Source organism: Ictidomys tridecemlineatus, chromosome 6, assembly GCF_052094955.1.
Source record: "Ictidomys tridecemlineatus isolate mIctTri1 chromosome 6, mIctTri1.hap1, whole genome shotgun sequence".
Lineage (NCBI taxonomy): Eukaryota > Metazoa > Chordata > Mammalia > Rodentia > Sciuridae > Ictidomys > Ictidomys tridecemlineatus.
The window spans coordinates 122,100,407-122,312,321 of NC_135482.1; the positions used below are offsets into that span (position 1 = coordinate 122,100,407).

Sequence of the window (211,915 nt, forward strand, 5' to 3'; positions counted from 1 at the left end):
CCCGAGTATGCTAGCCAAGACCTCTACCACAGAGTTATACCCCCAGCCCAGCACAGCCCAGGGGTTCTTTATCAGAGATACACAGAATAACGGGAGGAACCCTATAGTGAATACATTCCTCATGTGCATGCTGTGGTACAGCACAGCATTGTCATATTTGAAAAAGCACACACACACACACACACACACACACACACACACACACACACACACACACACACACACACACACACACACACACACACACACACACACACACACACACCCGCCAGCCACTACCTAGCCTCTAGATTTCCACTTCTTTCTCTCCACTTCCCGGCCCGCCCCAACCCGCCACGCCCCGTGGGCGGTCCCAAGCGGCGGGCCCGCCCATTCCCTCCGGCTGCATAAGCCCCGCCCCGGTAGCGCGGAGACTTGAGGCGACCGGCTTCGGGCAGGGTGGGGGTGGGGGAGGGACGGGGGGAGGGGCGACAGGATGTGGAGTGGGGGCGGGACCAGCCCCAGGGCTGAGAGGGGCGGAGACGAGGAGAAGCTTCGGACTTTATCTTTGATTACCCTTGCGGGAGAGGCGGGAGATCTTGGCCCGGAGCCGGACAGAGAAACCCCGTCGCCGCCGCCGGAGATCTGGAGTCTCCCTACCGAGGCGAGTACGGGGCTTCACCGTAGCCCGCGGAAAATGGCGCCCTGGACGGTGTGGCGCTGCTGCCAGCGCGTGGTGGGATGGGTGCCGGTGCTCTTCATCTCCTTCGTGATCATCTGGTCCTACTACGCGTACGTGGTGGAGCTCTGCGCGTGTGAGTACCGGAGGGCGCGGGAGGAAGGCGGGGGCACGGGGCGTCGCCGGGACCCGGCTGCAGGCCGAGGCCGCGCGCCCGCTGCTTTGTTAGAGCCGCGGCGCCTGACGCTCGGGAGCCTGGATGCCCCAGGCCGCGCTGCGGCCCAGAGAGCCCGCGGCTTCCTGCTTCTAGCGTTCGCTCAGGGGCTGCCCATCCTTCTGTCTTCTATGACGGAATGTTCAGAAATGCGTTTTCTCCGAACGGGGCCAGTCGACCTTCGTAGGTTTAGGGGCGTGTGTGTGTGTGTGTGTGTGTGTAGCCCTTCTTTTTGCTTTTGTTAATATTTTTAAAAACAAATTTGTGCTTTCCAGGTTGTTTTTCCAAACGGCGCAAGACGCTTGTCACCTGTAAAGCCGGCTGCTGGGGTTGGGGGAAGGGAGGTGTGTCTTTTGGTGCACTGACCTGGAGGATGAGTGAGCTCCAGCTTTTGATTTTGGGTGGTACTTGGCCCATTCTAAAGTTCATTTCTTTCAAGTCTGAATCCTGCGACCTATAAAATGAAGACAGAATGGGAGAATAACATTATTTATTTATTTATTTATTTTTCCTTGGCTGTTTATTCTGACGTGCTTTTTTTTTTTTTTTTTTTTTTTTTTTGCGGTACTGGGGACTGGGGATTGAACCCAAGGCCTCACACATGCTAGGCAAGTGCTCTGCCTCTAAGCTACATGCCAGCCCGGTGTATTTTTTTCACTATCTTCAATTTGGGGGTCTTCTTTATTTTTGCGATCTTCCATTTTTAGCACCGATTTTCACCTGACTCCTAGGAAAAAGGATTGCAGGTACACCTCAAGGATTTAATATACTGGTTTGAATAGGTTGCCTTTAAGAATAAAGGAAATCTGGACTCTTGCAGATTTCAGTCTTGTTTAAGTAAGGTAGCTTTCTTCTCCTAAAAGGCAGCAGCAGAAGGTTCCTAAATACCTCGGACAGTAAAAATTGCTGACCCACAGTATGCTCTCAGTCATTTGAACAAATTGTTTTTGATCAAGAGGGCTTCGTTCCAGTGCAGGCTCTGTTATTTCTTCATTTTGTTTATACACACACACACACACACACACACACGCACCACGCTCGCACAATATCAGCCTTATTAGGAGTTAATATTGAGGATAAAATAGATACACTTAACATGGCCATCTTAGGTGAGTGATAAACAGAAAAGATAAAATAATACTATTAGTTTTTGGTTTTAAATAAGACTGAAATACCTTGTTAGCTTTTCCCCCCAAAGCTTCTGTTTGAAAATATTTAGTTATGGGTGAACTGAACAACTTTTCCTCTCTGGTCAACCTGATTAATTTTGAGGAAAGTGCTAATTCAGATTTCTAGAGTTTTTATCTGAATACTTGGGTCATTTTGAGCTGTTAATAGTAGGTTTGTATCTCTTCTTTAGCATATAGAAGATCTTAGAGTTTATAGAGTTGGTCTAATTCATTATTTTCTAGGAAATTTATTACTCAGAAGACCTGTGTGGTTTGTCCAAGGGTAGACATTTTAATCTTTTTTTTCAAATAGAAATATGTAGAGTGGGACTGTAACCTGAGTCTATATCCTTGTGTCTTCTTCACTACATCTTCAGATTTAGAGTGGTACACATAACAAGTGCCATTATTGAGTATCCTCTGTTCACATAGTTGATTCTGAAGTGTTATATTGATCTCCAAAGAACCAGCTTTTGTATTTTGTGAGACTTAAAGCCTTTAAAATGTATTCAAGTTTCTGTATACACTTGAGAAAGATATATTCTGTAATCAGCAGTGTATTTTACTGTTTGTTGCTGGGATTTCATTTATGTCATAATGCTTCATAAATATCATTGAGGGCAAATTGGTAATGTTATTTAAATCTTTTCTATTTGTTATTTAAATTATTGAGATAGGTATGATTATCATGTATTTATTTCTCCTTGTACTTTTATCAGTTTTTGCATCATGTATTTTTCAGCTCTGTAATAAGGTATATAAAATATTAAGAATTGTTAAGTCCTCTTGATGAGTTGGTCCCTTTATAATTGTGAAATGATTCTCTTATCCCTCACAATACTATTTGCCCTGAAATCTACTTTGGCAGATATTAACATGTCATTAACCTTTCTTTTGATTAGTGCTAGAATGGTATATCTTTCTCTGTCCTTTTACTGTTAGCCTGTTTATGCCTGTGTATTTAAAGTGTGTTTCTTTTAAGATGCATCTATTTGGGTCTTGCTTTTCTTTTTTTTCCTCCTTTTCATGTAATCTGAAAATCTCTGCCTTTTAATTCAGGTGTTTGACTACTTACATTTAATGTGATTATTAATATATTTAAATTTAAGACTGTGATTTGTTTGTTATTGTTGTTTATTTTTTTTGTTTTTTGGTACCAGGGATTGAACTCAGGGGCACTCGACCACTGATTCACATTTCCAGTCCTATTTTGTATTTTATTTAGAGACAAGGTCTCACTAAGTTGCTTAATGTCTCAATTTTGCTGAGGCTGGCTTTGAATTCACCATCGTCCTCCTGTGGCCTCCCTAGCCACTGGGATTACAGGTGTGTTCCACCGGGCTGGCTTGTCATTTTTTTTTTTTTAAATATTTATTTTTTAGTTGTAGGTGGACATAATATATCTATTTTATTTTTATGTGGTGCTGAGGATTAAACCTGGAGCTCCGCAAGTGCCAGGCAAGTGCTCTACCGCTGAGCCACAGTCCTAGCCCAACTTGTTCTTTGTTCTCTTTCCCTTTTTTTCTCTTCTTTTGAATTAATCGAACTTATGTTTTCAAATTTTGATTATTTCATTTCCTTTGTTAGTTTATTATCTGTCGTTCTTTTTGTTATTTAAGTAGTTGCCTCATATTTATAGCATGACTTTAGCTTCAATAACTGAAAAAAACTATATATTATATAGTCTACCTTCAAGTGATACACCTTTTCACAAACAGTACCTTATAAAAACACTTGTTTCTTCCTTCCTAATCTTTATGTTGTTGTCATGTATTTTGTGTTACAAACATCACATTATATTGCTTATTTTGTTTGAACAATTTTTGTGAAGGTTTAAATAATGAAGATAAATACATGTACTCATCTAATTACCATTTCTAGTGCCCTTTATTTCTTTTTATAGATCATATTTCCATCTGTTGTTATCACTTCATGCCTAAAAGTGGTTTAGATCAGCTGGAGATGAACAATTTCAGCTTTCATATATTTGTAAAATTTATTTTGGACTTTTTTTAATATATATATTTTTTAGTTGTTGATGGATTTTATTTTATTCATTTATTTATATGTGGCTCTGAGAATCGAACCCAGTGCTTCCACATATGAGGCAAGAGCTCTACCACTGAGCTACAACCCCAGCCTCCTTTAGACTTTTTTGATTTTTGTTGGAGTGACAAGGATTGCCCAGGGCCTTGCATATGCTAGGCAAGCACTCTACCACTGAACTATATTCCCAGCCTCCTGGGTTTTTTGGGGGGTTTGTTTGTTTGTAAAGTAACTTTAACAAGGTATAGTTCAAATTCCATTAAACTCACTCATTTAAAATGTACAATGTAATGCCTTTTAGTAAATTTATGAAGTTGTGTAGTAATCACAATAGTTCTTTTTTTGAACATTTCTATGACCTCAGTAAGATCCCTCATGCCCATTTATAGTTACTCGGTCTTTCTTCCCCCAGCCTAAGGCAACCACTGTCCATGTTCGGGATCCATATGCCTTTTCAAGACATCTCATATAAACAGAATAATACAATAACTGGTCTTTTGGGTCTGTTTTGTGGTGTTTTTTATTTTTTAGTTGTTGATAGAACTTTATTTTTGTTACTTAATATGTGGTGAGAATTGAACCTAGTGTCTCACATCCTAGGCAAGTGTTCTACCCCAGCTCCCTACTGAGCATGTTTTTGATGTTCATCTGTGTTATAGTATATCTCAGTGTTTTCCCCCTTATTTTCCACTTTATGTTCTAATTTGTGTGTGTGTGTGTGTGTGTATTTTAGTTTTATTGATTTTATTTTTTTAAAATACATGACAGTGGAATGCATTACGATACTTATTTAACATATAGAGTGCAATTTTTCATATCTTTGTATATAGAGTATGTTCATACCAATTCATGCCTTTATACATGTACTTTGCTTTTTTTGGCTTTACAATTCTTATTACATATATATCACAAGTTTTCAAATTTGTTTATATATTTACACCCAATTCGAGGCTTCATACATGTTCTTTGGATAATGATGTCCTTCACATTCCACTGCCCTTGCTAATCCCCTTCTGCCTCCCTTTCTCTCCCATCCCTCTTCCCTATCTAGAACTCATCCTCCCATGCTCCCCCTCCCTACCCTACTATGAGTGAAAATATATCAGAGAAAACATTTTTGGATTGGCTAACTTCACTTAGCATTATCTTCTCCAACGCCATCCATTTACCTGCAAATGCCATGATTTTATTCTTTTTTAATGCTGGATAAAATTCCATTGTGTTTTTTGCCACATTTTTTTAAATCCATTTATCCACTGAAGGGCATCTAGGTTGGCTCCACAGTTTAGCTATTGTGAATTGTGCTGCTATAAACATTGAAGTAGCTGTGTGTAGTATGTTGTTTTTAAGTCCTTTGGGTATAGTCTGTGGAGAGGGGATAGCTGGGTCAAATGGTGATTCCATTCCCAGATTTCCAAGGAATCTCCATACTGCTTTCCATATTGGCTGTAACAATTTGCAGTCCCACCAGCAATGTGTGAGTGTACCTTTTCCCCCACATCCTCGCCAATACTTACTGTTGTTTGTCTTCATAATACCTGCCATCTGACTTGAGTGAGATGGTATCTTAAAGTAGTTTTGATTTGTGTAAATATATTTTTAAAGATATTTACAGTTTTACTTAGAAATATATTTCTAGTATACTTACATTTATAAGTCAAATTAGAATATTAAAAGTATGGGGCCTAGGATTGTGGCTCAGTGGTAGAGTGCTTGCTTGGCACATAGGAGGCCCTGGATTCGATCCTCAGCCTCACCTTAAAAAAAATAAATAAAATAAAGATATTGTGTCCAGTTACAACCAAAAAATAAATATTAAAAAAAAGTATGAACTTTCTTACCATGTTTAAATACTTGAATAATAAGATTTATAGTATGGTTGCATCCTGTCATCTTTGATTCATTAGACAGTCCCATGCTTGTAGACTTTCAATTAATATATGTTAAATTGAATAGCATCATACTCTTATAAAAATTCTCTTGAATCATGTTGGAATTTTAGAATACAGGAACATCCAGAATAATAATTATACCTACAAAACATGTATTTTATAGTCTTTGCTTTTAAAGGCTACTAATGGCTGACTGGTTCTATATTCTTTCTTTTGGATTGTGAAACAATGATTTTTTCAAATTATGCTGATAATCTTTTAAAAATCTGGTTCCCTAGATCTCATCTACAATGGTTGGCATAATTATGGAAAAAAATTTAAAATATGAATCAGAATTTTCTAACTATTAATTTGCTATTTCCTATTTGTTTTCATATTGTAAAATGTAATGATTTTTCTAGATAACTTGACTTTGAAAGCTGTAGTGCTTTGCAAATCTCTTTGTTTACATTCTACAATTGCCCAAGCCTTTTGTTTGTTTTATTTTTTGGATAGCAGGTTTTTTCCTTACAGCTACTGGTGAGTTATTTACCATATAGCAATCTGGTTTAAGAGTACTCTATAAATATATACTTAAACACACACACACACACACACACAAATCCAAATGTATTTTCTTCCATATGAACTGAATCTTCTTCAGGACTTCCACGGCTTCCTTTTATTTATTTATTTGTTTATTTTGTGTGGCGCGGGGACTTAACCCAGGGCCTCGCACATGCTAGGCATATGCTGTACCCCTGAACTACATCCTAGCCCCTCTATTTTTTTTTGGTACTGGGGATTGAACTCGGGGGCACTCAACCACTGAGCTACAATCCCCATCCCTATTTTATATTTTGTTTAGAGACAGGGTCTCACTGAGTTGCTTAATGCCTCTCTTTTGCCTGAGGCTGGCTTTGAACCCGAAGTCCTGCCTCAGCCTCCCAAGTAGCTGGGATTATAAGCATGCACCACAGCGACTGGCTCTCTACTGCTTTCTTGAAAAACAAGACATATAAAAGGTAAAGATGTTGGAAAACTTAGAAACCAAGTCAGACTACTTGAAAAAAAATTATATGCCTTAGTCTTGCAAATAAGCTTTGCTTCTACTTTGGCCACTTCCACATTATGGAATAGAAATAGTATGCTAATTGGAGTCTAATAGGCATCTCAGATTTAACATGTCCAAAACAGAATTCTTGATTTTTTTTTTTTCCCCCGCTTGAAGCTGCCCCTCTTACCCTACCTCAGTAAATAATAGTTGCATCTTTCACGGTTCTTCACTGAAAAAAATCATTCCACATCCAATTAATCATCAAGTGTTGTAAATGAACTAAAATCCATCTGCTTCTCAGTACATCACTACAATTATACTTCTTCAAGCCCTTGTGTAAAAATGTCTGCAATAATTTGCACCTTTTCACATCAGTAGTCTTTTTGCCCAGTCATTGAATCTGGCCATGTCTTGTACTTGATTTAACCAGCAGAATGAGGTAGAAGTGATATTGAGTCCTAAATCCTAAGCCTCAAGACATAATACATTTTTTGCTTTATCTCTTTGGAACATTCTGTTATGTAAGGAAATCCAGAGTAGACTGCTGAGTGAGAGATCATTTGGATTGAGAGGCCAGCCAAGAGCCAAAGCCTCTGATGTGTGAATGAGACCTTCCTAGGCTCTAGCCCCAGGTGAGGTGTTAGATGACAACAGGTGGTAGAAGGAGCCCAGCTGATTAGGACCCAAACTGCTAACCCTCACAATTATAGGAAATAATAAATGGTTCTGTTTAAAAGCACTACTGTTTGGGATGGTTTGCTATTTTACATTCTCACCTATATCCATTATACTATGGTTGTAACGTCTCTTCTCATTTTATCCCAGTCTGTTCTCTAGAAAATAGCCAGAATGTTCCCTTTTAAATTAGCACCGGACATATCACTCCTCACAACTTGGCTGTTTTTTTTTTCTTTTAATTTAAAAGCCTTACTATAGCGTTGCAGGCATAATATACTCTCTCTTATTTCTTCTCTTAAATAATTTCATTTCTACTCTTTTTATCTAAAAGAAATCTATTCCTTGTAAAACTATTGTTGCCTTTATCTTTGCTGTGTTATTTCAGCATTTAAGTGTAAGTGCCATCTGTTCTGGTGTATGTGTTACATATTATAGCAGCACTTAAATCTGTGTTGCTTAGATGCTTAATAGGAAAAGCGTCAGATACACTCTTCTTACAAAATTTCACATGATGATGACTAGGAGGGCTCCCTCAAAGAACATACCTTCCCACATACATATTCCTGACACATACAGAAGCCTGCTACACTCTGCCACTACCACACTAGCCTCCTTGTTGTATCTTAATTAGTTTTGAATGATCTTAGTAAATAATTTTGCCTTACAAATTTGTTTTCTTGCTATAAAGTATGATAATAGTACTTAGCTTACAGAATAATATAAGGTTTTGGCAGAGTGGGCTTTCAAATGCTATTGGGGATGGAGAAAAGATTTAATAGCCACTAGTACACTTATTCCGGCCTTCCCTTTTTGGCAAGAGTTGGTATTTTTGTTAAAGTTGTGTTTTCTCTTCCAAAGTCTCACTAAGTTTTCATTTTTTTTTTCCTTAACTGACTATCTGAAGATCATATTACCAAAACTTATACCCTATTTTGCTATAAGCTGCTGGTAGTGTCAGAAGTATGTGTGTGAAGAGAGTATGTTGTCTAAGGGAGGGAGCCTTCCTTGTCACCCTCATTTGCTGTTTTAAGAATAGTAATACATAATACAATTCCTATAAGCATATAAGCAACACAGATTGAGGTATTGCTCAAAGTTGTAACATATTCTTGAATAAATAGGCATTTAAACACCCAAAGAGGGGCTGGGGTTGTGGCTCAGCAGTAGAGGACTCGCCTCACACGTGCAAGACCCTGGGTTTGATCCTCAGCACCACATAAAAAAATAAACAAGTGAAATAAAGGTGTTATGTCCAACTACAACTAAAAAATAAATATTAAAAAGAACACATTAAAAATGAAAGTGACTTATTTTTAATGTGTTCTTTTTAATAGTTTTATTTGTTTGTTATAGAGATCCACAGGTCTTGGGCTGGGGTTTGTGGCTCAGCAGTAGGGTGCTCACCTGGCACATGCTCACCTCAGCACCACATAAAAATAAATAAAGGTATTGTGTCCAACTACAACTAAAAAATAAATATTAAAAAAAGATCCATAGGTCTTGAAAATGTTTTTTTAATTGTTTAAAAACATTTCTTTTACATTCTTTTATTCTTCCCACTGCTTCATTTTACTAACATGAACTTTGAACCACACATTGAAGTCATAGGAAGAGTTAATTTTCACTAACATTAATTGAACAGCATGTAAAAACACAGATATTAAAGTCCTCTGAAGATCTTCTTAACCTTATTGCATTCTAAGAATAAAGGAAATCTAGACTCACAGATTTCAGTCTTGTTTAAATAAGGTAGTTTTCTCCTAAAAGGCAGCAGCAGAAGGTTCCTAAATACCTTGGACAGTAAAAATTGCTGACCCACAGTATGCTCTCAGTCATTTGAACATATTGTTTATGATCAAGAGGGCTTCTTCGGATGTCATTAGTACATGAAGGGAATAATAGCAAATATACTAAAATGTTAATAGTATATGTCTTTGGGTATGTGACATTATAGAGATTTTTTTTCTGTCTCAGATGCCGTAATTCATTTTTTCTATGGATAACTGATATAAACATTAAATAGAAAGATGTTACAGTGATGATAAATATCACGTATACATATTCAGTAACCTCTAATAGGAAGCGTTCATACACTGTGTTATGGTTTGGATCTGGAATGTCTCTCAAAAGCTCATGTGTCAAAGGCTTGGTCTCTGATTCAGTAATGTCTAGAGATGGAGCTTTTGGAAAATGACTGGATTATGAGGGTTCCAACCTTATCAATGGATTAATCCATTATTCGCTGAATAGACTTCTGGGAGTGGTGGAAACTATAGGCAGATGGGGCATGATTCCCAGGGACCTTCCTTTGGGGACTGCATGTTATCCCTGGCTACCCTGAGCTGAGCAGTATTCTTCTGCCAGAGGGGTCTGCCTTGCCTCAGATCCAGAATAATGAACTGGCTGACCATGGGCTATATCCTCTGAAACTATGAGCCAAAATGAATCTTTCCTCCTTTCATTTGTCTGTGTCCAGTATTTTGGTCATGGCAATGAAAGACTAACACACATGTCTTGCTGGGGCTCAGACTCTTAAGAAAAAAATTCTAGATCCCGGCAGGTAGAAGAGATGCGAGGTACAGTTGGGATAGTTAGACATGCTTTATTCAAAGGCAGCAGTAGCCCCTTAGGTCTTTTCCATAGGCCTTTAATTTTAATTTTTATTTTTTAGTTATAGTTGGACATGTACCTTTATTTTACTTATTTATTTTTATGTGATGCTGAGGATCAAACCCAGCACCTCACCCATGCTAGGCAAGCACTCTACCACTCAGCCACAACCCCAGCCCCATCCATAGGTCTTTTTTTATGTGCAGGCCCAACAAGCTCAATGCTAACAGATTATAAGTGAATGCATGCTTACAAGCAGATATTTATGACCTTGAGTACATATGCTGAATGGGGGTGTTTATGACTTTGATTGCATACTAAATCATAGTGGACTAGATGGTCTTGGTAAGGGAGTCCTTCCCCATCCTCCTTGACTTTAAAAATTAAAATCAAGATTAATGCTCCTCTACTTAGCATTCTCTGGTGACTTTCTGTCTTGCTCATAATGAAATCCAGTTGTTCACAGCCTCCAAGGCTCTAGATGCTGTGGCCCACCACTTCATCTTGTCATTCATTCTGTTACAGCCAAACAAGCCACCTTGCTTTTCATTTGTTAGGCAGATGAAAAGTCTGCATAGTCCTACTTGAGGACCATTTATTGTGCTTCCTGTTTTGTTTCTTTTTTTTTTAATCTGGAATGTTTTCCTCCCAGATTTGCGCATGGCTAGCTTTACTATTTAGTCACCTTTCAGAGAGGCATTCTGACTAAGCCTCTTTAAAATAAATACTTCCTCTTTCACTATCTCCTTACAGTTACCCTGCTTTGTTTTTCTTCATAATACTTATTGACATACAGTTATTTATGTTTCTCCCGTGAATAGTATGTTCACTTTTGTATTTCTAGAATCTAAAATAGGGCCTAGCATGTGTTCTCAATAGGTATTTGTTGAATGAGTGAATTGATATTATAGTTGCCAGTTCTAATTTTAGTAGAAGAGGAAGAATTGGAATGTTTTTGTGTTGTAGATAATATAGTTAATTTTACATACAGATACTCTCATGGTCTTAAGAAATCTACATATTAATTTAGTTATTGATTGTTTAGTATTCCAGTTACTATATGTGACACTGGGGATAAAAAGATCTATAAATATCCATGGTCCAATACATTTGGACTTCATACAATAGTCCTCATCTTTATTGTTCACAATTCTCATTTGCATATAACAGGTTTTAGGAAAACCTACCATAACAGTAAGTTATTTTGTTTAATCCAGCATTTTTCTAAACCTTTTTTTTCTTTTTCTTTTTTTAAAATAAGGAATCTATTTAAATCCTTTTTGACTTAGAGAATTGTTGGTTTTTGGTAACAAAACTGTCTAGTGGCGATAGTGGGTCAGGATGGGGTGAGAGGTCAAAGTGCAGGAACTCCTTTGAAGAAAGTGGTGTTACTAGTAAATATTGCTTTTTATCAGAAAAGAAAAAACTAATTTTCGAGCTACAAATAGTAAAGTCACTTCATCTTTCCTCATTCAACAGTTTATTCATTCTTTCCTACCCTCTCTCTTTCCCCTTCCTATTAAATAATCTCTTTCCCTCTTAACTTGCCCAGGTAGGACCCAAGAGGTTCTCCTAGGGAAGTATAATTGATATTACCAAAGTTTCCTCTGGCTTTCAAACAGCCTGTTCATTAGTCAGTGAAGAAACTGTCTTGAATGGTCAGCCAGAAATGTTCTATATGGCAGCCATTTATTATGTATGCCACTATGTGTCTAACATCTAGTATAAGGCACTAGTTGTATTTAATTCTACCTTTAGTAGAAAGATTATTAGCATCATTTTATGGATAAAGAGAGACTCAGGAGTTAATTATCTCTTTCATATTTATACAGTTAGTACATAGGATCAAAATTAAAATTCACGAAGTTTAACTTTGCAAGTTTTGCCCTTTCCATTGTATATCTTTATTAGAATATTTAATAATTTATAAGCTTTATTTGCAGTCCTTCATCATATTTGCTTTAACTTAACTACTCAGATTTATATTTGGAGCATTGTGATGCAAATAAGACAATCCTTTCCCTATATTTTTATATAGGTGGAAATTTAATCAAGAAGAATAAGAAGGAAAAAGATCCCGATGAAGGTAGGGATAGATGTACCTACTAACGTTCTATAGAGTTTATTTATTGGCTAATTATATTTATAGTTATTTCAGGCAGTCCCTGTTTCATGGACCAATACAAGAAATTTGAGGATAAAACATAAATTTACTAATTTTATCTGATATACTGGCATTTTTAAAAATAAAAGTACTCATAAGTTGCTATCGTTTCATAAAAGTATATCTGAATATCAAAACAGTGAAAGAGATTATTCTCATAAAGCCTGTTGCCCTTTTAAATTTAGTATCATTTATGAAAAATTCTCTTTTACTTACGTTTCTTGTTTCATTGTGGCCTCATTCATTGGCTTGGATTTGTGAATCATTGCCTTAGCACACTAATGACACTAACTATAGTTTCTGTCTGAATCTACACATTCCCTATAACAATTAACACTACTTAACTCCATGCACTGTTGAGAGCCTAAAATCCCAGCTTGAAACTGGGAAGCTTATGTATTCCTGATTTGGACACCAGAATTTTAGAGCGCAGACTAACTGTAAGTTGATAAGAGTATGTTAACTCTTAAAAAAATGAGAGTTGGAAGTTAATATTTTAAATAATTCTGAGCCCCATTGAAAGCACCCAGGGTATGGTAATAATTATCTTTATTGTTTGTGCACTTAATGCACTTAGTAACTTATTGTGGTCTGTCCATATTTTTTTTTAATCATCATAAAACTCTATTAAGGAGGTATATATTTTCCCCAACTTATAAATGAATGGAGGAGGAATTGACTTAGTTCCTCAATTTAGATCTTTTCATAAATCTTTCTAAAAACTATACAAATTAGTAAGAGCAAATAAAATCAATCATAACTCAAATCTATGCAAAACTGGGATATAGTGAATTTTTAAAACCTCAGTTTATATGCAAATAAGAATAGCATTTGAGCATTGCTAAGGGTACTCTGGTGGCTATACCAGAGCTAAATTAGGAGGGGACTGTGCAAAACATAACAGACTATGTAGTGTGTATTCTTTATTCATTCTTAGGAGAGAACACCATCCTGAGTAGGAAATTCTGAAAATAGGTTTGAAATCTGGTAGATTAGAATATAGCAATTGAATGTCCAAAGAAAAGGACTTTGAAGCGATTTAGGACTAGAGATGGTAGCCTTGAGAAAGTAACCTTTCTAGAGGAGAAGATGACACCTTGGAAACAGAAAGTAGCCTGTAAAGACTTAATAGTAAAGAGAAAGAAGGAATGGGTAGAAATAAGTACCCAACTGAAACAACAAATTAAAACAAAATCATATCAAACAAAATAGTATCAAAGAAATAGAGAACAAACAAAAATTAGTCTATTAACTGTATTTCACTGAAGCAATGGAAGGTGCTCTTAGAAAGTAAGAAATTAAGCAAGTTATTTAAATATGTCTTTCCCATATGGGATTGCTTGCTATTGAAGGTCCATAAAAATCCAATATATGTCAGCATGAACAATAATTAAAATAGCATCCAAATAAATTCCTGATTAAAAAAATCAGAAAATGAGAACCAACATTTTTCAATAGAAGAAAATGCATTTAAACAAAAAAGTCAACAAAGAAGTGAAAATTATAAATACCCAAGCATAAAATGTAAATATAAATAGCTGCTGAATTAAAGAACCTGTAAGTCAGAAATTCCAAAAGTACTACAGAAACAGTCAAAGAGCAGGAAGATTTGAAATGACAGCCTTCTTAACTCAGGAAAAAAAGAAAATATAAGTGAAGACTAAATTATAAGAGCCAAGAAGTAGCAATCAAGATAAAGGTAAGGTAGAAGTTTGGAGGAACAAAAGATGGCTGTTTAAGGTAGACAAAAAAGATTCATTATTATAATTCACTATATTAACACAACTTGAAAAAACATCTTATTTCTGTAGAGACCAAAAAGGTATTTGAAAAGCCAAACATCCATTCTTGAGCAACACTTAATAAAATAGGAATAAATGGATAATGTTAAAATTTTCAGCACAAAACGAGGAATGAAATTAGATGCTCACTGTGATCATTACTGTGTAACACTGCACTGACAGAATTATAACATTCAACCAAGAGAAAATAATCAGAAGCATAAGACATTAGGAAGAGGGAAAGCTATTTCTTTGCCAATTTTGTGATAGTGTATGTTGAAAAGCCAAGAGAGCTGAGCATGGTGGTACATACCTAAAATCCTAGCTACTTGGAAGGCTGAGGCAAGAGACTCACAAGTTTGAGGCCAGCCTGGGTAATTTATAATTTAGCAAGACCCTGCCCTAAAAAGGAATGAGGATATCACTCACTGGTAAAAGGTTCCTGGGCTCAATTCCCAGTACATGGGAAGGGCCAGTAAGCCAAGAGAATAACAGAAAACCTAAACAAAAAGAATTGAGTAGCCAGGCTGGGATGCACACCTGTAATCCCAGTGGCTCAGAAGTTGAGTCAAAAGGATCATGAGTGCAAAACCAGCCTCAGAAACAGTGAGGAACTTAGCTATTCAGTGAGAGACTGTCTCTAAAGAAAATACAAAATAGGGCTGGGGATGTAGTTCAGTGGTCCAGTGCCCCTGAGTTCAATACCCGGTACCCCCCCGCCCCGCCAAAAAAAAAAAAAAAAAGAATTGAGTAAAAGGGCAGCAAACATAGCCAGGCAGACTAGCATCTGCCTATAAGCCCAGCTACTTATTATGTGGGAGGCTGAGGCAGGAGGATTCTGAATTTGAGGCCATCCTGGGCAGTACAGCAAGATCCCATGTTTTAGTCAACTTTTCTGCTGCTGCGACTAAAAGACCCAACTAGCACAATTGTAGGAGAAGTAAGGTTTATTTGGGGGCTCTCGGTTTCAGAGATCTCAATCCGTACTTAGCAGACTCTTTTCCTCAGGGCTTGGAAGTGCAGCTGAACATCACGGCAGAAGAGTGTAGCAGAGGAAAGCAGGTCACATGTTGATCAGGCACCAGAGAGATCACTTACCAGATAGAAATATGTACCCCAAAGCCATGCCCCTGATGCCCCACCTCCTTAAGCCACTTGCCTTTGGTTTTCACTCAGTCCCATCAGGTGATTAATTCACTGATTGGATTAAACCTGTCATGACCCAATCATTTCTCCTCTGAACATTCTTGCATTGTCTCATATGTGAGCTCTTGGGGGACACCTCACATCTAAACGATATCACCCCACCTCAAAAGTATAAAAATAGGCAAATAAAACCAAATACATATACATATATATGTAAATATTTGTGTTTGAAAATATAGTGGAAAAGAAGTCTATATTTAGTAGCATTGAAAACAGAAAATACTTAAATCAAAATATGCTAGAGCCTTGAGAAGAAAACATTCCTAGAAATAATAAAAGTTGTCTTGAATAAATAAACATTACAAAGATGCTTGTTTTCCCCAAGTAAATGTATAAGTGAATTCTAATCCCAATATTATTTTTTTTCTGGTACTAGACAAGTTGATACTAAAGAACATATGAAGGTGGCTGGTGGGTGAACAATTAGAAAACACCTGAAAAAGAAGAGTAATAAGGAGGGCAGGCTTCACCAGATTTTAAACCACAGGGCTACTAAAACTCTGGGATTTGGCCAGGGGTGAGGGGTAAGGGAGACACATAAGAAGTCTCTCCTTTCCTTCAATTTTTGCCATATTTTTTAAATTGCTCTGAAAATTAGTGTATTTGTTTTTTAAAAACTGTATATTCTTCAACATAGACACACATTGCCAGCAGAACAGAATAAGAAACAATGTTTAGAAATAGATGGGAATTATAGGAATTTAGACTATGATAAAGGTAGCACCTCAAATCATGGAGGAAAAGATGGGACAATTGAGTAAATATTTGGTAAGAGATAAAATCAGTCCTATGTTTCATGCTGTATTCCAGGATAACCTACAAGATGGATAAAGTCTTATTTATATATTTTTATTTTTTTAAAATAATATCAGACTAGTGAAAAATAGTGCAAATAATTATATGTCATTTACCCACACACCCCAAATGTTGTTATTTTGCCCTGGGTGCTTTGTCTTTTATTCATTCTCTTAAAAGTTTGAGAATAATTTGTGGACATAATGGGTTTTTATTTATAAATTGTTTTTTCCTAAGAACAAAATCATTTTCTCACATAATCAGAATAGAATTATAAAAATCAGGAAATTAGTATTGATAACATACTATTCTCTGTAGACCTTATTCAAACTTCAGTTTTCCTCCACTTTCATGTTCTGTTTCGTAGTCCAGTCAAGGATTACATATTATAGTTATGTGTCTCTAGTGACCTTTAATCTGGAGTGGTTCCTCATCTTTGTGTTTTATGTTTCTAGATACAGGCTTATTTTGTAGAATGTCCCTCAGTTTGGGCTTATCCTATGTTTCCTCATGATTAAATTCAGAGCATACATTTTTAGCAAAAATATCTTAGAAGTAATGCTGTGTCATTGAGTATACCATTTGGAGTATACCATTGAGTATACCAGTTAATGTGGTATTGCCAGGTTTCTTTCATCTGTAAAGATATAGTTTTTCTTTGCAGTTTTTGAAGATTCTAGTAGGCTCAGGTACACCATGAAGATAATAAGCCTTCAAGGAAGGACTTGCTACTCAATTGTGGAAAGTGAGGTCAGCAGATAACTTCCAACTGCTAAGCTCTTTCAACATGACTCATCTCACCTGAGGTCACACCTTTCTTGATACAGCCTTCATGCAGCACCTGAGGTGGGGCCTGACCACTCATTTTAGAACTCCCTGTCAGTTGCCATAGCAAGACCTGCACTGCAGTTAGATTTCTTCTTCAAGACAATTCTGCTCTTCTCCCCTTTTCTTTCATGTGTTTTGGTCCTTAGTAAATATATTGCACCTCAAATTCTGTTCAGCACGGGATTTCAGGGAACCCAACTTGGACAACAAGTAGCTTATGGGGTAAATAACCTGTTCCTTGATATTTTCATTTACTCTTTTTAGCATACTTTGAGTATTTTTGCTTCAAATATTTGACAAATAGTCAAATGGTCATTTTCTAATTCCATAGTTTTTTCTGCATTTATTAATGTAAGGAATCATTTATCCTTCTACTGTCATTTGATTCATTTGCTTACATTGGCATACAATTATAGATTCTATTTTATTGGTTAAAATCTTTTGGGGGGGGCAGGTACCAGGGATTGGTCTCAGGGGCTCTCGACCACTGAGCCACATCCCTAGCCCTATCTTGTATTTTATTAGAAACAGAGTCTCACTGAGTTGCTTAGCACCTCTCTAAATTGCTGAGGCTGGCTTTGAACTCGCCATTCTCCTGCGTCGGTCTCTCCAGCCACTGGGATTACAGGCATGCGCCACTGCACTCGGCTTTTTATTGGTTAAAATCTAACATTCATTTTGTTGCTCTGTTTGTCCCAGATTTGACCAATTAGGAACTCCTTTCATCTGATTTCTATATCCTTTTGACAGCTCCCTCCATTTGATACTTTTTGCTTTTTAAAAAATTTATTTACTCTAATTTGTTATACAGCAGAATGCATTTCAAGTCATAGAACACATATAGAGCACAATTTTTCGTTTATCTGGTTGTATACAAAGTAAAGTCACACCAGTCTTCATTCATTACTTAGGGTAATGATGTCCATCTCATTCCACCATCTTTCTTATTCCCTTGCCCCCTCCCTTCCCCTCCACCTCTTTTCCCTATCCAAAGTTCCTCTATTCCTCCCATGCTCCCTCCTACCCCCATTATGGATCAGCATCTACATATCAGAGAAAACATTTGGTCTTTGATTTTTTTGGGATTGGCTTACTTCACTTAGCATAATATTCTCCAGTTCCATCCATTTACCTGCAGATGGCATGATTTTATTCTCTTAATGCTGAGTATTCCATTGTATATATATACTACAATGTCTTTATCCACTTATCTATTGAAGGGATAGATGAGTCCCTTCAATAGTTAAATTGTGGAACCAACCTAGATGGACATTTTTTTTTTTTAGGCTCATTGGTACTTTTTGTACTTGTGGAATGGTTCATTCAAAATGGGCTTAATATAAATATTTTTCAAAATGAAAACATTCAAACACTAGTAGAAAAAAGGAGTGGATGATCTTATAATGAGTATTTGGTTTGGGTCTGGAATGTTCATTAAAGGCTTATATGTTAAATATTTGGCTCCCAGTGCAGCAGCATTAGTAGATGGGGCTTATAGGAAGTGAGTAGATCATGAGAACAATAGCCTCATCAGTGGATTAACCCATTAATGAATCCATGATCTGAATGGACTGTTGGGAGGTGGTGGAAACTGTCTGAGATAGTATCTAGTTGGAGAGAGTGGGTACTTGGGAGAATGTCCTTTCAGACTGTATATGTTGTCCCTGGTCCCTTCCTCTTCGATGCTTTCTGACTGTCATGAGCTGAGTACCTTTCTTCCACCATGTCCTTTTGCCATGATATACTGCCTTACCTCAGGCCTACAGCATTGAAGCTGGCTGACAATGAACCAAAATAATTCCTTTTATAAATGGTTTTCTTGGGTATTCATTGCTGTAATGAAAAGCTAATATAAATGAGAGTAATGAAAGCCTCTAACTATAATTCAGAATTGCCAAACCCAGTAGGATAAAATGGATAACATAAATAAGCTGGTTGTGGTGGTGCACACCTGTAATCCTGGCAACTTGGGAGGCTGAGACAGGAGGATAGCAATGTGAGGCCAATCTCAGCAACATAGACTCTGTCTCAAAAATAAAAATTTTAAAAGAGTCTGGGATATAACTCAGAGAAAGAATACCTTTGAGTTCAAACCCTAGTAGTACCCCCTCAAGAAAATTTGTCACAGAAAAAAAAAATGAAGAAGGCTTATAAAGGAAGCTGACACTCACTTATACATGCAAGGTAAATTTACTTTGTAATACCAAAAGCTGAAACTACTTTATTGGGTAAATTGTAGAGGAACAGGCAGTCTCATGCATTGCTCATAGCAGTATGAAATCTCAATAACAGGGATTTTTGGAAAAGCTAAAAATACTGGGGACAGATTTACTTTTGATCCAGTAGTCCTGCTGTTAAGAGTCTACACTTCCACAAATAAATGACACATGTACAAGGGTATTTATTGCCATGTTGTAATAGCAAAGATTTGGAGACAACCAAAATGTCTTATCAATAGAAGCCTGATTATGAAATGGAACACCCACACAATGGAACACAAGTGTGGTGCTTTAAAAAAAAAAAAAAAGTTTTCTCTGTGTACTAATGTGTGATGTGTTATGACTTCTAGAATTTGTAGGCCATTTTGCAAGTCATCTGGCATGATCTCTTTAAAAATGTCAGCTTCCGGGCTGGGGTTGTAGCTCAGGGGTTGACCACTTGCCTTAAATGCATGAGGCACTGGGTTTGATCCTCAGCACCACATAAAAAAATAAATAAAGATATTGTGTCCATCTGCAACTAAAAAAAAAAAAAAAAAGTCAGCTTCACGTGGGATTCTGGAAATATGATTGGTAGTGATGCATTTTTTTCTTCACTTGTAAATCATTGCCTAAAAACAAAACTCCAATAGTATCTGTAATAATAAAACTATAGTTTGTTGGAGAATGAGTATTGAGATTCAGTCAACCAAATGGACAACTTAAACTCTTAACATGAACATTAAATATTATTATCTAGTCCTAAGACTAAATGAGGGTTACGAGAAAGAATAAATTTGTAATACATATATACTTTGATGATGTAGATGCAGTGTAAGTATTAGGGAATGGAGAGAGTTTTTGTGAAAAAAAATTTTATACTTTAATATTAACGGCAACATTGTTAGTCTCGTTATTTTGAGATTATGAGCAAATTCAGAATATCAGTATAAATTTGTGAAGCATTTTATCTTTTTTAAAAGAAGTATTTACACACACATACACACAAGTGCAGGGTAGGGAACCATTGATTACTAGTCATTTAATAAAAAATCCCAAAGACTATACTGAAAGCTACTAGAATTTAACAAGGTCACAAAATACAAGGTCCATAAATAAAATTCAATTGTATTTCTGAATAATAGCAGTGAGCAATTAAAAATTGAAATTTAGGGCTGGGGTTGTGGCTCAGTGGTAGAGTGCTTGTTTCTCATGTATGAGGCAATGAGGTCAATTCTCAGCCCTACATATAGATAAATGAATAAAATAAAGGTCCATCAACAACTAAAAAAATTTTTTAATTGAAATTTAAAAATACTATTCATAATAGCATCAACATGACATTTTAGGGATGATTAACAAAATATATGCAAGGTTTTGTGTACTAATAAGATTAAATCTAAAATGAAGAAATATATTTATAGAATGTAAGATAATCTTTTCAAGATACCCATTCTCCCCAAATTAAATCTGTAAACAGTAATCAATTTAAAATACTTTTAAAAAACAGTAAGTTGGAAGATTCATACTGTCTGTTTTTAGAATTTATTTAAAACTACATGTAATGGGGCTGGGGCTATAGCTCAGCACTTGCCTCAAATATATAAGGCACTGGGTGCGATCGATCCTCAGCACCACATAAAAATAAACAAATGAAATAAAGGCATTCTGTTCATCTACAACTACCAAAAAAAAAAACTACATGTAATGAACTGTGTGATAGGTAAGAATGGATATAAGTCAGATGCAGTGGTGCACACCTATAATTCCAGTGACTTAGGAAGGTGAGGGCAGGAGGATCTCAAGTTAAAAGCCCCAGTCTCTACAATTTATATTTAATTTTTATTTGTTCTTTTCAGTTATATGTGACAATAGAATGTATTTCAACATCATACAAAATGGAGTATAACTTCCCATTTTTGTGGTTGTACATGGTATGGAGTAACACTGGTCAGCCTCTGCAATTTAGCAAGATCCCATCTGAAAATAAAAAGGACTGGGGATGTAGTTCAGTGGTAGTGCCGCTGGGTTCAAGCTTAAGCATCACTGAAAAAGAGAAGGAAGGGGGTTGTGGCTGTGGCTCAATGGTAGCTCACTTTCCTAGCATGTATGAGGCACCGGGTTCAATTCTCAGCACCACATATAAATAAATAAAACAAAGGTCTATCAATAACTGAAAAAAAAAATTAGAAAAAAAAGGGGGGAAGCAAGGAAGGAGGAAAGGTAGAATGGACATGAAAGGCCAATGAGACAGAATAAAGAGTTTTTTTAACCTTTCTATGCAAAAAAAAATACTATGTATAAAACATTAATATTTTTCGAAGGAGGGTGGCACAACATGGCTAACTTTTTTTTTTGTTAAAATAAAGACCTTTATTTTATTTTTTTATATGTGGAGCTGAGAATCAAACCTAGTGTCTCACACATGGAAATGCATATAAATAGCCAAAACATTTAAAAATTTTGTTTTTATTTTTTTAGTTGTAAATGGATCTTTTATTTTATTTATTTATTTATATGCTGTACTGAGGATCCAACCCAGGACCTCACACATGCCAGGCAAGTGCTTTAACACTGAGCCACAACTCCTGCTCCTAAAACACTTTAAATACATTCATACTTTAGGCAAACACTCTACCACTGAGCTACAACCCCAGCCCCTAAAAAATTAATTTTTTAAATTGATTACATATCTAAATATAAAACTTATAGTACTTCTAGGGGAAAAAATGAGAAAAGTCTGTGACTGGAGGTTGGCAAAGATTTCTCAAATAGGACACAAAGCATGAGTCATAAGAGAAAAAAATAAACTAGATAAGAGGAGGTGGCTAATAAGCACAAGAGAAGATGCTCAACAGACATCAGGAAAACAAGTACAATGAGTTACTACTTTCATTTTTTAGAATTTTAAAACTCAGTTCAAATATTGATGAGAATGTATAGCATCTATAACTTTTGATACATTGTAAGTAGAAATATAGAACAATACAGTCACTTTTGAAAACAGTTTGGCTCTTTCTGATGAAGCTAAATATACCTGTTAGATCCAGCATTTTTATTCCTAGGTGTTTACCCAACTAAAGAAAATTTACATCCCCCTGAAGTCTTGAATAGTTATTCAAAATCAACAACAAAAACAAAAATAACTCAAATGTCCATTAACTGATGATGTACAAACAAGCTGTGAAACCTCCATGAATTAGACCAGTATCAGCAGTTAAAGGTCAAGCTGGTGGGAATTGTAGTTCTAGGGTAAGATGAAGTAGACTTCTTCGAACTCTTGCCATGTACAGCTGAATACCCTGGATATTTTACATAAAACAAATAGAAGGGCTGGGGCTATAGCTCAGTGGCAGAGCAGTTGCGTAGCATGTGTGACGAGGCTTTGGGTTTGATCCTTAGCACCACATTAAAAATAATTAAATAAATTATTTTTTCAATTGAACCCAGTGCCTCACACATAAATAAATTTTAAAAATTGGAGTAACCACAGATTTTTCATCAAAAACCATGGAATTCTGAAAGAAGTAGCACTTTTTTTAAGTGCTAAACAAAAAGAACTCAACCCAGAACCCATATCTAACAAATACTGGCCCCTTTTATAAATTGAAAGTTGGCACTTGTGCATTTAGATAGCACATCCTCAATCGTTCAGAGCAAAAATAGGATAAAGAGAATAAGGGCTTTCCTCTAAATCTGATTTGTTGATTTTTTTTTTTTCAGTAATCCTTTCCCCACACATACATATTTGTAAGAACTGAATCCCATGGCCACAGTAGATTCAAGGATATTGATAAAGTGAATATCTGGCATTTTCAGTTTCAGTAAGTTGGAGATAGGCAAGAAGAATAGAATAGGACATGACTAGTCCTCATATACACAGAGAGTTGTCAATTTAGATTCAGAGCCAGGTACAGTGGCTTGCCTATAGTCCCAGCTATTTGGGAAACTACAGAGAATAGGTTGGGTCCAGCTTTGGCAACCCATTTAAAGAATGAATAACACTATTATATCTAAATGAGATTATGTATAGTTACTGACAAGAGTAAAATATGACATCATTCCTTTAAAGATCATGTGTAAATGCTTAGTATGCTTATTTTTTTTAACCTTGGTTTTGTCATCAAAAGAATTTTTGGAAGTATCAGGATCCCCTTTGAGAGATTCTACAGGTAGCCCAGTGTTTGCTGTTTGTAACCATCTCTTTGTCTCTGTAGTTAGAAATACAATTAAATATTGAAAATATGTTCTATTCCTTACACTGTTCTAAGTACTGGTGAAGTTTTAATATTCCCAATCTCCAAGAGAAAAATCTAAAATGTAGTACAGATTGTAAACTAATAATTATGAGTGTCAGGAGTGTTGTAAAAAGGTGCTATGGAAATATATACTAAAGAGATTTATTTAGCCCACACTTGTGGTTAGGTAAGTCCTCTGTGAAGAAGTGACTCTGGCCATTATGGTTTTGTCTATCTTGGTTTTTAAAATGCAGAACAGTTTTATTTTTCCAGTAACTATATGAATACCTTTTTAGAAATTAGGAGAGAAAAATCACCAAAAATTGTTTACCAGATAGAATTTTAAATTGGAACTCTATTCAGAGGAATGTGGTAACACTATGTTATCAACTTTTTTTTTCTAGTTGTTGATGGACCTATATTTTATTCATTTATTTATATGCAGTGCTGAGACTCGAACCCAGTGCCTTGTACATATAGGCAAGTGCTCTACAACTGATCTACAACCCTAAACCTCAACTTTTTTTTTTTTTTTTTTTGGAACTGGGGATTGAACTCAGGGGCATTCAACCACTGAGCCACATCCCCCAGCACATCTCCAGCCCTATTTTGTATTTTATTTAGAGACGGTCTCGTTGAGTTGCTTAGCACCCTGCCTTTGCTAAAGCTGGCTTTGAACTCTTCTCGATCCTCCTGGCTCAACCACCTGAGCCACTGGGATTACAGGCATGCACCGTCACAGCTGGCTCCTAGCCCTCAACTTTTGATCTTTACCAATGTAATTATTTAAAGTGGAATCTTATTTTTACTTTGGATTTGTCTTAAGGATGAGATTGAGCATCTTTTTTTTTTTTTTTTTTTTTTTTTTAATGTTTGAAGTGCCAGGTCTGGTGGCACAGGCTTTAATCCTAGTGATTTGAGAGGCTGTGGCAGGAGGATAGCAAGTTCAAAGCCAGCCCCAGCTATTTAGCAAGACCCTAAGCAACTTAACAAGAGTCTGACTCAAAATAAAAAGGGCCAGGGATGTGGGTGAGTCGTTAAGTGACCCTGGATTCCATCTCTGGTAATCCCCCACCCCTGCAAAAAAAAAAAAGAGAGAGAAAGAAAGAAAGAGCTCTTCTTGATTTGTCAATACTCATATATTAAGGAAATTAGTTATTATGCTATCACAAGAATTTTGAATATTTTTCTGTTTATCATGTTAAATTTCTATATGAATTTTTGTCCAGTTGAGGACTTTCTATTCTTTTTCATTTATCTGTTTATTCACAAACTAGTACAGCTATTTTAATAATTGGAGCATATATGATAAAGTCATGTGCCACATAACTTTTTGGTCAGCAACAGACTGTATACACAGTGGTGGTTTCACAAAATTTTTAAGGGAGCTGCCTCTGATAGGCAATTAATATACAGAATATATAAAGAACTCAAGAAAACTTAACACCAAAAAAATCCAATCAATAAATGAGCAAAAGAACTAAATAGACTTTCTCAGAAGAAACAGATAATTAACAGATTTATGAAGAACTATTCAACATCTCAAGCAGTCAGGGAATGTAAATCAAAACTATACCAAGATTTCATCTTACTCCACTCAGAAAGGCAGATATCAAGAATACAAATAATAATAAATGCTGTTAAGGATGTGGTGGTAAAAGGTATATTCATACATTGTTGCTGGGACTGCAAATTTGTATAACCATTTTGGAAAGCAATATAGAGATTTCTCAAAAAACTATAAATAAAATCACCATATGACTCAGCTAACCCACTCCTGGTATTTATCCAGAAGAACTAAAATTAGCATACTTTAGTGATAATAGCCACTTTAATGTTTATAGCAGCATAGTTCACAATAGCCACATTATGGAATCAGCCCATCTATCAGTAGATGAATGGATTAAGAAAAACATAGACACACAATAGAGTTTTACTTAGCCATAATGAAGCATGAAATTATGGCATCTGCTGGTAAATGGATAGAAATTAAGCACACCATGCTAAGTGAAATAAAACCATACTCTGAAACTCAAGGGTTGGATATTTTCTATTATGTGGAAACTAAGTTCAAGGGTTGGATATTTTCTCTCATATGTGGAGCAAATTAAGGAAAAGAAAATAGGGCTGGGGAGGGCTTGATATCATAAAGATATAGGGAAGGCCAGAAGAAAGAGATTGAGAGTGAGGGAAGAGAGATGGAAAAGGAGAAGAGAGGAAATATAGAATGAATTTAACAAAATTACATTATGTGCATATATAAATATACCACAGAGAATTTTACCTTTATGTGTGTGAAAGCACCAATCAAGGATGGATAATGGATGAGCAAGGATGGATAATGGATGAGCAAGGTGAGGATCCATGGGCTGTTGGTGTGGGGGTCATGGAGTAGAAGGATGGGAGGAGGAATGATGGCTGAAATGGAGTGGGTTAGATTCCATGTGTGTATGATTTTGTTGGGATGAACCCAACTGCTATGTATAACTATAATTCTCTAATAAAAATAGATTTTAAAAAATGATAAAGAAGTAGAAAAATTCCTGTCAACTAGTGATGTCATGCCATGAATATATATTGATGCAGTACATCAGTCACATGGTAGTGATGCTGTGTAAATGAATATACCGTACTCCCAGTCATATAAAGATAACACATACAATTACATATAGTACCTAATTCTTAATGATAAATGTTTCTGGTTTACGTACGTACTGTACTATGTAGCTGTTTTGGGGGGGAAGACAGTACTAATGATTGAACCCAGGGGCACTCTTCATCCTGAGGCCTTCCCCCACACCTTTTTAAAATTTTAAGATAGGGGTTCATAAATTGCTGAGGCTGGCCTCAAAACTTGTGACCCTCCTGCCTTAGACTCCAAAGTGTCTGGGATTACAGGCTTGTGCCACCATGATTGGCTTGTACTATACTTTTTATATTTTTAGAGTCCTACTTACAAAATAATCTTGGCTACCCAACAGTATACTATGTTATATCAGTAACAGCCTCATATATCTCATCCTTATTGCATCTCTCTCTCTCTTTTTTTTTTTTTTTTTTTTTTCTGTTTTTGAGTACCAGGGATTGAACTCAGGGTCATTTCGATCACTGAGACACATCTCCAGCCCTGTTTTGTATTTTATTTAGAGACACAGTCTCACTGAATTGCTTAGGGCCTCGCTAAGTTGCTGAGGCTGGCTTTGAACTCTCGATCCTCTTGCCTCAGCCTCTGGGATTATAGGTGTGCACTACCTTGACCTTATTGCATCTCTCTCTCTCTCTCTTTTTTGGGGGGGTACTGGGCCGTGAACTCAGGGGCACTCGACCACTGAGCCATATCCCCAGCCCTTTTTTGTATTTTATTTAGAGACAAGCTGGCTTTGAACGCACAATCCTCCTGTTTTAGCCTCCCAGAGCTGCTGGGATTACAGGCATGAAGCACTGTACCTGGCTCTTATTGCATCTCTTGATGACATCAAAAGACCACATAGTGATTGACCCGTATTATCTAGATTTGTATTAAAACACTATATTACGATGTTCACATAATACTGGAATTGCTACTTCTCAGAACATGTTCCCATTGTTAAGCAACACTTGACTGTACTTTTTAAAAAAATTTTTTTTTGTAGTTGTAGATGGATAGAATGCCTTTATTTTACTTGTTTATTTTTATGTGGTGCTGAGGATCGAACCCAGGGCCTCACACTACTAGACAAGCGCTCTACCCCTGAGCCACAACCCCATCCCATGCTTTAGTATTTGGCATGATTAGTCTTACTTCATTATTCTCTGTACTCAGCATTTTCCTACTTCTTTATGCAAGTTTTTTTTAAACAAATAAACTTTAGAGTCCATCAAATTATTTTTAAAAATCTTTATTGGGATAAACTTATGATATTAGAGAAGATTTGCCCAGAAATGAAGCCTAGTGGTAGAGTGCTTACCTGGCATGTATGAGGACCTGGGTTTAAATCCTAGCAATGCTGGGCTGGGGATGTGTCTCAAGCGTTAGCATGCTCACCTGGCATGCGTGGAGCCTGGGTTCGATCCTCAGCACCACATACAAAGATGTTGTGTTCGCCAAAAACTAAAAAATAAATATTAAAAAAATTCTCTTTCTCTCTCTCTCCCTCAAAAAAAAAATTTTGCAAAAAATCCTAGCAATGCAAAAAAAAAAAAAAAGTGAAAAAGCAGATTAAGGGACAATTAACATTTGAATGATGACTCATCCTATGGAGAACATTACTTTTCCATTTGTTTACATTTTATTTTGTGTCCCTCCAAAGAATTAAAATGTTTTTACCTATGTAAGTCTTGCTCATTTCTTTCATTTATATATTTTATATTTTAGACACCTCTGTAAGTAAAACTTAAGATCAACTGTCACTTCTAATGACTGCAAGTAATAGAAAATGAGTTGATTCTGCTTATCGGATTTTTGATAGGAAATGTGTTGATTCTGCATATCAGATTTCGTACACTATGACCTCTTGTTTATAATAGTTATTCAGTTTATTTTCTTTGACCAGCAAGAAATAAACTTATTTTAGCTTCAAAAAGTGGTAACATGGGCTGGGGATGTGGCTCAAGTGGTAACAACTCTCCTGGCATGTGCAGGGTGCTGGGTTCGATCCTCAGCACCACTGAAAAAATAAAGATGTTGTGTCCACCAAAAACTGAAAAATAAATATTAAAAAAATTCTCTCTCTCAAAAAAAAAAGTTGCAACATTTGTCTGAGTACTGTGGCACACTGCTATAATCCCAGGGACTCAGGAGAATTGCAAGTTTGAGGCCAGCCTTAGCAAATTAGCAAGGCCCTAAGCAATTTAATGAGACCCTATCTCAAAATAGAAAATAAAAAGGTCTGGGGATGTGGCTCAGTGGTGAAGTGCCCCAGAATTAAATCCCCTATACCAAAAACAACAACAACAATGTGATAACATTTGTTTTCTTTTCAGTTTTTATACCAGTAAGGAAATGATAATGTTTTTAGTGTACACTTTGGTAGGAAATGCTGTGTGGGATACAAATGATATACATAAGATCTAACTATCCCAGGCCCTCCCTGACAAATCTAAGATACCTGAGTTAAAACATCATTTAAAAGAAAAAAGTAATCAAAAACTTGTACCTGACTTTAGTAGGAATATTTTTTTAGTGTTATAAATTATGCTGGCTTGGGATTGAAGTAGATATATTTTGTTTTGTTAAGGAAATAGTTGTGTTCTCTAATTTTATCAAGAGATTTTAGTCAAAACTGAATTTTGAGGCAGTGAAACAACCAACCTTTCTTTCTTTTATGTTTTGGGGATTGAACTCAGGGGCACTTTGCCACTGAACTACATCTCCAGCCCTTTTTATTTTGAGACAGGTTCTTGCTAAGTTGCTGAGGCTGTCTTCAAACCTGCAATCCTCCTGCATCAGCCTTTGAGTCCCTGGGATAACAGGCGCTCTCCACTGTACCTGGAACAATAAACATTTCTTAAGCATTGCTATTGTGCATCAGGCATTGAGATAAGGAATAATAATAATGAGAGACATTATAGGAAATACAAGTGCAAACAAATTTTTAGTTCAAATCATGTCCACACTTCATATACTCTGACCCTGGGCAAATCATTCAACTATTTTGAGCCTTTGTTTACCTATTTGCGAGACGGAACTATAACTTTCCAAGGTTGTTATTGTTCTACTGTATGATTCCATACTTTAGTTCTTTAGTAGAGTGAGACAAATATGTCACCAGTAATTGGGGGGAAAAAGTGAGAGAGATGGTGTGGTAAAGTGATAAAGTGTGCCTGACATGGAAGAGTGAACAGCGGTCATACAAAGGAGTGTTTTTTCCTGCCTAAAGAGGGACTCCAGAAGGTTTTACAAAGGAGGTAGTATTCAAAATGAGCCCTGAAGGGGATGGGGTTGTGGCTCAGTGGTAGAGTGCTTGCCTAGCATGTGTGAGGCACTGGATTCAATTCTCAGCACCACAAATAAATAAATAAAGGTCCACCAACAACATAAAATATTGGGGGTGGGGGTTAGCCCTGAAAATGGGTAGCACACTGTATGTGTAAACTTGCTTGATATCTTCAGGAAATTGCTCAAAATAGAAAATAAAATTGTGTGGCATAATGAGACTAAAGCAATAGAGATTATGGCAAACCTGTAATGTTTGCTACCCTGAAGATTTTGCACTTTATTCTGAAAGTGACTCAGATATTGAAGAGTATTCAAACTATCCTATTTGCTAGTGGTAAGGGTATATTAAACTGATAGTGGGAAGATGCAATAGCTGTTGCATTTGAGGAAGGCATTGGTAGGGACTAAAGAAGAAATGACAAATTTAAAATAGATTTAGAATCATTAGAACTTTGGACCATCCAGAAAGAAAGAAAAATAACAATTTCCCGAATTGTCAGGGTTAGACTGCAGTTGTTGTTAGATGTATTCATCAAGTTAGTAATAACAGCCAGTAATGGCAGCACAAGCCTGTTATCCCAATGACTTGGGAGGCAGAGGCAAGAGGAACACAAGTTCAAAGCCAGCCTTAACAATTCACAAGACCCTGTTCAAAATTATAAAAAATTGAAAAGGGCTAGGGATGTGGCTCAGTGGTTAAGCACCTCTGGTTTTCAATCCCTAGTATTTAAAAAAAAAATAGTAATACAAGATAGAAAATGCATAAAAGCGGTAGATAATAAATTAACTTTTCTGTGCCTAGTTTAATTTCTTAAGTATTTAGGTGTTCAGAGAAAATACTCTAAAAATTATAGGAATAAGTTCCTCTACTTTTTATTCCTGTCAAAAAAGAAATTTGTCTGTCTCGGCTGGGGTTCTGGCTCAGTGGTAGAGCGCTTGCCTAGAATGCCTCATCCTGAGTACCACAATTAAAAAAAAAAAAAAACTAAATGAACAAATAAAGATCTTAAAAAAAAAAGAAATTTGATAAAACATGTTCTCAATAATGTAGAAGCTAAAAAAGTTAATCTCAAAGAAGAAAGTAGTATTGTAATTACTGGAAGCAAGAAAAGGTAGAGGGGAGGGAGAAGAGAGGAACATTGTATAACAGATACCAAAACACTGTTAAGATAGAAGTAAGTTCTGGTGTTTTACAGCACAATATGAAAACTATAGTTTGCAACAACCTATTATATGTTTTATGAAGAACTGTAAAGCAGGAATTTGAAGGCTCTAAACACAAAGAAATAATAAATGTATAAGAAGATGGAGATGGAAATGCTAATTACCCTGATTTGAGATCATTCTTCATCATATATATGTATTAAATTATTGCAGTGTACCCCTAAATATAATTAATATGCATCAGTTTTCTTTTTTTATATTTATTTTTTAGTTGTAGTTGAACACAATACCTTTATTTTATTTATTTTTATGTGGTGCTGAGGATCAAACCCAGGGCTTCACATGTGTGAGGGCAAGTGCTGTACCATTGAGCCGCAACCCCAGCCGAGCATCAGTTTTCCTAAAAAGGAAATTTATCTTGAATATAGCCTTCACAAAGAAGTTGGTAAGGTGCATCACAGACTAGTGAATAAGTTATGAGTACCATAGAGGGTGGTTCTGTTCATTCTTAAGGTTTCATTAAGTAAAGAGCTAAAGAAAATGTCACAGCTATAACTATGTTAATGCACCTAAAATTAACAAAGTTCTAAGTTGGTGCAATGGCGAGGGACTGTAATCCCAGTGGCTTGCGGGGCTGAGGCAGGAGGATCACAAGTTCAAAGCCAGCCTCAGCAATTTTGAGGCGCTAAGCAACTCAGTGAGACCCTGTCTCTAAATAAAATACATAATAGGCTGGGGGTATGGATCGGTGGTTAAGTGCCCCTGAGTCAATCCCTGGTACCCCTCCCCTCGCAAAAAATTGACAAAGTTCTTAAGTAACTGTAATGTTGATGATAAAGAATTTGATGGGCTGGGGTTGTGGCTTAGGTGGTAGAGTGCTCTCCTAGCATGTGTGAGATACTGGGTTCAATCCTCAGCACCACATAAAAATAAAATAAAGATATTGTATCCACCTAAAACTAAAAAAATAAATATTAAAAAATTTTTTGAACATTATTTTAATGTTTTTGAAGTTTATGAAAATGATATTAAGATGAATATTCAACTTGAATTTAAATTTATGTACAAAATGTTTAAAGTATATTCACTCTTTTTTCTTCTATTCTAGTTACTATTTCTGGAAATGAAGAAACTGGTAAGGCACTTATAGTATTATTTTAAGACTTATAGTATATTAATTGTACTCCTCATAGTTTTTAGTAATGAATACTTATTTTTGCTTTTCAAAAAGAAAATTTGTATCTTTAAATTTTAAGTAATTAAAGGAGATGCAGTATTGGGTTTATTCCCACTCAGTGTATTCTCATTTTGTATTATTTGTATAAATTGAGATAGCCATTATTTTGTAAGGCTCCTAGAACTCAAACTTCTTTGGGTGAATTTTGAAATCTGTGTTGTATATTCTTCAAAACTCTCTATTTAAATTATTAATATGAATTTTAGTTGAGGAGAGGGAATTCTGCTTTTATTATGACTAAATCTCATTGATGGTATTCTTGCTTACAAATTTGTTGAAAATAGCACTTTCCTACTCAAAGATATTTAGTAAAATAACCATGCTTTAAGATTATAAATTGTTAATGAGTCACATAAACAATTAAGGTTTTGCCAAGATCCTTGCTTCTTAGAATGTGATCTATAAAACAATATCAGCATCATGTGTGAGCTTATAAATGAAGCAGTTCAGACTTTATTCCACATCCATTAAATCAGATTCTGCCTTTTAATAAGGTTTCAAAGGGATATTCATACGCATGTAATTTTGAGAAATCCTGCATCAGATTATTCAGAAGGGCACATTTTGTTCCTTGATGATGCAGGCATGATTCAAGTGAATAGACCAATTAGAAATAATAATAGTAATAATAAGTTTGAATAATCAAAGAGACAATACTTAGAGGGAAAAAATCCTTTCTTACAATTTTGCCAGAATAAAAGAAAACTTCAGAAATCCATTGAGGATCAAATTTCAAAATAAAAATTAATTTTAATAGAAAAAAACAGAATTTCTAAAACAGTTGGACAGTTAGAAATTATGAATAAAGATTTATTCTTGTTACTGGAGATAATTAGATATTAAGCATATAAATCAAATTTTTGCCCTTAAATCTAATTTTTCAGTAACGGAAGAAAGAGAGTCCATCTTGGTAGGCCTATCGGTTACATCAGAATTATTTCTTATATATTGAAAGTATGGGTTATTTTTACCATGTCTCTTAAAGAATCTTGTTATAAACTTTTATGTTTGTTTTTTTAATTCAGTTATAGGTTGACTTTTGAATCCAGACTTTTGATTGATAAGTTCAGATTTTTTCTTTGAGCTTTAACATGCTTAGTTAACAAAAATTTTACCCTATTTATTATTTGTAACCAATAGCTTATACAAGTAATTATTAACAATCACATGAATTGAACTCAGTTAAAAGCACTGGTCTCTATCATTTTTTAACATAATAAAGAATATTATATTTACTTGGTTATAATTTAATAACTACCATCTTTATATACTTATTATATTCCAAACAATGTACTACAGACTTAATATCTATTTTTTTATTTAACTGAGAATTAATATATTTTAAAGTAAGCTGTTTGCTTTATTGTCCTATAGATCAGAAATATGTAAAAAGATATTAAATGTTAAAATATTTCAAGAATATTTTTTGCATGCCTGTCTTAGTTGTAAGTAAATGCTTAAGAAGTTTGAGGACCTTAGTGTTGCTATTTATCTCTAAGCTATATAACAGTGTTTAAATGAGGAATGACAAGCTTGGTTGAATATGGGAGCCAGGCAAAAAATAAACTATGTGAAGATAACATGGAGAGTAGGTTGATAAATGGCCTCATAGTTGCTATCACAATAGAAGTCTAAGCTCCCTCGTGTTTTTCCAAAGTAAAAACAAATGAAACAATGATTTGGAGTCCTTTGGGTTCATTATATTTTGGTTTGGGCTAGAGGGTGCTGAAAGCATAGAGAAATGCAGATTTTGAGAAGCCAGAATTTTCATTGTCAATAATAATAATAGCAGAAGTGAAAAGAGCACACTTTAAAATAGAAAGAAGTTGTTGTTAAGAGTTTTATTTTGGCAGCAAATGTTGGCTCAGAAGTAGAATGACCATTTAGATAATGGTTAAAAAAAAAAAAGTGGAAGAGAATTCTGTTTCAGGGATGACAATGAAAAGGACCTTGGATTCTTATCAAACAGATATGGGGTTGAATTCTGGCATTAACATTTAGTAAATAAGTGACATTGCACAAATTACTAAATTCTCTGAACCTCACTGTTTGTTTATGAACTCAAAAAATATCGTAAAAGACTACTGTGAGGATTGGAAATAAAGCATATAATATATGTGTTCTAAGTTGGTTGGAATGATTATTTGAGTAGCGAAAGTTGAATATGGTGACTATAAAATCCCAGAGGTTTATTAGGATGCATTGGCCCCGCAGATGGAGTTACTTTCCAGGAATTCTCAGAGTCCAGGGGGAAAAGAAACTAGAGCAACACATTTAGCATTAGCTGTGAAGATGTAAGCAAGAGACAGGAAGCAAGGAGACCAGTTTTTCTTTTGCAGCAATCCAAATGAGATGGGCAGCGTAGGTACTGGCAGTGAAAACAGTGAGAAGAAATTAGAGTTGAAAATAATTGTACTGATTACCCAGAAGATACGGGGAGCTACTTGACGCTTGGGTCCCTGCATCAATTAGCTGTGTGACCCCAGTGTCCAGTCTCTGAAATGAACCAGTACAATTAAAAAAAAAAAAAAAAAAAAAAAGCTGGGTTCTAATAAGGTTGTCAAGTTTTATTATTTTTTAATTTAAAAAGAATGAACATTATTTAAAACCAAAATATAAGGAAAAATAATCTCAGACTAAAAGAAAAGGAAGGTCAGTGCTAGCTTTATAATAAGAATTGAGATACTTGGACAGTAATGATAATAATAGCCAGTATTTGTTGAGGATTTATTATGTACCAGACACTACTTTAAGTGTTTGCATATATTTGTTCATCAGAATTAGGCAATTAACTTTATTCAAAAGGGGTTTTAATTGAAGTCTAAGCAAATGGATTGGAAAAATGCAGCGTAACTATGAATTCTGAAAGTAATGGAGAAGACTTTTTGTGGAAGAAATACTATTTGATCTGAACTTTAAAAATGAGTAGAATTTCAGACTTTTTACACTTTATACTTTGTTATCTTCAGTAGGTTTGTGTTGTTGCATTACAAACTGAAAAACAGTTCAGCTAACTGGTACATAGCTCTTGCTTATTGTAAACTAGTTCTACTTCTTTCAAATAGAAAAACTCCCAGAACACAACAAAAAGCTTTAGAAGTTATATCATCGAGTTAACATTTGGAGATAAAGATGTTGAAATGTTACATCCACTTGGGAAACAGTTAAGGTAGAAATTTAGAGTGACTATAAAAAGTTTTCTTACTAGCCTATGTTGAACAGCAAAATGAAATTTAGAATACTTTTTACAAATAATACAGGGATTAAGTTACTCAATTTTACTTATTATTCTTGGGGATTATAAGTTATTTATTTTCAGTTTATAGTTCCTTGGATTTAATGTTTAATAGTGATGGATCATTTTTAATAATGTTTAAATCATTTAAAATTATTGTTTAGGGAGAACTGAAATATAGTGAATAAAGGAAGTTTTTTTTAGCTCAAATCCTCAACAACTTTATAAAATCAAGTCTCTTCTCTAGCTGTGGTCTTTATTTGTAAACCAGTCTGATAGTCCTTAAATTCAGGAACAGAATATTTCTTCAAATATAATATTACATGATAAAGATAAAAGAGTTTATATATTTGATGTTTTAGTATGTCTTAATTAAATTTTTTATTGGATTAGGTCTCCTGACCCACATACTGTGTTTTAATGTAATGCTTTTTCCTGTTTTCACCTGAATTCAATGAAATGTTATTTGTTTTTATTTACCAGGAAAGACCGTTGTTTACCTTGTGGCTTTCCATCTGTTCTTTGTTATGTTTGTGTGGTCCTATTGGATGACAGTATTCACATCTCCCGCTATCCCCTCCAAAGAGGTAAATTTAATGTTGGTAAATTACCAAATGCTTTAACTGATTATGGAATTGTTTTCCCTTGTGTTACCTATGTTAAAACTGTACATAATGCATTTGTTTTGTTTCCATTCATAAAATTTTTTGGTAACTCTGTACTGTGAATGTGAATCATCAACCTACTCTCAGATACCATTCACTGACATAGCTTAGCTGTAATAATACTTACCTCACATGCTGTGGTATCTTAAATACATTATGTTATTGAGTAAAAAAGTCATCAAATTGAGTAGGGAAGTAGAGTTGATTTTTAGAAATTTAACCCAGGGTATAGTGGCACATGCCTGTAATCCCAGCAGCTCTGGAGGCTGAGGAAGGAAGATGGCAAGTTCAAAGACAGATTCAGCAACTTAGTGAGAACCTGTCTCAAAATAAGGAATAAAATGTACTAGGAATGTAGCTCATGGGTTGAGGGCCCCTGGGTTCAATCTCTGGTCCAAAAAAAAGAAAGGAAAAAAAAAAAAACTTCACATTTATTTACATTTTCTTAGGCATGAATAAATACATTGAACTAAAGAAAGTACTTTGATTATAGGAAAAAGTTGTTTAGGCTCTTGCTTGGCACACCATACTATGACTAATTTTTCCTCCTAATTAGAGGTTCCACTTGAACTAATATAATATAGATAAACATTTTCTAATATTTCTTAATTTTTTTTTTTTTTTTTTTTTAGTACTGGGGATTGAACTCAGGGACACTTGACCACTGAACCACATCCCCAGCCCTATTTTGTATTTTATTTAGAGACAGGGTCTCACTGAGTTGCTTAGCACCTTCCCATTTCTGAGGCTGGCTTTGAACTCTCCATCCACCTGCCTCAGCCTCCTAAGTTGCTGGGCTTTCAGGTGTGCGCCACTGTGCCTGGCTCTCTCTTGGCTTGATGTATCCAACTTAATTCTTCACTGAAAATTTAGTATAGCAAAATGGTTAATATATTCTCAAGAGTTAGAATTATCTGAATTTGTTTTGTACTCTAGCACATTACTTAATTTCCCTGAGTTTCCAATTTTCTCATCAGTAAATGGAGCTAACAGTTATACCCATTTCTATAGAATGTTTGTGAGGATTAAGAGAGGTTTATCCAAGTAAAAATTTTAACATAGTACCTGCCACATGATTAGTACTCAGATATTAGATGATGATGGTAATATTGTTTCCTTGAATGTTATATTTTTCAATTCATTAAAAATTATATCAAAATATATAAAAATAGTATCAACTTCTATTTAACTTTTTAGTGGAGGACATATATGCAGAAAAGTATACATGTCATAAGTGTATGTGGTGAAATTTAACAAACTGAATACCCCTGTGTAATCCCCAACTCTAAGAAGCAGAACATTCCTAGAACCCCATCAGTCACTTCATGCTTCCTTCCAGCCACCCACATTGTGAGAAAGTATTCTTCTGCCTTCTGATAGCATAGATGAAGTTTGCCTGATTTTGTCCATAATATGAATAGAATCATGTTATAGTATATATATAGTATCATGGTAATATATACTTGTATGTCTGGCTTCTTTCATTGGCATTTTATTTGTGAGATTCAGCTATGTCGGTGCGTATAGTAGTAGATCGTTTATTTTCATTATTGTTTGTTGTTTAATTGTGGTATATAATACAAATTTATTTGCTAAGTCCCCTATTGATAGGCATTTAGGGAGGATTTCAGTTTAGGCTATTACAGATAGGGCTTCTTTAAATATCCTAGTACATGTCTTATGGAAAATATACATTATAGTTCTTTTATATAGGTCCCTAGGAATAGAACTGATATATAATGTTATATGTACGTTCAATATTAGTAGAAAAACATAGTCCTTAGCTTGTATTTTTTTTTCTAAAGAGAGAGAGGGAGAGAGAGAGAGCATTTTAGTATTTATTTTTTTAGTTATCGGCTGACACAACATCTTTGTATGTGGTGTGAGAATCGAACCCGGGCCACACGCATGCCAGGTGAGTGCGCTACCGCTTGAGCCACATCCCCAGCCCCTTAGCTTATATTTTTATTTTACTTTTGCTCTAAGAGTTAAAGTCAGCCATAAATTGAGCTTAAGGGTTTTTTTTTTGGTTTTTTTTTTTTTAAGTTGAAGTTGGACACAATACCTTTATTTATTTATTTATTTATTTATTTTTATGTAGTGCTAAGTATTGAATCTTGCGCCTGGCACATGCTAGTTGAGTGCTCTACCACTGAGCCACATCCCCAGCCCCAAGTGTTTTTTCAAGTGTATTTTTTAGACATTTTGGTAATTATTAGTCAATCCTTAAACTTAAATTACAAAATACCATCCATTTCTTAACTCTAAATTTAAAAGGATCTAATTTTATCAATTACTAGTAGTTGTCACTGTTGAAAACATAGCATGTGTAAAAAGAAAACAGTTCCCATTATAGAAAATAGGAAGTTGAAGGGGAAAACAATTTGTAAGACTTTGGAGAAGCAGTATAGTGTACAGGCTGAGAACTCTGAATTTTGGAGCCAAACTGTCCAGATTTAACTTGTACCTCTGCCATTTTCTAGCTGTATGAATTTGAATTTCCTCTGTAAATGAGGGTAATAGTAGTACATACCCCACGAATGTAAGAATTGAATAAATTAGTTATATATATATGTGTATTTATCTAGATATGTACAGTTCTTAAGACAATGTCTACTACATAATAAATACTCTCTAAAGTTACGTATTCCTCTTTGATTGTTATTTTGGCATTTTTCATCCATTTAGCATTCAGTCCAGACCTTAAGCCTTTTTATGCACTCTACATAAGTGCCCAAGATTTTATCTGGTGGCTCTGCTGTACACTTTCCATTTACCTTATTGTGGAACTTATCATCTGCAACTGTAATTGCCTCTTTACTTACATCTATCACCTTATTAAATGTAAATTCTGTGAGGGGGATGGTATTTCCATTGTATTCACCACTGTACCTCCCCCAGACACAATCTGACACTTAGTGTCAGATTCAATAAATGTTGAAATTAGTTAATTATTCAGTTCTCAGGAACCAACCAAATAAAGCCCTAGTGACAGCCAAGAACAGGAACTTAAGGTTCTCTAAGTTTACAGTATGCTGATTGAGATGGTGCCTTAGAAGTAATTATAAAACTATGAGATTGGTGTTAATCACTGTTATTTCCGAGGTAATTACGGCAATGCTTGGAATATTTGGTTTTAGAGGAATTGATTGGATATAAAAAAACAATAACTAAATATTTAGGAAAGTTTAAGTTATAAAACATTTTTTTAAATTTTTTCAGTCAATGGGTATTGAGTAATATGTACCATATCTGTACCACATATGTACCATTTTAGTTACACATGACAGTAGAATGTATTTTGACATATTATACATTCATGGAGTAAAACTTCCCATTCTTGTGGTTGTACATGATATGGAGTTACACCGGTCATATTCATATATAATATAGGAAAGTAATGTCTGATTCATTCTCCTGCCTTTGCTATTCTCTTCCCCTGCCCTTCCCTTCATTCCCTTTTGTCTAATCCAAAATACTTCTATTCTTCTCTACCTCTCCTTATTGTGTGTTAGCATCTGCATATCAGAGAAAACATTCGGCCTTTGGTTTTGGAGTATTGGCTTATTTCACTTAGCATGAGAATCTCCATTTATCGGCAAATGCCATAATTGCATTTTTTAATATTTATTTTTTAGTTGTAGTTGGACACAACACCTTCATTTCACTTGTTTATTTTTCTGTGTGGTGCTAAGGATCAAATCCAGGGTCTTGCATGTGCAAGGTGGGCGCTCTACCCCTGAGCCACAATCCCAGCCCCCATAATTGCATTTTTTTAAAAAATATATTTTTAGTTGTAGATGGACACAATGCCTGTCTTTCTTTCTTTCTTTGTTTTCTTCTTTCCTTCCTTCCTCCCTCCCTCCCTCCCTTCCTTCCTTCCTTTCTTTCTTTCTTTCTTTTTATGTGATGTTAAGGATCAAACATAGTGCCTCACACATGCTACCACTGAGCTGCAACATCAGCCCTTAATTGCATTTTTTATGGCTGAGTAATATTCCACTCTGTATATATTTTCTGTATCCATTCATTTTTGAAGGGCACCTAGGTTGGTTTCATAATTTAGCTATTGCCTAACACATATTTAAATGGAACCATTTGAACTCAGAATTTAAGATAGTGATGTCATTTTGTAATTTGAATTATGTTTGGCAGTTTTGAATGAAAAATAAGACTTTCAGTACCAATTTCAAAAGTCTAATCTATTTTAATTTTAGTTTTGTTCCATTAAAATTCTGGTATCTCTAGAAATTTTCATTTGATTTAAATTTTATATCTTTAATTATTAAGGAGAAGGAATGGTTGTCAAGTGGAAGAAGATGTTATCAAGTGGAGATTTGAGATACTATCACAGTCTAGGAATGGATTCCTCCAGGGGAGTCTATTGAGATTTTACAGGAAACTAAAATTTAATCAGACCCTTTCCTATCGAAGTATATTTTTAACATTATACCATAGGATTTTCTTTCTATTTCCAAAAGTATTCAAGACCAGATAAATCTTTCAGATATGTCTGAAGCTCCCTGCCTTGTAGTTGGTGGTTGATAAGTGGTCTCTAAAGTCTTTGGGGGTCATGTGAATCTTTTCTGACTGCTTTCTGTTCTGTTCATTTAATTGTGAAAGCCAAGCAGGGTAATCTAAAATAGACTCTTCTACTTCATAAAATATACTATTAATTTAGATCTGGTAACAATCTGTTAAAAACCCAGAACCTTTATGTTAGCAAAATAGAGGAAAATATACTAGAATGGAACACAGAGGACCTGCATTTTAATGTCAGATATGCCAATAATTCTGAAATCTCAAAGAATTCCCTAACTCTCTTGAATCATAACTTTCCCAACTCTACTATGACAAGCTATTGCTTTATTTATAACACAACAGTCAATAAAACTAACTATTATTAAACTAATAACTATTAGCAGTGTTGGGGCATCAAGAGTTAAGGGAAGGTATTTTTGTTTTGTTTAGTACTGGGAATTGAACACAGGGATGTTTTAGCACTGAGCACATCTCCAGCCCTTTTTATTTTTTATTTTAAGACGGAGTCTCACTTCATTGTTTAGGGCCTCGATAAGTTGCTAAGGCTGGCCTTGAATTCACTTGCGATCCTCTTGTCTCAGTCTCCTAAGCTGCTGGGATTATAGGTGTGCTCCACTATACCCAGGTAAGAGACAGGGAAGTTTTGTATTTGAGTTAGTGAGTAGACCAAATATGCAGAGGTAAAATTCCAGTTGTGATTCCTTAGGCTTTTTAAAGAAATTAATACAGAGTGAGGAACATTACTGTTTAAAATATAAAATATGATTAAAAGCAAGTCTCAAGCCAAAAGCAAATCTGAAATAGACTGGTAGAAACTCAAAGTTTTCCTTGGTTACATTAAAATCAAGACATAAAAGGAGGTAGTCCTTAAAATACTGGGATAGCATATGAAAAGAAGAACAACTAAATTAGTTGGTAGAGAAAATGTTATTTAAAAAAATGAACCAGAGGCTGACCACATCATGGGGAAAAACACTAGGAAAGGAATACCAGAAATAGTAAAGGAAAGGAATCTCCCTTGAGCAAAGGAGAGTTAGATTGCCTTGATACTCTGACAATTCTGAAGAAAGTAGTACTATTTCTTAGCTTCTGAACGACTAAAAATAGTAAATGAATGATTTAACGCATTATGACCTTTAGCCAAAAATTATTGTTACTCCATGTTGGTGGTTTCAGTTATTACCCAAAGTAATCTTATGATGTCCTTCCAAAAATATAGAATTTCTTGACAGTAACTTTTAAACAGCAAAGTTTTTATTAATTAAAAAAAATGTGTACTAAGCCTTTTTGATGAAGGAAATTAATTTTTTTATCTATAAAAAGCAAAGATGCAGAAGTATGTTTATTTTCTTTGCCATTATTAATAGGGAAGGCAAATATTTTTTAAACTATGTAGTTTTATTAAAATATACTTGAAAGTCAGTTTGAAGGTAAGTTTTCTCTTGATGAAACACAATATTGATGGGTTGATAATTGTTTCTCTTTTTATAGTTCTACTTGTCCAATTCTGACAAGGAGCGTTATGAAAAGGAATTCAGCCATGAAAGACAACAACAAATTTTGAGAAGAGCAGCAAGAGACTTACCTATCTATACCACATCAGCTTCAAGAAGTAAGAAAAACGGTCTTAAGCTTTCCTTTCCAAATGATTTTTCAAATGTGTTTGTTTTGACAGGATATGTTTTATGGTTTAACTATTATGTGGATATATAATGATTACCATAAGCAATATCTGCTGGAATAAGATTTTCTGTTTGTATTTCAGATATAGATGAATATATGAATATATTAATACAATTTTTAAGGTGTTCACTTTATTTATTTATTTATTTATTTATTTATTTTAAATATTTTTTAATTTTCGGTGGACACAACATCTTTGTTGGTATGTGGTGCTGAGGATCAAACCCGGGCCGCACGCATGCCAGGCGAGCGCGCTACCGCTTGAGCCACATCCCCAGCCCAGGTGTTCACTTTAATGTAAAATATTTTCTCTATTTTTTCCTCCAGACCCAATCTTCACAGCTAAAAATTTATTATTATTTATTATTATTATTTATTATTATTCCTAGTAAACTGTCATTTAGAAATTCTGATTTGAATTTGACTATTGTGTGTCATCACTGAGTAATAAAAGACAAACAAAAAGGGAATGTGTTAAAAATGAGAAGTAAAAGATATGAAGGGGAAGAAAACTACTGAAGATTATAAAAGCTGGTATTCTAAGATGAAGCTATGAGTTCCTCTGCAGTGCTGTCTCCATTGAGATACATGCCTGTTACAACAGTGTCCTTTTCTAAGATTTTTAGCCTCATGATAGGAGTCTATTTTGAGTAGCCAAGCTGATCATTTAAATACATAAAGTTTTTAAAAATTGTATTATATACTTCATCAGTTGGTTCAAATACTAGATAATATTAAAAACTTGACAATTTTCTAAGTGCTTTACACATATGAACTCATGTAAACTTCACAATAGCTCTATAAGGTAGATACCAGAGTCCCCATTTTGCAGATGAAGAAGCTAAGACACTGTTTCTGGACAACCTATTCCCACTATATGAGTACTAGTCCCAAGGTGCTCCAAGATTGAAGAAAACAGGCAGATCCGGGATTGCAGATCCAGATTGCAGTTTATTGGGGAATTTAAGTGACAGAAGCATGGTCCTGGGTAGCTGCAATACCAAGTGGATCCCTATGGGTTGGGTCAAGAATGAGGGGTTTTGTATTATTGGTCTGTGCCAAAGTGACTTCATCCAAGGTGGAAAGTACCAGGTTTATCTTAAGCTAATGTTAAGAGTCAGGCACATTCCAGGCACCTGGACCAGTTGTAAAACTTTACATACTACTAATGGTTTTTTCTATTTATAGTATGATGGAAACTGCAGGAAAACCAGTTAGAGTTGCTCTGAGGTAGTCATGGTAGTTAGAACTCAGAATGACTGCAGTATCATCAAACTGAATTCATACAAGACAGAGAGTTGAAGTAACTTGTTTAAGATCATTGTGCTAGTCAGTTTTCTGTTGCTGTGACCAAAATAACTGAGAAGAACATTTAGAGGAAGAAATGTTTATTTTTGGCTCACAGTTTCAGAGTTTTAGTCCATGGTCAGCCAAATCCTCATCAATTCTGGGCCCAAGGTGAGTCAGAACATCATGGCAGAAGGGTATGATGGAGGAAAACTACAAACTACTCAACATGTGGTAACTGAGAAACAGAAAAGGAAAGGGCCACAGGGAAAATGAATCCTTCAAGAGCATATCCCAAGTGACTCACCACCTTCAGCCATGCCCCACTTCACTATAATTACTACCAGTTAGTCTATTCAAACTAGGATGGACTAATTAGGATACAACTCTCATGATCCAATAATTTTATCTTCTAATATTCCTGGATTAGCACAGGAATTTTAAGAGGACAGCTTATATCCAAACTATAATAGTCAATATGACTGTATATTGGGGAATAAAAAAAAAAAAAAAACAGATTTAAATCCAGGTGCTCTAACTCTAGGGAGAACTAGAAGGATCTTTACTGTTGTGTACCTAAGACAAATTATGACTCGAGGATGTTTTAAAGTGCTAAAATTGTAGAAGGGGTTATTTGACTGACTTTTTAAAATGCACTTAAATACTGTCCCTTTTACATAACTAATATATTATGGTATAGGATAAAAAGTTGAAGCCAGGCTCAGTGGAACATGCTTGTAATCCTAGCAACTCGGGAGGCTGAACTAGGATGATTGTGAGTTTGAGGCCAACCTCAGCAACTTAGCTGTCTCAAAATAAAAAGATGTGAGGTATCTCAGTGATAAAGCACCCTGGTTTTAATCCCCAGTACCAAAATAAATTAAAAATAATAATAACATGGACTGCAGATCAAATTCTAGCTTTTTCATGTATGTGAAATAGAGTATATATCTTGGTGTGTAATAATAAATTTTCAGCAGATTTTACTTTCAGTAAATATTTCTAGTAAATTATCTCAAATTTTAATTACATTTTGCTACATTTTTACATTTAATTCTGAAAAATATGGTTTACAATAATTATTAGCAGTTATAGATGTACAAGGTATTTTTAACCCAAGATTCCAGATAATTAATGAATCCCTGAGATAATAGGCAAATTTGGGGTAAGTGTAGTTTTCAGAAAATCCTGTTCATAACAAGATCATCTGTTTTCAGAGAAGTACATGTACTTCTAAAAGTAAAGAGCCATCAACACTAAAACTTTGCTTTTAAAACTTTACCACTTTTTATTTATTAATTATATAATGGCTTTCTTCTAGCCCAAATAATACCCATTACTACACCAGAATTGTGCTAAGCACTTTAACAACTCTGAGAGAGGTGTTGTACTTGCACAACACCTTTTTGGAGATTAAAAAAAAATAAGGCATAGTAAGGTGGCCAAAGTCCTCTCTTCTGACTTTTGGTGGAATCTACTCCCTTGAATACTATTTTATACTACATTTTTACTGTCTAGAATTCCAAACTCTGAAGGAATTTCTTCTTTTTTCTTATTATAGACCTAATGCCTATTGAAGGAAATGGACCTTTCATTTACCAGAGATTAGTAAAATTATTGATGCTGCTTTCATGCAAGGGCAATTGTGGATCAAGTTCAGGGATAGGAGGGACTTTGCACTGAATTCCTCTTTGTACTTTTTTGAGCCATATGGACATACTGTCATCTACTCAGAAATGAGTCCTAAATGCTTCTTCTTCCCAGTTTTTATGTTCTACTTCTCAAGGTTGCCCTGTTCCTATTCTTATTTCTGTACTGTCCTTTAAGCTATCACTTTTAATCATGGAGTTCTGATACTACAGTATTGTGATCATTCATTTATTATGCTTTATAATTTTCTTCTTTAATTAGAACAAATTCAGGCATCTTATACTAACACAAACATTCTAAACCTTGGCTTTGTGCCAGGCAAAGGGTGAAGTTGCAGCTACACACAAGGATTACATGTTACAGAACACCCTGTGATCTAGCTATATTCTTTCTGTTGTTTCAGGGGGCAGGTGGAGAACTGCAAACTTCTGTCCCCAGAATCCAGTAACCATTATTTATACTTCATATTCACCTTGACATGTGCCTTTGAATTCAGTTTTCTGTGGCTCACTGAACTACAGTTCCATTCTTATATTTCCATTTCTAAGGATAGCTGTTTCTTACATGACCTGTTATCCAAACTCAAACTCTTGTAAAACCAAATTCATCCATTTAAAACCTACTTAGGATGATTGTTTGAGGCCAACCTCAGCAACTTAGCTGTCTCATAGGGGTGGGAAGCAAGTCTGACTTGTTCACCTTTTCCCCCAGCCATCTAGTGATATTTGTCACATGTAAATTCTCTAAATATTCATTGAACGAATAAAGGAATACCCTTTACCCCCACCCACCCTACCTAAATTCTGCTGTATTTCTGTCCTTGGCATTATCATTCTTCTAAGCCATCCTTGACAAGAACTTTTACTTCAATTCAGACTTGGAAATCCATCATCAATCCTTGTTTTATAAGATCTATTTGATTTATTCCCACCCAGAGCCCAGTTAATTTTACAACTTCCACAATGTCACATTGTTTAGTGGAGGATATAGGAGAAAGGGAAAATAGGATACTTGATTTCTAATCCTGATCTTATTATTCACTTGGCCTTTCTCTTTGGTATGTGAACCCTTACTTAGTATGAGTGACTATATTTTGAGCCTGCTATGTTTTTCTTAATGGAAAATAAATGTATTTTGTATGGAAAATGTTTGTTTGCGTAGTATTTCACAGTATGGATATACCATAAAAAATGCTTAATCATTTTCCTAAATCAAATTATTTCTGTTTTAATAAAAACAATGCTATGATGAACATCTCTATTCCTCACTCTTCTTCAAACAGGCCAAGCATGTTCCTGCCTCAGGCTCTGGTTAGAATCCCCTTTTTCCCAGATAGTAATATGTCTCACTAATATGTTTCTTTTCAATTTTGAACTCACTTCAATTTCAGTTTTCTCAGATGTTTCTAAAATTACTGTTCCTCTTCTCTGCTCTCTGTGCTATCACTATCTAATGCACTATTTATTTTAACTTATTCATTATTACTCATCTTTTTTGAGGAGAGGGGTACCAGGAATTGAACTCAGGGGCACTCAACCAGGGAGCCACAGCCCCAGTCCTTTATTTGTATTTTGTTTAGAGACAGGTTCTCACTGAGTTTCTTAGTGCCTCAGCCCCCGAGCTGCTGGGATTACAGGTGTGTATCACCACTCCTGGCTCCTCATCTCTTCTTACAGAATGTAAATTGTATGAAGGCAGAGAATTTGTTATTGTTACTGTTTTTAGATATACATGACAGTAGAGTGTATTTTTGACATATTTTACATACTTGGAGTACAACCCATTCCAATTAGGATTCCATTCTGTGGTTGTACATAATGTGAAGTTACATTGGTCGTGTATTCATATATGAGCAAAGAAAAGTTATGTCCAGTACATTCTACTGTGTTTCCTAGCCCTATACTCCCTCCCTTTCTTTCATTCTCCTTTATCCAATCCAATGAGCTTCTATTCTTCTCCTTCCTACCCTCCCTTGTTGTAGGTTAGCATTCACATATCAGAGAAAACATTTGGCCTTTGCTTTGAGGGGACTATTATTTCACTTAGCATGATATTCTCCAGTTTCATCCATTTACCAGCAAATGGCATAATATCATTCTTCTTTAAGGCTGAGTAGTATTCCATTGTGTATGTATACAACAGATTCTTTATCTGTTCATCATTTTTTTAAGTTTAATTTTATTTTTTACACAATGGAGCACAACTTTTTATTTCTCTTGTTGTACATGATGTAGTCACACCATTCGTGCAGTCATCCCCACATTAGAGGATAATAATGTCATCTCATTACATCATCTCCCTCTTACCCCCTTCCCTCCCCTTCTCTCCCCTCCCCTCCCCTCCTTCTCCTCTGCCCAATCCAAAGTTCCTCCATTCTTCCCTTGCCCTCCCCACTCCCCCCCATTATGGATCAGAAATCACATATCAGAGAAAACATTTGGCCTTTGGTTTTTGGGGATTGGCTTACTTTGCTTAGCATGATATTCTCCAACTCCATCTGTTTACCTGTAAATGCCATAATTTCATTCTTCTTTAATGCTGAGTAATATTCCATTGTGTATGTATACCACAATTTCTTTATCCATTCATCTTTGGAAGGACCTCTAGGTTGGTTCCACAGTATAGTTATTGTGAATTGAGCTGCTATAAACATTGAGGTGGCTGCCTCACTGTAGTATGCTGATTTTAAGGCCTTTGGGTATAGACTGAGGAGTGGGATACCTGGGTCAAATGGTGGTTCCATTCTAAATTTTCTAAGGAATCTCCATACTGCTTTCCAAAGTGGTTGTAAAATTTTGCAGTCCCCCCAGAAATGAATCAGTATATCTTTTTTCCTATGTCTTCACCAGCATCCATTGTTGCTTGAATTCTTGATAATTGCCGTTCTGACTAGAGTGAGAAGAAATCTTAGAGTAATTTTGATTTGCATTTCTCTAATTGATGGAGATGTTGAACATTTTTTCGTATATATGTTGATCAGTTGTATTTCTTCTTCTGTGAAGTGTCTGCTTATTTCCTTAGTTCATTTTTGATTGGATTATTTGGGTTTTTATTTATTTATTTATTTATTTATTAATTATTTATTTAGTTGTAGATGGACACAATATCTTTATTTTTATTTGTTTATTTTTATGTGGTGCTGGGGTTTGAACCCAGGGCCTCATGTGTGTGAGGCCAGTGCTCTGCCACTGAGCTACAACCCCAGCTCCTATTGGGGTTTTTTTGGTGTTAAGTTTTTTGAGTTCTTTATATATCCTAGAGATTAATGCTCTGATGTGCGCATTATAAATATTTTCTCCCATTCTGTGGGCTCTCCATTCACTTTCTTGATTGTTTCCTTTGCTGCAAAGAAGCTTTTTAGTTTGAATCCATCCCATTTTATTGATTCTTGATTTTATTTCTTATGCTTTAGGAGTCTGTTAGGAAGTCTGGTTCTAAGCTGACATGATGAAGATTTGGGCTTGCTTTTTCTTCTATTAGGTGCAGAGTCTCTGGTCTAATTCCTAGGTCCTTTATCCACTTTGAGTTGAGTTTTGTGCAAGGTGAAAGGTAGATGTTTAATTTTCTTTTGCTGCATATTGATTTCCAGTTTTCCCAGCACCATTTGTTGAAGAGGGTGTCTTTTCTCCAATGTTTTTGGTGCCTTTGTCTAGTATGAGATAACTGTAGTTATATGAGTTTGTCTCTTTGTCCTCTATTATGTACCATTGGTCTACATGTCTATTTTGGTGCCATTACCATGCCATTTTTTTATTACTATATCTCTATAATATAGTTTAAGGTCTGGTGTTTTGATGCCTCTTGCTTCACTCTTCTTGCTAAAGAATTCTTTGGCTATTCTGGGTCTCTTATTTTTCCAAATGAATTTCATGATTGGTTTTTCTGTTTTTATGAGGAATGTCATTGGGATTTTGATTGGAATTGTATTGAATCTGTATAATGCTTTCGGTCCCATTCATCTGTTGAGGGACACCTAGGTTGGTTCTATGGCTTATCTTTTGTTGACTTGAGCTGCTGTAAACATTGAGGTAGTATGCTGATTTTAAATCCTTTGGGTATAAACCAAGGAGTGAGATAACTGTGTCAAATGGTGGTTCCATTCTAAATTTTCTAAGGAATCTCCAATACTGCTTTCCAGAGTGATTGCACCAGTTTGCACCCACTTTTCCCCCACATTCTTCCCAGCATTTATTATTATTTGTATTCTTGACAGTTGCCATTCTGACTGGAGTGAGATGAAATCTCAGTGTAGTTTTTTTTTATTTTTATCTTTTTTAATATTCACTTTTTAGTTTTCGGCGGACACAACATCTTTGTTTGTATGTGGTGCTAAGGATCGAACCTGGGCCGCACACATGCCAGGCGAGCACGCTACCGCTTGAGCCACATCCCCAGCCCTCAGTGTAGTTTTAATTTGCATATCTGTAATTGCTAGAGATGGTGAACATTTTTTCATATATTTGTTGACCATTTGTAGTTCTTCTGTGAAGTGCCTGTTCAGTTCCTTTGTGCATTTATTGATTGGGTCATTTGGGGTTTTTTAAAATATTTTTTTTTAGTTGTTGGTGGACCTTTATTTTATTTATTTGTATATGGTGCTGAGAATCAAACCCAGTGCCTCACACATGCTAGGCAAGCGCGCTACCACTGAGCCACAACCCTAGCCCCCTTGGGTTGTTTTGTTGTTGTTGTTGTTGTTGTTGTTGGGTTGTTTGTGTGTTTGTTTTGATGTGTGTGTGTGTATGTGTTAATTTTTAAGTTCTTTATATATCCTGGAGATTAATGCTCTATCTGAAGTGCAGGTGGCAAAGATTTTGTAAGCTCTCTGTCACGTTCTTGATTGTTTCTTTGCTGTGAAGCAGCTTTTTAGTTTGATACCATCCCATTTATTGATTCCTGATTTTACTTCTTGTGCTTTAGGACTCTTATTGAGGACATCGTTTCCCAAACCAACATGATGGAGAGTTGAACCTATTTTTCTTCTAGTAGACGCAGAATCTTGGGTGTAATGCCTAAGTCCTTGATCCACTTTTAAGTTGAATTGTATGCAGGGTGATGATAGGGGTTAAACTTCAATCTACTCCATATGGATTTCCAGTTTTCTCAGCCCCATTTGTTGAAGAGGCTATCTTTTCTCCAATGTATGTTTATGGTGGAAGGCAGAGATTTTTGCCTAGAACAATATCTGGCAGCTAGAAGGTGCTCAGTATCTTGAATGAATGAATGTATGAATTGGGCAATAGTAGCATATATTAGAATTTAGTGGGAAACAGTTTTTTCTTAAAAATGTATTCTCTGTTTGGAATTAGGGATGACCGAAAAAAATATATTTTTTAATTAAAGGTGTTTCAGAATTTCAAAACCCAAGTTCCATAGAATGCCTTAAAATATAAATTTGATATTTTACCTTAGACATTGTGGTATAGTAGGAAAAACACTGGGTTTAGGACTTAGTAAATCTGAGTTTTATACTAGTTGCACTGCTTACCTCTGCATTTAACATTTGTTTTGGATTTACTTTAATATGAAAATTGCTGGGATAACACAGTTTTGAGGTTCTTTTCTATTTCTTGACATTTTCATTTGAGAAATTTTCCAGTCCATTTTTACTTCAGATTAAAATTATTAGTTGTTGATTTCCCAAAGTTTTTCATTTTAAAATGTTAAGATTTGTGTTCAAATTAGTTAAGCTCGTGCCTTCTTCAGCATCTTCCTTTTCTTTCATGTAGCTATCAGATATTGTGAAAAATGTCAGTTGATTAAACCTGATCGGGCACATCACTGCTCAGCATGTGACAAGTAAGTGTTCCTCGTTTGCTTTTATTTAAACCTAGCACTGAATATTGGTGACAGAAGTGAGAGGAAGGAAGTTTTTTCATATTTTATACTTATTCAAAGCATTTCATCCTCTCCCTTTATTTTCTATGCACAGAGAACTAACAAAAATATTTATATAAGCTAGAATATACCTAGAAGTAATTTTTGATAAGCTTCATGTCTAGTTTGTAGGATTTTTTAAAGTATGCTTTCTATGCTTGTGCTTAAGGTAATATTGATGAGCAAATAGTTGATAATTCCCTTGAGAAAGAAACTTTATTTCCTGGATTAGAAAGATTATTCTGATTATTTTATTTTCTTTTTTAAATTATGTTGATATTAAAAACCTAAAAAACCACCAAAATAACTTAACAATTGTTTTCAGTTATCATCCTAACATCTTAACTAGAAAAATTTCAAAGAATTTAGTTCTAATACATAAGTGAGAAGGTGGTATGTTAAAAGAAAGATCATTAAATGGGAATCACACTAATCTTTACTTTTAGTTAGACAAACTACTTAACTTTCTAGGTATTAGATTACTCATTTATTGTATTATTTGAGATGATCTATAGTCTAATTTTATACAAACAAAATATGTATCCCAGTAGAAGGGCAAATTTGGGGTTTTATAAAACATGGAAAAAATAACCATGTCTAAGCCCATCACTGTTAATGTTTTTACATATTTGATTCTAAAGTTTTATTTTTATGACCTGCAGATGTTTAAATAACAAAGGGATAATCTGTTTTCCATTTTATCTCCTTCAGCAAATTTTCAAGCTGGACTTCTCTAATAATCAAAGTATTTCCTCAGATCTAATATTAAAATGTTATTTTTTTTCTTTTTTTAATTAATTATATATGACAATAGAATGTATTTTGATATATTGTAAAATGTCATTTAATGTGATACAGTGTAACACAGCTTACTTACAGTGTAACTCAGCTTACTTCCCAGTGTAAAAAATTTATGACCTCTTACCATAGAAGTACTTGTAGCCATACCAGAAATTATCTCTGCCCTGATGTTTCTCTGTTGGTTCTCTAAGATACAGTTTTAAAGGGAAATTTTTAAGTCAAATAAAATAAAATTATGACAAAATACGGAATTTTTCTGCATGGATTTTCTTATGTTTATTTGTTTCTTAGATGTATTCTTAAGATGGATCATCACTGTCCTTGGTATGTATAAAAAATGGAGGAAATGGCATAAGAGGGTGGAAAGGTGGGAGAAGAGAATTTTTAGAATGATTATTTCAATTTTTTTTTTTTTTTTTTTTTGGTGCTAGAGATTAAACCGAGGGTCCCATGCATACCAAATATGTTCTATTGCTGAACTACACTCCCAGCCCCAGTATTTTATATTTTGAATGTTTATTTAATTATAGATATTATGATTGATCTATTTATATATTTGCCTATATACATAGGGACATTATTTATATATTTTTCTTTAAAAATATTTTTTAATGTTATTAACCCCCAAATATTGGTGTGTTAAGAATTAACATTAAAATCCTATAATTCTTCTAGAATTCATTAAAAACACATATCCATAGTTAAGATACTGCTTCCTGCTTCACAAATGGCTACTTCCAAGTAATAATAATTTAAGTGTTCTGATTTATCTTTTTTTTTATTATGGCAAAAAACACATAACATAAAATTTACTGTCTTAACCACTTGAAAGAATTTAGTTCTTATTCACAAGTGAGAAAGTAACATGTTATACCTAAGTAGATATTTCAGTCGTGTTTACCTTGTTGTACAGTCTCCAGTACTTTAAATCTTATAAAATTGCAACTCTGTTCTCATTAACCAGTTCCCCATTTCCTTCACCCTCTTCCCCTTCACAACCTCCATTCTAGAATCTTTATATTTCTATGAATCTGTGTTTTGTCTTATTTTTATAGTGTGACTTTCTTTATTCTTCTAGGGTGAATAACTGTGTGGGATTTTCTAATTACAAATTCTTCATGCTGTTTTTATTGTATTCCCTAATATATTGCCTTTACGTGGCTATATCAGTTTTAGAGTACTTTATAAAATTTTGGACGGTAAGTCTTTTTTCTATCCTAAAACATATATTAAATATTTTTAAGGTGTTGGATTTTTAAAGAATTACTTTATTCTTCATTATAAGTAGATATAATTAATTTTACTAGCTAGAATTTATAATGGTATAGAGGGCAGGGCTACAGTTTACCTTTTTATACACATTTATTCATAAGTAAAGGTACGTTACACCACAAATAGTGAGTTTCTTTTAGTAATCCAAATTGTACTTAACCACACTATAATAAAGGCATATCAAGTTTAAGGAAATAATTGCCTTTCTTGGACTCATGAGACTTATTACAGTTTTACAGTAAAAGTGGCATCCTCAGCTACAGGCACCCACTAACATGCTTCCTGTCTGTATAAATTTTCCACCATTTTTAAAAATGGCAAATGGCTGAAAATAACCAAATGTTTTATCAACAGGGGACTAATTAAGTTATTATGTATCTATACAGAGGATGTAGTATAGCTTAAGAAAGAATAAAGAAGCTCTTTATGACAAATGATGTGATCTTTGAGATGTATTATATGGAGGGAAAAAGACCCCAAAAGAACACATACAGTATGTTTCCATTTATATATGAAAATAATATAAGCATATACTGTCTTCTGAAAGAAAGCATTAAAAAGTTGCTAATAGGGGCTGGGGATATAGCTCACTTGGTAGAGTGTTGGCCTCATATCAATCCCCAGCACCACCAAAAATAAATAAATAAATAGATAGATAGATAGATAAAGTTGCTAATGATAGTTGCCTCTGGAAGGACAATAAGGAAGAGAGACATGGTTTTTACAGTTTTCCATTAAATTTTGTATACAATGTACAGGTAGCAATCTAATTAAAATAATTAATAAAGTTTAAATATTTTAAAGTATTTAATTATGTTCTTTGGGTGGGGGGAAAATGCCAGAAATGTGAAAAGGTGCTGTCTGTTGGCAGTGCTGTAAAAAACTGTTATTTTCCAGTGATAGCTTTTTAGCATTGTTTGATTTGTTGTTGTTGTTGTTTGTTCATGTACTATTTTATTAAAATTTAGAAATAATTTTAAAATACATTAAAACTCTCTCCCTTCATTTAAACCTCTAACTTTCTTGCTATTATTTATATCACTTTTCTCTCAGCTCCCATAAATGTAGGTTCCATCCTTAGCTGCTACATTCTTGATTATCTCTAATTGTTCCTGGTGATCATGTGTACTTCTGTGGCATTCACAGTCACGCCTCATCCCTAGCTTTAACACTGCTGAATCCTAGTTCCTAATCTCCAGTTGCTATTTTTTTCAACATTGATACGATGAAGATGTCTCAAATCAATGTCATGTTATTTTGGTTACATTGTTCTTCCTATGTTTATCTGATATAATGGGAACAAAACTTATACACACCTATCAATTGCTGGGGTAGGAAAATTAATGTCATCTTTGAATTATTAAACATAGAATCAAAGTAGTATACTAGAAAAAGAAACAGGCTTTGTTTAAATACAAACATCTTTTATAATCTAAGATACATGAAAGCAAGAATTTTTGCCTTGCTCTAGGTACTGTGGTACCCACCAGTAATTGTACACACCTGTAATTGTAATCCCAGTGGCTCTGGAGGCTAAGGCAGGAGGATAGAAAGTTCAAAGCCAGCCTCAGGAATTTAGTATGGCCCTAAGCAATTTAAATACCTTGTCTCAAAAAAAGTGCCCCCCCCAGGGTGTTGGGGGGATATGGCTCAATGGTTAAGCACGTCTGGGTTCAATCCTTGATACTAAAAAAGAAAAAAAGGTGTTTTTTTTTTTTTTTCCTCCATTCATTGATGTAGAGTACTACCTGGTACACAGCTGATGTTCAGTAAATATTAGCCAGTTAAGATAATTAAACTTTAGTTTATTTTTTATCATTAAAATTTTGAGTAATACTTATCTCATAGAATTGATGTGAGGATTAAATTAGTATAAATATTTGATGAGCTAGAAAGCACTCAGTAAATGTCTTTGAATTTTTTTTTTCCAATTCATTGTGCCTCAGAGCATTACTACTCCTAAGCCATATCTGTCCCGTAATTCCATCTTTATCCTCTCCCTTTATTCAATTTAGTGCCTGCTAATTTATGAACAAAATATAAAATCTCCTTTTATTTTGCATATGCCTAAGAGCATGTGTTTACTAGCCATTAGCATGTCTTTTTTGTGAAATCTCTTTTTTTATTCTTTGCCCATTTTTTTCTGGTAGGTTGAAATATTTATATAGCAAATAATTTCTTATTGATCTTGGTGTGTATGAGCATTTCTTAAATAGAATATAGGAACCACTAACCATGCAAGAAAAGATGTATAAATTGAACTTCATTAGAATTAAGAATTTCTTTTAGTTAGGCACCATAGTATGCCTTTAGTCCTAGCTACTCAAGAAGCTGAGTCAGAAGGTTTGCTTGAGTCCTGGAGTTTTTCGTAATCTGGGCAGCAGAGCAAAATCCAGTCTCCTTAAAAATTTAAATAAATAAATAAGTTTTTATTAAAAAGCAGCTCTTAGGGCTGGGATTGTGGCTCAAGGAGTAGAATGCTCACCTTGAATGAGGCACTGGGTTTGATCCTCAGCACCACATAAAAATAAATAAATAAAGGTATTAAAAAAAAAAAAAAAAGGCAGCTCTTAAAGCCAAATGCAGTAGCTCATACCTGTTGCCCCAGCCACTCAGGAGGCTGAGACAGGAGGGACCCTAAGTTTAAGACCAGACTGAGCAACTTAGTGAGATCCTGTTTCAAAAAAAAGAGTGGAGTGGGGATGGTGCTCAGTGGTAGAGCACTCCTGGGTTCACTCTCCAGTGCAGCAAAGAAAAAAAGCTCCTCTTAAAGTGAAAAGGCAAGTCTGGGAGAAGATATTTGCAAGGTATCACAAAGGACTCATTGAGAATAATGAAACATGTCTAAAGATATTAATCCTTTTTCTACTCCATGTCATAAATATTTTTTCCACATTTTTTGTTGATATCTGCTGTTTTGTTTTAATCAAAATTAAATTTCTTCTTTTTTTATAAATATGGCCTTTTTATGATTTCTCACTGTTGCCTGTTCAGTGCAAGTTTATGCAAAAATTCACCAGTTTTCTTCTGGTACTTTTTATTGTTTTCACTTTTACATTTAAATCTTTGATTTTTGAAGGGGAAATTATTGTGTTTAAAAGGTTCTTTCTAAAAACCCTGTGAAGATTTTTTTTTTTAATATTTATTTTTTAGGTGTAGTTGGACACAATGCCTTTATTTTATTTATTTATTTTTATGTGGTGCTAAGGATCGAACCCAGGGCCAGGGCTAGGCCAGCAGGGCGCTCTACCACTTCAGCCCCCTGTGAAGATGTTTTAAAATGCGTGGCTTTTGTTGTTGTTGATGATGTTTTTAATTTAGGTATAGTAAGGCCCATAAATCAGGAGCCAGTTGCCATTGCAAAGATATTTCTTTACTCATAGTCCTCAAAAGAGGGTACACCTTGATGGGAAGCCTCTCAGGGCCTGGTTATTTAGGAGGCATAAAGAGGGAGGGCCAGAACCTGTTTTGTGGTTTCTCTGGGAATGCCAAAAACAGATTTAGGATTGGCCATCTCTAGTTGTCTTATAGACCTGGCCCTGAAAAATGGGGCAGAGGAGTATTGCCCCCTGTAGTGTAAAAGCCTGGTGGAGGAGGTAGTTGGGAATTGGGGCTCTGGATTAGTTAGTTTGCATATGAAAGGAAGGTGGTCTCTCCCCAGTTCAGCAAAACTCTAATAAGGCAAAGCATCAGGAATAAAGAGAACGAGAAAAGTGGTTTAATACAGAGGATCAGTTATGGTTTTCAGAGTTATTAACTGAGATTGAGAAGTTAAGTAACTACCCAAATTCACTTATTTAGTAGTATTAAAAGCCAGAATTGACACTTGGATCTGTCCATCCCAGCATCCACTGTCTACTTGCTCCCTGTAGTCAACATATTTAAAGCCCTGAGTCACAGAGCACAATTATGTTTCCAGGAATTATCAAATAAATTTAAGAAGAATTTTTGTTTAAACATGATTAGACTTTTAAAGTTTGGGTATTTAAAACCAGGGAGTTGGACTGAGGTTATAGCTCAGTGATAGAACTATTGCGATCCCCAGCACTGGTCCTCTCACAGGAAACAAAACCAGAGGCTGTTGGCACTTAAAATACCTTTGTATGGATTTAAGGAGAGCACCAATCCCAACTCTGTGGTCTTAGTACCCAGATTTTGGCCTCTGTTGTCCTGCTTTGCTGGGCATGTTTGTTCAGTTTACAACCCATTAGCCATATGTAGTGTCCCTATTTAAAGAGGACTCAGTGCCAGATAATTAAAGTCAAAATTGCATAATTTCATATTTGTCTGTGAGAAAATTCAGTAGCATTTGAATGTAATAGCAGTTATTTAAGAAGAAATGTTTTTAGGGCTGGGCCTGGTAGTGCATGCCAGCAATCCCAGCAGCTCAGGAGGCTGTCAGGAGGATTGTGAGTTCAAAGCCAGCTTCAGCAAAAGTGAGGCATTAAACAACTCAGTGAGACCCTGTCTCTAAATTTAAAAAATACAAAATAAGGCTGGGGATGTGGCTCAGTAGTCAAGTGCCCCTGAGTTCAATCCCCAATATTCCCCCCCAAATCTACCTTTTTCTTCATTTAGCAAATACTTATTTAGTACTTATTCTGTGCCAGTTTTCTGAGAAGTTGGAATATATAAGTGAAAAAACAAAGAATCATAGTTTTTTTAGAGCTTACTTTTAAGAAAAGGGAAACAATAAAAGGAGATCAGAGTAAGGGATCTGTTGATTTTGTGTTTGTGTGGCAGGTGATAGGCAAATTACGTCTTTTTAAAGAAACATAGGGTGGGCTTCATTAAGAAAGTAGAATTTGAGCAAAGACTTGAAGGGATTCGAGAATCTCAGAGAGAAGGGCATTTCAGGTTGAGGGAACTTAAGTTTCCTCAAGTTTGAGGGATATTTGAGCAACAGCAAGGAGACTATTATAAGTAGCTGGAGTAGAATAAGCACCTAAGGGGAAGCTCAGGTGAGCCGTGGGCCAAGGGAAAGGGCCTTGGAAAGTTAAGAGGACTATGGCTTTTACTCTGGTAAAATACAGGAGTGACATGATCTGACTTGTAAAAGGGTCACTCTGATTACTGAGCTGACACCAGATGGTAGAGGGCAAGAGTCAACACAATCACAGCAAGATAGTAACACCAAAGGTGGTAAGAAGTCATCTAGTTTTTGTTAATCAGAAGTTTAAAGAAATATATATTTTAAAAAATATTTTGGCTTTATTCTCTCTAGACAGATCTCTGTTTTATTTTAAACACTGAGTGGAAAAGTGCATATCTAAAGGTACCTGAAATGTTCTTAAAGAACTAAGTGTTCTTGATATTTTCTCTTGTGTTTTTTGAGAAAATGTTATGAGAGAGCAACACTACGAGCAACATCTTAGAATCCCTTTAAAACCTACAGGATTTATAAAACCTAGTGTTTGTATAAAAATTGGTTTCTTAATACATTGTCTCTATTTATACAAGCTTTGCCGCAGGAAATCTACAGACAATTGTCCAAAGGTAAAACACATTGTTGCCATGACATTCTCATGATCTCTTTTATGACATTTACAGTGAATGTATATAATAAAAATTTGTTTCATGACATGGTGAGATAGAAGAATCATTTAATATGTTTAAAAGATAAAATGATTACTTTGGGAGGAAAAAAAAGAAATATCACAATAATGAAGGATGGGGGGGTATAGATATAGCTCAGTGATAGAGTGTCATAAGGCCTTGGGTTCAATACCCAGCACACAAGAAAAAATAAGACTTATGAAAAAGAATAATGCAAATAACTTTTTTCATGTTATTTTTCAAATCAAAAGGGGAAGCCTTTTGTTCTGATTGAGAAGGTGTTTTGCCTATAGTTTCATTTTAATAATTAATAACATTTAAAGGTTTCCTCTTCCTCCTATTAATAGATGCTAAGACTTTGCTTCTATTAAAATGCATGTAGCTGAGAGCCGGGCATGGTGGCGCAGGCCTATAATCCCAGTGGCTCTGGAAGCTGAGGCAGGAGGATTGCAAGTTCAAAGCCAGCCTTAGCAACTTAGTGAGGCCCTGCTCACAAAATAAAAAGTGCCTCTGGGTTCAATTGCTGGTACCCCCACTCCCCCAAAATTCATGAAACTATAAGAAGGAATAACAGAGACACTGTTTTCAATCATTAATACCTTGTAGTAAATTATTTATGAAAAATTTCAATTTCCTATAAAGGTAGGAATCAGAGCAGCTAAAAGCATGGGCACTTTCAAAGTGGTGTTCCAAAAACAGATTATAGAAGCATAAAAATAAATTTAAATATATCACAATTAGTTTCAGTTACAGTATTATTAAAATAATAAATATTTTAGTATAAATGTACAAGTATTTACCTGTACATTCTGGATGTTTAAAAAAGTTAAATATACATATGAAGTACAAAAGAAAATTGTTGGGTAGAAGAGTCCATCTTTTCATTTTATTATAAGTATTCCTAAAATTTTTTTTTAGGAGGAATTTTTAAATGACTCTCTCTGACATCACATTTAAGCAGCCTGCTTTGATAATACCAATTCTTTGCTTTTACAATTATGGTTTTGGAATATATAGTACCTGTTTAATTATCCTTCATATCTGGCTTTTTGATATATTCAACAATCTGTAGGCAGAACTAATACATTATACATTACATTTTAGAGGTTCAGTATCCTCAAACTTTGCTTTTTTCTTTCCTCAGAATGAATTGACAGATACACGTGCAAAATTCCACGTACTTTTTCTTTTCTTTGTGTCTGCAATGTTCTTCATCAGCGTTCTTTCACTCTTCAGCTACCACTGCTGGCTAGTTGGAAAAAATAGAACAACAATAGGTAAGTAGGCTAAAATAAATTATAACTATTTAGGAAAAGGACCACAAATGAATATGTAATCTAGAGAAGGAGAGTAAAAGAATTATCAAATAATTTTGTGTTTAAGTAAACTGATTGGATCCATTTATTATATAATAAATATGAAGGATCATTGTGTTGAAGGATGAAGAAGTAAAATTGATTTTTATATATACTTGCAGTAATGCATTCTGTATAAAACTATATTATAAATTTTAATAAAAGTTACTTCCTGGGAGCTGGGGTTGTGGCTCAGCAGTAGAGCACTCATCTAGCACGTGTGAGGCCCTGGGTTCAGTCCTCAGCACCACATAAAAATAAATAAATAAAATAAGGTATTGTGTCCAACTACTTCTAAAATATAAATTTTTTTTAAAAAAAAAAAACTTACCTCCTGCATTTATACAGTATCTTTTCAAAAACAAATCAATGAAAGATAGACAAAGTTTTCATGCTTAAAGGAAGTTCATCCACCGAGAGCCAAAACATTTTTTAATTACAGTTTACCTTTTAGCTAAAACTCGTCAACAACATATTTCACATATGTTCTTTATATTTTCCCTCACAATTACACATTTAACTGCCAGATGTTCTGTAGTTAAAGCTAAAGAATAGTGTTTTTGATGTGTCATTATTTCCATCTTTGTGTCAGTTGGCAGTGAAACTTAATGCACTGTATCACTAGTATCAGCATTTTTTTTTTTTGGCTTATTTTTAAAAATCAGAATATTGGGGAAAAATTCAGTGAGGTATTCAAGTAATTGGACAAACATTTTTAACCAAAGGAGATGGCATTTCAGCCACCCTAATGTGTTTTTTTTTAATATTTATTTTTTAGTTGTAGTTGGACACAATACTTTTATTGTATTTATTTACTTTTATGTGGTGCTAAGGATTGAACCTCACACATGGTAGGCAAGCACCCTACCTCTGAGCCATAACCCCAGCCCCCCTAGTGTGTTTTAATTGAAACATTTATGTAACTACTAATATACCAAGACAAAGAATAGTGGTTTCTGTAATGTTTCATAGAAAAATAAAGACCATATGCTATCTGATTGTCCAAAGGTAATAATTCACCTCTGTGAGGAGAATTGGAAGGAAACAGTTTTTAATTCGGAAAAATGAACAGAGATTTTAGAGAAGCATTTAGATCATTTTAATCTATTATGTTACTGGGTCATGTAAGTTTCAGTGGTCTTCAATTTTTAAGGATTTCTTTGCCCTTTCTTCCCCAACTCAACCTCCATTGTTGAATTCTCTTCCAGTTCCATCATATCTGCATTTCTTTTCTGTGTAAATAAATTTTCTTATATATATATATTTTTTTAATGGAAGAATCACAGTTCTCTCTCATTCTGGTTTTATTTTTTTTTTAAAGAGAGAGATTTTTTTTTTTAATTTTTTAGTTTTTGGCGGACACAACATCTTCGTTTGTATGTGGTGCTGAGGATCGAACCCGGGCCGCACGCATGCCAGGCGAGCGCGTTACCACTTGAGCCACATCCCCAGCCCTAAATTTCCTTATATTTATTAACTAAATTATTGGTCTTCTTCATAGAAGAATTATTGGTCTTCTTCATACCGCCTTACCCTTAATCAGAGATGACAGAGTTGGCCTATATGCAAAGCTCAGAGTTTATAACCCCCATATTAATTAAAAACTAAGTGATTTCACATAGAAACCAGAATTATTCTTTTTAAAATTGACAAATCTGGTAGTGGTAAGCATATCTTAGAATTTAATAGTAGCCAACTGCTAATAGATGGGGAATGAACAGTTTAATTTGCTACAGCTCTCACTAAGCCTGTTTCATTTCCCATCCTTTTAGTATTTGAGGGATTGGAATTTCCAGGGAACTCACTGTTCTTTCTGAATAATCTTTTTCAAAAAATGTATTTGAAGTTGAATATTTTTTTATTATTTTGCTGCAAACCTGTTGTTTGACTGTATAAAAATAACACCAGCAAATGCAGAATATTATAAAATTAAGACAGTATTGTTCTTTTGACACTATACAACAAATACTTTCCTCCATTCCCAGTTTTTTCCAGTGGGAAGATCATAAGTATATTGATCCAAATCCAGGAGTGGATATAAGCAAGTTACAATATTATAGAAGGCTTATAACAAGATTATCTTTGACGTACATACTTTTATTTTAGTTGTAGATGAACAGAATGCCTTTATTTTATTTTTATGTGGTGTTAAGCATTGAACCTAGTACCTCACACATGCTAGGTGAGGAGCCACTGAACTAAAGCCCCAGGCCACATACATGCTTTCTTTCTTTTTTTTTTTAATATTTATTTTTTTAGTTGTAGTTAGACACAATACCTTTACTTTATTTATTTTATATGTGGTGCTGAGGATCAAACCTAGGGCCTCACATACTAAGTGAGCACTTTACCGCTGAGGCACAACCCCAGCCCACCGTAGTAGTTTTTACCACAGATAATTATTTGAATTCTGATACCAGAGTCTAAAGCCTACTCTAAAAATCATAAAGATCTGTAAAAATGATACAGTTGTGTTTATCTGCAGTCATTGGCAAGTTCAGGGTATCTTTTTCCAGTTACAGTGTTAAGAGTAGTTTCTTTTTTAAGTCTTTTCTCTACCACTAATTTAAGACAACTATGCTGAAGTAATGGGATACCATTTTCACTCTAACAGATTTTACATATTTCTCATATGCTCAGTAGGTCATCTAGTTCTGAAGGGTCACTCAGTATTATCTTCATCAACTAATCATCTTTATATAAGATTTGTTCACAAACTCTAGATTTTCTTCAGGTGCCTCATTAATTTCAATTTCTTCTCCTGATAGAGGAAAAAGAGTTCTCTGGCAACTTTCACACTTTTCAAAGCACCAAACTCTTTTTGTTGTTTCAATTTTCTTCCAGTTTCAGGCAGACTACGGTAAACAACATTTCCCAGAACTTCCTGTGCCAAAATGCTGATTCCTAACTATTCCAATACCATTTTCTGTAGTTATCCATTCATGTTCCTCAGGAAATTTACACATGAGAGGCAGAGTAGGTCCCATGTGCAGCATCTAGACGGCGCCCACCCTCAGCCACCAGGGCCATGGTAGGCTCGGCACAGTGGACCTGGGGCTAAATACAGGCCTTAGGTCGTAGCTTCGGGCTCTACACCATTTATAGCACTGTGTTCATAAGGCTACCACGGGTATCCCTGCTATGCCTCTCAACCACTGGTGGCCAGGGCTAAAGTGACACCTTTTCAAAATTTTTTGTCAGTGACCACAGTAAGAAACACATCATTGTATATCTTGACTTGGTACATATATAAAATACTTAAAATTATATAAATAAGCAAGAATTTCACAAAATGTCATTAATGTGAACTATGTACATGGCACTCATTTTGTGATCTAGTTTATAATCAACTAAATTGATTATATGACAACACATTTTCTTCATAGTCTCATCTTCCCGAACCCTGTGTCTTTGGCTAGTGTTCTACTGTTCATCCAGATTTTTATTTTTCTGTCCTTTTTTTTTTTTTTTTTTTTTGATTATAGATGGACACAATACCTTTATTTATTTATTTATTTGCATGCAATGGCTGAGGATTAAACCCAGTGCCTCATACATGCTATGCAAGCACCCTACCACTGAACCACAACAGCAGCCCTATTCTTCTGTTTTTGAGAGTACTTTATTCTGCTATATCATCTATGCCCTTCATCATAATTGTCACTTACCCACCACAAAGCCATTTTTCCATGTTTAATGAATTTCTGTATTCAAACTAATGCTGTTATCTCAAACAAGCAAAGTAATCTCTTCAGTTCTGTTGGCTGCTTATTCCCATAAAGCACACATCGAATCACTTGGAATTGAAGAACTTCTGAATATGAAATTTTAGACTTCAGTATTACATTTTCTGACTACAATCTTGTAGCCTTTTTTATGTTACTGAGTGTTCCATCATCCAACACTTCTCATGAGATTTTCTTTCTCTTCTAGTTTCATTTCTTACCATTGGCCATTTTATATCCTATGATAAAATGACTTCAGCAACTCTTCATAGCATTCTTATATCTTCTATCCCTAGGTTTCTCCCATGATTCCTTTGCTAATCCATGACCTGGGTTTTCTAACCATCTACTTTATCCACATGAATAGCAGGACTGTTGACAAATCAAAGAAACCTTAATTCCATAGAAAATATTATAATTACAGATTGAAGGTCTCAGATCTCACTGGAACTCTCAAATCTATTTGACTGTAATGTCATGCATTTCTGGTGAGGTTCTTCACCTGTTACCCATGATATAATTCCAGATTATCACCATTCTTCCTACTCTTCTTATCCATTTGTTAGTCCTTTGCAGAAAAATTAGAAGTCATAAGTGAACTCTTGTCTTCACACCTTTCTAGCCTTCTACAAACATTTCTCCTTTCATTGTCACTTTCCATATAATTTTTGAGGAAAGAAGTCTTTTCTCTTGTTCAAAATTTTTCTTTAGACCCAGCAGCTCAGGAAGCTGAGGCAGGAGGACTACAAGTTCAAAGCCAGCCTCAGCAAAAGCAAGGCACTATGCAACTCAGTGAGATCCTATCTCTAAATAAAATACAAAAAAATAGGGCTTGGGGATGTGGCTCAGTAGTTGAGTGCCCCCCCCCCCAGTTCAATCCCCAGTACAAAAAAAAATTAATTTTTAAATGCCTTCTCATCTCTTCTGGGATCCTTTCCTTCAATTTTACTCTTTCATCAGTTTCTCCCGATGCCATGGCTTCTTCTCATTATCCTTAGCTTATAAAATATGCTGAAGCACATTATGTTTTTAAAGATATAAAACTCATAAAACATTTATCTTTCTCTAGACCTCACTCTATGTCACTTTACAACCAAGGTTGAAATAATGGTCTATAACCACCTTCTGCTTCATTCTCTTACTTGGTTTTTAAGATAATCATGATCAAGTGCCATCATCTCCATCTTTCACCTTCTTCTATCAAGACCCCTCAAGACCCACATAGGTCCCTATTTAGATAAAATTGGATTCTTTCACCTCTGTGTCCCTAGGGAACTCTGTGTCCCTAGTGCTTCTCACATGTAGTTTTGTTAGACTGTAGGTTCTTTGATAGAAATTTTGTCTCATTTTATCTTTGAGTCCCAAATACTTGATACTGTGATATCAGGAACATAGTAAGAAGTTCATAAATGGTGAGTAAAGTTGGAAGTATCTTTTAAAAATAGAAGTCAAGTAAAGGAAGATAAAACATACTTTATTAGATTTTTCAGTAATACCAGATAATTATATTTTGACATGTTATTTTATATGATTGATGAAAAATGTACTTTTTCCCAAATGTTTCAGAAATTTATCTTTTAAAAATATTTTATTTTTAATTGACACATAGTACTTGTATATCTATGAAATATATGTGACATTTCAATAAATGTATGAAAAGTATAGTAATGATCAGATTAGGATAATTGCCATATCTCTCACCTCATATTATTCTAGTTTTTCTTTTAATTGCTTCAAGTATTTATTTAAATGGTATTTATAGTTTTTTATGTTGAAGTTTTACAGTTTTTCTTGTCAAAGACACAAATAATTATATTATAATTTTTTAAATAGGTTAATTAGTATATATGTAATTTTTTTTTCTTTTAACAGAATCATTTCGTACACCCACATTTTCATATGGAGTTGATGCACATGGTTTCTCTCTTGGATATAGTAAAAACTGGAGACAAGTCTTTGGTGATGAAAAGAAATATTGGTTACTTCCAATATTTACAAGGTAATTTATAAAATGTAGTTCTGAGAAATTATGGAGTCTGTGTAATCAATATCTCTGGTAAAATATCTTAAGATTCATTCAGAGAATATAATACATTGTGACATTTTTACAAGCCTTGAAATGAAAATTCAAATATATTGATTGCATATAAAATGTTTTTATTAGATAAACAGTAAAGGAAAGCTTGAACAAATATTTGAATGGAAAGTGGAAAAAAAAGATGACTTGTAAAACAATAAGAATCACTTTTTCCTTCCAAATGAAAGTAAACTTCGGGCTGGGATTATGGGTCAGTGGCAGAGTGCTTGCCTAGCATGTGTGAGGCAGTGGGTTTGATTCTCAGCACCACATATAAATAAATAAAATAAAAGTCAATTGACAACTAAAAAAGAAAGAAGGGCTGGATATATAGTCAGTTGGTAAAATGCTTGCTTCGCATGCACAAGGCCCTGGGTTCAATACCCAGCATCAAAAAAAAAAAAAAAAAAGAAAGAAAAGAAAAGAAAGAAAACATGGGCTGGATTTGTAGCTCAGTGGTAGAGTGCTTGCCTTGCATATATGAGGCCCTGGGTTCAATCCTCAGCACCACATAAAAAATAAATAAAGATAAAGTTACTGTGTCCATCGATAACTAAAAAAAAAATCAAAAGAAAGAAAATAAACTAAAATAAAGACTCTTAAGAATTTACACCTCTTACCCATAGCTACAAAGATTCCATCACAGATGTGAATTATGTTTTTCATTCTTAAAGAAAACCAAACATGCCTTCCTTTCTAGCTCTCCCGCCATCTTGATGGCTGCTCTTGGTGGGGGGCCCTCCTGCATCTAAGGCAGGAAGATGGTGGCCACAAAAAAGACGAAAAAGTCTCTGGAGTCGATCAACTCTCAGCTCCATCTTGTTTTGAAAAAAGGAAAGTATGTACTTGGCTACAAGCAAACTCTGAAGATGATCAGACAGGGCAAAGCTAAATTGGTCATCCTCTCCAACAATTGTCCACTTTGAGGAAATCTGAAATAGAGTAATATGCCATTTTGGCCAAAACTGGTGTCCATCACTACAGTGGCAATAATATTGAATTGGGCACAGCATGTGGAAAGTACTACAGAGTGTGCACACTGTCTATCATTGATCCAGGTGATTCTTATATCATTAGAAGCATGCCAGAACAGACTGGTGAAAAGTAAAACATGTAAAATTTTTCTTTAATAAAACTTGGCAGAGCTTGTTTTAAAAACACTTCATTCAGAAAAAGAAAAAGAAAACCAAACACATGCAGTTTTACCTCAAGGGTAAAAGAAAAATATGTTCAAGTTGATTGAATTTTCATTTCTCCCTATTCATTTCTCCCTGTAATTCCCAGCTCTTTTCGGCCATCTATATACCAAAGACATTATAGAAAAGGGAGGGAAATTTGAAATTGGTGTGGCAGATTGGTATGAGTCATAGGGTTTTTCCTTAATTAACCAACTTGCCTTTTTTTGTGAGGCTGAAAATGACTTATTTGGATTTCATATGTGAAGGACATTTCTTCTTGATAGAATTATAGATGTTGTTTCACTGTCTCCTGACTTGCATTTTTTCTTTTGAGAAGTTTGTGGTCACTCTTACCTTTTCACTTTCTATATAATGTGTCTTTTCTTTGGTTGTTATTACTTTGATGAAGTTTGATTATGGCAAACCTTGGTTTAATTTTCTTCATGTTTCTTGTGCTTGGATTAGTTGACCTTCTTGCCTTGGTTTTGTAGTTTTCATCAATATCGGAAAAATTGTTAACCATTTTTTCTTTTATCTTCTTTCTTATTACTGCAGCAACATCAACTACATATGAGTTATTCTGAAGGGTTTTCCACAGCTTAGTTAATGTACATTTTTGTTCCATCTTTGTATGTTTCATTTTTTATAGATCTTATTGCTATGTACTCAGATTCATTACTTCCTTTTGTTTACTTTATGAATTGTCTCATGTGTTCAAGATTTTTCTATTCCCAGTGTTTGGAACAGGACTAATTGTTATTTTCTCTAATCAATGAATTCATGTTTTTTTTCCCCTCCCTTTCTTTAAAGATGTGTTTCTGTTATCTTCTGCTTTGCATGGTTTCTGCCCAACCAACCTCTTACTTTATTCTGCAATTTGCAAATTACCGTCAGCACACCCCCATGGTTGTAAAATTTTAACTTTCCCACTGGTTTTAAGCAGTTTGAACATGATGATATTTCTTGGTGTTTATTCTACCTAGTGATCTTTAAGGCTTCTTGAATTTGTAAATTTATGGTCTTAATCAGATTTGAAAATTTTTATTGATTATGTCTTTAGTTGTTCTGTTGTAGTTTTATATTTTTTGTTTGTGTGGTTTTATTCTTTTGCCTACTGCACTCTTTTATTCCCTTGCCCCAACAGCTTTTTTTTTCCTACTCTCAAGTATATATATGTTAAATTGCTTTGTAGTGACCCACAAGTCATTTTCTGATTTGCTGTTCTATCCTTGTTCCCCATCTTCTTTTCTGTGTTTGCTCCATCTTGGTTAGTTTCTCTTGTTTTATCTATAAATTCATGGCTCTCTTCTTCTACATTGTCTATTGTGTTGGTAAACTTATCCAATAACTTTTTCATTATAGATGTTACATTTTTCAGCTTAAGGATATCAGTTTGGTTCTTTTTATATCATATTTATTTTCTGTGTATCCACTTTTCCTTTAAGTTCACATTTATAGTCACTGTTTTGAAGTCTTTCACTGAAATTGCTGATTTTCTGATTCTTTTCTATTGATTTGCACCTCCACCACCCCCCCTCCTTAGCTGTGAGATCACATTTTCTGCTGCTTTTTATGCCTAATAACTTTCTATTGGCTGGTGACATTTTGAATGCTATTTTGCTGAGTATCTAGATTTTATTGTCTGTATAAAGAATTGAATTTTGTTTTGGCAGGTGGGTACCTTTGTTTCAGCTTGGGATTGTTGTTGCTGTTTGTTTTGGTACTGAGGATTGACCTGGAGTGCTTAACCACGGAACCACATCTGCAGACCTTTTTCTTTGTATTTACTTTAGAGATGAGCCTCATTAAATTGCTGAAGCTGGCTTTGAAATTGTGATCCTCCTGTCTCAACCTCCCGAGCTACTGGGATTACAGGCATGCACCATCATGTCAGGCTCAGTTTGAGATTTTTGAGATTTATTTTAAGCTTCACTAGGATGGATCTAGCATAGCATTTTCTGTGCAGCTAGTTTAATGCTATAATAAAGGTGGGGTTTCTTTCAAAACCATGTGTTCAGTGAGATCTCTGTTTTCTGGCTGGTCAATTTTATTGCCTCCTTGTGGAAACTGTGAATCTGTTCCAACTTACACTTCCCAATGTTCTTTTCCCAGTTACCTGTGTAGCCTCCTGTTCATCAAAAGATTCAAATATAGTATGTGGATATATCTGTAGGCATTTCTCTATGTGTCTTCCTCTTTCTCAACTATGTCTTATAAATTCTTGCCACCTGGCTTCTCAAAGCTCCCATCTCTGTTACCTCAATGCAATATAACTATACCTTACTTTGCTTGGATTCCCCTCCTGATGATGAGGTTCTGGCAAAAAGCTGGGACTCACTTCTTTTATTTATTTTTTTTCTTTCTGAGACCACAGTCCTGTTCTATTTTTTAAAAAGTTATTTTGTATGCTGTCCACTTTCTGGCTGTTTAAGACTATGGGCAAATTTACCAGTTATTCTCTCTTGGCTAAAAGTGAAGTCTCTGTTGTATACAGTTGTGGTATGTTAAGCACATATACTAAAATTGGAATGATATGGAGAAGATTAGCATGGTCCCTGCACAGGGATGACATACAAATTCATGAAGCTCTATATTAAAAAAAAAAAAAAAAAGTGAAAGTAAGATATAACTTAACCTTTTTTGGCTGTAAGCTTCTTGAAGATGGAGATTCTTTTGTTCACTGTTATAAACCCTAATATATAAAATATTACCCAGAATATCATAGGTATTCAACAGATACCTATGACATTGGGGTTTTTATTGTTTTGTAGTGCTCAATATTAACTAGAGAACCAACCCAGGAACTCACCCATTCAAGGAGTCCTGCACTGAGCTATATCCCCAGCCCTAGATATTTGTTTAATGAATATTGTTGAATGAATAAACATATGGAACTTATATCTTGAATTTCATTTAGCCTGGATGATGTCTTAAATAATTATAATGAAAACTCAATTATCCACATACTTGAATAGTTCTGTTTGAGGTGTAAACTAGGCATCAAGACATTAAATTTGACCACTTTGAATAACTTAATATGATTCAGGTTATCGCTGTTTCTCATTATGCAGTTTGGGTGATGGTTGCAGTTTTCCAACTCGCCTTGTTGGGATGGATCCAGAACAAGCTGCTACAGGCCAAAGTGAACATTCCAGAAGGTGTGCTTTTTTTGTCCCTAAGTTTTTCTTTGCTAAACAACTGTATACTTGTGTTATACATACATATCTTATGAATATATACAACAATAATCCAGTAAGCCACCATAGATAACAAAAAAAATTCTATTTAAAGTTTTTAACTGATGTTTAATATGTATATGTGCCTAATATGCAGGCTGGGGATGTGGCTCAGTGATAGAGCTCTTTACTGGAACATGTGAGGCCATGAGTTCAATCACACTACTGAAAGAAAAAAAAAAATTAAAACTAGGACAATCACAAAATGTTGGAAATGTCTGGGCAAACTAGGAAGCAAGTAAATATGGTGCATCTTCCTAAAAAGTGAGGTATTCTTCAAAGAAATTAGTCATTATACTAGTTACCATTTTATTATAATAAGTAGGTTTTTAGCTATACTATCAAAATAATGAGGATTCAAACATTTTTTCTTATTCATCTTAAGGAATTTTTTCTCATAATATTTGTATGGTAAGCAAATTTTCATCAATTCCGTGAAATAGTTCAATTTAAATGAAATTTTAAAGAATCTAGAGAAAATTCTGCCAAAGTGAAATAGTTGAGCCATATTTATGACAGAAATAGATTATAGAGGAGGAGGGGTCATAAGTTCCAAGCTAACATGTTAATATTAGAAGACATAGGCCTTAGAACCTACAACCTGAACAAGTCATTGAAACTGTCTGAGCCTCAGTTTCTATCTCTGTAAAATGAAGATGAGACTTGCCTCCAGGGTTACTGAAAGGGTCAAAATGATGTGCATACATACACATTTATAGTGCCTAGCACACTCTCTGGCCCACATCAGACACCAAATAAATTTTTATTCCTTTTCCTCCTTTCCTTCCTCCATTCTCCTCCTTCCCTGGTTCTCTTAGCTAGAAAAATAAGTCTACGCTAAATCACTAAATCATTTTTTCCCCTTAGATCTAAACTGGCGAGGTAGAAAGCAGAAAACTTGGGAAATGACAGGTAATTTTTTTGTACTGGCCACAGACATAGCTCCTCACCTGTCCTCATACTACCTTATGGCACCTGATTAACATAGTGTTAAAACTTTTCAGACTGGCCTCTGAAGCTTTTTTCTTTTGTCTAATTGTTTCATTTGCAGTTTTAGAATACAGATTCTTGGGTCCAGAGAGCCATTTCATGGGGTGGGGGGGTCCGTGGGCATATTTTCCTTTTCAAGGTGGCTTTTTCAGATGGCTGAGATCTCATGAGTTGCCCTCACATATTTAGGAGAAGGAATACTAATATGCTGCTTATTAATTTATTAAGTATCCTTAATTGAGCATTAAACAATTTACTAAAGTTATTTGTTCCTCTTTTCAGTATTGGCTCAAATCAACCTTTTCCTATCAGACCACTTAGTGAATCAAAAAACCGTTTGTTGGACAATGAATCTCAATGGCTAGAGAATGGAGCTGAAGAAGGTGTTGTCAGATCAGGTAATAATTCTCACCTGAAAACACTGCTTCACCTATTTGGTTCAAATGAAAAGCAACAGATTTAATAAATGTTGGAAAAACAAAACAATGTGATATTTTGAAATACTGAAATGTGAAACATTGTAATAAAATGTCTTATAAATGGGATGTTTGTGTTTATTGGCGGCTTCTGTGAGGAAAGAGGACAGAGAAAGGCAGGTATAATGTTTTTATTGCATTCAGCTGGTTTTTTTGTTTTCCAACCACACATTTCTTCAGTAGTGTGGAAAGTCCTTTTGAAATACGCTATTTCAAATAATGTTTTAAATAACTATTATTTAGGATTCTAGCTCATACTTATTGAAAATAATTTTTTTAAATTATAGTACTCTTTAAGAGTGCACTGGACCCAGTGTGGTAAGGCCCACCTGTAATCCCAACTATTTGAGAAGCTGAGGCAGGAGAAACTATAGGTCAAGGCCAGCCTAGGCAATTTAGCAAGACCCTGTCTCAAAAATATTTTAAAGGATTATGGGGACTAGGATGTACCTTTAGAGGTACAGCACTCTCCTAGCATGCATGAGGGCTGGGTTCCACCCCCAATACTCTGCTCGCCCCCACAAAATAAAAGATACACTGAATGTGCTTTATTTTTCTATGTAGTTCTAGGCTCAAACCCAAGGCCATACAGGTGCTAGGCAAGTGCTTTATCACTTAACTACACCTCCCCCCTCTTGTTTTAACCTTTCTTAAAGACTCACTTCATAAATTACAGAGTAGTTGATAAAATTGAAGTGGGATTTTTAATCAGATCTGGGTTTACTTAACTAACTGAATACATGTCTGAGGTGTTTCTTTTTTTGGGGGGGGGGAGTATCAGGGATTGAACTTGGGGGCACTCAGCCACTGAGCCACATTCCCCAGCCCTATTTTGTATTTTATTTAGAGACAAGGTCTCACTGAATTGCTTAACATTTTGCTTTTGCTGAGGCTGGCTTTGAACTTGCAATCCTCCTGCCTTAGCCTCCTGAGCCACTGGGATTACAGGCATGCACCACTATGCGGTATTTCTTAATAGGAATAATAATATTGTCATGTCTTCCTGCACTGTTAAAAAAAAAAAAAAAGTTTGAGATCTTAAAATCAATTTGTACCAACTCTAGGAAATAATACTAAAAACTTGCTGACAGAATTTATCTTCTTTAGAAAGAAGTATTTCTTTGGCTTTTAGCAGCATTTAAACATTTTCTTAAATTAGTAAGTTTAGAGTCTTCTTTAGGATCTTGTGTAAGTGGAAAAATTCATTTTATGGACTTTTAAATTATTGCTGCTTAACATCTTTAATGCCGTTGTATACTGTGGGACTAAATATGAAACTAGACTTCTGACACAATGCTCTTTATTCACTTCTTCATGTAGAGAAGGCAAATGGTTTGTGCTATAAACATATTTAGTGCTTACATAATATTTGTCTTTACTGTAATCAATTTTATCATTTAGCCAGGAACTTAATATTTTTTTCATGTCATATATAATTATGTGCTTACAGGGACAAATAATCATGTTACAGTGGCAATAGAAAATTGAGTACCACTTGTTCATAACTAACCATTTGATAAAACCAAGGTAAGACAGTATAAAGGTAATATCCTTGAGCAAATGTAGTCTATATTTGCATATTTCATAACCTCAAAACATTTGCTTTTTTTTTCATTATATCAATACAATAGTATAGGAAAGACTGGAGGGTAACATATGCTAAAATTTCGTTTCTCTTACTACTTCTAGCACAGTGAAAAAAACATTTGTTGGATAGATAAATGAAGGAAAAATAGAAATAGTTTATGATTGGTATGTGGACAACTAACTTTTCAGTAAACAGTACCTTATTAGTTTTTTTTAAAAGGTGATTTTTTGCCCACAATTTGATCCAGAGAAAAATGATTACAGGCTGAAAAATATTTAAGATGTTCATGATGTTATTTATTTAGTTTTATAAAGACACAACAGATTGTTGCTGTGTAACAAATTATCACAAATTTACTGCTTAGGACAACTGTGCACAGTTACTACCAGTTCCTTTCCAGCAGTTCAGTTTTCCAAAGGTATCTCACCTGGAGTCTCAACTAGCAGAGCATCAGCTTACTTGATTTCAGCCTCATCAGAGGCTAATCAGGTCCTTACCGCAGACCTGGTGCCTGTGTCCACAAGTAGAGCTGGAGCCTAGGACCTAGGACAGAATGAGATCACAAGCTTGGGATGGCTTGGCAGAGTGTCACATTGGGCAGAGTAGGCTGTGGTCTGAAGAGGAACTAAGTGTATGTGCAAACATAGACTTGCACCAAAAGCTGTAGCTATGGAACAGCACTTGTTCCTGGAGAGGTGTTCAGTACTGCTTCTACATTGTTTCTTAATGTAGGCAGGATACTGACTGAAACTTATGGTTGATGAGAATCACTAGCTGAAGTTTCTCTAATGGACACTGTAGGAACTTCCCCACATCTACAGCAAACTCTGAAGAGGTGAAGGTAGATACCTCATCTGATGATTCCCATGTTAACATCAGGAAGTACTATAAGAATTCCCCTCTTAAAATAAATAATTTTTTAAAAAAAGAATCCCCCCTCTGTTAATCTTGATTCCTTAGGAAAAGAAAGGGTTATTCCCTACTTACTGTTTATTAAAAAATCTTTATTAAATTTAGTTACGTTGGGACTGGGGTTGTAGCTTAGTGGTAGAGCACTTGCCTAGCATTTGTGAGGTACTGGGTTCAATCCTCAGCACCACATAAAAATAAATAAATGTATCTATCTACAACTAAAAAAAAAAAATTAAAAACTTTAGTAACATTAGCTGGCACTGTGGTGCACACCTGTAATCCCAGCAACTCGGGAGGCTGAGGCAGGAGGATCCAGAGTTTGAAGCCAGCCTCAACAACTTAGCAAGGTCCGAAGCAATCTAGTGAGATATTATCTCAAAATAAAAATAAAAAGGGTTGGGGATGTAACTCAGTGGTTAAGTACCCCTGGGTTCAGTAACTGGTACCAAGAAATTTTTTTAATTAAAAAATAAATAAATTTAGTAACAATAAAGAATTTATTTCCTATCTTATAATAGTATCATCTTTATATCTTAGCCCACAGAGCCATTTAATATTTTGAGAAATAAAAAAATCTAATTTTAACTAATTCAATTGTTTCTGTTTTCATAGGTGTATAAAAACACATTGTCGACTGATATTTTCAATTTTATTTGCAAGAAAATGATCAAAGGAATGAAATAATTTGAGTATAACAGAAGATATATTTTTTAAAAAAGGAAGCCTTTGTACAGTTCGCTGGATCCACAGGAGCACTACAAGCAGAATGATGCCTTAATTTTAAGTGTCCATTTGTGCAACATTGACTCACAGCTCAAAAGTGACTTGATTTTACTTTGAAAATAATACCTGTTATGACATGCTATAATATGTGCTGTCATCACTTATGTGCATAAGTATTTTTTTGATATCTGAATTACAATATTAGAATTATTTCTTGGTATTCAATAGGTTCTCACTCCAAAAACACAAACTAAAAACTTGTCTTAAATGAAGTATATCTAGGGTAAATGGTGGCTGAAAGTGAATAATATCCAAATTACTGTTGCTTGTACTGTATAAGAGGAAGAAAATAACTGCTTTTTTATTGAGTATTTGCTAATTTATAATTACTGTTTTATACTTTTCAACATTTTTAATAAAGTTTTTTATTGTTGGCTATAATAACACTCAGAATGATTCAGATATCTAATCATTTAGAACATAGAATTCATGGGGATAATTTATTGATGGCTTAGAAGCATTAGTACAACCATGTAGTATAGTATATGCCAAAGGCTTAAAAAAATCTTGGAAGTATAAGAAATATTTTGGGTACAATGCTTTTTTTAATTACTTTTTGTTGAACTGTCAGGGGTTATTTATATGGGTAGGGGAAACACAAAGGTATTTGTGATATAGAAAAGTTGGGCACAATAGGGATAGATGGAAGTGGCTAAAAAAAAAATAAAGAAAAAGATAGACAGGATACTGTAAGGTGTTGAAAAATATTTTCAAGCCAGATGTATTAGTACACCCAATCCCAATTCCTGGGGAGGCTGAGGCAGGAGAATTGCAAGTTTGAGGTCAGCCCAGGCAATTTAGCAAGACCCTGTCTCAGAATAAAATAAAAAGGGCTGGGGATTTAGTGCAGTAGTAGAGTTTTTGCCTAGCATGCATGAGGCCCTGGGTTCAATTGCCAGTACTGGGAAAAAAATTTTTTTTTTTCTTTTTCAGTGCTAAAGGTATTGAGAATAAAACATGCTGTTGAGTTGACTTTTAAATTTCAATTTAAGTAATAGCTAAATTTTTCTTTGAAACTTTTTATAGTTATCCTATAACTTATAAACAGTGACTTAAAGTATAAAGTAGGAACAGTACTTGAGAGTAATACTGCTTTTAGGAAGAAATTCTAAAGCTGAGTAGTCATTTAAAAGTCCCAATCTCTGAGAAGTGGATTCTACTCTTAACTGCAAAATCTTAAATCTGACTTCTTATTAGCAGTTTATTCTCACCAGATACACTTTTCCTTTTAAAATCTTAACTTAAATGACAGGAATTGCTGTATTCTAGAGAATAGTACAATATCATATTAAAAGATAATGTAGAAATGTTACTCCTCATTTATACTATTGAATCAGATACACATCCTTGAAATGATTGGTTGCTTCCAGTAGGTGGGTAGAGAGAAATCTTAGCAGCTTAAGTAAGTATCAGAGGCTGTAATTTCCATATATGTAAAATGGAAGTATGAGTCCTCAATATTTTGGATGATTTCTAACATTCTGCAATGCCTGATTTTGCAAAATAACCTTGATTTTCATCCCTCTAACAAATATTTTAGCAGTATCTTTTAATGTTAACCAGTATACTAGGGATAACTGTTTAAATCTAGCATAAATTTTATAACTGATGTTACAAGATTATAGTTTGAAGGATTTGCCTAATTCCCACAGGCTATTAAATCTTAAAAAAGTAATTTTTTTCCCCTTTAGACCAAAGGAACAATTAAGCTTTGAAAACAGTTTGGAGTCCTATAATATGGTTTCTTCTAACTTCATTTCAATTTTTTAATCTTAATTCTGGAAAACTAGAATGAGAGTTAAGAGAAATCAGTTACCAACCAAGAACATGTCAGTTTGGTGGTTTGCATATTATAAGGAGTGAGTAAATGTTTATCTGTACTTCACTATTTTCAGAAATGTTCTGATCCTTTTTGTATATCTATATTTAGATCAGAGGATTTGCATGCACCTGGCTAACAATTGCAAAAGCTTAATTTTCCCCTTTAACCTATTCAGGCACTTTTGTGGAATTATAATCTTTCTTAATTCTTCTCATTTGTTATTTAATATCTTTAATAGCATAGTAAACAAACACCTTTTCAGAAATTTTCAGTTTAAGACTTTTACTGTAGTTACCTTTGATTTAATTACAGCCAACATTTTGCCATATTCTAAATAATCTAGCTGAATTTATTCATACATTTTACTGACGATTCATTAAGAGCCTACCAGTGGTATAGGAACCAGGAAAAGGCTGCCTCTTTGGTATTTCAACTGGTATTGATTACTGATATCAACTGTTTGAGGAGAAAGGTCAAAATGAAGCCTTGCCAAAATTTCTAATTATTACTATTTTTCATCCTTCAAACACTTGAACATTTGTGATGATACTGAGGAAAAACAAGGTTGAATTTCAGGTCTTGCCATTGCCATTAAAAACTAATTAGAAGTCTTGGTTTACCTGTGCACAGACTTACTTGAAGATTTGATACCTGAGTCCTCTGACAAAATATCACTATGCCAAACCAAAGAGCAGCTGCAGTATATTAGTGGTTGAACATGTTTACACAGCTTAGTGCATCTTACATGAAAATGATTTTTTTAAAACTTTTTACATATTCAATGGTTATGATCCAGTGTGTCACAAGTGAGTATAATTGTAAGATGAATTTGAATCAAATATACAGTGTTTACTTGAATTTTATTTCTATTAGAAAGCAAATTTTGACTATGTTTACAGGAGCGTTTAAGATGATCAGATGTGAGATTCTCCATTCAATTGTCTTGCAAATGTATACACAAAGGACCTGCATATTTGGGGCATTGAATAGACAGTAACTTACATGTAAGTTTCACATACATTTTGTTCTAGGACTAGCACTGCTGTCAATGAAAAATATTTTTAACTAATGTATTATAAAGAAATTAATCATATTTTTGCATTTCAGCCAAAATAAAGACCATATCTAATAACCTGTCAGATACAGGTAGTCTGTAAATCTGAAATCCATGTTTCATAATGATCTAAACTGTGTTTTTTTCAATTTAAATTTAAAATGCAGTGTAGATTAAGAAAGGTCCATATTTTTCTGATGACTCCTATATTATTTTGTTGGGTTGCATAAAGAAGCAAGGAATTGTATTTGTAATAAAAGACTAAGAAAGCTACTAGCTAAGTTAATTATATTTGTATATGATTGCAGATGAGTCTATGCCCATTTAAAAGAAAAGATGGACTCTATTTTAAAAGTGATCTTTAATAATGCTTTTATAGAAACAAATTTGAAATACAGTTTACCTTGGTTGTCTTATGAAGAACCATAAACCTTGTATTTATTTCTCATTTGTATAATCCTGGACCATTACTTAATGTTGACTCTGTCTTTTGGATGGCCTAACCTACATTAACATTTATGCAGAATAATTAAACAATTTTTTTCAAAAATCATATTTACTTTATTAATAAATAAATGAATATATGTACAGTCTTGTTTTTGAGTTTTTTGTTTGTTTTTGTTATAAAGTGGTATTTGCCAGATGAGAAAAATAATTATTATTTTGGTCAATTTGAAAATCTTATAGTAGTTTACAGAAATAGTCTAATAATTTAGGAAAACCTCCTCTAAGATGATATGTACACGGTGCAATAAAGTTGTATTTACTAGTTTAATTTAATACCTAAAGAGTTTCATTTAGCTTTTACTAATCATAATTTCAGAAGTTACTTTAGGATCTTGAGTATCTTCACATCACTATGAAGTTATTGAGTCGTGGCTAAAATGCCAGGTAATAGATTTTATCTTGTTTATTCTTTTATGCCATCTGTGTTTGGGTTCCCTTCAGTTCTAATATGGACTGACAAATAAAAACAGAAGGCTCTGAGGTTGAGCTGATTCCCAGTTCTCAGGATAATTAAATTTCAAAATGTTCACAAGAACAATAGAAGCCAGTAGAGATGAACCAACCTTTCCTTACCCCATTCAAAACATTATTTTGGGACTAGAGAGGAGGAGTAACTACTAAACGGCCAAAAGCCAGATTTGACACCAAAAAAAGATGTTTTCTTTCATTAAATAACATCAATATGGCTTTACTTTTCTCATTTCTTATAGACTGGCTTTTTGGAGCCCCACCGGCAATTAGTAATGCTGTTCTCTTATATATATGTTTTACTATGTCTTCTAGAATTTACAGGGATGGGAACTAAGTTTTTCTTTTTTTTTTTCTTTTTTACATTTTTTTTTTTGGTTATTCAAAACATTACAAAGATTGCAGAATCACATCAGTTACACATCCACATTTTTACAAAATGCCATAATAGTAACTGTTGTATTCTGCTACCTTTCCTATCCTCTATTATCCCCCTTCCCCTCCCCTCCCATCTTCTCTCTCTACCCCATCTACTGTAATTCATTTCTCTCCTTATTTTTTTCCCCATTCCCCTCACAACCTCTTATATGTAATTTTGTATAACAATGAGGGTCTCCTTCCATTTCCATGCAATTTCCCTTTTCTCTCCCTTTCCCTCCCACCTCATGACTCTATTTAATGTTAATCTTTTCCTCCTGCTCTTCCTCCCTGCTCTGTTCTTGGTTGCTCACATTATATCAAAGAAGACATTTGGCATTTGTTTTTTAGGGATTGACTAGCTTCACTTAGCATAATCTGCTCTAATGCCATCCATTTCCCTGCAAATTCCATGATTTTGTCATTTTTTAGTGTTGCGTAGTACTCCGTTGTGTATAAATGCCACATTTTTTTTTTTATCCATTCATCTATTGAGGGGCATCGGGGTTGGTTCCACAGTCTAGCTATTGTGAATTGTGCTGCTATGAACATCGATGTGGCAGTATCCCTGTAGTATGCTCTTTTAAGGTCTTCAGGGAATAGTTCAGGAAGGGCAATAGCTGGGTCAAATAGTGGTTCCATTCCCAGCTTTCCCAGGAATCTCCATACTGCTTTCGATATTGGCCGCACCAATTGGCAGTCCCACCAGCAATGTACAAGAGTACCCTTTTCCCCACATCCTCGCCAGCACTTGTTGTTGTTTGACTTCATAATGGCTGCCAATCTTACTGGAGTGAGATGGTATCTTAGGGTGGTTTTGATTTGCATTTCTCTGACTGCTAGAGATGGTGAGCATTTTTTCATGTACTTGTTGATTGATTGTATGTCCTCTGAGAAGTGTCTGTTCAGGTCTTTGGCCCATTTGTTTCCTTATTGTTTAATTTTTTGAGTTCTTTGTATACTCTGGATATTAGGGCTCTATCTGAAATGTGAGGAGTAAACGTTTGTTCCCATGATGTAGGCTCCCTATTTACCTCTCTTATTGTTTCTCTTGCTGAGAAAAAACTTTTTAGTTTAAGTAAGTCCCATTTGTTGATTCTAGTTATTAACTCTTGTGCTATGGGTGTCATATTAAGGAATTTGGAGCCCGATTCCACAATATGTAGATTGGAGCCAACCTTTTCTTCTATCAGACGCATAGTCTCTGATTTGATATCAAGGTCCTTGATCCATTTTGAGTTAACTTTTGTGCATGGCGAGAGAAGGGGATTCAGTTTCATTTTGTTGCATATGGATTTCCAGTTTTCCCAGCACCATTTGTTGAAGATGCTATCCTTCCTCCATTGCATGCTTTTAGCACCTTTATCGAATATAAGATAGTTGTAATTTTGTGGATTGGTCTCTGTGTCCTCTATTCTATACCATTGGTCCACCCGCCTGTTTTGGTACCAGGCTGTTTTTGTTACTATTGCTCTGTAGTACAGTTTGAAATCTGGTATCGCTACACCTCCCGATTCACACTTCCTGCTTAGAATTGCTTTTGCTATTCTGGGTCTTTTATTTTTCCATATGAATTTCATGATTGCTTTATCTATTTCTACAAGCAAAAAGATATGATGCCAGACCATTGCTAACCATTTGGGAAAAAATAGAGCTCCTTGTCTTTCACAATGGTACTTCAAAACAATGCCAGATGGCTCACTAACTTAATTATTTTAAGATGAAAGGTACTTCAAGAAAATAAGGGTAAAGTCTTTTATAGTGGGATAAGAAAGGTGTATAATGCTGGTAACAAAAAAACAGTACACTAATAAAAAATGAGGGGTTAAGTATAACTCAGGGGCAGAATGTTTAGTTTGTGTAAGGCTCTGGGTTTAATCCCCAAAACCACAATAATTACTTTAGTGGATATAGAATGAACAAAATTCACACCAAAAAAATAATTATCAGTAGTACAACATATGAAAAGATGTTTACTTTCATTAAATAAATATATGAAAGCAATTAAGATTATTTTTTCTTAGAATAATTGCTATGGTTGTAGGCATAGAAGCATTTTTGGTAAGAGTATATAGAATGATCTAACTTTAAAAAAAGGAATTGGGCAATAAGGGTCCAAGTTTTTACTGTACGTAACCTCTGTAGCAACCCTACGTTGGGGGATTTATACAGAAAGGAAGGCTAGTTTGAGAAGCTTTTTTTTTTTTTTTAAGAGGTGTGTTAAAATAATAAAAGGCTAGATCCAGTGGTGTGTGCCTGTAATTCCAGTAGCTCGAGAGACAGGCAGGAGGATTGCAAGTTCAAAGCCAACCTCAGCAGTTTAGCAAACCCTTAAACAACTTAGGAAGACCCTGTCTCAAAATTTTAAAAAATTAAATGGACTGGAGATGGGATTTGTACTTTTGGGTTCAATCCCTGGTACAAGAAGGAAAAAAAATAGGGAAAAACACTGTTCATCAATGTTCATCTTCAACACATGAAGCCCTTTAATGGTTTTGTTTAGCTATATTCATATATATTGAATGATCTTGAAGACATATAAATTGAAGATCTTGAAGACATTAAGCTAAACTATCAAGCTGTAGAAATATATATATGATCATACAAAGGGGCAGTGTATCTTAGTATTTATGTGTTCAAACTTGGCCTGATAAGCACCTGCTCCAGAGGATGGGTTAGTGGTGGGAATAGAGGCGCAGCCAGCTCTGCTTTCCCAATGTCTACATGAGATAGGAACATGGGAGTACCTACAGACTGGGACCCTCACAAAAAAGAATCTGAAATGGCAAGGCAGCACCTGAGTGGCAGTGAGAGAACCTAAAACTGCAGTGGGTCTTGCTTGGGGTTCTAGGTCCAGAGGAAGAAGTGTTGGCTAATGATCTGACCATCAGAAATAATGACAGTCAATTTGGAAGACTGATCAACTATGGACTAGCTGCTATAAGCTTTTCCTTCAATCTTTTGAAAAAGTTATGATGTCTTTGCAATAGGTCACTCTTCTTGATATATGGAGGATTTGGCAATGTGTAAGAAAAATACAATTTGAAAAACTAGTTTTCAGGCTGGAAGTATGCTTAATGGAAGGGCACAGTGGAAGGGCATTTGCTAAGCATGTGTGAGGTCCTGGGTTCAATTCCCAACACTACAAAAAACACCAAAAATCTTTATAATCTTTGTTCACTAGAAAGAAACACTTATCTTCTGGAAGTCACTTTTGGAAATGCAATTTTTACATCATTTCTTGGACTTACTCAGGCCCATGTTGGAGGGGAGGGCAAAAGGTAGCTGAGGGAGGAATATGGTTCCTGCTAGAACGTACATGTTAGAACCATTTACCATTGTGTTGTTAACACTCCTGTGTATAAAGTGATTAAACTTAGGCCCCTTCATTAAAATATCTAGCATTTTAAAAAAATATATTTATTTAGTTATAGATGAACACACAGTATCTTTACTTATTTTTATGTTGTGCTGAAGATTGAACCCAGTGCCTCACACATGCAAGGCAAGCACTTTACTACTGAGCTACAGCCTCAGCCACAAAACATCTAGCATTTTTACATTTTTGGAAGTAGATGTGAAATAGTGTCAATATTTTCAATTTTCTTAGATTGTCTAATGGGCTAAACCACTCTGAAAAATAACATTAATCAAGTGGGGAAAAAGGCACACTCATACATTGCTGGTGGCACTACAAATTGGTGCAACCCGAACAGAAAGCAGTATGGAGATTCCTTAAAAAACTTGGAATGGAACCACCATTTGACCCAGCTATTCTACTCCTCAGTCTATACCCAAAGAAATTAAAATCAACATACTATGGTAACACAGCCACATTAAAGTTCATAGCAGCACAATTCACAATAATAACTAAACTGGAACCAATCTAGATGCCCTTCAGTAGATGAATGGATGAAGAAACTGTGGCACATATACATAATGGAATATTACTCAGCACTAAAAGAATAAAATTATGGCATTTGCAGGTAAATGGATGGAATTGGAGAATATCATACTAAGCAAAGTAAGCCAATTCCAAAAAATCAAAGCCCAAATGTTCTCTCTGATATGTACATGTTGATCCATATGGAGGAGAGCAAAGGGGAGGCAAAGGGGAGGGATGGTGGGAAGGGGAAATGAGGGCAGGAAAGATGATGGAATGAGATATCATTACCCTAGGTATGACTGCATATGTGGTGTGACACTACGCTACATTCGTGTACAACCAAAGAATTGCAAAGCTGTGCTACAATTGTGTACAATGAATCAAAAATGCATTTGCTATTATATATACCTAATTAAAATAAATATAAATAAAATAAATACATCTATCAGTGCTCTTCACTGAGTAAATAGAAGGGAGAAGGAAATTATGCATTTATTTAGCATTGCTGTTTATAGTGTATTTTAAAAAACGTATGTTCTATTTTCATGTGATAGAATATATTTTTCTACGCTTTTTGGTTAAATTTATAAGGAAGACTTTTTTTATTTTCTGGTACTGGGGAGAGAATCCAGGGGCACTCAACCACTGAGCCACACCACCAGCCCTATTGTATTTTATTTAGAGATAGGGTCTGAGTTGCTTAGTGCCCCATTTTTGCTGAGGCTGGCTTTAAATCCTCTTGTCTCAGCCTCCTGAGCCACTGGGATTACAGGCATGCACCACTATACCCTCCCCAACCCCCACCACCCCCCTCTGGGGTTACCTTTATTCCAAAAAAAAGCTTACTTAAAAAAAAAAAAGTCTTTAACTGGTGATTGATATGGTATGACAACAATCCTGATAAATACCTTTTACCCCACTTAAATGTCTACTTTTAGTAGTTAAATCCCAGAATTTTTTTTTTTTTTTTTTTTTGGTGGAGGTGTATTATTGGGTTTGAGTCCAAGGGTGATTTGTGTGTGTGTCTATGTGGTGTTGGGGATTAGAACCCAGGGCCTTGTGCAATCACAGCACTGTACCAACTGAGGTGTATATCCAGCCCAAGGGGACTTTTTACACCTGTGCTACATCCCCAGCCCCCACTCCTCTATTTTTGGTTAAATTATTGAGGCTGGCCTCTGCCTCAACCTCCCAGTTGAGGGGATTACAGGTGTGTACTGGACCAGAAAATGCTAATTTTAAGAGCATGTTATTTTTTTTTTAAAGTATGTTTAACTGGAAAAGCACATATTTCCATTTAAGTTGAGGCAACTATTCTTGACAGAAGGCAGACAAACTATTGGTTTTTTTTTTTTAATATTTATTTCTTAGTTCTAGGCGGACACAACATCTTTGTTGGTATGTGGTGCTGAGGATCGAACCCGGGCCGCACGCATGTCAGACAAGCGCGCTACCGCCTGAGCCACATCCCCAACCCCAACAAACTATTGTTGCACAATAAAGCCCTATCAGATCAACTGAAGCCAAGACCCCAAATCATAGTTTGTAGTTTTATTAAGCTTCCATGTAAAATAGTTTATATCATTAATGATATATTTTACAAGGAAATCCCTGATCTCTCCCTATCAGGTTAAAGAAACAAAACACATTAAGTCAGTGATTAGGTTTTTTAAAATATCAAGGCGTTTTGACTAAGCTCATGTTTGTTTGTTTTTAAAAGATTCTGGCCTGAAGTCTCACATGTACATAGAAACTACAGGGTTGGGTTTTTTTGTTTATTTGCTTGGTTTTTGTTCCAGGATCAGGTAAAGACAGGGCAGATGATGGCTCAGGGTTAGGACCATTTCTTGGTGACATTGAGATGGTTGAGCTGATCTGCAACAAATCTATGTGGGGGAAACTTTGAAGTGCTGGCCTCCTTGATGGCCTCGAAAGCCTGTGCCCTCCGCGCGCTGGCGTGGCCGTACTCCTGCTCCGCCGTCATGTAGGGCATGCTCAACCAGTAGTGGTTCTCCGCCTCGATCTCCAGGCGACGGATCATGTTCTGCTTCGCCAACAAAGACACCCTCCGCGGCCGCCGGTGCTTCCCGATCAACTGCCTTCCAGGAATGCGATTGCGGCAGAGCAGAGCAGTGAGGAACATGGTGTCTGCTGAGGAAAGCGCACAGAGCTAGAGACACAAGCTGGAGACCGCCGGGCCAGAGGAGAAGAGGGCTCGCAATCCGGGCTCACACGCCACGGGCGATTCTAGTCCTGGCGGCCAAACATGCGCACCCACCCCCGCCCCCGCAACACAGCGACAGGAACCCAGTCTAAAGTGGAGGAAGAGGCCTCTCCTCGCACCCATAGAGCCCAGCCACTCACCAAGAACCTTGCGCCCCTGCCGTGGCCAGCAAACGCTATATGGAAGAACGTGAGCCTCTCGGGGTCACCCGGGACCTTCTCGTGATACTTCAGCTCTCGCGAGAGAAGACTTCTGCGCCTGCGCAGAAGCAAGGACGTTTCCGGCATTTACAGATTCAAATTAGTGGCGGGTTTGGACGGATCCGGAGCGTAGGTTTATCCGCTGGTACCTAGGTTCTTGTTCATCTGCCCTCACCCATGGACCCGATCCAGAGCTTCTACTGCAAGTTGCGGTCTCTGGCCAGCACACTAGACTGCGAGACGGCCCGGCTGCAGCGAGCCCTGGACGGAGAGGAAAGCGGTGAGTGAGGCGGGCGGGCCGGGCCAGGTGAGGGTCTCCGCTTTTCAGCCGCTTTGGTGAATTTCGCCGCGACTCGGACCGGCCCCGGGCGGCGGCCGGAAGGGTACCCGCTACTAAAAATGTACCGACTGACCGAAGAGCTTATTTATGGATAGTGGCTAGAAGTGCTTGGAGAGAGAGACCGGTGCGGATGCTGCATCTATCGAAATGCTCAACGTTTGTCGTTAACATAGCTCTGCGGGATGCAAGTGCCACACTTATGATTTCTTTTTTAATGGACACATAATAATTGAACTATTTATGGGACGTGATTTATTCTTATGCTCCTCAATTGCATAGATGTGTCCGGTTTTAGTTCCATGGATAACCATAGTGCTGTTCTTTTTAAATTATTATTATTTTTTTAGTTGGTGGTGGACCTTTATTTTATTTACTTATTTATATGTGGTGCTGAGAATCAAACCCAGTGCTTCACACATGTGAGGCCAGCACTCTACCACTGAGCCACAACCCCAACCCACTGTAGTGTTCTTCTCATGTGATGAAAGTAGCTTGTTATTATGTTAGTTACTATTATTGTGAGAGAGAGAACAGCCCTTATGAATAAAATCCTAAATTGCCAGGTTGAGCTCATAAATGTACACACATTTATACATGATGTGCCTTCAAGTCATGTTTTGTGCTTATCAGTAAAAACCATGTAAAAAGTTAATTTCTTTTTTAAAATGCAGCTATTTAGCATTGTTCTTTATACATGTGTAGTGACTTTTGTCTTACCTGTAGTGTCCACAGTTATAATAAACGTCTGTATTTTCCCCAGTAAATTATATTGCCAACACAAACACTAGCACTCAAGACTACTGTTGGTATGTATTACATGTATTATAGAAAACATGAAATTGTGGTAATTAGAGAAAATGATCACAATTTCACCTTTTATGATTACATTGATGAATCATTGAATTGATTGACTTTTTTAAAAAATTTATTTTTTAGTTGTAGTTGGACACAGTACCTTTATTTTATTTATTTTTATGTGGTGCTGAGGATCAAACCCAGGGCCTTGCACATGCTAGATGAGCCCTCTACAGCTGAGCCACAACCCCAGCCCTTGATTTTTAAAAAAATATTTATTATTTTTTTTTTAGTTGTAGTTGGACACAATACCTTTATTTATTTATTTTTCTGTGGCGCTGAGGAATGAACCCAGTGCAGAGCCACACCCCCAGCCCCAAATTGACTGACTTTTTTTGGTACCTGGGATTGAACCCAGAGGTGTTTAACTACTGAGCCATATTCCCACACCTTTTTATTATTATTATTTTTTAAGAGAGAGAATTTTTTAATATTCTTTTTTAGTTTTCAGCAGACACATCTTTATTTGTATGTGGTGCTGAGGATCGAACCCAGGCTGCACGCATGCCAGGCGACGTACTGCTTGAGCCACATCCCTAGCCCCCTTTTTATTATTTTTCTTTTTTTTTGAGGCAGTGTCTTGCTACGTTTATGACCCAACTGAGTTCCTGAGGCTGGCCTTGAACTTGGTATCTTCCTGCCTCAGCCTCCTGAGTCACTGGGATTACAAACATGCACCACCATACCCTACTCAAATTGATTGGCTATTAAATATCTTTGAGATGTCATTTTACATATAATAGAACTTACTATAAAAGAATTAGTTCGGTGATTTTTAGTATATTCACAGATTTGTGCAACTGTCATAATAAAAAGTTTAAGTTTTTGTCACTTCCAAAACAATCCTCCATGCCTCCATTCTTCCCCATAACCATATCCCCACCCACCACACTAGCTTTAGTAACCATTAATCTATTTTCTGTTTTGGATTTGCTTATTCTGAACATTTCATATAATGGAATCTCATAACATGTAGTCTCTTGTGACTGAAATAGAGGCTTATTTCATTTAGCATAATTTTTCCATGTTTATTCATGTTGTAACGTGTGTCAGTATTTCATTTTATTGCTGAATAATATTCAATTGTATGGATATACCAAATTTTATTCATCTACTCATCAGACTTGGGTTGTTTTTATTTCAAACTGTTGTAAATAATGCAATTATAAATATTTATGTGTGGGCTGGGGATGTGGCTCAAGCTGTAGCACACTTGCCTGGCATGTGTGCAGCCTGGGTTCGATCCTCAGCACCACATACAAAGATGTTGTGTCCACCGAAATTAAAAAATTCTCTCTTAAAAAAAATTTATGTGCAAGTTTTTTTATATGAACAGTTTTTTTGTTCTTTTGGATATGTATATATCTAGAGGTGGAATTACATGGTAATCCTATATTTAATTTTATGAAGAAAGGCAAATTTGCTTTCCAAAGTAGCTGCACCATTTTCATTTGCATCAGCAGCAATGAGGGTTACAGTTTCTCCACATCCCCACCAATATTTGTTTGTTTTATCTGTCTTTTTGATTGTAGTTACTCTAGTGTGCATGAAGTGGAATCTCATCATGGTTGGGGTTTTTTGGGAATTTTAATTTTTTTTTTTTGAGAAGGGGATTTTATTATGTTGCATAAGCTAGATTCGAACCTCACATTCAGCATCCTCCTGACTCAGCCTCAAGAGTATAAGGGTTGACAGGCCTGGGCCACTGCACATTTGCATTTCCCTAATGAAAATTGGGAACTCCTAACAGCTAAAGAAAGAGATCATCAAAATGAATGTGTTTCAGAAAAGAGAAATAGAGTTCTTTTAAAAACTACTTTTAATCACTATATGACCAACTGATTAATGACAAAAGAGACTGTGCAGTGCAGTGAGTACAGGATATCTTTTTTTTTTTTTTTTTTTTTTTTTTTTTGCAATGCTGGGTATTGAACCTCATGCATGCTTGGCAAGTCTTCTGTCACTGAGCTACATTCCCAACTCAAAAATGTCTTTTGAGGAAGCAGTGTCAGGTTGATTGGATGGTTATCTACATAGAAGAAAAGAATGAATCTTGAACCTTACTGTATTCTGTACAAAAAAAAAAAAAATTCCAGATGGTTATAACTCTAAATGCAAAAGAAAAAACCATAAAGCTGTTAAAAGAAAACATGAAAAAATATGTATTATCATTGGCAAGGATTTTTAAAGTAGGAAACAAAAAGTATTCATCATAAAGGGAAAATTCGACAAATAGAACTACTTTAGGATTAAGAAATTATATATGGTGGCCCATGTGTGTAATTTCAGCTACTTAGGAGGCTGATGGGAGGATCACAGGTTTAAGGCTAACTTGGCCAAACCTTGCCAATTAGCTTGACCTTTCATAAAATAAAAAGAGGAGGGATATAGCTCAGTGATAGAGTGCTTAATTAATTAGTGTGTGACCCCTTGTTTAATTGACAGCAACCCTGTCCCCCACACACACATTAAAATTAAGAGAGTGGAAGCCAGGTGTGATGGTGCATGCCTGCAATCCCAGCCACTCAGGAGGAGCAGGAGGATGGCAAATTCAAAACCAGCCTGCAAAAAAGCGAGGTGCTAAGCAACTCAGTGAGATCCTGTCTCTAATAAAAATACAAAATAGGGTTGGGGATGTGGCTCAGTGGTCAAGTGCCCTTGAGTTCAATCCCTAGTACAAAAAAAAAGGAGTGGAAAGGCAATGTAAAGAGTGGAAGATATTATAATACATGTTTCTGACAGAAGACATATCCAAAATATATAGAGTGGCTGGGCATGGTGGCATGTGCCAGTAATCCCAGTGGCTCGTCAGGCTGATGTAGGAGGACTGGGAGATCAAAGCCAGCCTCGGAATCTAGCGAGGCCCTAAGCAATTTTGGTGAGAGCCAGTCTCAAAATTTAAAAAAAAAAAAGGACTGGGGATGTGGCTCAGTGGTTAAGTGCTCCTGTGTTCAATTCCCAGTACCCCCCCCCAAAAAAAAAAACCCTACAAATTAATAAGAAAAAGGCAGATAATACCATATAAAAATTCAAGCTTTAATTCAAATTATCTTCATATAGTCATTAAGTATATGAAAAAGCATCAAATGTATTAGTCATCAAGGAAATGAAAATTAAATCCCAATATAGTACAATTGCATAGCTATTAGGATAACTAAAATTGAAAAGAGGAAAGTACCAAGTGTTTGTAAAGATGTGTAAAAACTGGAACTGGCATGCACTGCTGTTGGGAGTGTAAATGGTAACAGCAAGTTGGAAAACCATCTGGCATTATGTACTAGAATTAAATATATGTATAACCCATAATACAGCACATATTCTAGGTCTTTGTGGCCAATATATGCACAATTCTTTACCCCAAAGACATGCTAAGGCTGGATGTGGCTCAGTGGTAGTGCACTTGCCTAGCACGCGCAATCCCAAGCATTGCAATTAACAAACTAAAGAACCATATGATAAATATTTTTTTAAAAAAAGATGTTCTAGAAAAATTCAAAGCAAGAATATTCATAATAGTTTTAACAATAGAATAGATATATTGTAGAGTGGAATACTGTTTAGCAATGAACATGGATGGATTAGATAAGAACAGAGGGATGTCATATAAAATGTTGAATGAAAAAAGCCAATCACAAAAAAATACATATTATTTGAGTTCATTAAAGAAAGTTCATAAGCAGGTAAAACACTTTATGGTTTTAGAATTCAGAGTAAGGTTTACCCTTGGGGGGAATGTCGCAGTCTGGCTGCAGCAAAGTAAGGGGGAGGGTGACAAGGAACTTGTGAAGATTGATACAGCAGGAGCAGGAGCCGCTTTATTGTAGGACAGTAGGGGTATATATACACAGCTGAAAACACAGCTCAACATTTCCCCCTACTGTTTTTAAACAACAAGTATATGGCTTAGGGATCGTGCCTGCCTTAGGTTGTCCAATAGTACATATGGTCCTTACCCGTCATCAAATGAGCTGACCTCAAGGCGTCAGCCTCCTGTCTTAGGTTGGTACCATTGCAATTGGATCTTACCCGTCTTTGACTACTGGCCCAACACACTCAGCCACACTTGTGGATAACGACCATAGTGGTTTTTACACAAACACCATAAACAATCTGCTACAAGCAGAAGGGAGGAGAATACAAAACGCCATGATACCAAGCCAATTGATGGCTCCAAGTAAGAAGCCCTTGGAAAAATTGTACCACAGATGACACCATCAGCATAGATACCCCAGTACTACTACCATTCGTTGCATCAACAGATAGTTCACAATGCATATAAGTAACACATAGTCCAGGAAAATTACAGTCCAGGTAAGTTCTTCAGGCAGCTAGCTTATGATGATCCAAAGTCTCGGTTTTCACTGGGACGGAGGCAGGAACTCCAGCAATGCTGGCTAAAGAAAATCCTGTAGCATTCCACTAAGCAAACAACCTTGTGAACAATTTAGTGCATTATATCAAGGTTTTTTACATTTGAAATAGGCCTTAATGGCTCATTACTCATTAGCCTCCAGGTGTGGGAGAACCATTATAGTTACTGACATTGGAAATGACGACCGTAGTGTCCTGGGCAGCCCCAGACGGCCCAGGGGAGTGTCCCAGACTCAAACTGCCACCGGGCACAGGTCTGGATTTGGCCTGCAGCAGTGGCGCCCCGCTGGGGGGGGGCAGGTCCCAGCCTCGGCTTGGAAAGTCCCTGCTGCGCTGTGACCGGCTCCCACACTCAGCAGCCACTGCGCAGCTTCACATATCCTCCCGTTAGGAAAAGTATTCAGTAGTAGCCTTTTGCAGTTCCTTTCTTGATAGTCCTTCCTCCTCTGAATCTTCTTCCTCTTCCTGACTAGAGTTCCTGGGCCCTTATCAACGTATGCCCTAACTGCTCTTGGTTCCACTGGGGTGCCTCCTTCCCTTAGTAATTTACTTAACACCCCTTCCATATTTTCGTCACAAAGACAACACACCAAGACAAAACAAGACACAAACATACTGTGTCAATCCTCTCCTTTTTCTCAAAATGGCCATTCTTCCTCTCACCCTTTCTGCTTAGAGATGAGCAAATTTGCTCCCGTCTTACCCCCGAGTGTCCCGGGGCTCCCCAGATGGGCCACTAGCTGCCACAGTCTGACTGCAGCAAAGTAACTGGGGTTGGGGGGGGGGGTCGGTGAGTGACAAGGAACTTTGAAGGTTGATACAGCAGGAGCGGGAGCAGCTTTATTGTAGGACAATAGGGGTATATATGCACAACTGAAAACACAGCTTAACTTAATTAACATAAACTAGATACAGCAGTCAACCAATAAGGAATCCTCATCTTAATTATATACAGCTTAACTTAATTGACATAATCTAGACACAGCAGTCAGTCATTAAGGAATCTCCATTATCTTAATGGTTCGCTGGTGTTACTTCTCAAACCACTCCTCTTGGCAAAGTGCCAGGTGCCATCTTGACTTGTCTGTGTCTCTCAACAGGGGAAGAGAGGGACTAAAAGAGGGCTTGTAAAATTTTAGTAATCCTCTTTCCCTTTCCCTTCTCTTCTTATTTATTGAGCTGAGGGCTGGTTATCCAGCTAACAATTTGTGAAGTTCCTCAAGCTATATATACTTAAGATTTTTTGTTACAGCTGTATTATGTTATGGTTCAATAAAGGTTTTAAAGAATAGTCTTTTTTTTTTTAGCAGTTGACAAGAGATAAATTATAAGTAAATATCTACAAGGATTTTAAGAAACTACATTTAATCTTTTTATTTTTAATTTTTTTTCTTCCTTATTTTTCTTGTATTTATTGAACTTTTTTTTCTTTCAACATATGTATTGAAGATTTTGATGATTATCCAGTGGGAATTTTACATGATCTTCATTCAGAAGTCCAGACTTTAAAGGTATTAATCCTAGGATATTAATTTGTTGTATTTCTGTGGTAATTTTTTTTAGCTTAAGTAGAACTTAGAGAAATTGTAATATATTTTCTTTCCTCATGAAAGGATGATGTTAATATTCTTCTTGATAAAGCAAGATTGGAAAGTCAAGAAAACATTGATTTCATAAAGGCAGCAAAAATATTGATGAAAAAAAATTCAACGGATATCATAAAAATTAGAGAGTTTTTCCAGAAGTATGGATATAATCCACGTGTCAAGGAAAGTTCAGGTTTGTTTGACTTTCATTTTATAGAATATGGCTTAATATTTAAAAAGGCAACATGATTAACAACTGTAGGCTTGGCCATAGTTTTTAGTTCTATGTCTGCCGTTATATGAATATCATTTCATAAACATTTATTCAATACTCATTATGTGCTGGTCAGTGACACAATAGAAAAATGGGTTTTGCTCTCTTTTTCACCATGCTAAATGAGAGCCATCATCATGCTACAAGAAAGACCTCTGACCTTTGTAAATGAAGAAGTACAACTTAGAATAATTTCTAGTCGATTCTGCCAATAAATAGCTGAGAAACTTTACAGCATGCTATTTCATTTTTCTGGTTCAGTTTCCTTTTCTATCTAACGAGCGATTTTGACTATATAAATCAGTAAAGTCCTTTTTTAGTTCTAAAATTCTAATGCAGGGTAAGTATAGCACATTGTAGCCAAATTACCTTAGTGCAAATCTTTATTTTGCCACTGCTTTCTGTATTATCTTGACAAATTACTTAACCTTGTGTCTCAGTTTTTCATTTGTAAGGCAGGAGTGCTTTATGAGTTTGCATTGTGTAAAGACTAAATGACATAAAATTTGCTTAGAACAATGCCTAGCCTGTCCATCATTCAATTATTAGCTGTTATTGTTCTGCTCATACTTCTAGATGAACAAATGACTAACTTTAATATGCTTCATTGTCTTCATGTCTGTAATAAAATGGTCTTTGTAGGGGCTGGGGCTTAATGGCAGAGTGATTGCCTAGCACGCATGAGGCACTGGGTTTTTGATCCTTCGCACCACATACAAAAAAATAAGCAAATAAAATAAAGACATGCTGGCCATCTACAACTACAAAAAAATTCTTTTAAAAAATGGTCTTTGTACATAAATAAAACATTAATTAAATTCAGTAAATATGTATTGGGATGCAGTTCATACGTGTACTTGCTTAGCATGTATGAGGCTGTGGGTTCAATGTCCAAAAAAAATTGGAGGATATGTTTGGAAGGTGTATTAAGTAGTGCACATGGTATAATACAAAGTATAAAGTATTTCTTGTGAAACAGCCACACATTCAAATATTGGCTCTCCCAGTATAACATGTGACCTTGAATAATTTCTCTGAATTGTTTTTCCTCCCTTGGGAAATGGGAATATAGTTCTATCATTAATTAAGCATTAATAATGGTAATGGTCTTATTAATCTTATCAATAATAGCTCTGTGATTAAATACAACAGATTTTTGGCAACTCTTGTAACATTTCTTAAAATTTACAGAAAGCACAAAACCAGAACAGAATTCAGTGAATGAGAAACTCTTCCAAGACTCAGAAGCCATGTAATCATAGTATAAAACTTATAGATGGTTGAGATAGTATGTATGCTTCAAATATTCTCCCATTATCTTCTCAACTGAGTTTTTTGATAAAGGTGTTCCAGACTGAAATAAGATAAAATTATTTTTGTGTAATAGCCTTTCCTTTTTAATTTAAGCATCTGAAAATTAATATTTTAAAATACCACTATACATTGTGTTAAATCTAGAAGAGAGCTGATTCTACACTTAGTTAATTTCACACTAATTAATGATAGAATGGTGTCAGAATATATTAAGAAAAACTGGTAAATCACATTAATCGAAGAAGGAAATTGGCCTTTAATTTGGGAGTGTTGATTTTTCATCTTTAACACTTTAGTTTGCTTTCCCTCTCTAATATATGATCAAAATGGCATATGAGTAAGAGGTACATATCAGAAAATTACTGAAGGGATAATTGAAATAGAATTTTTTTTAATATTTATTTTTTAGTTGTAATTGGACACAATACCTTTATTTCACTTATTTATTTTTATGTGGTGCTGAGGACTGAATCCAGGGTCTCGAACGTGCAAGGCAGCGCTCTACCACTTAGCCACAACTCCAGCCCATGAAATAGAATTTAAGATGTTCTGTTCTGCTGTTACCAGAATGTTACCTCTTTGATTCTTCCTCCTAGTTTGTGAGCAAGAACTCACTAACTCTACCCAAGAGATGGCTAAATGTGAGAATTTTGAAAAGCCTGATGTGAAGGATGATATGTTTGATCCTTCTATTCCAAGCAGTTCTGTTTCTAAGAAGATTCCACGTAGTCCACAACTTTCGGATTTTGGACTTGAGCGATATATGATATCCCAAGTTTTACCAAACCCTCCACAGGCAGTAAACAACCATAAGGAAGAGCCTGAAATTCAAACTCCACCTACCAGTCAGTCACTAGTTAAAATACTAAAAACTCCAAAATGTGCTCTAAAAATGGATGATTTTGAGTGTATAACTCTTAATGTAGAACATTTTGGTATCTCTGAACATACTTTCTGTTTAAATGAAGATTATACAATGGGACTTAAAAATGTGAAGAATATTAAAAGGTAAGCAACTTTATTAAAAGGTACATTTTTATTTTATTTCCTAAATATTTTGTATTTATTAATTTTTGTCCTCGATGCAATGTTTCAAACATTTTTCATTTAAAATGAACTACAAACTGTTGGTTTCTTTAGATGAGAGGCTACATAGAAAGAATCATGATACAAGCCTGAAAAAAGATGATATTTGTGGAAATAGGAAAGAGGAAAAAATTAAAGGAGTAAAATTAATAAGAGTTTGTGATTGCTTTGGTTAGAGCGGAGGGTCTAGGATAAACCCCAGATTTCTGGTTTATTGCCGTGGGATGATGCTAGGGAAAGCAACTAAGGTAAGAATACCTGCAGCTTGTGGGAAAAGGCAATGTGTGTGCATGTTGATTTTTGAGGTGCCTGTAAATATTTATTTCCTCTTAAATATTTTAATAATAATTTGAAGCTTAATGTGAATTCAGTACTAGATTTAAAAGATCTGGATGTGATTAGTGTGGAAATGCTAATTTGAGTTACAATGAACACGCCACTGATTAAAATAGCATCAAATACATGAAAAAATGTTCATCATCACAAGCAATTAGAGAAATACAAATCAAAACTCCTCTAAGATTTCATCTCACTCCAGTCACAATGGCAGCTATTATGCATACAAACAACAATAAATGTTGGCAAGGATGGGGTGGGGTGTACACACTCATACATTGCTGGTAGGACTGCAAATTGGTGCAGCCAACATGGAAAACAGTATAGAGATTTCTTGGAAAATTGGGAATGGAACCACCATTTGACCCAGCTATCCCTCTTCTTGGTCTATACCCAAAGGACTTAAAAACAGCATACTACAGGGACACAGCCATATCAATATTTATTGCAGCACAATTCACAATAGCTAAACTGTGGAACCAACCTAGATGCCTTTCAATAGAATGATAAAAAATATATGGCATATATATACAATGGAATATTACTCAGCAATAAAAGAGAATAAAATCATGGCATTTGCAGGTAAATGGATGGAGTTAGAGAAGATAATGTTAAGTGAAGTTACCCAATCCCAAAAAACCAAATGCCGAATGCTTTCTTTGCTATAAGGAGGCTGATTCATAGTGGGAGAGGGAGAGGGAGCAAGGGATGAATAGACAAACTCTAGATAGGGCAGAGGGGTTGGAGGGGAAGGGAATGGGCATGGGGTAATTAATGATGGTGGAATGTGGTGATCTTTATTATCCAAAGTACATGTATGAAGACATGAATTGGTGTGAATATACTTTGTATACAACCAGAGATATGAAAAATTGTGCTCTATATCTGAAATAAGAATTGTAATGCATTCTGCTGTCGAATATAAATAAAAAATAGCAAACAGTATCTAAGGACAAAATAATATAAATATATAATAAAGGTATTTTTGAAGGAAAGATTATTCAGTAAATTATTCTGGGATAATTGGTTAAGTGGGAAAAGATCAAGTAATTTTTACCTCATGTCAAAATAAATTATAGATCAAAAGTAAATATTTGCTTAAAAAGTAGAAGTAGCAATATTATATATTAAACAATCAAAAAAAATACACTTGATCTACCAGTAATTTTAGTCTTGAAAAAAAAAATGACAAGGTTTTTTTTGAGGGGGAGGTGGGTACCAAGGATTGAACTCAGGGGCACTAGACCTCTGAGCCTCACCCCTAGCTCTATTTTGTATTTTATTTAGAGATAGGGTCTCACCGAGTTGTTTAGCACCTCTCCAGATGCTGAGGCTGGCTTTGAATTTGTAATCCTCTTGCCTCAGCATCCTGAGCTGCTGGGATTACAGGCATGCGCCACCTGTGCCTGGCAACAAATTCTTAATCTGTATCTGTGTAAAGTTCTACTTTATGATTTTGAAGTTATGAAGTATGCAGTTCCTTTATTTGAAGTAATGAGAATTTATAGCTTTCCTTTAAGTCAGAGGTTGTTAACCTCTTTTGAACCATGGGGATGGATGGACGGATGGACAGACTGACGGATGGGTGGATGGATGGGTGGGTGGATACTTAAATAGTTTTGTTGTTCATTTTCTTAAAGGGCCAGGCAGGGTGGCATATACTTGTAATCCCAGTGAATTAGGAGGGAGTAGGATTGCAAGTTCAAGGCTAGCCTCAGCAATTTAGAAAGACTGTCTCATAAAAAATAGAAAAAGGACTGGGGATATAGTTCTATGGTCAAATGCCCCAAGTTCATTCCCCAAGAGAAGAATAAAAGAGAAAGAAAAATGTTCCATGGGGCATCTTGTCCATGAAAGAGAACTGAACTAGTCCAAATTTATGTTATGTAATAAGAATTAAGTTTTATCCCAGAGGTTTAATGTTAATTTTTTTTTACTTTATAATTTCCCTCTGAACCACATCAGTGAGAAGACCCTAGAAAGAGAACCCATGACCAATAATTTTTCTGTTACTCCTGGCCCCATAATTCAGCAGCTGGAAAAAAGTGGTGAGTGCAAACATCAAGCTTACTTTTATCTACAACTTAAACAGTATTAAAAAGAAATGGTTCTGTCACCTTAGACACTTTATAGTTTTCCATATCTTTTTAATCTGTAATATTGAATTTTATAAAAATACCATCCCATTCAGGGTAAGCATGATTTCATGCAAGAGAAATATAAAATTTTCTGGTGTGTTTTTAGTATTATTTTGGATTATGTTTAGTATTTGTCAGCTTTTTTGTTTCTAATGTTTTAATTTAAGACGTATGTATTCTTTCACCAATCTTTTGATGTAGAGCCATAGTACTTTTTTTTTTAGTTTAGCTTGAACCTATTGGTTAGAGTTATACATTATCTTTCTTACATAAGTCACATCCAGAATACACCAGCTATCATTTCAAATATTTTTAAATGGTTCAATAACTTAAAGAAAATATTCATGCAGGTTTGTTTTGTGTGTGTGTGTGTGTGTGTGTGTACGCGTGCGCTAGAGATTGAACCCAGAAAAACATTGATTTTTTTTTTATGAAAATACAAAATAAATCCTAGAGTTTTATGATTTCTCTGAATAATTATTTATTGCTGTCTGATCTATACCAAATTTATTGGTAGAGTTTTAAAATGTCTTTATCAGATCTTTCCAAAGTTTTGGACATATTTTCTGAAAAGTTTTTATTGTACTAATTTCACTGACATGTAATTAAATTATGTTATTATATTAATAAGTACTGTTCACTTAAACGGGTTTAAAAAATATAACTGACTCATAGTAGCTTATAGCTCACCTTGTAAGAGTGTGATTGTATTAAAGAGCTGCTGATTGAAAAAAAAATTTTTTTGAGCCATCACCTCATATCACGCTCAACTCAATTCCCAATGAAGTATGTAAACATTTTAGAAAATGAAGAACTCCTGAAAGTGGAATGGATTTATTAAAGAATAGACTGCTTGTTAAAATCCTGTAGTAAATCACAGGTAATGTGTTTATTGGGGGAATAGAAAAAAGTAATCTAGTTAAAGGGAACTTTGTTAAAGTTATTGTATTTTGGTTTGACCCTGTTTTTATCCCACAAGAGTATCTTTATTACCATTTTCATAGCCCTTACTTAAAAAAATGCAGTAGTTTATTTATAGCTTACATTGTTTGCTATGGCCCACTCACTTCTTCTGGATTTAGCTGGGTTTTTTGCCTTTTGTGTGTGGTGGTGGGTACTGGGGGTCAAACCTAGGGGGCACCCTTCCACTGAGCTATATCCCCAACACTTTTTGTTTTTTGAGACAAGTTCTCACTAAATTGCTGAGGCTGGCATTGCACTTTCCGTCCTCCTACCTCACCTACCTCAGCCTCCTGAGTTGCTAGGATTACAGATGTGAACCATCACACCCAGTTTAAACTAACCTTTTTTTTTTTTTTTTTTTTTGTACTGGTGTCTGGACTCAGGAGCACTTGACCACTGAGCCACATCCTCAGCCCTGTTTTGTATTTTATTTAGAGACAGGGTCTCACTGATTGCTTAGCATCTTGCTTTTCATAAGGCTGACTTTGCACTTGCAATCCTCCTGCCTCAGCCTCCCCAGCTGCTGGAATTAAAGGCATGTACCACCACTCCTGGCTTAAAGTCATTCTTGAATGATAATTTAGTTGGGTAAAGATCACTAGATTGAGAATTATTTTTCTTCAATATTGTGTTTAATATGCTGCTGAGCATTCTTTTTCTTTTTTCTTTTTTTAATACTGGGGATTGAATATAGGGGTGATTTGCCACTAAGCTACATCCCTAGCCCATTTTTTAAGATAGAGTATCACTAAGTTGCTGAGGTTGGCCTCAAACTTGTAGTCCTCCTACCTCAGCCTCCTGAGTTTGTAGGGTTACAGGTGTGTACCACCATGCTTAGATTACACTTACATTTTTTAAGTTATTAATAATAAATATTTATTAATAATAAAGCACATGGGGCTGGGGTTGTGGCTCAGTGGTAGAGTGCTTGCCTAGCATACATGAGACACTGGGTTTGATCCTCAGCACCACATAAAAATAAAAGATATTGTGTCCACCTAAAACTAAAAATAAATATTTAAAAAATAATAATAGTAAAGCACGTGGGGGATGTACTTAATGACACAGTGCTCTGAATTCCAATCCCCAGCACCACACACACACACACACACACAAAAGCACAAATTATATTGACAATACTTACAATTTAAAAGTTGAAATCTTCTGTTTGTTTTCAAATCTTCATTTTCATGAACATTTTGTGTGTCTTCTAGATGTCGAGTGCACAAATTCCCCATTGGCACCTACATTCTGCACTCCTGGCTTGAAAATTCCTTCCACAGAGAACAGCACAGCTGTGGTAAATGCCTATAGAATTGAAAGCTCTAATCTTTCTCCTAATGACTCAGATACTACTTCCAGACTCCAACGGTCTGTTTTTGTTTGTTTTCTAACTCACATAAAACCTAGGTTTTTGTTTTCCTTCCTTAAAGAGAAATAGGATTTTTATTTACTTTTAAGTCAGCATTAGGAAGGAATAATTGACATGAAATAAACTACATATATTTGGAGTACAGAATTATATTTTGGCACATGTATTCATTTATAAAACTACCAACACAAAAGAAAAAGAATATATGCATCATCCCTAAAAGACTCCTTGTGTTCCTTGATAACCCTCTCCTGACTCCCAAGAGGTTCTCATTTCAGTCTACTGTAGAAACTTAGATAAATCAGGAGAGATTACAATGTATTTCTTGAGGGTGTTTTACCAGCATAGATCAAGAACTTTAAAAAAAAAAAAAATTATACCTTTTAATCATGTGTCAGAATTTGTCCTAAAGCCACCTAGGATAAAGATTCATAACAAGTTATAGGAAGAAATTCGAAAAAGGGAAACAATTTAAAATATCAAATGAAAAATAAGAAGAACTCAATAAGGCATCTCCATAAAACCAGATGAAAACAGATTAAAGAGTATTTTCAAGAAATATTTAATCATATGAAAAATTACATGTATGTGTTGTTTATACAACACATTGATGTATACATTTTTTAAAAAATGAATGAGTAGAAATATAGTTCTCTGGGCAACAGGTTTATGAGTGTTTTAATGTTTTTTTTTTCCTCTCCAAATTTTTCTAGGTAACAAATTTATTATAATCAAACCACATCAATTTATTATTTTTGTTTTGTGGTGCTGGGGATCAGACCCAGGGCCTCACGCAGTCTAGGCAGGTGCTCTACCACTGAGCTACATCTACCACTGAGCTACATCCCCAGCCCAACCTTATTATTCTTTTTTTTTTTTTTAAAGAGAGAATTTTTTAGTATTTATTTTTCAGTTCACAACATCTTTGTATGTGGTGCAGAGGATCGAACCTGGGCCCGCACGCATGCCAGGCGAGCACACTACCGCTTGAGCCACATCCCCAGCCCCCCAACCTTATTATTCTTTAGAGTCAGTATGAACACTTAAGACAACCAGTATTTTAGACAACCACTACTGTAGTGGGATATCCAACAGAACTAACTGGAGTGATGGAAATTATAATCTATGATGTTAAATATGGTAGCCACGAATTACATGTAGTTTTGGGGGCTTTAAAATGTGGTTACTGATCTGAGGAACTAATTTTTAATTTCTTAAGACTTTGTTTAATTTTAGTTAATTTATATTTATTTAGCCCCTGTGACTTAAATATTGGCCAGTGCAGCTGTAGACAAACGCTGTGCTGGGTTATCAGTTGAAGTGTCAGGTTATCTGTCTGCTGGCACTTGCCATTTACAATGAATTTACTTCTCATGTTTCTATTCATGTGGAAGGCACCCTGACCTGAGAATGTTAACTTCTTTTTTTTATTAATAACTCTGGCCCTGGGGAGATGGAGTAATTTACCCAGGTAGTTAATTTAGCATGAAAACTGCAAGTTGAGCTTCCTTCATATCTGCTTTCTTCTTCTTGGGGGTGAGCCTGTTTGCTAGGGGGTGTGGAAACACTTGCTTATCATGCTAGGATTCTCATCTGGCCCAGTTTAGTGTTGCCTGAAATGGCAACATTTCATCTAAATCTGGAGTTTAGCCAACATTCCATTTAGTTCTTTTATTGGTAACGAAGATGGTATTTTGTCCAGCGTATGCCATTTCTTTGTCTTCTTCGGTTTTGTTTAGAACACAGTTATAGAAGAAGAGGGTCATTTGGAGGCTTACTCAGGGGCCCCAACAGAACTATCACTGTTTACTTTTTAAATTACTGCTATAACTCAATGATTTATTTTTATTTTCTAGGTATCCACAAATTATCCATTACCAAAAATAAATAGTTCATCAAATGATGTGGAAGTTGAAGATTACACTCCACTAGTTTTAAAATCAGATGAGTGCTTTGAGAATTTTATGGATCCCTTTTCTCCTACAATTTCTTCTTACGAGAATCTACTTAGAACACCTACACCCCCAGAAATAACTGCAATTCCAGAGGATATTCTCCAGGTTATTTTTTAAGACAATTTTTTTTTCTGATATTAAAGACTTGAAACTGCATGTAAGCTGTCTTGTCTGTTAGGCTAATGTGCTGGCACTTTAGTGTTGACACAATCTAAATTCTAGGCAGATAGGCCCTTCTAAAAACACCTGGTTTCTGAGCTTAGTATAAGCTAGTGACTTCCCATATTTTTAATGAGCTTCCCACATTTTTAGGGATGTTATACCAATGGGGCATGTTTCTCTTTACCTTTGAAATGTATTCTTATCAATATTGTTCAGCTATGATTTCCACATTGACCATTATTCCATTAGAAGTGTTGCAAAGTCAGAAATGTCATTCACCCTCAATTCTTCAGAGCAGGGTATCATTAATTACATATCAGTTTCTTGAACTTGAGGCTTCTTGGGCCTCAGCCTGAGAAACACTGGTTTACATGTAAATATCTGATTCTTGAATGTAAATTTGCCACTAGTCTTACTACTGATTTCTAACTGCCAACTGTACTAAATGACCAGTCTGATTTCTTTGACAATCCTCTTGTTTAACAGAGTGTTTGGCTGGTATTGCTTAGGCACGTGAATTTTGTTTGTTTTGGTACCAGGGATTGAACCCAGAGGCACTCAACCACTGAGCCACATCCCCAGCCCTATTTTGTATTTTATTTAGAGACAGGGTCTCACTGAGTTGCTGAGCGCCTCACCATTGCTTAGGCTGGCTTTGAACTCATATCCTCTGTCTCAGACTCCCAAGCCATTTTGATTACAGGCATGTGCCACCGCGCCCGCATGCCCTTTTTATTTTTTATTTTGAGGCAAGGTCTCACTAAGCTGCTGAGCCTGGCTTTGAATTTGCAGTCCTCCTGCCTCAGCCTGCCAAGCCACTGGGATGACAGGCCTGCACCAACATGCCCAGCTGGCACATAGAAGTCTCAGTAACTACTCTAGAAAGGTTACTGGCTTAAGAAAAGACATAAGAAGGATAACCACTTGGGAAATTAACTAAATGTCATCAGAATTGAGCTACTTGGGAAAATAACCAAATGTCATCAGAATTGACCCAGGATAAGATATTTAATTATTTCTTGTCTTTTCTGCTTTTCTGGGCAATACCTATAATAGTTGAATGAGGAATGAGTATAGCATGTTCCCATGGTTCATTCTTCTCAATTCTATTTGAAAGGAACAAAGCCTTGTATTTAATGTCACTTCTTTTTTTAATAATATGTATTTTTTTATTTGTAGATGGACACAATAACTATTTTATTCGTTTGTTTTTATGTGATGCTGAGGACCAAACCCATTGCCTCAATATACCAGGCAAGCACTCTACCACTAAGCTACAAACCCAACCCCTTTATGTCACTTCTTTTTGGGGGACAGGGGGTTTACTGGGGATTCAGTCCAGGGGCATGTGACCACTGAGCCACATCCCCAGCCCTATTTTTATTTAGAGACAGGGTCTCACTGAGTTGCTTAGCACCACACTTTTACAGAGGCTGGCTTTGAACTTGTGCTCCCCCTGCCTCAGCCTCTCATGTCACTGGGATTATAGTCATGCACCACCATGCCCAGCTTTAATGTCACTTCTTTGTGTAGGAAAAGGATGCTGACATTTCAGAGTTTACTTTTATGATCTTTATAACTGATGAGCTTTCTTTTAAACATTGTTTCAGATTTTTCCCTAACAGCTTCAGCTTGTAAAGGCTTACTTGCTCTTGGGGATGTACTGGTTGCATTATCCTCAGTTAATGAGGATAATGCCTTTCAAACCTTTACATCCAGTTAAATTTCTAATATCTCAATGTTTTCATTGCTGTTGAATGTCTGCAGGCATGCTAAATAAGTTTAATTTTCCATGGCTTTTCTTGAATGTTTTCTAACATTTTCTATATTTGTTATGTTATTCATATGACTTGACAGAAAAAAAATTTGCTCGTTTTAGATTTTGTCAAAATGCAACTCAAACATAGCTACTCCAGTAGCAGTAAAGGCAGTGCCACCCAGGAGAGGTTTCCTCAAATACAAAAGACAGAATACCCAAGATGCTGGCGACAAAGAAAACTGGTGAAAGTGAGTATTCTACTGTTCTAAAGAAAATATGTGTTATTTGAGAGGACATTTTAAAACTAACATAGAATGATAGTAAAAATAGTTTACGGGCTGGGATTGAGGCTCGATGACAGAGCGCTTGCCTCACATGTATGAGGCATTGGGTTCAATCTTCAGCACCATGTAAAAATAAATAGATAAAGGTACTGTGTCCATCAAAACTAAAAAAAATTTTTAAAAAATAGTTGCTGGGGCTGGGGCTGAGCAGTAGAGCATTTCCCTAGCACATGTGAGGTGCTGAGTTCGATCCTCAGTACCACATAAAATAAATAAATAAATAAATAAATAAATAAATAAATAAATAAATAAATAAATAGAATATTGTGTCCAACTACAACTAAAAAAAAATTTTTTTTAAATAGTTCAGAATCAACATTCGCTAGTTTAGGCTAATAGCTTGTCTCTACTGTGTGTGTGTGTGTGTGTGTGTGTGTGTGTGTGTGTGTGTGTGTATGTGGATGTGGTGCTGGGGATTGAACCCAGGGCTTTGTGTATGCAAGGCAAGCACTCTATCAATTGAGCTATGTCCCAGCCTATTGTCTTTTTGACATAGAATTTGTGATTCTTAAATCTCAGATTCCCAAATTATCAAGTTTGATAATATCAGTGGGAACCTAATCCCAAACTCTTATAATTATTAAAATATGCATCCACAGTGTTGTGTCATCTATCTTGTTGGAAGCTATTAATGTTTATTTGTATCTTTGTAGAATCTCTAGTGGATCTATCCAATTTAGAAACTGAACAGAATGAGGTAGAAGCAGAGATGGACTCAATTTATTAATTCTTCTCTTTCTTTCCTTTTTAAAAATGATCAGTATTAAAGAGGAATATGGACATTTATGTCATTATATGATTTTTATGAAATTTTGATTTGGTTTAAGATTAGTCTGATTGATATGTAGTTAGTTCAGTCACTGATGTTAAGTTGCCCCACTTAATCTACCAGAATAGACTAAGTAATAGCAGGGTATAGGACAAGTAATTTTAGAAATGTAAATGCTAGTTTGCTACACATCACCCCTGATCTTCTTATGGCCAGGTGGCTGTTACCATTTTGTCATCTCGTGACTCTCAAAAGTCATTTTTATCTTTTGTTTAATCAGTGCTCTTTTAAGACTACTGCTATTTGTACATAACAGAAACACAGTTGAAACTTAGAAAAAGAGGGAAATTACCAGGTTAGGTAACTGCACTGTCATCAGTGAAGGTGGAAGGAAGTCTTAGTTGAAGTCAGACATTCACTACTGTTCAAGTGTTTTTCTTCTCTCTTCTCCCGTGTTTTACAGGGTTTTGGTTTCATTCTCTCACTCAGCTCCTTCTATCACATGGCAGCTGATCTTTCAAGCTCTACTCTCCAGGTTGGCCACTCAGCAGATCCTGAACCTCACTCTCTGGAAGGTTCCAACGTCTGGACCTGGGCCCACAGGCCTCCTACGTACCATTGGCTAGGGCCACAGGAGCCTTTAAAACTACCTAGCAGATTCAAACTGCCCCATCCATTAAGCTCAAGATCCATCTGATTAAAAGCAACAAAGAACTTTTCAAATTATAGTCAACAGGAAAGTAGGACCTACCATACTTTGGAGATCAGCTAAAAACTTGAAATTAGTTGACAGTTATGACTAGGTGCTTGAAAGGCTCGGCTTTAAGAAATTCAATATGGTAAAATTGCCTTCTTATAATTGTGTTTTCAAAGTCATGTGAAAGACCTGTGACATTGACCTGTGTTAATTTTGTCAGAAAATTGTCACTAAAACCTGATTTATTTCTTGGCCAGGAATTACTATAGTTTTAAGTATGATTTTTGCTAAATATAGTGTAAGTTTTCAACATATTATTTTCAAGGTAAAGCTGCTCTAGTGCACTTTATGTATGCTGATAACTGAAATTTATTATCAGCTTTTCATTCACTGTAACAATCCATAGAACAATCCAATGTAACAATCCATAGAACCAGATGAGATTGCTGAAGGAGGAAGCAGTAGAAAGAGGCAGAGTGATACAGCATAAGGGGGTTGGGAAAAGTGGTCAATTACTTTAATACTTTACTCAAGTCAAGTAACAAGAGAACTGAGGATTGATCACTAGATTTGGCAAAGTTGATTCAACAACAGTAATTTTGGTGGAGTACTAGTGAGGGAAGTCTGGTGGATCTAAGAAGACAGGGGTGAGGAAATAGACAATGGCTTTAGACTGCTCTTTTGAGGACTTGTTAATGAGGGGAAGAGAAACAGTGCCACTAGAGGGATATGGAGCATAAAGACTTCTTAAAAATGAGCAAAAAAAAAAGATTTAGGCATTTGCCTATAAGGGAGCTGCATTTGTTTTATGATGGCCTTGGGCCTTCAAATTTATTTTGTTCAAAATTTATTATTTTCTGAATCTTTACTACCTTCCATGATCCTAGCTTGTTACTTAGAATAGTGATGCTTCCAGCTTCAAATGTTGGGATCTTTCAAGCACGTCTTCACATTGCTGTTCAAATGAAATCCAGTATCCTGATTTGACTCCAGCTGATGTCTCCCTCCTGCAGTGTGATACCCTAGCCACACCACCACCATCTTTTGTTTTCCCCACTCTTCCTGCATCAGGACCTTGGCAGACACTAGAACTTAGAACCCAGCATTTAGCAGAATCTCAATCCCTTAGCATTGCCAGTCAGTGTCGGCAAAGGAGCCTAGAGAAAGTAGAAAAGAGCAGCACAATATCTTTTCTGGAGGTAGAGGAACACCTGGAGCTGCTTTTTACTACAGAAACAGCCTGCCAAGCATGGGACCCTACACAAGACCCCTAACAAGAAGAATGAGGTGTGAGGACCCCCATGGTCAACCAAACTAACACCAGCTAGCTCTACCCCTGGACTTTCCAGTGAAATGATCCATAAAAGTCCTTATGATTAAACTAGCTGAACTTTTCTGGTTATTTCAAACTTGTAAGAAAGTTCTGAATGATGTGTTTATCAGGTCTCAGATTAAATGTCATTTTATCAAAAACTTTATGTATCCTGCCACTATGAAGGAGTCCCTCTCCTTTTTTGGTACCAGGGGTTAACTCAAGGGCACTGGACCAACCACATCCCCAACCCTGTTTTATTATTTATAGACAGGGTCTCACTGAGTTGCTTAGCACCTTGCATTTGCTAAGGCACTAGGATACAGGCATGCGTCACAGCCCCCAGTTTCTCCCCCTTTTTAAAAGTTTCTTTCTTAACACTTGTTTTTGTTTGGCCTTCACATTACTTGGTAGAATTTGTAGTATTTATTTGAATATACATTTATTTAATGTTTTCTGCCCTGCTAGATTACAACCTTTATGAGTCTTAGGACCTTGTTTGCTGTGTTCATTACCCTGGTATCTAGCATGTTTATTGAATGAATTGGTGATAACATTAAACAATTACTGAGTAATAATTGAATTACTATTTAATTCTTAAATTTGAAGCAGGCACGTTGATGCTTTAATGATTCACTTTTCTTTCCCATTTCCCACCCGGGTCTTCCTGATAATCTCCAATTTAATCTCAGATGTACCTTAACGCTCTGCCATTACTCCAATTCTCATCCTGATCATCCTAACAGCATTTGGCATTCCTACCTCCTTGTGTTGAACCGACAGCAGTACATAAGGTTGCATAACCTCATTTCCTCTTTTGTTCATGCTGTATCCTTATTCTGGAGTATAATTCCCACTTGTCTTTCAGGAGTTGGACAAGTTCAAATGTCATCTCTTGTTATCCTATTTTCAGTAGCAATGTTTCTCATGACACTTTTCTGTTCACCTTTTATTCAGTTTTTTTTTTTTTTCCTCCCTGCTAGACTAAGGTTTTCTGAGGAAAGAAAAATCTGTATCTCATCTGTGTAATTGGTCCACAACACCTGGTACCTAAGATAGTCATGCTACTGGAAAGACTGAGAGGACAGGGACTAGAGTATTCAGGAGTATTGTAAATTCTCTGCCACTTCCCAATAATTACTATTCAGAATTCACAGATTTTAAAAATCCCTAAGGCAGTTCACCTCATTCACAATTTAAATTGCTTTAATTTCATCAAATTCTGTTAAGATTGTCTTAGTTGATTGTAATTGGGGTAATTTTAATTGTAGAGTTAAGTCTGAACAGCCAGAGGCACAAAGGAAGGGGACAGAAATACTGAAAACAGCAAAGAGAAAGCAGCTGTGACCCAGCAGAAGTAATTCATTTTACTGACCCAGAACTCTCAAAGGCGGGGAAGTTGGAGATGGGGAGGGCGGGCAGCCCTTAAGCAGGTGGGTACCTGGCTATAGTGGCTGTGAGGTTGATGAAAAACAACTAAAGTTCCTACTGTGGAACCAAAGCAGAATTTCATAGGAACAATGGTTGGAGAGGTGGCTGTGAAGGCCCTGATGCCACAAATGTCAACTGATATCAATTGATGGTCATAAACTTACTGCACAAAAGAGAACATGCACTAACAGGTACAATAAACGCCATGTTGAATGGTCTGTTTCTAATCAATAAGAAACAAAGCAGACAGATGTCATTTGGCTACTCTTCCACTCATTCTGGAAACCCTGGATATCTTAAAACAGATTTGTGGTTTGTATAAAAGTCGAATAAAGCGGGTCTATTTATTTTCAATGACTATCTTGGCAGAATTTTATCACTGAAGATAATTCCACTACCAAAACCATGTCAGTGAGTGGAAGACAGACTAAAGAATTAAGGATAAAAGAAACTGTAAAAGAACACTTATTTCTTGAAAAGTTTCAACCAAATTGTTGTTGGCTACCTACTTTGGAGATATTGAAGTAGGCATCAATCTCATTTAAGATGGAACCTATATGGTCATTGTGTTTCAGTTGTAAGGGTTAAATGAGATAATGCTTGGTTAAAGTTGTTCCCCAAGTATTTGGCACAGCAAAGCATGTAAAATCATAATTATGACGTAAAATCATAATTATGATGACAAGCTTGGTTTTAGAGTGTTCCCTTTTTAGTTTCACAAAAACCAAGTTTGGAATTTGTGTTTGATTGAACACAATAGATTGGCTGAGTTTGGCTCTTTATTAAAGAATAACAAGAGTTTAAAATTTTTTCAACGTGGCCTGTTTAACAGTTAATCACTTTTTCTCCCCCCACTCATACTTGCCCTTCACATGCACATGCATGCACACACACACAACTTATCTCTGAAACATTACCTGAGTCAATGAGCATGGGCATAACCATTCCAGTTTTAGACAGAAAAGACATGGGCAATGTCGTACTGTAATTCACACATTCTAAAGGAAAAATTTCAACTCTGAAAACCTATAAGCAATTGCAGCAGTTAGGAAAGATACTAAAGAACTGAGAAAGATGCTGTAATGGTAACCACTTCTATTTCTGAGAAAATAGTTCAGTTACTACTTAAAACCATACCTTCTTAACAAAGTCAAAGGAAGACAAGGGCTAAGCCTTGATTCTTAGTACAGCCAATACAAACTCAATGCATATTCTTGGAACTTTATGCTTTTGGTAGAAAACTGAATTTTTTTTTTAAACATTTTTTAGTTGTAGATGGACACAATATCTTTATTTACTTATTTTTATGTGATGCTAGGGATTGAACCCAGTGCCTCACACTTGCTAGGCAAGTGCTCCACCACTGAGCCACATCCCTAGCCCCGAAAAGACTTGAAATCTTTAAAGGAAAAATTTCATGTTGGAACCAACAAAGAATAGAATTGGGCAAACCAGCTAAACCACTTTATTTTAAAACTAGTGAGAAAATAACATGAATTAACAGGAGAGCCCTTGTAAGATAAGAGATCACACTATATGAAAAAATTGGCTTCTGAAGGTCCTTAATGTGGTTCCCACCCTTTGGATGTAAATAGTAAATCATCCCCCCTTTCATGTCCCACAAACAGGAAGATAATCATGGTTATTCTCCAAAAGGTTAGTAACTCGGGTCCATCTAGTCTGAATTAATATATAAGCTAAGGGTTTGGAGTAAGCTACAGCAAAGAACCACTAAGATCTAGTCATCTGAAATTGTGGACTCACTGTAACAGGGACAACAATTTGACAGAATCAGATTTTAAATGACTATTTCGTATGCACAAGATAAAACTCACTTTACTGAGACTACTTGCACATTTTTAGCACTTTTATCATTTGGGGATTTCAATTTTCTACTGTCAGACTAAAAATAACTAGGCTTTCTATACATTTTTATCTAGTTCATAAACTTCAAAATGAGAATCAAACAATGCATTAAGATAATTCTCCAGTTTTGACTAAGTTCTTTTTTCTGGCTAATAACCAGTATTTATTGTTTCTAATCCACCAAGCACTATCCTAGGTCCTTTTTAAACTTTCATAACCCTATGGACTAGTGTCTCCATTAAAAACCACCACCAGCGCCCCCCCACTTGACTCAAGTAATTCATCTAAGATTGCAGAGCTACTGGTACAATCAGAATTTAAATGCTTTGTACATTGGTCTTAATCACTGTGTTATATATAATGCCTCTCAAATCATACACTAGCCCCCAGCGCAGGATGTGTAAGAAGTTCTTTTTTTTGTCCCTTTCTCAGTTTTTCAGATCTTAAAGATATTGGCTCCTGCCTTCAAAATGTCCTAGCCTCCATTTTAAAGCATATAAATCTTCACCATAACACTATTCTTTAGCACCCAAACCAAGGCAGGCCATGTCTTCCAACACAATTCCTTCAACTTGCTGAAGCTCATACCATTCCAAAAAGCCTCTGCTGCCTCATTGTCATAGGTCATTTTCTAACTGCATACTCTATAGCCCAAACTCATGCTAATTTCATAATCTCAGTATTTTTATTCTTCACCTTTGGGAATAGCCGCCTGCACTACTTTGTATAAACTTCATATAAGAGATGAAACCTTATTCCCATGCCTCCATTGACTTTCACATTCAGACTGATTGTACATATATATTTAACAGTTGTACACATAATGCTAAGAGCACTTTTCTTCATATTTTACAGAGGCGTGAAACATACAGACTTTCTATTAATATCCATACCCATAGTATATCCAAATCTAACTCCTAAATAGATGCATTACAATTTGTTTAGAATTTAAAGGCTTAATGGCAAAAATCAGGGGAGGAAAGAGTATGTAAGTTTATTTTACATAACTGGCTGAAAAATAAATTTGAGAGATAGTAAATATAATTTAATATGGTCTCATACGCCCTGAAGGAGGCGGTGCTCGATTTGGAGGGGTAATGGCTATGTCCAAATAATCGCCTATCTGGAACTTCTGTGACTGCAAGGTCATGGAATCGTCAGTCCCCTTTCTGCCAGACATGGTGCTGCCAATCTCCTTAACTCTGCAGGAAAAGAAATCAACTGTTACTGGACCATAAATCAATTGAGTATGTGTTACAAAACTGAACGTGGGATTGAATTTGCTCTACCTTGTAACAGTTCAAAAATTAAAGTACTAATGTAGCTAAACCAGATATTAAGATAACATAAATACTCTCCTTCCCACAATATTGAAAGGAATTCATTAAAGGAATCTGTAAAAACATGCCAAAACCGGGGCTGGGTTATGGCCAAGTGGTAGAATGCTTGCTTAGCATGTGTGAGGCATTGGGTTCAATCCTCAGCACCACATAAAAATAAATACAATAAAGTCTATCAATAACAACAAAAATAGAATTAAAAGTGAGGAATTACTTACCGATAGCCAGGTCTTTTAAGATCCATAAAAACAATTGCAAAATTGAAGTGTGTTCCCTTCTTTCTAGCTTCTGGATAAACTTCTTTTACTAAACTAGTTAGTTCTTTCAAAGTTGCATCCATCCTGAATTTTTTAAAAAATGACAATTACATATGATTAGTCATCAATAACGGAACAAGGATAATGACAATGAGTTATTACATGTGTCTGAGTTGGGACTTATGTTAGAAAATGCCAGTGTCTTATATTAAAGGTTAATTTTAAAGCAGTTAAAAATACTGTTTGCTCTCAAATATTCCCTATACTAGCTCAATGTTGTTTTTGACAAAGTCAAGTCAGACTCTTAAGGCTAGAGATGTAGCTCAGTGGTAGAACATTTGCCTAATACACATAAATAAGTGTATACTAAAAGAGATTTTAAGAGGTTCATATGCTATCTTCTATTGCTATGAAATATCTTATGATTCAGTGATTTACCTCTCTAAAAGCAGCTAGTCCAAATTCAAACACACAAAATAATTGTATTTTGTCATTTCTAAGACATGTACTCTTCCACATTTAGAATCTCAGGAACTGGAAAACATTTTAGAATCAATGTACTAAGAAAGCATTTTAGTAAAAATGCTTTTTCCTTCTAAAACATTGTCTATACTGTCACAGTACTTACAATCAATTTGGGGAATATGGTTCACATCTTTTATAACTTCTGACAACATGAACAGCTTTCCACCTTCCGTGGCCTGTCTTCTCAGAGGAACAAGTGAAGTGCCATGTATTACTCTCTAACTAGTAGTCTAAAGTTTGAGGACAAAGATAGAGAATGCCAAAGTGCTCCCTTGGAGCTTACGTCTGCTGGGTGACTGTGAGGCTCAGTATTATGTGTCAACTTGGCAAAGCTATAGCCCCCCAATTACTCAACCAAATTCTAATTTAGGTTGCTGTGAAATATTTTGTAGGTGTGATTAAAGGCTATAACTAGTTGGCTTCAAATTAGGGAGACTAACCTATATAACCTGGGTAGACCTGATTCAATCAGTAGAAAGACCTTTAGAATAGACCTAAGAAATTCTGGCTATGGAAACCAATGCCAGCTCATGTTCATACTCAAGGATTCAGCCTTTCTTTCTGGAGAGGGCCCGCCCTACAAATTAATGCCCCAAGGGTCTAGCCAGCCCCCACAGTCAATTAAGCCAATTCTCCGCAATAATCCTCTTAACCTCTCTCCTATTGGTTCTGTTTTTCTGGTTTAACTATGACTTACAGAAAAGTGTCAGTAATTCTCTTCCAATAACCTGTTTAATGAGCATCTAGCACAGGAAATATACTACTTCTGTAGTGTTCGGCTAGTTCTTTAAACTCTACACAGCACTGCCTCTGTTAGGATCCTCTTCTACCAATTTCTCCTTACCTGGTCTTGGGACTGCCTACTTTATGGTCAGCCCTTCTTATCTGTGGGTTCTACATCCACAATTCAACCAGTTACAAACTGAAAATATTCAGAAAAATATTTGGGTCCTATACTGAACACAGACTTACTTTTTCATCGTTAGTCTTTGAACAACCGTTTATAACAACTATTTACGTAGCATTTAAACTTCACTATGTATTATAAAATCTAAAGATCGCTTAAAGTATGCCAAAGAATGTGTGGAGATTTTATGCAAGTACTATGCTATTTTATATGATACAGAGGAACGAAATGCTCCTCTAGTAAACTGAACTCATTATAAGGAAAGGAAGTATTTTCTTTATAACATCAACACAGTACCTAGAAATTCAGAAACATTATTTGCTGGAAAAAATTTCATCTTGGAAAAAAAGTTTTCCATAAAGCCATTATTGAGTAATTCTTCTCTGTTAAGTTATATCAACCTTCCTGGACCTTTTACCCTTAAATGACACTGATGTAAAAGAATCACAATACTACATAAATTTAACAAGCTCTTCCAAAAATGCTCTCCTAAGTATAAACTAAAAGAATAGAAAATAGTGTGCAAGCACATAAAGTTATACACCAATGTTTATGAGCAGCATCATTTACAACTGCAAAAAAAGACTGAACATTCAGCAAATGAGTAGATAAAATATGGGGTACACGTAACAATAGAATACTATTAAGCCTTCAAAAGGAAATTCTAATGGGTGAAACTTAAAAACAATGTAAGGGAAATAAGCCAGTCACAAAATGACAAACACTGTAATAACTCCATTTATAAAGTATCTAAAATAGCCAAATTCACACAGATGGGAAGTTGATTAAAGTGCTGGGGGAGAGGTAACAGAAAGTTAATGCTTAATAAATACACTTTCTGTTGGAAGGAAAACGTTTTAGCAGTGATAGATGCACAAAAATGTAAATGTTACCAACTGTTCAGATCATGCACCAATTACGGGCTTACAGTGAAGTCCTACTCTGGACTAGGGCACAGGAGAGGTATATTAATATAAAACATCTGGGTGCCAGTTTTCACTAAACACTCCAAAAAGCTTTTCCACTAAACTCCAGGTCAGATATCACTAGGTTTTCGGTGGTGATACATTTCTAGTGTTATTAAATGGAAACGATTTTTGAGCATAACAAATATGGCTCAACATCATCACCTTACCATGCAACATCATTTATTCAAGGGAACCCCTCAAGGGCGCTACTGCATTTTAATGATCTAAACATCGATTTTGTACCAGGCAGCCATAATGCTGATAGCAATATTCTGTCAATTTTCAGCAACCTCAAACTGTGAATATTAATCATATAAACTACAAGATGCACAAATCCCCTTTTACCTTACAGTCAAAACCTCTGAGAGTCACCCTAAAGGCCCCATGTGGAAATGAGAAATTAGATGAAGGAAAATCAGCTGTTCCCTAGCAAAGGCTGAACCTTACCGGTGGGAGACAGAGGTTCCTTGACCCCACCCCCGCAGAGCTCACCAAGTATAGATCTGCAGCTCGCTGGAGGGTACGTTTCCGCGGGAGAATTCATCCATTCGGTGGTGGCGGCCGTTATTGGTGGTGAAGACTCGCAACAGCAGCGGGCATGTCTCGAGGAGAAAGGAAACAGAAGGGCAAAAGTTAAAACAGCAGCAGTGAATCCGGAGCTAGGAGGCGTTGCGGCCTCTCGGCTGCCCCTGGAGCAAAAACACCGCCTTCTTCCGCACACAGGCCGCATCTCTACGCCTAGCCGGGCCCACCTCACTTCTTCTCTTACCCCACAAAACTGGGGTCCTCACCTTCTCGCGGTCAATTGGCTTCTCTGGCTCTTTCTTAATTTCCTCCTGGGTTACGCGCGATTCCACCGCCATCTTCCTTCTTCGGCCCGCGAGACGCTCGCCCTGACCTCCGACCCCCGCAGCGAGCATGAGCACGAAGTCTCTCGCGAGGAGAAGCGCGAGGCTTTATACAGCGCCAGGAATGGGGCGGGGCGTCTCCAGACGCAGGCGCACTTCATTGTGCGGCACGGGAACCTGAGACGGGCGCGTCTGCGCATTGAGCCTAGGGATAGGAGAGCGCGGTCTGGGACCAGGCGGAGCCACTGGGGGAAGTGCTTCTGATTGTGTCTCTGCGGTTAGTTGGCGAGCTGTTTTTTACTTTGAACGCTCACCAATGGACTAAGGTGAAAGTGGTGTTTTCATGCACAATGATGAATACCTTAACGAACCCAAAACACTTAAGAACATTACAAGCATTAAGAGCAACAGCTTAGCAAAAAGTCGATCTTTCTGAAATGAATGACAGATTCAAACGGACCTCTGGGCTATGAACAGAGGCGCTGCAGAGAGTGGGGAGAATATGATTTTTCAGTAAGTGGTGATGAAAGTCTTTACTGGGAAAGAAAATGAACTGGACTCTCCCCATGTAGCACACACGAAATTCAAGCGAGTACTGGAATATATATATTTTAATGACAGCGGAATGCATTACGATTCTTATTATACATATAAAGCTCAGTTTTTCATATCTCTGACTGTATACACATTATATTCAAACCAATTCGTGTCTTCATACCTGTACTTTGGATAATGATCAACACATTCCACCATCATTAATTACCCCATGCCCCCTCCCATCCCCTCCAAACCCTCTGCCCTATCTAGAGTTTGTCTATTCCTCCCATGCTCTCTCTCCCTATCCCACTATGAATCATCCTCCTTATATAAAAGAAAACATTCTGCATGTGGTTTTTTTTTTTTTTGGATTGGCTAACTTCACTTAGTATTATCTTCTCTAACTCCATCCATTTACCTGCAAATGTCATGATTTTATTCTCTTTTATTGCTGAATAATATTCCAATGTGAATATATGCCAAATTTTTGTATCCATTCATCTATTGAAGGGCATGTAGGTTAGTTCCACGGTTTAGCTATTGTGAATTGTGCTGCTATTAACACTGATGTGGCTGTGTCCCTGTAGTATGCTGTTTTTAAGTCCTTTGGGTATAGTCCAAGGAGAGGGATAGCTGGGTCAAATGGTGGTTCCATTCCCAGATTTCCAAGATTTCATAACCTGTGGGTAGGAATATATGTTCCAAAACTCATTAATCAGAGGGCCGGGGTTGTAGCTCAGTGGTAAAGGTCTTGTCTAGCATATGTGAGGCATTAGGTTCTATCCTCAGCACCATATAAAAATAAATAAAGCTCCATCAACAACTAAAAAAAATAAAAATAAAAAAACTGGAAAAGAAAAATCGAACCTTCAAAATACATCATAAGAGAGAAAATCATGAGCCACAGAGCAGGAGAAGATGTCTGTGAGCCATGCCATGGAAAAAAGTTACTATCCAGAATAGGTAAGAACTAAAGAAAAAGACAACCCCAGTCGAAAAATGGGTCATATAACTGAACTGGTGCATTAAAAATGAAGTCCCCAAGACCAATAAACATATAAAATGTTCAGGGTCATTATTAATCAGGAGTTCACATTAAAGCCATAGAGATTTATTGGTTTAAAACTATTCCCAAAAAATTGGCAAAAAATTAGAAACTCTGACAGTAGCAACTGTTGATAGAGGAAACAATTCACACATACTGCTGGTCAGAATGTAAACTGGTATACCCACTTTGGGAAGTAGGTGGGATTATTTAGTACAGTTGAAGTATGCATACTTTTAAGAATTCTCCTCTGTGTGTGTGTGTGTGTGTGCGTGTGTAATCTTGCTCAAATGTATCCAGAGACATTACAAGAATGTGCTTAGCAGTATAGTTCTCAAGAACAAAATCTAGAAACAGGCCACATGTCTATTAGCAGTGCAATAACTCAACTGTGGCATACTATACCAAACAAACTGGGTGTGGTGGTGCACACCTGTAATTCTAGCAACTCTGGAGGCTGAGGCAGGAGAATCCTCAGCAATTTAGCAAGGTCCTCAGCAATTTAGGGAGACCCTGTCTCAAAATAAAAAATGAAAGCCAGGCAGTGGTGCACACTGTAATCGCAGCAGCTTGGGAGGCCGAGGCAGGATGATTGCGAGTTCAAAGCCAGCCTCAGCAACTTAGCAAGGCCCTAAGCAACTGAGCAAGACCCTGTCTCTAAATAAAATACAAAAAAAAAAAAAAAAAAAAAAAGGTCTGGGGATGTGGCTCAGTGGTTGTTATGGTTTGAACATGAGTTGTCCCCCCAAAGCTCATGTGTGAGACAATGCAAGAAGGCTGAGAGGTGAAATGATTTGTTATGAGTGAATTAAATTAAACAGTGAGTTAATCCTCTAATAGGGATTAACTGAGTGGTAACTGAAGGCAGGTAGGGTATGGCTGGAAGAGTTAGTCATTGGGGGGAATGCCTTTGTGGTATGTATTTTGTCTCTAGTGAGGGGAATCTTTCTCTCTGCTTCCTAGCCATGATCTGAGCCACTTTCCTCTGCCACACTCTTCTGCCATGACATTCTGCCTCACCTCCAGTCCTGAAGAATGGAGCTGGCAGTCTATGGACTGAGACCTCTAAAACCATGAGCCCTCAAATAAACGTTTCTCCTGAAATTGTTCTTGTCAAGTCACAGCAGTGAAAAAGCTGACTAAAACAGTGGGAAAGCATCCCTAGTCTCAATACCAAGTACCAAAAAACAAAAACCTACTAAATGAGCCTGGTGCCGGTCTGAAATCCCAGCAACTGGCCAGAGAAGCTAAGGTAGAGGGGTTGCAAGTTCAAGATCAATTTCTGCAACATAGTAAGAACTTGTGTCAAAATAAAAAATGAAAAGCACTGGGGGTGTGGCCCAGTGGTAAAGCACCCCTAAGTTCAATCTTTAGTAAAAAGGTGGGGGGGGGATCACAAAACTACAAAACAATAATGAAATACTATAAAGGAACAATAATTTACAAATTATTGGTGCATGAAACAACATGAATCAGAAACATAATGGTGTGTATGAGTAATCAAAGATAAATAAATATATTTCGAGCCAGGCATGTGTGTGTGTATGTATAATATTAAACACAAGTGATATGAAAAAATGCCCAACCTCACAAACCTCAAACCACAGGATTACATGCCTGTAATCCCAGCAACTTGGAAGGCTGAGGCAGGAGGATCTCAAGTTCAAAGCCAATCTCAGCAACTTAGCAAGGCCCTAAGCAACTTAGTGAAACTTTTTCTCTAATCAAATATAAGAAAGGGCTGGAGTTGCGACTAGGTGGTTAAGCACCCCTGGGTTCAATCCCTGGTAAGAAGGAGAAGGAGAAGAAGGAGAAGGAGAAGGAACTGAATATACTGTGTGAATCCATTTTTATAATATTCAAAAACAGGCAATACTAAAATAAATTGTTCAGGAAGATTCTCATATGATAAAACTCTAAAAAAGTAATGAAATAATTATAATTACCACAAAAGTCAGATGACTCAAAAGATAGGATTCAATTCATGCAAACCTTAAAAATAGTAAAATAGTATTATGATAAGGAAGAGGCAAGTGGAGAGCTTTGGCAAAATTATATTGTTTTTTAAATTAAGTGGTGGTTACATAGTTGTGTGAATTAAAACTACTCTTAAAGAGCAGATGTTTGTGTTTACCTTACTGTCACAATGCTATACTTTGCTATTTTCTAAAAAGATAGCCCCCTCGAAGAAAAAGTAATGCTTATGAATTGAGAAGAGACAATCTAGTAGAAAAATTGACAAAAGACATGGACAGGCATTCGCAGAAGATTAAACACAAGTGATATGAAAAAATGCCCAACCTCACAAACCTCAAACCACAATGAGACAACATTTTTTTCTAGATTGGCCCAAACGAGGATATTTGACAAGCAAGGACACGAAGAAAAGGGAATTTCTCTCATGTACCTTACAAAAATTGTTGCTTATAAGCACAAGGTGATGTTTTGGATAATGTTCTAACATCTCTTCATGACAACTAGAAACTATCAAGGACTATCATACAAGGACTGTCTTAAAGATTTGAAAGTAAATGAATGAGCCAGGTGCGGTGGAACACGACTGTAATTCCAGCCACTCTGGAGGCTGAGTCAGGAGGATCACTATTTCAAAGCCAGCCTCAGCAATTTAGGTAGGCCCTAAGCAACTCAGCGAGACCCTGTGTCTAAATAAAATACAAAGATGGGCTTGCGACATGGCTCAGTCGTTAAGTGCCCCTGGTGCAAAAAAAAAAAAAAAAGTAAATTAATGAAACATTACTTTTTAAAATGATAGAATACAAGGAGAAAATCCTAGAGGAATACATACAATAGGATTCAATTCATGCAAACCTTAAAAATTGTAAAACTTAGGGCTCGGGTTGTAGCTCAGTGGTAGAGTGCTTGTCTCTCACCCATGAGGCCATGGGTACAATCCTCAGCACCACATAAAAAATAAATAAATGAAAATAAAGATTTAAAAAATGACTTAAAAAAAAAAAACTTAGACAAACATGGTGACATGATTGTAATCCCAGAGACTCTGGAGGCTGAGGCAGGAGGATTGTGAGTTTTAGGTCAGCATAGGCAATTTTGGGAGACCCTGTCTCAAAATACATAATAAATAAAAAGGGCTGGGGGTGTAGCTCAGGGGCAAAGAGCTGTTGGGTTCAATACCACAGTGAATCCCTGGTACCACACACACATATACACAAAAGAGAACTCCCCGAAATATTGTTTAGGGGGGAAAAGCCACAAGTGATAAAACTATAAAGGGAGATAAGAGAAAGATAAAACTCAAGTTAGTTATCTTGAAGTATAAGCTCAGATAATTCAATGTAATGAAGGGCATTTTGGGCTTCTAAGACACTAGAAATACACCCTAGGAGGGATATGGTTTTTCATTCTTTAAATTGTAACTATACATTTTAGACATTACTTGATGTTCAATTTAGATCACCCTCAAACATTTCTGTTTTTTAAATTGGGCTTAGGATGCGACCTGACGTGTTCAACTTTTTAAAAGAGATATTTAAATTCCCTTCTCATTTCTGTGATTCTGATATTAAATCTTTGTCAAAACCTCCATAGTACTAGCATGCAGACACACGAGGGCACTCTAATCAATCAATTAGGGGGAAAATATTGAAACTGAAAATAAACTAGCAAACTTTTACTGGGAAGATTTCATTTCTTAGATATAAGTTCTCATTTCAGGACCTTTCCAAATAACCGGTTCTTATCAAAATGGAATTTCCCTATCATTTGAGGCAGTAGAACTGCAGGAATATTTTATTTTATTTTTATACAGCCTTGAAAAGGAATGAAATTCTGACACAGTCTACAACACAGATAAACTTTGAAAATGTTAAGCCATTCCTCCTCAGAAGACTAAAAATGAACTACCATATGATCCACCAATTCCCCTATATATATTCCCCTATATCAAAGGAAATGAAATTATACATAAAAGATACTTGTACTTCCATGTTATTGCAGCACTATTCATAATAGCTAAAATATGGAGTTAATGCAAATGCCTTCCAATGTATGAATGGATAAATAAAATGTGCTATATTTACAAAACGAACTGTAAAAGAATGGAATTCTGCTATTTGTAGCTACATGGAAGTTAAATGACCTAAGTCAGACACAGAAAGATAACACATGTTCTCATTTGTGAGAAACTAGTAAGTCGAATCTTGCAGAGGAATGGAATGGATAGCAGTCACTAGACACTTGGGAGGGGGAGGGCAGAAAGAAGTTCAATGAGGGACCAAAACAGAGTGGAGGAATCACTATTTTAGCATGGTAGAGTAATTACAGGTTAAAACACTCTGTATTTTAAAATAACTAGAAAGGAAGAGTATGAAAATCCTGATGCACAAAGATGATTGATGTTTGAAGACATGGAAATGCTTATTACCCTGGTGATATCATCACACAGTCTACACATCACACATGCATCAAGTGACTGTGACTTACCCCAGAAAGATGTACAAATATTATGTTTCAATAAAAACATTATGCAAGGTAAAATAAGCCAGACATAAAAGAACAGAGGCACATAGAATAGGCAAACTCAGATATACAGAAAGTAGAATAGAGGTTATCAAGGGGGGTGGGGTCAGAGGGGGAAGTGGGAAGTTCCCACTTAATGTGTAGAGTTTGTGTTTGAAAAAATTCTGGATCTGGATTATGGTGTTGGTTGTACGGCATTGTGAATAGACTTAATGCCATGGAATTGTACCCCTGGAAGTGACTGAAATAATAAATTCCGTTATAAATTTTATCATGATTTTAAAAATTTAAAAAGTGAACTTCTAAAGTATATGAAAATCAGCCATCAAACTTTCTTCACTTTTCTCTTTCTACTCCCTCTTTTACATGTCTGAACATTATAAATTGGGAAAGGGAGATTATCTTAATTAAAAATCCTAAATATATAGTGTGAAATTTTACATACTATGCCTCAGTCAGTCACTAGTAGCCTGGCATTGTTAAGATTAAGGATGGTGCCAGGCACAGTGGCACATGCCTGTAATCCCAGCGGCTCAGGAGGCTGTAATTTGATCACTAATTCAAAGCCAACCTCAGCAATTTAGCGAGGCCCTAAGCAACTCAGGGAAACCCTGTCTCCAAATCAAATATTAAAAAAGGCTGGGAAGCTGAGAATGTGGCTCAGGGGTTAAGTGCCCCTGCAGGAAAAAAAGTATTCATGAGTACCATGTAAAATGTGTCTCTGTATAAGTTTTAATAGAATATATTTTTAAAGACTTTTTAGGTTGTAGATGAACACAATACCTTTATTTATTTTTTTATTTATCTTTATGTGGTGCTGAGGATCAAATCCAGGGCCTTACATGTGCTAGGCGAGCACTCTACCACTGAGCTACAACCCTTGTCACAGAATATATATCATTCATAGAATTTTCTGATTTTTTTCTTTTCTTTCTTTCTTTTTTTTTTTTTTTTTTTTTGATACTGAGGAGTGAACTCAGGGGCACTTAACCACTGAGGGCACGTCCCTATCCCTATTTTGTATTTTATTTAGAGACAGAGCCTCACTAAGTTGCTTAGGGCACTGCCATTGCTGAGGTTGTACACAAAGTTTTCATACATGTACTTAGGGTAATGATGTCCATCTCATTCCACCGTCTTTCCTACCCTCAATTTTCTGATTCTTTTTTTTTTTTTTTTTTGTGTGTGTGTGTGTGTGGTGCTGGGGATTGAATCCATGGCCTGGTGTATGCAAGGCAAGCACTTTACCAAACTGAGCTAATTCCCCAGCCTCCCAATTTTCTGATTCTTAATAGAAGTTATGGATTATGTATTTGACACTTTCTGAGTGATATTAAAACTTTTCAAATTCCTAAAATGACACGCCTAAAGTATATCTGTGGGAGATGGAGTATACAGAATTTACAAGCACAATATTTATGGAGTTCTGTTTCAGAAAGAGGTGTGTGTAAACAGTCTCGGGAAAGCATCTGCTTGTTACCAAGAGTTGAAAAAATATGTAATTTCTCATTATATATCTAGATGAATTAAGCCTACTGGTAGATGATTTTTACTTCAAAGATAGGTTGCTTTCTATCATCCTAGGAATTCTCTGTATTTCCACCGTGAGCAAACATGCCTGGTTAGCATTGGCACTGTAAGTAACACGTGGCCCTGATGCTCTGAATTGGTCTTCCATGTCACCCTTATAGAGCTTTTCATACTAGCTGGAGGGGTAGTGTCTTTAAATTCCTAATTCCTTGATCAAAAACTTTCAAAGCATCTCATTGCAATTTAACAAAAGAAAACAATTTCATTGCTAAGGTTCTGCAAACCCCTCAGTCCTCCTCTTCTGCCATACCATTTCCAGAATTCACTGCTCTGCAGCTTCATGAATCTACCAGCCTAGGACATTCCCACTCTCACTTCCTCAGCCTGAAAGGGCCTCCCAACAAGACCCTTGCCCTACCTTCAGTCTTCATTCACATTATGACCAAAGTTTTCTCCTTAGAGAGGCATTTCCCGGTTTCCTTAAGGTAAAGTTCTACCTCTCAGCAGTCACCCACATAGTTCTCATAGTATGCCTTTTTGATTTACTTACTGTCAGTCTCCCTTTCTAGAATGTAAGCTCCCTAAGAGAGCAGAGGTTCTTACCTCTGCACCTCCCGGCTCCTAGCCCAGTCCTCAGAGCCTAGCACATAGATGTTACTCAGTGAACGTCTATTAAAGAATATGAATGAACAGATGGATAAATTACTAGGCTGTTCCCACTAAAATAGACTCTAAAGTGTAAGATTTTGAATCCACTTTGCAACCGGTTTCTTAAGTTGTTCTTATTTATAGTACATTTTAACTCAAGAAATTAAATGAGGGGTCATATTGCTTTTTCAGAGAATTGAAATGTCTTTCACTTTGCCCCTTATTTGTTTATGATTTAGATGGAGTCTCACTGTGTTGCCCAATCTGGTCTTGAACTCTAGCCACGCTCAAGTGATCCTCCTGCTTCAGGCACATTACAACTAGGTCTGATTTACACCCCCTCCGTTTTTTGTTTTTTGTTTTTTTTGGTACTGGTGATTGAACCCAGGGGTGCTTAACCACTAAGCCAAATCCCCAGCTTTTTAAATTTTTTTATTTTGAGACAGGGTCTCCCTAATTTGCTTAGGGCTTTGCTAAATTACTGAGGCTGGCTTTGAACTTGGAATCCTCCTGCCTCAGCTACCCAAGCTGCTGGGATTACAGGCATGAATCACTGTGCCTGGCTTGGGTCATGAATTCTTGATCAATCAATTAGAAATTTTAGAGCCATTATAACCATCATGTAGAAATCATCATTTAGATTCTCTTTTTGAAATGTGGCCAGAGAGTCAAATTAAAAGACTGATTTCCTTCAGTGCCTGCGATTAATTGATTCCATGAAATCTTCCTGAAAAAAAAAGTCACTGTTTGTCATAATTACTTATTTAAAACCTTTGCCAATTCATTATCATGCATGTTCAAATAAAGTCATTGCAAAATACTGAGGGCATATTCATTCAATTGAAATAGAAATTATTTATTTTAGGCATTTAACTATTAAACTTGTAAAGAACAACTGTTGGGAAGGCTTGGGTGGCTTTTCTGGCCCTGCTTCAAAGGCTGCACATGAAGACAGTTGTGCAATAATTTTGCAGTTCTTTGGGATTAGGAAATGAACGTGAATAGATGTCTTTGTGACATTGATATTGACTGTCATGAATAAGATTCTAAGGACCTGCCTTATAGCTACTTGACACTAAAATGTGTTAAATGACTTAAAGACATTTTAGTATGTTAACATAATAATCTCAGTATCATATTCTCACCTTAAAAATTTTATAGTAATAATAATAGTGAATATTTATTGATCACTGTTTCAGGGTTTTTTGTTTGCCAAGAAAAGTGGAGACCATTTCTTGGTAGGAGCTATAGCTGGGACACATTGCAAAAGGGCATACATGCAAAGCAGAGAAAAATTTGTGATCATCTTTTTCACAATCTACACTGTAGGCAGTTACTGCATGTTCTGCCTGTATTATCTCTCATTTAATTTCCCCAACTAACCCATCAGATGAGACTATTATTAAATGAGAAAACTGAAACAGAGATGTAACTTGATGTTTCTGATGAAGGAAATGTTTATTAAGAGTTCTTAATGAATAAAACTGTATCAATAGCAGAACAATAGAATCTTAGGTGAAAAAGCAGGATGAAATATTACGTATAAAGTAATTCAACTATGTTTTAAAGATGTGCACATGCAAGCATTCTGGAAGGAAATATTTTAAAATATTAGCCAATTCCTCTGAGTCAGAGGATAATAGATAATTGTAATTTCCTTTTTAAATATATTTTCCAAATTTTTCATAATAAATACATATTTATCTTTAGAAATTTAAAAGTAAGCTTTGGGGGTATAAATCACTGCCTAGTGTGTGTGAGGCCCTAGGTTCAATTCCCAGCACTGAAAAGGAAAAGCAATCTGAATAGGTTTATATTAAATCAATAGTTTAAAACTTTCCAAAAAGAAAAAGAAATTAAAAGGTAAAATTTTTTAAAGTACACCAGTGAAAAAATCTACACCAGCATACAAACTCACACGAATAATAGGTGATACATGTGCTGAGAGTTTAGCTGGTATTTGTGAGACCCTGGATTCAGTCCCCAGTACTGCAAGAAATAAAATAAAATAAAAATAAAGTAATTTGAATAGGTCTATATTGATTCAATAGTTTAAAATCTTCCAGAACATCACCAGGCTCAGATGGAATCACGCCGAATCCTATCAAACATTTAAAGGAAAAAACATATCAATTCTCTATAATTTCTTTAATAAAATAAAAGAGGAGAATATTCTTAGCTCATGAGTTTCAATTCAATGAGGTGTAAGAAATTATAAAAAATAATTTGGATTATTCACCAACATTCATTTGCTGAATCAAAATCTGTTTTACTACATTTTTCCTGAAGTACAATTTATATTGTGAATCTCATCAAATAAATTGTGAAATTAATTCCAGTATTTAGAAGCATAGTTCCACTTTGTTCCTCCCCTCCCCCTATCCCCCTCCCCCTCCCCTCCCCTCCCCTCTCCTCTTCTCTCCCCTTTCTCTCTCCAGTACTAGGAATGGAATCAGGGCCTTGTGCAAGTGCTTTATTACTGAACTATATTCCAGCTCTTTTTATTTTGGAAAAGGGTCTAAACTGACCAGGTTGTCCTCAAACTTACTATCCTCCTGCCTCAGCCTCCTGAGTAGTCTACTTTTAATCTTTAGACAAGAGTTGTGCTGTAAGAAAATTAGGTATGCTTACTGTACTTCATATGTATTTTTTTTTTAATTTTTTTTTTAAAGAAAGAGTGAGAGGGAGAGAGAGGGAGAGAGAGAGAGAGAATTTTAATATTTATTTTTTAGTTCTCGGCGGACACAACATCTTTGTTGGTATGTGGTGCTGAGGATCGAACCCGGGCCGCACGCATGCCAGGCGAGCGCGCTACCGCTTGAGCCACATCCCCAGCCCCTGTATTTTTTAAATTTTGAAAATGTGCCAAATTTCTTTTCTCTCCCATATAACCTTAGTATCATTGTCTGCATTTTATCGAACAGTTTAATTTAAAAGCAGTTAACACTATCACCACAATTAAAAATCTAAGATTATTACACAAAAGATATACTCTTGCTTTAAGTCAAAGCTTGCACCTATCTGTTTGGGCAGTTAAGCATTCCACATGGGCTCTCTTCTACACTGCAAGTATCAGAAGCAAAAAGGCAGAGCTAAGAGTTTTGGTGAGCTCTAGAATATATACATGCTTTCATGAAAAAATAATCAATCAAAAACAAGAGGCCAACCAGTGACTCAAAACAAAGTTCCAAATTATTGTGAAGAAATAGGCAGACCCAGGAATGCAGACTTCATGCCTCTCTTTCATCTTTGTACCCAACACATCAGCAAGTGATGCTGATCCTGCCACTCATTTCCAGCTCCATCCACTTCTTTCCACGTGCACTGTCACTTTAATCTAATAAATGTGCAGGTCTCAGCTTGTACAGTGGGCATTGTCTATATGGACATTGTGATAAGTGAAGTTGGTGCTTAGCTATTTTGCTAAGAAGTGCACACTTCAAAGGAAAAAAAATACCGTCTTTTACTTTTTAAGATCTCAGTAGACTTCAAATATTCAACATCTATAAAGAACAGTATGGCAGAAAGAATTTCAGATTTTTTTCCATACAGGTATTAAAAATAATAAAATAGAAACTAATTTGAGACTGGCTCTTTCTTCTTTTAACTGGAGACAAGTCTCATGTCCTCTCTGAAAAATGGAGATGATTAAAAAAAAAAAAAGACACATAGCTACCTGACAGGATTATTGTGAAGATCAAATAAAAGGAATGTGACACTTATTTAAATAAATATTTTCCATCACTTTCTGTTGGGGATGCAAATCAAGTCAAGATGGCCCCTGGCACTTTGCCAGGAGGAGTGGTTTGTGAAGCAACTCCAGGGAGCCATTAAGATGATGAGGATTCTTTATTGGCTGACTGCTGATGTTAATTGAGTCAAGCTGTATGTAATTAGTTAAGTATATATACCTCTGCTGTCTGGCAGAGAAGCGGCTCCTGCTACCTCGGGTGCCTGCTACTTTGAGTTCTCACTCAAGTTCCCACTCAGTTCACTTGAAATAAAGTAGCTATCTTTACATCTGTGACAATGGTTCCCACACCTGGAGGCTAATGAATAATAGCACTATTAAGGCCTATTTCAAATGCAAAAAACCTTGAGGCTTACTTGTGGGAATACCTTCAAACCCAAGAAGAATTTTTCTATTTTATTTTTTGAGCTCATACAGACCTGGGTTAATGTTTTTCTGATCAGTTTTATTTTTTAATCAACTGTGGAGTTTTTAAACATTGCAATGGAGATTTCACCTGTGAAAAGCTACAAGGCCTTTACTATTGTGTTATGTGTGCACACTTGTGTTATGTGTTGTGTCTGTATGTGCGTATGTCCATATATCAGGAGCGCTCATGAAAAAATTGGATCCAAATATCTTTTATTCACGTGATTTAAATAGTTTAATTTTAATTGGATGTTGTTTTAATATGTGAACAAAAAAGGAGGTTAACAGATCTGTTTACTTTCACCTTTCCTTTTCATTATATCTAATAATTCTGTTCAGAATAATGTACTAAATTGTTCAGAAAATTGTTTTCTTAATGCTTGCTGGAATGCTGCACAATTTTCTTTAGCCATTATTGCCAGAATTCCTACCTTAAGACAAAAATAGAAGAATTTCCAGTATTACTGAAAAACTAAATGAGACTTTGGAATTACAGCTACCATCATCACAGCTGTTGCTATTTCTGCTGTTGCCACTACAGCTTCTGCAATAGCTATCACACAGACTGTATAAACTGATGCATCAATGAATAATGTAACTCACCAAGTAATGCTCAATCAAACTTGATTTGCTTTGATAAGAAATAGACATATTAATGGACTTCTCTGCTTTGAGCTGCTTACAGAATTTACCTGGACTGTATATCACTTATATGCATTATGAACTAATACAACAAATTGTAATAGTACCAGGGTATCTTTGCTGACGGTATCATTGGTGGTACAGTTTTTCCAGGGGTTTCTCACTTGCAGCCGTCAATGGCTTGATATTGTGGCATCTTGTATCCTCCTCCTTCTGCTTGTAACAGGTTGTTTATGGTGTAAAAACCACTATGGTTGTTATCCACAAGTATGGCTAAGTGTGTTGGGCCCGTAGTCAAAGATGGTTAAGATCCAATTACAATGGTACCAACCTAAGACAGGAGGCTGACGATTTGAGGTCAGACCATCCAATGACGGGTAAGGACTATATGTAGTACTGGACAACCTAAAACAGACATGGTCCCTAAGCCATATACTTGTTGTTTAATAAAACAAAAGGAAGGAGATGTTGGGGATGCAAATCAAGTCAAGATGGTGCCTGGCACTTTGCCAGGAGGAGTGGTTTGTGAAGTAACGCCAGCGGGCCATTAAGATGATGAGGACTCCTTATTGGCTGACTGCTGTATCTAGATGGTGTTAATTGAGTTAAGCTGTGTGTAATTAGTTAAGTATATATACCTCTGCTGTCCGGCAGAGAAGCGGCTCCTGCTACCGCGGGTGCCTGCTACTTTGAGTTCTCGCTCAGTTCCCGCTGAGTTCACTGGCAATAAAGTAGTTCCCGTTTCAACCTTCAAGTTGCTTGTCACCTCCCAGTTATTTGCCCAGCCGGACTACAGCAGCTTACTACATGATATGCTTAAGAGGTTTTTTTTGTTTTGTTTTTTAAAAAGGACAAATTCTCTGCCTTTGTGGTAAGGACATTTTGGTCAAGGAGGCAGAAAATAAACAGCACACCCATTTGTACAAGTAACCAGTGACATAAGGACTGTTTCTGTCAAGTACGGGCCACACATTCAATGGTGATTCCATGAGATTATATTACCTATGGAGTCGCAGCTATAACAGTTTGGGTAAGTATACTCCATGATTTTCACACAACACAAACACCTAATGACACATTTCTCAGAATGTAGCCCCATCATTAATCAGTGGGGATACATGTACACACAGCGTGCATGTGTTTAATTTCAAACCAGGGTACCTTTGACAGAGAACAAATAGGACAATGATTTTTGGTTTGGAGTTTTCTTGTTTCAGGGGGTGGCGGTGCTGTGGATAGAACTCAGGGCTTCAAGGATGCTAGGCAAGAAGTCACTGAGCTCCATCCCCAGCCCTGGCAATGTGTGCTGAGAAGGGGAAGCCAGGAGAAGATCTGAGAGATGCTGGTTGCAGGCAGAAGGCGATCGATCTCTGGGAAGGGGCTGATTAGAGCAAGACCAAATGTGGGGAGATGAAAAATAGTCAGGTGGGTGCATCAGGGAGGACAAAGGATGCGGTGAGACCTGGGAGGTGGGCAGAGACCAGGTTGCCTGATAGAAACCCTGGTGTGAGTTTGAAATTTAGATGGAATAAGAACGACAGTAGGTGGGACTCTTACTACAAACAAGGAAAAACTCTGGTCCATTTAAGAAAAGCCATTGCCTGAAAAGATGTTAAAACTCACAAAACTGCCACAAAGGCTGACTGAATCGGCTTGAAAAATGTGCCATCTAGCGGGTGTGGTGGCCACACCTGTAATCCCAGCTCCTCAGAAGGCTGAGGCAGGAGGATGGTGAATTCAAGGACAACTTGTGCATCTAGAGATCCAGATGTCAGGTGGGTTGGGGTGGGGAAGTGTGGGGGGTGGGTGAGTGGGTGGGGGAGACAAGCAATCACCCAGGGAGGCTGGGCAGGATACCCAGACTTGTCTCCCAGAACCGGAATCGATTCCAAAGGGTTGGCATGCACATCTCCTGGAGCCCAGAGACTCTACAAACACAGGATTGCTAAAAGTGTGGTGTCTCTGTGTTAAAGGTGCCTCTGGGGCATTTTAAGCATAACTACAACTACACTAGGCCAATCATGATGCACTGACCACTTGAGTCATTTATCCAACTTTGTAGACAGTGAACAGAAGACAACGGAAAACAGCTATGAGTGCCCTTGTTCATATTCATAACTTAAATACCAAACTGGTGGTCACAGTGTTTTCTTATTCTATGACTAAACATTATGACACACTTTAAAATGTTGCACGTTATAGAAAGAAGACAATTTATTTAGAACAGAAGCAGTCGCTTACCTACTGGGATGGAAATGTGCTCTGGTAGGGACATCTGAGGACTCACTTCCATTGAGCTGGTTTCCCTACTGCTGAGTCTTTCTCTCTAGGGTTGTGACTTACCTTTGTGGCAACCAAGTACAAATTCAGACAAATATTTCTTTCAAACAGTTTCTTCCAAAATGCTTAGTTCAGTGGGACTACACACCTGTTAGTCCCACAACTGCTGGGGAGGCTGAGGCAGAGGATTACTTGAGCCCAGGAGTTCAAGGCCAGCCTGGGTAACAGAGAGAGGACTCCTCCCAAAAAAACAACCCAACAGCAACCAACAAAACCCACTCTGTTCTGAGCCAAGAAAAGAGAGGAGAAAGGAAAGAGGTTGCATGCAGAATACATTTAGAAACAAACTACCAGGAGAGACAATAACTCTAATGGGCACACTTGCTGTTTACTAAGGAAAGTCACAGAGATCAGTTGTAATCCTGGACTATTGAAAGGAGACCAACAGGTGGTAGTCAGAGGCCCCGTGAAAACAGCTTTAATTGGCATCAGGGTGACTCACCAGAAAGAGCCGCCAGGTTATTTCTAGGAGTTGTACCTGCAGTGAAGTAATAATAGGAAAATGATTAAGAGACCTATTTTATCTAAACAACAGTGAGTGGCATTTTTCATTTAGATGCTTTTTTTTTTTTTTTTAACTTATAAACCAGAGGTCTTTCAATACTGGTTGTCCATAGAATCACCTGAGAAACTTTAAACAACACCAACAAAAACCAGCTGAACAAAAGAAAATATCTGGGGGAAACCCTGGGACTGGGCAGCTGCATGAGCTCCCAGGACTGGGAATCACTACCCAAGCTTCATGCTCACTGACTGGGGAAAGTACAAGTTTTTAAATGCAAGAAGTTAGGCAACTTCCTTCTCTCTCTCTCTCTCTTTATTTCTTTCCTTATTTATTATTTATTCTGTACTAGGGATGGACCCCAGGGGCACTTTACCTCTGAGCCACATCCCCAGTTCATTTTATTTTTAATTTTGAGATAAGGACTTGGTAAGTTTCCAAAGTTGGCCTCAAACATTTGATCCTCCTGCCTCAGCCTCCCTCATTGCTGGAATTTACAGGCCTGTTTCACTGTACCTGGAGAAGGTAGGTAATTTCTGTGTAAGGCTACCAAGGCCTTGCACATTACCTCTTCTTTATTTATCCAGGTCTAGGCTCAAAGAATTTTTAAGACCCATTTTTTTACTTACTCTGTTTTGGTGGGTAGGATAAAATGCCTCTATTTTTGTTGTTGTTGTTACAATTTTAAATTTTAATTTCATGTCCTGAAAAATGATTCAGCTTGAGAATTAAAAGAGTATATTTTTCTTCATAATTCTCCCATAATCTCCGGGTCTTTAATAACACCTAGCTTGTAACTCAGCTCATTTTTTTTCTCTGTTATGGTATATAGAGTGATTCATAATTCACACAGAGGATATGAATTGTGAGTGACTAGGTAGCAGCTGGGACCCTACTGTAAACAGTGTGTCTGTCTTTAGACAGAGGGAGAGACAGCAGCCAGCACTTCCTGCTTTGTATGCACACACACACACACACACACACACACACACACACACATACACACTTACCACTCAAGTTGCTGCTCTGGGCAGAGCCCACCGAGTGGGCAGACACATGCTCAGTGAGTCTGGGGACTTTGCACCAAACAATACACTTCTGAAACCTGAGCTTTACCATCAAAAGAAAAGGAAAGCCTCTCAGAGACAACATGGACTGCCACTAGTTTTGGTAGTAAATGTACTTAAAGTCCCTCTAAGGTCACCTCCAGAGAATATGTTTTGATAGGGTTGGGTGGTACGCAGTTGGCCTGTGGACAAATGACTGAGAAACACCAGACAATGGGCAGGGCAGGGGCTTTCCACAGGAAGAGCGAGCTAAGAAAACAGAATTCCTGACTCATAAAGGTTTTTTAGATTGGGTGTGAGACTTCATAGGGCTTTCTCTCCCCTCTCCACTGTCCCCCCCCCCCCCCCGCCCCCAGCCCAGTGCTTGAGGATATGGGGATGGAACCAGGGCCCTGTGCAAGCAAGGTAAGCCCTCTACCACCCAGCCCCAGCCCCAGCCTCTCTCCTTCTTTTTATCTTCCACACCATTAATGGCTGCTTTCCTAGGATGCCTGGGTGCCACACTTCCCAGGTCCCCTTGCCGCCAGGGTGCTAGTACTTTCATTCTGCCAAGGACACGTACTCATGAGTTATTTGAAGAGCAAAGAAATGCAGAAGCCAGGAGCAGGGGTGCTGTGAGGAGCATAGACCATCAGGCTCTGCTGCAGCCCCAGGCTTCCCGAGGAGGCACCCTGCTCTTGCTGTTAGGGGTGTAACCGCTGTGAGGGGTCCTGACCAGGAAACAAGGGGTTTCTCAAGGCAGTTTCCTGAGCTGGTCTCAGCTGCCATGATGAACCTGCTAACGAACACCTGCTTCCCTGCCTTTTGTTTCTTTAGTCTTTCCAGCATGTTTTCTTTTTTTTCTTGGTGGGGGGGCAGGTACCAGGGATTGAAATCAGGGGTGCTTAACCACTGAGCCATCCTCAGCCCTTTGTTTGTTTGTTTGCTTGCTTTATTTTGAAACAGGGTCTTACCAAGTTGCTTAGGGCCTCATTAAATTGCTTCTGGACTTGCTGAATTGCTAAGGCAGGCTTTGGACTATGATCCTTCTGCCTCAGTTTCCCAAGCTGCTGGGATTTGGGCGTGCTGACAGCCTCTGACAGTTTTTTTGTTTGTTTGTTTTGGGGACCAGGAATTGAACCAGGGGCACTTAACCACTGAGACACATCGCCAGCTCTTTTTTATATTTTATTAGAGAGCTAGGGTCTTGCTGAGTTGCTTAGGGCCTCACTAAGTTGCTGAGGCTGGGTTTGAACTTGCCATCCTCCTGACTCAGCCTCCTGAGCCATTGGGATCACAAGTGTATGCCACCGTGCCTGGCTTCCAACAGTTTTTAAAGTATCTGATTCTGTAAATGACATCCCTTTCTGTTTAAAACATCTAGGATGGTTACTGCTCTTTTTTATTGAGCATGAAGATTCTACCTCCAAAAGACACAATGAGGGGAATGGGGCCTACAAGGACTGGAGAGTAAGCTTGCCTATCTTTGGGGCAGGCCCCCCATGGCTGAAGTTAGGCTTCCTCGTTGAGACTTTGCTGTGTGATGTTTATAGAGTGTAGCCAGGGCTGGAATCAGCTGTGTTATGTTATGGTTTCAAGGCCAGAAACACTCTGATTCAGCTTATAGACTCAAGGTCATAAACATTAACCTGTGCGCATGCGCCCCCTTATGTAATCTATTGGCAGCATGCTGCCTTTGGCATACAAAAAAGGCCTACGGAGAGGCTGGGGTTGTAGCTCAGTGGTAGAATGTTTGCCTGAAACATGTGAGGCCCTGGGTTCAATCTTCAGCACCACATAAAAATAAATAAATAAACAAAGATATTGTGTCCATCTACACCAAAAAAAAAAAAAATTTCTTAAAAAGGCCTATGGAAAAGACTTAGGGACAAAAATAAGGGCTAAAAGATGGCTAAAATGGAACTGCCTCGAGGCTAAAGCTGAAGCTGGAGGCTGTTACTACCTCTGAATAAAGCGCGGCTACTACCCTAACTGCATGTTGCATCTTTCTCCACCTGCTGAGCCCCAACCTTGTTTACTGGGTTTGAGCCCCTGCATGTGACACCTATTTGGGCTGCACAAAAAGCTTAGAAAAAGAAAACTTCAAGCTCAGAGCTTGTAGTTTTTGAGGCATAATCAGAAAACCAGAGTTCTTCAATAATTACCCTGAAAGAAACTCTTGCTTTTTTTTTTCTTTCTTTTTTTTTTTGTACCAGAGATTGAACCCAGCGATGCTTAATCACTAAGCCACATCCCCAACCCTTTTTATATTTTATTTAGAGACAGAGTCTTGGCTAAATCGCTGAGGCTGACTTTGATCTCACGATCTTCCTGCCTCAACCTCCCGAGCCACTGAGAACAGCAACCTTTTGTTTCTTGTAGCTGCAGAGCTAATACCTCTTCCAGTAGCCCCTGCAAAAGACCTGAAAATGGAACCAGTGGATTATAGAAGTATGGAATATGTTGAATTCACTGCCTGCCGGTTGTTTGTAACCTTGGTGGATTTGATGAACAAAGCAGGGACTCTGAATTGAGATGGGGCATTTGGGCACGTTTGGATGGATGTGGGTACTCCAAATTTCTCACCTTCACTAATTATTTTTTAACAGCTGTGGCAGCCTCTCCTCTCTCCTCTGGGGAGATGTGTTCTCCCTTGTTTGAAGTCCTGAGTAATATCATCTCAGGTTGATGCACTTTAAGGGAATGTTCTCAAGATCTAAGCCCATCTCCTCATTTTTTCCAGACTATAGATCACAGTCAGCCACTCCCAAGGGTGGGTTCAAATGTTATCCACAGAGAGCAAGAAGTCTGTGAAATACTGCTGGGAACCTGGAACCATTCACAATCCTCTGAGTCCTTCCTGGAAAGCCCTGACATTCTTGTGAGAGGGGTTCTCTCAGCCAAAAACCAACAATGCCCCTGGACACCTACCGGCCAAGCTATAGGAAGGTCTGAGCCCAAAGATTTGCATGCCTTGGCTCTGGGGGGTCTTATGCTATCATGGGACTCTAGTACCTCCCTAGTTCTTAGTGGGATGGCTCCTTGATTTGTACTTTTCTTTTTGCCCCTCTTGGTCTCCTTGGAATCAAAAACTAGTCCAAGGGAGGATTTATCTTTCATGTTTTAATCTTTGATCTAATATTATCTGGAAAAATAATAAAGGTATTTCAAGCCAGGTATACTGGCACACACCTGTAATCCTGGTGGCTCCAGAAGCTGAGGCAGGAGGATCGCAAGTTGAAAGCTGGCCTCAGCAACTGTGCGAGGCCCTCAGCCACTTAGCAACACCCTGGTCTTAAAAAAATAAAAAATAAAAAAAAACAGGCTGGGGATGTGGCTCTGTGGTTGAGCACTGCTAGGTTAAATCCCTGGTGGAGGGGTGGTTTGGGGGAGGTAATTCAATTTATGGAAAAAGAAGAAGAGAGAGTTTAAAGTAATAGGCCAAGGGTTAGCAGTAGTTGCCCCGGGTTGGTAGAACTATGGATGATGTTTTTCTTGCTTCTTTACTCTTTTCTGTAACTTTCAAACTTCATACAATGGACATATATTACTTTGATTAGGTGGGAAGTTTAAAAATATTTTACTTCAGCTGAGCACGGTGGCATATACCTGTAATCCCAGCAGACTCGGGAGGCTGAGGCAGGAGGACCACAAGTTTAAAGCCAGTCCCAACAACTTAGTAAGGCCCTGAGCAACTTAGGGAGACCCTGTCTCAAAATTAAAAAAAAAAAATTTGGAGCTGGGTTGTGGCTTAGAGGTAAGGTGCTTACCTGGCATATGTGAGGCCCTGACATCTAAGTAGGCCACACCCAAGGGCAGAGTAAGAGAAGGGGACACACAAAGGACGTTTCCATGGAACATTCTATCCTAAACAGGGTAAGAGGTAATATTACAAAGGAACAGGTGAGCATAGCTCTACCCATGGGGATATAGGAAGTCACACCCATGCACGAAGACACAGTCGCTTGCATCCTAGAAGACTGGGGCTATCCAGATCACAGTGTGACCCCCGGATGCCACACTGTTCATCAGGGGAGTCAGACATGGTCACGAGCTAGTAGGCCTCCCACAGTTAAGCATAGCCATCAGGAACATACAGAAATATCATATTTAATAGTAAGACAGGTGAAGTGGTGCACACCTGTAATCCCAGTGGCTCAGGGAGCTGAGACAGGAAGATCGCAAATTCAAAGCCAGCCTCAGCAAAAAGTGAGACCCTATCTCTAAATAAAAGAAAAAGTATGGCTGGGAATGTGGCTCAGTGGTTGAGTGCCCCTGAGTTCAATCCCCACTACCCAAAAATAAATAAACAAAATAATAAAGTGATAAAGTTTTCTCATTAAAGTCAGACACATGATGAACATACTTACTATAATTTATAGTGGGAGTACATTTTGCTAGAAGTTGTAGATAATGAAATAAGGTAAGAAAAATAATAAGAGAGTTATATTGGAAAGTGAAAGCCCAAACTGTAATCATTTGTCACTGATGTGATGGTCTTTGTAGAACATTTTTTAAAAATTGATAAAATACTGGTATTTATAAGAGAGTTAAACAAGATGAAAAACTCAATAGAAAAGTGAGCAAAAGATAATTATTTATTTATTGGTACTGTGATTGAAACCTAGGAGCATTTTACCACTGAGCAACATTCTCAGCCCATTTATTTTTTATTTTGAGACAGGTTCTTGCTAAGTTGCTTAGGGCTTCCCTAATTTACTGAGGCTGGCTTTTAACTTGCGATACTCTTGCCTGAGCCTCCTAATTTGTTGGGATTCTAGGCGTGTGTTACCATACCCAGATAGGATTTTAATAAACATTTTACAAAAGAAGATATAAGCATGTGAAGAAACATTCAACATCATTAATTATCAGGGAAAAGCAAATTAAAATAACACACATATTAGATTTTTAGTTTTTTTGGCTTTTTTTTTTTTTTTTTTTTTTTTAGCAATGCTAATGATCAAACCTTGGGCCTCATGCATGCTAGGCTAGGCAAATGCTCTACTACTGAGCTATATCTCCAGTCTTGAATTTTTAAAACTGTATGGAATTTAAAAGAACAAAATACCAAGGCAAGGATATGTTGTAACTATGATTTTCATACACTGCTAGAGAGGTATAAATGATTCAACCACTTTGAAAACCAGTTGGGAGCTTCTTATCAGGTTTGTTTATAAAATTCCACTTGAAGAGAAATGAAAATGTATGTCCACAAAGGCTGTACACAGATATTTATAAATCCAAATTAGAAAGACCTCAAATATTTATTAACAGGCAAATAGATAAATAAATTGAAGTATATTCATACAATGAAATATACTTAGATACAACAACAACATGAACAAATCTCAAAAAATATTTTGCTAGGTAAAGAAAAAACAAAAACAATAGAATACAAATCTTTTTATTTCATTTATAAGAAATACTAGAAAAAGCATAAATGACAGAAAATACATCAGTGGTTGTCTGGAACCACGGTAAAGAGATTATATCTCAAGGGATTAATATGGATTGTTTTTGGTGTGATTTAAATGTTCATTATTTTAAGTGAGTAGTACACTTAGATGGGTACATCATGTTAATTATATCAATAAAGTTAATTTTAAACAGCATATTACTTATGTGCTAAAGTCTACACCAATGAAATTAGATGAGTGCTATGCACTTAATTTTAAAATAAAACTAGGTTTCACCAAAAAGTAAAATACAATAAAATAAAAAGCATATTAGTCTTTTATATTAGATTTTTTTCATATCCTTTGCTTCTTTTTTTTCTTTTACTTTGTTTTTAATTGTTGAATAGGAAAAACTCTTCAAGGATTTTAATTGAATTGTAAGAGTACCCCAGATATAAACTTTATGAATCCATTAAATTTATTGACTCTTCTTTTTGATTCTTTTTTCTTTCTTCTAGTTGTATTCATGTCTTTATGCATGTACTTTGGATAATGATGTCCATTAAATTCCACCATCATTTCTAACCCCATGCTCCCTCCCTTTCCATCCCATCCCTTTGCCCTATCTAGAGTTTGTCTATTCCTCCCATGCTCCGCTTCCCTAGCCCACTATGAAACATCTTGATGCCGGTGGTTTTAATGAATCATAATAATAGCCGTTATTTATTAGGTCGTTAGTATGTGCCCAATATTACTGTTAAAACATTTCATGAACTAGATTTCTTTTTAAAGTCATGTTTGTTGAGATATAATTTAAATATGGTATCATTTGCCCTATTTAGTTTTATAGTTATATGAACTTTGATAACACAAATATAAAAAATGACAACATATAACTATGGATATATAGTACTATAGTGACGATACAGAGTATGTTACCTTATTCTCCTTTACTTCTTTCTTTTTTAAAAACAAATAGAGAAATTAATTTTAATATATTTTCATTTAACCCAATGGGTTACCAACATAATTGGCAAAGAAAATAATTGTTAGTAAGATATTTCATGTTCATTTTCTTTGTCCTAGTAATTCTTTGGAATCTAATGTCTATTTAACACATATCACACCTCAATTCAGACTAGACACTTTTCAAATATTCAGTAACCTCATGTATCCAATGGCTGCCATATTGGCTCCTTTCTCCACCTTTCACCTTTTGATGAGACACATGCTGTAGGCTGCATGATAAATCCCTCGTTATGTGGTTTCTTGTTGAGTTCCATCAGAAAGGGACACCAAAGAGATGAACTTAGAGTATACAAGAGTAGAGCGAGGTGTTTTATTCCTCCCTATAAGACTCTGTTAGACTGTGGGTTGGTTTCTTCATGCTTTTGGGGGGAATAGCTTCAGTTAGGTCACATTCTCGTACAAGTTTTTCATAATGGCTCTCTCCTCTTTCACCTCCTACCTCTCCAAGTTTATGAAAGGAAAGGTGCTTCACAAAATTTGTTAGTTTCCCTCTACCTTGCCCTTAACTCTATAAATACCTTATTAAACAATTTTTACTCAATTTTTACCTTTTCATCCTTGAATCTTGAATAATGGATTTTTAATTATAAGAGAGTAAAATATACCTCATCTCATATCTCAGGCAATGTATATACACATACCAGATTAATTATATATTAAAATATAACATAGAAAATGCTAAAACTTTTAAAGAAAATATTTGTGTAGCTTTGTGAAGAGAAATGGAAAACAAAAAAAAAATACAAAATAAACAGAAACCTAAAAAATTAGATGATATTTTAGTTAAAATTTCTATGTGTAAAAATTCACCCAAAAGGGTTGAAAGAGACATGAATTATATTACCTGTCATTTTTGTTTATTTTTGGTATTTAACTTGACTTGATTTCTCCTTTGGTTGGCTTTTCCTTTATTGTAGTTCTTCCCTTTGCAGATTTTCATTGTTGTTTTTCATTTCCTCCTCATGGAATATTTTGCCAAGAATGTTCTATAGTGCAGGCTTTCTTTTTTTTTTTTTTTTTTTTTTTTAAAGAGAGAGTGAGAGAGAGGGGGGAACAGAGAGAGAGAATTTTAACATTTATTTATTTTTTCTTAGTTCTTGGCGGACACAACATCTTCGTTTGTATGTGATGCTGAGGATCGAACCCGGGCCGCACGCACGCTAGGCGAGCGCGCTACCGCTTGAGCCACATCCCCAGCCCAAGTGCAGGCTTTCTTTTAGCTTTTGTTTATCATGGAAGATTTTTATTTCATCATCAAATTTGAAGCTTAATTTTGCTGGATATAAAATTATTGGTTGGCATCCATTATCTTTTAGAGCTCGGTTTATGTTGTTCCAGGATCTCCTGGCTTTGAGAGTCTGGGTTGAAAAATCTGCTACGATCCAAATTAGTCTTCTCTAATAAGTAATCTGATTTTTCTCTCTGCGGCCTTTAAAATTCTATCCTTAATCTATATGCTAGGCATTTTCATTATAATGTATCTTGATGTAGATCTGTTGTAATTTAGTACATTTGGCGTCCTATAGGCCTCTTGTATTTGATTTTCCAGTTCATTCTTTGTGCTTGGAAAATTTTCTGCTATTATTTCATTGAATAGATTGTGCGTTCCTTTGGTTTAAATCTCTGAACCTTCCTCTATCCCAATAAGCCTTAAATTTGGTCTTTTGATGGTATCCCATAATTCTTAGATATTCTGTTTCTGGTTTCTTACTATCTTTACTGTGAGGTCAACTTTATTTTCAAGATTGTATATTTTGGGGCTGAAGTTATAGCTCAGTGGTAGAGCCTTGTATGTGTGAAGCACTGTGTTTGATTCCCAGCACCACATATAAGTAAGCAAATAAAATAAAGGTCTATTAACAACTAATAAATAAATAAATAAAAGATCGTATATTTTGTCTTCATTGTCTGAGATCCTGAATCCAAAGTGATCTACTCTGTTGGTGATGCTATCTATTGGGTTTTTTAATTGGCGTATTGTTTTTTTCATTTCAAGGATTTCTGTGTTTTTTTTTCAGTATTTCTATCTCTTTCTTGAAGTAATCTCTTACAATCTATATTTGTTCTCTTATCCCTTTGTTGGAGTGATCAATTTTTGCCTGTATCTACTCACTTAGGTCATTCTTTAATTCCTAAATCATTTTAGTTATGTATATTCTGAGCTCCTTCTCTGACATTTCACCTACTGTGCTATCTATGGATTCTATTGTTGTAGTATCTTGGTTTGTTTGGGGCACTTTCCTCCCTTGATTTTTCATGATATGTATGAGTTTTCTTCTCGTGCAGTATAGATCTGAGGTATTACAGCTTCTGCTCTATTGTCTTATAGTGTCCCTAGAGGTTGCCAATACCTCACTTTTAATGGAGAGATCAATATTACAGCATTCAATGTACCCAATGTGAAGTCATATATCCATTAGCTTCTATTTTTACATTTACAGTTTTGTCACTATAATCAGAAATGATGAGTTGGGTTATCTTCTGCCTTATAGTCAATAGGTTTGCATAATGGTTTACAGTTTCTAATGGTATAAAGGGGGTTGGGGGTTGGCTGAGATGTTTATGAGGTAGGATGTGAGAATATGGATGTATTAGATTATATGACAAGTGAGAGGGTAATCATAAGAAGTTGGCTATTAGTAGGAGAAACAAGAGATAGGCAGCCTCATGCAAGATTCCCTGTTACCTCAGCAACAGGATAACTGTTAGCACCCCAAGTAGAGAAACCTCTGGTGGAGCCAGGCCCACAGGGACCTTGGTGATGTCTTACCAGGTCCTTATTGTTGTCCCTTGGTAGAAGTGGCAATATCCCGGTTTCATGGTGGTGGCAGCCTCAAGCCTATATGTACCTTGATGTTGGGCTGTGGAGCCACGCTTTGGTGAATAAGGAACCCCAGCACAGGGTGGCTCACCATGTATCTCTGGGCATCAGGCAGGCCTCTCCTCCAGATGTCCAGGCCACAGTGTCATGGGTGGACCTCTCCTCTGGGACTCCAGGCCATGGTTCCTTTTTGACTCTGTTCTGCTATTTTGCAGTTTTATCTAGTCCTTAGTCTTGACTTTCTCTTTTGTGTCAAGCCTCCTATTGCCTTCTGAATGATGTTTGCTCCTTTTGGGTCACTTAGCTCCCCCTTGACAAAAATACACACTTTGGGCTTTCCACTGTTGAGCCTAGGTGGAGAAGAATACCTTGTTCTCATCTGTTAATAACCCAGCCTCTGCTTTAGTTCACTGGCCCAGTAAGTCTCACAGAGAATAGGAGATCTACCAGGCAGGGTAGATCTCTGAGTGCAGAGAGAGGAAGGGGAAGGACAAGTAGGACTTTAGGTACAGGAAATGCTTTGAAAATTTTACTGAAGGGAATTGGCTTTATTTCTCCTGTGTGCCAGACTCCTAATATGCCTAGTAACTGATTAAAGACAGAGCCAGGTTCTGAATTTGCTCATTAGTACTCTTTGCACTCTACAACATAGAATCTTAACTTCAATCTCCGTGGATGTGGTTGAGTGGTAGAGCACTTGCCTACATGCTTGAGACCCTGAGTAATCTCAACTTCAAGCACTGTTGCTCTCAATCACACTTGTACTTGAACAAGAAAATGGTCTTCCTTCAAAGGCTGGTGGGTAAATAATGAGGACTGGCAGCTGACTTCCTTGTGCCCTTAAAAGCCCAACAAGCAGAACAATTATATAGGGGGAGAGATCAGTGAACTAGGTCAGGGAGGCTGAAAGACAAGGTATATTTATTGTAGGAATTTTTGGATACTCCTGTTTTAAATGGCTCGAGTTTGTGATGGGCAACCAAGTGACAGACTATCAAAGAAGCCTTAGTGAAAGATCAAGTTTAGACATGTAGTAGTTACCTACACAGAGGGTACAGTTAAAACTATGAGAATGATAAACTGGCAGAATGGAGTATGGGTGTGGGGAATGGAAGGGTAAAGAGATGGAGGAAAGAGACCTACCAGAAGTCCTCTTAATTAATTAAATCATAGAATTTTAGATCAGGACAGGACATTAGAGATCATATAGTCTAACCACTTTAATTTTATAGATGAATAAACTTCAGCCCAAAGGAGTTAGAAGATTTTTCTAGAGTCTTACTGGTTAATAACTGACTTTATATGGAAATTCTAGTCTCCTTCCTGCAAGTCAAGGACTAGTGTTAGTCAGCTATTCATCACTGTAGCAAAATACCTGAGATAACTTGAAAAGAGGAAAGGTTTTGGCTCACAGTTTCATAGATTATGGTAAGTTGGCTATGTTTTTGGAACTGGAGCAAGTCAGAACATTATATTGGGCAGCAGGTGATAGAATTAGATAGCTTACCTCAAGGCATCTAAGAAGAGAGAGAAAGAGAAAGAGGAAGGGTCCAGAATCTAATACCTTCTCCTAAGCATGTGCTCAATGATGTAACTTCCTCCCACTGGGCTCCTCCCCCTAAAGATTCCACTACTTCCCAATAGAGTCACAGGCTGGAGACCAAGTCATTAACACATGGGTCTTGGGGGACACTCCAGATCCAAGCTATAGAGGGACTCAAAGACTGAGTGTAAGCTAATCTCTTTCATCTCCTTTCAGCTAAATTGTCAAGGCACATCTATTGTAGGAGTGTTTAGATACTTCTCTTTTAAATGGCTTGAGTTTGTGATGGGCAACCAAGTAACATGGACTATCACAGAGCCTTAGTGAGAGATCAAGTTTAGACATGTAGTAGTTACCTATACAGAGTATATTTTACAAATATACTTTTGTAAAATGCTTTTATTTTATCCAAATTCCACTTTTGTGGTGGGAGGGGTACTGGGGATTGAACTCAGGAATATTCTATTACTTAGTTACTCCCCCAGGTCTCTTTTATCTTTTAATATTTGAGACAGGGTCTTACTAAGTTATGAAGCTGAACTCAAACATGGAATCCTCTTGTCTCAGCCTCTTGAGCCGCTGTACTTATAGCCATGTGCCATTATACTTGCCGCAGTCTGTCTGGGCACAATTCAGGAGCCACTTGTCAAAAGAAACTAACTTTATTTTTAGAACTACAAACATCAAACAAAACAGCTCCTCAGGAAAAAAACCCTCAGAGCCCAACTGCCACCACAGGCTTCCACAAGCCTCTCACCCACACCAACCTCACCACCTCCCACCATCCTCCTGCTCTTGAGGCTGATTGGCTGGGTCGCGTGGGCGGAGCCAAAGAAGTCCCCCAATGAGCAGCTCTGTGATCTGAAAGGGCAGGGAAACAGCCCAATGAGTAGCTCCGTGGAGGAGCCAATCAGCTAGATGTTGCTGGGGCCGCTGTGAGCCAATCATCAGCCGGCAGCTGGAAGTTTGCTGGGGCTCCTTTGGCTGTGGCTCTCAACAATACTCATCTCAAATTCCACTTCTCAAATTATATTTAACTAATAAAAGAAATTGAGAATAAATGTAATAAACCAAATAAAACCAGAAACTGGGCGGGGGGAATAATTTTCCACCATTGAATCATAATATAAAACAATTCAGTCTTTGAAACTATAAGGACATCAATGCACCATTTTCTCAAGAAAAGATGCATTTGTGGGCTGGGGATGTGGCTCATGCGGTAGCGAGCTCGCCTGGCATGCATGCGGCCCGGGTTCGACCCTCAGCACCACATACAAACAAAGATGTTGTGTCTGCTGAAAACTAAAAAATAAATATTAAAATTCTCTCTCTCTCTCTCTCTAAAAAAAAAAAGAAAACAAAGAAAAGATGCATTTGTGTAATTTCAGCTTATTTTATTTTCCCAATCCATTAAGAACCTTTTTTTATATTCACTCGTTATGGTTTGAATGTGAGGTGTCCCCCAAAAGCTCACATGTGACACAATGCAAGAAGGTTCAGAGGAGAAATTATTGGTTTTGAGAATCTTGACCCAATCAGTGGATTAATCTCCTGAGAGGGATTAACTGTGGTTATTAAAGTGTTTGGGGCGTGGCTTTGGGGTATATATTTGTATCCAGTGAGTGGAGTCTTTCTTTCTCTGCTTCCTGATCATCGTGGGAACTGCTTCCGTCTGCCACACTTTGCCATGATGTTTCGCCTCATGTCAAGCCCCAAGGAATGGAGGCAGCCTTCTACCTTCTAAGACCTCTGAAACTGTGAGTCCTAAATAAACCTTTTCTCCTGTATAATTGTGTGGATTTGGTTCTTTAGTCATAGCAGTGAAAAAATCTGACTAAAACAACCTCTGTGTTTTACAGGTGTAAGTCTAAAACACCCAAAACTGTTATTTGTATCTATATTAAAACTTGCTAGACTATATTTGATGGCCTCCAAGCCATCCTGCATCTCTTTCCACTGGATTATATGTGTACACATCTGAGTGGCACTAAATGAGAACAACTTTAAAATTTAAAGTGAAAGTCTTGAAAAACTAACCAAAAATACTATATTTTTATTATAACTCCCAAAACAGTAAATTTGACCCATATTTATGGTTTTAGATTTCTATGCATATTTGATTATTTTAAAACAATATAAAATTGAGATTTCATTAAATACAAGAGAGAGACAAATCATAAACAACGAGTAAAACCATTCTAAATCTCAACTTGTTTCACTGAGTGAAGAATTAAAGGGTACTTTAAGATGATGACTACACTGTATTGGTTATCTTCAAATTTAAAACAACTCTGGGTATATGGAATCAGGATGTAAAACAGTAGGTGAATTGATAATAGTTCACATGATATTAATTGCCCCACAAGGTATCAAGAATTAGGTATTGGGAACTTTTTTTTTTAATTGTGGTTTAAAAAAACCCACACAGGAGCCAGGCACAGTGGCACACACCTGTAGTACCAATGGCTCTGGAGACTGAGGCAGGAGGATCACAAGTTCAAAGCCAGCCTCAGCAAAAGTGAGGCACTAAGCAACTCAGTGAGACTCTGTCTCTAAATATAATACAAAAAGGACTGGGATGTGGCTCAGTGGTTGAGTGCCCCTGAGTTCATTATTTTTATTATAACTTCCAATCCCCAGTACCAAAAACAAAACAAACAACAACAACAAAAACATAGGGCTGGGACTGTAGCTCAAAGGTAGAGCATTTGCCTCACATGTGTGAGGAACTGGGTTTTATTCTCAGCACCACATGTAAATAAATAAATGAAGGTCCTTTGACAACTAAAAAATATTTTAGAAAAACACATAACTTAGAAATTTTGTTTGTTTGTTTAAATACTGGGAAATGAACTCAGGGGTACTCTACCACTAAGCTACATCCCCAGTCCATTTTATTTTTTATTTTGTCTCAGTCTTAAGAGTAGCTGGGGATTTTAGGTGTGTGCCACTGTGCCCGACCAAAGCATAAAATTTATAATCTCAGCCATTTTAAAACACACAGATCGGTATTGTCAAGTATATTCTCACGGTTGGGAAGCAGATCTCCAGAACTTATTCATATTATAAAACTGAAACTCTGTAATCAATAAATAACAACTCCCTTCAGCCTCTGGCAACTCCCATCCTTTTTTTTTTTTTTTTAATACCAGGGATTGAACTTGGGAGCACTCGACACTGAGCCACATCTCCAGCCCTATTCTTTTTTTTTTTATAATAGCAATTATGGTTTTATTGTGTCCAACATATCAATAAATGAACTTTGAGCCTGACCCTGTAGATGCCCTCTCCTTGCCCAACCCTAGACACCTGCCCCTACTTACCTCTCCCATTCTGGAGAGAAGGGACGTGTACTGGATGTCACCTGGCTAGCGTCTCACCTGTTAAGTGTGCACACCAGAAGCATGAAGAGCGCACTGGAAGGTTGGAGGTTTTAAGCTCACTTGATAGCACATCTGTGTGAGTAGCTACCCTACCCAGCCCCAGCAGAAGGCCTGGGGGCTCCTAGGAAGCTGTTAATGATTTGCCTGGTTCTGTTCAGACATCTGAGGTAAAAAGGGCTAGAGAAGCACCTTGTTCACCTTCACCATGGCAGCAAGCATATAAATATAAGTGATATAAATAGTCCAGCTACAAGCAGAAAACATCCAGAGGAAGGGATGAAGACCAGCCCTCAAGGGCAGGTGGGTAGACTGGGCACTGAGTGGCCACTCTGGCAACTGAGAGTGGAGAGTGTACTCCTGCCCCCTGGTGGTTAGAGGAAGAGATGTGTCCAGCCTCCAGGGCTGGCAGGCATAGCACCTTGAAGAGGGAGAAGCAAGGGGGCCAGTCACAGGTGGCTCAAGCCTCTGGCCTTAGAAAGTCATCCAACTGGAAAGGATGTAGATCATCTAAGCAACTCCTGTCAACTTCTAGATGAGAAAACCAGCACCTAAAGGGGAATGACGTTGCTGGGTCACAGCTTGTTGCTTAGCCCAGTCATCTCTCCATTCATCCTCAACCAAAGTGGCCCATCTGCTCTCCAAACAGGAAGAGGAAGTGAAACAATTGGGAGCAGGGGAAGAATTCATACAGAAAATGATACTCCTAGGTGACTAGCCTCTTCCAGCCAAGGATAGGCCGGGAACAAGGTTAGGTGAGGGATGGAGCTTCTCCTAATGCTAACACATGTAAGCACATGTACACCATGCATACAATACCTGGATACCCTTCTCAAAGTCCAGAATAGTGCCGAGAGAGAGAGAGAGAGAGAGAGAGAGAGAGAGAGAGAGAGAGAGAGAGAGAATGAATGTGTGTGTTACCGGCAGGAAGCTCAGGAATTTGGGACCCTATAATAGGACCCAAATCCTAAACTGGGCACTTTTAGTATGATAGCTCTATTTCCTGTCCAGGGCAAATAGAAGGGATGCTGACCCACAACTCTAGGCAACAGCAGAGATAAATCTGACATAAGTTGGAAGGTAAGGAGGGGAGAGTATGGGAAGAGGGCACTAATCAAAATTATCTGCATTTTTTAAGAGTTCAGAGAGGGAAGCGGCATGGGCCTGAGATAGCCTAGATGCCTAGTCTAGTGGGGTGCTCCCTCTGCTGACTGGAAGGACAGATGGCCTACATACCCGCCTTGCACTTAGCCCATCCTCTAGAGTTCCAGAAGGGTTGGGAGGGTGAAGAAGGAACGGTAACTCTTCAGCCATCCAAGGAGCCACTGCCCTTGTTCTTGCTCTGGGGCTGGGTCATTTTGCTGGCCAGGTAGACAAAGGGCTTCAGGAGGGAGCGGCGGTCAGCCCCTGATACCTCCCACAGCTTCACCTTCTCTGATTTGGCCCAATGCTGAGCCACATCTGGGTCTACACGCCACTGTTCCTGTGGGTCACACTTATTGCTCAGGACCACCATGGTGACCTCCTTCTTATCCTTAGATTTGTCAATCTCCTTCTTGAGTAGCTCCACACATTGAAAGGACCCTGGGCTATCTGTGCTGTAGACCAGGAGGCAGCCATCTGTGCAGGAGAAGCAGTGCCTGGGCAGCTCAGCCGCATCTCGAAGCCTCCGGGTCCTAGAAACGCACCTGTTCCCGCACTCCCCGATCTGTCTCAATAGAGCCTACTAGATATCTTCCTGGGTTTCAATCATCTCAGAACCTCCTAGGGCTCCCACAGAACCCCTACCCGGCCCCTCCCAGCTGGCAGAAAACAGGGCAGCCGCAACACCGCCCCCTATTTTGTCTTTTATTTAGATACAAATTGCTGAGGCTCACTTTGAACTCACTATCCTATGTCTCAGCCTCCGAGACAGTGGGATTACAGGTGTGTGCCACTGTGCTCAGCTTCGCAGCCCTCATTGCACTTTGTATCTCTATGAATTTGACTATTTGGGATACCTCATATAAATGGGATTATAGGTTGTATTTGTTTTTCTGTGACTGGCTTATTTCATGTAAGAATGAGTGAATAAGAATACATGAATGAGAAATGAGAATACATATTATGCAATGTGAATATATTATATAGAATGAAGAATATATACTATATAACATATATGTATGTATATGTGTATGTGTGTGTGTGTGTGTGTGTGTAGGCTCAGGCTGCTACAGAAAGCTTAGTGTAGTGGTGCTTGACTATAGTCCTAATTTCTTAGGAGGCCTCTCTGCAGGCTGAGTGGGAGGATCACTTGACCCAGAAATTTAAGACCAATATAGGCAACATAGAGAGACCCTGTCTCAAAACACCACCAACAAAAATTACCATAGACTGGTATGTTAAACAAGAGATTTATTTCTCAGTTTGGGAGGCTGAAATTTAGAGATCAGATTAGCCGTGATTGGGTTTCTTCAGTAAGTCCTCTGCCTGGTTAGCAGAAGATTGATTCTTAGGCCTGGCACAGTGATGCACACCTGTAATCCCATGGGCTCAGGAGGCTGAGGCAGAAGGATCATGAGTTCAAAGCCATCCTCAGCAACTTAGTGAGTCTGTAAGCAACTCAGCAAGGCCCTGTCTCTAAATAAAATACAAAAAAGGGCTGGAGATGTGCCTCAGTGAGTAAGCCCCTCTGGGTTCAATCCCCAGTAACAAAGCAAAACAAAAGGTTAATTCTTTGTTATATCAACAAATGGGGGAGGGGGGGAGAAAACAGGCTCTCATATCTCTCTTCTTATAAGAGTTCCAATCCCATTCATAACCTAATTACTTCCAAAGGCACAATACAATACAATTACCAATACAACGGTATTGGAGTATTTCAACCATATAGGATTTCAACATATGAATTTGGGGGAGGGACACACAAATATTCAGTCCATAGCACATATATGTATTTTACACATATACATTCATGACTCCTCCTTTTATTTCTTCCTTTTTATTTTCATATTCATCTATTACAAGCCAAAGGGGGGGATGCTCTTTTAATGCATTTTACATATTTTTCTTGATTGCTGGAGAATATGCTGGGATGAAAGCCGAGCATTTGTAATGTAGCCTACTCCTGCTGTGACCCATAGAGATTGCACCTTTAAAATCCTAGCCTTGTGAATTGGCAGGCCACCCATCAGAAAATGCAAGAAATGAACCTTAAGTAAAAATGGAAGGAAAGGCTGAAATAAAGATGTTCCATTAAGTATAAAAATGTGCTGTTGTAAGTTCTGTGACAATCAGGTAAAACCATGAGGTCGACCCATTGGACGGTACATGTAAGACACAACTGAATTTGAGGGTTGATGCTTTGTCAATGGAAAGGCGGTGAAAGATGATAGGAGTAGAGCTGGTTTATCCTAGGTGCCTGAAGTCAGAGTCAACACAAGCCAATGTTTCTCTGAGTTGTGCGGTAGGAGTGGAGGGGAGTGCACTATCTCTAATAGTGGAATTTATTTACAGAGTGGAACAGCAATCTTCTCCCTGAGTCTTACATGGGCTAGCAGACGTCACTGTGGCTGAGGCTGGGATTCCCAGGATGTTTTCCATCCATCAGGAGGACTGAAAGAGCTGGCCACAGATAGTTATTCATCTTCCCGTTTCCTCGTCGCACTGTGTGCTACCTGATGGTCAGGGCACTGTCTTATTCAGCTTTGCACTTCCCAATGCCAGCTCCACTGCCTAGCACACAGTCGGTACTCAGTGAATACTATGCGTGGAGTACTACACAGTGATCAGTGAATAAAACACTCCTTCCCTGAGGAGCCTCTTGATTCCCATAGGTCATGAAGTCTTCATCACAAAAAAAGGACTGTTCTTTGAAGATCTGCAAGGTGGGTAGGGGCATCTGCGCTACCCCCCAAGATCTTTGCAGCCCGTCCATCATTCATCACTTTATTTTACTTGCCCTTTGAATTTCACAAGGATGACCAAACTTTCCACCATGGCTCATACCATGTGGCTCAGCCCATTCACAGACACCTGCCCTCAGCCAGCCCCAAGAACAGTGGTTCCTACCTCTAGCCAATCTCAGCATTTAAGTCCTGCTATGATTTGAATCAGTATCCCCCAAAGGTGTTTATGTACAAGGTTGGTCCCCAGGGTTAGTGGTATTAGGTACTGTGGGCCTTTACGACGTAGGGACTAGTAGGGGTTTCTTAGGCTGCTGGGAGAATGTTCTCAAAAGGGATTGTGGGGCCATGGTCTCTCTGTCTCTCCTTCCCCTCTCTCTCTCTCTCTCTCTCTCTCTCTCTCTCTTTCTCTCTCTCTCTCTCTCTCTCTCTCCATATAACTGCTTTCCCTAACACTCATTCCCACAGTGATTGCTGCCCTTAATAGAGGCCCAAACCATGGAGCTGCCTTGTCTTTGTCTTGAACCTTCAGAACCAAGAGCCACAATAAATCCTCTTTACTTCATGAGTAGCTTGTATCGGGTATTTCATTATAGTGTTGCAAATCTGACTAATACAGGCTCCCGTCTTTGTTTCCTGAGGACATAATGACTTTTACCAAATGATCTATAGGACATACAAATACAAATGTCCTATAGATCATTTGGTAAAAGTTCAAGACAAAAGTTCCGCTGTTGGGGGCTAGGGCTGTAGCTCTGTTGCAGAGAGCTTGACTATCACGTGTGAGCACTGGGTCCAATCCCAAGCACCACATAAAAATAAGCAAATAAAATAAAGGCATGCTGTCCATCTACAACTACAAAAATAAATTTTTTAAAAGTCCTATAGTTGGTCTAGGACTTGAGAAATCTAAGAGATTAAACTTATTTAAGGATAACATGTCAGTGATGAGCAGGTACTTATAAGTAAAACCTATACACAGTTTATTAAACACCTCTTTCATTTGCACACACAGATTATTTGCTGTAACAAAAAGATTTTAAAACAAAGACCAGCCTGTAATCTCAGCAATTCAAAAGGCAGAGGCAGAGGCAGGAGGATTGCTAGTTCAAAGCCAGTCTTAGCAATTTGGTGAGGCCCTAAATAACTCAGCAAGACCCTGTCTCAAAATAAAATCTAACAAGGGGTAGAGATGTTGCTCAGTGGTTCAACAACCCTGGGTTCAATCCCTGGTACCAAAAACAAAAACAAAAACAACAACAACGGGGCTAGGGATGTGACTCAAGCAGAAGCATGCCTGCCTGGCATGTGCGCAGTGCTGGGTTTAATCCTCAGCACCACATAAAAATAAAATAAAGATGTTGAAAAAAAAATCAAAAACAACAACAAAAACAATAAACACCCAGAGACCAAAATAACTTAGAAGTTCTTTTTTATTGTAATTGTTGAGATAAGGTGCTTCAGGCTTGTGGGGCACCTCTGCCATCCTTTGCTTGGTGAAGCGTTGGGTGCTGAAGTTTGTCACTAAAGACCTGGAGGAAAGTGAGACAGGGGAAGAACTCACACAGTCATTTTCAAGGATGTTATATGCATCACTTCCAATCACAATGCAATGCAAGACTTAATCACAGAGTCACAGGGAACTGAAGGCAAGTCTCAGGCTACACAGCCATGCTAAATTGTGCTCCTGGCCCTAATCATGCATTGCCTCCTCCTCCTTCATCCAAACAGTTCTGGACCCAGTGTAACATATTACATAATATCTATTTGGACTTTTCCCCCAAAATAACATTCTCTTTGCCTTTGCACCTGCTATTCTCTCTTCTGGAAAACTCTCCTCCCCTTCCTGCTCATCCCAGAAGGTGGGGAATCTCCTAAAGTAGTAAACCTGAAAGATTTGGAGCCAGCAAGGTGCAGGGTGCTGCTTGGACCCTAGACAGCAGTGCAGCCCTTTATCAGCTGCCCATGCCACTGCCTTGGGAGCCAACCTGCCCCTCGACATCTACCCGTCACCAAGCCTGAAGGGGTCCAGGGCTCTTGTACCAAAGACCTCTCAAATCCAGCGTGGCTTCTCGCAGTCTCCCTGTCACTGTGGGAGTTTTCAAAAGGGATGTGTTTATGAGTAAACGGGGCTCCGGGACAACAGGTGTGAGCTGGGCCAGTTCTAGGCAAACCAGATGACCCAGCATCTGTGGCTACCTCATCTCTTCATGTTAATTGCAGATGGACACAATACCTTTATCTTATTTATTTATTTTTACACAGTGCTGAAGATCAAACTCAGTGCCTCACCTGTGCTAGGCAAGGGCTCTACCACTGAGCCACAACCCTAGCCCCTATCCTCTTCCCTCGCCTACCTCAAGTCTCCCTCACTTCTTGCCTAGTGAATTACAACTACTTCCTGCCTGGGCTTCCTGATTCCAGGCTTGACCTTTCCATCCCATTTTCCATATGACAGCTCAAGGGATCTGTTTAACACATGTAACTATTCATAGCACTCCCTGTTCACACCATTCAGGGTCTTATAATCATCTTGAACTTACAATGACATTATTGTTATGATATCTTAAATAATTCGTTATTCCTGGTGTGTGTTCATTCCTGCTGTTTGCTATGTTTGGATAAATCTTCTCCAGAGGTCCATGGGCTAAAAACCTGGTTGCAAGGCTCTGACTCCAATGGGAGACGGGGGAACCTTAAAGAGGTGGGGCCTAGGGAGGAAGTTAGGTCCATGGAGTATGTCCCTGAAGGGGAGATTGGGACACCAATCCCTTTCCCTCTTTCTCTTTGCCCTCCAACCACCATGAGGTAAGTCGTTTTTTCTACCTTGTGCTCCCACCAAAAACAGTGGACAAGTCTCTCAAGGTTTAAATGTTAAAAAAAAAAAAATTGTTCCCTCTTTTTAAGTTGGTTTATCTCAGGAATTTGTTATAGTAATGGAAAGCTCCTAATACACTGCTGATAACAATAATCCTGAGACTGGGTGATTTATAAAGAACAGAAATTTATTCCTCACAGCTTTAGAATCTGTCCACTATCTAAGTGCCTGCGGGTTCCATGTCTGGTGAGGGCTGCTCTAGGCTTCTAAGATGAGGCCTTGTTGTTGTCTCCTTTGGAGGGAAAGAAGGCTGCCTCCTCATATGGTGGAAAGCGGAAGGGCAAGTGTACTGAATGCTGTGTGAAGCCTCTTTTAAAAGGGCTTTCATAGGGAGGTACCCTGAAAGAAAACTCACTTCTTTTTTTTGGTACCAGATTGAACTCAGAGGCACTTAACCACTGAGCCACACTCCCAACCCTTTTTATTTTTATTTTTTTTATTTTGAGAAAGGGTCTTGCTAAGTTGCTGAGGCTGGCTTTGAACTTGCGATCCTTCTGCCTCAGTCTCCCGAGCTGCTGAGATTACAGGCGTGCACCACACCCAGCCTGGAAAAAGTCACCTCTTAAAGGCAACATCTTTTAATACCATCACACTGGTTGTTAATTTTCAATACCTGACTTATAGGAAACACATTTAAACCAGAACAACATTTTAGCTTAGATTATGTAATGTTCTTGCTGAATCAATAATTCTTGGGTTTTGATATAGCAGGGTTTTATAATTGCTTCATATCTTACAAATTTCATTGTAACCTACATATTTATTTATTTATTTATTTATTTAAAGAGAGAGTGAGAGAGGAAGAGAATTTTTAATATTTATTTTTTAGTTCTCGGCGGACACAACATTTTTGTTGGTATGTGGTGGTGAGGATCGAACCCGGGCCGCACGCATGGCAGGCGAGCGCGCTACCGCTTGAGCCACATCCCCAGCCCCTAACCTACATATTTAGATGTAGGTTTATCTAATTAATAAACCAGGAAGCCAGGTGTGGTGGCACAGACCTGTAAACCCAACTACTCCTTTAGGAGGCTGAGGCAGGAGGATCACAAGTTTGAGATTAGCCTCAGCAATTTAGCAAGACCCCACCTCAAAATGAAAAATAGAAAGGGATGGGGATGTAGTGCAGCGGTAGAGCACCCCTGGGTTTAATCCCCAGAACCACTCAAAAACGGTAGGGGATGTTTTAGCCAGCCTACATCATGGCAGAAGAGCATGGCAGAGGGAAATGGCTCATGATGATCAGAAAGCAGAGACTCCACTCTCCAGATATAAAATATATACCCCATAGCCACGGCTCCAATGAACCACTTCTTCCAGCCACATCCCACCTGCCTCCAGTTTCCACTCAGTTAATCCCACCACTCAGTTAATCCCACCAGGAATTAATTCTCCGATTAGGGTAAGGTTATTATCCAATTATTTCTCCTCCAAAACTTCTTGCATTGTCTCACATGTGAGTTGTGGGGGACACCACATCTAAACCATAATAGGGGGTTTGGGGATGTAGCTCAGTGGTAGAATGCTTGCCTAGCATGCTCAAGGCCCTGGGTTTTGTCCTTCACACCAAAATAAATAAATAAATAAATAAAATGAATAAATAAACTAGGGAAGTTTTTTTAAAATAGAAATTCATAACCTGAATATACAAAGAATTTGAAAAACTCAACACCAAAAAAAACCTGTTTAATAAATGAGCAATTAAACTAAACAGACACTTCTCAAAAGAACAAATAACCAAAAATTATGTGAAAAAATGTTTAACATCTTTAACCATCAGGGTTTTATAGTCAGCTATTTTGCTTCTGTGAACCAAAAGTCTTGACAAGAACAGTTTTAAGGAGTGAAAGTTTATGTGGAGGCTCACAGTTTCAGAGGTCTCAGTCTATAGATGGCCAGCTTCAATCCAGGTCAGAGGGGCAAAATATATACCCCAATGGCACACCTCCAGGGACCTACCTCCTTCAGCCATACCCTACTTACCTACAGTTACCACCAAGTTAATCCCTATCAGAGAGTTAAAAACTGATCAGGTTAAACCTTTTATAACAAACACAATCATTTCTTCTTTAAACTTTATTGCATTGTCTCACACATAAGCCTTAGGTCTTGCTAAATTGCTGAGGCTGGCTTTGAACTTGCAATCTTCCTGCCTCAGCCTCCCAAGTTGCTGAATTACAGATGTGTGCCACCACACCCAGCACACACGAGCTTCTGGGGGACACCTAATATCTAAACTATGGCACAAGGAAATGCAGATTAAAAACTACACTGAGATTCTACCTCACTCCCATCAGAATGGCAATCATCAAGAATACAAATTACAATAATGTGGATGAGGATGTGGAAAGGGAAGGAACCCTTATACACTGTTGGTGGCCTTATAAATTAGTACAATCATATGGAAGTTTGCATACACATTTCTCAAAAAATTAAAAATGGAATATCATATGATCCTGTTACACAACTTCTGAGTTTTAATCCAAAAAATTAAAAACAACATACTGTAGAGATACATGCATCCCCATGTTTCAGCACAATTCAGGATGCAACCAGCCAAGGTATCTGTCAACAGATAAGTGGATAAAGAAAATTGTGGTATGTCTGCCCAATGGAGTTTCATTCAGTTATAAAGAAGATGGAATTATATCATTTGTAGGAAAATCGATGCAACTAAAGGGGATCATGTTAATCAAAATAAGCCAAACGTAGAAGGTTAGGGGTTGTATGTTTTCTCTCATGTGCAGAAGCTAGAGAGAAAAAAGGAGAGGAATGAATCTCAAGAAAGCAGAAGAGACTGTTTGTTAGGGTGGAAGAAGGGAATCGGGAGAGGGAAGAGGAGAAGGCAAGGGAGAAACTGGGGAGTGAAACGGACCAGATTATGTTATGTGCATGTATGAACATGCCACAGTGAACCCCACTATTCTGTATAATTAATATGTACCAATAAAATAGATGATATAAATATAATATTTGCAAATAAATATAAATATGATCCTCTAAAGGGCCCCAAAGACCCTTAAGCTGAGATAAAAATTGGTTAATACTGCTTTTTAGATTTTTTTAAAAATATTTATTTTTTAGTTATAGGTGGACACAATATCTTCATTTTATATTTATGTGGTGCTGACCCAGTGCCTCACACAAGCTAGGCAAGCACTCTACCTCTGAGATACAACCCTAGCTCCTGCTTTTTAGATTCTTATAATGGCTCCTGCTCATTTATTCTACCCCAACTCTCCTTTCCAGACAGTCCCCCAAATATTCCATGCTTGGTTCTTTGCACGTATATTTACTCTGCCTGAAAACTAGCCTCACACTCTTCACCCCCGACTCTTCATCTTCCACATTTCAATGTATCATGCCACAGGAAACTGCTCCTGGAACTCCCTTCCCCTACTGTGTTCCTCAGCTTTGCTTCTCTGTGACCAAGACACCTAACAACACCTCAGAGGAGGAATCGTTTATTTTGGCTCATGGTTTCAGAGGCCAACTCCATTGCTCTGGGCTTAAGGTGAGGCAGAACATCACAGCAGAAGGGAATGGCTGAGGAAAGCGGCCCAGCTCATGGCAGACAGGAAGCAGGAAAGAGAGAAGGAGCCAGAGGTACAAAATATAATCCCCAAAGTTATCCTCAGCGACCCATCTCCTCCAGCTACATCCTGTCTGCCTACCACCACTCCTGCTCAGTACAGTAATCCTTTCAAAGGATCAATGGATTAATCCAATGATTAGGTTACAGCTCTTATAACCCAATCATCTCACCTCTCCATGTTCCTGGATTAACACAAGAACTTTTGGGGATATCTCACATCCAAACCCTAACAGCCACCCAACACCTTGAACTTCCCCTGTCATGGCACTTTTCAGCAGATAGTAAGGTCCTGAAAGTCTGAGAGCTCTGTGAAGGGAAAGCCTAAGGCCCGTATATATCTTACTGCTTGTTCTATTCCTAGCCCTTAGAAGACTAAGGTCAGTTCATAGGGACTTTGATCAAGTGTCCATGTTTTCTGAGTCCTTCTCGTCCCTGTTGTGAGGCTTCTCTCTCAGCCATATCCACACACATTTTCTTGAACCTGGGCCCTTTCACCAGTTCTCCCTATGATTTGCGAGGTTGCAGGGCTGCACCAAGTTGTCTTCAGGGCTTACACTCAGGAGTCTTACTTCCAGCCATGGCTACTGTACAACTCTGGTGTCCTACAGAGCTCAGGGACCCTCAGAGGGGCTCTTGATTTCCTTGAGCTATGGAACACTGATAACACCAACTGCTGGTGAGGACCTGGAGCCACAGGAACTCTTGTTCGTTGTTGGTGGCAATGCAAAATGGCACAGCCATTTTGGAAGACAGTTTGGTGTTTTCTTATAAATTTAAACACTCTTACTAGATGACCCAGCAATCATGCTCCTTGGTGTTTACCCAAAGGAGTTGAGAACATGTCCACATAAAAACCTACAAAAGTATATCTGTAAAAGCTTTATTCAAAATGTGGAAGCAACGTAGATGTTCTTCAAATATTCCTTATTTATGGATAAAAATTGGATCCCTTACGATGAAATTTTTTTAAAAAAATTTGTAGTTATAGATGGACAGCATGCCTTTATTTTGTTTATTTTTATGTGGTGCTAAGGATGGAACCCAGTGCCTCACACATGCTAGGCAAGTGCCCTGCCACTGAGCTACAGCCCCAGCCCATAGAGTGAAATATTATCCAGCACCAAAAACAAATGAACCATCGAGTCATTAAAAGTCATGGAGGAAACTTACATGAACGCTACTAAATGAAAAAAGTTGAAGAAAACGCTACACAGGGGATGAGGATATAGTTCAGTGGTAGAGCACTTGCCTGGATTCAACCCCTAGTACTGCAAAAAAATTAAATTAAAACTACAGAGTTGGGCACAGTGGCACACGCCTGTAATCCCAGTAGCTTGGACAGGAAGGATCCAGGAGGAATCCCAGAGGCTGAGATAGGAAGGATCTCCAGGACAAAGCCAGATTCCGCAAAAGCAAGGCACTAAACAACTCAGTGAGACTCTGTCTCTAAATAAAATACAAAATAGAACTGGGGATGTGGCTCAGTGGTTGAGTGCCCCTGAGTTCAATCCCCAGTACCACAAAAATAAATAAATAAAATAAAAACTACGCACTGGGGCTGGGGTTGTGGCTTAGCGGTAGAGCACTCGCCTGCACGTGTGAGGCCCTGGGTTCGATCCTCAGCACCACATAAAAATAAATAAACAAAATAAAAAATAATATTTAAAATTTTAAAAAAAACTACATACAGTGTAATATTCCAGAAAAAGCCAAACTATGGAGACAGTAAAAGGAAAAACAGTAAAAAACAAATCAATAATAAAATAAAATCAGTGGTTGCCAAGAGTTTGTGGGAAAAGAGGAGGGGGTGAATCAGTGGAACAATAACAATAAAAAAACAAAAATTAAATAAACAAACAAAAACCAAAGGCACCATAGTTTTGTTTTGTTTTGTTTGGCAGTGCTGGGGATTGAACCCAGGGCTTTGTGCATGCAAGGAAAGCACTTTACCAATGAGCTATACCACCAGCCCCAACACTATAGATTTTTAGGGGAATGAAACTGCTTCTATGATACCATAGTGGTGAACACATGCCCTTGCACATTTGTCCAAACCCACAGAATGTACAACCCCAAGAGGCAACCCCAGTGTCCGCCATGGGCTTAGATGACAGTGAGGTAGCAATGTAGCTCATTAGTTGTAACAAACGTGGCACTCTGATGGGGGAGGTTGACAGTGGGGAGGTTGTGGCTGTGTGGGCCAGGGAGTATGTGAGAACTCTGTGTATCTTCTGTACAATGTTGCCGTGAGCCTAAAACTGCTCCAAAAAATAGAGTCTGTTATTTTTTAAAAAGCCTAGCTCTATGGTTCTTGAATCTGACCCCTTGAAGTTCTTCATTCTGTCCCAAGTGACCTCAAATATTTTAGGTAGAACAGTGTGTTCTTATATCATCAAAAAAAAAAAAAATCATGAGTCAATTGTTTATGGAGTAAACGTTGGGAGTTAGGAAGTCAGACTAGGTTTTTGTCACTCAAAAAGTGCTTTCTCCCAAAGCTTCCCTTTGCCTTGAGACTGAAAAGTCTAGCTAATTCAGTTTTAACTCAAGCTGTGTCCCCTCTGTGAGGGCATGTCTCATGGGCCAGAATTTTTGGTGGAAGGGATGTAGGATAAAAAGGAACTGATGAGAATGTGTTTTATATCAAAATATCATCCTTGCAGGGCGTGGTGGCACATGCTTGTAATCTCAGCTGCCTGGGAGGCTGAGGCAGGAGGATGTTGAGTTCAAAGCCAGCCTCAGCAAAAGTAAGGCCCTAAGCAACTCAGTGAGACCCTGTCTCTAAATAAAATACAATTAGGGCTGTGGCTGTGGCTCAGTGGTCACATGCCCCTGAGTTCAATCCCCAGTACCAAAAAAAAAAAAAAGAAAAAAGAAAAAGAAAAAGAAAAAAATCATTCTTATACATGTACAATCACAGAACAAACGTACAGACACTCTTTAAAATAACATGGGGTTGTATGCACAGTGATTCCATCTCTAAGAATTATTCCTACAGATACATTTACAAAACAAGTTAAAAATAAATGCACACAGATCTTTTACAACACTTTTTAATAATAGGGAAAACCTAAATATCCATCAATAGAAACTGGTTAAAAAATGTTGCATCTGTAAAATGAAATTTTGTACTGTTGTTAAAAAGAACAAAGCAGATTATGAAAGCTGACATGCAAAATTGTCCCTGATGTAGCATTAAAATTAACAGGTAAACATTTGCATATGACCAGAAAACGTCTATAAGAATGCATGAGAAAGAGGTAGCTGAGCAGTATCAATAGGAATGGAGAGAGAAGAGGGCATAAATTTTATTTTATTCTCTTCTATATTATTTGAGTTGGTGTAGGGTACTGGGGATTGAACTCAGGGGCACTCAACCCCTGAACCACATCCCCAGCTATTGTGTATTTTATTTAGAGACAGGGTCTCACTGAGTTGCTTGAGCCTTGCTATTGCTGAGGCAGCCTTTGAACTTGAGATCTTCCCTCCTCAGACTCCCAAGCCACTGGGATTATAGGTGTGCACCACTACACCTAAACTTATTTTTGGTTTTGTCTTTTTTTTTTTTTGAAATTTTTATTGATACTTTTTAGTTTTCTATAACATTAGGATACATTTTGACATAATCACAAAAGCATGGAATATAATTTGTTCTAATTCAGTCCCTAGCACTTCCCCACTCTTACTCTAGTGATCTTTCTGCAATTTATTTATACTGTTTTAAATAAATTTAGAATTGCATTTATAGCCAAGCAGAGTGGCATGTGCCTCTGGACCCAGCACTGGGGCGGTTAACCTAGGAAGATCACTTGAGCCCAGGAGTTGGAGGCCAGCTTGAGCAACATAGTGAGATCCCATTTAAAAAAAAAAAAAAATTAAGTTGCTTTTACCACCTGCAACACATTGTGGACATCTCTATATTTGAGAGCATGATATTTTAATGGTATTTTATCCCAGGGACATACCAAAACTATTAACCTAACCTCCATGCCCTGATTTGAATGTCCTCTCCATAACTCAGTTTGAAATTTAATTGCTTTTGCAAGTGTTGAGAGGTAAGACCTTTAAGAGCTAGTTAGGTCATGAAGGTTCTGCCCTCATGAATGGACTAATACCATTATCAGGGAAATGAGTTAGCTATGATGGGAGTGGCTTCCTGATTAAAAAGGATGAATTGGGCCTGATTTTTCTTCCTTGATCTTGCACGCTCAGGCTTGCCCTCAGCCATATTATGATGCAGCATCTTCATCTTTGCACTTTAGCAGATGCTTGGTGCAAAGCACTTGGAGTTAGCCTCCTCAATTGTGAGAAACAAATCTCTTCTCTTTATAATTTATCCAACCTGTGGTATTCCATTATAACAGTAGAAAATAAACTTAAGATGTTTCCTTTTAAGCTGAAAATAGACTGTCTCTGAGTTTTTAAAATTTTAGACAAACTGGGTAAGTGTTCTTTCACATAATCTTCGCATACTGGTTTTTAAAAAATTTTTTCCATAGAAATTTTAAAATATATGCAAAAGTAGAGAGACTAGTATAGTGACCCTCCAGCATCTCATCCAATTTCAACAATGACCACATGGGGGCATATCTGGCTTCTCTTCTACCTCACCTGCGTTCCCCATTCCAGATCTGGAAGCTGCAAGTCCAAGATCCAAGTGTCAAAGTATTTGTTGCTTCTGAGGCTGGGAGGGGAATCTGTCCCAGTCTCCCCAGCTTTTGGAGATTTGCTGGAACTCTTTGGTCTTCCTTGGCAGTGTAGACATGTTGCTCAGATCTCTGCTTTTATCTTCAAGTGTCATTCTCCTTGTGTATCCACGTGTCCAAATCCCCTTTTCATGAAGACACCATTTAAATCGGATTAGGGCGCACAACAATGATTTCATTTTCTCTTGATTGCCTCTGTAAAGACCCTATTTTCCAAATGAGGCCACGATCTGAGGATATTGTAGGCTAGACTTCCAAACCTACCTGTTTGGGGAGAACATGGCTGAAATGATGGGTTTCTAAAATTTAAACGTCAGAAGTATGAGAAATTTTAAGCCATGCATAAGGAAAAGACACATTCCATAAAGGCATAAGCTCTTCAATAAACTACATTTTCTCTGTGTGTGTGTGTATGTGGTGCTGGTACTGAACTCAGAGCCTCATACATACTAGAAAAGTACTCTATTATAAGCCCATAAGTTTCCTTAAGATTATTACTTTCCCTCATCTTTTTTTTTTCTTTTTTTTTTAGTACCAGGGATTGAACTCAGGGGCACTTGACCACTGACTCACATCCCCAGTCCTATTTTGTATTTTATTTAGAGACAGGGTCTCACTGAGTTGCTTAGTGCCTCACTTTTGCTGAGGCTGGCTTTGAACTCAAGCTCTTCCTGCCTCCGCCTCCTGAGCCACTGGAATTACAGACATGTGCCACTGTGCCTGGCTGCTTTCATCAATCTTAAGGTTATCTGAGAAGATTTGGTTCATGAATTCAGGACACCATGCCAGTAGAATTTATCCTTCTGGGTGGGATGGTTTAGATATGTGGTATGGAACAATGTAAGAACATTCGGAGATGAAATGATTGGTTTAAGACAGTCTTAACCCAATCAGTGAATTAATCTCCTGTTGGGGATTTTCTTGAGTGGTTACTGAAGGCAGGTAGGGTATGCCTGCAGGAGGTGGGTCACTGGGGGATGTGGTAAGGGGTATATATTTTGTATCTGGCGAGTGAGGTCTCTCTCTCTCTGTGAGCGCTTCCCTCTGCCACAGTCTTCTGCCATGATGTTCAAACTCAGGAATGGAGCTGGCTTTCTATGGACTGAGACCTCTGAAACCATGAGCCTCCATATAAACATTTCCTTCTCTAAAATTGTTCTTATCAAGTCTTTTAGTTACAGCAGTGAAAAAGCTGACTAAAATATCGGGTGGTGTTTTTCTATTCTCTTTCATTATCCTCCACTAAGTTTCCTGGCCCAAGTGGAACCCCATCATGTCACCTCCCAGAAGGGGTGACACTTCTGCCATAGGCACATCTAGATGTCCAAGAATCGGGAAATCTTCCACAGCCACCACCTCATCCTTGCACTGCAGCAGAGAAAGACTTCCTGTGGAAGATCTCCTTGACCTCAATGCCTTTGAAGTGGTTTTGGTTTTGTTGTTAAAGCTTATTTTTGCATCCTGTTTTAAACAAAATGCAGCTTCCCTCTGCCCCTCTGTGCAGACTGGAAGGAATGATTACTTGTTTTGTTTTGTCAGAAAGCCTAAAAGATTTCTGGAGACTAAGCAGTCATTGACTTGGCCTAGTGACTTCCACACCATTCTTTCCCCCATCTTTTCACACTTGTTTTATCCTGAGGTAATTCCAGTACTTAGGTTTCCCCACTGGGAGAGAAAAGTGTTCTCCTCCTCTCCAGCCTCATTGGCCATTCACACCCCAGGATGGTTCCACATTGCTTGCCAAATGGGGCACGATGCCATCTGGAATGTCAAACTCCCCAGAATCTTTGATCCTAATCTGTAGGCAAATCCTGTCCAGGAGGTGGGATGCGACACAAAATATGTAGAAGAGGGAGAAAAGCTAAAATTACGTGCTGGTAAGCTGTGCAAAATAAGCAAGCTAGGTTTTGATGAGAGAGGATGGGGAGGAGTTGTAAGTGGGGAAATATGTGGTGCCAGCAGTCACCAGAAGGTTTGGGCTGTGGTGGTACCTGAACTTGACCTTCCCTACTCTCTTGGTTGTAGTGGTTTTGCAACCAGAGATCCTTGACTTTTTAGAAAAGTCCTTTGTCAAATGTTTTCCTTGTTTTCTCACTAATAAAACTCAATTTTTTTTTTACCAGCAATCTCTTTAGCCCCCTGAATTAAAACCTGATGAAGTAAATATTGCTATTTTCACCATGTTTTTCAGGTGCAGTGACAGTGACTCACTGAGGTCCTCCGGGAGAGCAGGATGCAGCCCGCAGAGCCTTTTTCAAGGTGCTTGGTGCTGAGGACCCTTCCATGGGTTTTCTTTTTGTATCCTCACACTTCACAAGAAGCCGTGGAATCTTTTCAAGAGACAAGAAAAGAGGCTCATTAACATGCCCAAGATCACACAAGTCTGATTCAAATACAGTCCTAAGGAAGACTCTTTCTAGTACACTAGGTGGCCCTGTCTAGCAGGTGGGCAAGGAGATCCTGCCAAGGTAGAGTTGCCCAACTGAAGGTGGCATTAGGTACTTGTTAGAATCCAGGGTTGTTATTTCTAATATTCTTTTTTTCCCTTTAAAAGATGATTATATTTCCAAGAAATATATAGTAGTATAAATTCATTCCAAGACCCCCAGTGAATATCTGAAAATATGGACAATAATACACTCTCTATATATTATGTTTTCTCCTATATATATACATACCAATGATGAAGTTTAATCTATAAATTAGGCATAAGAGATTAACAACAACAATAATAAAATAGGACATTTATAACAATATTATTAAATAGAACAATACTACTATAGTTCATCTGATAACTGAGATTGATAGTGACTAACAGGAGGGTAGAGTATACAGTGTGAATACACTGAACCAAGGGATAATTTATACTGTAACAAAAGTTATGTGAAAGTGGTTTCTCTGTTTATTTTTTTAAAAATTTTGGAACAAGGGATTTAATCCACTAAGCCACATCCCCACCCACCCATCCCCCCTCCCTTTATTTTATTTTATTTTATTTTTTGGAGAGAGGTTTTCATAAAGTTGTTTAGACTCTCTTTAAGTTGTTGAGGCTGGTCTTGAATTTTTGGTCCTCCAGTTTCAGCCTTCTTAGTTGCTGGGATTACAAGCATGTACCACCAAACTTGGCTGTTTATTTTTGAAATTTTTCATTTAATATTTTTGGACAGTGGTTGACTGTAGATATCTGAAACTTTGGAAAAAGAAATGGATTGATAGCAGGAGAACTACTATACTTAATATTATATACATAAAAACTATATACACACTCTCAGATATCTACACTAAAATTGTCAATACATGCACATTAACATTATCCATTTATTAACACATCCATCCTACAAAGATATTTAGTTATGAGTGCAGATATGCCTATGAATGAAATCAACTACTCCAAATACCAGTACTTGAATTAGTTATTTTCTTAAAATTTTTTGAATTAAAATTGCACACGTTAGTTGTACAAAATTCAGGGAAAAAGTTTAAATTACCCATAATCCTATCTGACAGTGATAACCTGGTTGTCACATAAAGTGGTTTTCTTTCATTTCACATCTATATCTATCTATCTATATACATATATATATATATATATATATATATATATGAAATTTGTTCTGCAAATGTGAAATGACATGATGTTTGATAATTTTTCAAAAAAAATTTCAGTACACAAAAAATGTACAATCTGGTAATTTCATATTTATATAATATATTGCAAACATCTTAACATGTCTTTAACTCTTCTTTCAGAGCATGATGTTTCATAAGTCTGTAGTATTCTACTTTGTAAGTGTAACACCTCTCTGAGATTCTTGAATTGCCTATGGTCAAACAATTTTCTGATGTGAATTTCAATTAATAAGTAGGCCCCTTATTTGAAAGTCATACACATTCTTCCACACCAATATATCAAACCTTGTAAGCCACAGGACTACCTGTATCAGGATCACCTAGGGCTCTTAATATTTAACTTGCAGATTCTTGGATTTCCACCTCAGTCTTACTGAATATAAATACCAGGATCTGGGGTCCAGAAATCTTCATTTTAAATAAGCCCCTATGGAAAATTCCTGTGAGAATTAAAGTTTGAGAATCACCAGACTTTTATCACTTTAATGTACACATTCCTCTTTAGGGTGTCATTATCTGCAATGATGGAGGTGGTAAATCTGCTTGCTTTCATGTTTCTTAGTGACACCTAGATTGTACCGTCTCTGTCTAATGGGAGGGTGTGGAGAGAGATGCCAAGCTGTATCATCCACTCATGAGTACCCTTGGGCAAGCCACTCTCAGACTGAAGAGCCTTAATTTTCTCATTGCAAAACCATGATAATTAAAATAATTGTTTCAAAAGGTTGCTAGAAAGACTGCAAAAGATAATGTCTATGAAAATCTCTGCAAACCAAAGCCCACTCTAAAATATTATTATTATATCCACAGTCAGCTCTTTTCCCTCTCAATTACAAGGCCATTACTTCTAGGCTAATGATGTCCAATATGTTAGTCACTAGCCAAACATATGATATTTGAACACTTAAAATGTGACTAGTCTGGATTTTATGGCAAATATACTATATGTTAAAATATATAACAGATTTTGAAAACTTGGTACAAAAATCAGAGAGTAAAGCATCTCATTAATAAATTTTGTAATATTGATTACACATTGAAATAATAATTTGGGCTAAATAAAATATATTATTAAAATTATTTTCACCTTTTTTCCCTTTTTAAAAGAGGCTGACTGGAGATTTTTAAATTGCGTATGTGATATGCATTATATTTCTGCTGGATAGTGCTATTCTAAAAACCTTTCTGAAAAAAGACTTTGCATCAACATTTACAAGTTAAAAAGATGAATATATTCACTTTCTGGGGAAACTGATCCAAGCTTGAGACATGTTGTAATTATATGGGAAGTTTATCTAAATTTATGACGCCCATGACTATTGGGCATCCATAGAATTATGGACGACACTCTTCCTAAGAACAAGTAGGAGATGTCAGAGGACATCAGGCTCCATTAAGCCATTTTAAAAAGATCATTGTTATGGCTTGGATGTCAGGTGTCTGTCAAAAGCTCATGTGGGGGACAATGTGAGATTTAGAGGTGAAATGATTGGGTTATGAGAACCTTAACCCAGTCAGCAAATTAATCCTCTGATGGGATTAATTGAGTGCTAACTGAAGGCAGGTAAAGTGTGGCTGGAGGAGGTGCGTCATTGGGGGTGTGCTTTGGAGGTATGTATTTTGTATCTGGCGAACGGAGTCTAGAGAAATATTTATGGCAGAAATGGATTCCCATTGGTGAAATTAAAGATATTCAAGTATGGACTGGTAAAAACAATCAGACATTTTCCCCACTTGCAAGAGCAAGGTGAGGAATTCAGAAGCCTGCTGCCTGTACTCTAGGTTCTGGCTTGAGGTTTGAGGGCTATTTATCCAGGTGCCAGTTGCTGAAATGTTGTGTTTGCCACAAGAAGATTATTCTGAGACAGATCCTCATGTTTCCTCAGAGAGCTGGAACTTCTTTGAGTCTACAGAATAGGTTGAATCAACCATGCTTGCTTTGCTAATAAATGTCCGTCTAAGGGGTAGAGATGTACCGTAGTGGTAGAAAGAATGCTTAGCATGTGCTAAGGTCATGGGTTCAATCACCAGCACCTCAAAAACAAAAACGAAAACTCTAATAGATCTCTCTGTGTGTCTGAATTTGGTTGAAGATTCACTTTCATTATAAACTAGTAATGAGATATGGGAAAGTAGCCAACCCTAATCACTTAAAAAAATTGGGGGAGCTAACTTTACTTGCCAAAACGAACCCAGCAGTTGTGTGTGATCAAGCTGGTGGAAGTCAGTTATAATGGCAGGAAGACAGATTATTTTACATCCACACATTTTTGGAAAATTAGTGTGGTTATTGTACCAGAAATTCATTGTTCATTGTTACTACTTAAAAGTTCCTTCTCAAGCATTCATTGAAAAATGCACAGCATTTGGACTTTCTTTGATTTCTAGTTAAAATTCATTATAGCCTACTAAGGATATAATGAAAAAGTCAGCTAGATGACTCTTTTCCCCTCAATTTTTGAAAAATATTTACTGATTAATCCAGACAGATCATTTCACGTGGAAGGAAATCTAGTGATTTGACATAGTTACTCTTAACATTTAATTCTACATTTAAGTCTTTTTATCAGGCTGCCTCTTCAGGTACATGATACTAGTCTAGGGATTCTCAACCTTAAGTGGGTAGCATTCAAGTAAGTTTGTGAACTTAGATGGCAAAAAAATATATATATATGTATATGTTTTTATGCTTTCTAGCTTCTAACTGAAATCGAGCATTTCCTATCCTTTCATTATGAATGCAGGCAGCACATCCCAGTGATATTGCAGTATCTGTGACTTTATCTCCCATAGAAATCAGATATTCTTATTCTGCGTCACAATTGCTGCAGTTATTCCCGAAAGACTACCATGGTCATCTCCACTGCAACACTAAGGAAGTGTTACCATCTTTTTTTTTTTTTTTTTTTAATATTTTCAGTTGTAGATGGACACAATACCTTTACCATTATTTATTTGTATGTGGTGCTGAGGATCAAAACCAGTGCTTCACACATGCTAGGCAAGTGCTCTACCAATGAATGAGCTACAACCCCAGTCCTGCCATCCAATCTTAATACATGAATAAAAAAAAAAAATACATGTTACCATATAACCAGATTTTTAGAATATTTGATTATGATATTTCAGCAAAATTGGTTTCCTTTTTAATTCCACGTGTTTCATATCATGAATTAGAAAATATTCTGAGACAGGTCCACATGCTTCTTCAGACTATCAGCAGGGTTCATGGCTCAGAAAAGATTTCAAATCCCTCCTTGGCCAGTCTGAGAGATGCTCCATTGAGATTTATTTCAGGAGCACAGAAGGATTGGAAATACCTCTTGGGCTTTGCCAGCCAGACTTTGACAATTATTCTAAATTCAAAGGAGCTAGAGAGAGGAGGTTGGCAAAGTACAGGATGATGGAAAACCACACTTGCTCAAGAAGTCAGACCAGAAGAGGAGGCATCTGCCACTGTCCTTTTCTGTCAATTCCTTTGATGTTCCACCGAGCCTCCCATCTGGGCCTGGTAACTTACTAATATTTCATTGTTATGGTGATACCCTTTGCTATTAAAATAATAATCTCCAAATTCCTTGCTTTTGGTGTTAGTCTCAGTATTTTCCATGGCATCCAAACAAAAGTAGATTTATTGCAAATATATTGCATAGTTTTCAGTGAAGCTCAACCTTGGCCCATTGTACAGAAATTCATGATAAATTGCTCTTGGTTTACCGGCTGTAAAACCCAACTGGGGCTGTTCTAAGTTCAAGATAAACACAGTCTGTTTAATTTAAAAATAATATTAAAAGTAAAAAAGAAAAGGAGGGAGGGAGGAACGAAGGAAGGAAGGAAGGAAGAAAAAGATAAAAATCCATTAACTTTATTAAAGGCATTTTAAAGGTGCTTGCTGACTGCTACCCTCTGGTTAATTTTTTTTTTCTTTTAAATTGTGGTAAGAATGTTTAACATGAGCTAGTATCTTCTTAACAAACTTTTATTTTTCGATGCTGGGGATTGAACCTAGGTACTGCAAATGTTAGGCAAGGGAGTGCTTTATCACTGAGCTAGACCCCCAGCCCTTAACAGAATTTTAAGTGTAGGGTACAGTATTGTTAACTACAGGCACAATGTTGCATAACAGATTTCTAGAATTGATTCATATTGTCAAACTAAAACTTTACACTTTTTTTTAATTGTTGGTTGTTCAAAACATTACATAGTTCTTGACATATCATATTTCACACTTTGATTCAGGTGGGTTATGAACTCCCATTTTTACCCCGTATACAGATTGCAGAATCACATCAGTTACACTTCCATTGATTTACATATTGCCATACTCGTGTCTGTTGTATTCTGCTGCCTTTCCTATCCTCCACTATCCCCCCTCCCCTCCCTTCCCCTCCCCTCTTCTCTCTCTAAAACTTTACACTTTTTGAACAGCAATCCCTCCCTTCATTTTCCCTTTCCCCTCAGCTCTTGGTGACCACCACTCTACACTGCTTCTTTTCATTTGACTGTCCTAGATACTCATATAAGTGGAATTATGCAATAGTTGACCTTTTGTGACTGGCTTGACTCACTTGGTATAAGGTTCTCCAGTTTTATATGTAAATAACAGGATTTCCTTCTTTTTTGGGAGGGATGGAGTGGGGGGGTGTGTGGGGGCGGTGGGTTGAACTCAGGAATGCTTTGCTACTGAGCTACATCCCAGCTCTTTTTATTTATTTGTTCTAATTAGTTATACTTTTTTTTTGAGCAAGGTCTTGCTAAGCAATTGAGTCTGGCCTCAAACTTTATAATCTTCCTGCCTCAGCTCCCAAGTCACTGGGATTAGAGGTGTGCAACACCACACCTGGCAGGATTTTTTTTTAAAAGACTGATTATTGCATTGTATGAATAATCCACACTTTTCCTATTGGTTCTTTGAGGGACATTTAAGTTGTTTCCCCATATTGCCCATTGTAATAGTGCAGTGATAAAATGAGAGTCCAAATATTTTTTCAGCATCCTGATTTTAATTCTTTAGGATAAATACCCAGAGTGGGGTTGCTGGATCATATAGTATTCCCATTTTTAATCTTTTGAGCTACCTCCATACTGTTTTCCCATAGTCACTACTTCATTTTATATTCCCATCAACAGTGTAGAAGCGTTTTAATTTCTCAACATACTTGTCAATACTTACTTTTTTTTTTTTTTAAGTAGCCATACTAACAGATGTGAGGTGGTCTTATTGTGGTTTTGATTTGAATTTCTCTGATGACTTGTGGAGCAGAGCATCTTTTCATGTATCTTTTGGCCATTTGTATTTCATCTTTGGAGAAATGTCTATTCAAAATATTTGCTCACTTAGAAATTGGATTTTTTAAAACTATTGAGATATATATTTTTCTTAAATATTTTAGGTATTATCAGATATATAGTTTGCAAATTTTTTCTCCTTTTCTCTGTTAACTCTTCATTCTGTTTATTATCTCCTTTGATGCCAGAAATTTCACTTTGATGTAGATTCTCTTGGTTATTTTTGCTCTTATTGCCTGTGCTTTTGGAATTATATTCAAGAAGTCGATGTCAAGATCAATGTCATGAAGATTTCTCCCCTATATTTTCTTCCAGATGTTTTATAGTTTTGGATATTACATTTAAGTATTGAATCCATTTTGAGTTGAATTTTTGTGTATGTAATAAGGGTCCAATTTCATTGTCCTGCAAGTTTTCCCAGAACCATTTCTTAAAAAGATGAATCTTTTTCCATTGTGCATTCTTGGTATCCTTCTCAAAGTGCAATTGATCATACATGGGTACATGTGTTGATAGACTTTGTATTCTGTTCTATTGGTCTATGTCTCTCATTATGGAAGCACCATAATGGTCATATGCTTTTCATTATAGTAGCTTTGATATATTTTGAAATTGGGTACTGTGATGCCTCCAGATTTATTCTTTCCTAAGATTGTTTTACCTATTTAGAATCCTTTGTGATAACAAATAAATCTTAGGATTGCTTTTTTTTCAAAATTTTGTGAAAAATGTTATTGGGATTTTGATAGGGATTCCTTTGAATCTGTAGGTTGTTTGGGTAACATGAACATTTTAAAGGTACAGACACTTTAACAGTATTAAATCTACTAAGTCTGAAGCATGAGATGTCTTTCCATCCATTTGTGTCTTATTTAATTTCCTTCATTAATGTTTCATAGTTTCCAATAAACAAGTCTTTCACCTCCTTAGTTTATTCCTAAGTATTTTACTCTTTAATGCTATTGTAAATGGAATTATTTTCTTTATTTCTCATTATTAGTGAATAGAAACCCAACTGAATTTTGTATGTCAATTTTGTATTTTGCAACTTTACAGAATTTATTTGTTCTAACTGATTTTTTAGGTGGGTGTGGAGAGTCTGGAGTTTTGGACATCATGTCATGTGCAAACAGAGATAATTTTACTTCTTCTCTTCCAATGTGGATGCCTTTTATTCCTTCTTGTCTGATTGCTCTGGCTAGAACTTCCAGTACTATATGGGATAGAAGTGTCAAGAGTGAGCATCATGTCTTGTTCCTGAACTTGAAGGCAAAGATTGCAATTTTCACCACTGAGTATGATGTTCACTGTGTGTTTTTCATGTATGACATTTATTATGTTGAATTAATTGACTTTCTTCCCAGTTGGTGACATTTTTTGTAGTGAAAGGATATAAATTTTGTCAAATGCTTTTACTTCGTCTATGGAAATGATATATGATTTTTACTCTTTATTCTCTTATTGTGGCATATCACATTGATTTTTTTTTTTTGTGGTGCTAGCGATTAATTATTTTTATGTGCTAAAACACCCTTGTATCCCTGAGATAAATCCTACCTGATCACAGTGAATGATCCTTTTAATGTGTTGATGAGTTCAGTTTGCTTGTATTTTGTTGAGAATTTTTGCATATGTATTTATTAAAGATATTGGCCTCCAGTTTTCTTTGTTCCTTTTTTTTTTTTTTTCAGTGTTGTTGTCGTCTGACTTTGTAGCAGGGTAGAGGAAGACATAAATTTCATGAAGTTTTCCTCTTCAATTTTTTGGAAGAGTTTGAGTATTGTTCTTAGTTCTCCTTTAAATGTTTGATAGAATTCACCAGTGAGGCCATCTGGTACTGAACTTTCTTTTTTTTTTTTTAATATCTTTATTATATTTACTTATTTTATATGCTGAGGATCGAACCCAGTACCTCACGTGTGTGAGACTGCCACTCTGCCACTGAGCCACAACCCCACAACCCCAGCCCCCTGAACTTTCTTCTTTAGGGGATTTTGGTTACTGATTTGACCTCCTTACTAGTTGCAGGTTTATTTGGATATTTTATTTCTTTCTCATTTTATCTCAGTAGATTGTATGTTTTTAGGAGTTTCTGTTTTTTCTTTTAAGTTATCCAATTTGTTGCATAAAATGTCTACAATTAGTCACTTAATAATCTTTTAAATTTCACTGGTATCAGTTGTAACACCTTTTTTTTCCATTATTGATTTTATTTGAGTCTTTTTTAGTCTAGCTAAAGATTTGTTAATTTTGTTTCAAAAAGCCAACTCTTAGCCCTGTTGATTTTTTTTCTTTTGTTTCTGTATTTTTCTATTTCCTTTATTTCTGCTCTAATCTTTATTCCCTTCTAATTTTGCATTTAGTTTGTTCTCTTTCTACAGTTCTTCCTTTTTAATGTGGGCATTTATCACTATAAACTTTCTTTTTAATATTGCTGTTGGTATAACCCATAAGTTTTGTTTTGCTTTTTTGGAGGGACTGGTTCTTTCTTTCCTTCTTTTTTTAAGCATATAAAGCAGGTTTATTTTAAAAGGCTTCTCCAAGGAGGGAGAAGGGGGCCATAGCTGGTATCCCAAGGAGTGAGGGTGTTTTGGCTTTTTATTTGTCCTAGGCTTCCTTTGTTCTCAGCTCGCTCTCTTCCCCTAATCTCTCTCCTTCCTGGGTACTGACTAGACCCAGGAGATGCTCAGTGGGATGGCAAAAAAAGTGAGAAGCAGATGGATGGGGGAGGGGCTGGATGGAGCAGCCCAGGACACTTTAATTAACACCTTTTACAACTCCCTGCAGGGAGGAACAATTCCTGGGACAGGTTACCTTAGCAACTGGTTGGAGCAGGGACTGGTTCTCCACCAGACACTTGTCAATATCAGTATCAAAACAGTTGCACTATTGGTTTCTCTTTCTCCCAACTGGCCCCAAAGAGACCTCAACAAAGGAGAGTACATTTTAAGCCAATAAGCTGCAGGATGTATACCTAACAGACCTCACCTAGAATTTCTCTGTTTGGGATTGGATTGGGAAAGAAACTTTGAAACATCTGCACACTGCCAGTCCAGACTGGAGGACTCTCAAAGCCAGATGAGGTACTCCAACCTCAAAGATGCAAAGTTTCAATAATATGACATTTTAAAAGTTTTATACATAAACTGTTCAAGATTCTCCAGCACTGACTGATACAAAGCAAAATGAGATGGCTCAGAAAAGGGTGATGAGTTTCATTTAGCTAAATCAGTGGCAAAAACATAATTTTCTTTCTTTCTTTTTTTTTCTTCAAGGAGGCAGGAGAGCAATTAAGAGCAAGATTAAGGGGTCCAAGGGGGGTTGGGGTTGTGGCTCAGCACTAGAGTGCTCACCTAGCACGTTCAGGGCTTTGGGTTTGATGCTCAGTATCACATAAAAATAAAATAAAGGTATTGTGTCCAACTACAACTAAAAACCAAAATTAAAAAAAAAAAAAGATTAAGTGGCCTGTGATTCATTCTGTGAACACTTGGGAAGCTGATAGAGATGGGAGAAAAATTTGGCCTCAGGGCTAAGGATATGGCTCAATGGTAGGCCATTTGCTGAACTTGCTGGAGGCCCTGGGTTCAATCCCCAGTACCACAAAAACAAAAAGTTTCAGAAATCTCACCATGTTAATTTGGTCATTTCTAATGGGGGAGAAAAAAAGGATAAAGTTGTCTAAAAATACCTTAAAGTTAAAAACAAAACAAAACCTGAATAGCAAGGTTTTTGTTTTTTTTCGGTAACTCCTCTTGGAATCACCTTCCTGGTTTGGCTGGTACTTTGCCCAGAGCATGAGGTTTGCCATAGTAGTCTTTTCCTGTGCTTTGGCTCTCATTAAGCCATTCCTCTTTTTCTTCTCTACTTAGAGGGCAAAGGATTAGGCTGAAAAGTTACCTTCCAAAAGTGAGAAGGGAATTAGATTTCTGCTTCAGAGCTATGAAATTATTTGGAGTGTTTTACAAATGGTTATGTAACAACAACGACAAAAAAAGTACTTACAAACCTGTACATCACAACATGCTTTTAGACACTTTGCCTTGTGCTCACAGTCCCTTAAATGCTGTTCCCAAAGGTGCTCAGCCTCTAGCTCAGCTGGAATCTCTGGCAAGAAGCACAGACAATTTGGTGAAAAAGACAAGGGAGTCGGGTAGAGAGGTTTTGAAAGGAGAAAGCAGCCTTCCAGTTAAAGATCAGCCCTCTGTTTCAAGTTCAGCTTCGGGCTGGCTGGCCTCATGGGGAGTCAGAGCAGGGGGAGGAGCAGCAGCCCCACTGCACTGGGGAGCTCTACATCTCTTTCAGGTCAAGGAGACTCTGGGCCAGCATCCTTTGTGTACAGAGGTGCTCCTCTTTGGTGCATTTTAGCTTATAGAAGTCATGTGATGCTGCAGTCTGGCTGGGCACAAATCACGAGCCACTTGAAGATTCAAGCAGCAATGAACTTTATTTTTAGAACCCACACTGCACATTGCCCACGCAAACTCTCCAGGAACTCCACAAGAGCTCAAAAATAGTGGGCACCTGAGGCAGCAGGAAACGCTCCTTCTGGCAAAATGCCAGGCACCATCTTGACCTGGCTGTGGCTCCCAACATCTTCCCCCCTTTTATTTAATTAAATAAGAAGATGCGGCTTAGGGACCGTGCCTGTCTTAGGTTGTCCAATACTACATATGGTCCTTACCAGTCATCGGATGAGCTGACCTCAAGGCATCAGCCTCCTGTCTTAAGTTGGTACCATTGCAATTGGATCTTACCCATCACTGACTACCGGCCCAGCATTTAGCCACACTTGTGGATAGTGGTTTTTACACAAACACCATGAACAACCTGCTACAAGCAGAAAGGGGATGATACAAAACGCCACGACACCAAGCCAATTGACGGCCCCTTTTGGAAAAAAGTGTACCACCGATGACATCATCAACAAAGATACCCCGGCACTACTACAATTCACTGCACCAACAGATAGTTCACAATGCATACAAGTGATACATAGTCCAGGCAAGTTCTGCAAGCAGTTCAAAGTATAGGAATCCATTAATATGTCCTTTTCCTCCCAAAATAAACTGACTCCTTGATTGAGCATCACTTGTTGAGTTACATTATTCATTGATGCATCAGTTTATACAGTTTGTTGTGATAGCTATCGCAGAAGCTATAGTTTGGTTTTATCTTTGTCTTCACCGGCACTGGGATGAAGATAGGAATTCTGGCAATGATGGCTAAAAAAAAATTATGTAACATTCCAGCAGGCACTAAAAAAAAAGCAATTTTCTAAACAATTTAGTATCCTGAATAGAATTAGATATAATGAAAAGGAAAGGTGAAAGTAAATAAACAGATCTGTTAACCTCCTTTTTTTTCACATTTTAAAACAATCCTCAACAGCTGTTTACCCAATTTAAATTAAACTATTTAAATAATGTGAATAATAAAAAAAAATTTGGATCCATTTTTTCATGAGCGCTCCTCATATATGATATATGGACATACGCACATACAGACATACAACACAAAACACAAGTGTACACACATAACACAATACATACAACACATAACATAATAGTAAAGGCCTTGTGGCTTTTTACAGGTGAAATCCCCGTTGCAATGCTCAAGAACTTCACAGTCAAAAAATAAAACTGATTAGAAAAACATTAACTTAGGTCTGTATGAGCTCAAAAAAAAAAAAAAAAAAAACAAAATAAAACTTCATGATGTGGGAAAGGGCAATAATAAAATAGATATTGAAAAAAGCATCCTGGTTACCACCTGGGTTTGACTCTTCTTTTGATATCCCATCCTTTTTTCTGTAACTTGCATATGGGTTTGAAGGTATTCTCACAAGCAAGCCTCAAGGTTTCTTACATTTGAAATAAGCCTTAATAGTGTTCATTATTCATTAGCCTCCAGGTGTAGGAGAACCACTGTCCCAGATGTAAGGATAGCCAAACTGGAATTCTGGTTATCAGCTATTATGGATTTGAGCCAAATCAACTTCTTTTTGGTCTATAGAAATCGCTTTAGTTAGTCTCTCTGGAATCCAAATCGGCTGCTGTTCTCCCTGTGGAAACACACAAACAGACCCCCGACTCCAGACAATCACTGGGTCAGGACCTTTCCATTGTCCTGTTAGAATATCTTTCCAAAGTACCTTGGGCTTTTGTACATTTTTTGGACACATGTGCCTTTCCACAGCACTAAGCCCTGATGAACCAAATTTAAAAAGTTTAGAGTAAAAAGGGTTATTTTAAGTTTATCTTTGGGGGATATATACCCCTTCCCAATTCCCTCTTTTTGCTTTAATAAGTACATTTTAATAGTTTGATGTGCTCTTTCAACTATGCCTTGTCCCTGTGGATTGTAGTGGATTCCTGTTATATGAGTAATGCCAAATGATGAGCAAAATTGTTTAAAAGAGATAGAAGTATAGCCAGGGCATTTATCTGTTTTTAACTGTTTTGGAACGCCCACAGTGGCAAAATTTTGTAAGCAATGAGCTATAATATCTTTAGTTTTTTCTCCGGCATGAAGGGAGCCCATCAAAAATCCAGAAGAAGTATCATCTGTAACATGCAAATATTTTAATTTTCCAAATTCTGGCAAGTGTGTGACGTCCATCTGCCAAATATGGTTAGGTATCAGTCCTCTAGGATTGACTCCAAGACTAAATGTCAAAATTGTGTAACCTTGTGGTAAAAAGGTGACACAATTTTGACATTGTTTTATTATTTGTCTAGCTTGTTCCTTAGTTATTTTAAAATGCTTTTTTAAAGTATTTGCATTGACATGGAAGGATTTATGAAAATTTGTAGCTTCTTCTAGCGTAGAAAAAAATATGTTATGTGTAGTTTTATCTGCTAAATCATTGCCCAAACTAAGGGCTCCAGGCAATCCTGTATGTGCCCTGATATGTCCTATAAAGAATGGATCTTTTCTGTCCCAGATTAGAGTTTGTATAGTGGAAAACAAAGAGAAAACAGTAGAGGAAGGGGAAATCCTACCAGCATCTTCAAGGGATACTATAGCATTAACTATATACTGACTATTGGAAAATAAATTAAATACAGAATCTTTAAACATCACAAAAGCTTGTAAAACTGCATTAAGCTCTACTTTTTGAGCTGACTGTTTGGGTACTAAAAATGTAAAAGTTTGATCAGGGGTAACTACTGCTGCTGTACCATTATTTGACCCATCAGTGAATATATTTGGAGCATTCATGATAGGTGTTTTTCTTGTCATTTTTGGAAAAACTACAGGATGTGAAGACCAAAAAGACAACAAAGGATTAGATGGTAAGTGGTTATCAATTGAAACATTAGATTTGCACATGATTATTGCCCAAGTATTTAACTCATCAATTTGATCCATAGTATATGGAGTAATAATTTTATTGGGAGAAATTCCAAATACTCCCTTTGCTGCTTTTATTCCTTTGAGTATTAATTGTCCTACAGCCTAGTAAGAATAGTATTAGGAGAATAAGATAAATGTATCCATAATAATGGACCTTCTTGCCAAAATATTCCTGTAGGAATATTTTTTGTTGGTAGTACAATAAATAATAAAGGCAAACTAATATCAATTCTATCCAAATGCATATTTTCCATATATGTTTCAATGATTTTTAATGTCTTTTTTGCTTCAGGCATTAACATGTAGGGTGAATTTGGATCTGATGGATCTTTTAGGATATCAAATAAAGGTCCTAACTCTCCTGTTGGTATGCCTAGATAAGGCCTTATCCAATTTATGTCTCCTAATAACTTTTGAAAGCTGTTAAGTGATTTGAGTTGATCTACTCGTATTTGAATTTTTGGTGGATGGACCATGGTCTAGGATAATAGAACTCCTAAATAATTAATTGGACAATTTAATTGTACTTTATTTATTGCTATCTCTAGATTATAATTTTTTAATAAATTTGTAAGTGTGGTATGACATTCTAGCAATGTGTTTTTATCTTTGTGTGCCAATGATACATCATCCATATAGTGAAATATTTGTAGTTTAGGATTTTTATTTCTAAGTGGCTAGATTGCTTTGTTAACATAAATTTGACACATAGTTGGGCTGTTAGCCATCCCTTGAGGGAGTACTTTCCATTCATATCTCTGATCGGGACCTTCATGATTCAGCGCAGGTATACAAAATGCAAAACGTGGACTATCCTCAGGAATTGGAATTGAAAAAAACAATCTTTAATATCTATAACTAAAACATGCCAGGTTTTTGGCAAAGCAGATAATTGGGGAATCCCCGATTGAGCAGGTCCCATAATAACCATCTCATTATTAATGGCTCTTAAATCTTACAATAATCTCCATTTACCAGATTTCTTTTTGATGACAAAAATGGGAGTATTATGGGGAGTTATGGAAGGTTGTATATGTCCCTCCACTGATTGTTGTTTGACCAGGTCATGGGCTGCTTGTATCTTTTCTTTAGTCAGGGGCCACTGAGGAACTCATATTGGCCTTTCTGATTTCTAAGTAATTTTTATTGTCTCAATGATCCCTTCTAAAAACCCAATCCATGTCTAACTGTTTTTTGATCTATTTGTATTGGTGCCACTATACCTTGTCCTTGTTCTCCTAATCCTTTTTCTTTCTTAAAACCTTGTCTAGCCATAATAGTGGGCGCATTTGAATTGATGTTATTTGTTAATGTTAATCCTAATTGATCTAGAACATCTCATCCCCATAAATTTATAGGAAGATGATCTAATACATATGGCTATATAGTTCCTTCACATCCTTCAGGATCCTTCCAATCTAATACCATCCCACTTCTATGGGGATTAATTGCCACTCCTAGGCCTCGAAGCGTTTGAGTGGCTTGTTGTAATGGCCAATGTTTTGGCCATTCTTGATGAGATATGATGCTAAGGTCAGCATCTGTGTCCAGTAGCCCATTAAAGTCATGTCCTTGAATATTTAGTTTTAGCATGGGGTGAGAATCTAAATTTAAAGAAAGCATAGCCCAATCTATACATGTGGAGCCTAATCCCCTGGAACCTCTTTCTACAGTACTACTGGAAAATTTATCACGTAGGCTAGGTATTATTAATAACTGTGCTATTCTATCTCCTGGTGAAATTACTGATATACCCCTTGGAGAACTGGCTATAATTTTTATTTCACTTCATAATCGGGATCAATTACCCCAGGACTTATCATAAGTCCTTTTAGAGTAGAAGAGCTTCGTCCCAATAATAAGCCTACTGTTCCTTGGGGAAGAGGTCCTTTTACACCTGTGGGAATGATTTGAACTCCCATCTCAGGAGTTAGTACTGCTCTGGCGGAGGTGCAGTTATCCAACCCTGCGCTCTCTCTGGTTTGCCTGATGAGGGATCTAATGGATAATGTGTCCTGGGCACTACCTTGATGGGGTTGCTGGGTTCCTCCAATGCCCCGTATATTTGTGGTCGTAGGCTGCAGAGCATGGGGCCCCCCTGTCCGTTTTTTGGCAATGGAGCCCGATGCCTTTCTCCTTGATATCGTGGATAAACACCTGGTCCTTGTCCATTTTTTGATAATGGAGTATCCTCTATAGTGGTTTGAGAACGGCATTCATTAGCCCAATGTCTCCCTCTATGGTATCGTAGGCAAACACCCTTAGATACCTAGTTTTGTTAAACCCTCCTCCTATGGGGCAACTCTTTTTAAAATGTCCTGTTTGTTCACAATTGTAGCATGTTTTTGGCCTGGCACCTAAAGCCTGGTGTACTGCAGCTGCCAAGACTTGCCCTTGTTCATTAATGTCTCTACATAATTTAATATATGTGTTTAAATCTCCATGTTTCCATGGTCTAATGGCCTCCCTATACCATCTATTGGCTTGTTCATAGGCTAATTGCTTTATTAATGGCATCGTTTGTTCTATATCCCCAAAGATTCTGGTAGCTGTTTGTATAAGCCTATCTACAAATTCAGCATAAGGTTCATTAGCTCCTTGTATTACCTTAGATAATTGACCTTATAAATCTCCATGTCCTTGAAAAGTCTTCCATGCCCTAACCGCATCTGCAGAAATTTGTGAATATATGGAAGGATCATATCCAATTTGTTGCTGCTGACCCTCATAAGGTCCCTTTCCTAACAACATATCTAGATTTCTCTGAGGATAACCGGCCGCTGCATTTCGCCTAGCCATCTCCATGCAAAATTCCTCATTGTCAACCTTCCATAACAAATATTGCTCTCCATTTAGCACATCTTTGCACATACTAGCCCAATCTGCTGGCATCATGTCCAAGTTGGCAATGGATTTGACCATGCTTACAGTGAAGGGGGCTTGAGGACCATAGGTTGTTATAGCCTCTTTCAGCTGCTTTACTGTTTTGAAATCTAAAGCACGGTGAATTAGCTGCCCTCCTGCCGCCTCAAATACAGGGTATGCTAATCTTTGAGGTCCTGCCTCAGGATCCCATCTATCAACTGTGGGGATTGAGGGCCACTCAGCACATATTGTCTCCGTAGGCAGAGCTGTTGGTTGGACACCCACGCCCCCCCGGTGATAGAAAGGGGTTAGTAGCAACCTCCCGGTGTAATTTCTCCCCTGATAGCCCTTCCTCCTCTATACTTTTTTCCCTTGTTTGACTAACTCGAGAGACTTCCTCTTTTACTTGATGTAAGATGTCTTCTCCTAGACTAAGCAAACAAGATTGTACCAACATCCATAATGGTAATGTGCCAACTGGCAGAGTTCCTGGGCTTCCTTTTCTATCTTTTTAAAATCTTCACCATGATGGTTCCATTGTGATATATTTAACAACCCCTCTTTAATGAACCATGGGCTACACCTTTGTATCGTCTTAACCTATGCCCTAACTGTCCTTGATTTTACTGAGATGCCTCCTTCCTCTAGCAATTTACCTAAAGCCCTTTCGGTTTGGTTCTTATTAATTTTTAATTCCATATTTCTGTGACGAAGATACCCCTCACTAAGATAATGCAAAAGAAAACCGAGACAAAATGGAACAAAAATTTCATTATATCAGCCTTTCTATCCTCCTGAAATGTCCATCCGTCCTTTCTCCCTATCTGTTCCCCAGATGCAAATATTTTTTCCTCAGATGTGAGTGGTTTTTCTTCTGTCCCACCCATCTCCAGGGACAGGCTTCTTAAAACAAAAGCAAAACAAAATGAAAGAAGAATCTTTATTTTTTATTTTTATTTTTTAAAGAGAGAGAGAAAGAGAGAGAGAGAATTTTTTTAATATTTATTTTTTAGTTTTCGGCTGACACAACATCTTTGTTTGTATGTGGTGCTGAGGATCGAACCCGGGCCACACGCATGCCAGGCGAGCGCACCACCGCTTGAGCCACATCCCCAGCCCTCAATTATTGCATTCTTGAGCTCTGAGATTTTTTGTTTATTCTGTTTTATTAGTATCTGTGTTTAAATTCTCACTTTGTCCATACACTGTTTCCACCACCTCATTCAAACTACTTTATGATGACTATTTTGAATTTTATGTCAGGTAAATGGTATAATTCCATTTCATTAGGACTGGCTTCTGGAATTTTATCTTGTTCTGTTGTTTGGGACATATTCTCTGTTTCTTCATTTTACTTGACTTTTTCTGTTGCTCTGTGTATCCCAGCCACTTCTCCCAGTCTTTGGAAAGTAGCCCAATACAGAAGAAGACCCTCCTCAATCAGGGCAGTCAAATATTCTGAGGGCCTCTCAAACTTTTTTGCTAAATCCAAACTACAAACTACCTCCTCCTCCTTCTTCTTTTTCTTCTTCTTTTTGATGGGGGGTGGGGTGCTGGGAATTGAACCGAGGGCCCTTATGCACATGGGGCAAACACCCTACCAACTGAGCTATATCCCCAGCCCCACCATCTTCTTCATGTAGAGTATCCTGGGCCCCATGAATGTTTTTAGACAGGTGAAACAGAAAAGCCAGTGCCTCAGCCCACACAAGTGTTAGGAAGTTGAACATGCAGTTCAATTCCTTCCTTTCCCTGGGAGAATCCTTAAGTTGGGCTTTCCTTCAGATTACCTGAGACTGTGCTGAGACGAGGGCTTATCACAAGAGAGTATGTTGAATTTTCCCACCAAATAGGTTGGCTGGTTTGGGCCTTGCCTTGGGTGTAGAAGCCTCTAGTGGTTTCTGGATTTCCAAAGAAGGCAATCTGCCTATTTATTACTCTTGAATTGCTGTGTCCATTGGGGTGGGGTGTGTTCAGGTCTGTCTATTCCATTATGTTGCTGATATCACCTGATTAATTTTTTTAAAATTAATTAATTAATTTATTTTTTTATTGTTGGTCGTTCAAAACATTACACAGTTCTTAATACATCATATTTCACAGTTTGATTCAAGCGGGTTATGAACTCCCAACTTTACCCCGTATACAGATTGCTGTATCACATCAGTTACCCTTCCATTGATTTACATATTGCCTTTCTAGTGTCTGATGTATTCTGCTGTCAGTCCTATTCTCTACTATCCCCCCTCCCCTCCCCTCCCCTCCCCTTTTCTCTGATTAATTTTAATGTAGTGTTTTGTAAAAAAACAGAGTTAGATTTGGACTTGAAACCTGGTTTTACCACTCCCCCGCCCCCCAGACCCACAGAACCTTCTGGACTCCTGGGAGGAGGCCCTAGCACTGGCATTTTTAAAAACTCAAAGTCAGAGGTAATGGCCTCTGGTAATAAAGAAGTAATAGCCATTTGCTATTAACAATTAGATATGAAAGATCCCTCTCAAGTGGCTTTCCATTCATTAACTTTTTTTTTTTTTTTTGGAGGGGTGGGTACTGGGGACTGAACTCAGGGTTACTCAGCCACTGAGCCACATCCCCAGCCCTGTTTTGTATTTTATTTAGAGACAGGGTCTCACTGAGTTGCTCAGAGCCTGCTTTTGCTGAGGCTGGCTTTGAACCAATGGGATCACAGGAGTGTGCCACCTCGTGTGGCTCATTAACCATTTCTGCCACCTCATTTCCCTGAATGAAACAAGGGAGAAGATGAGGAGAATTGTGTCGTAGGTGTGTTAGCTTTTCATCTATCTAATAAAATATCTGACATAATTAACTTATAAAGAGAAAAGGTATATTGTGGATCACAGTGGTGGAGTTTCCCACCCAGAGCTGGGTGAACCCATTTCTTTGGGCCGCTGGTGGGCGTGCTGGCTGGCAGTGATGGGGAGCATATGACAGAGCAAAACCTCCCACCTCATGAATCAGGAAGAAGAAAGAGGAAGAAGCGGGATCCCACAGTCTCCTTCAGGGGCATCTGCCCAATGACCTAAGGACCTCCCACTAGACCCCACCTCCTAGAGGTTCAGCTACCCTTCAAGGATGCGACCTGGAGGACCAAGCCTCCAGCTTATGAACCTTTGGGGGACATTCAACCTCCAACCTGTAGCACCAGGCTTCAGGACACAGAGACAGCTGCAGGTGTTTCCAGGATCCCCCAGGTTCCTGCAGCCTAAACTCCCAGGGTCCACCTCTATCCCATTTCCCTTCTTATGCCCTTTTCCCATTTTTCAAAATGAGAATTTATTGTTTTTTTTTTTTTTGCCTAATCACAAAGGTGAAATTTGCTCATGAAAGTTATAAAGATAAGCCAAAAAAAATGCAGTTACCATTTTTAAAGCATTCCTTTTGTATTGAAGAACTCAAGCCCTCTGAGCTCTTTCTGTTTTCTGACTGCCATCTGCCTGTATGTCTAGACTGGAAGGTTCTAGTTCAGACCACCCTGGGTAACCTTTAGCCTTATGTTCACCCGTATTTATAGAGGTGGGAAGTTTTGTTTTGGTTTGGTTTGGGCCAAATTCATTTCTCACACCGCACCTTGCTTTGCTCTTATTCATATTTCGTTTTGGTAGGAACCAAATTTACTTCAGCAACATGAATGAAGGGCCTCCATACATACAAGATGAATGGCACTGTCGACTCGAATACCTTCAGCTGTTGTCAGGAAAGAATCCAATTGGCTAAGATGCTTTTTATAATGTGCTTCCTTACAAAAGGAAAAGTAAAAATTGGCAATGATCATGAATACTAGAGGAATTTTAAAACACTGTCCATGAGCTGGGGATGTAGCTCAGTGGTAGAGCGCTTGCCTAGCACAGGTGAGTCACTGGGTCTGATCCTCCGCACCACATAAAAATCAATAAGTGAAACAAAGGAATTGTGTTCATCTACAACTAAAATAATTAAAACAAACAAACAAACAAACTGTCCAGATACCCCTACTCAGGAGTGATCTGACTTCCCTTCTTGTGATATGGGCTGTGCTTGGGCTCCAAAATTCAACCTCCCCACATTCTCCATAAGTAAAAGTTATTTGAACCAATAAAATTTAGCCTTAAAATATTTGACCACTCTAGATATTTGATATTTGCTTAAATGACCCCAAAGGGATCCTCACTTCAAACTCTTTTGATATTGAGCATCTTCTTCCTAACACCTATGTCAGCCAAATTGTGAAAACTAGAGTTCTCATGGCAAATGGAGCAAGTTACTCTGGGTGCCAGCTTTTCCTTATAAAACATTTCTTCCCTCTGTTGTCCCCACCCCTCTCCCACTCTTGACCTTGAAGAGGATGAAAGATGCTTGGAGATGGTCCCTGCTCCGTCTCAGTTTCCTCCTCTTCAACGTGCCTATTAAAAGGAAATGTTGGTAAAGTCTTTAACACGACAATGAGAACATAGCAGACAGAATGATAAGTAATTGTTATTACCATTATTTATTCCTCCTCCCCCTCCTACTCATCATCACCACCATCATCCTCACCTCACCCCTGCCGACTACTTCTGCCTAGGTGTGGTGGTTTGCTGATGCCCATTTTAGATTTATTTCTCCCTAGAGAAAGAGAGATAAGTGTGAGAACTTTCATCCCTATAATTTTACTGTGTTCTCTGGTGTCACTAAGTAACATCAACTACTAATAGGATCTTCTTTAATCAACCCAGACATGTCATTAGTGAAGACCTAAATGAGCTTGTGAAGGACAGGCACCATGGGCTGAAGCTGAAGAAACTCCTTTGTCTTTAAACTGGGGTCTTTAGATGTCTCTTAAGAGAGCCACCAGAAGACTTGTTTAAAATGAACTGTCTTTAAGGAGCAACATAGAACCTGGAACATCTTCTCATTTTCCAAAGGAAAAAAGGTTAAAAGGATTTGGGAGCCAACACAAAGACGAATGCACTCATCAAAAGGGACAATAGGAGGCGAGAAATGACACTGGATTGAAGCACACCATGATAGGTTTAAATCCATGTCCTTAAGTGATACCAAACCAAACAAACAAACAAAAATCATGGGTTACTTTTATAAAATTTATATAGAGAATAGTTATTATTTTGAAAACTAGTAAAATAAAGGGAATTAGTAGATTATTTTCCCTCTCTTATTAGAATGGAACCTCAAGGTGACCTGATAGTTGTCACCAGGAGGGTTCTTTGTGTAAGAATCCTAGCTGATAAGTGAAGATGGAGTGCTAGAGCACAACCACCTTCCACCTATACCAAGGTAAAGGGTTAGGTGTGGAGCATCAGCATTTTCTGACATATCCCAAGGAGTGTGTTAATCAGCTCTCTGTCCATCTAACAAATAACTGAGATAATCAACTTAGAGAGGAAAAAGGGCTTGTTTTAGTGCACAGTTTTAGAGGTTCAGTCCACAATCAGTTGGCCCTGATGTTTTTGGATCTGCGGAGAGTCAGAACATCATGGTGGAGATTGCATGGTGGCCCCAAAATACTTACCTTATGGCTGGGAAGTGGACAGGAGAGGGGGAGAAATGGGACACCACAGTCCCCTTGGAGGGCATGCCACCAATGACCAACACACTTCCCACTAGACCCCACCTCTGAAAGGTTCCACCACAACCCATGCCAGGTGCCTCCCAATGGAAGCACACCTCTTCCATCTGGCCAACCAATCTAGGGGCTGGGGATGTAGCTCGGTGATAGAGGACATGCTCGGCATGCATGAGGCCCTGGGTTTGATCCCCAGAACCACACACAGACACACAAATGAAATCTGAATCTGATGAACAGGTCAGCCCAACCACCAATATACAGAACATAAAGGAGATATGGAAAATGTTAAACAGCACTTTAGGAATGCAAGCCGAAAAATCCAGACTGGAAAGCTCTAGAAGACACGCAGTCTGGCTTCTTAGTAAATTGTAAGGAGAGAAAAAAGGAAAGCAGAAGGCAAACTCTAGCTTACAAGGGACTGAGGCATATTTATGAGTTGTAATGTGTGGACTTCATTATGACCCTTACAGCCTGTGTGCAACAACAATTCAAAAAGCCTTCAAAACAATACTTTTTAAAAGGCAATTAGAAATTTGAACCATGATGCTATTTGGTGATATTAATGAATTACCATTAATATCTTTAGGTGTGATAATCATGATGAGTTACCCTTTTCACTTAATTGACATAATTCACATATAATAGAATTTTAAAATGTATAGTTTCATAGTTTGGGGTATATTCAAAAGTGTGCAACAATCACCAAAGTATTTTAAACACCTTAAAACACCCCCTATGCCCATCAGTTATCATTGCCCAAACTCTCATTCCCTTCATCCTCTGACAACCACCAATCTATTTTAAGTCTCTATGGATTGCCTATTCTGGAAATTTCATAGGAATAGAATCATATAATATGTGGTCTTTAGTATCTCAATTCTTTTACTTCGCATGCTTTCAAGGTTAATACACACTGTAGCTTATATCAGTACTCTACTCCTTGTTTCCAGCTGAATAATATTCCATTAAATGGATATACCACATTTGGTTTATCCACTCGTCACTTGATGGGCATTTGAGTTGTTTCTATTTTTTAGCTAATATGAATATTTGTATACAAATTTTGGTATCAACATCTTCACTCTTTTCTTGGGTTTAATTGCTGGGAGTATAATTGCTGGATCAGGGTGACTTTTATGTTTTACTTTTTGAGGAACTGTTTAACTATTTCCACAATGACTGTACCATTTTACATTCTCAACAACAACATATGAGGGTTCCAGTTTCTCCACACCTGAGTCAACAATTGTCATTATGCTTTTTGTTTTATTTATATATTTTTATAGTCATCTCAGCGAGTGGAAGGGGCATCTCATTATGGTTTTAATTTGCATTTCTCTAAGGACCATGTTGCTGAAACTTTTCTCATGTGCTTGTTGGCTAGCAATATATTCATGTTTTTGGAGACATATTTATTCAAATCCTGTAATTGTTGAGTTGTAAGATTTCTCATGTATTCTGGATCTTAGCCCTTATTAGATATATAATTTATATGTTTTCCATTATGTGAATTGTCTTTTCACTTTCTTGTTAGTCCTTTGAGGTATAAAAGTTTTAAATTTTATGAAGACCAACATTTTTATTGTCCCTTGTGCTTTTTTCAACATATCAAAAAAACATTACTTAGTCTAAAGTGGCAAAGATTTGTCCCTTGTTTTCTCCTAAAAGTTTTACAGTTTTAGCTCTTACATTTAGGTCTTTGATCTATTTTGAGTTAATTTTCAAATATGGTATGAGATAGGAGTCTAACATCATTCTTTTTCTTATGACTATATAGTTGTGCCAGTACCAGTTGTTCAAAGGACTAGTTTTTCTCCACCAAATGATCTGGGCATCCTCATAGAAAATCAATTGACTATAGATGTATGAGTTTATTTATTGACTCTTAATTCAATTATATTTATTATATTCTTGTGCCTATATCTTACGCCAGTAATTTTGATAACTGTAGTTTTATAGTAGGTTTTGAAATTGAGAATTCAATTTTTTTTCCTTCAAGATTGTTTTAACTATTCTATCCATATAAATTTTATGGTCAGTTCATTCATCTCTTAAAAGAAAAAGATATTTGGAATTTCAATTCAATTGTATTGAATCTGTAAGTCAACTTTAAGTTTATTTTCATTGTAACACTATTAAATTGTCCAATTCATGAACACAGATATATTCCCAGTAATTTAGGTCTACTTTAGTTGTTTTCAATGTTTTGTAGTTTTCAGTGTACAAGTCTTGTACTGTTTGCTTAAATTTATTCCTAAGTATTTTTTCCATTTAAATATTATTATAAGTAGATTTTTATTAATTTGAAAGATCAGGTCTAATATTTTTTATGTGTTAGTTTGTGTGTGTATGTTTTAGATGCAAGATCATGTCACTGCAAATAAATATAATTTTACTTCTTCCATTCACATCTGAATGACTCCTATTGTTTTTTTAGGTGTCCTTATTTCTCAGAGAGAAATGCTGAAATATTTACAGAAAAAAAATGAGGTCTAGGATTTGCTTCAGAACAATGGGGTGAGGGAGTCAGGAAAGAGGCGTAAGTGACACAAGATATGCCATGAGTTAATTGTTAAGGCTGGAGATGAGTATGTGGGGGCTCATTATACCAATCTATTTTTATGAACGTTTACATTTTTTCCATTAAAGGATGGAACTTAGCAAAATAAGTCACACTCAAAACCATATCGTGTTTTCTCTATGTGGAAGCAAGAGGGGGGAAAACAGGGATGGGGAGTAAGGAGGCAATGAAAGCAGAAAGGAGACCATTAGAGAAGAGAGAGGGGAGGGACTGGGGAAGGGAGGACGGAAGGGTGGAGGAGGTATTGAGGAGAGAAATTGATCCAATAATGTTTTTTTGGGTTTTGTTTTGGGTGTTTTGTTTGGTACTGGAGATTTTAACCCAGGGGCGCTTTACCACTGGACTACATCTCCAGCACTTTTTATTTTTTATTTTGAGACAGAGTCTCACTAAGTTGCTTAGAGTCCTGCTAAATACCTCGGGCTGTCCTTCAATTTGTGATCCTCCTATCTCAGCCTCTTGAGCCGCTGGAATTATAGGCATGTGCCACCGTACCCAGTGATCAAATTATGTTTGGGGTTTTTTTGGTAGCAAGGATTGAACTCAGAAGCATTCAACCACTGAGCCACATCCTCAGCCCTATTTTGCATTTTTATGGTCTCATTGAGTTGCTTTGAGCCACGATTTTGCAGAGGCTGGCTTTGAACTCTTCCTGCTCCGGAGCCTCTGGGATTACAGGTGTGTGCCACCGAGCCTGGCCCAAATTATGTTTTTATGTATGTATGAATAAGCCATAATGAAATTCATCATTCTGTATGATTAATATGAACCAATTAAGAAAAGAAGAAGGAAAAAAATTCATTAAAAATAAAATGAGGGGCTGGGATTGTGGCTCAGTGGTGGAGCAATCGCCTAGCACAGGCGGGACCCGTGTTCGATCCTCAGCACCACATAAAAATAAAGGCATTGTGTTGTGTCCATCTACACCTAAAAAAAAAAAAAAAAATACTTAAAAAATAAAATAAAATGAACATGTCTGAAGCCATCACAGATTTTGGACTCAGAATCTCTGGGACAAATGATTAAGGTGTCTTTTTTTTGACTATGAGTTAATTGTTTGCCATGGGTTAATTGTTAAGGCTGGAGATTATTCCTGCAGATATTAATGTTGGAGGACTTCTGTCCCCACCTGTGGATTAAAAAAGAACAGAGCTTTCCTGAGCTTCTCTGATCCCAGCCGGGACCCATTCCAGGTTTTTTCTTGGTGCTTTGGCAAACCCAGGCCTGTATTCAGGATGCAGTGATGAAGGATGCCCCTTCACCTTCACAAAAACCTGTGATTTAGCAGGGTGTTATTGTATATTTTGGTTGCTTGGAAATTTTAAATTTCTTGAATTTACCACTCAAATAGACTTCACTCAAATAGACAGTAAAAAAAAAAAAAAAAAAAAAAAGGCAGTGGAGCCAAGCAAAAATGGTTGATTCCAAGTTGAAGGGTTCGTTGTCTTCAAATTAAATATCAGTTAACTATGCAGAGTCACATTAACCAATTATTTTGTTTCTGCCAAATAGCAGTTCAACAGAAGCAGGTAATAGTTTTTAGAATATAAGAAAAAAAATGTTTTGTTTTGTTTTTTTTGTTGTTGTTGTTGTTGTTTTGTTTTTAACACATTGCTTTCTAGATTTTGGGGGTGAAATTGTAGGTCTGTGAGCCTAATCCGGGGATGCCATTTTAAAATCACGGTTCCGGCAGTGAACCTGTGCTTAAACCACGCAGGATCCACCACCCCGCATCCTCCAGCCCACCCCCAGTGCTGCCCCTGGCAGGATGCCTGTGTTCCTCGTTTGTGTTTTCTCGGCTGCAGCCCCCATTTGAACCTCAGGTTCCAGCTGAGCCCTGAATTTCTGTGTGATACCCTCTGAGCACTTAAGCCTTTGCTGGTGTGCTACTTTGAGCTTCTTGTTGTTAGGTTGCTCTATAAAAAGCATCTGTCATTATTTCTCTTTTATGTGGGGCTCCCCCATCAATCCATTCTGTTCATTCTCTTCACAATCCCTCAACACAGAAGAATTCAATAGAGGCTATTGGCTGGCATCCAGTCCTATCCAATCTTATTAAAGAGTACACTTACAGAAACAAAGTATTATACTATTATGGGATTCTGGGCACTGCAAAGAAGATACTAACTTTGCATCCAACAGGCAAAGAGAACTTCCACCCAAATGGCTGTTTGGGGCAAATCCATGCATTGCCCAAATTTAGGTTTAGTACTTATCAGTGGAGCGATGAACACAAATTTAAGTATGAAATTCATTTTCAACTGAGCAGACAAATGCTTGTTTTTCAGACAAATGAAAGCCTGCACACCCGTGTTTTTTCAGTTGTGCCTTTCTGTAGAACTCGCCTACGACATGACTTCATTGCAAATTAACGTCCAGTGCTGCCAGGGAATTTTCAGGGCTGAGCCCCTCATACCGGCATTTGTCCTCACTCAGCCCACTTGGCATGCGGCATACTGCCTGTAAGATAGGAGAAGTGTTTCCTGGAAGTGAAAGAACGAACTTCTCTGAGCATTCCTCCTGCTGTGAGGAATTACTTCTCTCAAGGAAGGAATTGAAATCATGTGACTATCCTGCTTCACCCCCAACTCTCACTTTCTGACATTCTGAGAGTTTTTCATTGACACTTTCTGTTTGGGTGTCACCTCACATGGCATGCTGAGGGGAGCCACCTGCCTGAAGGACTCTCACCTCTCATTTCCAACTGAGTGAGGGGTGTGTGTGTGTGTGTGTGTGTGTGTGTGTGTGTGTGTTTTCTTAACAAAGCACAGGACTTAGATCAATCCACCTAATTATAGGATGACTGTAAAACAAAGCTACAGGAGGAAAAAGTGACGTAGTGACATAATACTACGGGCTCTCAATAAGTTCAGTATCATCTTCTGTGTATTTGCAGGCTAACTTATAAATCCAGTGTTTCTTCTCTTTGCAGAATAGCATTAAAGAAAGACTAGAATTATCCTTGAACCAGAACCCCGAATTTCAGAGATCCTCCATAACACATTGCTTTACTCTTGCCAAACAAAATACTTGTCAGGACTTAAAATGGCTTAGAATTAATTCCACAGCTGGCAGTTATGATGTTTGACTTGTGGTGTTCCTTCCTAAGGTTAGGGAAATTCCATTCAAAGTCCCCAAATTCTTTTAGCCTTTTTTTTTTTTTTTTGGTATGTACAACATGTAGATTTTAATGTAGCTTATTAAAAAAAAAAGGAACTATTCAATAGCTACAGAATGTTTGTTACAACTGTGCTTTCCTTAAAAATCATCAAAACCATCTTTTTTTAGTTGTTCTGTTCATGATTCCTAAGAATGCACAGCTATGAGCCACAATTGGCAGCATGTGGTGCCCTTACCCTCTGTAAAAATTCATTTCTTCAAATTTGACTTTAATGATTTGATTCATGAGACTGAAAATTCAGGAAAAGATTACTGACTTTATTCTCCCTTCTAGAATGTTCTTTCTACTGTGTTGATATTTGCTAAGCTCCAGCTCTTCTGAATTTTTCCTTGGATAAAAGGTTTATTTACTCAACAATCACATACTCCATGCCAGGGCTTTACATACATTATCTGACTTGATCCTCATGACACTGTGAGACAGGAATTCCTGTTCTACAAATGAGAAAAGCAAAACACTAACAGGTTTTAAGAAACTTGGTCAAACCAGGCATTGTGGCACACACCTGTAATCCCAGTGGATCGGGAGCCTGGATAGGAGGATCGCAAGTTCAAAGCCAGCTTTATGAAAAGCAAGGTGCTAAGCAACTCAGTGAGACCCTGTCTCTAAATAAAACACAAAATAGGGCTGGGGATGTGGCTCAGTGGTTGAGTGGCCCTGAGTTCAATTCCTATCACCATTCCACCACAAAAAGAAAAAGAAACTTAGTCAAGATCTCACAACTGACCAGATATGTCGGCTCCAATGCTGGGGGTCCTTTTCAGACATGCAGCTGCCTCCCGACTGCAGGGCAAATGCTTATGACCAAAGATCAGGAAAGACTTCTTGGAGGAGGTGGCAGGATAGGGCAGGGTGGGGATGTGTCTTAAGAGCAGGCAATACTATTACGGATCAACACCATAAAGAAGTTAAATAGAACCACTACACATACACAGCAATCTTGGGCACCTGGAGTTAGATTGGTCCTTTAGTAAGTAATTCATTTTAATGGTTCTATCACATTTATTGAGCACCTCCTACTTGCCAGGCCTTGCTCTGTGTGCTGAGGATGAACCAAGACAAATAATCTCTGCCACAGAGCAGTTGATAGTAGTGAGATAAGCCCTCTCCTTCCTTCCCGCCTTCATTTATTAATTCATATATATCCCCATTCTCCAGGAACCCCAGAAGAAAAAAACCTGGAGAAAAGCCTCAGAGCAGGTTCTAGCCAAGCAGAAGATCCCCCAGAGTAGCAGAGGTGTGTATTGGCATCAGCTCCCACCCAGAAGTCTGTCTGGCTTACACCTGATCCAAGTTGGATAGCAAGGAACCCTCTTTCACCTGGGCAGCTTCCTAGTTCCGAAGTACCATGGGTGTCTCCATTTGGCCGTTCCCTTTGTTCAGACTCTGGTTGGCTTGGTCCTTGGGCCCGAGGACTTCTTGTGCATGGCTTACTACTGTGCTCATCTCATGCAGAACATGTCTGTTCTCATTTTTGTCTCCCTTCCTAACAGAGAACATTTCCAAGCAGAGGTTGGCTTACTCTTCTCTCCATGCAGCTTCACTCAGGCCAGGGTGCAGGAGGGCTGAATCAGGGTTGAGGACAGGGCGAGAGGTACATCTGAGAACAAAAGAATAAAGAGAAGATAGTGAAAGAAAACTCCAGGCCACATCCTGAAGGTCTTCAGAAGGGAAGCTGGGGTGGACCTGGTGTTGGTTAGCACTGACAGGTGGTCAAATGTCTTAATCAATTTGGGGCTGATGCAACAGAATACCTGAGACTTGGTATTTATAAATAAAAGCAATCATTTCTCATTTCTTCTGGAGACTGGGAAGTCCAAGGTCAAGGTGCTGGCATCTGGTAAGGACCTTTCTCCTGTGTAATAACATGGTAGAGACTATTGTACAGTGAGAGAGCAGGAGTTTACAAACTCAAGTCTCTTCTCTTATAAACACTAATCCTGTGGAAGGAGCCCTCTTCAAACAAAGATAAGACTGCACAGCATGCTAGTTTGTGTGCAGGCAAGCACACAAAATGACTTTGTCAAACAACATGGTACAGGCCAGTATCTCTGCGCATATGCTTGACTCTTTCAGACAACTTGGTGCCCTTCAGTAACCATGTATGATGCGTTTCCCAGACAAAAGAAAAACCACATGGCACGCTCAGCGCGAATGCCTTACTCCATCAACACTCTGGGCATATGCGTGACCCTGCTGGGAACCCCACCGGTGTGCCTATGCAGCTCTGCCATAACACACTTATGATAATATAGCATAGAATACCCATGAGAAATATATCTTTCTATATACGTGAGACAAAGGGGCTAATATGTAATGGGGGTTGGGGGAGAAGGGGATTAGCAGGGGCTACATAAGGCGAAGCCCTGGGGCTCAGCCTTTGGATAAGAATCTTCCTGGTCTGTGCTGACACAAAATAAACACTGCTTCCTGTGGAAAGCCCCAGTGCCCTGTCTCTCTGTGTACAAATCCTGCAACGGATTGTTGGGGGCCAGACCCTCATGATCTAATCTAATCGTAACCACCTCCAAATACCATCAGCAGATAAATTTTGGAGTTAAGGATTCAGCACATAAACTTTTGGAGAATACATCTAAACCATAGCAATGGGTGACTCTGGGGTTAACTGATGTGAAACTCCATCTTTTACCCTTGAAGTCCAACTGGCCTCAGGTATCGGCCTCATTAGTCATATTGGAGTGGTGACCCACTAACTGGGGTTCCCAGATGTGTCAGATAAGAGTTTATTGGAGGGCTGGAGATGTGGCTCAGCGGTGGAGCGCTCGCCTCACATGTGTGAGACCCTAGGTTCCATCCTCAGCACCAATTAAAAATAAATAAACAAAATAAAGATATTGTAAAAAACAAAAAAAAAGAGTTTATTGGAGGAAGATTGACAGACAAAGGCACTTACCTGCTGACTCGGAGTCTATGATTATATGTGTTTTGTTCACCTTTGGTGAGTTTTTTTTTTCATATTTTTTATTGGTGCATAATGGTCATACATAATTGTGGGGTTTGTTTTTATGTATTTATACTTGCAAACAATGTAATAGTATAATTTGGCCAATTTTCTTCCCCAGATTTTCCCCTTTTTCGCCCCTCTTCTCTCCCCAGGTCCCTCTCCTCTACTGATCTCCCTTTGATATTCATGAGATCCTCTCCCATCCTCCAGACACACAGCCTTTCTTTTCCTTTTTTCCTCTCTTGCTTCCACATATGAGTGAAAGCATACAACCTTTGACTTTCTGAGTTTGGCTTATTTTACTTAACATAATGGTCTCTAGTTTCATCCTTTTTCCTGAAAATGATGACATTATTTAATTTTTCTCTATGGCTGAAAAAATAAAAACTCCACTGTGTATATATAGCACATTTTCTTTCTTTTTTTTAAGAGAGAGAGAGAGAGAATTTTAATATTTATTTTTAGTTTTCAGCAGACACAACATCTTTGTTTGTATGTGGTGCTGAGGATCGAACCCGGTCCGCACGCATGCCAGGAGAGCATGCTACGGTTTGAGCCACATCCCCAGCCCGGCACAGTTTCTTTATATGTTCATCTGTTGATGGATACTTTGGCTGGTTCCATAGTTTGACTATTGTATAGCATAGTATTTTCATAAAAAAATGAATTTGCTGGGCTGGGAATGTAGTTCAGTGATACTTAGTGGACAAGATTTGGCCCTTGGGTCAACAGTTGGTTGATCTGTGTTCTTCAAAAATTCCTGTGCTGCAGTTTCAACCCTCAGTACCTCAAAAAATGACCTCATTTAAAGATAGGGTCTTTGCAGAGGTAATCAAGTTAAAATGAGGTCATTAGGGTGGCCCCTAATCCAATATGACTGGTGTCCTAATAAAACACGGAAATTTGGATGTAGTCACATGCAGAGGGAGATGATATAAAGAAACCTAGGGAGAGAATGCTCACCGGCACAGCAAGAATCACCAAGATTATTACAGAAGGACATAGGAAAGAGGCCTGGAACAAATACTTTCAAACTTCAGTAGGAACCAACCCTCTCCATACCTCACTGTTGGACCAGCCTGGACAATTGTGAGGAAGTTAATTTCTGTCGTTTCAGCCACTCAGTTTGTGGTACAGATGTTAATCAAGTTGTGATGGGGACATATCCCCATATTTTGTAAGTTGAAAATATCATAAATCAAAAATGCATTTAATAACCTAAATTACCGATAGTCTCACCTTACTAACACAGTGTCTCATGGAGTGTCAGTTGTTTTTTCTCACGACCATGGAGCTGAGAGGAAGCTGCGGTCCCTGCTGCAGCCCAATGATGTAAGAATATCATATAACATAACACTAGCCCAAGAAATATCCAAATTGGGATTATGGATGCAAATGAATGCATGTTGCCTGTTGTAAAACTGAACCACTGTAAACCATCTGCCCCTTTCAGGTAGCCCTTGCTGAATGACGCCACTGTGCTCTGATGAAGCTCTATCATCTCTTACCTCTTGCGGCATCACAGCATGCCATTTTTCCACTTCTGCTTCTGCCCCTTTCCAACCAGCCCCACCATCCACTCTCCACACAATAACCAGAGTGGTCTTTGAAGCATCAGGTCACCCCTGCCCCAGTTTAAACTTTTCCGGTGACTTCCATTGCATTTAGGAGATGAAGTCTTACATCCTTAATCTTTCCTTCCTCTCCCCTTCTCTCCTCTCTCACATTCCTCAGCCACAATAGCCTCTTCCTGCAATACCACCTGCAGTACTCAGGCCTACATTCTAACTATTGCCTATGGGTGTCTTCCTTCATAAAAATGAAAATGGTATTTAAAACTATGAATAAAGGCAAATATAATGCAGACTGGGTTTGGATTTCTTATATACAGGAGTCCCCCCTTTTCCTTGGGTAGCATATTCCAAGATGTAAATGAGGTTTCCAGATATGCCTTATTTCACCAGCATAGTGTGATGGATGCCTGAAATTATGGGCAGTACAGAAGTCCACATTCAATTTTCCCTATACATACACACCTATGATAAAATTCAGCGTATAAATCAGGCACAGCAAAAGGTTAACAACAATAACTAATAATAAAAAAGAAACATGATACAGTATTCTGTAATAAAATTTATATGAATATGATCTCTCACAAAATATCTTACTGTGTTGTACTCACCCTTCCTGTGATAAATTGAGATGTCTCAATAGTATATGATGAGAAGAAGAGAGGTGAATGATGTAGGCATTGTGACATAGCATTAGGCGATGGCATGACAGTTACCATGCTAGTTGACCTGATAAGGAAGTTGGCTACTAAGAAATTGACAGGCCAGTGGCATATACAGTGTGGATATGCTGGACAAAGGAATGATTCATGGTCCCAGGCAGAAGAAGGTAGGTCAGCAAAAGATTTCATCATGATACTCAATTGAAAACTTATGACTTGCTTATTTCTAGAATTTTCCATTTTAAAACATGGATCATGGTTCACTATGGATAACTGAAATCACAGGCAAGCCATATATATTCTTTGTTGTTACATTCACTTTTTTTTGTTCTGACTTTAAAATAAATTAAAAGTAAAATATTTTCATGGATCCCTAAAAGCCTTCTGTGCTCTGGGGACTGGGCCTAATGGGAAAGCCAACCTTGGCAGTTCCTCTGCCCAATGGTGAGTCTGACAGGAGAAATCATTCTTATCAGGAACAGGTTCCTATGTGACCAAACCCTGAGAAAATGAGGGGGATGTGGGTCATGAATGTGTCCTGCAGCTGCTCCAGGTAAACACATACCCCAGGTGGAAACAGTGCTGCGGGCTCCGCAAGAGTACTTAAGTCCCAACACCTCAGTCAACCAGACTGTGACCTCTAATCTCCTGTCAGTGCCACCAAGGGGGGACTGGTTTGGTGAAAAACTCTTGGGGTCATTGGGAATGAGTCTACTTGTGCAAATGTTGACAAGGTGCTTGTGCAAATTGGCACAGGCTTCCACCCACACTCCCTACCTCTCTAGAAATTCTGCAATCACTCCTTTCTGAAGTGCTGCTCCCTCCTGCTGGGGCCCTGCCACTCTTGGATGTGGCCCTGTGATTCCCTTGAGAGGGCCAGCCTTCACAGTCTCTTCACAGTCTCACCACTAGGTAGGTCAGTCTCTCTGTTGGGGAAATAGACTATGTGACACTTAATACCGTTTCTCACCACATATTGTTTTTTATGATTATTTGATTAAGTCCATCTCCTCTCTAAACTGTAAGTTCTATGTCTGCATCTGCCCACCATGATGTCTCCATGCTTAGCACTGTGCCTGTGTTGGGAGCCACCCAGAACAGGAGCTATGTACACACCTTTAAGTCCTGGGTAAAGAGATACTGGACTGGTATTGCTCCCATTGCAATACAGCAGCTCAGGGAGTGGGCATTACCCCATGGGGTTGAATTACATCCACCTGTTTATTGTAATCCTACCCTTTTGCTCTTTTTTGGATAGAATGTTCCATGAATCAGCTCCCCCCATTAATAAAACCCGGGTTTGAGGCGTGCTCCTCCTCTTTGCCCCCTTTGTGGGAGCTGTGGCTGAGGAGTGGTCACTGGACTGAAAGAAAAAGGTACTTTCTGTGTCTGTGTCTTTATTTAGTCAGCCCAAATTCACCTGGAGTGACCCTGATTGATATAGTCACCTGTCAGCAGTGCCTAGAATTCAGTACTGAATGAATGAATGAATGAATGAATGAGTGAATGAATGAATGAATGAATGAATGAGTGAATGAATGAAATACTTGTAATTCCTGAAATTCCACCTAAACAGATTCATTCCTTTGGATCTCAATGGCTTTATATCTCCTGGGGTTTTCTTTAAGATTCAGGGCTAAGGATGTAGCTCAGTGATGGAGCACTTGCCTAGCAAGGCCCTGGGTTTCATCCTCAGCATTGGGAAAAAAATAAAAAAGATAAAAAGAAAGAAAGAAAAGGAAAGAAAAAAAATCAAACTGGAGAAGGAAATTGAGAAATTAACTTCCAAAACCAATTCTACAGTAATATGGTAGGTGCTGCAACCCAACAGGACCCCCAGTGTTCTTTGGGTTTTGTCGCTGCTGGGAGGGAATTCAGTCTATTCTAACCTTGAACTCTCTGAGCTTCTGCTCCAAGTGTCTATCCTGACTTCGCCCTGTGTTCCTGCTACTTCTTCCCTTCCTAGCCAGAATTTTATCTAAAATTTTTCAAGATTTCTGTAACTAATATGCATTCAACATTTGAATAGCTGTACCCTCATTACAGAGAACTTCAACTCATGTTGATTTTGAAAAATAAAGGGTACATTTTTTTTTTTTTTTTTTTTTTGCTGAAATGCAAAGTAGGAAGAGGTAACATGGAAGCTTAGATACCAGCCAGAGCTTGGTAAAGACAAAATCGATTATGTCTGATCTGTCCATATAAAATGAATCTACAGTTTAACCTCGAGTTGTGATTTTTTTAATGTGATTTCAATGTTTAAAAATATTTTCCTTTTGGGACTGGGATTGTGGCTCTGCAGTAGAGCACTCTCCTAGTACTTGTGGGGAGCTGGGTTCAATCCTCGGCACCACATCAAAATAAAATAAAGGTACTGTGTCCAACTAGAACTAAAACAAAATGTTTTTTAAAAATATATTTTCCTTTTGTCTTCTTGAAGTTCTGGGAACTGTGAATTCATACTTCCATTTTATTAATTTTTTACTTGTTATTTTTAGTTATCATGACAGTAACTATATTTTGACATATCATACATATATAGAGTAAAATTTCCCATTCTTGTGGGTGTGCATGATGTGGAGTTTCATATATGAACACAGGAAACTTATGTCTGATTCATTCTACTGTGTTTCTTGTTTCCATCCCCTCTCCCTTCCCTTCATTCCCCTTTGTCTAATTCAGTGAACTTCTATTCTTCCCACCCGCTCCCCAGCCCCTGCTTATTGTGAGCATCCAAATATCAGAGAGTACATTTAGCCTTTGTTTTTTTGGGGGGGATTGGCTTATTTCACTTAGCATGATATTCTCCAGTTCCATGGTTTATTGACAAATGTCATAATTTCAATTCTTCTTTATGGCTGAATAATATTCCATTGTATATATGTACCACATTTTCTTTATCATTCATCTGTTGAAGGGCAACTAGGTTGGTTCCATAGCTCAGCTACAATGAAGTAAGCTGCTATAAACATTGATGTGAGTGTATCACTATAGTAACATGCTTCCATTTCCAAAGAAGAAATTATAATTGTTGTTTGAAGGTTGCTTTATATTTTCACATTTTTTGAACAATGTAGCTTCAAATCTACAGATTTTCAATAGCATATGAATATTCTGTCCATTTTATTATCATCATGGCAACTTTTCAGCAAAGATAGATATTGTGGCAGCTACCATGCCCACCTAGATGGATATGAACATGCTCCGGGATCTAGAGGAACTCTTTTTTATAAACTTAGTTTTCTCTAAATTTAAATGCAACTTACATTCACCTTATATTCACCACTATATGCTACACTTGCTCATATTCTGACTTGGAAGAAAAACATTAAAATGCAGATTTAGGCTTTCATAAGTAAATCAAATCCTATTTGGTGATGATTTAATTTTGTATTATCATCAGTATTAATAAAAATAATACTTTGTTATCAGTAGCCATTTACAGGTAAAAGTATCTCTTTATCCATTCTTATTTATTGTTATTTCCTTAAAGTTCTAAGGCCCTGTTCTCTGGAAAGTTATGAAATATAGTTAATTAATATCAATTATGTGTCAAAAATAATATTTCCTGCTAACAGTAAGTATCCAAATCCTTGATGGGTTTAGTGCTACAGATTATAGACAATAAAGATATGACCTCTAATTTCAGAATTAAGGTAATAATAGCTAACTTCAAGGAAAAGAGGAAAGAAAGGGTGTACTTACTACCGTTATTTTGTTTCTGCCTTAAAGATTTATGGAATTTCCATTTGTTCACTGATTATGTAAAAGAGAATTCCGGGGGTGTCGGGGGCGGGGGTGAGTGGCTACAATGTACAAGGCAAAGTTAGATATTGTGGCAGCTACCATGCCCACCTGAATCCTAACCCTAACCTAAAGAACAAGGATACCCAAACCATGACATCAGACCATTTCTCAGGGGGAGGAAAGTCGCCAGGGCCTCAGAGTTCAGATAAAAGCAAACTGTTAATTTCTGGCTGAGGCCATCATGGACAGCTTCTTGGAAACATTGAAGAACAGGTGGTGAAGGATGTTGCTGAAAAACATGCCACAGACTGCTGGTTGTGGTGGCTCATGCCTGCAATTCCAGCAGCTTGGGAGGCTGAAGCAGGAGGATTGCAAGTTCAAAGCCAGCCTCAGCAACTTAGAGGGAGACCCTGTCTCAAAAATAAAAAAAAAATTAAAAGGTCTGGGGATGTGGCTCAGTGGTTAAGAACCCTTGACTTCAATCCTCGGTATTAATTTTTTTTTTTAAAGGCCACAAACTAAATGGCTTAAAGCAACATAAATTGATGATCTTATAGCCCAGGAGGCCAGAAGTCCAACCTGGATCTCACAGGTTCAGAGCAAGGCCGCAGCAGAGCTGTAGTCCTTCCTGGAGGTTTGAGGGGACAGTTTCCTCCTCTTTCAGGGTGTGGCAAGATTCAGGGTTTTTTTTGGGAGGCCATGGCATTCCTTGGCTTGTGGCCCCTTCCTCCGTCTTCAAAGTTAGCAATGAGCAAGTCCTTCTCATGCTGTTACATCTCTCTGCCCTACCTTTCTGCCTTCTGCTTTCAAGGAATCATTTGATTACTATGTGAATGATCCAAGATGGTCTCCTCATCAGGGTCTGTACCCTTAACCACATGGGCAAGGGCTCTTTTGCCACTTTAGGCAACACATTCACAGATTCCATGCATTAAGGTGTAGACATCTTTAGGGGGCCATTATTCTGCCTACTATAAATGGGAAGGATTTCAAGCAACCGAGGAGAGGACACACCGAGGCCTGGAAGGGCGTGACCAGGGTGTGGAGATAGATCCATGCCAGAAACAGCTGTTTTTCTGGACTGGGTGCCAAGCATATCCCTGCACCTGGACACAAAGTGCACACACAGGAAGGAGGGCAGAGGATGCCAGAAAATTAGTTTTCATTGTACCATGGTGAACATCAGTAGGCAGTGAGGAGCTCCTGAGGGTTTCTGAGCAGGGTATGCATTAGGAAAACTATTTTGGCTTAGAATGGGTGGGATAAAGGAAAAACTAAAACCAGGGAAACCCACTTAGGCCACTGCATTTAATCTAAAAATGAAAGTCAGGGATACAAGCTCAGTGGTGAGGTGCTTATCTAGCATGCACAAGGTCTTGGGTTCGATCCCTGGTACCACAAAAACATTTTTTAATTAAAAAATTAAAATAAGAGGGTATGGTAATGTTGTGGTCTCCTAATCAACTCCAGTTTTTCACCTGTGCTGTAAGGTAGTCTCTGCAGATCTACAGGATGCTAAGTGATTGATTTTATGAAACTGTTTTATGGCAGCAACAGAATAGTATTGATATTAATATATATGATTCTCCCATTAAAAAGAAAAATCATCCCTTGATCCCTCATTCTTCTTGTTATCACTTTCCTGACCTTTGCACCTTAAATGACTAATAAGAGTTTGTGTGTGTGTGCTGTTTTGTGTGCATGTGTGTGGTACTAGGTCCTGATTCCAAGGCCTCAGGTGTGCTAGGCAAGCCCTGTACACTGAATATCATCCCCAGTCCTTTTTTTTTTTTTTTTTTTTAATGTGGTGCTAGGGATTGAACCCCGGGCTTTGTGCATGTAAGGCAAGCACTCTACCAACTAAGCTATATGCCCAGCCCATTCCCAGTCCTTTTCATTTTTGGTTTGAGACGGGTCTTGCTAAGTTGCTGAGGCTGACCTGGAACTTGTAATCCTCCTGCCTCAGCCTCCTGAGTTGCTGGGATACAGGCGTGCACCACCACACCCAGTCCCCAGTGGAATTTTGTTTACTGTTTGCTCCTTAACTCATGATAGCTCTCTCCCATCCATTCAGCTTCTACTCTTGTCAACCTACCATCAGAGAACTTACTCCATCTTTAAATTCAGTGGATATTATATGTATATTTAATTGTCAATGGACCTTTATTTTATTTATTTATATTCCATCTTCACAATTTCATAAAGATGTGTTCTTACTGTGGTGCTGAGAATTGAACCCAGGGAAAGCACTCTACCATTGAGCCACAACCCCAGTCCATGTATTTTGCTTCTCCCTCCTTCAAACTTCTTCCCTTTGTTTCTGTGAAGCCATAGCTTTCTCCAGCTGCCTGACAGCTCATCTGTTTCCTATGCAGGCTCACTTTCCCTCCACGTTGCCATTAAATGTTGCATTTCCTCAAAATTTAGTTTCCCTCTCCATCTCCCTCTCTACTGTTCACAGAGGCAAAGTCAGCCACAGCTTTAGCTCAGTGACCACCCATGGGATATAGAGAAGACTCAGTGCTTATTACTGCCTTTATTGCCTTTCCCTTCACTCCAGACCATTTTAAAGATAACTCCAAAAACACGATCACCCACCACTCCTACAAATTAGAAACCCAGAAATGATTACCTGCTTCCTTGACCACAGAGCCAGTCCCACCCCTGGGATCTGGAAGTTTCACCACTGTCGCTTCTCCAGTTCATCCCCTTCCCTCCATGTGCACTCAACTATTGCAGTGTTCTAATCAGTTTTTCTCCTTCTTCTTGGTTTCCACCCATTCTCTGGCACAGCGGCCAGAGTGATTTTGTGAAATGCATCAGATCATGTCACTTTTCTGTTTAAGACTCTTTTATGACTTCCCATTGCTCTGCATGTAAAGACTAAAATCCTTAAAATAACCCATGAGGCCCTGGGTACCGTGGCCCCTGAATATCTCCCCACCTTTGCCTCTTGGCTGTCACCCCTCCTTCTGCTTATCACAGGGGTCCCTTGAGTGACTGAAATGCTATATTTATGTTCCTTCCCTGAAAGGACCTTTCCCCATGGACTACAGTGGTCCCTCCTTCTCCTTGGGTGATACATCATAAGACCCTTTAGCTGATGCTGTTCAGTGCTAACCACAGATCTTACTGTACTCTATAATTTAATGCCTTTTCTGCCTCAGCTAAGCACTTACCATGCACTGTGGCCATAACTTTTGCGTTTTTAGATGCAATGGCAAAATTTACACTAGTTTCTTTTTCCATCTTCACGATTTCATAAAGATGTGTTCTTACTGTAGAATCTTAGCAAACTCAGCATACAAGTTTTTTCTTCCTTTCGTAAGTGAAGAACTTTGACCTTTTCATTTAAAGGGAGCATTGAACAGCTTCCCTTTGACATATATGAATTGCCAGTATCACTATTCTTGTGCTTTCAGGTCAATATTGAGTAAAATAAGGGCTATATGAATACAAGCACTGTGATACCACAATAGTCTATCTGATAACCCAATGGTTACTAAATGGCTAACGATTGGGTAATATACACCATGCAGATACACTAGACATCCAGGTGGAAATGTCTAGACAAAGGTGAATCACATTTGGGTAGGACAGAGTGAGATTCCATTATACTCCTCAGAAAGGTGCACAGTTGAAAACTTATGAATTGTTTATCTCTGGAGTTTTCCATTTAAAATTTTCAGACCTCAGTTGACCTCAGGTAACTGAAACTGCTGAAAGCAAAACCTCAATAGGAGAGGACAATTGTACTTTCTCTGTTCTTTATGTTGCCGTTTTCTTCTCATATTTCACAGCTGAAGTGTTCCCTGATTTCTCAGACCAGGTTATAGCCCTGTTATTGTGAGTTCTCACAGGAAAATGTATCTTTTCTCTGTAGTATTAATCACAGTCCCAAATTTCCATTCATTCGTAGCACTATCTGACTATTAGATAGTGACTATTTTACCTTTCCCAGTAGACTTGTAAGCCCTATGATAATGTCTATGTTTATTATTTTATCGTTGGTGCCTGATAACCCTGTGTTGAACAAATGAGGTCCCAGTACAGAGGTCAACAAACCAGGCATATTATAAGTGCTCAATAAATATTCATCGAGTGAATATGTGTGTTCCATTTTAGACCATTTTGAGTTTGAAAGGTTGTCAAGACTTCCAGGTGGAAATGTCTAGCAAGTGGTTGGAAATGTGGAAATAAAAATATGGGACTTAGTAATACAGATTATAACTCTTATTATCCATGAAGATACAGAAACATCTTGTTGATGCAAAATATTTCATGGAAAAGTGGTCAAAGCAAATTTAAGATCTTGTATGTCTTTGGAGTCACCTTTCCATGCAGATGTGTCCTGGACTCTGAACATTTGTGAACGCTGGGCACTATTGCTGTCCACTGTAGTGCAGTCCTTGAGTCTCATCTCTCTACTTGTTTATTTGAGCTCCAGTTAATATCTTTCTCCTCTGAGAGTGTCTCCCAAATATTTATTTCAACTCTTCCTTTCCTAAAGTGTTAAGGGTGTTATTGGTTTTGTTTTTTTTGTGTGTGTGTGGAGATGGGCATTGAACCCAGGGCCTCACACTTAATAGGCAAGTGCTTCACCACTGAGTTATACCCTACCCCTGTTTTGTTTGTTTTCTTAATCAGGGTCTTTCTATGTGGCTCAGGCTGACCTTGAACTCCTGGGCTCAAGTGATCCTTCTGCCTCAGCCACTCAAGTATCAGGGACTACAGGTGCGCACCACTGTACCAGGTTTTTAATTTGCCAATACATAATCACAGAGCTATTCTACTTCTCTGTTTACTTTATGTCCCTGTTTCTCTAACATCCTCCCTACTCTCTTGCAAGTCCATTCTCTACATGCCTCAAATACCAGGCTTTCTCCTGACTTCATTTCTATCCTTCCCCTCTTCTAACTATCTTTACCTGATATATTGGTTCTTCCTCCCACCTGTCTTTCTGAAGGGTATTAGCTCTAGGCCATTTTTCAAGTTCCAACTCTAAACCTAGAAACTCTTCTTAGCCTAGGGTTATCCATCATGAAATACCAGCTGCAATGACTGCTGCCTGGTTTGTACAGATTTCCATTTGCTCTCTGAAATTTGGCAATCTCTTTGTTACTGGTTTGCTTCTACTTCTGCATGTGAAATCCCCTTATCATAATCTCATCAAAATGTTCATTTTGTTATAGAAACTGATTTTGTTGAGATAAGAGATTGGGCCTTAGACTTTTTTTTTTCCCCCTAAAGCAAGTTGTACCAATATCGACTTCAAAAGGTTAGATTAAAAAAGTGAACAAGCCAGGTGTGGTGGTGCACACCTGTAGTCCCGGCTACTCGGGAGTTCTCAGCAGGAGGATCACTTCAGCCCACAGGTACAGGGCCAGCCTGGGCAACAGAGTGAGACCCCAGCTCAACAGCAACAATAATAAACATCTCAATGGAAGGTTTTGGAGCAAATAAAAGTAGAACTCCACCTTTTCGAGGGATTTTTATTTCAGTTATAGACACAACAGCATTCTGCTCATATTTGCATATGAAATAGAAGTTGCTGCCAACTATAAATGTGCTGAGGAATACGTGAATAGCTGGTGTTGCTGTCATAGCTCACTCAGCATAAGGAGTAAGTTAACAAGGGATGTGGTAAGGAAGAAAATCTGTTGCAGCAATTCACTTACTAATATAAAGTGTCAACATAAGAATTCTCTAAATGCAGAATGTGATTTGTATCTTTCACAGTGTTGCTTTGAGCTCTTCTGGGAATGCATCTTCTCAAATTATTGAGCAATACTAACTTATGCAACCACATACTTTATTACTCATCTGAGAAGCAGAGTGGCTATTTAGAAAATGAAGTTACCTTGGCATTCCCAGAGATGGCCAGATGGGCAGGTCTACAGGGACTGGTCAGGGCGCTGCCCCAGACTGTCTCTGAACCCTGGCCTCCTTCTAACTATACACTGGATACTTCTCTGGAGTTCATGAGTTTAATATTGGAAAATACATGCAAGAATTAATGTTTAATATTGGACATTCCCTACGCCCCATTATTCAAATTGTTTTCATTATTTAAAAAATAACACTTAAAAAGTGGTTAAGGGCCGAAGATGTTGATCAGTGGTAGAATGCTTGCCTGGTGTGTACAAGGTCCTTGATTCAATCCCAGCACTAAAAACAAAGAAAATAAAGGGAAAAAAAAAAGGTCAGGATGGTTAAAATTGGTTATGTGTATTCTACCACAGTTTAGAAAATTAAATTAAATTAAAACTTAAAAAAAATTAGTGAAACTTTTTTAAAAACACAAGATGTAAAACATTTCTGGTCATTCATTTACTATTTATTTGTAATTCTATTAAAAATAATAATACTTTTCTGTAAATCTGACTTCCAATTATGTAAATCTTAGGGGAAATGTCCAGGAACTGAGGGAGTGAAAGTCTTTTAGTAGTTGAATAGCCATTAAAAAGTCCTAGTTCTTGGGCTGGGGTTGTGGCTCAGTGGTAGAGTGCTTGCTTAGCATGTGCAAGGCACTGGGTTCGATTGCACCACATATAAAAAAATGAACGAAATAAAGATCCATCAACATTAAAAAAAAGTTATATTTCTTTGAATAGGGAAAGCTTTTAGGGATAAGGAATTCTGTTAGCTCTTACTTTACATACAAATTTGATAAGCTCAATAATGTTTCTTAGCTAAAAACAGTTTAGCTAAAAATGAGTAAAGTATAATGTATCACTAAAAGCTGGACTTTGGGTAGCAGAGAAAATAAGTAGCTGATTACCTAATAGAGGCAAAAGGTGGGAAAATTTCCTTTCTATATTTATTCTCAACACTCAACACACTTAAAAAAAACCCTAAATATATATATATATATATATATATATGTTAAACTTTTACACACTTTAATCATAACATCTTGAGTTTACCTGGAGAAAGCCATATATATATATGTATATATATATATATATAGTTGCAGATGGACAATAGTACCTTTTATTTATTTTTTATGTGGTGCTGAGGATCAAACCCAATGTCTCACACGTGCTAGGCAAGTGCTTTTTCACTGAGCCACAGTCCTAGCCCCTCAACACACTTTTGGTTGTTAAGATATATGGAGGATTTTTCCCCATACACCAAGCAATTCTCCAGCAGACATGAACTGGGAATCCTAGAAAAATTCAGTTCAGTTCTGACACTACCTAACTCAAGTTAGAGTCAGACCCCACACCTTGAATGCTCAGTCCTACAAAAGTGCCCCCACTTTGCATGCCAACCTCAAGAAGTTGGTTGTCACCTATACCCCTGACCACAAATTGGGGTTCTCACTACCCCCTCCTCAGGTTTGATGAATTTGCTAAGTCACCTTAGAGAACTAAGGGAAACACCATATTTACCAATTTATTGCATCAATAAAGGACATTATAAAGGATCCAGATGAAAAGCTAGGTGTGGACCCGAATGCATTACTTTCTCAGCGTGTAGATGTGTTTTAGTCCACAAGCTCCCCAAATTCTAAGGTCAGGAATTTTTATGGAGCCTTCATCATGTTGGCATGATTGATTATTATCTTAGTTTCCAGCCCCTCTATTCCTCTCAGTGGACGATTGGAGGCAGGAGGGCTGAAATTTCCAGCCTCTAATCATGGATTAATCTTTCTCTGACCAGCCCTCATCCAGGAACCCACCAAATTACCTCATTAGAAAAAAAAGATACTTCTATTACCTAGGAAATTGAAAGGGATTTAGGAGCTCTGAGTCAGGAACTAGAGTCAAAAAACAAGTATTGTTTATGTATGTGTGTGCGTGTGATCCTTGGGATTGAACTCAGGGTGCTCTACCACTGAGCTATACCCTCAGCCTTTTTATTAAAAAAAAATTAAGACAGAATCTCACTAAGTTGCTGAGGCTGGTCTCCAATTTGTGATCCTTCTGAGTCACTGAGATTATAGGCATATGCTACTGCACTCAGACTAAGACTAAAGATTAAACAAAATATTTTTTTCAAGTCCCCAAAGGCATTAGAAGTTCTCTCTGGGAGCAAGTGTGTGTACATTCTTTCAAAAAACAGACAATAATGGCAGGATATGAAGAGTTATTACTTAATTAGTGGAAAATTTTTCTTGAAATGGATAGGGTGATGGTCATACAACATTGTGAATGTACTTAATACTACTGAACTGTGTGTTTAAAATGGTTAAATGGTAAATTTTGCAATATGCATATTTTATCATAATAAAAAAGTTTAATAAGAGGGTTCAAGTTTATCATTGAAACAGAGTTCTTGACTAGTAACTCTCAGCTGAAGTTCTAGAAGTTTGAAAAACCAAAATCTTCAAATAACAATAGATTAGGAGATCACCCTGGCTGACCCACAGAAATGGGTAACATATTTAAAAAAATTTTTTTTTTTAGTTGTCAATGGAACTTTATTTTATTTATTTATATGTGGTGCTGAGAATCAAAACCCAGTGCTTCACACATGCTAGGCAAGTGCTCTACCACTGAGCCACAATCCCAGCCCCAGAAATGGCTAATATTTTAAAATTTTACACACTTTAATCATAACATCTTGAGTTTACGTGGAGAAAGCCTAATAATTCAGTGTTTCTAAGCTCTGCAGTTAGATCTATCAAGATTCAAATCCTAGTACTTTGATCTTGGGTAATTTACTTGGGTTCTCTGTGCTTTAGGGTGCTATTATATAAAAAGGGATTGATAATATGGTCATTTTGTGGATTAAATGAGAGAATGCACAAGCTTAGAGCAATACCAGGTATAGAGAAGCACACATGCAGTATATACATATTGTATATATATATATACAGGTATATATGTTAATCAATTTTTACACTGTGGTTTTACTATAGTAAGCTTTGTGCTCAATTGGCATTTTGTTATCTTAGCTGCAACATTATATGCCTGATGATTTAATTTGTTAAGATTTTTGTCATTAACTATCCTACTGTAGATATATCAGAAAGTATAAGATAAAAATTACCTAGAATCACCATATCCATGGACTACCAGTTTTAATACTGGGCTGTATCCTATGTTTTGAACTTTAAAAATTATGAGTAAACAAATTATGAAATGAGAACCATACATATGCTTTTTTTTTTTTTAACCATTTCTATCAGAATGTAAACTCCATTAGGGATAAATCTAACAATTTGCATACCATGGTAACCCTAATGCCTGGTTTAGTACATGGCTCATAGTAAATACTTAAAAGACAAGCAATAACAACTAAAAAGACAGTAGGAATGAATGACTCTTGTCAATAAATGTGTATCCACAAAATCACTAATCATAACATTCTCCCATATGATTATGTCATAGTTTTCTCCAACGAAACCCAATCTTGGAAACTTGTTTGTTTTCAATTTGTCCCTATTTACTCTTTTTTAAAAATTTATCTCTTCTATGAATTTTTTAAAAACTTTTTTAGTTATCAATGAATCTTTATTTTATTTGTTTATACGTGGTGCTGAGAATCGAACCCACTGCCTCAAGGCAAGCACTCTACCACTGAGCTACAACTCCAGCCCCTCTATTCTTAAAGATGAAAACATTTTTAAATGTTTTTGAAACAGGCACAAAGAATAAGTAGCATGCATTATGGAACTCTATCACCCAGAATCAACAACTTTTAAAATTTTGACAGTTTGATTCTGTTTTTCAAAAAAAGCAAGCATTGTAGATATAGTAGAAGTCCTAATTTTTTTCTCCTGTCCAATTTCCTCCTTCCTTCTATATAGGCAACAGCTGTCATGTTTGGTGTGTACTTAGTAGTCTTTGTGTGTGTATATATATATATTTCTACAACTTGCTTTTTCGGGGGAGGTACCGGGGATTGAACTCAGGGGCACTTGACCACTGAGCCACATCTCTAGCCCTATTTTGTATTTTATTTAGAGACAGGGTCTCACTGAATTGCTTAGGGCCTAAGTTGCTGAGGCTGGTTTTGAACTCACTATCCTCCTGCCTCAGCCTCCCAAACCACTGGGATTACAAGCATTGCCCAGAAACTTTCTTTTCCTTAAAAAAAAAAAAAAAAAAGACATTGGTTTAAATTTCTGTCTATAATCATTTATCCTCTGACAAATATAGTTAGTCCCTTTTATTTCATAATATTCTTCCTTTGACTAAAGCCCCCCCCCCCCCAAGTAAGTTTATGCCTTTGAAGACAGCACAGGGGCAGGACCTAAAAACACACATGTAAATCTTCTGGCAGTCAGGCATGTGGCTTGAGGCTAGGTTGGAGAAAGTAAGGTGAGTGTAAGAGTGAAAAGATACACAGGTTAATGCAAGTGGGGCCCAGATTTTATAGAATATTGGAGACTTATTCTGCTCCCAATACTGTCCAAAATATCTGGATAACAAACAGGATAAGATTGAAAAACGAAACTGCATTCGAAGCTGCTTAACAATGTTTAATTATTGCAAAAAACAAAACACAACAAAACAAAACAACACACACACACACACACAAAAAAACACACCAAAATACAGAAATCAGGAGAGACATCTGAGAAGGTTCCTTGGAAGAGCAAGAATTTAAAAAATGAAGGAGGGGAAGCAAGTGGAACAGGGACTGAAGGCTGGTGAGGTGATTAAAATAGTCCTGAGATGGCAAGGGGTGCAGCTCAGTGCTTAAAAAGTCTATGATTTCACATGTGCAGCCCTGGATTCAATCCCAGCATCAAAAAGCAAAAACAAGCTGAGACTAAATGATCTTCAGTATTGTTTCTTCTGAAATTAAAACTTAAAATGTCACAAGTTAATTAATTAAAGAGGAAATTAGATTGAGGAAAAACTGCATTAGTCCTCACTGTCAATGTCACAGGCTATAGGTGGCAGGAAGTATGATGTTAAAAGGAGAGCCAAAAGTAGATTTAAAAATTTGGCATCCCTTCTATGATTTCTACTCTGCATCTTTGCACAAATGCCTGCTTATGTCCTTGAGCCAAATTCTCAAATGCAAATATAATGGAGCGGCTGAAATACAAAAACCACTGTCTCACTTGTTGATGCATACATGACTGTTTTGTTCTTTACAAGCAAAACATGTTTCATAAAATGTATATGGGGGGGAAGATAGTTGATTAAATCATACCTGGTTAACTTTTATATATGTTAGATAGCTTTTTTTTTATGACTTGAGTCTTGTTCCCAATAGCTGTCCCTACTTTCAGTGACTGGCACCTCGTTGGCCACTTGCAGCTTCCTCGGGCCCGCTAACTTACTTTTTTC

The 211,915-nt window shown here is 37.4% G+C and overlaps 4 protein-coding genes, 1 non-coding gene and 1 pseudogene across 13 annotated transcripts; 4 read left to right on the top strand and 2 right to left on the bottom strand.

Moving 5' to 3' along the window:
- Nucleotides 1-462: 462 nt before the first annotated feature.
- Zdhhc20 (zDHHC palmitoyltransferase 20) lies at nt 463-78,185 on the top strand. Of its 7 annotated transcripts, none has more exons than XR_005732025.2 (15): nt 463-794; nt 12,342-12,389; nt 31,703-31,729; nt 35,550-35,653; nt 41,765-41,885; nt 50,623-50,692; nt 51,863-51,895; nt 52,650-52,770; nt 58,304-58,339; nt 59,544-59,676; nt 65,352-65,478; nt 69,806-69,892; nt 70,838-70,882; nt 71,243-71,358; nt 74,549-78,185. XR_005732025.2 is itself a non-coding variant. In XM_040281326.2 (15 exons), the coding sequence occupies exons 1-14, from the start codon at nt 476-478 to the stop codon at nt 72,922-72,924; spliced, it is 1,380 nt and encodes a 459-aa protein (XP_040137260.1). In that variant the 5' UTR covers nt 464-475; the 3' UTR covers nt 72,925-72,963; nt 74,549-78,185. The 7 variants fall into 7 exon arrangements, 6 of the variants coding, with proteins under 6 accessions (XP_040137260.1, XP_040137261.1, XP_040137262.1 ...); XM_040281326.2 differs by lacking the exon at nt 70,838-70,882 and adding an exon at nt 72,887-72,963 and having other exon boundaries at nt 464-794; XM_040281327.2 differs by lacking the exon at nt 70,838-70,882 and having other exon boundaries at nt 464-794.
- LOC101977607 (large ribosomal subunit protein eL30 pseudogene) lies at nt 65,492-66,716 on the top strand (annotated as a pseudogene).
- On the top strand, nt 69,231-69,334 carry LOC120888713 (U6 spliceosomal RNA). The gene has a single exon (XR_005732411.1). It is a non-coding gene; the product is annotated as a U6 spliceosomal RNA (small nuclear RNA).
- A 6,449-nt stretch (nt 78,186-84,634) lies between the features above and the next one.
- On the bottom strand, nt 84,635-85,016 carry Mrpl57 (mitochondrial ribosomal protein L57). The gene has a single exon (XM_005338610.5). The coding sequence runs from the start codon at nt 85,014-85,016 to the stop codon at nt 84,708-84,710; it is 309 nt and encodes a 102-aa protein (XP_005338667.1). The 3' UTR covers nt 84,635-84,707.
- A 287-nt stretch (nt 85,017-85,303) lies between these two features.
- Ska3 (spindle and kinetochore associated complex subunit 3) lies at nt 85,304-107,508 on the top strand. Of its 3 annotated transcripts, none has more exons than XM_040281331.2 (10): nt 85,304-85,577; nt 92,313-92,374; nt 92,477-92,642; nt 94,634-95,045; nt 97,425-97,507; nt 99,775-99,860; nt 101,789-101,992; nt 103,229-103,303; nt 103,929-104,056; nt 105,385-107,508. In XM_040281331.2, the coding sequence occupies exons 1-9, from the start codon at nt 85,475-85,477 to the stop codon at nt 104,052-104,054; spliced, it is 1,317 nt and encodes a 438-aa protein (XP_040137265.1). In that variant the 5' UTR covers nt 85,304-85,474; the 3' UTR covers nt 104,055-104,056; nt 105,385-107,508. The 3 variants fall into 3 exon arrangements, with proteins under 3 accessions (XP_040137265.1, XP_040137266.1, XP_021591153.1); XM_040281332.2 differs by having other exon boundaries at nt 105,411-107,508; XM_021735478.3 differs by lacking the exon at nt 103,229-103,303.
- A 1,614-nt stretch (nt 107,509-109,122) lies between these two features.
- Nucleotides 109,123-115,176, bottom strand: Sap18 (Sin3A associated protein 18). Its single transcript, XM_005338613.5, has 4 exons — nt 115,016-115,176; nt 114,717-114,826; nt 111,786-111,908; nt 109,123-111,429 (listed from the first exon to the last, which is right to left on the bottom strand). The coding sequence occupies exons 1-4, from the start codon at nt 115,142-115,144 to the stop codon at nt 111,273-111,275; spliced, it is 519 nt and encodes a 172-aa protein (XP_005338670.1). The 5' UTR covers nt 115,145-115,176; the 3' UTR covers nt 109,123-111,272.
- Between the last annotated feature and the right edge of the window lie 96,739 nt (nt 115,177-211,915).

What these genes read in the sequence shown, in the direction of transcription:
- Ska3 (XM_040281331.2), top strand. Translation starts at nt 85,475, where the DNA reads ATGGACCCGATCCAGAGCTTCTACTGCAAGTTGCGGTCTCTGGCCAGC. An exon ending in AATGTGAAGAATATTAAAAG is followed by an intron (nt 95,046 to 97,424) that starts GTAAGCAACTTT and finishes GAACCACATCAG; the next exon opens with TGAGAAGACCCTAGAAAGAG. An exon ending in TTCCAGAGGATATTCTCCAG is followed by an intron (nt 101,993 to 103,228) that starts GTTATTTTTTAA and finishes TTTTATTTGTAG; the next exon opens with ATGGACACAATAACTATTTT.
- Zdhhc20 (XM_040281326.2), top strand. Translation starts at nt 476, where the DNA reads ATGTGGAGTGGGGGCGGGACCAGCCCCAGGGCTGAGAGGGGCGGAGAC. An exon ending in GGAAAAAGATCCCGATGAAG is followed by an intron (nt 12,390 to 31,702) that starts GTAGGGATAGAT and finishes CTTCTATTCTAG; the next exon opens with TTACTATTTCTGGAAATGAA. An exon ending in CCGCTATCCCCTCCAAAGAG is followed by an intron (nt 35,654 to 41,764) that starts GTAAATTTAATG and finishes CTCTTTTTATAG; the next exon opens with TTCTACTTGTCCAATTCTGA.
- Sap18 (XM_005338613.5), bottom strand. Translation starts at nt 115,144, where the DNA reads ATGCTCGCTGCGGGGGTCGGAGGTCAGGGCGAGCGTCTCGCGGGCCGA. An exon ending in GAGCTGCAGATCTATACTTG is followed by an intron (nt 111,909 to 114,716) that starts GTGAGCTCTGCG and finishes TAAAAAATTCAG; the next exon opens with GATGGATGCAACTTTGAAAG. An exon ending in CTTAAAAGACCTGGCTATCG is followed by an intron (nt 111,430 to 111,785) that starts GTAAGTAATTCC and finishes CTTTTCCTGCAG; the next exon opens with AGTTAAGGAGATTGGCAGCA.
- Mrpl57 (XM_005338610.5), bottom strand. Translation starts at nt 85,016, where the DNA reads ATGTTCCTCACTGCTCTGCTCTGCCGCAATCGCATTCCTGGAAGGCAG.